Source organism: Pleurodeles waltl, chromosome 1_1, assembly GCF_031143425.1.
Source record: "Pleurodeles waltl isolate 20211129_DDA chromosome 1_1, aPleWal1.hap1.20221129, whole genome shotgun sequence".
NCBI lineage: Eukaryota > Metazoa > Chordata > Amphibia > Caudata > Salamandridae > Pleurodeles > Pleurodeles waltl.
Genome location: NC_090436.1, coordinates 707,650,144 through 707,938,501, shown reverse-complemented (window position 1 = coordinate 707,938,501; position 288,358 = coordinate 707,650,144).

Sequence of the window (288,358 nt, the reverse complement as noted above, 5' to 3'; positions counted from 1 at the left end):
TTTTTCCCATAGCATTGATTCTCGCTGACTCACTATCCAGTGGAGTGGTCGGGAAAAGATTTGGGTTTACCATATTTGTGGATAACACAAGGCTGTCTGGGGTTGGGTGTTGCATCAAATATTCTGCAATTAACTTTATAATCTGCAAAAATGGTATTAGAAATGGGGTCTTTGGTTGGCAGTCTGCTTACTCCCTGTCCAAAAAAGGACCTCACTCTAGTCAGGGCAAAGTAGAAACACACCTGGTTAACTCCTATTCACCCTCTTGGTAACTTGGCACAAGCAGAAACGCTTAACCCAGAAGCAATGTGTAGAAGTATTTGTACCAACATATACAGTAATACAGTGAAAACACTACAAAATAAACACCACACCATTTTCGAAAAATAGGTAATATTTATCTAAATCAGACAAGACCAAAACAACAAGAATCCAACATACACAAGTCTAAATATGAATTTTCTAAAGAATAACACTCTTACTCCGTAGAAAACAATGGCAACGTTGATTTTACACAATGTACCTGGTTTGCATAAAAAATAAAGTCGCGCAGGCGAGCAGGCATTGGAAAAGTCAGAGATGCGTCGATTCCTTACTCGTAAGTGAGGCCGTGCGTTGTTTTCTTCTCCGATCGGGTCGGCGATGTGACGTATTTCTCCCTTGCAAGAGAGCTAGTTGTCGATTTTCAGGTGGGGTACTTTGGATCTGCACAGGTTCACAATGACTTTGACACCCAGGAACGATGCGTGAGAAATCCGGTCCCATGGTGTTAGAAAACCACGCTGCATGGGGGTTTGCGTCGTTACCAGCAGCCGCTAGCAGGTGTTGCGTCATTTCTCCAGCCGAAATGTGTTGATCTTCCAGCCGAGATGCAGGTGGAGCATTGATTTTTGCCGCAAAGCGGGTGGCATGTCATTTTTAAGCCCTGTTGCAGGTGGTGCATCGAAAATGTCCCTGCACGGTGTTCTGGCCGTGGATTTCCAGCCTTGTTCTGCCAGCTGCACCTCTGAAGGGCCCAGGGACTGGATAGAGTACCTCTTGGCAGGGCAGGAGTCTCAGCAGAGAGTCCAGGTGCTGGCAGAGGAAGACGTTGATGGCCCTGAGACTTCAAAACAGGAGGCATGTTCAGTTCAAGCCCCTGGAGATTCTTCTCAAGCAGGATTGCATAACAAAGTCCAGTCTTTGTCCCCTTTCACAGGCAGAAGCAGCAACTGCAGGATAGCCCAATCACAGGCAGGGGCAGCACTTCTCCTCAGCACTTCTTCTTGGAAGAGGTTCCTCTTGATCCCAGAAATAATCTTGAAGAAATATGGGGTTTAGGGTCCACTAGTTATACTCCTTTCTGCCTTCGAAGTTGGTAAACTTCAAAGGAAAGTCTTTGTTGCTCACAGGATCCTGCCTTGCCCAGGGCTGGCCCCAGACATACACCAGGGGGTTGGAGACTGCATTGTGTGAGGGCAGGCACAGCTTCCTCTCTCGCTCAGATGGCAAATCAGGATATGCAGGCTACTCCCCAGCTCCCTTTGTCTCACTGTCTAGAGGGGTTTCACAAACAGCCCAACTGTTAGTCTGACGCAGACAGGGAATCCATAAACAGGCAGAGTCACAGAATGGTTTAAGCAAGAAAATGCCCACTTTCTTAAAGTGGCATTTTCAAACTAACAATCTAAAAAACTACTTCACTAAAATATGTATTTTTAAATTGTGAGTTTAGAGACACCAAACTCCATGATTCTATCTGCTCCCAAAGGAAATCTGCACTTTAGAATTATATAAAGGCAGCCTCCATGTTATCCTGTGAGAGAGATAGGCCTTGCAACAGTGAAAACCGAACTTAGCAGGGATTCACTCTTAGGACATGTAAAACACATCAGTACATATCCCACCTTTAACATACACTGCACCATACCCATGGGGCTACTTAGGGCCTACCTTAGGAGTGCCTTACATGTATCAAAAGGGAAGGTTTGGGCCTGGCAGGTGGGTACACTTGGCAGGTCGAATTGGCAGGTTAAAACTGCACACACAGACACTGCAGTGGCAGGTCAGAACCATGTTTACAGGGTTACTAAACTGGGTGGCAGAACCAGTGTGGGATGCCCACTTGTAGCATTTGATTTACAGGCCCGGGGCACTTTAATAGGGACTTACTTGTAATTCAAATATGCCAATCATGGAAAAGCCAATTACACATACACTTTACACAGGAGCACTTGCACCTTAGCACTGGTCAGCAGTGGTAAAGTTCCCAGAGTACCAAAAACAGCAAAACAGAGCCAGCACACAGTCAAAACATGGAAAGCAGAGGAAGAAAAAGACAGGGGAGACCACAGTAAGGATGCCAGGTCTAACAGGTGTTCCCCCTAGCTGAAAGTGGGAAGAACTACCCAACCTCATGGGAGTTCTCATCAGTAAGGCAGAAGAATCTTGACAGACCATCAACATTGATGTGTTCTGTTCCAGGGCAGTGTTCTTCCATAAAGTCCATTCCCTGTAGCGGGATGGATCACCAGAACAGTTTTGGGTTCTCACCCCTCATCTGCATCAACCATCTGAGGGACCTGTGGTCTGTCTGAACCCAGAAGTGAGTCCCAAACAAATAGGCTCTTAGCTTCTTCAGCGACCAGACCACAGCAAAAGCCTCACGCTCAATGGCACTCCATCTACGTTTCCGGGGAACTACCCTCCTACTAATGAAGGCTACAGGCTGGTCTCTTCATTTAGCTGTGACAACACTGCTCCCACACCATGCTCTGAAGCATCAGTCTGCACAACAAATTCTTTAGAGTAGTCAGGTGCCTTCAGCACAGGTGCCCTGCACATGGCTGCCTTCAGGGCATAAAAGCTGTCTGGCAAGCTTCAGTCCAGATCACATTTCTGGGTCGCTTTTTGGAGGTTAACTCAGTCAAGGCAGCAACAATAGTGCCATACCCCTTGACAACCTCATGTAGTATCCTGTGAGACCTAGAAAGGCCCTCACCTCAGTCTGGGTCTTGGGAGGTTCTCAAGCCAGGATGGTATTAATTTTTGCCTGTAGGGGTGCCACCTGGCCACTCCCCACATGGTGTCCCAAGTACACCACATAACCCTGCCATATTTGACACTTACTTGCCTTAATAGTGAGACCAGCCTTCTGAAGAGCCTCCAACACTTTGCAGAGGTGCTGTAAGTGTTCCTCCCAGCTGGAGCTGAACACAGCAATGTCATCCAGGTAGGCGGCACTGAAGTCTTCCAGCCCAGCCAAAACCTGGTTAACCAACCTCTGAAAAGCGGCAGGTGCAATCTTCATCCCAAAGGGCATCACCCTAACTGGTAGTTCCCTCTGGGGTGGGGAATGCAGACATATCCTTGCCCCCCCCCCGTCAGTCAGAGAAATTTGCCAGTACCCAAGCATTAAAAAGCGAGATATTTGGCAGCCCCTAACCAATCAATGAGCTCATCAGCTCAGGGGATGGGGCGTGCGTCAGGCTTCGTGACCGCATTGAGTCCACGGTAGTCTACACAGAACATGGGTTCTGGAGTGGCACCAGGACAGCAGCCTTTGGGACCAAGGCCATTGGGCTGGTCCAAGGGCTATTGGAAAACTCAATAACCCCTAAAGCTAACATCTTGGACACCTCATCCTTGATGTTAGTCCTGACCTTGTCAGTCACCCTGTAAATCTTGTGTTTTACAGGTGGACTGTCCACAGTGTCCACATCATGTGTGGACAAATGAGTGACCCCTGGGACCAAGGAAAACAGTTAGGCAAACTGTCCCAACAAGTAGCGACAGTCCCACTGTTGCTCTGGGGTCAGACAGGGGGAGAGGTTCACACCCTTCACAGACCCATCTTCTCCTCAGCAGACAGGAAGTCAGGAAGAGGCTCACTCTCATCTTCTACCCCGTCATTTGTAGCTAGGGGCATTATCAACTCAGATCTCTCAAAGTGAGGTTTCAGGCGGTTCACGTGCAGGACCCTCAAAGGGTTCCTGGGAGTCCGCAGTTTCACCAGATAGGTGACATTGCTCTTGCGCTCCACCACCTCAAAAGGCCCAGCCCACTTCTCCTGGAGCACCCTAGACTCCACTGGGCCATCACCCACACTTTTTGGACAGGCTCTTACTTAACCAGAGTGGCATTCTGTTTGTACCAGTGCTTCATATCTTCCTAGCTTCTTTCCAGGTTCTCTGGGGCGAGCTTCCTGAAGTGTGCTGTCTGGTTCTTAAAGGCCAGCATGTAGCTAATTACATTCTGGAGGGGCTTACTGGAGGCCTTCTCCAAGTCTTCCCTAACCAGACTCAGATGTTCTCTCACAGGGGTTAAAACCAAGTCCCTTTGTGACACCTCCCTGTAAGCAAACAGAAGGTATGGCAAGAGGACATCCCACTTACGCCTCAAGGGCTCTGATAGGCCCATAATCATGTCTTTCAAGGTGCAGTTGAATATTTCAACCAGACCATTTCCATGGGGGTGGTAAGGACTGGTGAACTTGTATGTCACCCCACACTCCTTCCACAGAAACTTCATTTAAGCAGATATGAAGTTGGTACCCCTATCAGATACTACCTCCTTGGGGAACCCTATGCGGGTAAAAAAAACCATCAATGCCCTTCCCACCACCGGGGCTGAGACTGATCTCAGGGATATGGCTTCCGGGTACGGGGTGGCATGGTCCACCAAGACCAGGATGAACCTCTTGCCCATGGCTGTCTTAGGATCCATAGGCCCCACAATATCAATACCCACCCTTTCAAAGGGGGTGCTGACAACAGGGAAAGGTTGGAGGGGAGCCTTACTTTTCCCCCCACTCTTGCCACTTGCCTGACAAATTTGGCAAGACCTACAATATGCATCAGAGTGCCTGCGCATTTGGGGCCAGTAAAAGCCTGGGGCCTTTGAAAGGTCTTGTCCTGCCCTAAATGTCCAGCCAAAGGCACATCATGAGCCATAACCAGTAGGAAGGCTCTGAAACACTGAGGGACCACCAGCACACGGGCTTCCCCAGGCTCAGCAACCTTAGGCTCACTATAGAGGAGGCCATCCTCCCAATAAATCAGATGTGACCCAGACTCCTTCCCAAACACCTGGTCTGCAGCCTGCTTCCGCAAACCCTCCAGAGTAGGGCATGTCTTCTGTGCCACACAGAATGCCGTCCTGGTTGGTCCCCCTTCTTGCTGCCACTGGGTCAGCTCAGGGACCTCCCTCAGCTCAGCCACCTGTTCCCCTATGGGCTCCGGGGCATCCCCCTCAGGGTCAGCCTCCTCCGGGTGGGCGGTTATCCACACCCCTTGCCCTTCCCCCTTTTGGTGGACACCTGAGCCACTATTTTAGGCTCCAGGGTCTCCTGATCACCCTGACTGGGTGCCACCGACCGAGTGGACACACAAACCCACCTACCCAGGCAAACCCAACATCTTCAAGTGAGAGCTGTGTTCTACCTCCTTCCAAGGAGAATCCTTCAGATATTTGCCAAGCAGACAAGCTACAGGGTATGGTTGGACTCAGAGTTACCCTCAAGGAACCTGAGACCCCCCACCCATTCAAAGGGAACCTGCTCCAATCTGCACAGGCGCACTGAGTTGTCTACTACAACTACTTAGTGAAGTAAATGGGGATCTATCTGCTTTTCAGACACCACGTGACTTCTCATCGTAGTCACACTGGCTCCTGTGTCTTTCAGAGTCTCCACCCTCTGTCCATTAATGGTCACCCACTACCTGTATTTCTAAGTGTTCTCAGGCATGAGGGTCCTCTGGACCATCTCACTGTCCCCTAGTGAGACAAAGGTCATCTCAGCTGGCTCTCACCCACCTGGAACCAACTACTCCCAAAGAGCTACACTAGCCAAACCCTGTGACTGAGCACCAGAGGTTGCCTGTGTCCTCTTGGGACATTTGGGATCCCCCCTTATGTGACCCACCTGATCACAGGCAGAGCACTTGCGGGGACCCTTCCCTGCAAGTTTCCCTATAAAGACCCATGGTTCCTTTTCCGCTGGGGGCTGGGAATCCTTACCCTGGGAACTAGGTTGGGGCCTTTTAGAGAACTCCCCCTGATTACCCTTACCCTCCCACTTCTTCTGATGGGAACCTTGCCCACCCTTGGCATGGTCTCCCCCATACCTCTTCTGGACCCTGGTGCTCTCCCACCAGTCCACTTCCTGCACAAGCTTTCTAGGGACAGTCAGCTTGCTGTCAATTAGTTGTTGGTGCAGCTCTGGAAAACAAAGACTGGACAAATGCTCCCAAGCAATCAAATAGGTTGTCACCTTGTTGCCATTCACCCAACCATCCAGTGACCTGCAAAAAGAGTCAACACATTCTAACCAAGTTTGGGATTCCTTCTTTTTGTAGGACCTAAACGTATCCCTGTACTGCTCATGGGTAAGGCCATATCTTGAGGTTAGGTCATACTTCATGATAGAGTAGGTGAGCCCATGAGGATCCCCTAATGATGTCAGAGTGTCCCTCCTCTCTACCTCAAAGTGCTTCCACAGACCCGCCCCCCCATGTGCTTCAGGGACCATGTTCATGTGGAGAGCTGACTCATACCCCTTAAACCACATTTAGATGTCATCCTTCTTCTTATAATTCTTTACTAAGTCCTTTTGCATGTGTACCCTCCTTTCAGGCTGCCATGAGCTACTGCTGCCACCATCTCTGCTAGACTGGCTCCTCTGATCCAGCTCCCTTAAACTGAGCTCATGAGCCAATAGCATCTTTTTCTCCTCTGTGGCCAACCTTCTCCCTTCCATCTCCATTTTAAGCGTCTCTAATAGCAACTGGTGCAACCTCTCTACCTGTCTGTCCTGTAACTCTTCAGGACTCAGACCCTTGGATGACACACTGTTACATGCCCTTGAGACCCTCTCCCAGGCAGAACAGGCACATCCACTACCACATATGAATACTCTGCACCTCCTCACCCTCCTCCTCTATGTACCTCCATGCCTCCCTGGCTGCCACCCAGGCCCTCAATGTCTTTTGCAGCTCTTCCTTCCTGGCGGAGCTCTTGATTGGGCAGAAAAGATCCTTACAAAATTGCTTAAGTTGAGCCACTGTGTACTCCTCCAGTTTCTCCAACTGAAAAACAGCTTTTGTAGTCACAGCTGGTGCATTTCCAGATTGATATATGTTGGTAAGGTTTACTCGCAGATACAAAGTTCCAAAAAGAACAGAGAGTTCCCAAGAGAAGTTAAAAAATCTAAAATCACCAAAAATATGGAAGCAGGAGAAAGTCCAAAAAGAGAAAAGATCAAAAACACAAAGACAAGTAGTATGTGGTCATGTAATGGTCTGCACTAAAAACAGTAGTGCACACTTAATCACTGTATGTCAAGTAGAAATACAATTCCAATCCTCACCGCTGATCACCAATGTTAGAAGTGGGGTCTTTGGTTGGCAGTCAGGTTACTTGCTGGCCAAGCAAGGACCCTCACTCTAGCCAGGGGAAATGAGAAACACACCTGGTTAACACCTACTCACCCCCTTGGTAGCTTGGCACTAGCAGAACGGCTTAACCCAGAATCAATGTATAAAGTATTTGTACCAACACACATAGTAATACAGTGAAAACACAAAATGGACAACACACAAGTTTAGAAAAATAGGTAATATTATCTAAATCAGACAAGACGAAAATGACAAGAATCCAACATTCACAAGTGTAAATATGAATTTTCAAAATAGGACTCATACTCCATGGAAAACAGTGGAAATGTTGATTTTTTACAATGTACCTGGTTTGCATTAAAAATAAAGCCGCACAGGCTAACAGGCATTGGAAAAGTCAGAGATGCGTTGATTCCCTACTCGCAAGTGAGGCCTTGAGTTGTTTTCTTCTTCGGTCGGGTCGGCGATGTAACGTTTTTCTCCCTCGCAAGAGAGCGAGTCGTCAATTTCCAGATGGGGCACCTTGGATCCACAAAGGTTCACAATGACTTTGACGCCAAGAGACGATGCGTGAGAAATCCAGTTGCATGGTGTTGGAAAACCGCGCTGCGTTGGGGTTTGCGTCATTACCAGCAGCCGCAAGCAGGTGTTGCGTCATTTCTCCAGCTGCGATGTGTTGATCTCCCAGCTGAGATGAAGGTGGAGCATCGATTTTTGCCGCAAAGCGGGTGGCATGTCATTTTTCAGCCGTGTCGCATTGAACATTTCCACGCACGGTGTTCTGTGCGTGGATTTCTATCCTTGTTGTGACAACTTCACCTCTCAAGGGCCCAGGGACTGGATAGGACACCTCTTGGCAGGGCAGGAGTCTCAACAGAGACACCCGGTGGAGTCTTTGATGGCCCTGAGACTTCAAAACAGGAGGAAAGCTCAGTACAAGCACTTGGAGATTCTTCTCAAGCAGGAATGCATAACAAAGTCCAGTCTTTGTCCCCGTTCACAGGCAGAAGCAGCAACTGCAGGATAGCCCAACAAAGCACAGTCACAGGTAGGAGCAGCACTTCTCCTCAGCTTTTCAGCTCTTCTCCTTGGCAGAGGTTCCTCTTGATCCCAGAAGCAATCTTGAAGAAATCTGGGTTTTACGTCCACTACTTATACCACTTTCTGCCTTTGAAGTTGGCAAACTTGAAAGGAAAGTCTCTGTTGTTCACAGGATCCTGCTTTGCCGAGGCCTGGTCCCAGACACATACCAGGGGGTTGAAGATTGCATTGTGTGAGGGCAGGCACAGCCCATTCAGGTGTAAGTGACCACTCCTCCCTCCACTATAGGTCAGATGGCCCATCAGGATACGCAAGCTACACCCCAGCTCCCTTTATCGCACTGTCTAGAGGAGATTCACAAACAGCCCAACTGTCAGTCTGACCCAGACAGGGGATCCACAAACAGGCAGAGTCACAGAATGGTTTAAGCAAGAAAAGGCCCACTTTCTAAAAGTGGCATTTGCAAACTAAGAATCTAAAAACCAACTTCACTAAACAATGTATTTTTAAATTGTGAGTTCAGAGACACCAAACTCCACATTTCCATTTGCTCCCAAAGGGAATCTGCACTTTAAAGTTATTTAAAGGCAGCCTTCATGTTAACCTGTGAGAGAGATAGGCCTTGCAACAGTGAAAACCGAAATTAGCAGCATTTCACTGTTAGGATATGTAAAACACGTCAGTACATGTCCCACTTTTAACATAGACATAACCCTGCCCATGGGGCCTACCTTAGGGGTGTCTTACATGTATCAATAGGGAAGGTTTGGGCCCGGTAAATGGGTACACTTGCCAGGTCGAATTGGCAGGTTAACTCTGCACACAGAGACACTGCATTGGCAGGTCTGAACCATGTTTAGAGGGCTACTAAAGTGGGTGACACAATCAGTGCTGCAGGCCCACTAGTATCATTTAATTTACAGGCCCTGGGCACCTCCAGTGCACTTTACTAGGGACTTACTAGTAAATTAAATATGCCAATCATGGAAAAGCCAATTACATGTACACTTTACACAGGAGCACTTGCACTTTAGGACTGATCAGCAGTGGTAAAGTACCCAGAGTACCAAAAGAACAAGTTACTTACCTTTGGTAACATATTATATGGTATAGACTCTATCTAGCTGCAGATTCCTTACCTTAGAATTCCCTGACATCAGCTTCGAATCCGGAATTTTGCTGAGCAATACCCTGTGCGCGCCGTCGGGTGGCGTTGTTCGGATCCGCGTGCGTTGTCCAGCTCCGTGTGGCGTCGTCAACATCTGTGATGTCACGGTTGTCTATATAGACGCCACCTCCGTGCGCGTACGTCAGTTCTTTTTTCACAACTTCCCACGCCACAAGCGCAGAGTCATGGAAGAACCAACAAACACTTTAGTTTTACGCTTGATTGTTTGGTGGCGGGTCACATGGATATATTTCACACTAGGAAATCCTGCAGGACCAAGCGGGCAAAATGCTCCTCTCTCCTGGCTAGCCAGGCAGTAGTGTCTTGCAAACATGTGCAAGGAAGCCCACGTTGCCACTTGGCAGATGTCAAGTACCAGCACACCACGAGCTAACGCAGTGGTAGCAGCTTTTCCTCCAGTAGAGTAAGCCCTCAAGCCCTCAGGAGGCTGCTTCTTGGCCAAAGTGTAGCAAATCTTTATACAGAGAATGACCCAGCGCGAAATGGACTGTTTCTGTACTGCCCAACCCTTCTTTGCACCAGCATATCCCACAAACAGTTGGTCGCCCACCCGGAACTCTTTTGTGCGGTCAAGGTAGAGCCATAATGCTCTTTTTGGGTCCAGCCGATGGAGACGCTCCTCTTCCTTAGAGGGATGCACTGGTGGAAAGAAAGTAGGCAGGGTGATATTTTGACCAAGATGGAAAGGGATCACCACTTTGGGGAGGAAAGAGGCAAGAGTTCTGAGGACTACTTTATCATGATATATTGTGAGATACAGTGGTTTCGAGGATAAAGTCTGCAGCTTACACACTCTCCTGGCAGATGTAATTTCCACCGAAAAGGCTGTTTTGATAGTGAGCAGGCAGAGAGGACAGTTATGCAAAGGCTCAAAAGGAGCACACATTAGAAAAGTACGTACAAGATTAAGATCCCACTGGGGCATGACAAAAGGCACAGGCGGAAACATGCACAAGCCCTTTTAAAAATCTTTGAACGATGGGAAACTTGAACAAAGATGGTTGGTCCGGCAAGCGTAGAAAAGACGATAAGGCAGCAAGATAGCCCTTGAGAGTCCCTAAGGAGGAACCCTGTTGGGCAAGAGATAGAATAAACAAAAGGACATTAGATAGAGAAGAAGAAAGAGGATAAATAAACCTCTCTGCACAATATGAAACAGAACGTTTCCACTGGCAAGCGTAAATCGACTTAGTAGAGGGACGCTTGGCTGCCAGAATGACATCACAGACTTCAGAAGGGAGGTCATAAACCATCAACTGTTGCTGCTCAACCTCCACCCATGAAGCTGTAAAGTTGACAGGTTAGGGTGGAGAATTTCCCCTGCTGCTGCGACAGAAGATCCTCCCGAAGAGGCAACCTGATTGGAGGACTGATGCTCATTTTGAGAAGCCCTGGATACCAGACTCTCCGTGCCCAATTCGGAGCCACTAGGATTACTTGGGCCCGGTCGTTCTTGATTTTCTTGAGAACTCTGGGCAGAAGTGGTATGGACAGAATGGCGTACAGAAGGCCTGGACTCCACTTGCGGCGAAAAGCGTCGCCTAGCGATAGCCCACTTGGAAACTCCAACGCGCAAAACTGCTGACATTGTTCGTTCTCTACAGAGGCAAACAGATCTAACCAAGGCTCTCCCCACTGCTAAAAGAGTTCTGGCTCCACCTCCGGATGAAGATACCATTTGTGATCCGCTAAGCATCGTCGGCTGAGTTAGTCCGCCCTGGCGTTCAGACAACCTGCCAGGTGATGAACCACCTCGGTTATGCTCTGCTGTTCCAACCATGTCCAGAGACGCAGAGCCTCTTGACAAAGGGTCCACAACCCCATACCACCCTGCTTGTTGCAGTATTACATTGCTGTAGTGTTGTCCGTGAACACCGGCACTACCTTCCCTTTCACAACAGGAAGAAATACTTTTAATGCTAGCCGGATCGCCCGAAGCTCCAACAAGTTAATATGGAGTCCGGATTCTGCCGGAGACCAGTGACCCCTGATCTCCACCTCTCCAAGATGGCCACCCCATCCCAGAAGTGACGCATCTGACACTATTGTGAGATCTGGTTGGGGAAGGGAGAGGAATCTGCCTTTGACCCAGTCGCAGTTCACTAACCACCACTGCAGTTCCCTCCGAGATCTGAACCACGTTGGTAAGATTTCCCTGATGCTTTTCCCATTGGAACTTCAGGTCCCACTGCAGAGCCCTCATATGTCATCTGGCATGCTTGACCAATAGGATGCAGGAAGCCATGAGTCAAAACAGCCTCAGAGTCTGTCTCACCAAAATCCAGGATAGAGGCCGAAACATTGGTATCATAACCGGAATATCCTGGACTCGCTGCTCGGAGGATAGGCCCGATACTGCACTGTGTCCAGAACAGCTCCGATGGAAGTGAGCTTCTGGGAGGGAGTCAGGTGTGACTTTGGCACATTTATAGTGAACCCCAGGAAATGCAGGAGGTCCGCTGTCGTCTGGAGATGGGTGGCAAGAGCCTTCAACAGCCAATCGTCTAGGTAGAAAAAGACTGAATCCCTAACCTGCGCAGATGAGTTGCCACCACCACCACCATCACTTTGGTGGACACCCGAGGGGCACTGGTGAGACCGAAGGGGAGAACGGTAAAAGGAAAGTGCTCGTGGCCCACCTTGAACCACAAGTAACGCCTGTGGACAGGCAGGATAGGGATATGAAAATACACATCCTGCAAGTCCAACGCTACCATCCAGTCTTCTTGGTCTAGGGCAGAAAAGACCTGAGCAAGTGTGAGCATCTCAAATTTTTCCTTCTTGAGGAAGAGATTGACGTCCCTTAAATCGAGGATAGGGCGAAGTCCCTTGTTCTTTTTGGAAATCAGAAAGTAGTGGGAATAACAACCACTGCCTACTTCTGACATCGGGACCCTTTCTATAGCTCCCTTGGCCACAAGAGCTATAACTTCCTTGTGGAGCAAAACCAAATGTTCCTCCATCAGTAGTTCTATTGTTGGAGGGATAGAAAGAGAGAAAGACTGGAAGGGGAGGGAATTGCCCTTCCGTATGATCTGTAAGACCCATTTGTACGTTGTGATGGAATGCCATTGAGGGAGATGAAATTGAATCATCCCTCCAACTGGACGGACATGGTCTTGCAGAACCACACTAGGAGGGCTTGGGTACAGTGGAGGGGGGCTGTGTGGTGGCCGACTGCTGACCAGATCCTCTGCGTCTGACCGTACCACGACCACGTCCTCTCCCAGGATGGTGTGATGCCTGAGGACGGTGGCTGAGTTGTGGGTGGCGTGGTACCGTGCCCCTTCCAAAGCCTTGAAAGGGAGGGAAGAAAGACTGCTGACGAGCTGGCGCTGAGAGGCCCAAGCATCTGGCCGCAGCTCAAGAATCCTTGAACCTCTCAAGCGCGAAGTCTGCCTTCTCACCAAAAACATCCCCTGAAAAGCCAGTCAAACATAGCCAGGCTTGGCAACGTAAGGCCACTGTCAATGCCACCGCTCTACCCAGCGAGTCGGTTGTGTCCAATCCACACCTGAATGTAAACTTGGCTGTATCTCTCCCATCCTTGGCAGCCTGGGTGAGAGTGTCCTGTACAACCTCCAGGACTTGGGGCAGCACCTGTGCCACTGTATCCCATAAAGTATTGGAAAAACGGCCCACTAGGCAAGAGGTTTTTACTGTCCTCAATGCCAGGCTGGAGGAAGAAAACATCTTCTTTCCAAGCTGATCCTGCCTCTTGGATTCCCTATCCGGGGGAGCGGAAGGGAAGGCACCACGGGAAGTGGAGGCTTGGACCACCAAGCTCTCCAGGGTGAGGGGTTGGGTAAGGAAACTAGGGTGGTTTGGAGCAGGTCTATGGCAGCGGCCGAACGTCCTATTCACAGGAGCCCCTGTGCTGGGTTTGGACCATGTTTGCAGAAGAACGTCCGTTAGGGCCTCATTGAAGGGCAACATCAGCTCTGATGTAGTCACCCCCGGCTGAAGCACCTCTGTCAGGAGATTCGGCCTGACTGGCACCGTGGACAAGTCTACGTCCAAGACCTCAGCTGCCCAATGCACCACCATAGCATAAGAAGCTCCCTCCTCTGTAGCCACATTAGGAGGAGAGAGCATGCCAGTATCTAGAGTCTTGTCCAGTCCACTGGCTTCCCCTAGATCCTCATACCAGTCCTGCTCTTGCTCCAATTCACACTCCAAAGGGTCCTCAGACCCCTCCCACTCCTCTCCAGTGCCTGGCTGTTCAAAATAAGGCTCAGGCAATGATCTGGGCCTAATTGGCGTGGTCGAAGTCAGAGTCGGCATCGTACGATGGCGCTCTGGCTCCAGATCATCTGGAATGAGGATGGGGCTACCACCAGTGGGCGCCGGTGGTGGAGGAAGCGTCGACATTGGACCTGGCGCCGGAGGAGATCAACTGTGTGGGACCGGCGCATGTCCGGATCCGCTATCAGATCCTAGGGTCCCCAACGATGCAGAGGCCGAAGCCGCCGACGTCAAACCCGATGGGGCCCCTGCTGACCCCGCGGGGCCCAAAGACCCACCCGAGAGTGCAGCCCGCTCAAAAACAAGGCACATGGCCTCGTACAATTCCTTTATTTGAGCGGGGTCGCTCCGGTCCCCAGAAGAGGGAGAAGACGTGAAGTCGGCCCTTGCGACGGCTCCGCAGAACCGCGCTCGGAGCGTTGACGTTCCCTAGACACCTCATCAGCCGACGGGCGTGGCGAAGTCAAAGTCCGCTTGGACTTCTTCTTGTGCCTCTTACCTGAATGATCAGATGACCTTGAATGCGAGGAAGAGGACTTGGGGCTCCGGGAGCGGTGCCGCGACCGCCTCCTGCTGTGGGACCGTGACCTCCTCTGAATCGAGGCAAAAAAGACAGGGAGACCACGCCAAGGATGCCAGGTCTAACAAATGGCCTCCTTTAAAGACTGCAACCTGCTGCAGAGTTGATAATACCTCAGAGGACACATAGTAGAACAGCTCCAAGTTAAGCACTGTATCAAAGTTGAAGGTCATATCACCAAATTCATGGCCTCTACCTGGATCAGTCGCATCGAGATATGGAAGAGGTTTGGCTGCTCTTTCTGTGTTTCTCCCTTGAGCCACCTTTGGTCCTGTCTTTTGACTTTGCCTTAGACCTACCTGACGAGGACAACATTGGCCGAGACCAACCTTGTATCTTGCGTTCTGCAATGTTTTGCTTGGTCTCACTTTCCCTAATGACAAGACTTTCAATCATGCTTTGTCCTGAGGCACAATAGGCAAACCTCATTTGCTCCCTTGCTTTTGACACGTGTGAAAGCTTGAAACCTATTGGCTTCAGGGGCATCTCTGCACACTGCCAATATAGAAATTGAGAATTCAGAGAAAAACTTAAATTGTTAGTAGTCTAGTTCTAGACCTACATTTGAGGCTTGGAAAAAGAGGAACTGAGGCAAGCGAACTTCTGAGGTACTTTTAGGCAGCCCTGTGTCCTCATGTCCAGAGGCAGCACAGAGTTGCAACAAGGTTGATGAATGCCATCTATTGGCTTGCAGGAGCTATTGCAAGAGTTTCTGGATCCAGTTTGGCATCTACGGAGACTTACAAGGCAAGGAACATGTTGTCAGTGGTATCAATCAGAACATCAAAGCTGCTTTTGAATGTTAAAAACCTCAGCATGCCGTTAATGTGGATATGTTACTCAGTAACAAGGTAGGATGTGCTGTAAAAAGAAGTTTTCATCAAATGGCCAAATTAAAGCTGATCCATGCTCTCCTCTTCTCTCAATGGTCAGGTAGTTAGGACATCCCAGGATCCTTGTCTGGAAAACTGCAGTGGCCTGTATGACAGTCTGACATTTACCCAAATGATTCACATGAACAGAGCACATTATGCCCGCCAGCATAAAGCCAGACATTAGAAGGTGAGATCTTGTTTAAAAGGATAGAAAAAGCTTACTTAGGCTGCAGTTTATGATAGAAGTCAGTTTAAATTGAACTGCTGGATGTATAAGTGAATAAACAATCTTTTTTCTCACAATTTGGATAGCAGTGTCAAATTATACTGGAAAGTGAGATCGCCCTCTAGCCAGGCTAAAAGTATTGTTTGTTACACCCTATGTAACACTTGAATCTAAAGGAGGGTAGAGCTTTTCAATCCAATGGTTGTTACTATGGAACTCCTTTCCTAAAATGTTTACATCAGCGTCCATCCAATCACCCTTTAGAATAGTTAAGTCTAAAATACTTCTTAAGTCACACCTGTGCTAGACTTCTGACCATAAGATCAGCACTAAGACCCCTAAGATAGTGTGCGCTATACAAATGTAATAATGATGATGATGTTACCCTTACTACAGCACTCTGCCAACTTCTGAAACTAGGAGTTTCCACAAGCCTTTAGCCATATTAGAAAGGTCGGAAGAGAACAGATGCAATATATACACTGTAAAACCACTTCTATCATGATATTCCCTAGGCCAATGTTAACCAGCCTAAGCATCTACAACTCATAGACTGGCTAACTGTTCCATTGTTGTTTCATATATGTTTCTTGGGGAATTGAGGGGGTGGGTGACAGACTTTTCCTAAGATGGGGGCTTAGCACTGTAGGAAGTTTGCTCTGTATATACTATCTCAAAGTGAGAGATAGTGTGCACAGAGTCCAAGGGTTACCCTTAGAGGTTGATAGTGGCAAAATTAAATAATACTAATGCTCTGATTTGTGGTAGTGTGGTCGAGCCGTAGGCTTATCAGAGGGTAGTGTTAAGCATTTGTTGTACACACACAAGCAATAAGTGAGAACAAACACTCAAAGACTCAACTCCAGGCCAATAGGTTTTTACATAGAAAAATATTATTTTCTTAATTTATTTTAGAACCGCAAGATTCAGAATTTAGGTAAGTACATAAATGGTAAGGTACTTCACACAGGTAAGAATGGAACTTTGAAATAAAACAGTAGTATACACAGTTTTGGCAAAATGGCGATAAGCTATTTTAAAAGTGGACACAGGGCAAAACTCAACAGTTCCTGGGGAGGTAAGTAATAGTTTCTCAGGTAAGTAAAGCACTTACAAGTTCAGTCTCCTGGGTATAGGCAGCCCACCGTTGGGGGTTCAAGGCAACCCCAAACCCACCACACCAGCAACACAGTTCCGGTCAGATGCAGAGGACAAAGGAGGGCCCAAATAACATATGCGCCTACGGAGAACAGGGGTGCTCCGGTTCCAGTCTGTTAGCAGGTAAGTACCTGGGTCCTCGGGGAGCTGACCAGGGGGGTTTTGTAGAGCACCGAGGGACACACACACAGGCACACAAAATACACCCTCAGGGCACAGGGGCGGCCGGGTGCAGTGTGCAAAGTAGGTGTCGGTTTTTGCGTTGAAAGCAATGGAGGGACCAGGGGTTCACTCTGGCGATACAGGCATGCCACAGGGGGGCTTCTCAGGCCAGACACCTACTGGGCTAGGATGAGGGCCACCTGTTGGTCACTCCTGCACTAGTAGGTGGTTCCTCTCAGTCCTGGGGGCTGCGGGTGCAGTGCTTGGTCTGGGCATCGGGTTCCTTTGTTACCAGGCAGTTGCGGTCAGGGGAGCCTCTGGATCCTCTCTGCAGGCATCGCTGTGGGGGTGCAGGGAGGTCGACACAGGGTGTCCACGTCGCTGGAGTCGCCTGGGGGTCTTCTCTGCGGTGTTGGTTTCCCTGATTTCAAGCCGAGGGCGTCGGATGCAGAGTGTGAAGACTCATGCTTCCGGAGTGAGACGAGAGTCTCTTTAAAGTTGGTTTCTTGTTGCTGTTTTTTAACAGGGCCGCTGTTCTCAGGAGGTTCTTGGTCCTTTAGGGGCAGGGCAATCATCTGAGTCCTCAGAGGTCGCTGGTCCCTGTTGGATGTGTCTCTGTGCAGGTTCTTTGAGTCTGGAGACATGCCAGTAGGGCTGGGGCCAAGTCAGTTGTTGTCTCCGTCGTCTCTGCTGGGCTTCAGGTCAGCAGTCCTTCTTCTTTCTTTAGTTTGCAGGAATCTGATTTCCTGGGTTCAGGCTCGCTCGTAAATACTAATTTTAGGGGTGTATTTAGGTCTGGGGGCAGTAGCCAATGGCTACTGTCCTTGAGGGTGGCTACACCCTCTTTGTGCCTCCTCCCTGTGGGGAGGAGGGCACATCCCTAATCCAATTGGGAGGAATCCTCCAAAACCAGATGGAAGATTTCCTAAGGCAGGGGTCACCTCAGCTCAGGACACCCTAGGGACTGTCCTGGCTGGATGGTGATTCCTCCTTATTTTTCTCATTATCTCCTCCAGACTTGCTACCAAAAGTGGGGGCTGTGTCCAGCGGGTAGGCACCTCCACTAGCTGGAGTGCCCTGTGGCATTGTAAAATGAAGCCTGAGCCTTTGAGGTTCACTGCTAGGTGTTACCGTTCCTGCAGGGGGGAGGTGTGAAGCACCTCACTCAGTGCAGGCTTTGTTTCTGGCCCCAGAGAGCACAAAGGCTCCCACCCCAGGGGGCCAGAAAGTCATCTCAGTGGCAGGCTGGCACAGACCAGTCAGTCCTGCACTGAAGGATTGGGTAAAATACAGGGGGCATCTCTAAGATGTCCTCTGTGTGCTCTTTTTTAATAAATCCACCACTGGCATCAGTGTGGGTTTATTATTCTGAAAAGTTTGATACCAAATTTCCCAGTGTTCAGTGTAGCCATTATGGAACTGTGGAGTTCGTTTTGACAAACTCCCAGACCATATACTTAATATGGCCACACTGTACTTACAATATCTAAGAATAGACTTAGACACCCGTAGAGGCTCATGCAGCTATGCCATCACCTGTGGTATAGTGCACCCTGCCTTAGGGTTTTAAGGCCTATTAGAGGGGTGACTTACCTATGCCACAGGCAGTACTTTGTGTGCATGGCATCCTGAGGGGGATGCCATGTCAACTTTGCCTCTTTCTCCCCACCAACACACACAATCTGCAATGGCAGTGTGCATGTGTTAGGTGAGGGGTCCCTTAGGGTGGTAAAACACGTGCTGCAGCCCTTAGGGACCTTCCCTGGTCACAGGGCCATTGGTACAACTGGTAACTTTTACAGGGTACTTATCTGTGTGCCAAGGGTGTGCCAATGTGGAAACAATGGTACATTTATAGTGAAAGAACACTGATGCTGGGGCCTGGTTAGCAGGGTCCCAGCACACTTCTTAGTCAAGTCAGCATCAATATCAGGCAAAAAGTGGTGGGTAACTGCAACAGGGAGCCATTTTCTTACAAGCATAGTTTGGCTCATGTATAGGAAACATGGAGAGAAGAGTGGGTTTGACAGGGCAAGGGTAATGTATTGAGTAAGTGAACGCAATCTATGTGCGGCGAGTGCATGATGGGTGTAGGTGAGGACTGGGACAAGGGAGGGCGCATGAGGAATGGCCTCCAAAATGTTTATGGTCCATGACTGACCAATGTGAGGGTGGCCTCAAAATCCTCACCTGGCATGAAAATGGGCTGGGCAACAAAATCAAGCGCACAATTGTGACACAGTATATTAAATGAATATCCCCAGATATCGTCTTTCTACAGGAGGTCACTTGCTGGGGACTGACTCTTTGTTTCTTAGATGGGGACAATATGTGCCCCTTAGGCACAAACGGTTCTCCTTGGATTCCAGAGAAGTGGCCATATTAGTGAAAAATACCCTCCCATTCAAATCCATCAGGACCTCAATGGACCCAGTTGGGGCTGTCCTTGGGATACAGGGCACTAGAGGCACCAAGGGGTACATCCTAAATAACGGTAACGCTCCTCCTGGCTTACATGAGGATACACTAAAAAAACAAAGGACTGATAATCCTGGAGGCGGGTAACACACTGCCAACACTGAGTGGGGACTTCAATGAAACTATGGCTCAAGACAGACTGGCTGACGCAGGTTCCCTCAGGCAGGTGAACAATATGAGGGTGGAACACCACAATATGTCAGAATCGCCCGCTATCACTATCTGGCAACCCTGGGGAAACTGTATGATGCTGGAGACATGGCCAGCCACTTGCTAGTGCGGATGAGCCATGGAGAAGAAGAAGCGAGATAATTAGGGAAAATCATTACCCAGACAGGGAGACAATCACTGACTGAAGAGCACAGGAATTCACCTGACATTACCGTAAACTATACAGTGCATAACCAAAAATGACCGACCAGGAATTGGCGTGCTTCCTGGCCACACTACATCTCCCAACCCTGTTGTTGGATGATGTGAAATTCTTAGAGGCCGTATTTATGATGGAGGAGCTGGCGGAAGCACTCACAGCAATGCAGAGTGGCAAGACACCAGAGCTCAACGGGTAACCAGTGGAGCTGTTCAAAAGACTGGCATGGCACCACACCTACTGCAAACGTCTGAAGAATTGCACATGCAGGGGTGACTACTGCCTGACCTTTGACATGCGCTTACTGCAGTGATGTACAAAGACTGTAAGCACAGGGCAGACTGTGAGTCTTACTACCCAATCTTGCTCCTCAATCTTGATACTAAACAGCTGGCAGCCATGCTGACCCACAGTCTTAATACAATCATCACATTGCTCATCCATCCTGACCAAAACAGGTTTATGCCTTGTGGTTCTACCCAACTGAACTTGAGGAGGCTTTTTATTTGGCTCGATGCAGTAAAGGAGATGACAGACCTCCCTGGCTACCGTCTCCACAGATGTTAAAAAAGCATATGACCCCATCCACTCGGCCCACTTAGATCTGGTTTTGAAGCACTGTGGGTTCAGGCCCTGCTTTTGCAGTTGGATGGCCCTGCACTAAAAGGACCCCAGGGTGTGATATGCGGAAATAGGGAGATATCTGAGGCCTTTTTGCTGGCGAGGGTGATCAGACATGGATGTTCCGCCCACCCCCCTTCTCTTTGCTCTGTGCATTGAACCACTGGCGGCCTGGGTCAGAGTCGAAACCGGACCTGCCCACAGTGATATTATAGCGGAATGGGAGAAACATGTAATCTCCTTATACGCTGATGACGTCCTCCTATATATCATCAGACCCTGTGCGACAATTAAACCCTCTCCTGAGGACCTTTGGAACCTTTGGAGACTACTCCAGTTGCAGAATCAACTGGCATAAATATGTGTTATATTGCCTGAGCAACTGGGACCCACAAACCATCCCTGGCGGATAGAAGAGGACAGTTTTCACTTCATGGAAATATATGTCACCATGTAATGAGAAATGTTTATGAGGGCCAATGTGGGGAGACCACTAGTTGAACTACAGAATAATGTATCCAGATGGCACAGCTCGCCTCTGACACTCCTTGGGAAGGCGGCCATCTACAAAATAAATTCCCTTCCAAAGCTCTGGTATGCTGCAGGATACTTACTGTTTGCTTCTTGAAACCTACTTCCTTAGGCTATACAGAGAAATGAGGTTATTGCTCGAATGGATTGGCCCCCTGGACAGCACTGAAAACCCTACATCGACCCATATATAACAGAAGGACAGCTCTACCTCACATCTGAGACTATTATTAGGCTGCACGGATACAAGCTATTAAGGTCTGGACCCACGCCCTAGCCAGGGACCCAGTGGTCCCCTTGGTCAGGTGTGCCATGTTGGACCCCACAGGGAAACATTACTTCCATACAGGTAAAGACCGGAAGACCCAGTTCACCTCAACTTGGGCAGAACTGACAGCCTGAGACAAGATGAATGCCAAGATAGGATGAAAAGGGGGGTCATAAAAGAAACACTGTTATGGGTGGGGGCGATGCTCAAAGGGGTGTGCAGATTGGAGGATTTTGCCAGATGTAACTAACAAGGAATCGCTAAAATATGAGATGTCACAGAAGATGGGACAATCACAACATTCAACAGGCTACAAGTAAAAACTAACCTCTCACACACAACTTTTCAAATTCACTCAACTCAGACATGCCCTCTTCGCCAAAGAGGTCGACTAGACAGACTTACCTGACTTGGCTCCTGTGGTATCCTCGTTAGGGTATTCGAGGAACGTGGAGAATGTGACGAGAGAATGTGGAGGGACGTATGTGTGTGGAACGGGCGAGCAAGAGGCATTGGGATGAGGGAGGATTGAGACGGAAGAGTTGTGGTTGGTGAAGGGCTCCGCTTAGAGCGCACAGTTGAAAAAGTTTTTGTGGGGACACAAATTTCAGATAATAACTGATCACAAACCTCTTGTAGAAGTATTTACGAAAAAGGGTATTGACATGGTCTCACATAGGATCAGGAAGTGGGTAGTGGCCCTACCAGAATTTGAGTATGTAATTTTTTATATGCCTGGGATGTTGAATGTTCACGCTGATTGTCTCTCAAGACTATGGGAGTGATTCTAAGTCTGGCGGGCGGCGGACGCCGCCCGCCAGACTTCCCCCTCCAAAATACCGCTCCGCGGTCCGAAGACCGCTGAGGGTATTCTGGGTTTTGCACTGGGCTGGCGGGCGACCGCCAAAAGGCCGCCCGCCAGCCCAGTGCAAAACTACCTTCCCACGAGGACGCCGGCTCCGAATGGAGCCGGCGGAGTGGGAAGGTGCGACGGGTGCAGTGGCACCCGTCACGAATTTCACTGTCTGCAATGCAGACAGTGAAATTCTTTGTGGGGCCCTCTTACGGGGCCCCACGACAACCCATACCGCCATCCTGTTCCTGGCGGGCGAACCGCCAGGAACAGGATGGCGGTATGGGCTGTCAGAATCCCCATGGCGGCGCAGCGAGCTGCGCCGCCATGGAGGATTCAAATGGGCAGCGGAAAACCGGCGGGAGACCGCCGGTTTTCCACTTCTGACCGCGGTCAAACCGCCGCGGGCAGAATGCCCAGCGGGGCACCGCCAGCCTGTTGGCGGTGCCCCCGTCATTTTAGCCCTGGCGGTCTTGGACCGCCAGGGTTAGAATGACCCCCTATGTGTAGACACAGAAAAAGATGAGGAGGCCATTGAAGGTGGTTGTTTTGCAGACATTGCGACTGATGAAGAAATAAGAGTCTGTGTTGTTACTGGAGGGTTGATCTCAGAGTCAGTGTGGGAGGAAGAATTGTCAAAAGATGTCATTTTGCAGGAAGTAATAAACAAAGTAAAAGGTGGCTGGGGTGTGAGAGAGGATTTAGTTGAAGAATTGCTGGGTTACTGGCAAGTCAGGAATGAATTGTCAGTGGAGGAAGGGCTGCTTATGAGGGGCAGCAAGTTAATACCACCAGCAACTTTGAGAAAGAATCTGGTTGATCAGGCCCACGCAAGTCACATGGGCATCTCTAAAACGAAGGAGAGACTAATGAACGCCTACTGGGGGCCAGCCATAGATATCATGGTGGAGAGAGAAGTGAGGAATTGCCATATGTGTGCGCGTTCTGATAAAGTGTTAAAACATAGAACTCAACCTATGGTCATAAGAGAGGAGGCTGCTGGTCCCTGGATTGATATAGCTTTGGACATTTTAGGCCCAATCAGACGAAAGTCCGTTGACCGATACATTTTGGTCTGCATTGATATGTACTCGCGTTGGCCTGAAATTAAATTTGTGAACTCAGTTGAGTCAAAAGACATAATTATTTTTCTGGATGTCTTGTTTGAGAGAGCGGGTTTCCCTTCTACGCTACTGACAGACAATGGGGTGCAGTTTATCTCTGAATCAACTGAGTCATTTTTAAAGGAAAGGAACATTAAACATAAAAGAACTTCTCTCTATCATCCAGAATCTAACGGGGTTGTTGAACGCTTATAAAAGTACTAAAAGAGTGCATGCAGTTGGCACATGTTAATGAGGTTGAGTGGGAAGGTGAAGTGAGGAAGAAAGTTTGTGAGTATCGTTTAACACCCCATTCCACCACAGGGGTGACTCCTTTCCAATTGTTCAAGGGGAGGGCACCATGCAGTGAAATTGAACCCAGGTGGGTAATTGAGAGACGGAAAGAGATTGATGATCGGGTTGATGACATTGATGGTTGGAGAGAGAGAGAGGGAAGTAAAAAAGAAAAGGAAAGAAAGATATGATGTACGAAAGGCTGTAAAAAAAGCTGTGCTGCATGAAGGGGATTATGTCAAAATTAGATCTCCAAGAAAGGAAGGGAAACCATCCAAATTCAAGGGACCTTTCAAGGTCATAAAGCTGTTCAAGAATGCTGTGAAGACAGATGATCACCGGATTTGGAACCTGAATAGGATTGCCAGGTGTGTTTTGGACTTCGGGTGGTTGTACAAGACTCTTATATCACCTCGCCGAATATTGTTGCTCAAAACACTCGCACCATTCCAAGTGTTTCTAAGTTGCGAGATCCAGCGAAGACTCGAGGAAAAAGAAATATAACGAGACCGTTGTGGCTTAGAGACTATGTAAAGTGATTTATGCAAATGTTGGGTTTGGGTCTATGTTGGGCAATTTTTAGTAACTATGCAAAGTCATACAAAAATTGTGAGTTAGGTCTATGTAGGGCAATAAGTTGTAGAGTTATGTTTTAGCTTAAAGTTTGTTATGAGAGAGGTGGTGTGGTATCTTCGTGAGGGTATTCGAGGAACGTGGAGAATGTGACGAGAGAATGTGGAGTGACGTATGTGTGTGGAACGGGCGAGCGAGAGGCATTGGGACGAGCGAGGATTGAGGCAGAAGAGTCGTGGTTGGCGAAGGGCTCCGCTTAGAGCGCACTGCTTGGCAAATAAACATCTTTAACCCTCATCAACGTGTCTTTAGAGTCCACGTCTACTCGCCGCCTCTGGATCTAACGCCTCCCCTGATGACCCTCTTACTGAGAGACCCTCTGGTAAAAGGGGAGGTCTCCACACTCCATAAGGCCATCATAAACAACATTCTAGACAACATGGGGTACTTACAGCAGTACTGGGAGTGCGACCTGGGGGAGATGAAAGATGTAAACTTGGAGGCAGCCCTGATACAGCCCGGGAGTTGGCAATATGGGCACGCTTCCACCTTATACAGCTGAAGATCCAGCACAGGGCATATTTGGACAGGGTCAAGCTGCATAAAAAGGGGAATAATATCCATGCCTTAGATGCAGCGACACTGAAGGCTCATTTTATCATACTCTCTAGAGGTGCCAAGAGATCCTGAGGAACTGGAGCATGATCCCTGAGTGAATTGATCTGCAGAGAAAAAAACTGATATTTTGCACACTTGGGCTGATAGTGGCAAAGGGTGATATCACTCGAACTGGGGGAGGAGGGTCACCAACCAAAACAGTTGGATTGCTGGAATAGATGTATGAATGGGGGTGGTGAAAGTCATATACGAAGTTAGGGGTTGCCCAAGAAAATGTGATTAGGTCTGGGGTATGTGGAGGGAATATCATGGCCTAGCACTGAATGACCAACAACACTCTACGCAGGAAGACTCTGCAACAAAGTCTTTATTCTGGCCACAGGATGGCATCTATTCGGAACTGTGGAACGCTACAGGGGAGGATGGACCTACTTCACATTCCTCAGATGAAAGGGGCTCAATATGGTCAAATGGGGAACACTAGAGGCCTGTTCTTGTCCCCCAGGCCAGCTACCCACTTTACGTATCCGTAATGTATCAAATCTTGATATTCCTGTATACGTCATGTTGTAGGTTGGCACTGATTGTGACACTGAAAAAAAGTTAATAAAAAAATAAACACCGCTTGGGGAGTAAAAGAATTATCACAGAAAAATGGGTGCTGTAAGTAATTCAGTTTGGACATAGTCTGGAGTTTCTCTAGCGTTTAACACCTCCACCCAAAATGAAACAGAGACATCAATGCCTATTGAGAGCAGAGATTCTAAGCATGCTAAGTAAAGGAGCTATACAACCAGTCTCCAAGGACACTGGAATGTAGGGTTTTACTAAAGATACTTCTCAATAAAAAAGAAAGCCTCAAAGAGTGGACTTGTGTCATTTCAGTAGAATCCAAAGAAAACAGCCATTCCGCACATGACTTTACAAGAGGTGCTGCAGCTCCTTATGGCAAACTAATACATGGCATCTTTGGACCTCAAAGATGTGTATTTCCATGTACTATTCACTAAAAATATAGAGAATTTCTCACTTTCATCATATTCAAGGAAGCCGTTCCCCACTATCAATTCTGTGTACTTCTATTCGGCCTCAGATCTGCTCCAGAATATTTACAAGGTGCATGGTGCCAGTTGTAGCCCATTTTCTGCCTCTGGGACACAAAGTCTACCCATATCTGGATGACTGGATGGCAAAGGGTTCCTCTGTAGACTTTACAAAAAACTCAGTCAATGCTTGTATTAAACTTTTCAAAATGTTAGGATTTGCTCTGAATGAAGTTGCATCCTATTTGGTACCAACTCTGAGACTCCACTTTCTAAAAGCCTTAATAGATACGAAATAGGCTTAAGCATATCTGTTGAGAGACAGGAAATCTGCTCTCAAGATAACAGCATGACAATTAAACAAACATTCTCAGTGAATGTTTGCACCTGAAACACTTTTTTGGTATGATGTATTCATGCATAGTCCTGAGACCACTCTGCCATCTTCAAATGTAGCCTATTCAAGAGGAGTTGAACAGTTAATGGACTCAACCAAGAGCTTCTTTGGAATACTGAGTGTCAGTAACTTCCGAAATTACAGAGGCACTTCCACAGTGGAATTCAACAATGAATATGGGAGTAGGCTCCATGCCAAAGAGAAGAGAGAACATTGCAGACTGCTACTGTTTGCTCCATCCTGTCCAAGACAGTAATGATTCATGGGCCTTCTACTTCTCAGTGAAAGACCACCCGTTGTGCTGGGAACAAGCACAGATCTGTCCAGAAGCCAGGGATAAATTCTACATAACAACACCGGGGCTCTGTGGTTATTGGCCTGACTCCTGAATTCAAAGAAGTTCACAGTGTAGACATACCAGAAAATTGCAGGAATATTGTAGCGCAAGTTAGAGCATTCCCTATGAATAAACTCTTGCTTCAAATGGAAAAGATTCTGTGTCTGGTGCTCTTCAAAAGCATTATATCCATTTCTCATCCAAGACCTTCAAACTGTGTCCTGTCTGTGAGAGTTTGCTCAATCTGGGCTGAAACCCCCATTAAATATGTTCCACCTTGCATCCATTTCAAGATACAGATCATCTAAAAAAAAAACTTTCTCATAGTTGCAAAGAATTAATAAAGAGTTCCTGAAGGGTATTTCCAGAGTCTTTACACCATCAAGAAGTCGTCCAAAAAGTGGGAACTGAACACATTGCTATTCCAAAAACTGAAAGGCAATTTGAAGTTTTTCACAATGCCCACATAAAATTTCTCATTTGTAAAATAGCTACCCTATTGGCTATACCTTCCACAAGGAGAGTAAGTGAAATTCAAGCATTTGCAACTAGAGATCCTCACCTGCCGTTTACTAAGGTTAAAGTTATGCTAAGGGCTAATCAGGTTGGGGATACTCTGGGGAATTACGAAGGTGAGAAAATAGAACAGAAATATGTGGAATAAAGAGCTAAAGATGAAATACTATCACATATATAACACATGTATTAAATATTAAAACACCACACAGTGGGGGTCCTTCTAGTGTAGGGCCACCCAACTGCAAAAGCAGTGCCCGAACTCATAATGCTTCAAAACCAGGACCAAGCATGGCCAGTGGATGGGGCAGATGCTTTTATTAAATAGCTCCACTGATAATATCTATCTCAACACTCTCCAAGAAATGTATTGTTTGGACCCTGGGGCGCTAATCAATCATCAGGAGAAATAACCAATTTAGCTCTCCAAAAGAAAAACAATTTTTTTAAAGCATTAAAAAACAAGGAGAAAAATACGATAGCAAAGCTTTTCTGGTCTCTACAGAATACTCTTATTACAAGGGACACACTGTAAAGTATTACATCTTTTTGCAAAATGTCTATGTAAGGATTGCACTAAAAAAGGCATTAGCTTTTGATAAAGGGTCTTGGCGTGAGTATCTCATATACGATCCAAGTAAATATGAATCTCAATTCCAAACATAAATACACCAACTATTAATTCATCATGGGATAGAGCTTTGATAGGTCAGTTATCCAGGCATGGTACACCTGGGGACCATCTCACCTGAGAAAAGTGGCAACTGGGCAAGACCTTTGGTAAATATTCGAAATGCTGCTTTGAGTTTAAAAGGAAGTGCCTTGAACTGAGTATCCTGCCAGAAGGTACTTTCTGTGTTTTTGATGAATGGGTATGTGGAAGTATGAGTCCTGAAGGGCCAGGGAGGTCAGAAAATCCCTTTCCTGCATCATCAGGAGGATTTCTGTTAAGGAAATCATCCAAAACTACTGTTTCTTTAGAAACCTGTTCAGTTGCCTGAGATCCAGTATTGGTTGTCTTTGACCTGTCTTCTTTTTGAACGGATTAAAATTCTTGTTTTCTTTGCAATTTGGGGACAATTTATGTGGCTCCTTTGAAGAAAAGCATGAGAATTTCCAGTTGAAGCTCCTTCTAATGAAGATGATGTTCCTTTTTTAGTGGACAAACTGGGGGTTCATGAATTAACTCCAATGTATGACTTGATTGTACAACTTGCATCACCCATTTGCTTGAGGTTATGATCCTTCATACAAGAGCAAAAGGGTACATTCTCCTCCCAACTTCTGAAAACCAGATGGAAAAGTGGGTACAAGTTGTAAATCAAGCTCTTTTCTGATTACTTTGTGTTTGTGAGGTACCTCTCTTCCTTCAACAAAACCTCCTGTAAGACTGTCTTTGATTACTATCGAAGGAGTATCCTTGATTGCATTCAGACTGCCTTTGAGGACAATATGACCTTCCTGACATCCAAATTGATTGAATCCTCCTGTGAACTTTTGTGATCTTCTTCAGTCACGAAAATTAGACATTCCAAATCTACAATACTGCAAAAGTTCTAAAGCCTCTTTGTGGTGTCAGTGTCAGTTTTAAGATCTTACAAAGCCTCATCTACATGCTAGTGAAAAAGAGTGAGGCCATCAAAAGACATATCCATAATCCTGGATTGAGGGTCAGTATGAAAGATTGTAGACTTTAGGTAGCCTTGTCTTCGTAGTTCAGTATCAACTGTCAGTTTGCGAAAACCTGTGTTCGAGACATCAACTGCTGCATCAATAACGAAAGAACAAGTAAGCTCTCCTTTTTTTAGGATAGCGCTTGCCGCTTCCCTCTTTTCTTCAGGAATGAGTTCCAGTAATGGGGTGATGTCATGCAACATCTGGCAATCATAACGGCCTAGTATTTCCAGGGTACTGGCAGTCTAAATTGAAGTGGCTGCCATAGACAAAATTCCTCTGCCCAGATTGTTGATTCATTGGCTATTCTTGTCTGGTACACAAGACAACAGCATTAATGGGGTCTTGGTTTTTCTCTAAGCTGCTGAAGAAATGACTGAATTCGGTTTTGTATGACCAGTGAGACAAACCAGAGCCGAATCCAGAGCCTTATGCTTTTTCTCCAGGCAAGGTATCTCTGTATCTCTGCTGAAACTGTAGCTAGTGTCTTGAATAATTTTAAACCTTCTGATCATACATGATCAAGAATGGGTATGGCTGGACACTATAGAGGGTATCAACCTGTAGTAAAGAAGGAGAAATCTTCAAAAGTCTTTTAAAGAGCTTGCATATCTGTGCAGTGGAGGTGGGAGTATGTTCAGCGGAGTTGTTTGTCTGAGAAGTGTGTTTGTGTGTGCAGTTCTATGGCTACTCAATGGACACTCAGTCAAAGACAGTGCTGCTACTGGGCCAAGGCAACCCACAAATGGCCTTTGACGTTGTTTCAGACATTCCTTTCCAAAGCTCTTTAGGGCTGGTGACAGGAATTCTCCCATTTTCAAGCTGTTCACGTTTTGGCCCAATATATTACTCTGTAGCAAAAAGTGGCTTCGATGTACCTAAATATTTAGCTGTGAGAAAATGGCAAAAAAAATCATGAATTGGAAAAAAAGAATGTGCTTCAAAATCGTACCGCAGAGCCGAAAATTGTTTTAATAAAGCATTAAGTGCCGAGCTATTTTCAGGCTCTACAATCACAGACTAAGGAGAAAACACAATTTAGAGTTTGATTCCAAAATTGTTATTTTTCTTTTTTTGTGCTCTAACTGGTCCACCCCCACATCATTTATTTATCACTGTTTGTTCTACTATTGCAAAATGTTACTGAAAACTTCTATATTGATAAAACGTATTACCTAATTTCTAAGTGAATTCCCTCAGTAATATTAGTGACTTCGATAGGGGTTAATTTTTTCCCTTATAGAAGTCCTCTTTTTGTGTTTGTTTTCACAGCTGTGAGTGTTGTTGTAGCCGTCATTTGGAGCACTTTCTCATAACAATGGAGAGATATTTTTTTAATCTCTGGGAGAGGGAATTCACTTATGTACTCAAGAAGCTATGAGAGCTTTGTCAATAAGTTCCTCGGATATGATGGAGCTTTTTGCATCTCCCTTTAGAGTAAAGAGTTACTGAGGTTATTAATACTCCCTTGTTATCGTTCTCTTTCTCCTTGTGGCTTTAAAGGAAAACCTTCCATCTCGTTTAGTGTGATCCTATCATAACGGGGGCCTGCGAGGGAAATTTTTCAGTCCCTCTGCAGTGAACTCCCCTATATGCCAAGAATGGACGTGGGAGAGAATGATTGGCTCCTCTTCATCATGTTTCCTTACTCTAGCAATCCCTTAATGCTGCATAAAGACTTTATAGGGATGGCACCTTTATGCAGATTCATAGGGCCATTTTAAGTCAAAGTATTTATGGATGCTACTTTCTTTATCAGCCTGTCCTTTTTGGGAAATCACTGATGGCACTGAAGTGAAGGGAGAGATGGACAGCTGCTTTGTATCTTAGGTTCTAGAAGGCAAGGGGCTTAGGTGTCCCTCCCTAGCAGGGAGGTCCTGCATCTCATGCTTTCTTGTCTTTAATGCGTCATTGTATTTGCTTGTTCTACTTCTGTGGATGTTGCAGGCCCACTCAGAAAGCAGTCGTAGTCTCTATTCATCTGATCGTGGAGGCTGCATTCCACTACCTGTGCCTCGTTACAAATTACAACCCTACATACACCAATATTTGTGAACAGATCCCCTTCCTCATATCAGCAGTACATAAAAAACACAACTACTGGCACCATCCTGTGCGGAGTATGGTTTTGGGGCCTTCAGATGTTTAAGTGTTTTCCCTTCAACAGCACGTCCAGATTGAACTATGCGAGTACTTGTAGTACACTTTAACAACTCCTAGCACAATCGTGCCCACAACACAGCCTTATAATTTACCACCTTACTGGCAAACCCATTACATCTTTACTGCATCTGTATTCACTCACCAATCTACATATAAACCACCCTGAAAATATTAACTTAAACTTACCACATCCATTTACTGATACAATATTAAAGCTATATACGGGGCAAGGGTTTCTGTGTTGGCCCTTGTGGTTGATATTATCAATTGGTGGAACAAGTAGATTTTTTTATAGGACAAGTAGATTTCAGTTTCATTTCATCCCTAAGATAAGCAGTTTATTTTACAAATTCCACACACCTACATAAGAAATAATGGCAACCTCCTTTCTATGTCCAAACGAGTTTTAGATGTGAAAGTCTTACAAATATCACTCTCTGATACCTTATGAACTAGATGAAGGCAATAAATACACTAAGAATACAGGCCATCTGTGTAAATCTTCTTAATACCACAAATGAACAAGGTTTAAATAGAGGCTTCTCTCTGTCAGCCAAGTTGACAGTTAGTGATAGTGGGTTGTCAGATGAAATGAACTCCCGGGTCCAGAAAGTATAATAATCTTCCCTAAAAACAACACAGAGTACCTCAGTGCCGAAGATAGGGCTGGTTTAAATCCAGGATAGGCCAAAATAGTAACATTTTAATGTTCTCTGAAGGGCAAGAGCAGAGCTCTGCTAGAAGACTAGTCACACAGGACGTGAGGTAGAAATCTGGGCTATGGTAACCTCTAAGGGGAGTAGCAGAGCTTAAGCTTCCACCTCATTTGCTGAAGTTTGGTTCTTTCAAATAAGGTAGATGCATATCTAAAGGAGGTGGATGTGCGTGGTTTCAGGGCTATTGCCTTTTTTACACTGTCTACGGTATGCTGTATATTTTTAGGCAGGTTACTGCTATGTTAATGTACCGTGGATTCTCGGCCGGAGGACGGGGAATGATTCAAGCATGTGAATATATAAACGATCCAATGCTGGAAAATTTAGCAGTATTTACAGCAGGCAGAATGCGAATTCCTAGATCACAGCGAAATCACATTTGACCCTAGAGGGTTATAACCCCCTAAATCACAGTAAACCCTTTCCACACCTATAACAGATAGTAAACCAAAATATAGGGTTATCACTTTAGAGGAAACAGGGCTATTGGCATTATCAATGGTTCATCATATTCAGGAACAACAAACCACATGTGAAAAACACTATCATTTTGAGCATAAATGTAATAATCAATAATAACTATGGGTAAGTGCAATTATTAATGTCAATAAAGCACATTAACAATGAGTAATCAGTGTCAATATTATTACTTCAAAATGTTTTTTAAAATGAACATACCACATGTTTGTGAGATTTTTAAATACTTTCAGACCATAAAAATACAATCATAAAACCAGTCCCTGGAGAACTCCAATTTCAGGCCGCACAAAATTCTGCCATATATTCAACCCCTAGAGGGCACAGCACAGCACTCACAGCTGTAGAGCTAAACTTCAGCCTGGGGAGTTCTTGGAACTAGAAAGCAGATACTGATGTGGTCCTCCTTTCCTTGACCCCTCAAACCTAAGGTCTGCACATTGAAGAAACTTCTTTGGGGCTCCTTGGGTGGAGCTGGGGTGCTTCTGTGGCTCCTCTGCACTCTCTGTCACTTGGTGGTGGCCCCAACGTCCTGAGGCCACCGCTAGTGTGAAAAAGCACTTTGCCAGTTAGAATCCCCACAGGGTCTTATGGGCTGCTCCCTCTGGAGCGAGAATATTTAGTGACCATCCAAGGCTGCTTGCTTTTGATATGCCATGCAGCCTTGAATCACGAGGCATGCCTTTTTCTATTTTTCTTTTTTTTAAACTTGGGGTACCCAGTCCCACTCAGGTACCCTCACACACCTTCAACGTTGGGGGCAGCCCAAGTAGCCCACCCCTAGCTGCCATTCTGGCTCCCAGCGCGGGCAGCACTTCACTGTGCTGCTGGGAGAGATGGAAGTTCTCTGTTCCTTTCTCCTCCTGCAGGCAGGTTGCTTCCTTTGGTGGTGGCCGCCCACTTCCCCAGGCACAGGCATGGGGAGCACGGTAGCCTAACCACTGATGGAGGGAGTGCTGCAGCACTCCATCATTCTTCTCCCCTCAGTGAGGGGCCAGTGGTGGATCCCTGGCCCACCTCCATCTCTCTCTCTCTCGCTGTGGGAAGTTCAACGGTGTTTCCTCAATGTTTGGTGCCATTGGGGGCCTTGAGTTGTGGTCGCAGGCAACCAACCCTTGAACTGGCCTGGAGTATGGGATCCCCGGCCCTCTCAACTCTGGGGAGGGGGCCCAACACATGGTTCCTCCCAGGATATAAAAACTAAAAGTGCTCCTTGCAGTGACCCCCAAGCTCTGGCACACTATGGTGGTATTGAGCAACTTGGTAGCAGAGCTCCATGCACTCCATGATCACAATGGGGTTGGTAAAAAATCAGATTCTTCTCCTGCTCATATCTCGGGCCTGCTGGGCCATTCTGCATGCCTTTGGTCTAATTTTGCTCCTGGGGGCAAGCCACCTGGAGTACTTTGCTTAGGTCTCCTGGTTTTTACGGTGGTGAACTTTGCAGGGAGCTGGCTCCCTGCACCAGCTTTTCTACTCTCTCTACTCTGGTGCTTCTCTCCTCCTTGGCACAGAAGTCCAGTACTTCCCCCACCTAGTCTGTAAGGGTAAAAGAGAACCAGATTTTGCTGATCCTCAGGAGAGCCCCACTATTCCTGGGGTCAACTGTAGTCAGAATCCTTAGTCCAGACGGCCATCAGGAAATTCCTCATTCCAGTTGTCCATGGCTGCTGCCTCCAGTCCCAGTACCGCAAAAAGCACAAACAAGAGAGAGCTCTCCCCCTTGTGGAAGACCTTTGAAGTGGGTGTGGAAAGTTCTAGAAGCCAGGTACCTCTAGCCTAGCCTTGGGTGGCACATCAAATCTCCGCCTGGTCTCATCCCTCCTGCACAACATGCTAGGATATTGAAAATGGGGTCACCCAGGAGTCCCTGGTCACATCCCCTTTGGGGCCTCAGCTCCACCCCTCACTAACAAATACTGCCAGGGCCTTTCTCATTAAAATTTCAAAGGGGAGCACACCCCTGTACTGGCTTGAGAGGTCTGGACTCCCTCATTCGAGGTGGTCTTTGGCTGGTCCATCCCTCGCACAGTGTGACAGCTGGTTGATTGATGCAGATCCTTTATCCACACCCCTTTCCTCCTGAGGAGCTGATGAAGTACTGCTAATTGCTCCCTCTGTGTGAGATAGACTTTGTTCCTGCTGATGGAGACAAATGTAATTCATTTGATACAGCAAGATGACACAAGGCCGGGCTCTGATCCTGAGCTGAACCAATGAAATAGGACACTCCTGTAGGACCCATAAGTTCTACAGAAACCACCTTGGAACTTTCGGATTGGGTTTTGGTGTACATGTTCAAACCCAGTTTGAAATGTCACTGGACTCTGCAAGCCAAGGGAAGCGAAACTGCACTCTAAGGCAGTGTTCCCCCTCTGTGTATATTGGAGTGCCACTGCAGACAGGACATTACCAAACTGACTTCCTTATGAGTGTACACTAAGAATATAAGGCCAGTATCTAATCATGCTTAGTCACATCTGTACCAGGCTACCTGCGCACAAATACCGGGCTGCACACAATGGTAGTCTCACATGTCCAGCCTGCACACATGTAAATAACTTTCTTTTCAACAGCAGTTAGACCACAGTGCAGCATCAAGTTCAAAGCAATCTGCTACAGCATACAAAATAACTTTTAGCCTAATTCAGTGAAAGAATAAAATGAAAGCAAAGGTGCCTCTCAGGTCATAAGTGCATAAGCTGAAAGAAACATACACTGTTCATTTAAGAAACCAGGAGTTACAATTTCTGAGTATACTCTGTACTGGCGTTTTGCCTAACAGGTGTTTGAGAGGTTGCCTCACCCATAACTTATTATGGCATGATTCATCATAGGTGACTCCGCAAACTGGAGTAGGACAATGCCACTCCAGTAGACTCAACCAAATAAAATTGGGAGTTCTTAAATACTTCTTTACAGGACAAATTAACCAGTCCAGATCCAAATTAAAAATAACTAGAGCTACACAAAAATAAGTTCCTTTATTATACAATACCCTTTGTAGAGGTTAAATTCAGAATTGTGGGTTAAGGTTCAACTGTGGTCTATGGGTAGAACAGAATGACTTTGGCATACAGCAGTTTGAGTGTTTGACTACAGAGGAAATGCCCCATCTTTTTGATTCATGAAGCCCTTAGTTTCAAAAACTTGGGTTAATGTCACAATGGATGTCCCGCTGCTACGAGAGCATAGTCTCAGTTTCCCTGCATGTAATGCATGTGCTATGTAGATAGGAGTTCTTTGATCCCGATGAAGACCTTTTGACCAATTTTTGGCACAATGATTAGGTCGAAACATGTTGGTATTTTCAAGTGGTTAGGTGACCCATTATGTTCTACCCTTAGACCGCAATTCTGATTTTAATCTATACTAGGGCTTCCCTATAACAACGGAACGTCCTTAGGTATGTCCATAGTTATTTTTAACTTTGAATCAGGTGAGTTTGTCCTGTAAATACATATCTATGATCTCCCAATTTTATTTAGTTGAGTTTACTGGAGTGGGGGGGTGTGGCTAGACGTGGCAAGAAGGTGGTCATGTTTTAAGATCACTCCAGCAAATAACCCACAATATGTTATCCCCCGTTATCCGTGCAGTGGCTGAAGAGAGTGCAGCTCCAACCCAGCTGCCTCTGGGACCGCAGATTTGCTGGGGAGCCGACCTACCATTCTGTACCCGTCTGCAAACACGTGGCCTGCATACAGGTCATTCGGCAGCACTGGGCGAGCCTGTGCGGCCCGTACGAGCCATGGAGTCTGCTGCAGTTTCCTGTGTGGCACTACAGCCTCCTCTTGGGCTTCAAGCGATGATGCGAAGGTCCGTGCCCCACAACTAACTCAGAACTGAACCGATGAGCACTGTGAGTAGTGCCTCTGGAGCCCAGGTGATCTGTGGCAACGGCCTACGCCACATGCCTGCCTCTGCATACATACTGGTGGCTCTCCTCTGCGTGGGGTGCTCCCCCACATCCCTATCACACTCAATTTGGGGTATCTTGGTCGCCGCTGTGTCCTGTCCTTAGTCTCTGAGTGACGGAGCAACAGATTGCACCCTTCGCATGTCCCTAGACCCTGCTGGCTGGCAGACACAGCAGATAAGCCCTGCAGAGCCTGAGCTTCCAGAATAGCGGCCTGGACCGCGTGACGATCATGACCTCCTTCAGTCAACTTTTGTCTACTGGGGGGACTCTCCTCCCACTACACATCGACTGGTCACTTTTTAAAAAATTTGAGGCATTTTATTGACAGCTGTACCTGCTTGCCCTGAGGATGTCACATCCCTCACACACTCATGGCATGCTTACAACGGCCTGTGTGGGAAGTACCAGGTTGTCAAGGGACCATTGCTAAGGGCAGTGGGGACACCTCCCATGTGGTCCATCAGCTGGGGTGAAGCAAGGAGTGCACATGCCCCTTGTCACAGTCACATTACTTTCCCTCCCTCACCTATGTTCTTCCTCCCCCTAACCCTTATGATCATTCCTGTGGGGGCCTGGGTGGAGCGTGGACTGCTTCTGCCCCCCCTTTCCATGCCTTAGCTGTGCTTGAGGTGAGAGGTGGGTCCTGATGCAGTGAACAGGCGTGAGCCTGCTGAAGGCCCCAACCGGGACTTATGTTTGGGGACCATTCTATGAACAGCACCATTGCTCCATGTGACACTGACTATCGCCTTTGTGAGCCCCGGGCCACCCTCCTCTGACACACAACTCCATAGACGGAGATGGGTCCCATCTGGAGCCGCCAACAGTGTAGGCATTTCACTACATAGCCTTCACATGCCACCCCGGAGTGTAGTCTTAAAGTGGAAACCGGGGGACAGGCGGTGCCACAGATGACAGACACAAAGTGCAGCACAGTAACCTCCCCACGTTCTCGCCCAGAATCACTGCTGACCTCTGCACAGGACACCACCCTTCACATCCAGCAATGGGGTGGCGAGGAGCAGAGGTTTCCAAATAACTGGGGTGTCCTGATGCCGGGACAAAGGATCAGGCCGACTAGACAACACCACAAGAACAGCCACCCACAGTCCTAGCAGACGCTAAACTAGACAAAATCCTTGCTGCCATTACTGAAACCAGACAGGACCTACAACATAGGGTTGATGCAGTGGCAACAGAAATGGGCCAACTGTGTGACGATCAAAGGAAACTTAAAGCCCGCATTACACAAGCAGAGAGCGTGCTGGAAGGGCTCCAGCCCACAGTGTCTGAACTCGAGGGGCAGTTTAGGTCCCACATGGCCAAGATCCATGAGCTTGAGAACAGGACAGAGGACTCGAAAGGACTGTCCTGCTGCAACAATCTTCGAATTGTGGGCTTCACCAAGGGTGTAGAGGGTCTAGAGTCGGTATTGTTCTTTCAGACATAGCTGGCACGAGCGGTGATGACTGTGGAACTAGCAGCTCATCATCTGGTTGAATGTGACAACTGAGTGCTAGTGTGGCGGCAGACGCCAGGGGCAACCCACAAGGCTGTTAGTGGACAGACTAACGAATGACAGAGATGAACGAGTTACTTACCTTCGGTAACGACTTTTCTGGTGGATACATTAGCTACCTGTGGATTCCTCACCTATTGAATACTCCCATTGCACCAGCATTCGACGGAAATCTTCTTCCTAGCTTCTGCACGTCGACGAGGACGTCACAATTGCCCACGTGACGCCGTCTGACATCATACAGGCAATAAGAGGTCCACGCCGACGTCAGTACCAACATTTTTTACGTGCCTGAGACTAATAGGCCATTGAGATAAATGAACAAATAGCAATATTTAATGACATTCAAAATAAATACATCATTTCAAGAACCTAATTCTTTTTTTTTTTTTTTTTTTCAAAACAAGTAAATGAATATACGAACAATTATATATATATATATATGTACATATATACAGTATATATACAAGTCCTCAAAACCAAGAGGAGCACACTCAAGAACAACTTGGTTAGACCAGACAGGCAACGGGGAGGCAGGTGGGACCGTGAGGAATCCACAGGTAGCTAATGTATCCACCAGAAACGTCGTTATCGAAGGTAAGTAACTCGTTCTTCTGATGGATACAACTACCTGTGGATTCCTCACCTATTGAATAGAGTCCCAAAGCAGTACCGCACTCGGTGGAGGGTGCCTGAATGGTCAAACCAAGAAATCCTGCAGCACTGACCGTGCAAAATGGCCATCCCTCCTAACCTCAGAGTCTAAGCAGTAATGCTTTGCAAAAGTGTAGAGGGATGACCAGTTTGCGGCCTTGCAGATGTCAACCACAGGAACACCCCTAGCCAAGGCCGAAGAGGCCGACTTAGCTCTGGTGGAATGAGCTCTTATACCATCAGGGGGTTCTTTCTTTGCTAAAGAGTAACACATTTTAATACAAAGAACAACCCACCTGGAGAGTGTTCTCTTGTGGACTGCCTTTCCTCTCCTCTTTCCCACGTACCCGATGAAGAGCTGATCCTCCAGCCTGAAATCCTTCGTTCTATCCACATAAAAGCTTAGCGCTCTCCTTGGGTCTAAGCGGTGAAGTCTCTCTTCTTCCTTTGAAGGATGAGGCGGAGGATAAAACGTGGAAAGAGTAATCGTCTGGGCCATATGAAAGGGTAAAACAACCTTCCGTAGGAAAGCAGCCTTGGTCCTCAACACCACCTTATCCCCATAAAAAGATGTATAAGGGGGTCTTACAGATAGAGCTTGCAACTCACTCACTCTCCTTGCAGAAGTAATTGCAACCAGGAAAACCGTCTTTAGGACCAATAACCTTAAGGGGCAAGAATGCATAGGCTCAAACGGGGACCCCATAAGAAAAGTTAGAACCAAGTTTAAATCCCACTGAGGCACAATGAAAGGAGTAGGAGGGAATTTGTTAATAAGACCTTTCAAGAATCTAAGTACTATATGGGATTTGAATAAAGAAGGCTGGTCTGGAAGTCATAGAAAGGCTGACAGGGCAGACAAGTATCCCTTAACCCTAGCCACTGCACAACCCCTCTGTGCCAGAGACAATGCAAAAGATAAAATATCTGATAAGTGAGCACGTAAGGGATCAATTTGCCTCTCTCCACACCAAATCAAAAATGTAGTCCACCTATTAGCGTAGATAGATTTAGTGGAGTGTCGCCTGGCCGATAAGATAACATCCACTACATCAGGCGGGAGAGAAAAGGAACTCAGGTTGCCCCGTTCAATCTCCAGGCATGAAGGTGCAGGCTCTGGAGGTGGGGGTGTAAAACCTGCCCCTGTGACTGCGAGAGGAAATCTGCCCTCAGAGGGAGACGGAGCGGAGGGCACAGTGAGAGTTGGAGAAGGTCCGTGTACCATACACTCCTCGGCCAATCCGGAGCTATTAAGATGACAGGCCCGGTCTTGGCGAATTTTCCTCAAAACTCGAGGAATCAAGGGTATGGGGGGAAACGCGTAAAGCAACTGGTCGCACCAGGTCATCTGAAACGCGTCCCCCAATGCTCCTTGTCCCGGAGACTGGAGGCTGCAGAATAACGGGCAGTGCGAGTTCTCCTGAGTGGCAAACAGATCTATCCGAGGAAACCCCCACATCTGGAAGATTAGATGGACTTGATCCGGATGGAGACGCCACTCGTGATCGGCCGAGAAATGGCGACTTAGACTGTCCGCACGTACGTTCAAGACTCCGGCCAGATGATTTGCTACCAAGCAAATCTGATGGTCCTTTGCCCAGGACCAAAGCCGTAGAGCTTCTCTGCAGAGAAGGTACGACCCTACTCCTCCCTGCTTGATTATATACCACATCGCGGTAGTATTGTCCGTCAGGACCTGAACTGACTGACGGCAAAGGGAAGGGAGCAAGGCCTTGAGAGCCAGACGTACAGCCCGCAACTCCAACTGATTTATATGAAACTTCTGTTCTACTGGAGTTCAAAGACCTTAGATCTCCAGGTCCCCCAGATGAGCTCCCCACCCTAGAGTGGAAGCATCCGTTATTACTGTGGCCACAGGCGGAGCTTGCGAGAACGGCCTTCCTCGGGAAAGATTGCCTTCCGCAATCCACCATTTCAAATCCGTGGCAGCATCTCTGGAGATCCTCACCAAAATCTTCGAGATCTCCTTTGTGTTGAGACCACTGCCTTCGGAGGCACCACTGAAGAGCCCTCATGTGCCAGCGAGTGTGAGTGACCAGCAGTATGCAAGAAGCAAACAGACCGAGCAGGCCCAGGACCTTGAGAACCGGAATAACCGCTCCACTTCGAAACATTGGAACCAACGCCTGAATGTCCTGAATCCGCTGAGGCGGAGGGAATGCTCGATTCAATGTTGTATCCAGAACTGCCCCCATGAACAGGAGGCGCTGAGAGGGCTCTAGGTGAGATTTGGGCACGTTCACTGAAAAACCCAGGTCGAACAACAACTGAGTTGTCAACTGAAGGTGATGCAACACGAGCTCCGGAGACTTGGCTTTGATCAACCAGTCGTCCAGATAAGGAAATACTGCTATCCCCTTCCTTCTGAGCTCTGCCGCAACCACCGACATCACCTTCGTGAAGACTCGAGGTGCTGAAGTAAGACCAAACGGGAGGACAGCAAACTGATAGTGCTGCGACCCCACCACAAACCGGAGATACTTCCTGTGCGACTTGAGTATCGGGATATGAAAGTAAGCATCCTGCAAGTCGACAGACACCATCCAATCTCCATTGTTCAGCGCCAAAAGCACCTGAGCTAGGGTCAGCATCTTGAACTTTTCCTATTTGAGGAACCAATTCAAGATCCTCAGGTCCAGGATTGGCCTCAACCGACCATCCTTCTTGGGGATCAGGAAGTATCTTGAGTAACAACCCTGACCCCTTTCCTGCTCTGGAACCAACTCCACCGCGCCCTTTGAAAGGAGGACTTGAACCTCCTGTTCTAGCAACAGGAGGTGTTCTTCTGAACAGTAGGAAGGACGGGGCGGGATGGGGGACGGAAACTCCCGAAAGGGTAGGGTATAGCCTTTTCTCACAATGCTGGTAACCCAGGAGTCTGATGTTATGACCTCCCACTTGTGGAGAAAATTCAGTAACCTCCCCCCTACAGGAGTGGAGTGAGAAGGAATTGGCGGAAGCCCAAGGCTGCTTCCCATGCTGCACCCCTCCAGACGATGAGGAAGAGGCAGAGTGCTGCTGAGTGGCTCCCCTGGTACGGACCCTACCCCTCCCTTTGAAAGATCTATAGGATAGAGCAGATGTGGGTTGATGGAATTTTCCTCGAAAGGAGGAGGAGGAACCACGACCAAATCCTTGAAACCTCCTAAAAAATCTGGAGGAAGCAGAAGAAGAGGCTTGCAAGCCCAACGACTTGGCAGTGGCCCTACTCTCCTTGAACCTTTCTAAGGCCGAATCCGCCTTGGCGCCGAAAAGCTTGTCACAATCAAAAGGAAGGTCCAAGAGGGTCGATTGCACATCAGAGGAAAAAGCAGAGCTACGAAGCCAGGCCTGCCTCCTCGTAGCCACAGCCGTACCCACAGCTCTAGCAACAGAGTCAGATGTATCCAACCCAGATTGAATAACCTGGGTTGCTGCTGCCTGAGCATCAGAGACCAGGCTCAATAATTCTTGAGGAACCTCCGTGTGCGTCGACCTAATCTCGTCCATCAGGGCGTAAATGTATCTCCCTAAGATGCACGTAGCATTGGTAGATTTCAAAGCCATGCTACATGACGAGAAAACCTTCTTCGATGACATGTCCACCTTTTTAGAGTCTCTATCCGAGGGCACAGCTGGAAAGGACCCAGGAGCAGATCGAGCTGAGCACGAAGCCTGAACCACCAGGCTTTCAGGTGTTGGATGCCTGGAAAGAAAGCCTGGGTCAGCCGGTGCAACCCGATATCTCCGAGCCACAGATCTATTCACGGCCGAAGAAGACACCGGCTTCTTCCAGACTTCCATAATGGGGTCCAGTAGTGCCTCATTGAAAGGCAAAAGTGGCTCTGCAGATGTTGAGCCAGGATGCAACACTTCCGTCAAGATGTTCAGCTTGGTCTCAGTCGCTGGCAAAGGGAGGTCCAAAAAGTCAGCCGCCTTTCTAATGACTGAATGAAAAGAGGCTGCCTCCTCTGTGTACTCCCCAGGTGATGACAAGTCCCATTCAGGAGAGGTATCCAGGCCACTAGCAGTGTCCAAGCCATGGAGACATTCACGAGAGTCCTCAATCTCCCCTTCCTCCAATGCCTGTCTCCGGTATTCCTGTTCTTCAAGGAGGCGAAGAGCAAGCCTCCTCAAATGCAGTCTCTCCTCTATCCTCGGTGTCGACATGGCGTCAGCAGACGTTGAAGCTTGATGCCGATCCTCGGATCCGTCAGACGCCGGATCTAACGGCGCCATGGTTTTCTTCGGTGCCGAACGTGGAGCAGGACGGACTGAAGACTGTTCCGGAGTCGGAGGAGGTCTAGTCGGCGTCGCTGGCTGAGACGTCGAAGCCACAGGAGCCGAAGCCACAGGAGCCGATACCGGCACTGAGCCCACTTTTCCCAAGGGAAGAAAGGGCATAAAGGGTGCCGGTTGAAGTGGAGCCGGAGCACCCATGTTGAAGGCCAAAGGGCCTGAAGGACCAGCCGGTCCACCACCTGGAGCCATCTGTTGGAAGATGGAGAACATTGCATTTCAGAATGCGGTACTATCTGCTCCAGGGGCCGGGAAAGCCGGGTATTGAGGTGCCTGGTTCGAAGGCGACAAAGACGCCGGTCTCGACGTCGGCATAGATGGAGAAAACACCTGAGGCTGTGGAACCTCGAACACCGAAGGAGGATTAACCGATGACATGGGTGAAGTCGGTAAAGTCGGAGAAGGTAACGGCGTCGTCGGCTGGGGAGAGACAGTGGGACTAACTTCCCAAGTCTTTCGACGTCGAGTCGATGGTGACCTCGATCGAGACCTCTCCCTACTGAACCGGCGCCGAGATTCTCGACGACGCCGGGAGTCCCGATGACGCCGATGTGACTTCGGTGAAGACGACTTTCGGTGATGTCTTTTCTCCTTCTTCTTTGACTTCGCAAGAAAAAGTTTGGCCTCACTATCTTTCAAGGCCTTTGGATTCATACGTTGACAAGAATCGCACTTGTCAACATCGTGGTCGGAACTAAGACACCACAAACAGTCAGAATGTGGGTCCGTTACCAACATTTTGCCTCCACACTCTCGGCGGGGCTTGAATCCTGACTTTCTTTGCGACATTGTAATGTCTCAAAGTAAAAATAGCCAAAAACACACTGTAACTATCGAGCAGCAACAGTAGCTCCCTCGAAGATAACCGTTTCGAATGGCACGGAAAAAAGGGAACTGACGTCGGCACGTCGGCGAGGACCTCTTATTGCCTGTATGACGTCGGACGGCGTCGCGTGGGCAATTGTGACGTCCTCGTCGACGTGCAGAAGCTAGGAAGAAGATTTCCGTAGAATACTGGCGCAATGGGAGTATTTAATAGGTGAGGAATCCACAGGTAGTTGTATCCATCAGAAAAGTAGGCCATCCAATGGGCGGTCTATGCTGCAATGCCGCATATGTATGAAAACACATGCATATTTCTGTTTCCGTGCTACACCCTGGCAGTGCGACTCCACAGAGCCTCCTTTTTGCAAGTGAAGAAGCAACTACAATGGTCAGGTTTGACCTACTCATTGCTGTTTCCAGTTGAAAGTCACGGTGAATTGATCTAGCTACTTCTTTACCGAACCCACAAACACATGGGATTGGGTGAAGCAGCGATAGTATGAGTCCTTGGTTCTGTCAACAGCAACATCACGATCCCAGACGGACGCGACCAGGCAGAGCCATAAGCGCCAGAACAATGGAAACATGGACACAAGAGTCAATAGTGCCCTCACCTCAGGACAAACCCAAAAGGAGCAGATCCAGGCCCTATTGGCTGCAACCACCATGTGGGCGGAGAGGCTCTTACCGCCACCCCGGGCTCCTGAGGACATGCTCTCTGAGGCGGGCTCCAATACTTCGATGCACAGTGCCACATCAGTGATCCTACCAGACTTCATTCCACAGATACTATGGTTTGAGGGGGCTGCAGGTAAGAAGTGTGGAGTTGTACTCAAAAACCATCCAGCAGGCCCTGTGAATTCATGTAAGTGTAAGTTCATGTCTGCTTCCCTATGGAGGTAATGACAACTGGGCTGTTCTTTCCTTCCCACACCTGATGGATGCTATACAGGTTAGAACTGGTGCCCGACTTGAGTGGGACCCTTTCTGGATTTCTTCTATTCCAGACTTTAGCTGAGACGAAATGGGTTGATCGCCCGCCCCTGTTTTATATATTCTGGTTCATGGTCAATCCAATTTACAACTGCGCTACACCTGGCCGCGGCACTATGGCAACCCCCAGACACTGTCCTTGGAAGATGTTCTGTATACTTATAGACAACCCAGAGAACCCCACCTATGGGGCTGTTTGTTGTTTGTTTGGGTAGTTGGAGGTTGCTCAATCCCCCTGGGCTGGGAGTTTGTTTTTTCATGCTTATAAGGTTGTGCAGTGCAATGTGAACTAGCCCAGTGTGTTGCTTACCCTTTATGGTAGCACCCCCGGGAAGTTTTGAGGCCCCTGTCATTTTCACTCCCCACCCCAGTGCACAGCATTATGGCTATTGTCTAAAATGGTGATACTCCCACACCTGTTATATTTCTTCTGTAATCTTCCAGTGTATATACCCGGGAGTACATTTTGCATCCTAAATGCCATGCTGGGGGGGTTTCTATGGAATAAAGGAAGACGCCAAGTTGCTCTGCACAAGCTGCAGCTTCCATTTAAGAAAAGGGGTCTTTGGGTCCCTAACTTCGGACATTAATATTTAGCGGCCTAACTGCAATGGCCTGCCTGCTGGCTGGCGAAATGGTTAACAGATGAACTTAGGCTGCCATCTGCGGACCACAAACAGCAGGTGGTGCGAGAGGCCTTTCTGCCACATGCAGGGACTCCCCAGGGAAGCCAAAAGTCTGCTGCAAGTAGCATGTAACAGCTTCCACAGAAGCGTGCACTTAATGCCGACTATGTCCCAATACTCCCCCAAGATCCAGATCAGGCCCCTCTGGGGCCTTTTTGAGAGGGAAGGTGTGATGGCATGGGAAGCAGAGTGGGAACCCTGGGTGAATTGTTTAAAAAATGGGAGCTCATTCCTTTTGAACAGCTGCAGACTGACTGTGGATTTCCAGCAGGCCATTTCCTGGCTGGGATGAACCGACTGTGGCTGATTGTCGACATGAAACCAGAACAAAATCCATTGGTTCACACCTTCCACATGATAGGCAGGGGTCACCAGCTTATCACCTGACTCACATGAGCCCTGGCACACACCTTGCAAGACTCGTTATTGCCAACCCGTAGGTGCTGGGAACAGGTTGAGACACTGGTGTGCAGCAACGCTTATACGGGGCAGAGTTGAATCGGCAGCGCTCAGGCAAAGGGAGACCTGAGAACTGTCAGGATCCCCATAGCTTCAGGCTGGGACAATTAGCTGCATGAGCTGCAAATGTTACAAGAAGATCTCCCTGCATGAAAAGGGATACTGGCCCAGGTGCTGAATGACACCATGCTCCGAGAGACCAGTGCCTTGCCCTCCTCACTCCAGCCCTGAGTTTGAATACAAAAGGGATGAGAGACTTAGGCCCTCATTCTGACCCTGGCGGTCGGTGATAAAGCGGCGGCCAAGCCGCCAACAGGCCGGCGGTCTAAAATATGCAATTCTGACCCTGGCGGGAACCGCCAACACAGCCCGCCAACTTAACACTCCGACCGCCACAGCGGTACAAACAAACAGCGCGGCGGTTCCCGCCAACAGCCCGGCGGCAGACAAAGTACCGCCCACCCTATTACGACCCACCAATCTGCCACCTTTTCCGGGGCGGGAGCACCGCCGATAAGAACACGGCGGAAACAGACTACGAACGGGAAAACGCTCACCTCTACGCACTCCACGCGAGATTCCGGCAGTATGGAGCCAGAGTTGCAGGTCATCTCCGCACTCCTATTCCTGCTCATATACCAGGAGCACGCCCGGCGGCGCGGAAGACATCGGTGAGTACGGCACCTACGACACAGGGGAGGGAAAAGATTACCGGCACACACCCACCCACCCACACCCACTACAACACACACATCAATGCATTCCCACAGATCACTGTCACAACCCACAAACCACCCCCCTCCGAAATAATGCAAAGACCAAAAGAAGAGATCATAAACGGGCAGATATATTGAAATATGTACACCAGTAATCCAAATAAATAAATAAACTATGTACAAAATATATACAGCTACTAAATGTAGTCCAACCACTGTCCGTGGATCACAGGGGTCCTGTGCAAAGGGGCAAGGCCCAGTCCCACGACAAGAACTCCACGGAGAGAACACTGCAGGGGCATCAGAAAGAAAATAGGACAGGCACCTCAGGGGGAAGGGAAGGGGGGGCACCTCAGCCACTTGAGTACACGACGCCAGATCCACGAGGGGACTCCATGACCACTGGCCCATCCTGGGGAGAGCAAAGCCACAGTCCAAACAGTCCATACAGTGGGTGGCCTGCCCACTGGGCCATCCTGGGGAGAGCAAAGCCACAGTCCATACAGTCCATACAGTGGGTGGCCTGCCCACTGGGCCATCCTGGGGAGAGCAAAGCCACAGTCCATACAGTCCATACAGTGGGTGGCCTGCCCACTGGGCCATCCTGGGGAGAGCAAAGCCACAGTCCATACAGTCCATACAGTGGGTGGCCTGCCCACTGGGCCATCCTGGGGAGAGCAAAGCCACAGTCCATACAGTCCATACAGTGGGTGGCCTGCCCACTGGGCCATCCTGGGGAGAGCAAAGCCACAGTCCATACAGTCCATACAGTGGGTGGCCTGCCCACTGGGCCATCCTGGGGAGAGCAAAGCCACAGTCCAAACAGTCCATACAGTGGGTGGCCTGCCCACTGGGCCATCCTGGAGAGCAAAGCCACAGTCCATACAGTCCATACAGTGGGTGGCCTGCCCACTGGGCCATCCTGGGGAGAGCAAAGCCACAGTCCATACAGTCCATACAGTGGGTGGCCTGCCCACTGGGCCATCCTGGGGAGAGCAAAGCCACAGTCCATACAGTCCATACAGTGGGTGGCCTGCCCACTGGGCCATCCTGGGGAGAGCAAAGCCACAGTCCATACAGTCCATACAGTGGGTGGCCTGCCCACTGGGCCATCCTGGGGAGAGCAAAGCCACAGTCCAAACAGTCCATACAGTGGGTGGCCTGCCCACTGGGCCATCCTGGGGAGAGCAAAGCCACAGTCCATACAGTCCATACAGTGGGTGGCCTGCCCACTGGGCCATCCTGGGGAGAGCAAAGCCACAGTCCATACAGTCCATAACAGACCCCACTGCCACTGGAGGAGGCAAGTTGGCCAGAGGACATCCTGCAGCCCTGCCCGAGATAGATCCTGCCCTGCCACGTCTGCCAAAGGGCCAGCGGTTCTTGCCCTGAAGGGCCCAGTTCAGCGGTTCTTGAGACGGCGGGGCCCAGTTCAGCGCTCCTTGCCCTGAAGGGCCCAGTTCAGCGGTTCTTGAGACGGCGGGGCCCAGTTCAGCGGTTCTTGAGACGGCGGGGCCCAGTTCAGCGGTTCTTGCCCTGAAGGGCCCAGTTCAGCGGTTCTTGAGACGGCGGGGCCCAGTTCAGCACTCCTTGCCTTGAAGGGCCCAGTTCAGCGGTTCTTGAGACGGCGGGGCCCAGTTCAGCGGTTCTTGAGACGGCGGGGCCCAGTTCAGCGCTCCTTGCCCTGAAGGGCCCAGTTCAGCGGTTCTTGAGACGGCGGGGCCCAGTTCAGCGGTTCTTGAGACGGCGGGGCCCAGTTCAACGCTCCTTGCCCTGAAGGGCCCAGTTCAGCGGTTCTTGAGACGGCGGGCCCAGTTCAGCGGTTCTGGAGACGGCGGGGCCCAGTTCAGCGGTTCTTGAGATGGCGGGGCCCAGTTCAGCGGTTCTGGAGACGGCGGCCGGTCTATGGCCAACTGCTAATTGCCTGGTGGTGCCCTCCTGGGCAGCGGGGATGGTGCTCCTTCACTGCCCACCTGGGCTGTGGGTGGTGGGGCCCTCCTGGCCAGCTGGGCTGGGTCCTCCCTGGGCAGCGGCTATGGGGGTGGTGGGCTCTCCCGGGGCAGCTGTGCCGGTTCCTCCCGGGGCAGCGGCTATGGGGGTTGTGGGCTCCTCCTGGGCAGCAGGCCTGCTGCCTGACCTCTCCGACTTGCTGCCCTTGCCCTCCTTAGTCGTGGGCCTGTGGCCCTTTCCTCCCTTTGGAGCTGTGGCTGGTGACTGTCTCTGGGTGGTGTCCGGGGGGGATGTAGAAGGCGGGCTCCTGCGGCGACCCTTCCGCCTTCTGCTCCTCTTCCCAGGGGGTGGGCTGGCTGTCCCCTTGCTGCTGGGCGAAGATCCAGACATGCGGGCTGGCGGGCTCCAATACCCCTGCACCCTTGTCAAGGGGGCTGCAGGGCTGGTGGTGGCTGAGGTGCTCTTCTTACCCCGACGAGAAGGAGGGGGGGGCTCAGGGTCAGGAAAGAAGTTAGTAGTGGCGAGGAAGAGCTTCTTGGGACAATGGAGAGTGGTAGGTACAGTGGGAATGGGAGTGGAGGGAGAGGATGTGGTTGTAGGTGAGTCACGTTTGCTGTCTTTGGGTGCAGGTGCAGGAGGGATAGGCTGTCGTGAGGTGGATGGCTGTTGGGTGGGTGGGTGGCTGCGTTTGTGTGGTGTGGAAGAGGGGGTGACAGACACAGTGGGAGAGGACACAGGGGACGTGTAAATGGCAGTGGGGGTGGTGACTGCACGTGTGCGGACTGGAGTGGAGGGTGTGCTGGTGATGGAAACATTGGCTGATGGTGAGGTGAATGGAGGTGTGAGTGTAGACGTCACAGGGAGGGAGGAGGGAGACGAGGAGGTGGGGGTCACAGAGGTGGTAGTGACTGTTGGCATGTCTGCATCGGAATGTTGCGTGTGTGAATGTCTGCGTGATCTGTGGTGCTTATGTTTGGATGAGCTTCTCTTGGGTGTTGAGGTGTGTGCAGGCTGGTCTGATGGTGTGGGTGGGACAGGCAGAGGAACAGGAGACTGGGAGGAGGGAGTTAGTAGAGGCAGGCAGGAGACAGGGACAATGGCTGCCGTCAGTGCTGAGTCCAGAGCCTGGAACGATCGCTGATGGGCAGCCTGACCCGAATGAATGCCCTCCAGGTACGCATTGCTGCGATGAACCTCCCTCTCCACCCCCTGGATGGCATTCAAAAGGGTAGTCTGCCCAACAATGAGCGTTCGGAGGAGGTCAATGACCTCCTCACTGAGGGCAGCGGGGGTAACAGGGGCAGGGCCTGAGGTGCCTGGGGCGAAGGAGATGCCCGGCTTAATGGCAGAGCGGGCACGGGGCGAACGCTGAGGGGCTGCTGGGAGGGCGGAGATGGTGCGCTGGGTGGCGGCTGTACCTGTAATGGCGGGGGGCACGGATGGTGCCACCCCCGCAAGGGAGCCCCCTTCCGAGGACGTGTCCGTGTCGCTGCAGGGTCCAGTCGTCCCCGTCGTGGAGCTCCCCTCGCCCTCCGTCTCACTGGTCCAGTCTGACTCTGTGGCATGGCCCTCCTGGGCCATGTGAGATGCAGCTCCCTCCTGCCCCGATGCCACTTCTCCTCCGCCTAATGATGCTGATGCACACAAGCACAGAAAGACAAACAAAAAGGGGGGGGGAGAGAGAAATAAAGGGATATTGAGTACATGGATCTCCGGTACAGTTAGCGGACATGACAGACACAGATGCCCCCTGCACTAACTTGCGCACTTGGGGTACGCTACGCATTCCGTGGAACATGCCCTACACGCCTAGAGTTGACAACTGCACCCATGGATGACACGGCCCAGGGATGGCTGTACTGACAAACTACTGAGGGTGGTGGCTGGGGACACAGGGGCTTACGGGGGTGCCCAGCCTACAGATATCGCCCTGGCCTAGGGGGACCCACAGCCCTCCTCCCCCACCCAGACACCTCCACTGCGCGACAACAGAGTAGATAATGCTTGTACTCACCCCCTTGTGTCTGCTGTGCTGCCCTCACGCGCCCATCCAATTCAGGGTAGGCCACCGCCAGGATCCGGAACATCAGGGGGCTCAGTTGACGGCAGGCACCCCGCCTACGTTGGGAGGCCATCCCCAGCAGAGACTCGGCGGTCTTCTTGGTCCCGCGGCGGATGTCCTCCCACCTCTTGCGGCAGTGGGTGCCCCGTCGATGGTGGACCCCCAGGGCCCGGACTTCCTTGGCGATGGCACGCCAAATCCCGATCTTCTCATGGGCGCGGACCTATGTGACACGTACAGGGAGGGAGAAATACCACGTTCAAGTTTCTCAGCATTTTCCTTTCCAGTGGCCCAACGCCCCCCATCCCCGCCAGGCCCCCGCCATGCCCCCCGCCATGCCCAACATGCCCCCCATCCCCGCCAGGCCCCCCGCCAGGCCCCCCCGCCATGCCCAACATGCCCCCCATCCCCGCCAGGCCCCCCGCCATGCCCCCCGCCATGCCCAACATGCCCCCCATCCCCGCCAGGCCCCCCGCCAGGCCCCCCGCCAGCCCCAACATGCCCCCCATCCCCGCCATGCCCCCCGCCATGCCCAACATGCCCCCCATCCCCACCAGGCCCCCCGCCATGCCCCCCGCCATGCCCAACATGCCCCCCATCCCCGCCAGGCCCCCCGCCATGCCCAACATGCCCCCCATCCCCGCCAGGCCCCCCGCCATGCCCCCCGCCATGCCCAACATGCCCCCCATCCCCGCCAGGCCCCCAGCCATGCCCCCCCGCCATGCCCAACATGCCCCCCATCCCCGCCAGGCCCCCCGCCAGGCCCCCCGCCAGGCCCCCCGCCAGCCCCAACATGCCCCCCATCCCCGCCAGGCCCCCAAGCCAGCCAGTGGCCCCAAATCCATATTGAATTAAACTCACTTGTTGGTCTGGAGGACCGTAGAGTAGCGCATACTGGGGGAGGACCCCATCCACAAGTTTCTCCAACTCCTCTCCAGTGAAGGCAGGGGCCCTTTCCTCAGTCGCAGCAGCCATTGTCCCTTCCAGACCGAGGTCACAGCAACACTTGCAGTATAGGTCCTCTCCTGTGAAAGTTCAAGTCGCAAGTGGATAAGTAGATAGAAAATGGCGGTCACGTCCGCGGCGGTGCGTACCGCGGCGGTGCGTCCCGCCACCGCCGGCGCCCTTCGCCATTGGCTCCTGAAACCCATAGGCTTCAATGTTAACCAATGCGGCTTCGCGCCGCGGTCTTCGCCCGCCGCCCGCCGCGGTGTGCCACGCCAGCGCATTGACCTCACATCCCATTGTCACACTTCACAGGTCAGGCAGCCGCCATTTCCAGGGCCCACATGGCTCAATTTCAACTGCGTCACACAGGCCTAGGCCTTGCATAGCCACTCAGACACGCCATTCACTGCATAGAGAATCGTATACTGTGCTAGCTGTGAGTACGTACCTGTGGGTTGCTTGACTGTGTGCTCCATGTTGTCCTTCCTAGGCACCGTCCGCTGGGTTGGGCGAGGAGACGGATGAATCCTCCCGTGTACCGACCGCTGGTGGACCTGTCGACAATGGAAGAACGCCACATTATCCTGACCTACCGTCTTAACCGTGCCACTATCCATGAACTGTGTGCCCAGCTGGAGCCCGACCTGATGTCCCCCATCCGCCAACCCACAGGGATTCCCCCTCTGGTGCAGGTCATGTCAGTACTACATTTCTTGGCAAGTGGGTCATTTCAGACCACCGTGGGAATTGCTTCCGGGATGTCTCAGCCCATGTTTTCGAAGGTGTTATCCAGAGTGTTGTCTGCCCTGATGAAATCCGTGAGGAACTACATCATTTTCCCTGAGGTGGGCGAATTGGCTACAGTGAAGGGTGATTTCTACGCCCTTGGACATATTCCCAACGTAATTGGTGCCATTGATGGGACCCATGTGGCTTTGGTTCCCCCAAGAGACAGGGAGCAGGTGTACAGGAACAGAAAAAATTACCATTCAATGAACATCCAGGTGGTGTGTTTGGCTGACCAGTACATCTCGCATGTAAATGCCAAATTCCCAGGGTCAGTGCATGACGCCTACATCCTCAGGAATAGCAGCATCCCTTACGTGATGGAACAGCTACAGAGACACCGTGTATGGCTAGTGGGGGACTCTGGGTACCCCAACCTGTCGTGGCTACTGACCCCAGTAAGGAATCCCCGGACCAGGGCAGAGGAACGGTACAATGAGGCCCATGGGCGTACTAGGAGGGTGATCGAACGCACCTTTGGCCTCCTAAAGGCCAGGTTTCGCTGCCTGCATATGACAGGTGGATCCCTAATGTACTCACCTAAGAAGGTGTGTCACATCATCGTGGCCTGCTGCATGCTTCACAACCTGGCTTTGCGCCGCCAGGTGCCTTTCCTGCAGGAGGATGGTCGAGACGGTGGTGTTGTGGCAGCGGTGGAACCTGAGGAGAGTGACGAGGAGGAAGACGACGGGGCTGAAACAGACAACAGGGACAGAATCATTGAACAGTACTTCCAATAGGACACAGGTAACATTTCAAAGATAATTTAGTAAATGTTAACTACTCTCCAGCATCTCTGCTGCCTGTCTATTTGCCCCAGTGTATGATGACTGAGTTTTGGCTTTTCCCTCCCTATTTCAGATCTGGGGTCCCCACTACGAGTCCTGTGCTTCGTTTCCCCATGGACTACAGCTTTGTGGCAGCTGTTTGTTGACTTCACCATGTACAAGGACATATTTGCACTGTCATGTCAATTACAATCTATTGAAATCACAGCCAGACTCCTGATATTTTGGTGCAAAATAGGTGTTTATTGAAGTGCTCAAAATGGGATGGGTGGTTTCAAGTGGGTGGGGGCTATGGTGAAGGAATGTCCATGGCAGAGTCCAGAGTAACAGTCACACAGGTGCATTGTCCAGAGGCCTGTGGAGAGATGGAGCATGGGCAGTTCAAGGATGGACAGGGTGACAATGTGGGACAGTGGGATGACATCAGGTGGTATCCTTTGCTGGCGGGGGTCTTGACATCCTACTCTGTCTTCTTGCGAGATCTCAGGGCCCTCTTGCGGGGTGGTTCTTCTCCTGCAGGAGGTGGGGGTCTGGTGGGCTGCTGCTGTGCGGGGGCCTCCTGTCCACTAGCGCCGGCGGAGGTGGATGGCTGTTCTTGGTCCAGGCTAGTGGCAGGGGCCCTTGGGTGTTGTTCAGTGTCCGCCCTGCTGTTTACGAGGTCCTGCAGCAGCCCTACCATGGTAACCAGGGTGGTGTTGATGGCTCTGATGTCCTCCCTGTACCCCCGATAGTGTTCCTCCTGCAGCACCTGGATCTCCTGGAACCGGGCCAGTACCGTCGCCATCGTCTCCTGGGAGCGGTTGTATGCTCCCATGATGGTGGTGAGGACCTCGTGGAGAGTGGGTTCCCTGGGCCTCTCCTCCCCCCCCTGTCGCACAGCTGCCCGCCGAGTTCCCCTGTTTCCCTGGGCCTCTGCCCCCTGGCCGGTGTGCCCACTACCACTGCCCCCAGGTCCCTGTTGTTGTTGGGGTGGTGGGTTATCCTGGGTGCCCTGTAGTGGTAGACACACCGCAGATTGACGCGCCCTGGAGACAGAGGCATGGGCCCGCTGGGTGGGAGCTGTGCTGGTATTCCCAGAGGGGTTTGGGTCTGTAGTGGCCTGTGCCTGTGTGAGGGGAACCGACTGTCCAGAGGTCCCCGATGGTCCGGGCTGGTCATCGGTGTCCAGGTCGACAGAGCTGCTGTCATCGCTGACGGCCTCTTGGGTGGGGGGTGTGGAGAATTCTGGCCCCTCCGCCGCGGTGTGTTGACGGTCGGGTCCTGCAGGGGTATAGAGGTATGGTTATAGTTTAAATGTGTCGCATATGGGTGTATCTGTGGGTTCTCGTGTTCCCAAGTGCTGGCATTCGTGTGTGGGGGCTTTGGTGAGGGTGGCTTGTGGGGGGGATGTGTATATGCATTGGGCATGCTTTGGTGATGGGTGTCCATGCTTAGTGGACGCATGCAGGCCTAGGTTTTGGGATGTGTGGGTTGTGATGGTGAGACATTGGCGGGGAATAGGTGTGCTGGGGGTGGGGGTGAGGATGGTGGTGGGGGTGAGGATGGTGGTGGGGGTGAGGATGGTGGTGGGGGTGAGGGTGGGGGTGAGGATGGGGGTGGGGGTGAGGGTGGGGTTCGAGGATGGGGGTGAGGGTTGGGGTCTGATTTGGCATGCAGGTGGGGGGGAAGCAGTATTGAAGCTTCAACTTACCAGTATCCATTCCTCCGCCGACTCCTGCGAGGCCGTCAGGATGCAGGATGTTCAAGACTTCCTCCTCCCATGATGTGAATTGTGGAGGTTGAGGTGGGGGTCCTCCGCCAGTCTTCTGCACGGCGATGTTGTGCCTGGATACCATGGAACGCACCTTCCCCCGTAGGTCGTTCCATCGCTTCCTGATGTCTTCCCGATTTCTGGGGTGCTGTCCCACTGCGTTCACCCTGTCGACAATCCTCTGCCATAGCTCCGTCCTCCGGGCAATGCTGGTGTATTGTATCTGTGTGCCGAACAGCTGGGGCTCTACCCGAACGATTTCCTCCACCATGACCCTGAGTTCTTCGTCTGTGAAGCGGGGTTGTCTTTGGGGTGCCATGGGGTGGTGTGTATGATGTGTGGGGTGGAGTATGTGTATTTAAGTGAGTTGAGTGTGGTGGTGTGTGTTGTTTTGTGTGTGGATAGTGTGTGGGTGATGGTGTTGAGTGGCTGTGGCTGTTATTTTTTGGATGCTGGTGTCTCGCTCTTGCCTTCTTTCCGAATTTTTTAGCGTAGGGGTTTGTGGGTGATGTGGGTGTGTGTTTTATATTGTATTGTGTGTGTGGGAGTGGTGTGTGTATGTGTATCAGGTGTGTGGGATTCAAATCGTCCAATGTGGCTGAGTTTTGTTCGTTTGTGTGTATTCTGACCGCGGCGGTGTGTCCCGCCAATGGAATACCGCGTTTGAATGACCGCCGCGTGGATTCGTGGGTCGTAATGGGATGGGCGTATTTCTGTTGGCGTGACGGTGGAGGTTTGGTCACCTCCACCTTTCCGCCGACCGCTGGTCTGGCGGTCTGTTGTGGCGGTCGGATTTTCGGAGGTTTGCCTTCTGCGGGTCAGAATGACCGTGGCGGGTTTCCGCGACCGCGGCGGGATTATGGAGGATTTCTGACCGGCGGTAGGCGCCTTTTACCGCCGAGGTCAGAATGACCACCTTAATGTACAAGAATACTGAGGACGGTGGTATATCCCATGTGCATGAGTCTGTATTTTAGACCAGAAGTGTGAATACATGAGGAGCGGATACACGAGAGGGAGACAGCTGTCATGTCTTTAATCTTCTCGATCCAAAACTGAAACTTATAACATACTGTTAAGTAAGTTTTAATGGTTAATTCATTATACTTATTACGCCTGTTAGACCATGTGTACTGTAATGTACGTACCGGGGTCATAGTGGGGTCATATGCCTATGTGATGCTAATATAAAACCCAATAAAAATTGGTTAAAGAAAGAGTCTGCTGGAGTGGCATTGTCCTACTCCAATGTGAGAGGTCACCTATGATGGGACATACCATGATAAGTTATGGGTGAGGCGACCTCTCAAATATCATTTTATGACACTTTAGGCCATTACGTTCAATTATGGCTCAAGATTGGCTTGTTTCCTATAGCTCTCAAGTATCTTAGGAGTAATAATTTTGTAATCAGGAGGATGTACTTGGGTTTCTCTCCGTCTTAACTCTTATGTGAGGTTTAGATATGGTTTGCCTAACAGACACTTCTTTTTGAATAGCAATAGCTAATGCGTAAGAGTTAAGAGTGCTATTAACAATATTGACAGCAGGAGAGTGAGAGTTTCCAATTACTTCAGTGAGGATACCTGTCATGCACAACTAGGATTACAGTAACTAACACTTCTTTCTGCATCATAGGATCTCACTGATAGTCACAAAGCGTAAAATACAATAGCAAGCATATCAACATTCAAAGATTGTCAATACAACAAAAAAGCACTGTAATGTGTTTGAGAGGGATAACTAGCACCTCAAACAGCAAACTATTTAATTCTGCCTGGTCCAGCAAAGTGTCAGCTCTCATTTCTTCCTCTAAGCAGAAGTGCCTAGTGAAAGTGTGCATTGACCTCATGGTGGCTACTCTACAAATGTCAGTAGGAGGAATATTTCTTACCATGCAGCAGAAGCTGCCTTGCTGTGTGTATAGTGAGCTCTAGATCCACAAGGGAGAGGTTTGTCAGGTAACTGATACTAATATGCAATGCCCAAAACTATCCACCTGGCAAAAGGCTATTTGAGTGAAGTCATACAAGCGCTGGCTAAGCCCTAATTAAAAATAGTTGGCTTGTCTTACAAATGTCTTTAGATTTATGCAAATAAAAGCTAAGTACTCTCCTAACAACCAAGCAATGAAGTACTCTCTCAGCTGGCAAAGAGGGGTTACTAAAAACTAAATGGGTAGTGAAATAGTTAGCTTTATGTGAACGTCTGTGATCATTAATGTGGAAACACTGTGTAAAGTTTTACTGAAGAAATGGATTAAAGTTTGTTGCCAAAGTAATTTTCATCAGAAAAGCTACCTTCCAGAAAAAGTGCTGCAATAAGGCCTTAAGTATGGGCTCAAAAGTGAGCCATTCATTTGGACACAACCAGTTTCAAGGCAAAGGAGGATGCTTAATTGGTCTGAAACTATTCTTAAATCCTTCTAGAAAGTCTTTTAGTACAGGAACTGCAAAGAATGATTTCTGAGAAGGTCCTTTTTTATTATTGTGATAGCAGCAAGATGGACTTTATTGGGAGAGTATTAGCGTCTTGATTGAGCTAGTTGTGGATGTAATAAAGAGATTTTCCTTACAAGTAATAAGGTCATGATTCTTATTCAAGCACCATATTATAAATCTCTTTCACTTAAATGCAGAAGGGCCTTTGGTACAGGAATACTTTACCTCTATAAGAAGCTTCATGCAGTGATAAGTTTAGATATCCATGTTAAATGACTTCAGTATCCATGACTGTATACACTGGGATGGAGAATTCTGTCTTTTATTCTCAATAATAGGCTCTGTTTGCACAGAAGCTTTTTGAGGGATCTCACAGAAAGGCGAAGACACTCAGGAAACCATCACCTCCTCAGCCATTTCAAAGCTATTAAAATTATCGTTGGACTAGATAGTTTGAATTTGATGAACAATGACAGAATCATGGGAATTGGTGTAAAGACACAGAGAATGTTATTCATTCTACGACATATCACAAAAGAAATGGAGAGAGGTAATCTATGCCAAACTCTTCTCATCCCATCTAAGCTAAACTCACATCAAAAGAGTTCTGCAATTATCATTAGTATTGACTTTTGTCTACACAGAGATCTCTCTGGGAAAAGCAGTGCCCTCACCATCATTGAGAAGTGTGATGCTTCATCATCAGGCTTCCCACACGCTGAATACAAATGAGCACAAGGTGGGCTCTACCACACAGAGTGTGGGAGCGAGGGTTTGTTACGTTTTTTAAGCTTTTTAAAGTGGAGTATGGACTAGACATCAACCAGAGATGAGGTCATAAAAGATTAAAACTACCTAGAGCTATCCTAATCTGTTAATTCACATGTTGATCATGAAGGGATGACAGGGTTACTAATCTCCCCGGTTTCATCCCCTTGTTCATTTTTTAATCCTATTAAGGCATCCACTAATAAATTAATAGGTTAGGATAGCCCTAGTTAGTTTCATACTCCACTTTGATGAACTTTAAGAAAAAACTTAAAACACCCTCACTCCCACACTTTGTGTGGTAGAGCACACCTTTGACACATTTAACACATTTGGGACACAGTTGTGGGAGCTCTAAGAGAGATCTCTGGGTAGTCAAAAGGGAATACTAATAAGTGTTATTCTACCAACTGATCAAAAGGATTTTGCCCAACAAGTATGTTTATCAAACTCTGGAAATGCAGTTTGTGCATTGTGCATTTTGACTAGGTGTGATTAAGACTATTTCAGGACAGTCCTAGTCCTAAAAATAAATCCACTAAGACTCCATCATTGAATTCTGGTTCTTGACTTTCTACATAGCTTCTGCCTGACAATTTTGAAGAACTGGTAGGCGATCTGCTTGAATGAACAAGTTTCCTGCCAGTAGCCAATGCCAATTTGTTTGGATTTCCAGTGACAGGATACTTGACCTTTGCTTGCTGAGTTAGTGAATTATGGTTGTGTTTCTGTATCAAGGTCCTGTTTGTCGTTACAGATGGTACAAACGTTTTTTGTATGCCCTACTTTCAAATCCAGGACATTTATGTGGTAAAGCTGTTGTTTGTGCAACCATAGTCCTTGCACTAAATGAGCTCCCCGTCTGGTTAGCAAAGCATCCGTCACAATCACCTGCATTAGCAGGCCTTGGTGAACTGGAATTCCCTTTAAGAGACTGTGGCCCTCATTAAAACATTGGCGGTAAGTACTGCTACGGTGACGGCCGCCAAAAGACCGTCGCCGCGGTTAACATCCGTCTGCCATAATATGACCACAGCCGGATTTCCACCACAAGAACGGCAGAAATCTGGCTGTGGCCATACTGGTGGACGGTGTTAAGGTGGCGCTGCTACCAGCAGTAGCACCACACCAGTAGACCGCAGCCAGCCATATTATGACAAATAATACGGCCTGGCGGTGTTCTGTTGGCAAGCGCTGCTGGCGGTAGCAGCGCCCCGTCCCCTGCCGGAAGACCCCCAGATTCAGGTAAGTCAGGTTTCCAACAGGGGAGGGTGTGTGTTGTGTGTGAGTGGGGGGTGTGCATGACTGTGTGAGTGTGTGCATTCATGCGCATGAGTGTGTAGTGTCGCGCATGTGTGTGTGTGTCTGCATGTGTGAGAATGCATGAATGAATGGAAAAGTGAATGCATGCCTGCGTGTAAGTTTGGATGTGTGTACAGATGTGAGCGTGAATGAATGATAAAGTGAATGCGTGTCTGTGTGTAAGTTTGGAGGTGTGTACGGATGTGTGCGTGAATGAATTAATGCATGCATGTATGAATGCGTGTGTGCCTGTGTGAGTGAGTGTGTGAATGCGTGGTGTGTGCCTGCGTGTGTGTGTGTGGGGGGTGAATTGGAATGGAGGGAGCGTGGATGGAGGAGGGGTTGAGAGTTGCATGGGGAGTGTTGGGGGCTGTGCCACCTACCAGTGACAGGGAAGGAAGTCCCTATCACTGGTAGGACCTACCGCCATGGTTTTCGTGGCGTTCATAATGCCACGAAAACCATGGCGGTAGGCAGGGTCATAATTCTGCTGGCGGGACAGTGGCGCCCACAGGGTTGCAGATTGTTATCTTCAGCCCGGCAGCTGCTAACGCCATGGATGTTGGTGTGGTACATTGGCGGGTTGGCACCAGCCAACCCGCCCATGTCATAATGTGGCGGTATGTACCACCAGCCTGTTAGCAGTACTACCGCCACATTTACACCGACTGCCGGGGTCATAATGACCCCCTGTGTCTCTTGCGCTACCATTTGAGGGATTGTTTGACTGGCATCATAAGATTCATTCTGCCTTCCCAAATGTCTTTATTGGGAGCAATGGTCCGCCAGGCACAGTTGCAAGGCCTCATGTGGAGACACTCTTTTGGGACTTGGAAGATACATGATACCATGGACCCTAATAATGATAAAATCTGATTTGCTGCTGGTTATGAAGTTTACAGCACATGGTCACATTTCTGAAAAATGCCTCAGACTCTTTCTTCTGAATGATACACTTCTATCTTTTCTGTATTCACTGTCACTCCTAGGTAGTGGAGAACAAGTTACTTACCTTCAGTAATGCCTTACCTCATAGCTATCTCGCTGCAGATTCCATTTGTTAGTATTATCCCCAGGCGTCAGACCTGATCCAGGTGCCAGTAGGTGGTGTTGTTCCACTCCATGTGGAATCATCCACACAGGAAGTGATATGTACGATGCCCATATCCCATGCCAGAATCGCTAGCCACGAAGAACCCTAGTGCGTGGAACTCGGGCCCTGAAAAAGGTGAAGCCCTGTATCTATAAATCCATTCGTAGAGCGGGGAGGATGCATGGTTCGGTAAGGAATCTGCAGCTAGATAGAGTCTCTACCAGATAAGTCATTACGGAAGGTAAGTAATTTGATTATCTGATAGAGACTTCTTGCCACAGATTCCTTATCTTAGAATAGATACTCAATCAATACCTCTTCAGAGGTGGATCTGCAAACTTGATTTAGACTAGAAAGTCCTGCAGGGACAAAGTGCCCATCCCAATGGACCTGACTTTCCAGGCAATAGTGGTTGGTGAACATATGTAGTGAGGCCCACGTTGCTACCTGGCAGATGTACAGGATTGGAACTCTGCATGCCAACGTAGTGGTCACAGCTTCGGCTCTGGCGGAATGAGCACACAGACCCTCCGGAGCTTCTTGTTGGCCAATGAGTAGCAGATCTAAAAGCAGAGAACAATCCACTAGAAAATGGTTCATTATGACACAGGCTTCTCTTTTTTGGCTCTGACATATCCCACAAAAAGTTGATTGTCCACTCAGAACGGTTTTGTGCGGTCGAGGTAGAACACTCACAACACTCTTTTTTGGGTCCATCCCTTAGATGGATGAGGCAGAGCGCAAAAGGTAGGCAAAGTGAAGGACTGGCCTAGGTGAAACGAGATAACCACCTTAGGCAAGAAGGATGCTTGGGTTCAAGGGGCTGGTTGGTCTGGGACGAAAGAGACATATGGAGGCTGGGGTGAGCGTGCCTGCACTTCACTGACCCTCCAAGCAGATGTATTTGCTACAAAAAAGGCCATCTTGATGGTGAGAAGCCTAAGAGGAAAAGTAGTAAGCGGCTAACAAGGAGCACCCATAAGAAAAGTAAGAACCAAGTTGAGGTCCCATAGAGGTATAACAGAAGGAGCTGGAGGAAATATGTTTTGCACACCTTTAAGGAACCAGGAAGGCTGATATGGCAGCCACAGGAAGGTGAAGGTGGCAGGTAAATAACTCTTGAACATGCTCAATGTAGAGCCCTGCTTGGCCAAGATAAATATTAACAAAAGGACTTGGGAAAAAGGTGCAATTGAGGGATGAACCTGCTTGGCTGTACACCATGCTATAAACTTGCTCCAATGCCCTCCATCTACCATCTTAGTCGAGAGACGCCAAGCTGCCAAGATAATGGCCCGGATGTATAATTTTATTAAATTGTGGTTCCCTAATTGTGATTCCCTGTGAAGGTCCATGGGACCACTGCCAGCTCTTAAAATAAGTGGTTGCATGCATTCACAAAGGGGAAGGGGTCGGTTCAGTATTAGGAAGGGACACCATTGACATGCCCCTTCCTAATACCAATTTGGTATGTAGTCGCAATTCCAATTTGAGATTCAGTAACAGGTTACTGAATCGCAAATTGGAATTCATACATATCAAAATGCATTTTTGCGGTCGCAAACGGCCCAATCAGAAATTGCATGATGTATCTGGCCCAAAATTACGGACTTTCAGGTGGGAAGCCAAAAGCTGTCAACTGTTGCTGCTCAATCTCCATACATGATGGGGGAGCTTTGACAGTTTTGAGTGGAGAACCCTCCTTTGCTGCTCCAATAGGAAGAGCCTCCTGAAGGGACAGCTTGATAAGAGGACCGATGTCCATGCTCAAGAGCTTAGGATAGTAGGCTCTCTAAGCCCAGCCCTGAGGCACAAGGATGACTTGGGCCTGGTCGTTCCTGATCTTCTTCAAAATGCTGGGTAGGAGCGGTATGGATGGAAAGGTGTACAAGAGACCAGAGCTCCAATCTAGGTGAAAAGCATCTCTGAGCAAGAGCAGACGTAGACACTCCAGCACAAAGAAATGCTAACATTGCATGTTCTTGACTGTGGCAAACAGATCTAACCATTGCTCTCCCCACTAATGAAAGAGACCTTGCACCACCTCCTGATGGAGATGCCCTTCGTGATCCGTTAGGCATTTTCTGCTGCGTTTGTCCACCCTGGTGTTCAATGATCCCACCAGGTATGGAACCACCAAGGAAATGCCCTTAAATTCCAGCATTGTCCAGAGACGTAGGGCATCTTGACATAAGGTCCACAACCCCATTTCGGCCTGTTTGTTGCAGTACCATACTGCAGTGGTGTTGTCTGTGACCACCTGCATAACCTTCCCATGATGGAGGGTAGAAAGGCTTTCAATGCTAGTCCGATAGTTCGGAGCTCCAACAGGTTGATGTAGAGCCCAGATTCCGACAGAGACCAGAGGCCGCTGACCAGAGGCCCTCTCTCCGATGGCTGACCTAGTCCAGTGATGCATTTGTCACTACTGTAAGATTTGGTTGGGGAAAGGAGGGCTGAAACTTCAGGTCCACTGCAGAGCCCGCATCTGCCAGCTGGCATTCGTTACAAGCAGGATGCAAGCCTCAGAGTCAGACTCGCTGAAGTCCAGGACAGAGGCTGAAACATTGGTATCATAGATCGAATATCCTGGACTCCCCATTGGGGGGATAAGCCCAAAATTGCAGTGTCCAGAACAGCTCGGATAAAAGGGAGCATCTGAAGAGGAGTCAGGTGTGACTTTGGCAAGTTGATAGTATACCGTAGCAAGTGCAGAAAGTCCACCGTAGCCTGGAGGTGGGAGACAACCGCATGAGGCAAGCTTGCCTTCAATGGCCAGTCATCAAGATAGGGACTGGTACATCTGATCTCCACAGATAAGCTGCAACCATTGCCAACAACTTGGTGAACACCCGAGGGGAGCTAGTGAGGCCAAAGGGGAGCACAATGAACTGAAGGTTTACCATGGCCTGCCATGAACTGCGGGTAATGGCTTTGGGCAGGCAGGACGGGAATGGTGAAGTATACGTCCTGCAAGTAGAATGCTACAATCCAGTCTCCCTGGTTCTGGGCAAGCAGGACTTGGGCGAGCATGAGCATTTTGATTTTTTTTTTCCATTAACAAATTGAAAGGGCGCAGGTCTAGGATAGGACGAAGACTTCCCTCCTTCTTGGGCACCAGAAAGTTATGGAAATAGCAAGCACTACCTATCTATGATGCTGGCACACTCTCTATGGCTCTCTTGGCCATGAGAACAATAATTACCCGGTGTAGTAAGGAGATATGGTCCTCCACAAAGCCTGTCATATGTGGGTGGCCCAAGCACCTGGCCATAGCTCCGTTGTTCTTGAAGTGCTTTAGCTCCGAGTCCACCTTGTCTCCGAATAGACAGGAACCATCCAAGGGCATGTCCATGAGTGAGGCCTAGACATCCTCCGAAAAGCCAGTGGTTCTCAACCAGATGTGGTGCCTAAGGGCCAGCAATGAGGAAACTGCTCTGCCTAGAGAGTTTGTTGTATCCAGACCACAGCGTATGGCAAACTTAGCTGCATCTCTCCTATCAGAAATAGCTTGGGTGTGTATAGCTTGGGCCTCCTCTGAGACCACAGGCAGTGCCTGTGCAACCAAGTCCCAAGGCGAATGGCAGCATTAGCCTCACAACTATAACAAATGAGGCTCCCTCCTCAGTAGCTATGGTAGGAGGATAGACCAAGCCAGTATATGGGGAGGTGTCCAGTCAACTCGCATCTTCCAAATCCTCACACCAGGTGTCCTTGGCGACATCTTGGGGCTGGTATTCCTCTGGATCCTCCCAGTCATCCTCAAGTCCTAGCCCATAGGAATAGGGCATAGGATCTGCCCTGGATGGAATTCCTCCAGTCGGTGCAGGAGTTGGTGTCAGGCGACACCCACTTAGACCAGTGTCGTAGTTTGGGATGAGTATGAGAGCAGTGCTGCCAGGGATGTCGGCAGTGGGGCCAGCACCAGGAAAGGTCGCCAGCCCCACAGCACCAGTCTGGATATGTCCATGGATCCAAGGGGCCCAACTGGCACTGGGACGAATCTACTGGTGGAAGACCAGTAGATACCCCTTCTGAGTCCACAGGGCCAGAAGGCAATCCAGCGGGGACATTCTGCACAAATATGAGGTGCATGGCTTGAAAAAATTCTTGGAGTTGGACGCAGGTGACTCTGGCTCGTGAAAACTCAGGGAGGCCACAGAGACGGCCCAGGCGCAGGCTCAACTGCTGAGGTAGGCCTCGATTGCCGATGTTCCCTCGTCGGATGGCTTCGACAGACAGGGCTAAGTCAAAGAACTCTTCAACTACTTCTTCTTTTTGCAATTGTTGGACTTTCCTGGATAACTTGGAGTGTGATGGCGAGTGTTTGCACTGGCTCTTTGACCGATCCCAGGACCTTCCTCTTGACCAGGATTAAGACCATTGCTGCATCGCACATCGGGCGGCAAAGAGCTAAAGGGAACACTCCCTCAGGCCTTGAAGTGCATCGCATGACAATCAATGCAGGTCTTGGAGGTGTGGTTGTGGTCGCGCTCGAGACATCAGAGACAGGTGAAGTGTGGGTTCATCGCCGACATTTGCTGGTGACAGGCGCCATAGGGCTTCAAACCAGTCTACCTCGTGGACATAACTGCTACATCAGGAGACAATGTCTTCAGTAATCTTCGACAAAGGTCAAAAAGATGTCAGTCAAAAAGTGACTGGGGGTAGCTTTTCTCCACATACCCCTGACTAGCACGTAAAGAACTGACTTCATTGCTCTAGGGTTGCACCTGTGTAGGCACTGTGTATTTCAGTTTCAGTGTGAATGACGCTAACAATACAACACTGAGCCAAACAATGGCGCCCACTGGCGCGCAGAAGTACTGTTCACAAAATAAAATTTCCAGATCCAGTCTGACACCTGGGGATAATTCTAAGGTAAGGAATCTCTAGCTAAAGGTCTTATCATATTAATCTGCATTGTATATGACATTGACTCCTTGAGATTGATGTGCAAACCTAGGCGACATAATAGGTTGCTATTATATAGTGAAATTATATATTATATATGTTCCAAAAAGAAAGACAGGGTGAATACTATGGAGTCCTAATTATTAGGAGCAAGAGTCCTCACACACCCTATTGGGTGTCATGCTTCATCATCGGACGTGCTCCTTGTCAGACCGGCGCTGAAATGTCTGTAGGGGGGCTCTTTGCCGGAGATCTTTTCTCGATGATGCCACAAACCCCAAATGTGAGTAAGGAGAAAAAGCGGAGAGAACAACAGAAAAACTAAAATTAGCTCAAGATCCTCTGAATACTAAATTTATTTGTCTGTGTAGGGTGATGGCCAAGATTAAAAATGTAACTCAGGAGTGGAATAGAGATAATGTTCAACCACTCTGCGTCAGCTTGTTGAGAAAGGGAGGAGGCCAGGAACTACTAGACCTACCTCAAAATGAGGTCGACATGTTTCGCGTCTCTATGGTCCAAAAAGGATCCTATGACGCTTCTTCAGGACATAGTGCACCTTAAACCTCTCCTACTATAAACTAAATAGACTCCTGCAATCTGAAACTGTCAGAAAAAAGGAAGGATACCAGTCAGTTACACGAGTCCAATCTGACCCGAACTTGCTGTTCCTATTAGTCACTCTGAGGATATAAAAAACAGTGAACAACATGTAACTTAATTTCCAGATAGTCATTGGTTTTCTCTGCAGCTACCGCAGCTGCCAACCCACAGACAGGGTTCTGCCCTCCTGGGGTCTGGGCAGCCCAGTCCCAGGAAGGCAGAACAAAGAATTTCCTCTGAGAGAGGGTGTTACACCCTCTCCCTTTGGAAATAGGTGTTAAGGGCTGGGGGGAGTAGCCTCCCCAGCCTCTGGAAATGCTTTGAAGGGCACAGATGGTGCCCTCCTTGCATAAGCCAGTCTACACCGGTTCAGGGAACCCACAGTCCCCGCTCTGGGGTGAAACTGGACAAAGGAAAAGGGAGTGACCACTCCCCTGTCCATCACCACCCCAGGGGTGGTGCCCAGACCTACTCCAGTGTGTCCCAGACCTCTGACATCTTGAATCCAGAGGTGTGAGGGCACAATGGAGGCCTCTGAGTGGCCAGTGCCAGCAGGTGACGTCAGAGGCCCGTCCTGATAGGTGCTTACCTCACTAGGTGGCCAATCCTCCTCTGAGGGCTATTTAGGGACTCTCCTGTGGGCTTTTCCTCAGGACGCCTGAAAAACTGCAACAAAGTAGCAAGAAGACTACAAGCGACATTGTATCACCTAATCCTGCCGGCTTTCTCGACTGTTTCCTGGCGGTGCATGCTCTGGGGGCTGTGGGTAGAAATCTCCCGTGGGTCGATGGAATCTTCCCTCTGCTCCAGCAGGCACCAAACCTCAGCATCACCGGTACTCCCCCTCTCATCCTGAGGAGCGTGGCCCCTGGAACACAGGTGGTAGACCCAAGTGACCCAGACTGTCCAGTGGTCCAACTGTCCAAATTTGGAAGAGGTAAGTCCTTGCCTCCCCTCTCCAGGCAGTAATCCTGTTTACTGTGTGAACTGCGCCTGCTAGGGCTCCTGTGAACTTTTACAAGGAATCCTTTGTGCACAGCATAGCCCAGGTCCCCAGCACTCCGTCCTGCATTGCTCAACTCGCTGAGTTGACCACCGGCTTCGTGGGACCCTCTTTTGTAGTATTGAGATGACCGCCGTGCTCAGTTTTCTTGAACCCATGTTCAAGTACTTCTGCGGGTGCTGCCTTCTTGTGCGTGGACTCTCTGTGTTGCTAAGGACCCGCTCTGTCTCCTCTTCCAAGTGGCGACCTCCTGGTCCTTCCTGGGCCCAGGCAGCACCCTTTTTCTTCAACCACGACCTGTTTACTTACCTGATTTTGGTTTGTGTGTTTATTTTGTGTATTTTGCTTACCTCCTAAGGGAGTATATCCTCTGAGATATTTTTGGCACATTGTCACTAAAATAAAGTACCTTTATTTTTGGTAACTTTGAGTATTGTGTTTCTTATGATATAGTGCTATATGATATAAGTGGTATACAAGGAGCTTTGCATGTCTCCTAGTTCAACCTAAGCTGCTCTGCTGTAGCTACCTCTATCAGCCTAAGCTGCTAGAACACTACTAATCTACTAATAAGGGATAACTGGACCTGGCACAAGGTGTAAGTACCATCAGGTACCCACTATAAGCCAGGCCAGCCTCCTACACCTACAATGAATATTAGAAGTGTTCTGTGTATCGCTGCCACTGGTATGCTAAAATAAGCATCCTTTAGATTCACAGAAAGCATTCAGCCTCCCGTCATAAGCTGTGGATATATCTGATGCAAGTCTAACATTCAGAATTTTTGTTTCCTAGTCCATTTGTAGTTTGTCTCAGATCAAGGATAGGCCTGAACTCCCCTTTGGGACCTTTCTTGGAAATCTAAAATATCTGGAAAAGATTCTTTCCAGTCTTTGAGAAGTAAAAACTGGTTCGATAGTGTAGTTTTGAAAGAGAAGTGTAAGGAAATGCCTCCTTGGCATGGTTACCCCCTAACTTTTTGCCTTTGCTGATGCTAAGTTATGATTTGAAAGTGTGCTGGGACCCTGCTAACCAGGCTCCAGCACCAGTGTTCTTTCCCTAAACTGTACCTTTGTCTCCACAATTGGCACAACCCGGGCACTCAGGTAAGTCCCTTGTAACTGGTACCCCTGGTACCAAGGGCCCTGATGCCAGGGAAGGTCTCTAAGGGCTGCAGCATGTCTTATGCCACCCTAGGGACCCCTCACTCAGCACATGCACACTGCCTCACAGCTTGTGTGTGCTGGTGGGGAGAAAATGACTAAGTCAACATGCCACTCCCCTCAGAGTGACATGCCAACCTCACACTACCTGTGGGTGGCATAGGTAAGTCACCCCTCTAGCAGGCCTTGCAGCCCTAACGCAGGGTGCACTATACCACAAGTGAGGGCATATGTGCATGAGCACTATGCTCCTACAGTGTCTAAGCAAAACCTTAGACATTGTAAGTGCAGGGTATCCATAGGAGTATATGGTCAGGGAGTTTGTCAAACACGAGATCCACAGTTCCATAATGGCTACACTGAAAACAGGGAAGTTTGGTATCAAACTTCTCAGCACAATAAATGCACACTGATGCCACCCAGAGATGCCCCCTGAATACCTACCCGACTTCTAGTGAAGGCTGACCAGTTCCTGCGAGCCTGCCACACACCAGACATGTTGCTGGCCACATGGGGAGAGTGCCTTTGTCACTCGTGACCAGGAACAAAGCCTGTACTGGGTGGAGGTGCTTCTCACCTCCCCCTGCAGGAACTGTAACACCTGGCGGTGAGCTTCAAAGGCTCACCCCTTTTGTTACAGCGCCCCAGGGCATCCCAGCTAGTGGAGATGCCCGCCCCTCCGGCCACTGCCCCCACTTTTGGCGGCAAGGCGGGAGGAGATAATGAGAAAAACAAGGAGGAGTCACCCACCAGTCAAGACAGCCCCTAAGGTGTCCTGAGCTGAGGTGACCCCTACCTTGAGAAATCCTCCATCTTGAGTTTGGAGGAGTCCACCAATAGGATTAGGGATGTGCCTCCCTCCCCACAGGGAGGAGGCACAAAGAGGGTGTAGCCACCCTCAAGGACAGTAGCCATTGGCTACTGCCCTCCCAGACCTAAACACACCCCTAAATTCAGTATTTAGGGGCTCCCCAGATCCCAGGAAATCAGATTCCTGCGACCTGAAGAAAGAAGAAGGACTGCTGACCTACAAGCCTGCAGAGAAGGAGGAAGACGACAACTGATTTGGCCCCAGTCTTACCGGCCGGTCTCCAACTTCGAAAACCTGCTCCAGCGATGCATCCGACAGGGACCAGCGACCTCTGAAGCCTCAGAGGACTGCGCTGGTCTACAGGACCAAGAAACTCCTGTCAACAGCGGCACTGTTCAAAACCTGCAACTTCTTTGCAACAAAGAAGCAACTTCCAAGTACTTCACGTTTCCCGCTGGAAGCGTGAGACTCTACACCCTGCACCCGACGCCCCCGGCTCAACCTGCAGAAAACCAACACTTCACGGAGGACTCCCTGGCGACTGCGACCCTGTAAGTAACCAGAGATGACCCCTCTGAGCCCCCACAGCGACGCCTGCAGAGAGAATCCAGAGGCTCCCCGTGACCGCAATTGCCTGTAACAAGGGACCCGACGCCTGGAACCAATACTGCACCCGCAGCCCCCAGGACCTGAAGGAACCGAACTTCAACTCAGGAGTGACCCACAGGCGACCCTTTGCCTTGCCCAGGTGGTGGCTGTCCCGAGAAGCCCCCCCTGTGCCTGCCTGCACCGCTAGAGTGACCCCCGGGTCCCTCCATTGGAACCTATACAAAACCTGACACCTGCTTTGCACACTGCACCCGGCCGCCCCTGTGCCACTGAGGGTGTGTTTTGTGTGCCTATTTGTGTCCCCCCCGTGCTCTACAAAACCCCCCTGGTCTGCCCCCGAGGACGCAGGTACTTGCCTGCTGGCAGACTGGAACCGTAGCACCCCTGTTCTCCATAGGCGCCTCTATGTTTTGGTTACCTCTTTGACCTCTGCACCTGACCGGCCCTGAGCTGCTGGTGTGGTAACTTTGGGGTTGCCTTGAACCCCCAACGGTGGGCTGCCTATGCCCAGGAATGAGACTTGTAAATGTTTTACTTACCTCCTAATCTAACCTTTACTTACCTCCCCCAGGAACTGTTGATTTTTGCAGTGTGTCCACTTCGAAAATAGCTTATTGCCATTTTTACAAACACTGTACATGATATTGTTTTCATTTAAAGTTCCTAAAGTATCTAAGTGAAGTACCTTACATTTAAAGTATTAACTGTAAATCTTGAACCTGTGGTTCTTAAAATAAACTAAGAAAATATATTTTTCAATATAAAAACCTATTGGCCTGGAGTAAGTCTTTGAGTGTGTGTTCCTCATTTATTGCCTGTGTGTGTAAAACAAATGCTGAACACTACCCTCTGATAAGCCTACTGCTCGACCACACTACCACAAAATAGAGCATTAGAATTATCTACTTTTGCCACTATCTTACCTCTAAGGGGAACCCTTGGACTCTGTGCACACTATTTCTTACTTTGAAATAGTATATACAGATCCAACTTCCTACAAGAAGGAACTGGTTGTATTGCATATTTTGGAGCAGAGATTTTCCATGTATTTAAAAAATTGACAGCTGATATTTTAGCACTCGTTTGGGGGGGATTGATGGAGGAAGGAACTGAAATGCATGAATGTCCTGGATGACCTATAAGTCCCATCTGTTGGTGGTAAGTAATTCTGTCAGCTGTTTTTTAATATTCATTCCCACTGAAGTTGCAAACAGGATAGAACAAGCAGAGCTTCTATTGTTCAAATTATGAGTGTAACTCCCTAGATGAGTAGAAACGCTGATAGTGTCATCTTTCTGACTGGTTCTGCAAAGGTACTGGGTGTGATGCTGTTGTTCCTGCCCTTGAGTTTAAGGATAAAAGGACCATTGAGGGGATTAAACTGTCTGTCTCGGTTGGTAAATATTATCTCTTTGTCTCAACTGGGAGGGGTAAACTTTATTTTTCTCCTTGAACCCCACTGTCTTTACTGTTGCTGCTCATTCTTCATATGCTCAATCTCTTTGTCTGTTTGAGGACCGAAACTAACTGCTCTGGAGAAGGGAAGATTCATTATTTTGAGTTGTGTCTTTTGCTTTAGCATAGTTAATCTCAGCAAAGGTGATTGACAGAGATGCTGTGATGAAACTCCATCAAAAAGTCCTGTCTCTTATCTTTTGGCAGGCCATACGCAAAAGGCATTGAGCAATTCCCAAGCAGCTCTGCCGTATTGCCCCAACAAATCCGATGCGCTGGCAGTTTTAAAATCTACAGCCGCAGAGCCAAATACCTTCCCTCATACCGCATCAACCCCTTTACTTTCTCTCTTTCGTAGCACTGATGCTTCTGGTGCAGAAGTGTGAGCCTCTTACAACTGAGGCCCTCATTACAACCCTGGCGGTCAGTGTTAAAGCGGCAGTAATACCGCCAACAGGCTGGCAGTAAAAAAAATGGGATTTGGACCCTGGCTGTTACCGCCATCCAACACCGCCACTTTAACACATCGACTTCCGTGTCCAGCTCGGCGGCCATCACATTCCCATCCTCGGGATTACGACCCGGCCTACCGCCTTGGTTTTCGTGGTTTTTGTACCGCCACGAAAACCATAGCGGTAGGCACTTTCAGTGCCAGGGAAATCCTTCCCTGGCACTGATAGGGGTCTCACACGCCCCACCTCCTCCCCAGAGCCTCCCTCACCCTCCCCACCTGCTCCTGCCCCCGCACATATACACACCCACACGCGCACCCATATACACACATGCACACACGCATACCCACCTCCACCCACGCATGCACACATACATACCCACACACCACAACACACACCAACATACCTTGTCACACACATGCATCCACAACACTCACAATCACTCATTCACACATGCATCCAATGCGACTCACACCCGCATGCACGCATCCCAAAACAAACACCCCCCACATACACACAAACCCCTACCCCCCTCTCCGGTCGGAGAACCTGATTTACCTGCTTGCAGGTCCGCGGTGCTGCTATCAGCACTAGCATCCGCCAGCAAAACACCATCAGGCCGTATCATTGCTCATGATACAGTAGGTGGTGTTTTGCTGGAGTGGCTGTGCTGCTGTCAGCAGCGCCGCCTTACCGCCGTCCGCCACCATGACCGGCGTCGGTGTTCTTCCAGATTTCTGGCGGAATACCATCAGCGGTCATAATACGCGTTGCCGGCTGGTAGCCACAGCGGTGGTATGCTGGCGGCCGTCGCCGTGGCAGTAGGCGGTCAATACCGCCAATGTTGTAATGAGTGGCTGAGTCTATTACCGCGTCAGGCTTAGGATCTTGTCTCAAATAAACTGGATGTTGCTATAGCGGTCGATAGAGTTTTAGAAGTCTTAAAGTAGCTCATTGGAAGGTCACTGGTGGCAGGGACATTTCTTCAGCTAACGCCACAAAATTCAGGACCACTGGGAAGGATGGGTTTAGTGGACGTTCTTGGTTGCAAAATCTCCATTACTATTCAGACTACCGACTGAGGGGGGCTTCATTTGTATGCTTAGTTTTTGGACCTTCTGATCAGGACATCTTGAACTGTCATGACATCATCCACAGAAGAGGTTCTTACAGGTGACACTGCTGGTGATGTTGGTGTGTAAGACATATGGGAATCCGAGGAATAATGCCTTGAAGACTATGGAGAGATGGAAGAAGATCATCTTTTTTTACATCTTTCCAGAGTAACCTGAGGAATTTCCCGATTAGGAACTGGCAAATAGGTTTGAGGCAAAGTTAGTAGCGCAGGCAACATTAAAGTAATCCATGGTTCTATAACTGTATGTTGCAGCAGAACTGGTCTAGGTAAAATAATTAGCATCACATGTCTGGGTGGTAAGTATAATGTCTCAAGAGGATTTTTGTATAGGATCCTCTGCTGGAATAACCGTTGCCAGTACTGGAAGAGCCAGCAATATCTCATCAGGGAAAGAATCACAAGTGGCTCCTGATGAAATGGAGAAAAGCTGTGGAATGCCTCAAAAACGACCTTGACATTGTCAACATGGATGCAGACATTCTTGAGTCGGAAGGTGTCTCCACTGCATTGAAGGTTCTTCCTTTAAGGGTCTTGTTGTCATGGTCTGAGTTGATGGCACAATCTCAAGCTTGACATCGGTCAGACTAGTTCCAGAGGTAAAGTACTCAGTGCCTGCGGTCTTCTTTTCTTTTTTTTTTAACACAAACTTTATTGCATTTTACAATTTTCAGTTACAGTAAAATATTTTGCTTGTAATAAATATATGTGAGAAGAGAGACACATAACTAGTCTTGGTCTTGACGATGTCCTAATTGTACTGCAGTATTTTAAAGAGACAGAAAGCAAAAAATATTTTATGCAATCATAACAGTTAACCTATTAACTCTCCCTCCCTCCCCCCAGCGGCTCACATACATATGTGTCCATTTCAGAAGCACCGGGAATACTATCGTGTGAGAACCTAAGAGTTGTAGGGAACCAAACTGGCATGTTAAATGAACCATTAGTGTGGGATCTAGTGATTACGAAGCAGTGAAAGAATGCTACCTCAGGACCTGGCCTGGGCATAAGCACGTCATCCACCAGTCCTGACATCACAGGTTGTAAAGTGGAATGATGGTAAATGTCTAGAACCAATGGAGAGGCCTTATGATGTCCTGGTGAGCGTTATTGTCGTTGCTGTCTTGTAGGTTAAGTTTTTCTAGCAATGTGTCTCATTCTAGAACTATCGGCCTTTTGGGGTGTCCCCTGTATTCTTCACGGTGGACTGCAGCGCTCTCAGCCTATCCCCACTATTTTACTTCCTCCCTCCATTGGTGTATCAATGGAAGTTTAGAAGATTTCCAGTGATGCATCAGTGGGCATTTGGCCAATAAGAGTGCCATGTCCAGGAAACAGGAGGCCACACTAGCTGATTTGAGCATGGGGTACAAGTCCAATATACAATGTGCCAAAGTATGCCAATAATTCCTTCCTGTCAGGCTTGCTAATGTCACTCCAATTTTGGTCCCCTAAGTCACTAGGAGTGGGGATAAAAATAGCATATGGGCTAGAGCTGTACTCAGCATATGGCACCATGGGCAGGATGTGAGGCCAATGGGAATATTAGATTCAGTCTATGTGGTGTGAGGTAGGCTCTGTGGAATATTGAAAATTGAATACATTTTAAGTGTGTATTTTGGGAGATCTGTTTTGGATATCGTAAGAGGAAGGACCATTCTTCATCTGTGAGTGTCCTGTGGATGTCAAGCTCCCATCTATTCCTTAGAGAGTCTAGTAGAGTTCCCACGTGTATCCTAAGTCATCTATACAACCATTTGATCAGGTGTTTTCCATGTCCCCTAGTGTGTAGTGCCTGCAGTATATAGCCAATCATACTAGCATGTGTTAAAAAAGGGTATTTGGCAGCCCATGCATTTGTGTAAACTCAAGGTGTGGCATTAATACTCCATATATGAATAGGGATCCTAGAGTCATCTGTGACTCTTGATTCCAAGGATGCAGCATTTTATTTGTGAGAATGCTTAGGGAAATAGGGAGACCACATACCTGTATATGTGGAGAGTATGGGGTGGGTGAGTGTGTGTATTTCATGGCAAGCTTCCAATAGGAGAGTGCAACTTTCAGCAATAAAGGGCCATCTAGGAAAGGTGTGGAGCCCGGGCAGAGTAGTGTGTAATCTTCCATTTTGCAACATGTGGGGAGTATATCCAATTTCCTCTAAGTTATGGCCCCCCAACCAATATGCCAGTCATTGTAGTTGACTGGCTACACAATAGGATTTCAGGTCTGGGGCTCCCATCCCTCCCTTACCAGATGGTAATTGTAGTTTAGCTAGGCTGATTCTGCGCTGGCCCGTGCTCCATATCAGGTCTGTTCAGTTAATAGCATATTAAGCTCTGCGAATATGCGTGGTGGTATCAAGATTGGTAAATTTACAAAATAGTATAATAACCGAGGTAGAAGGACCATTTTGGACAATGCCAACCGGCCTGCTATGGTCAAGGACAGAGTCTTCCAGAAGTTTATTTGTGAACGTAGTGATGTTATTATGCGGCCTAGATTGCCATCTAGGGGATCGTCCGGATTCCAGTACAATTGCACCCCCAAGTATTGAAACTATTGTGGAGCAAATTGGATCTGTAATGGTCCGCATGCGATCTGAGGAGTATTGTACAGGCCACTAAAGGAAAAGGCATAGGATTTATAAGCGTTTATCCACAAACCTGACAGGTCACCAAATGCGGTCATTAGCTGTGCTGCCTCCTCAAAGGGACATCACAGCTCTCTGAAGTAGAGGATCATGTCATCTGCATATAGAGATATCGTGTGGGGCGATCTATTCACGTATATTCCCCAGCTATCAGCACGTTGGTGAAAGCTTTGGGCCAATGGTTCTACTGCTAAGACGAACAGTAAGGAGGATAGAGGGCATCCTTGTCTAGTGCCTCATGTTATCTGGTACGGGGCCAAAATATAAGTACCAGTCCTAGCTCAGACTCTCCGCCACACCTGTGATCGAAAGGCCCCACTGGATTCCTGCTCAGGACGTCCACAGCAACACAGTCCTTACTCCGTCGCAGCACGACCCACATGTATATGGGTCCGGTTCTGAGCAGGGCGTCCTTTTGCGTTATTCGGTGCGAACACTCCGACCGCCACGGCGGGACAAACAAACAGCGCGGCGGTCACCGCCAACAGGCAGGCGGCAGACAATGTACCGCCCACCCTATCACAACTCACCAATCCGCCACCTTTTCCGGGGCGGGAGCCCCACCGATAAAAACACGGCGGAAACAGACTACGAACGGGAAAACGCTCACTCTATACACTCCACGAGGACGGAGGACAGCATGGAACCCGAATTGAACATCCTACCTGCACTCGTCTACCTGCTCATTTACCACGAGTACGAACTCCGGCGCAGACGACAACAGTGAGTACCGCACCTACGACACAGGGGAGGGGGGAGGAGGAAGGGTTACGGGCACACACATACGCAATACACCCACCCCCCAACTATCTACACACCAATGCAGAGCACCAAGTCAAAGTGACACCACCCAAACCCTCCGGAATAATGAAAAGATATCATTAAAGTGAGAAACTAAATTTATGTATAAAATAGGTTCATTGAAGTCATGGTAAAATAGGAAAATGAAACAAAAAATATCAAGTTAAAACATTGCGTAACCGATAAATAGAGGCAATAAGTCCTGCACAGTCACTGAAATGTCAACTGTCCGTGGGCCAAAGTGTATAAACACATGGGCAAAGCCCACACAGGAGACCTGAGTCCGTTGGAGAGAACACTGCAGGGGCATCAGATGATAAAACTACAGGCACCTCAGGGGGAAGGGAAGGGGGGGCACCACAGCCAGATGAGTCCACGACGCCAGATCCACGAAGGGGCCACCATGCCCGCTGTGCCATCCTGGCCAGTGCAAAGCCAAAGTCTCTCAAGTCTCTACAGTGGGTGGCTTGCCCACTGTTCAATCCTGGGGAGTGCAAAGCCACAGTCTATCAAGTGGATAACAGTCTCCACAGGCAATGGAGGAGGCAGGGTGGCCCGAGTGCAGCGTGAACAGTAGCTCGACACAGAACCAGCACTGTCATTCGGCCAGCGGTGCTTGAGACGGCGGGGCCCAGCGGAGCGGTGCTTGACAGGAAGGGCCCAGCGGAGCGGTGCTTGAGACGGCGGGGCCCAGCGGAGCGGTGCTTGACAGGAAGGGCCCAGCGGAGCGGTGCTTGAGATGAAGGGCCCGGCGGAGCGGTGCTTGACAGGAATGGCCCAGCGGAGCGGTGCTTGAGATGAAGGGCCCAGCGGAGCGGTGCTTGAGATGAAGGGTCCGGCAGAGCGGTGCTTGACAGGAAGGGCCCAGCGGAGCGTTGCTTGAGATGAAGGGCCCAGCGGAGCGGTGCTTGGGATGAAGGGCCCAGCGGAGCGGTGCTTGACAGGAACGGCCCAGCGGAGCCGTGCTTCAGATGAAGGGCCCAGCGGAGCGGTGCTTGAGATGAAGGGCCCAGCGGAGCGGTGCTTGAGACGGCGGGGCCCAACGGAGCGGTGCTTGACAGGAAGGGCCCAGCGGAGCGGTGCTTGAGATGAGGGGCCCAGCGGAGCGGTGCTTGACAGGAAGGGCCCAGCGGAGCGGTGCTTGAGATGAAGGGCCCAGCGGAGCGGTGCTTGAGACGGCGGGGCCCAGCGGAGCGGTGCTTGACAGGAAGGGCCCAGCGGAGCGGTGCTTGAGATGAAGGGCCCAGCGGAGCGGTGCTTGAGATGAAGGGCCCGGCGGAGCGGTGCTTGACAGGAAGGGCCCAGCGGAGCGGTGCTTGAGATGAGGGGCCCAGCGGAGCGGTGCTTGACAGGAAGGGCCCAGCGGAGCAGTGCTTGAGATGAAGGGCCCAGCGGAGCGGTGCCTGTCTTGGCGGGCCCTGTTCAGCGGTGCCTTTCTGGACGGCGGGGCCCTGTTCAACTGTGCCTTTCTGGACGGCGGGGCCCTGTTCAGCGGTGCCTTTCTGCATGGCGGGGCCCTCTTCAGCGGTGCCTTTCTGCACGGCGGGGCCCTCTTCAGCGGTGCCTTTCTGGACGGCGGGGCCCTCTTCAGCGGTGCCTTTCTGCACGGCGGGGCCCTCTTCAGCGGTGCCTTTCTGGACGGCGGGGCCCTCTTCAGCGGTGCCTTTCTGGACGGCGGGGCCCTCTTCAGCGGTGCCTTTCTGGACGGCGGGGCCCTCTTCAGCGGTGCTTGTTCTGTAAGTCAAGGGAGTCAGACCTGGCCAGGACTCCCTGCTCAGTCGCCCTCCGACCGTGCAGTTGCTGGACCCTTCGGTGACGGTGTCCTGGGCCCTTGGGTGTCCTCACTCACACCCGGGATGGGGCTTGTGGGGCCCTCCTGGTCCGCGCTCCTGCTGGCTGACTTCTCCGCCCTGCTGCCCTTGCCCTCCTTCGATGTGGCTCTCTGGGCCTTGCCTCCCCTGGATGTTGTGGCAGTTGAAGTGGCTGAACTTTGGTCCTTGGGGGCAGGCGTGTCAGGCTTCTCGCGGCGGCCCCTTACTTTACGGGTCCTCTTTCCAGGCGGGGGGCTGGCTGTCCCCTTGCTGCTCACCGATGTATCAGTGCTGGCAAAGGGGGGACTCCAAAATCCATGCACTACGGTGACCCTTGAAGCCGGGCTGGTGGTGGCTGAGGCGCTCTTGGGACTCTTAGCAGATGGAGGGGGTGGGTCAGGTGAGGGAAAGAGGTCAAGAGTGGAGAGGTAAAAAAATGTAGGACCAAGGTAAAGGGTAGGTGTAGTGGTTATGGGAGTGGAGGAAGAGGAGGTGGTTGTAGGAGAGTCAGGTGTGCTGTCCTTGGGTGAAGGTGCATGGGCTGGAGGCTGTCGTGAGGTGGTTGGCTGTTGGGTGGGTGGCTGCCTGCGTTTGTGTGTCTTGGAAGAAGGGGGTGACAGACACAGTGGGAGAGGACACACGGGACGTGTAAATGGCAGTGGGGGTGGTGACTGCACGTGTGCGGACTGTACTGGAGGGTGTGCTGGTGATGGAAGTACTGGCTGTTGGTGGTGTGCATGCAGGTGTGAGTGGAGACGTCACAGGGAGGGAGGAGGGAGACGAGGAGGAGGGGGACACAGAGGTGGTAGTGGCTGTTGGCATGTCTGCATCTGGGTGTTGCTTGGGTGAATGTTTGTGTGATCTGTGTGCTTATGTCTGGATGAGCTGCCCTTGGGTGTTGAGGTGTGTGCAGGCTGGTCTGATGGTGTGGATGGGATAGGCTGAGGAACAGGAGACAGAGACAGGGTGGAGGCAGTTAGAAGAGGGAGGCTGGAAACAGGGACAATGGCTGCCGTCAGTGCTGAGGCCAGAGAATTGAACGATCGTTGATGGGCAGCCTGACCCGAATGAATGCCCTCCAGGTATGCATTGCTACGATGCACCTCCCTCTCTACCCCCTGGATGGCATTCAAAAGGGTAGACTGCCCAACAATGATGGTCTGTAGGATGTCAATGACCTCCTCACTGAGGGCAGCAGGGGTAACAGGGGCAGGGCCTGAGGTGCCTGGGGCGAAGGAGATGCCCGCCTTCTTGGGCGAGCGGGCACGGAGCGAAGGCTGAGGGGCTGCTGGGAGGGCGGTGCTGGTGCGCTGGGTGGCGGCTGTACCTGTAGAGGCGGGGGGCACGGATGTTGCCGCCACCGCTAGGGAGCTCCCATCCGAGGACGTGTCGGTGTCGCTGGTGTCACCACGGGTCCCCGTTGTGAAGCTCCCCTCGCCCTCCGTATCACTGGTGGCCTCGGTGTCTGTGCCGTGGCCCACCGGGGCCTTGTGAGTTGCAGCTCCCTCGTGCTCCGGTGCCAGTTCTCCTCCGCCTGATGATGCTAATGCACACATAAACAAGAAGATAAAGAAAAGGGGTGGGGGTAGAAATAAAAACAGGTTGAGTGCATGCATTGTCAACACCGTTGGCGGAGAGGACAGACACAGGAGCCTCATGCACTAAGCCGCGCAATCGGGGTACACTACTCAGTACTTGTGACTAGGCCAACAGGTCTAGGGACAACAAACGCGCACATGGGTGATGCAGGACCATGGATAGCTGTACTTGTCACCCTACAGAGGAGGGGGGCGGGGGCACAGGGACATGGCTAAAGGAGAGCACTACACTACAGGAAGCGCCCTGGCCTAATGTCACCCACAGCCCTCCTCCCCCACCCAGGCACCTCCACTGCGCGTAAAGATAACTGAATGTGCTGGTACTCACCCCCTTGTGTCTGCTGTGATGTCCTCACGCGCCCATCCAAATCGGGGTAGGCCACCGCCAGGATCCGGGACATCAGGGGGGTCAGGGTACGACTGGCACCCCTCCTAGGTTGGGAGGCCATCCCCAGCAGTGACTCAGCGGTCTTCCTGGTCCCGCGGCGGATGTCCTCCCACCTCTTGCGGCAGTGGGTGCCCCGTCTGTTGTGGACCCCCAGGGTCCGGACTTCCTTGGCGATGGCACGCCAAATGTCGACTTTCTGATGGGCGCTGACCTATTTGACATGTACAGGGTGGAAAAGTAAATATCATTAATTCTCTGCATGTTAGATGTGATTCCCCCCCCTCCCCAACCTTGCCATGTGGCACATGCTCTCATCTGTCGTGCCTTGCACTCGTCATTCTCTCCCCACCCCACCATCTTATATCCACCCCACTCAATACAGGCATAGCCCATTCAACGTGCACACAGTGTACTTACCTGTTGGTCTGGAGGACCGTAGAGTAGCGCATACTGGGGCAGGACCCCATCCACAAGTTTCTCCAACTCTTCTGTAGTGAAGGCAGGGGCCCTTTCCCCAGTCGCAGCAGCCATTGTCTCTTCCAGACCGAGTTCACAGCAGCACTTGCAGTATAGGTCCTCTCCTGTGGATGATCAGGTCTCGAGTGATTAATCAGATAGAAAATGGCGGTCACGCCCGCGGCGGTACGTACCGCCGCGGTGCGTACTGCGACCGCCGGCGCACCTAGTCATTGGCTCGTGAAACCCATAGGGTTCAATGTTAACCAATGCAGCTTTGCGCCGCGGTTTTCGACCGCCTACCGCCACGATGTGCCACGCCAGCGCATTGACCTCACATCCCACTGTCACACTTCTTAGGTCAGGCAGCCGCCATTTCAAGGGCCCACATGGCTTAATTTCTACTGCGACCGCCGGCGCACCTAGTCATTGGCTCGTGAAACGCATAGGGTTCAATGTTAACCAATGCAGCTTTGCGCCGCGGTTTTCGACCGCCTACCGCCACGGTGTGCCACGCCAGCGCATTGACCTCACATCCCACTGTCACACTTCTCAGGTCAGGCAGCCGCCATTTCAAGGGCCCACATGGCTTAATTTCTACTGCGTCACACAGGCCTAGGCCTTGCATTGCCACTCATACAAGCTATTCAATGCATAGCGATTCGTGTACTGTGCAAGCTGTAGTTACGTACCTGTGGGTTGCTTGACTCTGTACTACATGTTCTCCTTCCTAGTCACCGTCCGCTGGGACTTGCGAGGAGAAGGAGGAATCCTCCCGTGTACCGACCGCTGGTGGACCTGTCGACAATGGAGGAACGTCATATAATACTTCGATACCGACTTGACCGAGCCACTATACATGAACTGTGTGCCCAGCTTGAGCCGGCACTGATGTCCCCCATCCGCCAACCCACAGGAATTCCCCCTCTGGTGCAGGTTTTGTTAGTCCTCCATTTTTTGCCAAGTGGGTCTTTTCAGACAACAGTGGCCATGTCATCAGGGATGTCTCAGCCTATGTTTTCTAAGATTTTGTCCAGAGTGTTGTCTGCCCTGACGAAATACATGCGAAGCTACATTGTTTTCCCAGAGGAGGGTGATTTGGCCACTGTGAAGGGTGACTTCTATGCCCTTGGACATATCCCCAACATCATTGGTGCCATTGATGGGACCCATGTGGCCTTAGTACCCCCAAAAGACGATGAGCAGGTGTACAGAAATAGAAAAAGTTATCATTCGATGAATGTCCAGGTGGTCTGTTTGGCTGACCAGTACATCTCCCATGTAAATGCCAAGTTCCCTGGGTCAGTGCATGACGCATATGTAATGCGAAATAGCAGCATCCCCTATGTGATGGAACAGCTACCGAGACAACGTGTGTGACTAATAGGTGACTCTGGTTACCCCAACCTGCCGTGGCTACTGACCCCAGTGAGGAATCCCCGGACCAGGGCAGAGGAACGGTACAATGAGGCCCATGGGCGATCTAGGAGGATCATAGAAAGGACCTTCGGGGTCCTGAAGGCCAGGTTTAGGTGCCTGCATATGACAGGTGGATCCCTAATGTACTCACCAAAGAAGGTGTGCCAGATCATCGTGGCCTGCTGTATGCTTCACAATCTTGCATTGTGACGCCAGGTGCCTTTCCTGCAGGAGGATGGTCCAGATGGTGGTGTTGTAGCAGCTGTGGAGCGTGTGGAGAGTGAAGAGGAGGAAGACGACGGGGACGACACGGACAACAGGGACACAGTTATACAACAGTATTTTCAGTAGCACACAGGTAAGAATCCCCCACGCCATTTTACATTTACTTCAGGCCTCCTGCATCTCTACTTTCTGTGTTTCCCCCCAGTTCCTTTCAACTGAATTGTGACTTTCCCTTCCCTTTTCAGAGCTGTATGACCCACTGCGTGACTTCTGCTTTGTTTGCCCATGGAGTAAAGCACATTGACATTGGTATGTTGTCATCACAATGTAACTGAACAATATTTGAACCGTTATGTGTAATACATTTGTTAAGAATACAAGCAGACTCCTGATTTTTTAAGTGCAATTAGTGATTTATTTAAAGTGCTACATATAGGTCCATGATAGTAAAACGGTGATGGGTGGGGGTGGAGTAATGTCCATGGCAGAGTCCAGTTCTCAGTCGCACAGGTGCATTGTCCATATGCCTGTGGAAGGATGGAGCAGGGGCAGTTCAAGGTTGGACAGGGTGACAATGTGGGACAGTGGAATGACATCAGGAGGTTTCTTATGCTGGCGGGGGTCTTGGCATCCTACTCTGTCTTCCTTTGAGATCTCAGGTTCCTCTTGCGGGGTGGTTGATCTTCAGCAGGAGGTGGGGTTCTGGTGGCCTGTCGTTGTGTGGGGGCCTCCTGTCCACTAGCGCCGGCGGAGGTGGTAGGCTGTTCCTGGTCCAGGCTAGTGACAGGGGCCCTTTGGGGTGCCACATGGTCCCGCAATGTGGTGACTATTTGGTTGAGGGCCAGGACGATGTTCCTGAGCTCCTCTCTGTACCCCATGTACCGTTCCTCCTGCTGTGCCTGGATCTCCTGGAACCTGGCCAGTACCGTCGCCATCGTCTCCTGGGAGTGGTGATATGCTCCCATGATGGTGGTGAGGGCCTCTTCGAGAGTCGGTTCCCTGGGCCTGTCCTCCCCCCCCTGTCGCACTGCAGCCCTCCCAGTTGCCCTGTTTCCCCGGGCCTCTGTCCCCTGGACGTTGTGCCCACTACCACTGCCCCCAGGTCCCTGTTGTTGTTGGGGTGTTGGGTCAGCCTGGGTGCCCTGTAGTGGCGGACACACCGCTGATTGACCTGTCCTGGAGACAGAGGCATGGGCCCACTGGGTGGGAGCTGTGCTGATATTCCCAGAAGGGGTTGGGTCTGCCGGGGGCTGTGTCTGTGTGTGGGGAACCGACTGTCCAGAGGTCCCCGATGGTCCGGGCTGGTCATCAGGTTCTAGGTCGACAGAGCTGCTGTCCTCACTGGGGGCCTGTTCTGGGGGTGGGATGGACAACTCTGGACCCTCCTGGCCGGTGTGTTGGCGTTCGGGCCCTGCAGGGGTAAAAGAGTATGGTTATTGCTTCTGTGTGTTCCATGGCGTGCGATTTGTGGGTGCCCTTGTCCCCCAGTGCTGGCATTCCCTTGTGGGAGGGGTTGTGAGGGTGGTGTGTGGGGGGGGGTGGGTATGTGCAGTGGTCATGCATAGGTGATGGGTGTTGATGGTTTGTGTTGGCATTCAGGGTTTGGTTTTGGGTTGGGTGGGTTGTGCTGGTGAGACATTGGCAGGGGGGATGTGTGCTGGGGGGTTGGGGATGAGGGTGGGGGTGTGGGTTGGCATGCTGGTGGTTGTGGGGGGAGGGAATAGTTGAGATGAGACTTACCAGAGTCCATTCCTCCGCCTACTCCAGCGAGGCCCGCAGGATGCAGGATGTTCAAGACCTCTTGCTCTCATGCAGTGAATTCGGGAGGAGTGGGTGGTGGACCGCCGCCAGTCTTCTGCACAGCGATGTTGTGTCTTGAGACCATCGACCGTACCTTCCCCCGTAGGTCGTTCCAGCGCTTTCGGATGTCTTCCCGGTTTCTGGGATGCTGTCCCACAGCGTTGACCCTGTCGACGATCCTTTGCCATAGCTCCGCCTTCCTGGCTATTGTGGTGTGTTGCACCTGTGTGCCGAAGAGCTGGGGCTCTACCCTTATTATTTCCTCCACCATGACCCTGAGTTCTTGGTCCGGTCTTTGGGGTGCCATGGGGTGGTGTCGATGAGGTGTGGGGTGGTGTTTGTGGTGATGTGAGTGGTGGTGTGTGGTGATGTGTGCGTAGATGTGGTGTGGTTGATGATGTTGAGTTTCTGTGTGTGTTGGGTTTTTCGATAGCTGTGCTCTCTCTCTCTCTCTCTCTCGCCTTCTCTCCGAATTTCTAGTAGTGGGGGTTTGTGGGTGATGTGGGTGTGTGTTTTATAGTTGCTTGGATGTGTGGGAGTCGTGCATGTATGTGTATCAGGTGTGTGTATTTCAAATTGTCCAATGTGGCTGTGTTTTGGAGCTGGGTGTGTATTTTGACCGTGGCGGTGTGTACCGCCAATGGAATACCGCGGTTGAATGACCGCCGCGTGGATTCGTGGGTCAGAATGGCATGGGCGTGTTTGTGTTGGCGTGGCGGTGGAGGTTTGGTCATCTCCAGTTTTCCGCTGCCCGCTGATGAGGCGGCCTTCCGTGGATGTCGGGTTTTCGGCGGTTTGGCAGTTGGAGGTCAGAATGACCGTGGCGGTTTACCGCGGCCGCGGCGGTATGATGGCGGTCTTCTGACCGGCGGTAAGGGCCTTTTACCGCCGAGGTCAGAATGACCCCCTTAGTGAGAAATACTTCCTTCACATATAGTTCTGTGACGGGAAAATGCTGTCAGGGGTTAAAAAAAAATCGATTGAAAGTGAAAATTCTCAACCCTGAAGAAAATTCTGAAAAAAGGGTGATTAACCCCAATAAGTGTTTTGAGATCCTTTTAGGATGAGCCGGAAAAACAGAGGTTCTGTGGCAAGCTACTGGTACAGTGTATACTTGGAAGTAGTAAAACTGCCTTCCTACAGGAGCAGTGTATGCTACTTGCAGCTTGAGCACTTTCAACTTGGCAGGCACCTTTTTGTTTATTTTTCTCTTTTAGCAAGGGAAGGTTAAAAATTACTTTGGATGGTGCAACACATTTTTTTTAGATAGGGGCTGAAGAACAAGTTACTTACCTTTGGTAATGCTTTTTCTGGTGGATACAGTAGCTACCTGTGGATTCCTCACCTTATGAATTTTCCCAATGCGTCAGTATTTGACGCAAATTTTCTTCCTAGCTCCTCACGTCGACGAGGATGTCGCAATTGCATGGCTCCGCTCACGATTCTGTCTGATGTCATCGGAGCCATAAGAAGTCCTCACCAGCGTGCCGACGTCAGTTTCACAATTTTTTTTACTGTGCCTTTGAGGCAAACAAGTGAATACCGACCTCACAAGCACATGTGCCAATCCAAATATATATATATATATATATATATACATATATATTTATACATCTACACAAATATATATAAATCACAATATATGTGTAAGTAAAAACAAAAATATATACATTCTATCTATGACAATAATCAAAGTCTTGGTATGACCAGACAGGCAACGGGGAGGCAGAAGAGACTTTGAGGAATCCACAGGTAGCTACTGTATCCACCAGAAAAAGCGTTACCAGAGGTAAGTAACTTGTTCTTCTGATGGATACAACTACCTATGGATTCCTCACCTTATGAATAGAATCCCAAGGCAGTCCCACACTCGGAGGTGGGTGCCCGACTGGTCAAACCAAGAAGTCCTGCAAAACAGATCGGGCAAAATGGCCATCCCTCCTAACTTCAGAGTCTAAGCAATAATGCTTTGCGCAAGTGTGAAGGGAAGCCCAAGTTGCTATCTTACAAATATCAACAACTGCCACACCCCTAGCTTAAGCTGAAGTGGCAGACTTAGCCCTGGTTGAATGGGCCCTAATGCCTTCAGGGGGAACCTTTTTGCCATTGAATAACAAATCTTTATGCAAATAATGACCCACCTTGAAAGAGGTCTCTTGTGGACAGCTTTGCCCTTCATTTTGCCCACATATCCAATGAAGAGTTGATCATCAATTCTGAAGTCTCTCGTTCTCTCAATGTAGAAACTCAGAGCCCTTCTTGAATCCAAGCGATGCAGTCTTTCCTCCTCCTTTGAAGGATGAGGAGGTGGGTAAAAGGACAACAGTGTTATAGACTGCCCCAGGGCAACTATGCACAGGCTCACACGGTGAATCCATTAAAACAGTTAGAACTAAATTCAAATCCCACTGAGGCATTACAAATTGAGTGGGAGGAAACTTGTTAGTTAAGCCTTTGAGAAACCTAAGAACTATAGAGGTCTTAAATAATTAACGCTGATCAGGAAGGCAAAGAAAAGCCAACAGCGCTGACAAAAAGCCTTTCACTATTACAACTGCTCAACCCTCTTGTGTCAAGGAAATGGCAAAAAGCTAAATATTAGATAAATGGGCCTTTAAGGGATCAATTTGTCTCTCTCCAAACCAAGTAACAAATTTTGCCCATCTTCCGGCATAAACAGTCTTGGTGGAGTGTTGCCTGGCTGATAAGATAACATCCGTCATTTCTGGAGGGAGAGAAAAGGAACTCAGATTGCCCGTTCAATCTCCAGGCATGTAGGTGCAGGCTCTGGAGGCAGGAGTGTAGAAACTGCCCCTGCGACTGCAAGAGGAGGTCTACCCTGTGAGGGAGACGGAGCGTAAGGCACAGTGAGAGTTGTAGAAGGTCTGTGTAACACACCCTTCTTGGCCAATCCGGGACTATTAAAATGACTTGAGTCCGATCTTTGCAAATCTTTCTCAGAACTTGAGGAATCAAGGGTATAGGAGGAAACACATAAAGCAATTGGTCGCACCAAGATAACTGAAATGCGTCCCCCAACACCCCCTGCACCGGATACAGGAGGCTGCAGAAGACAGGCAGTGTGCGTTCTCGCAAGTGGCAAACAGGTCTATCTGAGGAACTCTCCACATCCGGAAGACGTGAAGAACCACGTTCGGACGGAGACGCCACTCGTGAATGGTCGAGAAGTGCCGACTGAGACTGTCCACATGAACGTTGAGAACTCCGGCCAGAGTGTTTGCTACTATGCAAATCCTATGGTCCTGTGCCCAGGACCAGAGCCGCAGAGCCTCTCTGCAGAAAAGGTACGACCCTAGTCCTCCCTGCTTGTTGATATACCACATCGCGGTAGTGTTGTCTGTCAAGACTTGAACTGACTGACCGCAAATGGATGGGAGGAAGGCCTTGAGAACCAGGCATATCGCCCTCAATTCTAACAGATTGATGTGAAACATCTGTTTTACTGGAGACCAAAGGTCTTTGATCTCCAGGTCACCCAGATGAGCTCCCCTCCCGAGAGTGGAAGCATCCGTTATGACTCTGGTCACCGGAGGTGGAATACAAAACGGTCTTCTTGAGAGAGGTTGCCGTCCGCCGTCCACCATCGTAGATCCACTGCAGCATCTCTGGAGATTGTTTTCAACTCCTTGAGATCCCCTTTGTGTTGAAACCACTGCTTGCGGAGGAACCACTGGAGAGCCATCATGTGCCAACATGCATGAGTGACCAACAGAATGCAGGAAGTAAACTGACTGAGCAGACGTAGAATCTTGAGGACTGGAACAGCTGCTCCCTTTTGAAACATTGGACTCATCGCCTGAATGTTTTGAATCCTCTGAGGAGGAGGGTAGGCCCGATTCAATGTTGTGTTTAGTACTGCCCCTATGAACAGGAGGTGCTGAGAGGGCTCCAGGTAAGACTTTGGCACATTTACCGTAAAGTCCAGGTTCAACAGGAACTGGGTTGTCACCTGCAAGTGATGCAGCACGAGCTCTTGGGACCCGACTTTGATCAGCCAATCGTCCAGGTAATGGAATACATATATTCCTTTCCTTCTGAGGTTCACCGCAACCACTGGCATCACCTTTGTGAATACTCAAGGTGCAGACGTAAGACCAAAAGGAAGGACCTCAAACTGGTAGTGTTGCGACCCTACCATGAACCAGAGATACTTCCTGTGCGACTTCAGAATAGGGATATGAAAAAAGGCATCCTGTAAGTCGATAGACACCATCCAGTCTTCCTTGTTCAACCTAAAAAGCACCTGTACTAGGGTCTGCATTTTGAACTTCTCCTGTTTGAGGAACCAATTAAAAATCCTCAGATCCAGTATAGGCCTCAATCGACCATCCTTCTTGGGAATCAGGAAATACCTTGAATAACATCCCTGACCCTCTTCTTGCTTGGGAACCAACTCCACTGCACCTTTTAACAAAAGGGCATGCACCTCCTGCTGAAGCAACAGGAGATGGTCTTCTGTGTAAAATGAATGACGGAGAAGGAAGTGGGGGAAACTCCCGAAAAGGAAGGGCATAATCTTTTCCCATTATACTCAGCACCCAAGAGTCTGATGTAATTAACTCCCACTCGTGGAGAAAATGTAACAGCCTTCTCCCTATGGGTAAAACATGCTGGTTTATGGAGTGAAAACTAGGGCTGCTTTCCTTGATGGACTCCCCCAGAGGATGAGGATGAAGCAGAAGGCTGCTGTGTGGCTCCTCGCATTCTAACTCTCCCACGTCCCCTATAAGACCTGTAGAGAGGGCTGGTAGGCTGCTGGATGTTGGATTGTAGCCTTCCACAAAATGAGGACCCATGGCCAAACCCTCTGAATCTCCGAAAAGATCTAAAGGATGCAGGAGATGATGCTTGAAGACCCAAAGATTTTGCTGTAGCCCTGCTTTCTTTAAATTGTTCCAAGGCTGAGTCCGCTTTAGCCCCAAACAACTTCTCGACATCAAAAGGGAGGTCCATCAGCAAAACCTGAACATCAGAGGAGAAAGCAGAATCTCTGAGTCACGCATGCCTCCTAGTTGCTACAGAAGTGCCCATAGGGCAACCAAGACTGCAGTGTCCAAACCTGATTGAATGACCTGCTTTGATGCCGCATGACTATCCTGCAGGAGTTTATTAAAGTGCCCCTTCACATCCTGTGGCAATTTCGGTACAACTGCTTTTGCTGTGTCCATTAAGGCATAGATATACCTCCCCAGCACACATGTAGCATTCAGAGATTTTAAGGCAATGCTGCCTGAGGAGAAGCACTTCTTAGCTGTCTGCTCCATACGTTTAGATTCCCTAACAGATGGAGTCATATGGAACGAACCAGGAGCCAACCGCGCAGAACAAGACGCTTGCATCACCAAACTCTCAGGTGTTGGATGCTGTGATAAGAACTGAGGATCTCCTGGAGCAACTCTGTACCTCCTAGCCACAGTCTTGGAAACCGCCGGTGTTGTAACAGGTTTCCTCCAAATCTCTAAAATGGGCTCAGTGAGGACATCATTGAAAGGGAGGAAAGGCTCAGAATATGTAGCCGATGGATGCAACACCTCAGTTGAAATATTTATCTTTGTCCCCAATGCAGGAAGTGGCAAGCAAAACCATTCTGCAGCCTTCCCTATCACACCGTTGTAAGAAGCTGCCTCTGCCGTGAGTTCACCTCCAGGGGATGGCTATTCCCACTCAGGGGATGTATCCAAACCAATAGCAGAGTCTAGGCCCTGAAATTCACTTGCAGGCTCTGGAGTTTCTCCTTCTTCCAATAGTTGTTCTCGATACTCTTGCTCCTCCAAGAGTCTCAAAGCCCTCCTTCTTGATCTCAGTCTTGACTCCAAATGCAGCATCGACAGAGAGTTAACTGACGTCGACGTTGCTGACTTCAAAGTAGAAGGTAGCTCTGGTGGAGGACGAGAAGGAGGCGAATCCACACTCTGCGCCGATCAGGGTCCATCCGGCACCGGTATCGACTAGTCGGCGCCACTGGCACCATCAATTGGGGTAGAGGTGGTGACGTCATCGGCACTGAACCAGTACCTTCACATGGAAGAAAGGGTAAAAACGTGGCCTGTTCCTACGGCGACCCCAGCGTGAATGCCAACGGACCCGTGGGACCAGCAGGTGCACCAGAAGGCGCCATAGCTCTGTTAAATATGCCAAACACAGCATTGAGGAATGCTGATGGATCCGCTCCCGGAGCCGGCAAGGCAGGAAACCCTTGCTCCACTTGAAGTGGTTGGACTTGGTCCGACGCTTGTACATCGACTCCTGATCATGAGTAGATGCAGGAGAAAAATGAGCTATTGGGCTTGCGGGGTACTTGGAGATCTCAATTAAAGTCAGCGCCGGAGGAGCCTGTGGACTCTGAGGCTGAGGAAACACTGTAGGGCTGACCTCCCACACCATGCAGCGCCACCTGGGAGGAGACCAAGCCCGATCTTGGGATGAACGACGTCGTGATTCATGCTGTCGGCGTTGCTTCTTATGAGACCTCGGGGATCTATGCGACAAAGTGTCCCTTGCCTTTGATCTTCGGCGACCTCTCTGCTCCTTCTTAGCTTTCGCCAAGGAAAGCTTAGCCCCTCTCTCTCTCTTTCAAGGCCTTTGGGCTCATCTGCTGGCAGGACACACACCCCTTTATGTCGTGATCGGAGCTTAGGCACCAAATACAATTTTCGTGCAGATCCATCACCGACATGTGACCCCCGCACTCGCTACAACGCTTAAATCCAATTTTTTTCAGCGGAGACATTAGAGCGCTCTAAAACAATTCCCTCAAAACAGTAACTACCAACAGGTAGTAAAAAAAACATTCTTATGGCTTCGATGACGTCAGACGGAGTCGCAGGCGGAGCCGTGCAATTGTGATGTCCTCATTGACGTGAGGAGCTAGGAAGAAAATTTCCATAGAATGCTAGCGCATTGGGAGAATCCATAAAGTGAGGAATCCACAGGTAGTTGTATCCATCAGAAGTATATTTTTACCACTGTTTAAAAGGAATGAAAAAAAAAAGCAAAAACTAGCTTGACTTCCTATTCATGGACGTGTCACCAGATTGTGCAGCACTGAGATGCCTACCACCTACTACAAATTGAGTATCTGGTATTCAAAAATAAGTATTCTGGGGTTTTAGTATGTGGGCTGGATTATTCAACTTTTATAACTATCAGTAAGGATCCTACATTGTAGAATGATTGTTTTCCTGCTAAAAAAACATGCAGCCAAGCAATGTAGAAAAACAGCAATGTTCACAAGCAGTTCCTGAGGATCAGAATACTCTGAGGATCTTCTCAACATTTTGCATGGTTGAGCCCTAAAGTCGCCTCATACTCACATTGTCCTTTAGTTATCTTGTTTTCCTTTCAATCTAACTCCTCACATACTTTCAATGCCCTCCTTAAAATAAATCTGAGTTGAAGGATCACCTCAAATGAGTGTCTGTCTGGGAAGGACATTATGCAAAAACAGAAAGAAGGGTTCTTTAACGGTTTAATCTGCCAAAGAGGAGGTGCTTCACAATAATGAAGCCATAGTCGGGGCCAGTATCCAAGAAAATCAGTAGAAATAAAACCTAACAGTTACATCTATATGGAAAATTCACAAGATAATATTATATACTAAAATGTCTACTAAATATAAAATGAGTTAAAAGGTATTATTGCCCGGTCAGGAAAGAGCAGTAAAAAGAACTTAAGCACCAAAATACCACAGCAGGGCACTGAAAGAGGGTGGAACTGTCGGAAACAGGCAGTGATTCTTTGTTGCCTCTGCATTGTGGTTGAAATGTTTTTATTAGAATCAAAACAAGTACATTGTCACCTGAGCACAAAATAGCTTCTTCACAGTGCTGCTCAGGTCAAAAGCCATAACCAAAACAAGGTTATGCCACACAACTGTTCACATTACCCCCATCATTTAAAAAAAATATATATTAGCACACTATAACACAAACACAGAAATTACTCTTTTCAAATAGGGATAACGGCCAGGAAAATGAAAAGAAACTGAGGGCAAGGACTTGGGTAGAAATGAGGGAGGATATGAGAATGTGTTTAATTAACCCTAGAACAGTGGTACTCAACCTTTTGATTTCTGTGGACCCCCACTCTATCATTACTGGAATCCGGGTACCCCCATTGAATCATTACTGGAATCCAGTGACCCCCTCCCACTGAGCCATTACTGGAAGCCAGCAATACTGGCCTAAACATTGTTGATGATTTGAGCCACAAAACCATACATAGAAAATACAGAAACAAGCATTCATCAACCACATACACAAATGATAACACATTTTATTGAATTTTCAAACAAATATAAAAAAATTAATAGAAAGGGTGGAGATTTTATAAATTCAATTGAAGCCACACATTGTCCATACTATCATACTCTGGGGATCATTATGACCCCGGCAGTGAGTGGAAATGTGATGCCGGTACATACGCCACATTTTGAGAATGCCGGGTTGGCTGCAGCAAACCTGGCACTTCTCCACTCATACCGCCATGGTGGTATCAGCCGCCAGGCCGGAGATGTCAGTCTCCAGCCCGGCAGCCGGCATAGTACCGGCGGCGGAATTATGAGCCTGCCAACCAGCATGGTTTTTGTGGCGTTAGGAACGCCACAAAAACCATGGTGGTATGCCCTACTGGTGACAGGGAATTCCTTCCCTGTCACCGGTAGGCGGCTTCTACACCCCCAACACTCACCAGATGCCCCCCTCCATCCAAAACTCCTCCCACCCCCTCTGATCCTCACGCTGCCCCCCATCGCCCATACACGCACACACCCGCATAAACGCACCTACACCTAGGGCCAGATGTATAAAAAGTTTTTGCATTCGCAAACGGTGCGAATCGCAAAATTTGTCAGTTTGCGAATGCAAAAACGTGGTCTGCGATGCATGAAAGGCATTCGCAGACCAAAAATAAGAAATCGCAAAAGTAGCGATTTTTTGCGTTGCGTCCTGGTTTTGCGAGTCGCATTTTGCAATTCGGTATTCCGAGTAGGAAATTGCAAGGCGCAAAATGCGACTCGCAAAACCAAGTCGCAATTCGATGCATCAAAAAATCGCAATTTGCGATTTTTCGCAGAATGGCATTTTTCACATGCAAAATACCACTAAGTGAAAGCAGGTGGTAACCAGGTGCAACCTATATAAAGAGGACCAGAATGCCTCAGACTCTTTTCCACAATGGCTGCACTCTACGTCATGGCGAGGAGGATGAGGAGATTGGCAGGTTTGAGGAGAGGGAGGAGGAAACAGGAGCGAATTTTCAGAGTGCACATTACACTTTTTGACCAGACAGAGGAGGAAATATTTGAGAGGTACAGGTTGAGCTCTGCCATGATACTCGACCTGATAGCTGAGCTACAACCCATACTGCAGCGCACAACACATAGGACTCATAGCATCCCCACCCATGTGCAGGTATTATGCTCCCTCCAACTACTCGCCTCAGGGAGCTATCAAGGGGTCATAGCAGCAGCTGGAGGGGTCTCACAGAGTACCCTCTCTAGATTTTTCAATGCATTTATCAACGCCATGCTGAGCAGAATGCACCAGTACATCAGATTCTCCCACACCCCACAGGAAATACAGCAGACAAAAATAGATTTCTACCAGATAGCACAGTTCCCCGATGTCCTAGGTGCCATAGATGGGACACATGTTGCAATCTGTCCACAATCAGCCACAGAGTATGTGTACCGCAACCTAAATACCAACATTCCATGAATATACAGGTGATATGCAATGCCTCATAAATCATAACTGATCTCATGGCCAGGTACCCAGGGAGCACACATGATTCATACATCTTTCGCCACAGCGGAATTCACACAAGAGTGCTAGCTGGGGAGTTTGGTGAAGGATACCTACTAGGTATTGTCCCTCTGTACACTGGCGCATTGATGCCGTTGTGGAGTCAGATGACTCACTTACTCATCATACCCCCTGTTCCATCCAGGAGACAGTGCTTACGCAGTGCGCACCTACATGATGATGCCCTACCTAAATCCTTCAACACCTGCAGAACGGAGATACAATGCAGAACACAGGGCAACCCGCAATGTGGTGGAGCGCACCTTTGGGCTGCTGAAGAGTCACTTCCGGTGCCTCCACAAAAGTGGAGGGGAACTACAGTACAGCCCGGACACGACATGTAGAATAGTGGCTACGTGTGCTATCTTGCACAATATAGCTACCACCAGGGGCATACCTGTGGAAATATCTGATTCTGAATCAGATGAGGATGATGATCCCATACCACCCTACAGCCAGCAGACATGACCAGTGCAGGAGAGGGCAGGCAAAGGCGTGCTGATATCACACACAACCATTTCAGATGTAAGTATGAACAACACAAATCCACTGACAAATGTACCTGTAGTAAGTAAAATGATTACCTTAATGTCAGGTAATATGAGTTCCACGAGTACTAACAACTTTGACCCTGCTTGAAGGTAGGTCGCTCCCCGCTCTGCCTTCCGCGCCACCTCCTTTTCCCGTTCTCTCTTTGCTTTTTTCCCCGCCGCTGCGTTCCCTGCGGCCCCTCCCGCCTCCCCATCCATCTCACCTCTTCCTTAGTGTTCTTTTCCCCGCTGCTGCGTACCCTGCGGCCCCTCCCGCCTCCCCCCTCCATCTCACCTCTTCCTTAATGTTCTTTTCCCCGCCACTGCATCCCCTGCGGCCCCTCCCGCCTCCCCCTTCCATCTCACCTCTTCCTTAGTGTTCTTTTCCCCACCGCTGCGTCCCCTGCGGCCCCTCCCGCCTCCCCCCCTTCTCACCTCTTCCTTAGTGTTCTTTTCCCCGCCGCTGCGTCCCCTGCGGCCCTGCCCCCCAGCCCTCCCATTGGACAGGCCCTCCCGCATCCCAGCTGCCACTCCCACCCTCCCCTCCTCTTATGGCAGCCACGGCACGCTAGCAGGGAGCAAACTTTGACCCTGCTTGCAGGTAGGTCGCTCCCCGCTCCGCCTTCCGCTCCACCTCCTTTTCCCGTTCTCTCTTTGCTTTTTCCCCCACTGATGCGGCCCCTGCGGCCCTTCCCGCCTCCCCCATCCATCTCATCTCTTCCTTAGTGTTCTTTTCCCCGCCGCTGCATCCCCTGCGGCCCCTCCCGCCTCCCCCCTCCTTCTCACCTCTTCCTTAGGGTTCTTTTCCCCACCGCTGCGTCCCCTGCGGCCCCTCCCACCTCCCCCCTCCTTCTCACCTCTTCCTTAGTGTTCTTTTCCCCGCCGCTGCGTCCCCTGCGGCCCCTCCCCCCTCCTTCTCACCTCTTCCTTAGTGTTCTTTACCCCACCGATGCGTCCCCTGCGGACCCTCCCGCCTCCTTCTCACCTCTTCCTTAGTGTTCTTTTCCCCGCTGCAGCATCCCCTGCGGCCCCTCCCGTCTCCCCCCTCCTTCTCACCTCTTCCTTAGTGTTCTTTTCACCACCGCTACGTCCCCCGCGGCCCCTTCCACCTCCCCCCACCTTCTCACCTCTTCCTTAGTGTTCTTTTTCCTGCCGCTGCGTCCCCTGCGGGCCCACCCTCCTCCCCCTCCTTCTCACCTCTTCCTTAGTGTTCTTTTCCCTGCCGCTGCGTCCCCTGCGGCCCTGCCCCCCAGCCCTCTCATTGGACAGGCCCTCCCGCCTCCCAGCTGCCACTCCCACCAACCCCTCCTCTTATGGCAGCCGCGGCGCGCTAGCAGGGAGCAACCTTTGACCCTGCTTGCAGGTAGGTCGCTCCCCGCTCCGCCTTCCGCGCCACCTCCTTTTCCCGTTCTCTCTTTGCTTTTTTCCCCGCCGCTGCGTTCCCTGCGGCCCGTCCCACCTCCCCATCCATCTCACCTCTTCCTTAGTGTTCTTTTCCCCGCTGCTGCGTACCTTGCGGCCCCACCCGCCTCCCCCCCTCCATCTCAACTCTTCCTTAATGTTCTTTTCCCCGCCACTGCATCCCCTGCGGCCCCTCCCGCCTCCCCCTTCCATCTCACCTATTCCTTAGTGTTCTTTTCCCCACCGCTGCGTCCCCTGCGGCCCCTCCCGCCTCCCCCCCTTCTCACCTCTTCCTTAGTGTTCTTTTCCCCGGCACTGCGTCCCCTGCGGCCCCGCCCCCCAGCCCTCCCATTGGACAGGCCCTCCCGCATCCCAGCTGCCACTCCCACCCTCCCCTCCTCTTATGGCAGCCGCGGCACGCTAGCAGGGAGCAACCTTTGACCCTGCTTGCAGGTAGGTCGCTCCCCGCTCCGCCTTCCGCTCAACCTCCTTTTGACGTTCTCTCTTTGCTTTTTTCCCCGCTGCTGCGGCCCCTGCGGCCCCTCCCGCCTCCCCCATCCATCTCACCTCTTCCTTAGTGTTCTTTTCCCCGCCGCTGCGTCCCCTGCGGCCCCTCCCACCTCCCCCCTCCTTCTCACCTCTTTCTTAGTGTTCTTTTCCCCGCCGCTGCGTCCCCTGCGGCCCCTCCCACCTCCCCCATCCTTCTCACCCCTTACTTAGTGTTCTTTACCCCGCCGCTGCGTCCCCTGTGGCCCCTCCCGCCTCCTTCTCACCTCTTCCTTAGTGTTCTTTTCCCCGCTGCAGCGTCCCCCCTCCTTCTCACCTCTTCCTTAGTGTTCTTTTCACCACCGCTGCGTCCCCCGCGGCCCCTTCCACCTCCCCCCACCTTCTCACCTCTTCCTTAGTGTTCTTTTTCCCGCTGCTGCGTCCCCTGCGGCCCCACCCTCCTCCCCCTCCTTCTCACCTCTTCCTTAGTGTTCTTTTCCCTGCCGCTGCGTCCCCTGCGGCCCTGCCCCACAGCCCTCTCATTGGACAGGCCCTCCGGCCTCCCAGCTGCCACTCCCACCCACCCCTCCTCTTATGGCAGCCGCGGCGCACTAGCAGGGAGTAACCTTTGACCATGCTTGCAGGTAGGTTGCTCCCCGCTCCGCCTTCCGCGCCACCTCCTTTTCCCGTTCTCTCTTTGCTTTTTTCCCCGCCGCTGCGTCCCCTGCGTCCCCTGCGGCCCCTCCCACCTCCCCCATCCATCTCACCTCTTCCTTAGTGTTCTTTTCCCCACCGATGCATCTCCTGAGGCCCCTCCCGCCTCCCCCCTCCATCTCTCCTCTGCCTTAGTGTTCTTTTCCCTGCCGCTGCGTCCCCTCCTGCCTCCCACCTCCTTCTCACCTCTTCCTTAGTGTTCACTTCCCCGCCGCTGCGTCCCCTGCGGCACCGCCCCCCAGCCCTCTCATTGGACAGGCCCTCCCGCCTCCCAGCTGCTACTCCCACGCTCCCCTCCTCTTATGGCAGCCGCTTCGGCGCGCCAAAGGCAAGCCCGTCTGCGCCCATCTGCGCCTGGACCGCGCCCAGCGCAAGAACCCCTGGCCCTCTCAGACACACCTGCTCCCCCCTCACCCTCCACTCTCTCAACCCAGGCCCCCACCCCACATGAACCACATCTAGCCCCACGCACACTCATGGCCCCTTCACCTGCCACACCTGCCATCCCTCACACCACACACCAACCATAGTGACCCGACTTTCAACAAACACAACACCCCCAACACAAGACTCACCCACCCAGCCTCCACCAACCAACCCGGCAGCACACCAGCCCACAACCAGAACACACCCCGCAACAAAACCCTCACGCACCACACCAACGCCACCCACCACAACCACCTAAACTGCCTGCTCCTCAACATCTGCTTTCTTCCCAAACATGCCATAGAACTCTGGGACCTCATCACATCACACTCACCTGACTTCGCCTTCCTCACAGAAACCTGGACCAACCCCTCCTCAGAACCTGACATAGCCATAGCCACCCCCAAAGGATACAAACTCCAACACAAAGACCGCCCCAACAGGCCAGGCGGTGGCATCGTGATCCTACACAGAGACACCATCAAAGTCATCACCAGCTCCCAAGACACCATCGGCAACACTGAACACATGCACTTCCTCATCCACATCAACAACAACTCCACCCTCAGAGGTACACTAATCTACAGACCACCCGGACCACGCCCTGCCTTCTGCGACACCATCGCCAACAGCATCAGTCTGTACGCCCTCACCTCCACAGACTACATCATCTTCGGTGATTTCAACTTTCACTTAGAAAACCCACAAGACCACAACACTACCTCCCTCATAGACAACCTCAACAACCTCGGACTCAAACAACTGGTCACCGCATCCACCCACTCAGCAGGACACACACTGGACGCAATCTTCACCTCAAGCCAACACATAGACTACACCCACACCACCGAACTCCTCTGGACTGACCACCGCTGCATCCACTTCTCCTTCACCAAACCCCACACACACTACCATGAACACACCACACCCTACCGCATGTGGGACAAGATCCCCACAGAACGACTAAACTCCCAACTGGCCCACAACCCCCCCCACAACAACAACCCCATCGCAGGAGCACAACCTCTCCAAATGGATCACTACCTGCGCAGACACACTAGACCCCCTCAGAAAACACATCACCACCCACAACATCAAGAACGCCCCATGGTTCACCCCTGAACTCCAAGACTCAAAGCGCAAATGCCGCCAAGCTGAGAAAATATGGAGACTAGAACCTTCCTCAACCAACTTCTCCACCCTCAAAACCACCATTCGCACCCATCACCAACTCATACGCACCGCCAAAAGAGATCACTACAAGACACGCCTTGACAACAACTCTCGAAACAGTAAAGAACTCTTCACCATCATCAATGAACTTGCCAAACCCAAAGCCAGCAACATAGACCCCACAAACACACACAGCCCCTATGTGACGCCCTTTCCAACCACTTCCTCCACAAAATCCTGGATATCCACAACAGCTTCATACCACACACACACACCCACCACACATACCCCTCACTCACCCAACTCGACCCCCACTCAAGACCCCCCCACCAAACTATCCACATGGACCCCCACCACACACGAAGAAACCGAAAAAAACATGAACTCCATCCACTCCGGTTCCCCCTCCGACCCCTGTCCACACCGCATCTACAACAAAGCTAGCCCTACCATCGACCCCATACTCTACAACATAATCAACTCCTCCTTCGACTCAGCCACCTATCCAGATCCCTGGAAGCACGTGGAAATTACTGCTCTACTAAAAAAAAAACAAGCCGACCCGGAGATCCTCTCCAACTACCGCCCCATCTCCCTCCTCCCTTTCCCCGCCAAGGTTGCAGAGAAATTAGTCAACACCCGCCTATCCCACTTCCTCGAAGCAACCAACACCCTTGACCCCTCACAATCTGGGTTCTGCAAGAACCACAGCACAGAAACCGCCCTCATCGCATGCACTGACGACATCAGGACCAAAGTCGACAAAGGCGAGACCGTCGCACTCATCCTCCTAGACCTCTCCACAGCTTTTGACACCGTCTGCCACCACACACTCCGCACACGCCTCCACAACATAGGAATCTACCACAAAGCCTGGCTCACCTCCTTCCTCACCGACCGGACCCAGAGAGTCCGCCTTCCACCCTTCCACTCCAACACTACCAAGATCACCTGCGGAGTCCCCCAAGGGTCCTCCCTCAGCCCCACACTCTTCAACATCTACATGATCCCCCTAGCCAACATCCTCCAAGCACACGGAATCACTATCCTCTCCTACTCAGATGACACCCAACTCATCCTCTCCCTCACCCACAACCCCACCACCGCCAAAACTAACCTACACGCCACTCTCCTAGACACCGCCAACTGGATGACCACTAACCACCTCAAGCTCAACTCATACAAAAACGAGATCATCATCTTCGGCCCAAACAAAACCACATGGGACGACTCCTGGTGGCCCACCGCCCTAGGCCCGCACCTCCCCCCGCAACCCACGCACGCAACCTCAGCATCATCCTCGACCCCTCCCTCTCCATGACACAGCAAATCAATGCTCTAACCTCCTCCTGCTTCCACACACTCCGCACTCTAAAAAAATCCTTCAAATGGATCCCCCCAGAAACCAGAAAGACAGTCACCCACGCACTCATCAGCAGCAGACTGGACAACCGTAACGCCCTCTACGCCAGCACCACACTCAAACTCAAACGCAAACTCCAAAGAATCCAGAACACAGCCACGCGACTCATCATTGGCCTCCCCAGCCATGAACGAATCTCACCACACCTCAAATCCCTTCACTGGCTCCCCATAGACAAGAGAATCACATTTAAGATCCTCATCCACGCACACAAATCCCTCCAAAACACCGCCCCAACCTACCTCAATGAAAGAGTAAACTTCCACACTCCCACACGCAACCTCCGATCAGCTGACCTCGCCCTAGCCACAGTCCCCCACATCCAGCGCACCACCACAGGAGGCAGGTCTTTCTCCTACCTCGCTCCCAAAACCTGGAACTCCCTCCCCTCCGACCTTCGCAAAACCAAAGACCTACTGGTCTTCAGAAAGAACCTCAAGACATGACTAATCGACCAGTGACCCTCTCTGCCCCCCTACCCCTTTGGTTTTCCACCCCCAGCACCTTGAGACCCTCACGGGTGAGTAGCGCGCTCTACAATTTTTTTTGATTGATTGATTGATTGAATAAAAGTAATTGTGACAAAAAACAAAAGCAGTTAACAGTGAAGCACTATTCCTTCATAGTGTCCTCATGCCAGAAGTATATACAGTCCCCTGTGGCCACTACACTCACTTCTTTTCGCCATGCACGCCACTCGAGTGCACAGTTGCCTCACTGGCACCTCAAGTGTCTGCCTCTGTGGCAGTGCTGTGCCTGGCACTGCGACGTCTGGTGTCCATAGTGGGCACAGCTAGGCTGCTGAGGCTCGATGTGTCCTCCGTGTCCCCCATTTCAAGTTCACTAAGTGTGGCTGTCCGGTTACCCATTATATTGTCAATCACATTCATGATCTGTACCAGTCGTTGGGCCACATCCCTGCTGCTGTGTGCTGCCTCAACCTGTGCCGCCACAGCACGACGTGATATTAGGGCTGTAGAATTTGCCAGCCTAGTCACAGAGTGACAGAAATCTCCAAACATGCTCATGAAGCGTTGCTCCTGCCTGCGGTGGCTTACCCTGTTGTGGCGCAGCTCCTGACACAGTTACCTCACAGCAGTAGTCAGCTCCCTCGTATCCTGTGATGCTTGGGCTTGTCACTCATGCAGCTGTTCGATGTTGGCATTGAGACACTCCAGTTGGCGATGCAGGCCCCCCATGTTTGCATTATGTTGCTGCAGCTACCTTTGTAATGCCGTGATTTTTTTTATTTTGCAGGCGCTGCTGCTTTAACATAGACGATTCCAGGCCACCAAATAACGATGTTCCCTCACCTGCCTCAAAAGCCTGTGCGCCTGCATATGTAGGCATTCTGCGGGGTGCTGTGCTCTGCTGTGAACAGGGCTCCTGCATCCGAGTGCATCTTCCAGTTGGGGACGGTGTTTGTGAGTCTTCCTGCTGCTCATCAGAGTCCTGACTCAGTTCTGGCAGTGGCAGTGCCCTAGGCCTGCGTCGGAGTGGCGCAATGTTCTGTGACTCACTCGTATTGGAGTCTGAAGCAGGATGGGTGTCTGTCTCCCCTGCAATGGCACATACTATAGCTGCAGGGCCTGGGCCACCTGCAACAACAATATGCAGCATGTCAGTTATGTATGTTACAATAAATGTCACACAATGGTAATAAAGGTACAGTTACTTCTCATCACTATGTTGTGGGTGTTGTGTTCTTCTGTGTGTCGCTCTGCCTATTGCATTGTATGTGCTACTTTCAGCCCGGGGTTGTGGACTACCACTCTCATAAGGCATTGTTGTGCTGCTTCTAAGATATGGAATTGACTACTTCTCACAATGTTTTAAATTACTTGCTAATTCCTAAGGGGCTTTTGTGCATACACATATGGGGTTACATTTCAATATTGCACTTACCTTTACTTGCACTTGGTGTGCCGGATGTGTCAATGTTAGTGACCTCACTGACTGTTTCTGGGAGAAGTGTGGACTCCACTAGGTCTTCTATCGGGGGGAGGGTGTCTCTGTGGGTGGTCCGCCTCCTGTGCTCCTAGACTCCTGCAGTCATCTTGCCACCCACTCCTTGGCACGGGACAGCAGGTCGTACCACCTCTTCTTGATTTCTTCAACAGCGCAGATCTTTGTCTGGATATCTGCCCAGAGTCTGCGTTTTTCAATCTCAGGCACCTGGAGTGAGCTTTTGCCGAACAATCGGTAATGGCTCCTGACCATCTCCTCTGTGAGCACCTCCAGCTCTTGCTCACTAAACTTCAGCTTGCGCTTCCTTTCTCCCTTCTCCTTTCCCTGGGCAGAGGTGTCCATGTTGGTTCTGTTGTGCCGCCTTCTTCAGAGACTTGCTCAGTGTGGCTGGGCTGACTTTCTCTGAGTGCTGGTTTGGGTGTGGCACCTGCAATCTGACTGGGATGACTCACTTCCTGCTTGTGATGTCATCATTCTCCTCCAGGTGTCCGTTCTCACAATTTGCGATTTTCAATTACCGAATCGCAATTTGTGAAAATGCTAATTGCGATTCGGTATTTGGGCCTCGCAAACCACAAATAGCGATTTTTAAGAAATCTCTAATTCCGATTCGCAATTATGATACATGGCCTATTGCGACTCGGAAATATCGATTTCTTAAAAATCGCTATTTGCGATTCGCAAGGCCATTTCATGATACATCTGGCCCTTAATCACTCATATTGGCATACACACATTTATAGACGCATACTTCCAGACATGCTCGCACATGTTCTTACACACAATCACACTGACATGCAGACATGCACGAACTTCACCATTCTTACACGCATTCACTCACACGCATACAACCACGCAAACAACACAACACACACAGACACATTCACACACACACTCACTCATCTACGCACACAACCAGGCACACACACACACAACACCACCCCTCCCCTGTTGGAAGCCCAACTTACCTTTGTCGAGGTCTTCTGGCAGGGAATGGGAAGGGGCCCTGCTACCGCCAGCAGCGCCCACCTAGCATTGCCAGCTTACCACTATCCGCCAGTACGATCACTGCCGGATTTCCGCCCTTCTTATGGCGGAAGTCTGGCAGTGATCATAATAGAGCAGACGGATGGTAGCCGCGGTGACGGTATGTTGGCGGGCGTCACTGCGGCGGTAGGTGGTTTTTACCGCCATTGTTATAATGAGGGCCTATATTCTGTTTGATGCACTTGTACTGCTTTCACGAATCAATGTATACTAATTTAATGTTTAGCCTCCAATTTCAATATCCTTGACATTTACAGTACATGTTAACATTTTTCAATTTTACATTTAGCCACCTTATTTATATACAATTTATGAATCTGTTAATATGTAATTTTCTAAGCAGTTGCAGACCCCTGAGGATGCTTTGTGGACCGTCAGGGGTCCAAGACCACAGGTTGGGAACCACTGTCCTAGAACTTTACAGCACATACTACCGTAGCATACCACCTTGTCCAAGTCATTAAAGAAGTGACTACGAAACAAAAGCAGACAGTGGCCAAAGGGAATGTTTCAGAGATGGCAAATCCAAGACCCAATGTCATCCTGTAAGGGAGCCATTCCTTACACTGCCCAAGAATGGTTTGTCACCTCCACCAAGGAGAGAAGATAGTTCTCACCACCATGTACGCAATTTAGCTGGAGTTCATTAACAGGATAAACAATTCTTTTTTTATATGACTGAAGTTGCTGCCTCTGCATTTCAATTGCATTTCTCAATCAGATAACAGTAGAGGTCAGCTATGAATATACTGCATGTTGCACCCTAAGAGAACTTCCTCTTTCAGGAAAGGTTAAAGCTAGTCAGTTTCTTGCAGCACGTAGAATTATGATATTACCAATAACTTTAAGGGAAGCACCAAAGGCAAGAAGTACATAGCTTTTCTCTTGTCATAAAAGGCCCGATTCACAGAATCAGCCTGTTTGCCATAAAAAAAAAGTATTTTGCTATGTACAAACCCTATTTTGTGATTCAGTAATATGTTTCCCGAATTGCAAAATAGGTTTGCGAGTCGCTATTTGAAGGGGCGTGCCGGGGGCATCACTTCCAAATAGCGAGCCGCAGGGGGATGTATGATTGTTTTGTTACTAAAATTGTGGTCGCAAAACAATTGCAGTTACCACCAATTTCAAACTGGTGGTAACTCATTCACAAACGGGTAGGGGTCCCCAAGGGACGCTTTCACCTTTTTGAATGGAAGCAAATATATTTTTGCAGAGCCGGCAGTGGTCCCATGGACCACTGCTCACTCTGAAAAAATGAAACTGAAAGTTTAATTTTTCTTTTTGAAATGCATCCCATTTTCCTTTAAGGAAAACAGGCTGCATTACAAAAAACAGCTTTAATAAAAAGCAGTCACAGACATGGTTGTAGGAGGCTGGCCTGGTGTGTAGTGGGTACCTATGGTACTTACACATTATATCAGGTCCAGTTATCCCTTATTAGTAAAATGTAGGCAATGTCTAGAAGCCAGCCTCTATAGAGCTAGCTGTGGATGAGAGGCCAAGGCTTATCTAGGAGACATGCAAAGCTCATGCAATACCACTGTAGTCACAAAGTGCTCACACACATGCAAGAAAATACTCATTGTTACAAAAATAAAGGTACTTTATTTTGGTGACACAAATGCCGAAAATACCATACAGACTAATCTCGCTTAGGAGGTAAGTAATACACAAATTATATACACTAGTATGGAGAAATAGGCATAAAAACAGTTAGAAAACAGGGCAATTAGTGACAATTACAATCACAATAGTCAGAAATGGGCCTAGGGGGAGCACAAACCATATACTAAGAAAGTGCCATGCAAAAGTCGGTCTCCCACCTAGGCAAGTGTAATGTGTAGAGGGGAGCTGGAAGTACTAGAAAACCCCAAAGGTAAGTATTAGAACCCACCCCAGTGACCAGGAAAGCAGGAGTAAATCACAGTGACTTTCCCAGAACACACACAGAATCAAGAAGAAGAATTATGCAAAACCCAGAAGAGACTGCACGGCACCAACAGTGGATTCCTGGACAAGAAGACCTGTGGTAGAAGGGGCCCAAGTCCAAGAAGCACAGAAGAGTCCAGGAAGACCAGGAGTCCCTGCTAACCCGGATGAAGGTGCAAAAGGAGAACCACCGGTGAAGAAGAAAAGTCAGCACTGCACCCAAGAAGACAAAGTCGGGATCCTGGAGGGTGCAAGTGAGGTTCCACACCGGATAGAGGTTTGCAGTTGCATTTGCGGCGTCGGAGTCCGCCAACAAGCCTTGGTACACGCAAAGCTTGAGGTTAGCGGAAAATGGCCCTGCCCTGGACCAGGAAGGACCAGGTGGACTCTACCCAAGAGGGGGAGTCAGAGGAGTCCCTCAGCAACTCAGAGAGCCCACACAAGACCAGGCAGTAGATACAGGAGTCCCACAGCACGGGCACAAGAGGGTTGCAGAAGAGGCCCATGTAGCACTATGACAAAGGCTCCCACGCCACTGGAGAACCACTCAGGAAGCTGTGCGTTGCAGGATAGAGTGCTGGGGGCCGGAGCTATAAGATGCACAAAGGACTTGGAGGAAAGATGCCAACAAGCCTTGGCAGCTGCAAATTATGCAGGGTACTGTCTTGCGTAGGGAGGCAAGCTCTTACCTCCACCAAAGTTGGAAAGTTGGAAAAGAGGACCGTCAGAACCACCTCAGTCCACCACCCGTGATGCAGGATCCACACAGCTTAGCAGGAGAGGGGATCCACGCAGCCGGTCGTTGTTGCAGTTGGTACCTGCAGAAGCAGGGGAGTGACTCCTTCACCCCAAGGGAGATTCCTTTGCTCTTCTTATGCAGGCTGAAGACGGGCTGTTTTCAGAGGATGCATGACAGGTAAACAGTTGCACTTGCTGGCTGGAGCAGGAGATACAATGTTACAAAAGGCGTCTTGCTTCTTTGTTGCAGCTTGTAGAGTTCCTGGAGGGTCTAGATGCAGTTTTTTCAGTGAGAAGTCGAAGTGGAGGATGCAGAGGATTTCTGCTGGAACCTTTCAATCCGAATCTGAGGAACCACCCAAAGGAGAGACCATAAATAGCCCTGAAAGGGGGATTGGTCACCTAACCAAGGAAGCATCTTTTAGGGGAGGCTCTGACATCACCTATGGGAACTGGCCACTAAGATGCTTCCAGAGTTTCTTGCCAACCTGGAATCCAAGATGGCAAAACCCAGAGACCCTCTGGAGGAGTTTTGAGCACTACCGCTGGGGTGGGGATGGACAGGGGAGTGGTCACTCCCCTTTTGTCCAGTTTCGCACCAGAGCAGGGACTGGGGGGTCCCTGAACCAGTGTAGACTGTTTATGCAAGGAGGGCACCAATTGTGCCCTTCAAAGCATTTCCAGTGGCTTGGGGAGGCTACACCTCCCAAGCCTGTACCACCTATTTCCTAAGGGAGAGGGTGTAACACCCCTCTCCCAAAGGAAATCCTTTGTTCTGCCTTCCTGGGCTCGAGCTTTTCAAGCAACAGGAGGGCAGAAACCTGTAGGTGAGGAGGCAGCAGCTGGGCCTGTCTGGAAAAGCTCAGAAGGCTGAAATGGCAGTACTGGAGGTCCTCTAAGGAGCCCCAAGAGTGCATAGAATCATACAGCCAATGCTTGCAAAAGCCTTGGGCTATAATTCCAACATGTTTGATACCAAACATGCCTATGTTCGGCGTTACCATCAAGTAGCTGGACATAGGTAGTGACCTCTGACCAGTACATGCATAAAATAGCGTCCCCGCACTCACGAAGTCTGGGAAAATGGTCCTGGAGGTCATGGGGGCACCTCTGCTAGTGCAGGAGTGCCCTCACACACAGGTACATTGCACCCTGCCCCCAGGGCGGGAGGCCCTGCTATAGGGGTGACTTATAAGTGACCTGGTGCAGTGTAATTGGGAGTCAAAGGGTGCTTGCACCTTTTCACGCAGACTGCAATGACAGTGCAGCAGAAGCCTTTGCATGGGCTCCCTATGGCTGGCAAAATATACGCTGCAGCCCATAGGGATCCCCTGGAACCCAAATGCCCTGGGTACTTAGGAGCCATATACTACGGACTTATTAGGGGGCGCCATTATGCCAATTCTGAGTGAAATATAGAGTTTTGGGAGAGAGAGCATAATCCCTGGGGTCCTATTTAGCAGGATCCCAGTGAATACAGTCAAGCACACTGACATCAGGCAGAAAATGAGGGTAACCATGCCAAGAAAGAGGGTACTTTCCTACAATGGTGGTCTGCTCATCCCAGCCGGCCACCATCGCTGTGAGTGTGGCCATTCCCAATGGGGGTGCAAATTGCGACCTACCTCATGAATATTAATGTGGTAGGTCATTTGCGACCCCATTGGGAATCGCAAACCGTTTGCTTGACACTGTTGTACATTTAATTTTGCGACTCGCAATTTGCGATTCTCAAATGGATCGCAAATCGCGAGTCACAAAAGAAAATATCATACATCTGGCTCCAATATTAGATGGGAGCCCTTAGGACTTTTTCACCACAAAGAATCACAGTAATCAACAGGGATGAGCTGTTTATCAAACATAATGGATGTCTCCACAGTAAGATCCAAGTCTACGTCTTATGGGCAACAAGTTACCCATAAAATTCTACACCTCAAAAGTCACCTCAACAGCACGCCCACAGGTGGGTGGATCGGGGACGGTGTTAAACCTCAAATTCACAAGGCAATGTGTCCCAAGATAAGGTACAAACCAATATATCATAAATAGAGTTGAATAAGGGGGGGCAGACTCAGTAAATGAGTTGTAGGGCAGAATGGAGCCATTTGAAGCATTTGTTACAAAACTTCAAGGATTTGTTACAAAACTTTAAAGTATATAATACAGAATAATTTGAATGAAGGTGCATAAAGCATTGCCATGAAGTTCATCAGTGCCAGTGCTTTAAATGGAAAAATAGAAGTGCAGGTACTCTGTAATAGAGTACCTGCTTGTTTCTGAGAGGTGCCGGTACTGTCCAATTAAAAGTATTACGTTTTTCCTGAGATATGCCGGTACTCTCCCTCTCAAAATAAAAAAGTGCCGGTACTCAGTACCGGAGAGTACCGGCCCATTTAAAGCACTGATCAGTGCAAAAAAATAGCAAAGCAAGGTAAAATTGTAATTCCCATTGCAGAAAAACTAGCAAGGAAGCAGACAGCATCCTGGTAGCATGGGAAAGTCATCTGGCTCACCCCCAAGTTGATACAGGAAATCTCCTCATAAGACTGAATGAAAATTGCAAATTTGTCATGGTGTGAGCAAAAGAATACAATGCTTAGCAAATCAAATTACATAAATATTGATTGTCATACAGTGTCACATAGACTTACTACCTAAGCACTATACTATTATTGAATATTAGTTCAGCCCCTTTCTGACCTTATGTTATCCAGAGACGTCAGAGCAAACTGGTTGTAAAACAATAGTGAAATATTGTGAATGAATGCAATATTGCATGCAAGCAGAAGGCACATTAAATGTGATTCAATACTAAGCCTCTGTTAGAAAGATTACTTCAAGAATAGTGTCAATGGAAATAAAAAAACACAACTGCTTAACCGTGTGCAGCAGAAATAATGAACAGTGAATGTGACAGAGTGAGACATCCTTTTTGAATGAGATGGTGTTGAGGCATACTTGTGGCCTAGTTAGCATACGCCAGAAAAATTAAGCTAACAGGTCATATTAAATCACTTCAAAGGTAATAATATCACCCACACCTACCTCTCACCTCCCTTTGCCACATCACACCCAGACTCACTGGATCTTGTAGTAGAAGCTCTACCCTCCATGAACACCTTCCCTTCTTTCAACTTCTGTCACTGCACATCTTGCCAGTAGGGGGAGGTTGATTCTTCATACTCCAATGTGTGTTGATACCAGAACATCTGCTGCCCATGGCTGGGTCACTCAAGCCTCACTGATAATGCTTTAGTCCACAGGAAATCCTCTTCACCCTCCTCACAATATTAAATCCACGCAGTCTCTGCCACAATCTCAAATGATGTCCACAGGAGCAGCACCTGTTCTGTTGACTAAAGATGTCATTTTGCTAGACCCAGACTCTGAATTGTTATTCTCTGTAGGGATGAGAAAGGGATCTAGAACCATAAGCTCAGCCATTCAGCCAGGTGGCTGGTTCTGCCAGCCCTGGATTCTGTGTCAAAACCGAAGGCTCAAATTATGCTTTTCTCTTTTGTTTTATTTACTCAGCCACCCATAACAAAACACCAGTGATCCTTTACCAAAAGACTACAATCCCCTGAGTGGCTACTGTTGAACATAATTCAGCAACAACCATAGAGTATGTCCTCTATATTCATCCACCAAGGAAAAGCACTTTCTCTTTCTTCGCTGTATAGCAGCCAGATAAGTACTTTTTCTTAGTAAATGCTTCCTTGAGCACATTTGAAAGGTAATGCACTGTTTTAGGTCGAGCGTTAGCGTTCGGCCTGCTGTATACTAAAGTATACAATAGAGTGAGTTCCAGCGTTCTGATTTGTTAGTTGCAGTGTCCTTCAAAAATCCTTGCTTGCTAGTGGTCAGTTTGCCTCTTTGTCCTGCCTTTTTTCACTTTGGGAGCAGCACAAAGTACTGTGTATTTACACTATGTTCTGTTTATCTCTTCTGTAAGGGACTTTTTTTTGGCATTTGCCTGTTTCACCTCAACAGTGTGGGTGCTTGTTCAGTCCCTCCTACCCACCAGCTCCCTCTGTAAGCATAAACCAACATCAGAGGGGGGCTTTGCCAGGGCCAGCTCGCTCTTGCTCTCTTCCTCTTGTTATTTTCCATCTGTGTGGCAATAAAGGTCCAATCAGTAATTTGCAACGCTCTGAGCTGTAACTCGAGCAAACACAAGACTAATGCATTCCAAATGTTTGTTATAGTTTAATTACCACGCCTAACTCGTCAACCAAACATTTTACAAAACAACTCTATGCCGCTGAGCTCCGGTGCCATGGACTATGAGTTATCAGAGCCCTGGGGGCGTCCACTGCCCTTCCCTAAGTTTCGGGGTCTCCCTGGAGTCCCCGGCTGGCAGCAACGCCGCCTCCTCCGCACAGCCGCTGCAGCCGGACGTCACGTGACCCGGCTGCCGCAAAGCAGCTCTTTCCCATAAGGTGACCCAGGAGCTGCGCAACAGCTGCGATGCCGAGCTGGGTAATGTTCCAGGGACCAAGGCTGGCTGAGGCCGGGTGTTTGGGAGCCGAGACGCACACACCCCAGGGAGCCCGCTCCATGAGTCGCTAGCGCGGGGCAGCCACTGCAATCAGCGGCAAATGTCGTCCAACATGGAGAGGGAGATTGTACTCACCAACATCCAGGTGAGAGGCCAGGACCCAGTGCTGCCCCATTGCCTGACCCTGGAAGCTCCTCTGTGCCCCCAGGTTTGGGACCAGCGAGCGAACTTCTGTTTCCTTTTGTGTATTTTGATGGCCGTCGTCTCACTTATGTGAAACTGTTTTACTTTTCATTTCATGTGGCAAGAAAAGTCCAGCTAGGAGTTTACAAAGCTAATAGCTTTAACTCAAACAAACGTGAGACCTGTTGCATTGCAAATGCTTGTTTAATTTTGAGGTGGCACGTGGAGCATTGTTTCCAATCTTGATTTGGTTGGTTTATTACAGTACTACTATGCCTGCTTTGTGACAGCCCATTATATGTGGAGTTTTGATTAGCACCTAAGGTGGGTGTGATGTCAGTGCAGTGCCACTAGAGAGTGCACGGAGACCTTCCAATGAAACCCGCTCGACTAACAATGTTCGCGTTGTGCCACTGGCACCTGAAGAGGGCACATGGTGTTGGTGCATCTCCTCCTGTAGAAGACACCTGGGACTAGCAAGGCACGCTGTGTACTGTCCTCTGCACGGCTCACTGTCTACTCCTTCCATTAGTCAATGAACAGAAGCCTGTTTTGAATGAGTGCTTAGGGGAGAACCAGGTTTTGTTATATTCGTGCTCAGCTTCACCATAAGCGGTTTTCTCTGCGGAGCTTACTCCCGAAGCCCAAACCAATTAGAGCATATGGCTGTACATTGCCTTTTCCTCTGCTTTCCTCAGGAGTTCCCAACAAGCACTACTAACAGCAAACAAGCATTGGCAAGCTTCAATATTCTTATATGGTATACGCTTAGGTCTTTGCCAAATTTGTGGCCACTCTCTATCTATACCACCTAATCTTCCATGGCAGGTTCAGAGAATCAGCATTGGAACTCAGTGGAGGAGCAAAAGAAGCTCCTTCTCATTCACAAGGAATTGGTGGATGCTATTGATTCTTCTCTGCTGAGAATAATCTTGTCAGCCTTAGAGCCTGTGAGTAGACAAATTAATGAACATACAGCCCGATGCAGCATTTTTTCCCCTGAGGTTTCGCCACCCTCAGACGCATTCAAGAGATTGTGAAAGGCCTTCCTGAAGCGGCATCTCAACTTCCTTGGGAGACAGGAGGCGGATTCCCAACCTGGGTTTATCCCAATGATGGTTCCTCTTACCCACAGGGAGTAGAAGCAAATGCCAGTGACGACTCTGATAATCTTAATGGGGATTGTGGTAACAAGCTAGGCCCTATTGGACTTTGGTGGCCGGAGAGCAGCATGAAAAGACCCAGGGTGGATGAAATGGGTGAGAGCACCCCTCAGAATGCAGTGGGTTTGCAAGACATGTCGAAACCGGAGAACATATACTACCTATTCCCTGCAGATAGGGTACCAACTGATAAGGTAGTGCAATATGTGGCCATCAGCATTTCAAAACCTATGGAGAAAGAGCTCCGGTGACAAATGAAGGCAGAATGTCTTAGACACTCATTAGCTGAAAAAGTTACTTGTACCCCTGAGATCGACAGTAAGATGGTGACAATCATTACAAAGCTTATTATAGACCCAAAGAAGGGCCTTGATCGCTAATGGAAGTGATATTTTAGGTCCCATCACAAAAATTCTTGACATGGCGAAGAAGCCCACGAGTTGGGGTATTTGCTTGATCTCGCAATCCTTTCTGGTTGGCCTCAATGAGCACTCTGTTTTCTGGGTAACCATTTGTGCGTTGTCTACTGAACACAGATGTTCATTACTCATAAGGATCAATCATAAGTTGGGGGAATTGGCTACCACAGAGGCTGGACCAGTGGTAGAAGACGGTCTCTGTTGAGATCCTTTCATTAAAGAACTCACTAAATTTGTCACCAATTGTTTCTCTACAGACAAGGCGCAAAACTCTATACCCAAAGTCTTTGGCCAAAAGGTATTTGGAGGGGCTGGAAGAAGTAGAGGGTTCTCATCCAGCCAGTCTACAACTCTAAACCACACAAACTACAGATCAGAAGTTACATGCATTGGCGGGACTTAAAAGAAATGTGGGGGTTTCTTCCCCTCCTGCGGTAACGGTAGAGGCAAAGGTGGAAAAGGAGTCTTCCAGGGAGCAGGCAATGCCCCCTAGTGGAAAGCAATGCCTCTACTTCCCTCCAGTAGGTGGGGGCGCAGGTTACCAGGGTTCCCTCACAACTGGGCAAAAATAGCAGTAGTCGCATGGGTACTCCAAACTGTTGGGGTTTTCACGTAGAATTCAATGGAACTCACCATCAACTCTCTCATCCTATGGCCCTGGTTTTCTCTCAGGAGGGTATGCAGGTGGTGGATCTATCGTAGTTTGGACTCACTCTGGGCAAGACTGCTGGTTCAAGGATAACAGTACTTATGTTTGTAGGTGACTATGCCTATCATACAACAAGTTGTAACTGTAGTCCCAACCCTTCCGGCTCACTAGCAGTAGCTCACCAACAACCCAAACAGATAAAGGTGATTTGTGGCAGCCTTTACGCATGGACTCAGAAGTATGACATCTCAGGTAGTGTTAGTGTTAAACAGAGATTACCCCTTTCTCACAGATATATCAGGTCTCAACCAAACACAGGCAATAACGAAGATGCTGTGATGTTTCAATAGTTTTTATTTAATACAATGAAGTAAATCGTATTGGCTGCAATGATTAGGATAACGAACAGTACAAGAGATAGAATTGTAAAGACGAGGGTCATGATTATGAAGACCCCCACCATCCTGTATTAGCATAGAAAGACATAAAGCGTATCATATGTCCGTGTACCCTATCATAATAGGCCTAACCTTCTACCTAGGGGAGAGATGGGTATGTTCAACCTAATCTGCCATGTCCCTGGAAGGAGCCCCCAACCCTGGTTACCTTGAATGAGGTCTCGAGCTCAGACTTCGGGAGAACACGAAGTCCAGGTCAGCATCAAGACGACGTGCAGCATCGATAGCAGCGATGGTATCTGGTCAGAATCTCTCTGATTATCTGTCTAAAGTGTGATGTATTTATACAGATCTACTTGGACCCCTGATGCAGGTTGTTCCAAAACAATAGATAACGCTGCATGCTTGGGACGGTAATTTCTAATGTGAGCACCTACAGTTTGTTTGTCTTTGCTATATGAGTTGACGCCTTAGCACGGTGACACTGATAACATAACTCTAAACAAAAAGGCCTAACTATAAAACACGGCAGCCATCTTAGAAGATCTAATTAAATAAATGGTCTAAGACAGAGCAAGCTAAGTAGGTTAAAAGTCACTAGGTGACAGGGGCACAAGTCTGCACGCCAAAGGCTAAGCTAACTCCGTTATCCATTAAAACAAACTAGGATTCACAATCCCCCCCCCCATTGCCGTAACAAGTATGACGCCAGTACTGGCTGCCACTGAAGGTGAGGTAATCCAAAAGCTAAAAAAACTTCTCTGAACTAAAAGCGAAGCATAAAAACCAAAGTTAAAAACATAGTTAAAATTGAATGTTCAAAACATACTACAGAGACTTAAAGTCAACCATGACAAGCACAGCAGGCCAAAATAAATCATTGTGGCGTAGAACTATAGTCATGATCTTGAAGACTAGCTCCGAAGTCACCTTGCAAAATGTCATCAAAAAATGAGGCCAAATCGTCTGATGTGAGATCGATCACTTGGGCATATGGATTCACGGAGCAAAAGTGCGCAATAGTCTCATGTGCGGGTCCAACTGCGTCAGTGCCATTGTCCGTAGATGGTAGGACCAACTCTGAGTGTTTATAAGTGGCTTCGCGGATCAGCCTTAGTCTCATGGGGCACGACCGTGTATGAACCCTTATCAGGGACATCAGCAGTTCGGGGTCCATAGGAGATACTGGCAGGACAGCAAGACACACTGTTGGCAAATGTTCGAAGAAGCACCATACGCAATGAAAGACCGGCTGCAGGCACCAGAGGAGTGGTCGAAATGACAATGACCAATTCCACTCAAGTACCTCCAGCAAGGAAGCATTTAAGATCTGAACCATGTGTTCACGGCACAGTTGTGCTAGTGGCAGTGGCTCCATCGCTCTGTGTAGCTGTAAAGAGACAACCACTGCGTATCAGAAAAAACAGCAGTAGTATTCCGCCAAATAATGCAAAAATTATAGGGAAGCCACCAAATACACTTGAAAAGAGTGAATGGATAGCCAACGGGATGACTCCGAAGATAGCCTGGGAGATGGACACAAATCCAGACCCAACAGCCTTTAAGAAATGGACAATCTCAGTAGTGCTGGAGGCATTGAGTATTCTGGATACCAGCTCACCAAAGTGCTTGGGGAAGTTGGTATTTAATAGTGAGTATATCTCAGCTGATGATCTCGCAATCTGGAGAGCATACGTTTCTCTAGCAGATGTCAACGCGACCTGATCCGAAACAGTAGCGCCTTTAGTCTACTCAGCTTGTCATAATTCACATTGATAGTATCAATGTGAGGCCACATTTCTGATACCTTTATCTCTTGTGTGTGGGGAAATAAAACATGTCCACAACACGTAACGACCTTCGAGACCGAAATTATGTGGGCAATGCCCGGTTGCATATCGCAACAGCTTTGATCGCTCAGCACCACGTAACTGCCATTTGTAAGTACATGAAATGCTGGTCGAAGCAAAGAGACGGGAGTACCCTTAAGAAAACAGACCAAGTTTGCGACCCCCGTATTGCAGTGGCCATGAAGGGACACCTGCTTGCAAATCATAGAATGACTAACAGTAGTCTCACAGTCGCTTCCGCTAAGAAAGACTTCTGTTTCGCCGTTCAGACATTTATAATCAAAAGGCAACTCCCACTCTTCCTTAATATAGCTATCACCCGAATGCTCAGACCTGCCCATGGCAAGATGTTTCAAGCACTATGAAAAACGAAAGGTGGATATGGGCAGATTAATAATGCCATATATAAGCCAGGCAGTCAAAGGACTCTCTGCAATCGTAAAAAGGCAACTTTTCTAACTTTTCTATAAGAAGCATGGTGAAACTTGCTTCCCTTTTAGCCATTGTCTGTTGTTTCTCAGAGAGATTAAAAGCAGCGAACAGTTCACTACCGTTAATGTACCTCCTTGGAGCATGGCCATTTTTCAATGTTTGTAACGTCCAACCAAGCTGCATGATAGAACGCTGCTGACTTTCTCTATGGTATAAACAGGACATGTCTGACTGAATAATATCAATCGTAGATGCCACTATATTTGTGAGCGAATAAATTCAGTTTGACAGGGTGTTCATGTCGTTATCGACAACTGCCAAAGTTCTTTCTATGTTTTCCTTATCTATCTGCTTTAAGCATGCAGCAGTTTCTATCTGAGAAAGTTTGCATATCTCATCATACATCGCATATCCAAATCTTTTAGAGCTCTATTTCCTACGACCTAACAGGAAGTCCTGCAAGTCTATATTTTCAGAAAGTGTGTTCAGGTGTCCTTTAACTGCGGCTAACGTGTTAGACTGTACCCATTGTTGACACAGTTTACCCACACTGTACGTAGTCACTATCCCCGTGTGTTGACCTGAGATGAAGCGAGGATCTGGCCGGCTAATCTTAAAACCCCCTGAGGTATTTAAAAAACGAGCCTGACATCCATTGGTGTCTATTGGCCAAACTAACCAGCCGCCGAGACTGGAAAGTGAAGAATTATAGGTACCAGCCTGAACTTTTGCATCTAGCTCTTCTTCGGTGTTATCCAAAAAGAATTGCCAACCATTAAATCTAGCCAGTGTGGGGATACCGGGCGTATTCATCTCTTTTTTTTTTTGCTAACCCAAGGCAGGATGTCTGTTGAACAGTGTCATTCAAAAAAACATTTGTTCAGGAATCAGGCATGCCCTAAACAAGGCCTCCCTACCCTGTATTTGCCAATCCTGTGTCCCCCATAGACTCTTTAAATCAGTACTGTTCTTCCAGTGATCGTAACCTTCAATGGTAAGACGGGAAACAAAGGCATCTGAATATATCATTTTTGTATCAGTTAGCAACATTTTCCTAATTTTTGAACGAGGCAATTAAAAAAAATTGACTCTGTGTTTCTTGTATCATGCCCAGTAAAGTAAGTGAATTTTTCTAAATACTTTTTAGGGCTCCCCACTGGTGGCATTGAACAATGTTCCCACTGTGTGTAATTAAGTACAGGTCTATGTCTAGTTGCACGGTGCAGGTAGTAATGTCCCCAATTGTTGTAGCAGAACATTTCCCCATAATTCATTGTATTAACATTTACATCATCACTTTCAAATATGAATTAGTCCTTCATTTCAGTTAACATGGTATCAACTGTCTGGACATCCCAATCATCTGAAACAACACTGGATGTGATAACATCTGTCATGGATATTTTGAATACATATGAAATTTGAATTACCTCAGTAGGTCCGTATATTTCAAAAGGAACTTTGTCCCACACAATCCCAGCAGAAATGGGTACTGCTGAAATGTCCACTGGGGACAAGTCTCTGCGGACCTTGTGTGAGGAATGATGTGGAGTCAAAACTTCATCTATTGGTATTATAATTGGGCGTTCAGGGATGTAATGACCATTTATAAGTAAGAAAAAAACAGTCACAAAACCAATCCAAAAAAATGAGGTAATGAATGTCAAGCAGAACCAAAAATAGTTCCATGGATATATCAAGTAGTTCTTTTTAAGCCATTGACATAGCTTGCATGTCTGCGAATCATTTTCAATCGTATCAGTCGATGAGTCTGGAGAAAAGTCATCAATGTCGACGAAGTAGCCAGAGCCAGTTTCTGCAAAAACAGGAGCAAGTTCAGTACTTGTAGATGTGTTGACTTCTCGTGGGGGCTCATAGTAAATTGTGCCATCAGTCTGTGTTGCATTGGTGTATAAAACGGCCAACACTTGACCAGAAGTTGTTGTGGAAGTGTTGACTAGAACCAGCAGGAGCTCATTCTCTGCCCTCCCCATGGTCGAGGAGGAACTTATAGCATTGTTGGACATCGTGACATAGTCCATAGCAGAATTGGTCACTCTATTCTGAAGAGGAATGTCCTGTTGGGTAGTGAGAGGGGATCGGGAACCACCCAAGGGACCTCTGGGTCTACTGTGTAGGATCGGCCACATCTGGGAACCAGCCAAGGGTGGCAATATTACAATTCTGGTACCTTGTATTCCCAAGACTGAGACTGGTGCTCTGTAGGATGGACCTAATTCCTTCTTTACAGCAATCATTTCACGAACCAGATTCACAACTTTAGGAATCCAGCCAGTGGAAGCTGTTGGAATATCCCTTATTCCTAAGGTGGCAGCACTGGTGGATGAATTTTCATCTCAAAGTTGTTGAAGCTCCTGTAAAACAGTGAGTCATTCATTTATGTCAAAATGTATTTCTGCTGCCACCACAACAGAACCATCAAGATCTGGGACATACATAGGTATCCCAAAGAGAACCTCATAGGGAGTTCGTCCCCCCAAGGACCATCTTGGCAGATTATCCAGTGCTCTCTGGACCCCATATAGCTGCGGCCAGAACCTAATACTCTAGCTGTTAAGGACTGCTTTAGATCACGATTCCGCCTCTCCGCGACCGAATTTCCCTCGGGATGGTATGGTGAGGAGTAATGGAGGTCAACACCCATCGTCCCCATGGTGTCCCTGAATGTCTTAAAGGCAAATGCAGGGCCTTGGTCGGAGTGGAATGCTGCAACCACATATGTACCGATAAAGATCAGCAAATCTTTAATAGCAGTTTGAGCGTCAGCCGACCGCTGCGGCCATACCCACAGGAATCTAGAACAAGAATCTACAGCGACTGAAATGTATTTGTATGCACCATCCTGTTGGAGTGGACCGCAGTGGCCCAAGTACACACATTGTAATGGCCTACTGGACACTACGAGGGATGTCTGTGGTGGGCGTTTGATATTAGAGCCCTTTATTTGCTGGCAGATATCACAACAAAGGACATATTCCTTTGTCTGCTTATATAGACCCAGCCACCAGAATCTTTTCTGTAAGAGTGTTACAGTGGCTGAAATACCAGCATGAGCAGAAGTGACACCCTCATGCACTGCTTTCACTAGATTTAATCTCTGGTCTTCATTGGGGATTGCTCGATCTCCAACCCCAAGAAGTGTTGCATAAGCAACATTCTGTGCATTGATGTGGTACAAATATTTTGTAGGGTATCCCTTTGGAAGAGACTTGCCCTCAGCCGAAGCTTTCACAGCAATTATTATTTCATTATCCAATCTCGTATGGGAACGAGTCACTGGAGCCACAGAAGCTGTAGCTACTGCAGATTTGGCTGCTTCGTCAGCCAAAGTATTACCTATAACGTGTACTACTACACGTTGGTGGCCCAATGTATGTACTACATGGACACACGGTAGCATATCCTTAAGATCAGCCACCCTCCCCCACAATGTCTTGTGTTTTATGGTGTTCCCTTTAGAATCTCTGAACCTGTTCAGTTTCCAATGATTAAGATAATCATTGTAAGGCTGAACGCAGTAATATGGATCACAGTCTATCAAAGTCAGTCTTCCTGTCTAAAATAAGGGCTTTAAGTTAAGCCAACTGAGCTGTGCAGTTCCCTAGGGTCTGCGTGTAGGTATTGTGAGGATGGAAAATTCCATCCTTCGTCACTCCACTCACGGCTGCGCAAGCGGCTGAGTATTGATGTTTGGTATTGAACCATCAGTATAAATGACAAGATAAAAGATGTAGCGGAGCGGGGCACTCTTGTTCATATTGGAGAAATTCTTGTGTCTGAAGCTTCAGATCAAAAATATAATCTACATCAGTAGCTGTCAGAGATGTTGCCCACTGAATCCAGCATGGGTGTAGTGCTTTAGCGTTAGGAACGCTCGCTTTGCTGACTGCCTCTAGTGCCAGCACCAGGGTAACGACAATGATTCGTTTCCCCTGGGCAAGTGGTCTCTCTTTTATGAGAGCTATCTGAACTGCAGCTAGAAATGTTTCTATGGGCGCAAAGTGTTGCTCTGCATTGGAGTATAATGAGATTTATATGCTATGGGGACCGTGTCATCCTCATTGAAGGTGGCATACGTGAACCCAAGGGCACCAGCAATTATTCTGATGACCACATTTTTCTTGTTGTCACGGGTGTGTAAGTGTTTAGCTTCTAGCATGTCCTGTCGCAAATCCCTAAGGATGTGTGTATGTTCAATTGTCCAGTGCCTGCTAGAAAAGTCTAGACGTATTATGTCATATAGTAGCTTAATGCGTTGTGCATAGTCAGGAATGTAAGTTCTGCCAAAATTAAAGAAACCAAGCAAAGACTGTAGTTTCCTTAGTGTATTTGGTGGGTGCAATTGTGCAAATTTTTCTAGGAAGTGTGGGGCCAGGCTCTTTCCTTCGTTCAATAGCTCATATCCCAGGAACAGTACACTGAGAAAGGCGATCTTACTTTTCTTAAAGTTGAATTTATAACCGACTTCTGCAAACCCCAAAATTATGCGATCGATTCTCACAAGATGAATGTTCAGGTCGTCGTCTGTGAGGTAAATGTCATCCACATAGGATAACGCCTCAGGTTCAATATCATGTAATATTGACGTTACTCGGGCTGAGGACAGCCCTGGGCTGTTCTTATAGCCCCGGGGTAAACAGCAAAAGCGTTTTTGTGAGCCAAATGAGAATGCACTCAGGTCCCTACTTTCTTCTGCTAAAATTTGGCAGAAGAACCCGTTGAATATATCCAACGTCGTTTTACATTTTTTGCGCACTAGGGGCCAGATGTAGCAAACGTTTGCGACTCGCAAACGGGCCGATTCGCAATTTGCGACAGTGCAAAATCGGAAATGGGATGCAAAAAGCCCATTTCCGACTCGCAAAAAGCGATGGGACCCGTTTGCGAGTCGCATCCATTGCGACCCCATTTTGCGACCCGCAAATTGCAAGTCGCAATTTGCGAGTCGCAAACCTCATGCAATTGCAACTCGCAAATTGCGACTAGTCGCAAAAAGCCCAGTTTGCATGTCCCATTTACCACTAACTCAGAGCAGGTGGTAACCATAACCAAAGTATAAAAGGGGACCCAGAAGGCATCTGGGTTACTCAAGATGGCGGAGATATACCTGATAGCAGTGAGGAGGAGAGTCTACGCAGCCCAGCAGAGGAGGAGGAGGGGCCACAGACAGGAGAAGATATATAGAACCAGGCAGACTCTTTTTCAGCAAACTGAAGAGGAGATCTATGACAAATACCGCCTTAGCAGCGCAGCCATTCTAGAATTAATAGATTTACTGAAACCACAGCTAGAACACAAGACTCTGCGTGGCTGCGCCATCCCTACGCATGTGCAAGTGCTATGCGCACTGCACCTCTTGGCCTCAGGGAGCTATCAGGGGGTCATTGCCGTGGCAGGTGGGGTATCCCAAAGTGCAGTGTCAAGGTTCCTCAGGGCATTCCTAGATGCCTTAGTCACGCACATGTCTCACTTCATATACTTACCAAGGAATGAGGCAGAAATTAACAGCACCAAGCTGGACTTTTACCGCATTGCCCACTTTCCTCATGTCATAGGGTGTGTAGATGGGACACACATTCAAATATGCCCCCCTGCTAATCTGGAACACATTTTCCGCAACAGGAAGTGTACCCACTCACTCAACATACAGGTTGTTTGTGATGCCCATTATGTCATCACGGACATCGTAGCTAAGTTTCCTGGCAGTACCCATGACTCATACATTTTTAGGCATAGTGGGATACATCAACGCCTGGAACGTGGGGAATTTGGAGACGGTTACCTCCTAGGTAGAGCCACAGACACTTGCAGACATACACACAGGTCACTGTGCACGACAATCTGGACTTCCTAACCGTGTACTTTTGTGCCCAACAGGTGACAGTGCATATGCTCTCAGGCCTTGGATCATGACTCCGTTTTTAACACCCAGAACTGAATCAGAGAGGCAATACAACAGTGCGCATAAGAGGACCAGGAACCTGATCGAGCGCACCTTCGGACTGCTGAAGGCAAGATTCAGATGCCTCCACCGCAGTGGAGGCGCCCTCCAATACACCCCCATTACCGCTTTCAAAATTGTGGTCGCATGCGCCATCCTCCACAACATAGCCAGATCCTGATGATGAAGAGTAAGAACAACCACATCGCCATCATGGGGATAGGAGTCTAGCTAATCAAGGCAGACTGAGACGGGACCAAATTGCAACGCAATATTTTGGACGGTACGTGTCAACTCCCACCATACTCACCTATTAACCATTTGTTAAGTGGAACAAAAATAACTGTTTTATTAATGTCATGAAGAAACTATATACAAGTTGAAATTGTCCATGGGCAGGAAAATGCCAACCAGTCATGTGGCACATTAACGCCATGTGCCACATTAATCTGTCCTGGCTGTTATCTATGATCTCCTGCCCCTCCTGCCAGCCTGGCTGGTCCCTGCTGCGTCCATGGTGCTGTGCCTACCACTCCTCAGCACCCTACTGTGAGTGGCAGAGACACTGCTCACTGTTGAGCCCTCCTCCCAGGTGTATTTGTTAACTTCCTGGCTGTGATGTCATCATCATGTGCCAGGAAGTGCTTCCAGGGTGTTCTGGTATGCTTCCTGGAGTGTTCTGCTGCATCTGCAAGCAATTTTGAAGGTATTCGCAATTTGCGACACCCACTCGCTAATTGCGAGTTCGTTTTTTGCACACTCGCAAACAGCAAGCTCGCAAACTGCGGACTCGCACACAGCGTTGCGAGTCCGGCTGCGAGTCGCAAAATCGGATCGCTTTTTTTTCTGGCATTCCAATTTGCGACTCGCATTTTGCGAGTCGCATCAACTCGCAAAATGCGAGTCGCAATTTTTACTTTTGCTACATCTGGCCCTATGTTATTTATTAGTGCCGTGCTCTGTGAATTTTGTATAGCATATGTACGGGTATGGCTGTTTAAATGTCTGTAATCTAAAAATATTCTAAACGAATGGTCTGGCTTCGCAACTGGGAATAACGGGTTATTCATTGCAGAGGCACAGGGCTCAACTACCCCCTGATATTCCAGCTGAGTGAGGATCTCCCTCACTGGGGCTTTCGCCTTGTGTTTAACTGGATATTGTGGCTGAGGCTGGGGTGTAAACCTGATAGGTATTATATGACATGGAGACTCCCTGTCCCAACCTACATGATTGCGATATATTGCAGGTGCCTGTGCTAGAGCCCAACTGACAGCGTAGGCTTCCTTTTTAGCAGCTGGAACAAGATTAGAGAAACAAGGCAAAATTACATTTTCCCCATGTGGGAGCTTATGTACGTGTTCGGGCGGCCAATCTCTTTTGGCCAATAGGATGTCACAATTAAGTTCGTCCCAAAAGATTACTGTAGGAAGTTGGCTCCGTATGTACTATATCAAAGTAAGAAATAGCAAGCACAGAGTCCAAGGGTTCCCCTTAGAGGTAAGATAGTGGCAAAAAAGAGATAATTCTAATGCTCTATTTTGTGGTAGTGTGGTTGAGGAGTAGGCTTATCAGAGGGTAGTGTTAAGCATTTGTTGTACACACACAGGCAATAAATGAGGAACACACACTCAAAGTCAATTCCAGGCCAATAGGTTTTTGTATGGAAAAATATATTTTCTTAGTTTATTTTAAGAACCACAGGTTCAAGATTTACAAGTAATACTTCAAATGAAAGGTATTTCACTTAGATAACTTAGGAACTTTGAATCAGCAAAATAGCATGTACAGTTTTCACAAAAATGGCAAAAAGCTATTTTAAAACTAGACACAGTGCAATTTTCAACAGTTCCTGGTGGAGGTAAGTGTTTGTTAGTTTTGCAGGTAAGTAAACCACCTACAGGGTTCAAAGTTGGGCCCAAGGTAGCTCACCGTTGGGGGTTCAGGGCAACCCCAAAGTTACCACACCAGCAGCTCAGGACCGGTCAGGTGTAGAGGTCAAAGTGGTGCCCAAAACGCATAGGCTTCAATAGAGATGGGGGTGCCCCGGTTCCAGTCTGCCAGCAGGTAGGTACCCACATCTTCGGAGGGCAGACCAGGGGGGTTTTGTAGGGCACCCGGGGGACACAAGTAGGCACAGAAAGTACACCCTCACCGGCACAGGGGTGGCCGGGTGCAGAGTGCAAACAGGCATCGGGTTTGTAATGGAGTTCAATGGGAGACCCTGGAGTCTCTTCAGCGAAGCATGCAGGCAAGGGGGGGGCTCCTCGGGGTAGCCACCACCTGGGCAAGGGAGAGGGCTACCTGGTGGTCACTTCTGCACTGAGGTCGGATCCTTCAGGTCCTGGGGGCTGCGGGTGCAGTGTCTTTACCAGGCGTCGGGTTCTTAGAAGCAGGCAGTCGCGTCAGGGGGAGCCTCTGGATTCCCTCTGCAGGCGTCGCTGGGGGGATTCAGGGGGCTCAACTCTGGATACTCACAGGGTCGCAGTCGCCAGGGAGTCCTCCCTGTAGTGTTGTTTCTCCGCAGGTCGAGCCGGCGGCGTCAGGTGCAGAGTGTAAAGTCTCACGCTTCCGGCAGGAAACGTGTTGTCTTTAAAAGTTGCTTTTTTTTTTACAAAGATGTTTCTTCTTTGGAGCAGAGCCGCTGTCCTCTGGAGTTCTTGGTCCTTTTAGATGCAGGGTAGTCCTCTGAGGCTTCAGAGGTCGCTGGACTCTGTGGAACGCGTCGGTGTTGCAGTTTTTCTTGAAGTGGGGAGACAGGCCGGTAGGGCTGGGGCCAAAGCAGTAGGTGTCTCCATCTTCTCTGCAGGGCTTCAGGTCAGCAGTCCTTCTTCGTCTTCAGGTTGTAGGAATCTATCTTGCTAGGTTCTGGGAGCCCCTACATACTCAATCTAGGGGTGTGTTTAGGTCTGGGGGGTTAGTAGCCAATGGCTACTAGCCCTGAGGGTGGCTACACCCTCTTGGTGCATCCTCCCTGAGGGGAGGGGGGCACATCCCTAATCCTATTGGGGGAATCCTCCATCTGCAAGATGGAGGATTTCTAGAAGTCAGAGTCACCTCAGCTCAGGACACCTTAGGGGCTGTCCTGACTGGCCAATGACTCCTCCTTGTTTTTCTCATTATCTCCTCCGGCCTTGCCGCCAAAAGTGGCGCCGTGGCCGGAGGGGGCGGGCATCTCCACTAGCTGGAGTGCCCTGGGGCGCTGTAACAAAGGAGGTGAGCCTTTGAAGCTCACCGCCAGGTGTTACAGTTCCTGCAGGGGGAGGTGAGAAGCACCTCCACCCAGTACAGGCTTTGTTACTAGCCACAGAGTGACAAAGGCATTCTCCCCATGTGGCCAGCAACATGTCTGGTGTGTGGCAGGCTGGTAAAACTAGTCAGCCCACACTGGAAGTCGGGTATGTTTTCAGGGGGCATCTCTAAGATGCCCTCTGGGGTGTATTTCACAATAAAATGTACACTAGCATCAGTGTGTATTTGTTGTGCTGAGAAGTGTGATACCAAACTTCCCAGTTTTCAGTGTAGCCATTATGGTGCTGTGGAGTTCGTGTATGACAGACTCCCAGACCATATACTCTTATGGCTACCCTGCACTTACAATGTCTAAGGTTTTGCTTAGACACTGTAGGGGCATAGTGCTCATGCACCTATGCCCTCACCTATGGTATAGTGCACCCTGCCTTAGGGCTGTAAGGCCTGCTAGAGGGGTGACTTATCTATGCCATAGGCAGTGTGAGGTTGGCATGGCACCCTGAGGGGAGTGCCTTGTCGACTTAGTCATTTTCTCCCCACCAGCACACACAAGCTGGCAAGCAGTGTGTCTGTGCTGAGTGAGGGGTCCCCAGGGTGGCATAAGACATGCTGCAGCCCTTAGAGACCTTCCCTGGCATCAGGGCCCTTGGTACCAGGGGTACCAGTTACATGGGTCTTACCTGGATTCCAGGGTGTGCTAATTGTGGAAACAAAGGTACAGGTTACGGAAAGAACACTGGTGCTGGGGCCTGGTTAGCAGGCCTCAGCACACTTTCAAATCATAACTTGGCATCAGCAAAGGCAAAATGTCAGGGGGGAAACCATGCCAAGGAGGCATTTCCTTACAATTACACCAATGGTGTGTTCCACGTCTCCCTTAATTTGGATCTTTAGGTCATAAAGTCTATCTAGTGGGAGTACACGCCCGTCCGCCGTTTCAACTGCAACAAAATCGCTAGTTGCTGTTGCATCCAGATGTTCTCTCAGACTCTGGCGAGATATCGTGACCTCTGCTGCGCTGTCTAGCAGTGTCACTGCCCACGTCTTGTTCTTCAGCAAAGTTCTCAAGTGTATTGCCATTTTTAAGCGGTAGTGCTGCCACCTTTTTCTTTTTAAACTGTGGCTTTTGTTGCGAAGTCTGTTCTTCTTTTTTTACTGTAGACTGTGGTGAGTCTTTCTTTTTTTTCATGTAGTCCGGACGTCGGTCAGGACAGCCCCCTCTCTCGCTACGCCTATCCGGAGAATCCTGAAAGGAATGAGAGGGACATGAATCAGTACACCTCTTAGGAGTTCTAATATTCTCCCTATTTCTGAGAGTATATCTCCATTCGGAGTTCTCTGGATGTGGAGAATACACTCTCTTATTCTGTCTTTCTTTAAATTGTTTTGGCTTCTCCCAGCCCTCGCTTTTTCGAACTCTCTTGTGTCTGTTAAGGGATGGTACTGTGTACTTCCAGTTTCTTTGGCTTGGCTCCCAAACCATCCCATCCCATCCTATACTAGTATAGGTATCAGAAATCATTTTTGGAAGCTGTCTCTCTTCTTCCAAATGTGGAGTTTCTCGGAGATGCTGGCATATAGCCAGTGCTATCGCTTCCCCTTTAATGTTACCGAGTATAGTCGAGGATACTGCGTCAAAATTACGCATCAATTTCATCCCCAAATCTAGGACAGGGACTGCCCCATGCTCATCCTGAATTTGTTTTAACATTTCAGGTAAATTGGCAAGTGTCGGGGTACCATGTGTGGTAGTATATATTGCAGCGAAGACTGTACCCCATGTGGCACAGTCATCCACTAAGGAATCCATCCCAAAGGGTAAGCACATTGTTAGAATTATATGTTTCTCCTGTGGTCCCGTATGGGGAAACACAGCTTCCAGCTGATTTGTTTTCTGGGCTATCCAATAAGGTATTTTCTCCCGAAATGTGGGTACTTTACCCATAATAGTATGTACTGTTTGTGGATTAATCCTAGTAGTCAATTGATATCCAGCAGGTGCTGGTGGTGCTGGACGCGCTGGTGTTGTGTTCAAAGTCTGCATTACGAACTGAACAAGCCTTCTATATAGTGTTACTATTTCATTATATATGTTCCACAGATCTGCTACTGGCATATTCTGAATATCTGGGTGCGGTGTGTATGTAGCAAACATAGGCCATATTGGTCCATCAATACTTAAAGGACCTAATCTCACTTGTTGTATAACATGTGGTAGGGTGCCTTCAAACCAATTCTAATGCTCTTGATAGGTGAGAGGTATTTTGTGATACTGGTATGCTTGGTACCGCTGCGGTGCATTAGCAATTCTATATCAGGAAAGGTGACCCAGGCATAGAATATTTCTGTTTGGTAAGCTTCATTAGCTTCTACTATGAAAGCGACTTTCCCGCCCTCCTCTCATAAGCCATGCACTTCTAAATGTAATGTTAATGCCTGTCTAGCTTTCTCAGGAATGTCTATGGCGTTAGCCATATTGAACAAATGGGTAAAGAGATCGCACCACAAGTGGGGAGTAAAAAGTCCTTTTTAAGAGTTCGAGCTCGAACAACCTACAGCCTAATTAGATTTTCCCTGTTCAGCTGAGGAGGATTTTCCCAAAGACCACAGACGTCTTCGTACTTAGGGTACCTGTTGTTTGTGAGACAGTGATAATCGAGGTACCCGTAAATTAGTGCCTAAACACCATTGTTGGTGGCGCCATGTCGTAGTTTGGACTCTTGCTCTGGTCAAGACTGCTGGTTCAAGGAGAACAGTACTCATGTTTGTATGTGACTATGCCTATCCTACAACAAGTTGCAACTGTAGTCCCAACCCTTCCGGCTCACTAGCAGTACCTCACCAACAACCCAAACAGTTAAAGGTGATTTGTGGCAGCCTTTACGTATGGACTCAGAAGTATGACATCTCAGGGAGTGTCGTGGTTAAACGGAGATTACCCCTTCCTCACAGATATATCAGGTCTCAACCAAACACAGGCAATAACGAAGATGCTGTAATGTTTCAATTGTTTTATTTAATACAATTCGGTAAATCGTATTGGCTGCAATGATTAGGATAATGAATAGTACAAGAGATAGAATTGTAAAGACGAGGGTCATGATTATGAAGACCCCACCATCTTGTATTAGCATAGAAAGACATAAAGCATATCATATGTCTGTGTACCCTATCATAATAGGCCTAACCTTCTACCTAGAGGAGAGATGGGTATGTTAAACCTAATCTGCCAGTGCCATGGAAGGAGCCCCCAACCCTGGTTACCTTGAGTGAGGTCTTGAGCTCAGACTTCGGCAGAACACGAAGTCCAGGTCAGCGCCAAGGCGACGTGCAGCATTGATAGCAACAATGGTATCTGGTTGGAATTCCTCTGATTATCTGTCTAAAGTGTGATGTATTTATACAGATCTACTTGGACCCCTGACGTAGGTTGTTCCAAAACAATAGAAAACGCTGCATGCTTGGGACGGTAATTTCTAATGTGAGCACCTACAGTTTGTTTGTCTTTGTTATATGAGTTGACGCCTTAGCGCGGTGACACTGATAACATATCTCTAAACAAAAAGGCCTAACTATAAAACACCGAAGCCATCTAAGAAGATTTGATTAAATAAATGGTCTAAGACAGAGAAAGCTAAGTAGGTTAAAAGATACTAGGTGACGGGGGCACGAGTCTGCAAGCCAAAGGCTAAGCTAACTCCTGTTATCCCATTAAAACAAACTAGGATTCACTAGAGATCAGGAGGTGAAAAAGGCAAGAAAAGGGGCAATGTCCCCTTCTGTTCTTCAGGGAATTCCTCAGCAACATTTTCCTGTCGGAGAAAAAGAACAAAGAATACTGTGCTGTGGTTTATTTGAAGGATTTCAACAAATGGGTGGTGAATCTGCACTTCAAAATGGAAGATTAACTCCTTCTTCCTAATAACTGGCTAGTAAGACTCAATGTGAATGATACTTACCTCACCATTGTAATTCCACCCCACCACAGAAGTTTCCTGCAGTTTAGAGGAGGGAGAGGGAATAAGACGCCTGTCTCCTTCCATTCGGTCTGTCTACACAAAATGGTGTTTCACCAAGATACTTAGACCGGTCGTAGAATGGCTGAGTGCGTGGGGGATCAGGCTTATGGTCTATTTAGATGACATTCTCCTAATGCATCAGGAACTGAATACCTTATTGGCCCAACTTCAGCTGACAGTATCCCTTCATTAGGATCTCAGCTTTATTATCAACATACAGAAATCAGAGTTCATACCAGCCCAGAAACTAGTTTTCTGGGGATTGAAAATAGATACAATTTTTCAGTGGCTTTGATTACCTCAGGAAAATGTTCCTCATCCACGGGGAAGTGTGCAAGACACTGGAGAGAGAGACAATTTCTCTATGACATCTGGCCAGAATCGTAGGACTACTATCCTTTTCCATCCAGGCTATCTTACCAGGTCCATTGCACTACAGCACGCTCCAATGCTTGACGCCCATGTACCTCAGGAGGGGTCTAACTTATGCTTAAGAAGTCAGTCTTTACCTAGAGGCTCAGACAGAAATTCGCTGGTGGCTCAACCACATGCATGCTTGAGATAGCAGGGCCATCTTTGGCATGACCTTGGATCTAGTTATCGAGTCCAAGAGAAGTCACCAGGGATGGGGAGCTCAATGTGAGAATGTTACCACAGGATGACTGTGGTTACAAAATTAAGTTTCTCTACACATCAACTATTGGGAAATCCTGCCGGGGTCCTTTGCGGTAAGAAGTATGGCAGCAAACAAGGTCTCTTCTTCCATGGGCAATATCTCAGTGCTGCAAAATATAAATCACCTAGGCAGCACTCATTCCAAGGTATTAGGGGACCTAGCCAGAGATTTTTGGAATCACTGCCTGAGGAACAGGATATCGGTAACAGAGAAGTATATACCAGGCCAAATGAACCGGACAGCAGACTGGCATCTGAAAGACTCCAGTGAATGGAAGATGGACCCAAATCTGTTCCAAAGGATAATGGGCAGATGGGTCCATGTCAGATTGACCTCTTTGCCTCATGGCTGAACCACTGGCTACCATGCTTCTTCAGCTAATGTCCAGAAACCCTAGCAAAGGTGATGGATGCATTCCTACAAGATTGGAGTCAAATTCAAGGGTATGCATTTCTTCCCTTCTCAATGACTGCCAGGCTCACGACACAGTTCAGGCAACAGGAAGTGGAAATGATCTTGGTGACACTGCTGTGGAAATCAAAAGTTTGTTATCCAGTTTCTCTGGAACTTTCCATGGATTTTCTAATCCCAGTTCCTTGATCTCCGACTCTTCTGATGCACTCTCATGGCAACTTGCAAAAGTAGGTTCAGGACAACGCTCTCCTGAACCAAGGTTCAGGTTGCCCTTCTCATCAAAAGAGCATTGGCCAACTCTTCTATCAAGCGATACAGCTTAGCTTGGAATAGATGGTTATGCTAATGTCTGTAATGGGACCTTGATCCTGTGGTGCCAGATGTAGTCTATATTGTAAATGTTTTGTCCGAATTGGCAAGTGCCGGTTTTGCATATCACACGATAAATGCATGTTGATCAGCTATTTCGGCAGGTCTTGTGCTTTTTCACAACATACTAGCGGAAGAGCACCCTTTTGTTTGTAGACTTTTGAGGGGTATTTGTTTATCCACTCCCCCAAAACTGCACTATTCCTCCCTTTAGGATGTCAATGAGGTTCTGCGACTGCTACATCATGGCAGGGCACTGAATATTTATCATGTAAAGAACTAACAGGTAAGTTGGCAACATTTCTATGTCTGATTTCATGTAAGAGAGTGTCTTATGTGCAAGCGCTAGACAATATGGCTTGTATGTTTATCCCGGAAGCGGTCTCATATACTATTTCCAGGAAAACCAAGTCCAACTCAAGGGTGGTGGATTACTCAGCCTTTCACTCTCATCCCAAACTGTACCGCTCTCCGGGAACAGCTCATCTCCTAATAGCTCTCAAGAAACCTTTTAGGGCGATTTCATCAGATACAATTGTGTGTTGGGTAAGGTGGGTTTTACAAGAAGCTAGCACTGATACATCTCTTTTTTGGTAACACTCTACAAGAGGTGCAATGGCGTCAAAAGCCTTATCTCTGAGGGGCAGACTGGAGGATATCCTCAGAGGGGCCTTCTGGTTCTCAGATTCTACATTGACAACTTTCTGCTTTAAGCCAGTAATGAGAATGGCCGTGCCTTAAAATATGGGCACCGCAAAAGGTATCACATTCCGTTCTCCCACAGTTTACTGGATCAGAGATGGTGTTCAATCTCAATTTCATAATAATCTTTTTCTTTTTCAATTGTCTTTATGCTCATACTCTTAGTAAATTTTCATTCATTTATCTCACTTGAAAATTTCTAGCTTTGTAGTCTTTTAAAACTTTTGAAGGTGGTCCTTTTTCTTCTGATTCGCTTTCAAACACACTTCCAAAGCTGTATAGGCAACAATTTACTGGGCTGTAGGTCTCAGGATTGGATTCTTCTACCTCTGACACTGTAGCTAGATATAGCATTCAGGTGATGCATACGTTTCATTTCTCTTTCTAGCTGGCCTTTTAGCAACAGGTGAGTCATTTTCAGTATTTTCAGAATTCAGCTGAGTTCCTTCAGAAACATCACTGATTTTAGTCTCTCTTCTGTCCCTCTCTCTCTCTCTCTCTCTCTCTCTCTCTGATTGACAATGCTGCCTTTTGTGGGTTCTTTTCAATTACCTAATTCCTTCCGTTTTCTCTCTTTCACTTATTTTTACAGTCACTGATGGATTTGAATCATGATCAATTTTGACTGCAAGATTCACTGTTAACTGTTTTCTTCCTCTGGGGGTTCTTCGGACTCCAATTTTCAACTGTAGTCTTTCATAGTTTTCATCAGAGACTACTTCTTCTTGCTGCCACTCAAACCTCCGACTAACATTGCAACAGTTCTTCACTCTGATCCCCTCTTTGAAGCTGAACAACAGTGCATTTGGAAGAGGTACCAGGTTATTCATCATGACTTTCACTGATCTGAAATGTTATGACCTAATTTTCTTCACCAGATTTACAATTTTTGCCCCCTCTAGATCCACGCTGTGAACTTGAGCTTGACTTTGTGTATTAGTGGTTGTTTTCACCTCTTCTTCAACTGCTGCCTTCGCTCTTTGTGTGTGAGCCGGATGGATCCACTGTGGGATTCCAGAATATTTCACTACAGTGTTTCTCATTATGATCACCTGATAGGGTCTACACCAGCATTCCTCAAGGTAATTTTTCCTCTTTTCCTCATGTGTTTTCAGACCACTATCCAGTTACCAGAGTTCAATCCATGACATAGTATTTCTTTTGTTGCTTCCGTTGTCACGTTCACTTTATGAGAGATTTTATCATATCAGCCAGAATGTTGCAGTAATCTAGCATGATGTCATCAGTTATTGAAACTAATGCAGCTGAAAGAATAAAAGCCAGTCTCATTGCTCTGCCCATAATCACTTCATGAGGTGACAGACCAGTCTTTTTGTGCGGGACATAGCTAATGGTCATCAAACCAAAGGGAAGAACGTCCGGCCATTTAAAATCAGTAGAAGCACAGACTTTAGCCAATTTGTTCTTCAGAGTTTCATTCATCCTCTCAACCACTCCAGAAGATTGAGGATGATAACTACAATTGAACCTTTGATTCATTTGGAAGGCAGTAGAAATGATTTGCAAAATCTCATTTTTAAAGTGTGACCCACGAATTGTCTCAATAGAAGTTGTTAAACCACAACATGGTATCAACCCCCTTAACAAACGTTTAGCAACTGTAAAGCTATCTGAGCTCTAAGAGGAACAGACCTCAATCCACTTGCAAACAAACAAGCAGACAAAGACCAAGATATATTTCTAGCCATTGCAAACTGGCATCCCTATAAATGGACCTTTTGATTTGCCAATATGATGCATTACATTAAAGTACTCTTTCCCGAATTATTTCTCATCCGCACCAAACATCTGGAGCACAAACGTTCAGCAACATTTCGGAAATGTATGTTTATCAGATATTTTAGGGGGTCTCACCCTGAATAAGACTGACCATAAAAATACCTTGTAATAGGATATAGCATAGCATCTGGAATAATGCATCTGTTTTCAGAAGTAACATACAAATTCTAACAATTTTCCTGTAATCCAGTTTTTCCCATCTTCTTTTGTCATCCTCTGTAGCATCCTCTTAAAAGTCTCTCATCTCGCTCAAAAAAGTTGAATTTATTAAAAAACAATTCACAACTTCTGCATTTTGCATAGTATTTATTCTTGATTCACCATTTTCAGTTTCTTGACCCACTGTTTCTTTTTGAAGTGCACAATATTTGGCTACTTGAGCAGCATAGTTATTTCCAGGAGTAACCAAATCTTTTCCAGTATTATGGACAGCACATTTAACTACAGCAATCTCTTTTGGTTGCTGTATTGCTTTGAAAAGATCAAGTATGTAGAGGCTGTTCATTATGGGAGATCTAAAAGACGTCATAAAACTTCACTACGACCACAGCTGACCAAAATCATGCAACACACCAAAACCATACTGGATGTCTGTCTAGATTGCCACATTTAAATTTTTTCATCAATAAAACCAACTCTGACACTTGTACTGAAGTTACATTCGGCTGACAGTGTGCTTCAAGAATGTCAGAAATGAAACATTCTGCAAAGGCACCCTTCAATGCTCCATACTGGTCTCTCAAACAAGAACCATCAACAAATAAAGTCAGATCAGCCATTTCCATAGGAGTTTATTTACTATCTGGTCTTGGCTTGGTACATAATTCGGTAAGTGCAATATAGTTATGCTCACTTTCATTATCCTAATCCTCATTTTCATCAGTGTACCTTTCTTCACAACTTTTGTCTAGAATATGAAGCAGTGTCGCTGGACTGAATTTACTGCAACTCTTAATTGAAATATTCTCTGCTGCAAGAATGACCTTCTGGTATCTGGTTAATCAACTGTCATGGGCTGAGTCCTTGTATGTGTCCAAAGGATCTCAACTGAGTTTGGGACATACACACTTAAAGTATGGTCCCATTACTATTCTGTCACTTTGTTCAATGGCAACACAACACAAACAGCTGCAGCTGCTTTCAGACAACTAGGAGAACTTACAGCTATTGGATCCAACGCAGCTGAGAGATAGGCTATTGGACTCATCACCCTGCCATTTCTCTGTGTAATAATTGATAATGTATGCCCACCTCTCTCATGGCAATACAAAAAAAAGGTCAAATTAAAGTCAGACATTCCAAGTGCGGGTGGATTGCATACACTCCCTCTCAGTACCCAGAATGCCACTCTTCAACAAATGGAACAGGGTCCTTTATGTCACTGTGAGTTAACCTTATCAAAAGTTTTGCAATCAATGAAAGTTTGGAATTTACTAATGGTAGTTGCCAACACATCCTAGAAATAGCCTCACCTCCTTCTGGGTGGTAGGAGGATTCATTTTCAGAACTGCAGAAACGTGTTTTTGAGACTTTCCTCACACCTTTTCAATTGATGACCAAGAAAATTAATTCCTTTTCACAATACAGCATTTTCATTGGGAGAACTTTATGACTACTATCAGCTAAATGATTTAGCAACTGTGTTAAGTTTACAGTCCTCTTTTCTCTTTGATGCAACCAACATGTCATCAATAAAACTGCGCTAAGACTGAAATACAGGGCAACATCAAATTTAATAAATCTTTCCTTAGAAGTTGGCTCAAGATTGAAGGCTTTTCAGTATACCTTTGTGGAATTTTACACCACACAAGAACTTTATTTAGAAAAAGGAAAGCCAAAAAGCTCTTCTCGTGAAGAGGAATCAAAAAGAACGCTTGGCATAAGTCAATGACTACATACTTTTCTGCATCTGAGGAAATTTAAAACAAAACCACTGATGGAATAGCTACCGCTGGACAACATCGGATGACAATTTTATTAATTTATCTTAGGTTCTGTGCAATGAGCCATTTAACACTGGGTTTCTTTAACCTCAGCACTGGAGAACTGCAAGTGCTACAAAGGGCTTCCTTAGGACTTCGTAAGCAAAAAATTTTTCAATAACTGGTTCTGTTTCTTCCTCTGCTTCTCTCAAAAGTTAAAATTGCTACATTCTGGGGAAATGGCATCCAGTTTTATTCTAATTTTAACTGGTTCTGATTTTTTATCAGTCCTGTCCTTTTACCAGAGAAATCCCATACCTCTGCTTTCAAAGCATGTCTGAAATTTAGAGGTAGGCCACTGTGAGAAAAGCCTCTTTTGTCATGGTTAGCCTCCACTTTTTGCCTGTTATTTGTTGTGGTCTCAAAGTTGTTAGTGCCCAGTCCCCCTGCTGACCAGGGGCCCTGGGCCAGATCTCTTGCTCTAAAACTGTTGTGATGCATTGGCACAACTGGCAACACCTTTAGCTGCCACTATAAGTCTCAGGTAAATGGTACGTAGATATCCAGGGCACAGGGTATTTGAGGAAGTGGTCACTTAGTGGATATAGCCACCCAAATGTAGATGACCCATTGGTCACTACTTGTTACTCCCTTTAACTCCCACTAAATACAGTATTTAGTGGGCAACCCTAGACCAAGAAATCAGATTCAAAGGAGAAAAGAAGACCAGCAACAAAGAAGACCCAAGGGTCCAGAACTGAAGTCCTGCTGTACCAAGAAAGGGTGCCAAACCCTACCCAGGACTCGACAATCACCGCTGAAGGGTTGCTTGGACATTGGACAGACTCTACCAACCCCAAGAGGACCTCCCCACTTTGAAAATCACCAACGATCTCTCTCCAGAGTAAAGGCATCACTCTCCTGCAACCTAAGATCAAAGACCCAGTGAAAGTCACTTCACTGACCGGCTGCTGCCCCAGGAACCAGATGCCACAGCCGGACCAAACTCTACCCAACGGACCGAGAGGACAAACTCTGCGAGTGTGCCATGTTTGGTGGCACTGCACCCTCCAGGGGCCAAATGGTGCAATAGCTGTAGGTACTGGTCACCGGACATCTGCCACCCAAAAGGACAGTCCATTTCGGAGTGTAAAAGGACCAGGAAGACACCCCAGTTGAGGGACTTCAGAAACCACCAGGAACTCCCACCACAGTGCCCCTGCTGACCTGCAAGCGACCCTAAACGCGACCTACCTCCTGCTTCCAAGTGGCTCACGATTCACTCTGCACCCGGCTACCCTGTGCCCTTCACTGAAGATCCAGCTGTTCCCTAAGGATCGACAGTCCAAGGGGACCCACCATTCTTACCTTTAAATACACATGTGCACTGCTTTTCCATGTGGTTCCCTGCAGTGACCTGGCCCCAGCTCTAACGACTTTCTGCAGCTGGTGCCGTCAAAATCGGGAACCACCCAAACTTCTCCAACTGGTCCATAGTGCCTAACGATGACCTCGACATACCTGCAAAAGAATAGATTGGTAAATGCATTGCCTGATTTTATATGCATTTTCAAAGTATTTCTCCATTGATTCCTATGGTGCGTAATTACGCACACAAAGACTATTTTTGCTGAACTTCAAAAATTCATAACGTAAAAAGTACTTACCCAATTTTTGTGATATTGTTCTTAAAAGCTTTTTAAAAATCTGAATTATTTTTGTAAAATACTTCAAAGTTATTCTTTTGAGTGTGTATTTTTGCTTTGTTTATACTGTGAATACAACAAATGCCTTGCCCTTCTCCAAGATTAGCATAACTGCTCCACAAAGCTACCATAAAATGACTTCTGCAAACCAACGTGTGGGTGTCTGAACTCTCTGCACAGTGTTCCTAGCTTTGCACACTACATAGAGAGTCAGCCTCCTACAGTCATCATTCATTAAAGCTGAAAACAACTGAACACTTGAGTCTTGTGATTTGATTTTGAACACTGAATCTTCATCCTGTGTTTCAATCACAGCACCATCAACTGTGAAGTAAATGACACACTTTTCAAAGCAAGTCCCTGCGCAAACAGTTCATCCAACTTGAAATGAATGAACTGATGTCTATTGCCCATGTGTCCTATTTTAAACTGGGATATCTGCTGTAACATGAACAATTTGCTTGTAATTGACCCCTACAACTTGGACTTTTCCTGAGAAGCATAGGTTTGAAATTTCCACAGAATGAGTAGCACCATATCAATTAAAAATTAAATGGGGTGGCCATTGACTTTACTATAAAGGGCCCACTTTGATTTTGCATGGGCCTCTTTTATCTACCTATAAGACTGCTCAAATTAAGCAATCTTCCTCCTCTTTCAGGCACCATCATTGTCAAATACTCCATGAATAAAACTCTGAAGAATCATTACACAAAATCAGTGGATTCTATTGGTACCATGGGCTATATGACCTTTTATTTTTTATATTTTACTGCATCACTGGATCTGAAGGCATTGTCATGCGAAACGGTCTCTAATCATGCATACTCTTCACAGAAGTTGACTGAGCTGGGACTAATGGCAATGTATTTTTCTACATCCGATGAACAAACTTGTTCTAGATTCTATCTCGATTTTGTCTTCATTCCTGTTACCAATTCCCAATTTGACCACAGAAGTGGCACACATTGTGTTCTTTTTCAACATTAGTATTCATTTCAGGATTATTCATCATTTCTTTTCCAACACTTTGGTTTTGCATCGACCCATTTCCCATTCCTAAACCTTGCATCCGAACCATTCCATTCACCCCAGCGTTTATATATTGAAAATAACCCATCAACTGATTTTGGCCTTTCCTCCCAAATTGCTTTGTCCGGGCACCATCTCTCTTTTGTTTAGCATCAAATCAATCACTACTATATTTAGCCAGCTTTAAAATGTTATCCATACTCTTTGCCAACAGAATTAACTTTGCTGCATGTGACTACTAGATTCTGGACGCAAACCCATAACGAAAGCAGAAACAAAACCAATGACATCATCTTTCCCAGGATCATCACGGTCGCTGTGCCTCTTGAAAATCTGCATTAGCCTCTCATAATAAGCATGAACTGACTCTTTCAGTTCCTGTGAAGTTCTCAAAATGCCCAATTAATATTCTTGTAGGTACCTTCCTTATCACATATTCAATCACTTGTCTGTAGATTTGTTAGCTAGCTCCTCAAAAGGAGGATTATTAGGAACAACTCTAACTGGTTATTCAGTTGGCCACGTAACAGCAACTTTGCATTCACCTCTTTGAAGGCAATTCTGGAAAATTCATAGTAAAAGCATAAAGATCTACTCTCACCCAGGGCACATGTACCATGTTTCCTCCATGTACTTTTCTCAAGGGAAATTTCAAAATAATTGCTGATCTCACTTCTTAATCACTAGCTGATCCTTCTCCTTACTCTGTGTTTCTTTACCCTTCTTTTTCTTTACCGTCCCACTTTTCCATCTTTCTCCATATTTTATAAATCACTCCATGCAGTGTCTTCTCAATTAAATTTTAAATGTGAGCTCTTAAAGTCTTCAGACCTAATTCTTTTTTTTGACTGTGAGTCAAATCCATTTTGTAACTCATTCTCACATTCTTCATCTTACTAATGTTAACTTCACATTCATCAAATAACTCTAATTTGTCACAGGCTTCATTTTTGCATCTTAATTCTTCTTTGATAAACTGCCTCATTTCACCAACATTATTTATGCACGTTTTTCTTTTTTTCTGTTCAAATATTTTATTATAGAAGAAGTTTGTCATAATACATTAAAATGCACTGGTGAAATCAAGCATTAATGTATGCATATGTTAAAAAGCATTATATCCTGAAAATTCTTATAATCTCCGAGAAAGAGACAGGGGAAAGAAGATGAGAAAGAACAGAATAGTAGCTGTAAAGGGAGAGGATGCAGTTATGAAAATGAGCATAAGTAACATCTTGCACATTTATGTGGGGTTAATTTTTTGAGGTATAAATCCAGTTTCAACCACAAAAGGCGAGAGGATTTGTTATTGAAAGCAATACTGTGCATTATTTGCACTCCTAAAATTAAATCACATCCACCATGTGTGAAAGGAGACATTATCATAATTCACCCAATTGGAAAGTATAGATTTTATACCTATTGATAGCAAAATGTAATGAAGGAAACAGTCCCATAAAGACAACAAATCTGACAAACAAGCATGTATACCTAATGACACTGACAAGTGAGTTTGATGCAGCTTAACATTAAAAATGGTAGAAAGCATGTCCTCAATATGTTTCCAGAAAGGTTGGATATGTTTGCAATAGAAAAGTAAATTTTCTAAGTCACCTGTAGGGTAGTTACAGTACCAGCAAGCATCTGGTAGCAATAGCACGTGTCTGTGTAACCATTCAGGGGTCCAATAGGATCTATGAGCAGCCCATAATTTACATTACTTTAGAAAGTGGGGAATTTTATGTTGCAGGAGAAATTTCCATGTATCATCCCATGCAGTGGAAGAAATGGGCTCTATATTATATTTGGAACAAGAATTATCCCATGCTCGCTGAATCAGAAGCGTTTGGACCCTTTGGGGGTCATTCTGACCCCGGCAGTCATGGACCGCCGGGGCCAGGGTTGGCGGGAGCACCGCCAACAAGCTGGCGGTGCCCCGCAGGGCATTCTGACCGCGGCGGTGCAGCCGCGGTCAGAAAGGGAAAACCGGCGGTCTCCCGACGGTTTTCCGCTGCCCTGTAGAATCCTCCATGGCGGCGCAGCGAGCTGCGCCGCCATGGGGATTCTGACACCCCATACCGCCATCCTGTTCCTGGCGGCTCTGCCGCCAGGAACAGGATGGCGGTATGGGGTGTCGCGGGGCCCCTGGGGGCCCCTGCAGTGCCCATGCCAATGGCATGGGCACTGCAGGGGCCCCCGTAAGAGGGCTCCACTTTGTATTTCAGTGTCTGCTTTGCAGACACTGAAATACGCGACGGGAGCCACTGCACCCGTCGCACCTTCACACTCCGCCGGCTCAATTCTGAGCCGGCGTCCTAGTGGGAAGGCTGTTTTGCACTGGGCTGGCGGGCGGCCTTTTGGCGGTCGCCCGCCAGCCCAGTGCAAAACCCAAAATACCCTCAGCGGTCTTGCGACCGCGGAGCGGTATTTTGGAGGGGGGAACTCTGGCGGGTGGCCTCCGCCGCCCGCCAGGGTGAGAATCACCCCCTTTGTGTCAGGTTTTATAGGTTATTGAAATTGTAAATAGTGCCAAGTGTTTTTTAAATGTCCCTTAGAGTGATTTTAATTTTAAAAAAAATACAAAATTACAGTGGCTGAAGGCTGAATCTTTGTGACAACCTAGTAAAAGATATAGGATTGTGAGGTTGGACAATTTCTCCATTATAGAAGATACCCAAGGAGGCCCAATATTTCCAAAAGGATAAGAGAGGGTCTTATTTGATGGCAATATTAAACCACAAGAAGGGAAGCTCTGAGCCCTTTGTCATCTGAGGGAAACACCTATACAGATGTTTTATAGCTAAAACTGACACTTTAATAATCTGGATGGAGTAAGAGATTTTCATTTGTTTAATAGTTAAAACCTTAATGAGAGATAACGAATGAACCAAATGTGATTAAATATCTATATAAGTTGGACGATTGACTGTAGTTTTTGGAGTGATGTTATTAGTTCATTGACAGAATTATGAAAAGAGATAGAGAGGTTGGCAGGGAACATGCTAAGGAAAAAAATTGTTTGAGGGTCAAGCATCATTTTGACAGTTGCCACCAGGCCCCACCACGTAGTAAATTTTAGTGACCAAACATCACTTAACATTTTAAGTTTTGCAAGTTAGGTTTCCTCTATATGAACCCTGGTAGAATCAACTGAGTTCGCAAATTGAAGTTCTATCGAATCGGTTGCCACTTTAGATTGAAATTGGTAGCTCTTTGAGGAAGACAAAGACAGTTCAAAGGGAAGATTTCTGTGTTTTCTTCATTCAAGGAATATCCTGAAAAGTCTGCAAATTTTCAGCTTCCATAGAAAATAATAAAAAATCATCAGCATAAGCCAATCATTTTTGGACACCATTATTAAAATGGATACCTTTAATTGTATCATTCATCTTGATGAATTGTAAAAAACTGTTCAACTGAAAGCAGAAAAAAGAGAGGGGACAAAGGGCACACATGTCTGGTACAATGTGATAAACAAAACTCATCAGATAATTGCGTGCCGAGGGCTTCTGATAAGCCGCCATGGACATCTGTATAAAGCTAGGACTCAAATTGAAATGTTCTACTGTAGATCTAAGGAAAGTACAAGAAGAACGAGTTACTTACCTTCGGTAATGACTTTTCTGGTGGATACATTAGCTACCTGTGGATTCCTCACCTAATGAATACTCCCATGGCGCCAGCATTCGACGGAAATCTTCTTCCTAGCTTCTGCACGTCGACGAGGACGTCACTCTAGCCCATGCGACGCCGTATGACGTCATACAGGCAATAAGAGGTCCTCGCCGACGTGCCGACGTCAGTACCAACATTTTTTACGTGCATGAGAATAATAACCCAATGCAATGAAAGAGCAAGGCAACATTCCATAACATTGTAAATCACACAACATTGCAATAAAATGGCTGTAGATTTAATATAACTCTTTTTTTTATTTTTTTTATATAATCAAACAAACAAATATATGCAAATCATGTATATACACAAAGATATATACATATATATACATATATACAAGTATCCATATATACAAAATCTATTTCAACCTTGAAGACCAAGAGGAGCGCACTCAAGGATTACTTGGTAAGACCAGAAAGGCAACGGGGAGGCGGGTGGTACCGTGAGGAATCCACAGGTAGCTAAAGTATCCACCAGAAAAGTCGTTACTGAAGGTAAGTAACTCGTTCTTCTGATGGATACAACTACCTGTGGATTCCTCACCTAATCAATAGAGTCCCAAAGCAGTACCACGCCCGGTGGTGGGTGCCTCAAATGGTCAAACCAAGAAATCCTGCAGCACTGACCGTGCAAAATGGCCGTCCCTTCTGACCTCAGAGTCCAAACAGTAATGTTTCTCAAAAGTGTGAAGGGACGACCAAGTTGCGGCCTTGCAGATGTCGATCACAGGAACACCTCTGGCCAAGGCCGAAGTGGCCGACTTAGCTCTGGTGGAATGAGCTCTAATGCCATCAGGAGGATCCTTCTTTGCCAAAGAGTAACAGATTTTAATGCAAAGAACAACCCACCTGGAGAATGTCCTCTTGTGGACTGCCTTTCCTCTCCTCTTGCCCACGTATCCGATGAACAGCTGATCCTCCAGCCTGAAATCCTTCGTTCTATCAATGAAAAAGCTTAACGCCCTCTTTGGGTCCAAGCGATGTAGTCTCTCTTCCTCCTTAGAAGGATGAGGCAGAGGATAGAACGTGGACAAAGTAATTGTCTGGGCCAAATGGAAAGGTGAAACAACCTTCGGGAGGAAAGCAGCCTTGGTCCTCAACACCACCTTATCCCCATAAAAAGTTGTATAAGGGGGTTTTACCGATAAGGCTTGCAACTCACTCACTCTCCTTGCAGATGTTATAGCCACCAGGAAGACTGTTTTAATAACTAAATACCTTAAGGGGCAAGAATGCATAGGCTCAAAAGGGGACCCCATAAGGAAAGTGAGGACCAAGGACAAATCCCATTGAGGCATAACAAATGGTTTTGGAGGATATTTATTTAGAAGACCTTTCAAGAATCTGAGAACAATAGGGGATTTAAATAACGATGGTTGGTCTGGAAGACAAATGAAGGCTGACAAAGCCGACAAATAACCCTTAATGGTAGCCACTGCACAACCTTTCTGCGCTAGAGACAGAGCAAAAGACAAAACGTCCGACAGATGAGCATGTAAGGGATCAATCTGTCTCTCTCCACACCACATAACAAATTTAGACCACCTATTAGCGTAGATAGATTTAGTGGAGTGTCGCCTGGCCGCTAATATAACATCCACTACATCAGGCGGGAGAGAGAAGGAACTCAGGTTGCCCCGTTCAATCTCCAGGCATGTAGGTGTAGACTCTGGAGGTTGGGGTGTAAAACCTGCCCCTGCAACTGCGAGAGGAGGTCTGCCCTGAGAGGGAGACGGAGCGGAGGGCACAGTGAGAGTTGGAGAAGGTCGGAGTACCACACCCTCCTTGGCCAATCCGGAGCTATTAAGATGACTTGGGCCCGGTCTTGGCGAATCTTCCTCAACACTCGAGGAATCAAGGGTATGGGGGGGAAACGCGTAAAGCAACTGGTCGTACCAGGTTATCTGAAACGCGTCCCCCAATGCTCCCTGCACCGGATACTGGAGGCTGCAGAATAACGGACAATGCGCGTTCTCCAGAGTGGCAAACAGATCTATCCGAGGAAACCCCTACATCTGGAAGATTAAACGGACTTGATCTGGATGGAGACGCCACTCGTGGTCGGCCGAGAATTGGTGACTGAGACTGTCCGCACGTACATTCAAGACCCCGGCCAGATGATTTGCTACCAAGCAAATCTGATGGTCCTTTGCCCAGGACCATAGTCGAAGAGCTTCTCTGCAGAGAAGGTACGACCCTACTCCTCCCTGTTTGTTTATGTACCACATCGTGGTAGTATTGTCCGTCAGGACCTGTACCGACTGACCACGAAGGGAAGGGAGGAAGGCCTTGAGAGCCAGACGTACAGCCCGTAACTCTAACAGATTGATATGAAACATCTGTTCCTCTGGAGACCAAAGTCCTTTGATCTCCAGATCCCCCAGATGAGCTCCCCACCCTAGAGTGGAAGCATCCGTTATGACCGTGGCCACTGGTGGCGACTGCGCGAACGGCTTTCCTTGTGAAAGATTGTTGCTCGCAATCCACCACTTCAAGTCCACAGCAGCATCTCTGGAGAGCTTGACCGCACCTTCTAGATCTCCTTTGTGTTGAGACCACTGCCTTCGGAGGCACCACTGAAGAGCCCTCATGTGCCAGCGAGCATGCGTGACCAGCAGTATGCAGGAGGCAAAATGACCGAGCAGACGAAGGACCTTGAGGACTGGAACTACCGCTCCATTTCGAAACATTGGAACCAATTCCTGAATATCTTGAATCCGCTGAGGCGGAGGAAAGGCTCGATTCAATGTTGTATCCAGTACTGCCCCTATGAACAGGAGGCGCTGAGAGGGCTCCAGGTGAGATTTGGGCACGTTCATCGAAAAGCCCAGGTCGAACAACAACTGGGTTGTTGACTGCAGATGATGCGACACAAGCTCCGGAGACTTGGCTTTGATCAACCAGTCGTCCAAGTAAGGGAATACTGCTATCCCCCTCCTTCTGAGCTCTGCCGCAACCACCGACATCACCTTTGTGAAAACTTGAGGTGCTGAAGTAAGACCAAATGGGAGGACAGCAAACTGATAGTGCTGCGACCCTACCACAAACCGGAGATACTTCCTGTGCGACTTGAGTATCGGGATATGAAAATAAGCGTCCTGCAAGTCGACAAACACCATCCAATCTTCTTTGTTCAACGCCAAAAGCACCTGTGCTGGGGTCAGCATCTTGAACTTTTCCTGTTTGAGGAACCAATTCAAGATCCTCAGATCCAGGATCGGTCTCAACCGACCATCCTTCTTGGGAATCAGGAAGTACCTTGAGTAACAACCTCGACCCCTTTCCTGCTCTGGGACCAACTCCACCGCGCCCTTTGAAAGGAGGACTTGAACCTCCTGTTCTAGCAACAGGAGGTGTTCTTCTGAACAATAAGATGGGCGGGGCGGGACTGGGGGCGGAAACTCCCGAAAGGGAAGGGTGTAGCCTTTTCCCACAATACCGATAACCCAAGTGTCCGTTGTAATAGTCTCCCACTTGTGGAGAAAATGCCGTAACCTTCCCCCTACAGGAGAGGAGTGAGTGGGAAATGGTGGAAGCCTAAGGCTGCTTTCCCTGCTGCACCCCTCCAGAGGACGAAGAAGAGGCAGAGTGCTGTTGAGAGGCTCCTCTGGTGCGGGCCCTACCTATCCCTCTAAATGATCTATAGGGGTGGGAAGAGGCAGGTTGCTGGAATCTCCCCCGAAAGGAAGAGCAGGAAGAGCCACGCCCAAATCCACGAAACCTCCTGAAAAACCTGGAAGAGGCAGAGGAAGAAGGAGCTTGCAGCCCTAACGATTTGACTGTGGCCCTGCTCTCTTTAAATCGCTCCAAGGCCGAATCTGCCTTGGCTCCAAACAGTTTGTCCCCATCAAACGGGAGGTCCAATAGGGTCGACTGCACGTCCGCAGAAAACCCTGAATTAGGGAGCCAGGCCTGTCTCCTTGCCACCACAGCCGTGCCCATCGCCCTAGCCACCGAGTCAGTCGTGTCCAGCCCAGACTGGATAATCTGGGTTGCGGCAGCCTGGGCGTCTGAGACAACATCCAGGAGTCCCTGGGGAAGCTCCGTAAATGAAGATGAAATATCGTCCATAAGAGCATGGATGTATCTCCCCAGAATGCAAGTTGCGATGGTGGCCTTCAACGCCAGACTGCAAGATGAAAATATTTTCTTGGATTGTGCATCCAGCTTTTTGGAGTCCCTGTCTCCAGGTAATGTTGGGAAAGATCCAGGCGCTGACTTCGATGAACAGGAGGCTTGCACCACCAAGCTCTCCGGTGTAGGGTGTCTAGAAAGAAAGCCAGGGTCAGATGGTGCAGCTCGATATCTCCTGGCCACAGCCCTATGAACCGCCGAGGAAGATACTGGCTTCTTCCACACCTCTAACACCGGATCAAGCAAAGCCTCATTAAACGGCAAGAGAGGCTCAGCTGCAGCAGAGGCCGGATGCAGTACCTCCGTCAATAAATTCTGCTTCGCCTCTGTCACCGGCAAAGGCAGGTCCAGAAAGTTAGCTGCCTTCCTTACCACAGCGTGAAAGGTAGCAGCCTCCTCCGTATACTCGCCTGGAGATGAAAGGTCCCACTCAGGGGAAGTATCCAGCCCACTGGCCGTATCCAGACCATGCAGTCCATCACCAGAGTCCTCAACCTCTCCTTCCTCCAGGACTCGTTGGTACTCCTGCTCTTCCAAAAGACGGAGAGCACGCCTCCTCGAATGTAGTCTCTGCTCGATACGCGGAGTCGACATGGCCTCCGCCGAAGTCGAAGATCGGCGCCGATCTCCAGCAGTATCTGACGCCGCGTCCGGCGCCACAGGCAGCTTCGGCGTCGATGAAGGAGCAGGACGAAGAGATCTTGGAGCCGATGGACCCACCGGAGTCACAGGACGAAATCCTGACGTCGACGGGATGGAAACCTCCGGGGCCAATTCCTCTGAAGCCACCGGAGCGGCCACCGGCGCCGAGACCGGCACCGAGACCGGCGCTGAGCCCACATTCCCAAAAGGGAGAAAGGGCATAAAGGGTGCCGGCCGTAGAGGCGCAGGATCACCCAATGAAAAGGCCAAAGGCCCCGAAGGACCAGCCGGAGCACCTCCTGGAGCCATCTGTTGAAAGATGGTATACATCGCATTCAGAAATGCGGTACTATCGGCTCCAGGGGTGGGAAAAGCCGGATACTGGGGTGCCTGGATCGAAGGCGACCCCGACGCCGGCCTCGACGTCTGCGACGCCGGAGACAACACAAGAGGCTGCATCACCTCAATCACAGACGCCTCTCCAGACGAAGTCGGTGACGCCGGAGAGGGCAACGGCGTCGATGGATGCGGCGTGACCGTGGGACTGACCTCCCAAGTCCTCCGACGCCGAGCCGAAGGCGACCTCGAACGAGTCTCCTTGCTGGAATGACGCCGGGAGTCTCGATGACTCCGATGAGACCTTGGCGAAGAAGACTTTTTGTGATGTTTTTCCTTTCTCTTCGACTTCGCCATGAATAGTTTAGCCTCACGTTCTTTGAGGGCCTTCGGATTCATGTGCTGACAAGAATCGCAAGTCGCGACGTCGTGGTCGGAGCTCAAACACCATATACAGTCGGAGTGAGGATCTGTAACGGACATCTTGCCCCCACACTCTCGACAGGGCTTGAAACCCGACTTTCTCTGAGACATTATTACAGCAGAGAACAACTACGCAGCAGAAAATACACTGTAACTATGAAAGTAACAGTAGCTCCCTCGAAGATAACCGTTTCGAATGCACGGAAAAAGGGGAACTGACGTCGGCACGTCGGCGAGGACCTCTTATTGCCTGTATGACGTCAGACGGCGTCGCGTGGGCTAGAGTGACGTCCTCGTCGACGTGCAGAAGCTAGGAAGAAGATTTCCGTCGAATGCTGGCACCTTGGGAGTATTCATTAGGTGAGGAATCCACAGGTAGTTGTATCCATCAGAAACCTTATCGAAAGTGTTCTTCGCATCCAAGGGCATGGCCAAAGTAGGGAAAGGAATCAGTTTAGCTTTCTCAATTACATGACAAAATGTTCTGATATTATTAGCCGTCAGTCACCCTTTAACAAAGCCAGCCTGCTAAGGATGAATAAGAGATGGGAGATTCTTTTTTATTCTATGAGCTAGGAGCTTAGTGTATATTTTATAGTCTGTATTAAGTAAAGAAATATGACAGTATTTTTTTTCATTTTTAATGGATCTTCACTCTCTTTTGGTATCACCACTGTGTGAGCCTCCGAAGTAGAGCCTGAGAGTACACCTCGCTTTTCAAATGTATGGAAAAGATCCAACAAATAGGGTAGTTAAGTGTGTTGGAAACTTTGATAAAAAGAGGCAAGGAAGCAATCCAGACCCAGAGCCATTTTCATTTTAACAGAGTGACGAGCTTCAGAAATGTTTTCCTTTCAAATTGGTTTATTAAGAGATTCCACTTCTTTTTCATCAAGTGAAGGAAGTTGAAGGTGTTTCAGGAAAGCTTTACATGCTTCTAAATTTGCTTTATTAACAATCTGAGGTAGATTGTATAACTCAGTATAAAAGTTCTGAAAAGCTTCTACAGTTTTAGCTTGATCTGTTTGGAGTCTTCACTGAGTATCCTTAATAGTAGATATATTAATATTTTATTTGCATCTTTAAGAGTTAACTTTAGAAGTCAACTAGCTTTATTGTGTTTCGGAAGAGTTTAAGCTTTATTTTTAGAGGACAATATATATGGGTCCTCTCAGTTAAGACTTTGTCATATTGATATTTAAGTTGTTTAATTTTGGAAATAAATAAAGGGTCTAATTTAAAAAAAAAAAAAATCCAAAGATGCAATTTGCTTCTCTAAAAGATTCAGCCTTCCATTTAATTGTTTATTCTTAGCTGGCAGAGTTCTAATCACTTAACCCTAATAGTCACTTCCATAGCATCCCGTATAGTTTCAATATCAATACCAATGGTGTCATTCTCTTTAAAGAAGTGGGCTGAAGATTGTGAAATTTGGTCTTTAGAAGCTTGATCAGATAGTATGCCATCATTCATTCTCCATGAACAAGATTTAGACTGTTGCAATTATAGATTCAGAGTTAGTGTGGTACATGCATGGTACGATATGAGAATCTGTTCAATGGCTGAGTGGACTACATTTTTATTAACAAAGAAGTAATCAATTCTAGAATAGGTTATCGTGAGTGTGTGAATAACATGTGAAATCACCGCCAGTCAGATTGTGTCGTCTCCAAATGTCAATTAGGGCATTATCCTCAGTTAATGTATAGAGCTGGGTAGAGAGCAATTAGATCTGTAATGACATGCTGAGATTCTGTCTAGAGTAGTATCATAAGGAAGATTTAAATCACCTGCCAAAATAAGTTTACTATCCTGGGGGAGCTTTGTAATTTTTGTTTGAAGTCCTGAATGATGGATAGTCCATAGTTGAAGCATATATGTTTGCAATAAAAAAGGAAAAACCATCCTTCATGATCTTGGAAAGGAGCCGTCTACCCTGATTGTTATGTGCCAGAGTCTCAACTAAAGATATGACTCGTTTATAAATTAGAGTAAATACTACATTCTTCTTCAGGAGCACCGGAAACATGTACTATCAGAAATCCTAGTTTATTGCATACTGCGAGCCTTAACTTGCCCAGCTCTGGTCTCTTGAAGAAGGTTGATATCACTCTTCAATTTCTGACAATAATCTAAAAGTTTATTTCATTTAATTGGGTGATTAAGACCTTTTGTGTTAAGGGAAATTATTTTAAGTAATGTGGGTACCATTATGCACTAAAGTCGTTCAAAAGATCATGGTAAGCACTGAGGAGGAATCTCCAGAGAAGAAAAAAGGAAAGGAAGATGAGAGAGAAAAACAAGAGAAGAAGAGATAGAAAAGCAAAAGATGAGGAAGGGGAAAAACATTATGCTATAAATTACCAGTGCATTGCATTTGAGAAAACATAACCAACATCTCAAACATCCCCCAGACCATCCCCTCTACTACCCACCACCTGCCCTGCAAACTCACCCTTCATCCCCCAAACTAGGAAAGGGGCCATGTAGGCCTCTGAAACAGGAGCCTGACCGAAATGAATATGTCCAACCTAAGCAGCATGATATCTACAAAAAAGAACAGTCAGAAAAAAATATATAAAAAAATATGAACGGAACACTCTGCTAGCACATCAGAGCTAGGCATCCAGAGGAGGTCAAGTAGTTTTAACAAAGTATAACATACAACATTTCACATTTTTACAAAGGCCTCAAGATCTCTAGGTTCATCAAAAATGTGTGAGTGGCCTTCATGAATGATCCTTAACGTTCAGAGATCTGAGCTCAGGACGTAGTGGAAAAAAATGTATTCCTGCAATCTACGGTAGGCTTGCTATAATCCTGTGAGATGACCACTTTGTGACCCATCCAATCAATGGCTTTTATATGTTTCATGCATTTTAGAATAATTTCTGTGTGCTGATATCTCAATGGCCTAAAGATAAGTGCCCTTAGGCTTGCAGCTGGGGCAGAGTTCAGATTCTCGACACTCTATGAGCTCTTTCTATTTCAAAGCATTGATTAAACAATAATTCCAAGAATTTTGGAAGCCATGATTCAAGAAAGGCCACACAAGCTTTTTCACTGTTTTCAGTGTTTTCGGGCAAACCAAAAATTCTCAAATTGCCTCTTCTGTTTCTGTTCTCTAAGTCGCAAAGATCTTTTTCCAACAACACCATCTTTTGTGCCATGAAATTTTAGCTCATCAGTGAGTTCTGGTTGTCTTCGACTTTGCTAATTCTGTATTCAGACTCTTTTATTCAATTGTTTCAGGCCTACCATTTCAACCTGTAGATTTTCAGGTTGAATATGTTGGGTCATATAGTGAGTTAAAGTTCAGAAGAATGGCTTCCATGTTATTGGAGAGATCTTGTTTCCCCTTAATTGGGAAGTCCGGTGAAGGAGGGTCTAATTTAGTGTGCTTTTTACCCGGTTACTGCTCTCTTTGTTCTTTATAAACTCTTTGTTCACCCATGATCTCCTTCTCTTTTACGTCCGCCATATTGAGTCACAGTATGTTTTTTAATGTGATGTAATGGTTGTCAATGCATAATGTTAGCTTGCTTTAAGGGTGTAACTATGGGGTTAACACAAGTAACACTGCCAGAGGAACATGACAATAACCTCATGAAGATGGGTAATGACACATGAAAAAATGTATTTTAGTTCCTTGTATTAATAATAATGGCACAGACAAGTATACAACAGTCTCTATTAGTTGTACCTCCATATCACCAACATCTTGCAACAAAAACCCCAATCTGTGAAATAAATGGGTTATCTCTGGTAGTACTTGGCAATGCTATCACCGCAATTTCAGATGAAATGTTAAAGGGTTTTATTACAAAAATTAAAAACAAGCATTACAGAGTGAATGACATGAAGGCACTCTGATGCAACGTTTTACAGGGTATTTAATATAAAAAATTATTCCAAGTCTCAATGGGCAGCAAAACATAAGAAACTTAAGCAGCATCCCTTTAAGGATAGGAAAGTCTTCTCTTGCTAGGCTCACCATCAAATCAAAGGACTTTTATACACAATTCTTGCATAGGAAATAAGAAAAACTGCAAAATCATTGTGATGTGAGCTAAAATGGTGCGAGCAAAAGTATCAGTTATTTAGCAAATCAAATCACAAGAATAATACATGTCATTATTTTAACACATAAGCATCAACCCAATTAAAAAAAAAGTATTGATCAACCTCTATGCTAATGTCATCGGAGAAGTTTTAACAAATAGGAAACACTGAAAAATACAACTTTCTCCCACTGAAGAACCGAGTGAAGAAACCGATTGAGATAGATATTTATTGCAATCTTATATCCACACAATATAAAGTTTAACACAAGCAAGCCAACTACAGCTGTGGAAATAGGCCATTATGTCATCAACATAACTGCATGCTCTGTGAAGGCTGTGGGGAGAGGATGCATGCGGATGGAGTGTGTGTGGGGGAGAGAGGTAAACAGGAGTGAGTGAGTGGGATGGCATCCATCTTATTCAAAATGGAGATTTATATAGACATATGGTTTAACTAAAACACAGTAGTAACTTCACTTCTATGTGTCATGAACTGTGTTTCAATTGCAATTATATTAATTAAGTCTATATATTTAGTATAATGTGTAAAATTGCACATACTACATTATTAATAGAATACAAAAATATAATTTGAAAAACGATTCCAAAATTGTTAATGTTTTTGACTTTCACTGAAGATATCATGATGGATGATTGAATTTCATTAAAGAAAGTAACACTGAATGGTGCTAGCCTAAACAGAAAATTACCCCATGAGTCTAGTTCCAAGAAAAAGCTCCCTAAGGTGTCACATCCTTCCACCTAATGGCCATGGGTAGACAGAGAGCCAGGGTGCATCACATTGGAAGCGGTGTTTGCACATTTTCCTGCTGAGGAACTCACAACTAGTCAGTAGTGTTATGTACAAATAAGCTCATAAGAGGCCCAGGCTTCGACTGTTTAGAAAGTAAAAACTCCTGAAAAATCATTAAAATCATCTGATAGCTTTGTTCCACACGCCAAATGTGACTGCTCATTGTCCTTGCTGGCAGGTACACATGTGTATTATGTGTTTGATAAATTCAATAACAAGTCAAGAGGGCAAACTCCTGACATAAAAACACTTTCCCTGAACTGTAACATGTGGCAGGCACAGAAAGAAGTTTGAACAATGGTTAACCAGTGGCTGTTAGTATTTAGGCAATTAGCTACTTCTAGTGCAATGCTAGCTGTGCATGATGTTTTCTACAGGTTGGGGTAAAATAGAAAATAGTCAGACCAGCAGTAAAAATACTTTATAAACATCTATTAGCAGTCTTAAATAATATAGAATGTATCAGACGTTACTGCCCAGTGTCTGCTTTCTAGAAAAAGTGCAGAGATTCAGTGAATACCCCTGGTATACAATTCCTTCTAATCTCCATTATACCATACCTCTTTTTCTTTCTCCTCGAGTTAGCACTTTTAATATACAGAGTATGAAGAGCTCTCTCTGCTATATTGATTGGGTTTGGGAAAAAGGTCTTTAGAACCACTTGTTCATTCAAATGAAAGTCTGATTGTACCTTCTATATGAAGTGTGGATTAGTTCTTAGGATACACTTGTCTATTCTAAATTGGAAAAAATGATTCCTGAATCTTGCTGACCCTTCTACCTGATGTAAGGGCTAGAAAGAGGGTTGCTTTCAATGACATGTACTTCAGTTCCGCCTTATGAATCGTCTCAAAGGGCTTTTCCATTAGTTGAGGTAAAACAATTTTGAGTCGCCATGATAGATGAGGGTGTCTTATCAGTGGGAAGACCCTAAAAAGACCTTTGAGCAGTACCTTAACAAGCTTGCTAGACAATAAAAATGGTTGGTTACATGCTCTCTTGAAACAAGAGGTAGTAGTCACATGTACTCTGACTAAAGCATGTGTCAGACCTTAGTTTGACATGTGCAGAAGGCATGGCAATTTCTTTTGAGGCAGCAGAGTTACAGTATTGTTTTTTAAGGAGAAGACCATGAGCTCCAGATAGTATCTCGCTACAGCCTTACGAAATGTCAAATAAGTGGAATTTATTGAATTCAAGAGCCATGCTGACTAGTTCTGCAATTGGGTCTCCGGATGTAGAATTTGCTCATTGCGGCAAGACAGTAGGCTTTGTATTGGTTCCAATCTTATTTTTGTTGCTGTTCCAAGAAGATAAGTAGCTTTAAGAATCTGTATTGTTTTGGCCACCATCGAGCTATGAGGATTATCCGGCATGGTTCCCTCCTCATTTTCAACAGCACCACAGTATCAGTGGGATTGTGGTACAAATAGGAGCATATAGATAGGTTCATGACCAGTTTATCAAAAAAGCATTTCCCCACAATTCTGGTAGGGGATGTGTGCTGGCATAATATTGGCATTTCCAATTCTAGTTGGTAGCGAACAGGTCTAGCTTTGGTTTTCCCCAGAGACTAAAGGCCTGATTAGGAGTCTGAACCGCCGGAACTCCAATACGGCGGTGGGGGAGTGGGCACCAAGCCGGCGGCCTCCCCATTGCCGTATTATGATATTTCCACCTGGCTGTCCGACAGAAACAGTGTGATGGCATTTGCTTTGGCTTTCAGGGAGCCGAGGTCAATGCCGTCGCACAGACAGTGCCCCCAGTATCCTCTGAATGTACATTGTCTGCCATGGCAGACAGTGCGCATTCCAAGGGTGTCGAGGGGGGGGCGGCTTCACCGCCCACAGCAGGGGCCATGGGCACGGGCAGTGCTGGGGACCCCCTGTGGCCCTATCCGTGACTTTCCATGACGGGATCCCCTACATTGAAAGGCCGGCAGTAAGGCAAGGCAAGTCATAATCAGCACAGTGGCTGACCACTACTGCCAAACCATTAGGATCTCTGATCCTGGTGGTGGCAGCAGTGTGCTGGCGGTCCAACCACCCTATAACGTTGTTCCCACCGGTCTGACTGGTGGGAGTATTGAAATAGAGCGTTTCCTCAGGTCAGACCAGCAAGGAACAGTGCTACGAGATAGAACTCAGTTCCCTTACAGCAGCACACAAGGGGTTGACTAGCAACCTCAGAATGTGCACAGTCTGCAAATCAGACAGTGTGCATTCTGATGGTGCTGGGTGGGGGGGCATTGGCATGGGCAGTACAAGGGCCCTGTTTAACCCCCAGCATTGGCTTTCTACCAGCCTTCTCATGGCAGGGACCTCACCATTAGAAGGCTGGCGGAAAGCTGAGTCATGATCAGCCAGGTGAAGCTGAGTCGGACCTCCTGGAGAGCCACAGTCCAACCATCAGTGTGAGTGTGGTGGTCCTCGGACCGTCACACTCATAATGAGGCCCAAGGTGAGCTTTTTTTTCTTTGAGGAAAGACATCCAGACTCTGGTGTTCTTTCATTGTAGCAACCACGTAAGGGTTCTTTTCATCACAGATGTCATTTGGATATGTATGTCAAAAAAACCAGTTTCTCTAATGCTGTTTGAATTGGAATCATATGAAGGCAGCAGTGTGAAATCAGAGGAATGCAAAATAGCATCACCCCTAAAAAAAACTGAAAATTCTTACAGTGGTTTTCCTTTCCTTTTGCAGGCAAATCACCAGAGCTCCCAGGCAAGATACTCTTCTTTCTGTTGGAAAAGCTTTGTTTATCCTTGAATCTAGAACAGTGCTGAGAAACCGAATGCTCCTTCGGGGTGTAGTGAAGATTTGTTGGTCCCGCATACTTGAAGAGGCTCAGACAGTTTGTTGTGGACTCTGTAAACATTCTTCAGATATTTGCCTGATTAGCTAATCATTCCTGCAAAGTCGGCAAGCATAACTTTTGTTTTTTTAGATATTTGTTAAGGTTTTGAAGATCTAAAATCTGTCAGTCTCCTCTCTCTGGACTTTTTCTTTATGAGGAAAAATGGGAATAGAACCCCAGGTTCTTCTGAGACTTTGGAACTAATTCTATTTCTCCCTATTCCAGTGTGTCGTTGATCTGTTTCCGTAGTCATTGTCTTCCACCTCAGAAACCTGGCATTTCACCTGTAATTGAGTAGGATTGTAAGCTGGTCTAAAATGTCATTCCTCATCACTGTCCTCTGCTTAAAAGGGATGTTGTGGTAGATACCGCAAAACCTTACTTAGTGAAGTCTATTGTAGCACGACAGAAGGAGCAGACCTCAAGAGGGACTTCCCTTCTCACATGCAATAGAAATCTTAGATGACTTACCTGAGTGAGAAGAGCTGAATACTTAGGTGTATACTGTTCTCTGCTCTGACTGCCTGCATTCTGTATCTAGCATAATGATGTGATTAGGGTACTGTGGAGGCCACATTAAACTATTCTGTACAGTATATGTTTTACATTGTTCTGCTCACTATGGGCCAGATGTATCAACAAAGGCCTTTGCGAATCGCAAATAGCGATTTTTAAGAAATAGCTATTTCCTAGTCGCAATATGCGATGTAACATATTTGCGATTCGGAATTAGCGATTTCTTAAAAATCGCTATTTGTGGTTTGCGAGGCCCAAATACCGAATCACAATTTGCGAGAATGCAATTTGCGATTCGGTAATTGAAAATCGCAAATTGCGAGAAAGCACACCTGGCAGAGCCTGATGACATCACAAGCAGGAAGTGAGTCATCACAGGCAGTTTGCAGGTGCCACACCCAAAGGAGCACTGAGAGAGACACAGCCCAGCCACAGTGAGTAAGTCTGTGAACAAGGCAGGACTGCACAACCACCATGGACACCTCTGCACAGGGAAAGGAGAAGGGAGAGAGGAAAAGGAAACTCAAGTTTAGTGAGCAGGAACTGGAGGTGCTCACTGAGGAGGTGGTGAGGAGCCATGACCGTTTGTTTGGTAAAAGCTCACTCCAGGTCCCTGAGAGTGAAAAGCGCAGACTCTGGGAGTTGCGCAGCGCTCTGTGGAGGAGATAAAGAAGAGGTAGTACGACCTGCGTTCCCGTGCCAAGGAGAGGGTGGCAAGACGACTGCAGGAGGCAAGTAGCACAGGAGGCGGACCACCCACCGAGACCCCCTCCACCCTGATGGAAGAACTGGTGGAGTCGACCTCCTCCCAGAAGCTGTCAGTGGGGTCAGTAACATCAACACATCTGGCACACCAAGCACCAGTAAAGGTAAGTGCAATATTGAAATGTAACCACATATGTGTATGTACCAATGCCCCTTAGGAATTAGCAAGTAGTTTAAAGCATTGTGAGAAGTAGTTCATTCCACATCTTAGAAGCCTTGTGGGAGTGGTAGTCCACAACCCAGAGCTGAAAGTAGCACATAGAATGTAATTATGGCGAGCGACACCCAGAAGAACACAACACCCACAACATAGTGATATTATGTAACTGTACATTTATTACCATTGTGTGACCTTTGGTGATACATACATAACTAACATGCTGCACATTGTCGTTGCAGGTGGCCCAGGCCCAGCAGCATCTGCAAGTGCTGTTGCGGGGCATACTGAAACCCACCCTGCATCTGACCCAAATACCAGTGAGTCACAGAATATAGCGCCCATCAGACGCAGGGCTAGGGCTATACAGCTACCCGAATTGAGCCAGGACTCTGACGACATGCTGGATGATGGACATACACCTTCCCCAGATGGCAGATGCACTGTGATGCAGGAGTCCCAGACCCAGCGTAGCACAACACCCTGCAGGAGGCTTTCCTATGCAGGCGCACAGCATATTGCAGCAGGAGAGGGACCATCAGTCTTCGGTGGCCTGGAATCTGCTATGTTGAAGCAGCAGCACCTGCAAAACAGAAAAATCAAAGCTTTACAAAGGCAGATGCAGGCACACACATCAAACATGGGAGGGCTGCATCGGCAGTTGGAGTCCCTCAATTCCAACCTCACTAAACTGCATGAGGGACAGTTCCAAGCCCCTGAGACCACCAGGGAGCTGACTAGTGCAGTGAGGGAACTATGTACAGAGCTGCGGCACGACAATGTAAGCCACTGCAGACAAGAGAGGTGTTTTATGGGGATGTTTGGTGGTTTCTGTCGCTCAGTAAATCGCCTTGCAAATTCAACAGCCCTCATATCGTGATGTGCTGTAGCTGCACAGGTGGAGGCAGCGCACAGCAGTAGAGATGTGGCATAAGGACTGGTGCAGATCACAAATGTGCTTGACAATGTGCTGGGTAACCGCTCCGCCACACACAGTGAACTGGGACTGAGGGGACACTGAGGACACATCTAGCCTCAGCAGCGTAGCTGTGCCCACCAATGATGCAGCACTGCCACTGAGGCCGACAACAGAGGTGCCAGTGAGGCCACTGCGCACTCGAGTGGCTTGCGTGGCAGTAGAAAGTGAGAGTAATGTCCACAGAGGACTGTTTATCATTGTGTCATACAGTATACTATGATTGAATAGTGAGATAATGTTATCTGCTTTTTTTTAAGTTACTTAACCTTATTTGTGCTGCTAGTGAAACTTATGTTACCTGACGTTGAGGTAATACATTTTCTAACTACAAGTACACATGTCTGTGGAGTTGTGTTGTAATTACTTACATCTGAAATAGTTGTGCGTGATGTCAGCACGCCATTACCTGCCCTCTGCTGCACTGGTCCTGTCTGCTGGCTGTAGTGGTGGTATGGGATCATCATCCTCATCAGGGTCAGAATCAGATATTTCCACAGGTATGCCCATGGTGGTAGCTATATTGTGCAAGATTGCACAAGTAGCCACTATTCTACATGTCGTGTCCAGGCTGTACTGTAGTTCCCCTCCACTTTTGTGGAGGCACCGGAAGTGACTCTTCAGCAGCCCAAAGGTGCGCTCCACCCCATTGCCGGTTGCCCTTTGTGCTGCATTGTATCTCCTTTCTGCAGGTGTTGTAGGATTTAGGTAGGGCATCATCATGTAGGTGCGCACTGCGTAGGCACTGTCTCCTGGATGGAACAGGGGGTATGATGAGTAAGTGAGCCATCTGACGCCACAACGGCATCAATGCACCAGTGTACAGAGGGTCAATACCTAGTAGATATCCTTCACCAAACTCCCCAGCTAGCAGTCTTGTGTGAATCCCGCTGTGGCAAAAGATGTATGAATCATGTGTGCTCCCTGGGTACCTGGCCAGAGATCAGTTATGATATAGGAGGCACTGCATATCACCTGTATATTCATGGAATGTTGGTATTTACGGTTGCAGTACACATACTCTGTGGCCGATGGTGGACAGATTGCAACATGTGACTCATCTATAGCACCTAGAACGTGGGAGAACTGTGCTATCTGGTAGAAATCTATTTTTGTCCACTGTATTTCCTGTGGGGTGTTGGGGAATCTGATGTACTGGTGTATCCTACTCAGCATGGCATTGATAAATGCATTGAAAAATCTAGAGAGGGCACTCTGTGATACCCCTCCAGCTGCTGCTATGACCCCTTGATAGCTCCCTGAGGCTAGTAGGTGCATGGAGCACAATACCTGCACATGTGTGGGTATGCTATTGGTCCTGTGTGTTGTGCGCTGCAGTATAGGTTGTAGCTCAGCTATCAGGTCAAGTATCATGGCTGAGCTTAACCTGTACTTCTCAAACATTTCCTCCTCAGTCTGGTCAAAAAGGGTAATGCGCACTCTGAAAATGCGCTCCTGTCTCCTCCTCCCTCTCCTCAAACCTGCCAAGATCCTCATTCTCGTCGCCATGACATAGAGTGCAGCCATTGTGGAAAAGAGTCTGAGGCATTCTGGGCCTCTTTATATAGGTTGCACCTGGTTACCACCTGGTTTCACTTAGTGGTATTTTGCACGTGTAAAAGGCCATTCAGCGAAAAATCGCAATTTGCTATTTTTTCACTTGCGATTCGGTATTTCATGTCGCAAATTGGGAGACGCAAAATGCGACACACAAAACCAAGTCGCAACGCAAAAAATCGCTATTTTTGCGATTTCTTATTTTTGGTCTGCAAATGCCTTTCATGCATCGCAGACCACGTTTTTACATTCGCAAACGGCCAATTTTAGCGATTCGCACAGTTTGCGAATGCAAAAGCACTTGATACATCTGGCCTTATGATGATTCAAGCATGTGAATTTTGAAAGATCAAATACTGGCTAAAATATAGTTCACGTTTCAAACTGGAGGCAAAAGCTGCCATTTTATAAATGCAGGACCAGACTCAATAGCTTAAACAGGACAAATGTTTCCACGTTTTTCTCTCTGTCTCATAGCAGTATATACCATTTAAAAAAAAGCATAATTGCAGCATCAATGGAAAGCTTGAAAACCCCTGGAAATTGACACTAAAACCTTGATGTCAAAGAGAGAAAACATGAAGGAAAGTTGTCCATTAGGTTAAAATGCACAAGAGTGAAAAAATAGGCACTGCACCTTTAAAAAGGCAGCAGCTTCTACTTCCCAACATGCACTGTACAGGTAGATGCCTCACAGATTCAGTTCTTTAGCAAGGAGATATGCAGAAATTTGAATGAACTGAGTTATCATTTGTGATTGAAAGTTGACAAACCAGGCAAAGGGTGAGAATGCTTATGACTTTGGCGAAGAGGCCTATGATGCAGAACTATGATGATAAGTTATTCCTTCTGCTTTGCAGCATCTTCAAGAAAACTCATAAACATAGGCTAGAATGACAAGCTTCTCACAATATCAAACACTGAAAACACACCTCAGTAAAGTCTGTCAAGAAGTAGATCCTTTCCAAAAAATATTGAAGCAGCTTGGCCAACTAAGGTGTCCACTCTATAATCATAATCTAAACAGTAATGCTTAGTCAATGTGTGGGCAGACTTCTGTTTGTCACTGAGACATTCTTCAACCAAGCTGCAGTAGCTGCCTTTTGCTGTAATAAGTGAGCTCTTGGTTTAGCAAGCTGGGGTCTGTTGGCCATTTGAAAGCAAAAAGGCAATACACAAGTATATCCCATCTGGAAATGCACTGTTTAGAACAAGCCATACCCAATACAGATAGGGCCATAAATAATGAAGGCAAAGTGCCTCATTTTGAGTTTCGTGGAAAGGAAAGCCCGTCTGCCAAACTCCTGATAGGGTGGCTTCCACAGTATTGGAGACCACCCTGCCAGACCTATTAGGTGTTTCCCCGTTAGGTTGACGAGCGGAAACCTCGGCTTCCGCCCATCAGCCTAGCAGTAGACAGGTAACAGCATTGTCTCCGGCTCAAAATTGAGCTGGCAGCAATGCTGTCACATGCAGGATGCACCAGCACCCCCACAATGTTCACTGTCTGCACAGCAGAGAGTTAACCTTGAGCGAGTGCTGGGCAGGGGGACCCCTGCACTGCCCATTCCAAGTGCATGGGTAGTGCAGGGCCTCTTGTGGCCCCTTGCACCTGTTCTCTCCCAGGGCCTTTAATGGTGGTGAAACTGCACTTCCCTGGCAGATAACAACCTGTATCTGCCATCAATCCTTCGGGATCACCTATCCCTGTGGAGACGGCGGGACCATGGTGGTCACACTGCAAGGGTCTTAATGTGGCGGTCATTACCGCCAGCCTCCTTATAAGGCCTTAGGCCTGCCCAAGTGAAACTTCTTCTAACAACGGGGATTGGCTCTATGCTGAAGAGCAAGGATTACTAAAGAAAACCAGCCGAGAGATTGTCTGGTTAGTGTGAAAATCAGATACTACTTTCAGCAGAAAGGAAGGATGTGTTCTCAGGGATGTGGAATTCCTATAGCCCAATGCCCAGGACATATTACTTGGGGCCAAGGATAACAAGATTTCATGTTTATTTTGTCCTTGGGACAAGTAGGCCAAACCTTCTGTAGCACAACTCCTTTGGCTGCCAAATTACAGTACCACATAATGGAGCAGGGAAGGTCATTGTCTGCAGTTGAGGTAATATTTGTGTCCATGTGCTATTACTGTTCAAGCTTGTATTTATAGCTCATTAATGCAAAGTCTTTATTATTAGGATGAGCGCTCCAAACACCTGTTGTAAGCTAGGACCGCAGTACTGACAATGGTTCCAGTAAAACAATGTGTAAACACATTTGCAAAGTTTAACAATATGAGGCTACATTTAGTGCTCCTAGTTACTCCCTGACTAGATGCAAATATTTGCAGAAGCTTGAAAGCAAGGTTGACAATTCTGTGCTTTAAAAATAAAATGCCCAGTTCCTGTGCCCAGTACATTTCAGGGTCTTCCAGCTGTAATTCTAGAGGGTCCAGCGACCCCCCCACACTTACCCCTTACCTGTACACATAAGAATAAGGGTCAGGATCCAAAATGAGGACTGTAGGCCTTGTCAAAGACGGAATTGGTTTTGAGCAACGTTGGTCCACCTCCGGGTTGGAGTTGGGTATATGCATGGCTTCAACATCGATCGTGTGCCCAACCAACGTCAGAAGCGTCAATGTCTTTGCCGGGGAAGATTACATTGGCTTGACTGGTGTCGGCATGAATCCAACAACGGATCCCAAGGGGCCCTCCGGAGCCAGGGCCGAAGCCGTCAGCATGGAACCACGGAGGGCCCCTCCAATCCCACTGGGCCCGAAGGCATTGCAGGGTGGTCGGTCAGCCCAAATGTGAGGCGCATGGCCTCATAGAATTCTTTGAGTTGGGCAGGGTTGGTTCCGGCTCCCGGAAACTCGAGGAGGTGCGGAGTCGGCCCAGAAACAGGTTCCAAAGACAGAGGCCAAGAGCATTGACGCACTTCCTGCGTTGCATCGTCCGAGGTGCGGGGCGAAGTCGAAGAACATTTGTTCTTCTTCAACTTCTTCTTCTTGTGATAAAAATGTCCCAACGACTTTGAGTGCGACGAAGAAGAGTGGTGATGGCTCCGCAAGTGGTTTCAAGACCCTCTCGATCGAGACCGGGAGCAACACGGAGTCAAATGACAGGCTGCCTTGAGCTTTAGGGACCTCTCCCTCGAAGCCTTCGGGTTCATGGCCCGGCACTCTGAGCACGACTTTGGGTCGTGGTCGCGCTCCAGACACCATAAGCACACAAGATGTGGATCCGTCACCATCATGCGATGACAGGAGTCACACGGATTGAAACTGGTCTTATGTGACATGCTTGAAACACCAAAAAAGTTTCACAAAACGGTCAAAGTCAGTCAACAAACAACTAAGAGTAGCTCTCTCCGGATCTGTGCATATGCTGGCGCGGAAGGAAAAGAACTGACGTCAGGGTGCAGGGGTGGCGCCTATATAGCTCCAGCGATGTCGTCACGGTGAACACAGAACAACAACACATGCAGAGTCAACCAATGCCACCTGACAGCGCCGCACAAGGGTATTGCTCAAAGAAAAATCTCTAGATCCAGTGTGACACCTGGGGGAAATTCTAAGGTAAGGAATCAGCAACTAGAAGTCTCTATCAGATAATACACATCAATTGGCTGGAGCTGCTAGTGAGTTACTTTGTGGTCCAGTCTGGACCAAGAGCCAGATTCAATGTTGTGTCCTCCTCAAGATGGACAAAATAGCAGTAGTGTACTATATCAACCACTTGTGAGGCATGAGATAATAGACCCTCTCGGATCTAGCCAAATACTTTTGGGATTGTTACCTGGAGAATCAAATATCGCTCTCAGCAGGGTAACCAGGTGGTGGAATTTCACTTGAGATACATCCAGGACTCCAGCTTATGGAAGCTGGATGAGAAAGTGTTTCTTGCCCTGCTAAATAAGTGAATCAGTTTTCAGTTGACTTATTTGCATCTCCCATGTACCATCAGTTGGACCAATTCTTCACCTGGAGGCCAGGTGCCATGGCAGCGTCAACAGACACTTTCCTACAGGATTGGTCGAATGGAACAGGGGTACAGTTTTCCTAGGTTCTCCATGATAATGCACCTCTCTGCTCTGATGAGGACACAGCAGGCAGGGCTAATGGTGGTGACACCACTCTGGAAATCTCAAATCTGGTATCCATTTTTGATGGAACTTTCAAGGGGTTTTGCAGTTCTCCTTCCCCTTTTTCCAGCTCTTCTTCCGGATCTCTCATGGAATCCCCATGGATTGATTTTAGAGGGTACTCTCTATCTCATGGCTTGGCAGATTACAGGGAATGGTGAAAAGTCTCAGGACCTTTGCAACAAGCTGAGAACCTCCTTTATAAGGGATGAGCGGACAGAGCTGTCAAGCCGTACAGATCGGCCTGGTTGCAGTGAATGGGTTAGTGAGTACAAAGGAACCTGGATCCCCTGGGGCAAGTATTGTTGATATCTTAAATTTCCTGGTAGATACGGCCTCTCACAGCTTGACATACAGATCCATGAAGCACATTTCTATAGAAGGCCATCTGGTAGGAGACTGTTTCTTGGTGAGTAAGCTGTTGAGCGACCTCTGACCCTGTTCACCAGGCAGGTCGCTCCCCTCACCGCCACGCAGCCCCTGTGTGACCGCTGACCGCTGCTCCTTACCTGTGTCCTGTTGCCGCCTTTTCGCTTCCTCTCCTTCTTGGTCCTGTTCCTGGGTCCCTGCGCCCAGCGTCTCCCCCTGTTTCCCGCCGCCGTTTCCCGCCGCCGCGACCCGTAGCTCCGCCCCCCTCGCTCCCCATTGGCCGCCCCGCTCCCACCTCCCAGCTGCTCCTCCCTCCCTCTCCCACTCTTATGGAGGCCGCGCAGCAGTAGAGAGAGCGACCTCTGACCCTGTTCACCAGGCAGGTCGCTCCCCTCACCGCCACGCAGCCCCTGTGTGACCGCTGACCGCTGCTCCTTACCTGTGTCCTGTTGCCGCCTTTTCGCTTCCTCTCCTTCTTGGTCCTGTTCCTGGGTCCCTGCGCCCAGCGTCTCCCCCTGTTTCCCGCCGCCGTTTCCCGCCCTCGCGACCCGTAGCTCCGCCCCCCTCGCTCCCATTGGCCGCCCCGCTCCCACCTCCCAGCTGCTCCTCCCTCCCTCTCCCACTCTTATGGAGGCCGCGCAGCAGTAGAGAGAGCGACCTCTGACCCTGTTCACCAGGCAGGTCGCTCCCCTCACCGCCACGCAGCCCCTGTGTGACCGCTGACCGCTGCTCCTTACCTGTGTCCTGTTGCCGCCTTTTCGCTTCCTCTCCTTCTTGGTCCTGTTCCTGGGTCCCTGCGCCCAGCGTCTCCCCCTGTTTCCCGCCGCCGTGACCCGTAGCTCCGCCCCCCTCGCTCCCCATTGGCCGCCCCGCTCCCACCTCCCAGCTGCTCCTCCCTCCCTCTCCCACTCTTATGGAGGCCGCGCAGCAGTAGAGAGAGCGACCTCTGACCCTGTTCACCAGGCAGGTCGCTCCCCTCACCGCCACGCAGCCCCTGTGTGACCGCTGACCGCTGCTCCTTACCTGTGTCCTGTTGCCGCCTTTTCGCTTCCTCTCCTTCTTGGTCCTGTTCCTGGGTCCCTGCGCCCAGCGTCTCCCCCTGTTTCCCGCCGCCGCGACCCGTAGCTTCGCCCCCCTCGCTCCCCATTGGCCGCCCCGCTCCCACCTCCCAGCTGCTCCTCCCTCCCTCTCCCACTCTTATGGAGGCCGCGCAGCGGGCGCGCGCAAGGCGCGCCTAAGGCAAGCCCGTCTGCACCCGTCCGCGCCTGGCCCGCGCCCAGCGCCAGACCCCCTGGCCCCCGCAGAGGCCAGCCCACCCGCAAGACCTACAGCGCCGTCACCCTCCTCGCACTCAACACCGGCCGGATCCCCGGGTGCTGCCGTGCCGCCCCAAGACGCACCCACGGACCCTTCACCTGCCAATCCTGCAAGTTCTCCTGCATCCAGACCCGCACCGCGCCCGCAAAACCAAGCACCAGCAGCAACCACCTGAAGTGCATCCTGCTCAACACCCGCTCCATCCACAGACACGCCGTGGAACTCTGGAACCTGCTCGACACCACATCTCCAGACGTCGCCTTCCTCACAGAAACCTGGATGAACGCCTCCTCAGCGCCCGACATCGCCATCGCCATCCCGGATGGATACAAGATCACCCGGAGGGACCGCGTCAACCAGACAGGAGGAGGCATCGCCATTGTCCACAAGAACACCATCCGCATCACGACCAACTCCGACGACACCCTCACAGCTGCCGAACATCTCCACTTCCAGATTCACACCGACCCCAAGACAACACTCAGAGGCACCCTCATCTATAGACCCCCAGGACCCCGCACACAATTCAGCGAAGACATCGCAGACTTCATCAGCCCACACGCCCTCCCCTCCGCTGACTACATCCTCCTAGGGGACCTCAACTTCCACCTGGAGAACAACAACGACAACAACACCACAACCCTGCTGGACAACCTCGCCAACCTCGGACTCAAGCAACTGGTGAACACCCCCACCCACTACGCCGGACACACGCTTGACCCAGTCTTCTCCTCCAGCAAGTACATCTCCTTCAGCCACTCCACCGGACTCCACTGGACAGACCACAGCTGCGTTCACTTCAGCTTCAGAAAAACCACGACTCACCACCACCCACAACAGGCTCCCCGCAGGAGCTGGAACAAGATCACCACCGACCAGCTCTCCACATCACTGAGCCAGAACCCTCCCGCCAGCTCAGCGGACCCCAACCAAGCAGCCAACAACCTTACACAGTGGATCACCAACTGCGCTGACAACCTCGCACCTCTGAAAACCCATCCCATCAGGCCCAACAGCAAGAAAGCCTCCTGGTTCAACAACGACCTCAAGAACTCCAAGAAGAACTGCTGCACCCTCGAAAAAGCCTGGTGAAAAAACCCGACTACAGACAACATGACCGCCCTCAAGTACTCGTCCCGTAAACACCACCAGCTGATCCACACCACCAAGAAGACAGCATTCAAAGAACGACTAGACAACAACGCACACAACAGCAAGGAACTCTTCAGCATTGTTAAAGAGCTCTCCAACCCCAGCGCCGGAAACAACGACATCACCCCCTCAAAAGACCTCTGCGACTCACTCGCCTCGTTCTTTCACCGCAAGATCGCCGACATACACAACAGCTTCGGCGCACAGACCACGCACCCAACCACCAAACCGACGCCCCCCAACACCACCCTCTGCGTCTGGACCCCGGTCAGCACCGAAGACACCATCCATACGATGAACACCATCCATTCCGGATCACCAACCGACCCATGCCCCCACCACGTCTTCAACAAGGCCGACTCCGTCATCGCACCCCATCTCCGGGACATCATCAATTGCTCCTTCAACACCGCCACCTACCCGGAGAGCTGGAAGCATGCCGAACTCAGCGCCCTCCTGAAGAAACCATCAGCAGACCCCACCGACCTCAAGAACTATCGCCCCATCTCGCTCCTCCCGTTTCCTGCCAAAGTCATTGAGAAGACCGTCAACAGACAGCTGGCCGCCTTCCTCGAGACTAATGGATCCCCCAACCACTCGCAGTCCGGCTTCCGAGCCAACCACAGCACCGAGACCGCCCTCATCGCAGCCACTGACGACATCCGAGCCCTGCTCGACAACGGGGAAACAGCGGCCCTCATCCTCCTGGACCTCTCCGCAGCGTTCGACACTGTCTGCCACCGCACTCTAGTGCAGCGCCTCAGCAACATCGGAATTCAAGAGAAGGCACTAGAGTGGATCATCTCGTTCCTCACCGGAAGAACCCAGAGAGTCCGCCTCCCCCCGTTCAGATCCGAGGCCACCGAAGTCATCTGCGGCGTACCACAAGGATCATCACTCAGCCCCACCCTCTTCAACGTCTACATGAGCCCCCTCGCAGCCATCGCACGCCATCACAACCTCAACATCATCTCCTACGCCGACGACACCCAGTTGATCCTCTCCCTCACCAACGACCCAGCCACCGCCAGAACCAACCTCCACGAAGGGATGAAAGACGTAGCCGAGTGGATGATGAACAGCCGCCTGAAACTGAACTCAGACAAGACGGAAGTCCTCATCCTTGGATCATCACCCTCTGCCTGGGACGACTCCTGGTGGCCCCCTGCCCTGGGCAGCGCACCCAAACCAACGGACCACGCACGCAACCTGGGCTTCATCCTGGACTCCTCCCTCTCGATGACCAGACAAGTCAACGCCGTCTCATCATCATGCTTCAACATCCTACGCATGCTCCGAAAGATCTTCCGATGGATCCCCACCGAAACCAGGAAGACGGTCACCCAGGCACTCGTCACCAGCCGACTGGACTACTGTAACACCCTCTACACCGGAACCACGGCCAAACTACAGAAAAGACTCCAACGCATCCAGAACGCCTCCAAACGCCTCATCCTTGACATCCCCCGACACAGCCACATCTCCGGACACCTGAGAGACTTGCACTGGCTCCCCGTCAGCAAGAGAATCACGTTCCGCCTCCTCACCCACGCACACAAGGCCCTCCACGACCTGGGCCCCAGGTACCTCAACAACCGCCTGACCTTCTACACTCCCACCCGCCAGCTACGATCGACCAGCCACGCCCTCGCCGCCGTGCCACGCATTAGAAAAGCCACCATGGGAGGAAGATCCTTCTCCTACCTGGCAGCCAAGACTTGGAACTCCCTCCCCATCCACCTCTGTCTGACCCAAGACCACCTCTTCTTCAGGAAGCAACTCAAGACCTGGCTGTTTGAGCAGTAGCGGTCCCCCCTCCCCCAGCGCCTTGAGACCCTCCGGGTGAGTAGCGCGCTATACAAATTTCTTGATTGATTGATTGATTGAGAGGTGTCTGCCTCTCTCTTCCTTCTGAACCTCAGTATTATGTTCTTTGGGATGTGAATAAGTTGGTCCTGAACCTTTTTCTTGCCTGGAAAAGCAGCAAGTACTTCTCTAAGAAAGACCAGTCTGGGAAACTAGTGATGCTACTATGCCTAACTTCTTGCAGATGTGTCTCAGACATCAAGGCCCTTAATGTAGCAGTAGGGTTTTTAGTCCTGAAGAGATTACCGTTAACATTTCAAGATGAACCAAAAGTAATTCCATGATTCTGTCAAGCCACTTTTTCCTAATGTTCCAAAACTGTGTGCAGTAAAGTGTATCAAATGAATACAAGAGGATGACATAGCAGATTCTCCCACCAATTATTGATTGCTTTAAGAAAGCCTAACAGGGCGATGTCTTCTCCCACAGTCACTACAATAACTAGGTCTGTTGGATGGATATGCAGGAGGCTGGCAAAAATACCAAATCCTTTGGTACACATTGGGTAAGAGGCACTTTTAAGGCACTCGTTCTGGGTGCCAGGTTGGAGGATACTCTTAATGCTGCATATTTTTCTTTGAATTCTACCTTTAAGAGGTTTTATTTCAAACCAGTCGCAGACATGGCTTCTCTGGTAGTAAATAAGCTTTGAACCAGAAAAATATTTGCCTTCAGTCCCGACACAGAAAGAGCATTTTCTGATCTACTATAACAGAAGGTTCAAATTCTATTAAGGACACAGAGGCAAGGATTATCCTGTACTGGATGTTACTCCCCTCTCCCAAACAAGAAATATGGGACACAAATGACCTGAAGATCATCCTTTGAGTAGGTAGCCTCTTTGTGCTTGAACGTTCAACCAGGAAGGCTGAATTCCTGGCTAGAGTTATGACAGAAATACAGATCTGAGACTGTCTCATTTTTTCTGTGATGTTTTGATAAACTACACCATGAAAGACCTAAAGTGGTCACTCCTATCTTTCTGCACAAGGAACAACAACTCCAAGCAGGATTGAGTTGATGATAAATTAAGCTCCTGTCATGCGAAGAAAGAGGGAGCATGACAGCTGACAGAGGTCTTTGAAGGACAAACTTTGTGCTCATTGGTTGTGGTGTTTGTTCATCTTTGTAGGAAAAGTGTTTGTAGGAAAAGAAGTTTGTTACATGGCTGCTGGAGAAAATAAAGTGAAGGACGTTTGAGCATAATCTTTGCCTCCAAGTCCTTAAAAAAATTGAAACCTGCTGTTACAGCAGCAAGGAACATTTTCATTTGGTGTTAAAAAATGTAAACACAATTAGAAAAATAAATATCATATCATGATCAAATATTTTAATAACATTTTTCACATTTAAAAATAAATGTAACTGTAATCTAAAAGCTTTAATAAATGTAATTAAAAAAATGAATTTAAATTAACTCTATTCTTAGTAATTTTTTAGGTAAAATATATATCTGAGGTTGGATGTTTTTGGTTGTTAGATCTGTCAGCCCTAGGGTGGTCTTCCACCAAATGTTTTGCCCTCTCCTCACCTGTTTTGCTGAATTTGTTTTCATTGGCCTCTGTGAACTTTACCACTGTTAACCAGTGATAACATGCTTGTGCTCACTCCCTAAGTAGCGGTCTCATATGTTCATATCTAGTCTGCTGGGGTTTACTGGGATGTGCCAGCGTGTTGTGTTTCATTCCCTAAAATATGTCTTACACCAGATTGGCATCATTCATTTATTTATATGTCTCTAGTAAAGTGAAATGCCATAAACCCAGGGCCGGTAAATTAAATGGCAATAGGGGCCCAGAAGCATATATTGTGCTATCTATTAAGTAGCTCCTTAAACATGTCTAAGGCCTGCCAGTACAGCCTGTGTGAAGGCTTAAACAGCCAATTCGACTTGGCAAAAAAAAACTTTTGCCAAGTCTAAAACTCTCTTTTTAATACATTTGTCACCTTTAGGGTAGGCCCTAAACAGCCCATGGGGCAGAGTGCATGGTAGGTAGGAAGATAGACATGTACTTTTAAGTTTTACAGATCAAGGTAGTGACAAACTCGCAAATTTGTTTTTTTTACTACTGCGAGGCCTACTTCTCCCATAGTATAACATTGGGTTACCTTATTTCTATTTATTAAGTGATACATTTTGTTTGGGAACAGGTAGAAATATCATGCTTGGATTAAAAAAAATGTAATTTAAAATTCTCTTTACTGGCAACATCAGATTTTAAGTCACAATTCTGAAAATGTTACTTTTAGAAAGTTGGCACTTTCTTGCCCTAACCATTTGATGGCTGCAGCTTGTTTCTGTGTCAAATGACTAGGTGTGCGTGGCAGTTGGCCTTTGTGTATTCCTTGCAGACAGCCAGATAATAGGGGGTCCCGAAGATGGTAAGATGGGCCATCCTAGCAGGATAGGGTGGAGCTGTGCGCAGTCCTCCTTGTACTTCAAAGACACTGCCTCAGCACACACACAAGAACTTCACACTAGACTTTTGTGAGTCTAGACATCCTAGGACCAGGGCAAAGAAGTAGGACATCACAGACACTATTGTGGGGGGAAATGCCAAAAGTTTCTTCCACTTCAATACTGACACCAGATATAAAACTAGAACTCTCAGACGCATTGGTGCCCTCAGAGGACTACCCTGCTGCTTGAGACCTGCTTTTCTGCTTCAATCTAAGACATCAAGAGTGACTCAGAGGACTACCCTGCTGCTTGATACCTGCTTTTCTGCCTGAAACTAGGACTTCAAGAGTGACTCAAAGGGCTAGTTGGCTACCTCCTGATCAGAACACCAGGGACAACCATCTTAAACTCACACCTGGGCCCAGCCTCAGTGAGTCTTGACCCTCCACCAGCAACAGACTGCATCTTTGTAACGCTTAAAATGTATGACTTTAAAAAAAAGAGACTAAGGGCCTCATTACGAGTTGGGAGGTTGAATCACCACAACTCCAATACTGCGGTGGTGAGGCTGCCATCAAGCCGGTGGCCTCACTATCGTCGTCTTACAATGTTTCCACCGGGCTGACCAGCGGAAACCGTCGTATCACGATGTTTCTGCTGGTCAGCCCGATAGAAACAGTGCTGCCAAGGCCAATGCAATCGCACACAGCACCCCCAAGAATGCTCAATGTCTGCATAGTAGACGATGCACATTCAGAGGGTGCTGACAGGGGGGCCTGCACTGCCCCCAGGTGGCCCTCATACCTGCCTTTTCGCTAGACTTGGCAGAAAGGGAAGTTGTGATCAGCACGGCATTACCGAACTCAGCACAGCCATGGCTCACCACGACTCATACCACCGCCAACCCATTGGGATCCCTGATCCCGGCAGAGGTGGTGATCTACCGGCAGTTGAACCGCCAAGACTGTGGCGGTCTGACAGCCATCACGAGTTTGGCTGTCTCAAGCCTGCCAAACTCATAACTAGGCCCTATGTCCAAACATAGAAATCTTCACAGCTATTTTGCTCAGTAGCTCCCCGATGATAATGCCTTCCCCTCCTCGGACACCGCCGGCTGCCATGCCCTGCTGAACTTTACCTTCTTAGACATTTTTCTCCAAAATTTCTTCTAAGTATGAAGGTTAGCAGAGACCAGCTCCAATCCACTCCATGGCGTTCAGCCATTACTTTTGACTTTGCCCCAGACGTGTGCTGCTAGATATCTGCGGTTAGCGCTTTGATCTTTTTTTCAATTTAAACTTAAAAGATTCATAACTCGGGTTCTACTGATTGGATTTTTGTCATTTTTGTGTCAAATAATTAATTACATTTCACTCTATTTTTCTAAATTGGTGTGAGATTTTCTTGTTTCATGGTTTCAGTTTTTGTTTAAGTCCTGCATAAATAGTTTACACATTGCCTTTATGTTAAGGCTGAGTGCTTTGTGTGTTTAGCTTCGACAAAGTGAAACACCAGTTAATTTAGTGACTGTGGTTCACCCTGACAGGGGTTGCCTGAATAAGATTAGCAGCCCCCTCAACCAGTAACCAATTTCTCACAGTGCTACTATCTGTTATTTTTTTGGTGAATTATCAAAAATAGTAAAGTTACTTAAAAATATCGCAGTAAACTTATACATGTAAACTACTCAGAAGTGTAAGTTACCTTAGTGAAAAGTCTTGGTTGTTCCTTAATCTGAAGGGTAATTTTTCTTAATGTCTTGTCTTATTATGTGTGAAAAAAATGCAAAAGCTGATTTTTTTATTTTTACAGATGTGGATTGTGAGGTTTAAGTGGGAGACTAGCAATAGCTGGAGAGTGGAGGGCATGGAATAATGGATGTGAGCTGAAGAGTGGAATCAGGCAGACAGTGGATGGAGGAAAGTGTTTAGTGTGAGGGTGGATCGGTATTTGAGCTATATGGGGTGTCCGGGTGAATTTGAGCGTCACAGTGGATGAGAAGTGCATTCTGAACAAGACAGCAGATGAAGAAGAGAGTGGATGCAGTGGCGTAGCGTGGGGGGGCAGGGGAGGCTGGCCGCACCGGGCGCAACATCTTGGAAGAGACTTGAGTGCTAAAATCCACGGGTTAGGGGGCGCAAATTACTTGCCTTGCCCCGGGTGCTGACAACCCACGCTACGCCACTGAGTGGATGGAGTGGGTGAGTTAGTGGTGGTGAGAAAATGGGTCAGGTTGAGGGTTGAGAGACGTGATTGTGCTTGGATTGGATTAGGTGGCAAGGTTTTAAGGTAACAAACGTGCAGAGGGCAAGGGAACAGATGGCGGTGAATAAGTGGATGGGGCGAGAAAGTGAATTGGGGAAAAGTGAATGGGGAAAAGCAGTAAAGGATAAAGATCCCGGGATCAAAGGTGGTATCTTATAGGGATGAGCATCGTACAAATTACGTTCCTTCATCCAGTGATATATAAACCTATTTAGCTTTTATTGTATAGATAGTATTTGAACTACACTAATCTGAAATTGGTGACAGGGCATAGAGGCTCCAAAGTGTCAGTCTCAAGCCTTGCAAATATTCACTTAAACATGAAACCTGACAAGCAAACTGTTGTATCGCAGTTTTAATTAAATAAGCTATATATATATTGTTCTATATAAATAGGTTTATCCTAATAGGAGTTTAATATTTACACCGATAGTAGTAGTATGTTCCACCTCCCCTTCCCCTTAGAATGGAAGAGTCCGACAGTTATTGGGCTGGAGTTGACAGTAGAACGTTGAGGAGCTAGAAGAGCAGCTGTGTGGAGAACTGTTGTGGAGGCAGTAGAGATGAAATAATAAAGACTGAAGTAAAGGAATTTATTTGAAGTGTCTTTATATCACAAACCATCTTTGCTCATTTCAGAAAGCAAGTGCATTCACATTTAACAGCTGCCACATTAGAATAGCACACAAACAGAAACGCAGAACAATAAAAATAAACGCTCACCACAGTTTTTACTTCTCCAGATGCATCAAGCGCACAGCTGTCACTCGCACATCTGTAATGAAAACAATATATTTTTTACTTCAACCTTAGTTCCCCAAAATCAATGTGAAATACACAAATTGCTTTTACTCTGAAACTGCATACAAAATATAGTAATTCTTATTTTATCAAAGAGTTTTTTTGTCAAGGATGTGATGGTGCCATATTGATTACTGGACCAACAGAGGCAGTCGAGCAATAGGATTGTTCATTAAATCTGGGGTGCCAATAAACTCAGTATCAGCAACTGTAAAATAAATACATCCGCAATCTTGCAGTTTACGATCGAAATTCCCTACAAATGAACAAGCGAATATCCTCCACTAGTTATCAAAATGCCTGTATAACAGCCATTGCCTTGATCTAGAGTGCCAAGAAATTTGACAAATTATACTAAGGCCTTTGCACCAGATGAAATGTTAACTTGTCAACACATGGAAGAGTCCCATACTACCCACATAAACAATAAAGTATACCCCAGAGAACAAACATAACCAAACTCGAGGGGCATGAAAAATACCATGAATTTGTCATAGGTAAATAAATGAAAATAAGTTACTTACCTATAACTATTATTTCTCCAGTATTGGTATCTTTCATAGATTCAAAAGCTTGAATCATTTCCCATCATTTGGCCCGGAGTCCCGCATTACAACTAACAAAAATCTACCACTTAAAATAGAACAAACTCAACCAACCATGTTGCAGCACCCTCTAGAACAATTCCTTCAGAGGCTTCTGTCTCTCAGATTTTCAGAGTTCAAGTGTGAATATGTATTAGAACCAAAGAGAAGGTGAGCCTCTCAGGGGAAGAGGGTGGGTTGCATGTGAATCTATGAAAGATACCAATACTGGAGAACTACAGTTACAGGTAAGTAATCTATTTCTTTCTGCAGTATTGGATCTGCCATAGATTCACATGCTTGAATCTGATTAATTTGCAGTTAAATAGTATATAATTTATGAGCATAAAGTATATATGTATGTATAAATATACATACGTATATACATGATGAACAAAATCTCATGGCAGCGCACTCCGTTAAGGTGGATTAACTTGACTTAATTTATTCAGTGCAACAAACAAAAAAACAACGCATTTCGACTAAACAGTCTTCTTCTCAGTTTCGAAGTCCTTTTTTTTGTCACTATTTATACTTTCATAGTCGATAGGCTTTTACAATGCATTATGGATATTATAGGATGCCGTTGTTCACAGCCAATACACTAATGTTTGTATACCAAATTACAATAACATAATAATCCAAAATACATTAAAATGTGCACCTCAATTCACATACACATTAATTTAATCCTAACAAGAAAGGGACACCTCATACATGTGATAAACGTGCTCTAATTATAAATCATCAATCCACTTGAAGATGGTAAGTGATTTCTGCACAGTTATTTAGAATTCAGTTGTTAAATGCTGTGTTTCATTAAAATATGGCCGATTATATAGTATATGAAATCAAAATTTGGGGGTCATTACAACATTGGCGGTAAAAGCCGCTTACCGCCGTGCAGAAGACTGCCAGCACACCGCCGCGGCTGTGGAATTCCGCCACAGCTATTATGACCCACATCTCGGAACCCGCCAAAATTCAGACACCCACACAAGTCCGCCACACCAAAGGTCAGTGATAAACTGGCGAAAACAAAACCGACACCGTCACGCCAACAGAAATACGCCCACACTATCACCACACAAGAATCCACGCACACATCTCCAAAACACAGCCACATTGGACAATTTGAAATACACACACCTGATACACATACACACACCACTCCCACACACCCATACAACATAAAACACACACCCACATCACCCACAAAAATCGAGAACGAAGCACAGAGAGAGACACCACCAGCAAGTACAACAGCATCCACAGGCACCTAACACCATCACCCACACAACTTCCACGCACCTCACACAACACACCACTAAATATCACCACACTTATCACCACACACACCATCCCACACATCACCTACACCACCCCATGGCACAGCAAAGACACCCCAGGTTCTCAGAGGAGGAGCTCAGGGTCATGGTGGAGGAAATCGTCCAGGTAGAGCCACAGCTATTTGGATCACAGGTGCAGCACACCTCAATTGCAAGGAAGATGGAGCTATGGCGAAGAATAGTGGACAGGGTCAACGCAGTGGGACAACACCCAAGAAATCGGGAGGACATCAGGAAAAGGTGGAACAACCTACGGGGGAAGGTGCGTTCCGTGGTCTCAAGACATCACCAGGCGGTTCAGTGGACTGGCGGCGGACCCCCAACTCCTCACCCACAACTAACAACATGGGAGGAGCAGGTCCTGCCGATTCTGCATCCTGAGGGCCTCGCAGGAGTTGGTGGAGGAATGGACTCTGGTAAGTCAAATCTTAACTATTACATCCCCCAACCTACCTGCATGCTATCACATACCCCCACCCTCGCCTTCACCCCTATCACTCCAACTCCTCACAAATGTACCAATATCACAAACCACACATCCCAACACCAAGCCCTGCATGCAACAACAAAGCATGGACACCCATCACTAAAGCATGCCCACTGCACATACCCATACACCCCCCAAACCATCATCACACAAGCTCCCACACAGGAATGCCAGCACTGGGGTACACGGTCACCCACCCATTGCACACCATGCCACATACAGATGCAATAATCATGCCTTTCCACCCCTGCAGGACCACTACCCAACGTCACCAGACAGGAGGGTCCAGACATGTCCACTCCACCCACAGAAGAGGCCCACAGTGATGACAGAACCTCTGTCCAACTGGATCTAGATGACCAGCCCGGACCATCGGGGGCCTCGGGACAGTCGGTTCCCCTCACACAGGCACAGGCCACCACAGACCTTCCCCCCTCTGGAAACACCAGCACAGCACCCACCCAGGGGGCCCATACCTCCGTCCCCAGGACACGTCAATCAGCTGTGTGTCCACCACTACAGGGAACCCAGGATAACCCACCACCCCAACAACAACAGGGACCTGGGGGCAGTGGCAGTGGGCACACGGTCCAGGGGACGGAGGCCCAGGAACACAGGGGAACTGGGATGGCTGCTGTGCGACAGGGGGCGGACAGGCCAAGGGAACCCAGTCTCCACGAGGCCCTCTCCTCCATCATGGGAGCATACCACCACTCCCAGGAGACGATGGCAACGGTACTGGCCAAGTTTCAGGAGACCCAGCGCATGCAGGAGGAACAGTATATGGGCTTCACGGAGGAACTCAGAACCATCAGCTCCACCCTGGGCACCATTGTAGGGGTGCTGAAGAAACTACTTAACACCAGGAGGGACACTGTGGCACTCCAAGGGGCCCCTGACACTAGTATGGACGATGAACTGCCCACCACCTCCGCCGGCGCTAGTGGACAGGACGCCGCGCCACAGGACCACCACACCAGCACCCCACCCCCTGCAGAGGGAGAGCCACCCCGCAAATGGTCCCTGAGATCCAGGAACAAGACAGAGCACAATCCCAAGACCCCTGCCAAGAAATGAGACCACCCTGATTGTCATCCCACTGTCCCACTTTGTCACCCTGTCCATAATTAAACTGCCCCAGCTCCACTTCCTATGCCCATATGGGCAATGCACCTGTGAGGCTTATAGACTGGACTCTGCCATGGACACTCCTCCACCATCATCCCTCACCATTTAACTTCCCCCTCCAATATTTTGCATTTAAATAAACACACCTAAAGCACAAAATGATCTGGACTCTGTCTGTGATTTCGAAATAGTGTATTTGCAATTACAGTGACAAAATGTTCTTGAAATAGTAATGTCAACATACCTATGTCACACAGCTCTAGTCCATGAGGAATCTAAGCAGATGACACACGTTGGGACCCACATCTGTGAAACCGTAAGGGAAAGTGACAACTCAGTGACCATACCCTGGGTGAAAACGACAGACAGTAGAGAGGTAGTAGTGTAAAAGTACATGTGGTAGGCAGGAATGTATTCTCACCTGTGTTTCACTGGAAATATTGCTGGATCACTGAGTCCCTGTTCTGCATGTCTTCTTTGTCTGCTTCATCCTCATCACTGTCCCCAGGCTCCACAGCTGCCACAACACCGCCATCTGGACCATCCTCCTGCAGAAAAGGCACCTGTCGTCGCAAAGCCAAATTGTGAAGCATACAGCAGGCCACGATGATCTGACACACCTTCTTTGGTGAGTAGAATAGGCATCCACCTGTCATATGCAGGCACCTGAACCTGGCCTTCAGGAGGCCGAAGGTCCGCTCGATCACCCTCCTAGTTCGCCCATGGGCCTCATTGTAGCGTCCCTCTGCCCTGGTCCTGGTATTCCTCACTGGGGTCAGTAGCCATGACAGGTTGGGGTACCCAGAGTCACCTGCAAATGGCGAGGGACAACTGTTAGACACACACTAACCTTTAGGGATAACCCCAGACAACCATTCCCACTGTCTTGCTTCCAGGGGCTCACCTAATAGCCACACACGGTGCCTCTGGAGTTGACCCATCACATAAGGGATGCTGCTATTCCACAGGATGTAGGCGTCATGCACTGAGCCAGGGAACATGACATTCACATGGGAGATGTACTGGTCTGCCAAACATACCATCTGTACATTCATGGAATGATAACTCTTCCAGTTTCTGTACACCTGTTCACTCCTGTGGGGGGGGGGGGGGCAAAGCCACATGGGTCCCATCAATGGCACCTATGATGTTGGGGATGTGTCCAAGGGCATACAAGTCACCATTCACTGTAGGCAAATCCTCCACCTGAGGGAAAACGATGTAGCTCCGCATGTGTTTCAGTAGGGCAGACAACACTCTGGACAATACGTTGGAAAACATAGGCTGGGACATCCCTGATGCCATGGCCACAGTTGTTTGAAATGACCCATTTGCAAGGAAATGGAGCACTGATAGCACCTGCACTTGAGGGGGGATTCCTGTGGGATGGCGGATTGCTGACATCAGGTCTGGCTCCAACTGGGTACACAGTTCCTGGATTGTGGCACGGTCAAACCTGTAGGTGATTATCAAATTTCTTTCGTCCATTGTCGACAGGTCCACCAGCGGTTGGTACACCGGAGGATTCCACCATCTCCTCACATGTCCCAGCGGACGGTGCCTATGAAGGACAACAGCGACCACAGAGTCAAACAACTCAGAGGTACGTACCCACAGTTTACCCAGAACACCAATCATACAGAATAGGTGGACTGTATGTGTGTTGAGACTAGGCCTAGGTATGTGTGACGCAGTTGGAAATGAGGCCATGTGGGCCCCTGAAATGGCGGCTGCCTGACCTCTAAAGTGAGACAATGGGATGTGAGGTAACTGCGCTGGCGTTGTACACAGTCGCGGAAGGCGGTCGGAGACTGCGGCGCAATGCTGCATTGGTTAACATTGGACCCTATGGGTCCCAGGAGCCAATGACGATGTACGCCGGCGGTGATGGTACCCACCGCCACGGACATGACCGCTATTTTCTATCTGTTCAATCACTCGATACCTGATCTTCGACAGGAGAGGACCTACACTTCAAGTGCTGCTGTGACCTCGGTCTGGAAGAGACAATGGCTCGTGCGTCTGGGGAAAGGGCCCCTGCCTTCCCATCGGAGGAGATGTAGAAGCTCGTTGATGGGGTCCTCCCCCAGTACACGCTACTCTACGGTCCTCCAGACAAACAGGTAAGTACACAGGGAGCATGTTGTGTGGGCTATGCCTGTGTGGAGAGGGCTTGATGTAAGAAGGAAGGGGGCAGAGTTCTGCATGCATAAAAGACGGTGGGTGCATGTGCCCCATGGCAAGGGTAGGGATGGGGGCCACTCACTTTGACGGTGCAGTTGGTAATGACTTCTCTTCTTCCCCTGTACATTTCATGTAGGTCAGCGCCCACCAGAAGAAAGATATTTGGCGTGCCATCGCCAAGGACGTCCGGACCCTGGGGGTCTACCACAGACGGAGCATCCACTGCCGGAAAAGATGGGAGGACATTCGCCGCTGGAGCAAGAAGACGGCGGAGGCTCAGCTGGAGATGGCTTCCCAATGTAGGAGGGGTGCCCGTCGAACCATGACCCCCCTGATATTCAGGATCCTGGTGGTGGCCTACCCGGAGTTGGATGGGCGCTTGAGGGCATCACAGCAGACACAAGGAGGTGAGTACACTCTCATTCAGCTGACTTTGCGTGCAGTGAAGTTGTCTGGGTGGGGGAGGAGGGCTGTGGGTTTCCCTAGGCCACGGTGAGTTCCGTAGGCTAGGCCCCTCCATAAGGCATGGCCCTGTGGCCCCCCTCCCCACCTCTGTAGAGTGGCAAGTACAGCTATTCATGCCCCTGTGTCATCTAGGTGTGCAGATGTCGTCCATAGCCCTGTAGGCCATTTCCCAGGAACTGCACTGTAGAGCCCAAGAGCGCGGCATAGTGCAGGGGGCTTCTGTGTCTGTCTTGTCCGCCAACGGTAGCGGTAATCCATGCACTCAACATGTCTTTATTCTGTTCCGCCCCCCTTTTTGTGGTTTCCCTGTTCTTGTGTGCATTAGCATCATCAGGCGGAGGAGCAGTGGCACCAGAGCACGAGGGAGCTGCATCCCACATGGCCATGGAGGGCCACACAACGGACTCAGAATTCACCAGTGGGACGGAGTGCGAGGGGAGCTCCACGGCGGAGACAGGAGCTGACACCAGCGACACGGACTCGTCCTCTGATGGGAGCTCCCTTGTGATGGCGGCAACATCTGTGCCCCCCACATCTACAGCTACAGCCGCCACCCCCCCTACCAGCACTGCACTCCCAGCAGCCCCTCAGCCTTCGCCCCATGCCCGCTCACCCCAGAGGGTGGGAATCACCTTCGCCCCAGGCACCTCAGGCCCTGCCCCAGTCACCCCTGCTGCCCTCAGTGAGGAGGCCATTGACCTCCTCAGGTCAATCACTGTTGGGCAGTCTACCATTTTGAATGCCATCCAGGGTGTAGAAAGGCAGTTGCAACAAACCAATGCATTCCTGGAGGGCATTCATTCTGGTCAGGCGGCCCTTCACCAAGCCTTTCAAACTCTGGCCTCAACACTGATGGCAGCCATTGTCCCTGTGTCTAGCCTCCCCCCTCCAACTTCCTCCACCCAGACCCAATCCCCTGTACCTCTGCCTATCCCAAGCACACCATCAGACCAGCCTGCATACACCTCACCACACAAGGGAAGCTCAGGCAAACATAAGCACCACACATCCCACAGGCACTGACGCAAGCATCACACACATGCAGACACACCAACATCCACTGCCTCCACTGTGTCCCCCTCCTCGTCGTCTCCCTCCTCCCTCCCAGTCTCGTCTACACACACACCTGCATGCACTATCTCGACAGCCACTACGTCCCTCACCAGCACACCCACCAGCACACCCCGCTCACGTGCAGTCACCACCCCCACTACCATTCACACGTCCCCTGTGTCCTCTCCCAGTGTGTCTGTGACACCCCCTCCCAAGATACACAAACGCAGGCAGACACCCACCCAACAGCCATCCACCTCATGACAGCCTCCAGCGCCTGCACCTGCACCCAAAGTCACCAAACGTACACCTCCTACTACCACCACCTCTTCCTCCACTCCCAAACCCCCTCCAGCTACCAGTCCCAGTGTGTCCAAAAAACATTTCCTGTCCAGCCTTGACCTTTTTCCCACACCTTCCCCACCCCGTCCATCTCATAGGTCCCGAACTAGCACCTCAGCCACAACATCTCCGGGACCAGTGGTGCCTGTAGTCACAGGTATGTGGAGTGCACCGGCCACCAGGACAGCCAGTGTGGCACGGAGCCACAGCACAGCCAGTCCCCCCCCTGTGAAGCATCAGAAGTTGGTCAGTGGAGAGAGGAAAGACTCCAGCCACCCAAGCCGCTCCCAGGGGTCCCAGTGGGAGTGTGGACTCAGCTGTGACACCTCCCAAGGTGGGGAAGCGCCACAAGAAACCTGGCAAGTCTGGGAAGAGCAGCACAGCGGAGAAGACCGCCATCATCGCCGCTGCCCAGGAGGCCACCGCCAGCCCCAGGCTAGCTGCCCAGGAGGGCCCCGCCAGTCCCAACCCCGCTGCCCAGGAGGCCACCGCCAGCCCCAGCCCAGCTGCCCAGGAGACAACTGCCAGCCCCAGCCCAGCTGCCCAGGAGGGCCCCGCCAGCCCCATCCCAGCTGCCCAGGAGGCCTCCGCAAGCCCCAGCCCAGCTGCCCAGGAGGCCACCGCCATCCCCAGCCCAGCTGCCCAGGAGGCCACTGCCAGCCCCAGCCCAGCTGCCCAGGAGGCTACCGCCAGCCCCAGCCCAGCTGCCCAGGACCAAGAGGGCCCTGCCAGCCCCATCCCAGCTGCCCAGGAGGGCCCCGCCAGCCCCATGCCAGCTGCCCAGGAGGGCCCCGCCAGCCCCAGCCCAGATGGGCCATGAAGGACCGCCAGCACAAGACCCGCTGGGCCATGAGGGACCGCCAGCACAAGACCCGCTGGGTCATGAAGGACCACCAACTCAAGAACCTCTGGGCCATGAAGGACCGCCAAATCAAGCACCGCTGAACAGGGCACCGCCAAATCAAGCACCGCTGAACAGGGCACCGCCAAATCACGCACCGCTGAACAGGGCACCGCCAACTCAAGCACCGCTGAACAGGGCACCGCCAAATCAAGCACCGCTGAACAGGGCAAGCACCGCTGGACAGGGCACCGCCAAATCAAGCACCGCTGAACAGGGCAAGCACCGCTGAACAGGGTACCGCCAAATCAAGCACTGCTGAACAGGGCAAGCACCGCTGAACAGGGCACCACCAACTCAAGCACCGCTGAACAGGGCACCCCCAACTCAAGCACCGCTGAACAAGGCACCGCCAAATCAAGCACCGCTGAACAGGGCACCACCAACTCAAGCACCGCTGAACAGGGCACCACCAAATCAAGCACCGCTGAACAGGGCATGCCAACTCAAGCACCGCTAGCCCTTGAGCGGCAGGGGCACTGACGCAACTGGGACCGTCACTGGGTGAGTGATGCACTCTGGGCACCAGTCCCCCTCCAGAACCAGTGGAGACATCCATCCACTACCTCTGTCCTGCACAGGATGAAGCACTCTGGGCACCAGTCCCCCTCCAGAACCAGTGGAGACATGCATCCACTACCTCTGTCCTGCACAGGATGAAGCACTCTGGGCACCAGTCCCCCTCCAGAACCAGTGGAGACATGCATCCACTACCTCTGTCCTGCACAGGATGAAGCACTCTGGGCACCAGTCCCCCTCCAGAACCAGTGGAGACATGCATCCACTAACTCTGTCCTTCACAGGATTAAGCACTCTGGGCACCACTCAGCCCTCCAGAACCAGTGGAGACTGTTATCCACTTGAGAGACTGTGGCTTTGCACTCCCCAGGATAGTGCAGTGGGCAAACCACCCATTGGAGAGACTTGAGAGACTGTGGCTTTGCACTCCCCAGGATAATGCAGTGGGCAAACCACCCACTGGAGAGATTTGAGAGACTGTGGCTTTGCACTCCCCAGGATAATGCAGTGGGCAAACCACCCACTGGAGAGACTTCAGAGACTGTGGCTTTGCACTCCCCAGGATAATGCAGTGGGCAAACCACCCACTGGAGAGACTTCAGAGACTGTGGCTTTGCACTCCCCAGGATAATGCAGTGGGCAAACCACTCACTGTAGAGACTTGAGAGACTGTGGCTTTGCACTCCACAGGATATGGCAGTGGGCAAGCCACCCACTGTAGAGACTTGAGAGACTGTGGCTTTGCACTCCCCAGGATTGAACAGTGGGCAACTCACCCACTGTAGAGACTTAAGAGACTGTGGCTTTGCACTCCCCAGGATTGAACAATGGGCATGGAGCCCCCTCGTGGATCCCTTCCCTTCCCCCTGAGGTGCCTGTTGTATTTCTATCTGATGCCCCTGCAGTGTTCTCTCTGTTTTGATCTGGTATCGAGTGTGGGCTTCGCCCATGCATTTTGGGCCCAGTGGTCCACGGACTATAAATGGTGCAATACCTGGACTACTATGCTTGGTGTATATTTTGTTAATAGTGTATATATGTATATTTTTTACGTACTGCATTTTAATAGATTACAATGGTTACACTCATTTCCTTTTGTTTTTGCATTCTTCCGGGGGGGTTGGGGGGTGTAACTATAATGTATAGATATGTATTAGTGTGTGTGTTTTAGTGGGTGAGGTTGGGGGTGTTGCATGTGTGTGTCCCTGTCTTTTGCCTCCCCCCTCCCCTGTGTCGTAGGTGCAGTACTCACCGTGGTCTTCGCCGCCAGCGTTCGTGCTCCTGGTACAGGAGCAGGAAGACTATCGCAGGTAGGATTTGGAGTTCTGGGTCCATGGTGTCCTCGTTCCTCGTGGAGTGTGTAGAGGTGAGCGTTTTTCCTTCGAAATTCCTGTTTCCGCCGTGTTTTATCTGCGGTGAATCCGCCCCGGAAAAGTTGGCGGATTGGCCAGTCATAATACTGTGGGCGGTACATTGTCTTCCGCCTGTCTGTTGGTGGTGACCGCCACGCTCTTTGTTTGGACCGCCGTGGCGGTCAGAGTGTTAAAGTGGCTGTCTTTGTTGGCGGTTTCCGCCACGGTCGTAATTGCAAAATGTTTTCCGCCGGCCTGTTGGCGGTCTTACCGCCGCTTTAACACCGTCCGCCAGGGTTGTAATGACCACCTTTATGTCTTAGTCGATATCATCATGCTTGTGATCACTGAAACAGCATTTCTCTCATCCTCATTATTCCAATTATTGATCAAAGATGTACAAAAAGTTCATCATCATTATTCACCCCAAACGGTATCTTAGTCCTCATTTTAATAATATATCTGGATTCTAATTGCCTTAGTTTCCTAATCCTATCACCGCCTCTTTCATGTTCTGGAATATGATCTAAGCCAAAATACCTTAAAGTTTTCCAATCATTATTACAATTTATTTTAAGATGTTTAGTTACAGCATAGGTTAAATCATTATGTATAATTGCTCTGATGTGCTCTAAAATTCTCTTTTTAAGCATGCATATTGTACTTCCCACATATTTTGCGCCACAATGGCATTCAATCACGTATACAGTGAATTTAGTATTACAGGTTATTCTCTGTTTAATATGCATGTCAGATCCATTAGGCATTTTCACAGATTTCATTGATTTTCCAATCTTGCAAGCTTTGCAATTGTTACATTTAATAAAACCCTGCTGTTGTTCTGTTAACCAGGATTGTTGATGTTTTAAAGAAAAATGGCTTTTCACTATATAATCTCGGTGCCTTCCAATACGTGATCATCGGTCCTGAGCCTATTTTGGGTCCCAAATCAGGATCCCTACATATCACATGCTAATGTTTATATAATATGTTCTTTATCAAGCCACTTTCCTTAGTATAATTCATTATCATTCTTACTCTATTTTCATCAAATAACTTATCTTTTGTGCTAGAATGCTTTGAAAATAACAACTCATCCCGATTAATGGCCTTCATTCTTTCCAAGTTCTTAGCTAGCATTTTGTGATTATGCTCTCTTTTTCTAAACCTTGATATAGTTTCCTTATATTGTAATTGCACTTCCTTTTCACTGGAACAATTTCTTCGCATTTTGACTAGTTCACCATATTATTAAGGATTTAGGATGGAAACTTTCCCATGTAATATGCTATTTGTTGCAGTTTCCTTGCGAAAGACTGTTATTTCCAGTTTATCATTCTCCACATAAATTGTGATGTCCAAGAAATCAATCGAAGTTTTACTCATATTACATGTGAATTGTAATCCTATATTATTTCTATTTAAATTTGAAAAATATGTCTTAAATTCTTCCTGTGAGCCATGCCAGATGATAAACAAATCATCAATGAAACGTACCCATAAGGCAATTTTATCCATATATACATCATTTGCTTTGCCCCATGCCATTTCTCTCTCCCACCAACCCATTACTAGGTTGGCATAATTTGGAGAAAGGGAAATCCCCACCCTCGCCATACACTGGTAATTACCCACAAATTATGGCAATTAGAATCCAGATATATTATTAAAATGAGGACTAAGATACCGTTCGGGATGAATAATGATGAGGAACTTTTTGTACATCTTTGATCAATAATTGTATTAATAATGAGGATGAGAGAAATGTTGTTTCAGTGATCACAAGCATAATGATATCGAATAAGACATATAAAATTTGATTTCATGGGGGCGTGGCTACAGGCGTCAAGATGGCGGCCGCACTCTGAGAGTGCTCTGGACCCCTCCGTCATCTGCCAGGAAAGCCGACCCCTACCGCATTTGGAAATGTGGACTAAATGACTCCTAGGAGCTCCCCGCCCGTTGCGGATCCTAAGGGCTGAAGAGCCTGAAGAATTTGAGCCTGGGAGTGGCCTCGGGGCCGTCCGGAGCTGGGGCCGCGGGTCGTACGCAATCCGCGCCCTTCTGGCGCAGCCCTGTGAAGAGGTGTGGCGGAGCAGCAGACGCTCCAACGAAGCTTGCAGTGAGGGGAGCGGTGGGAGCGTGAAGGCCCGCTCCCCCGGCAGGATTGAGGTGAGCCCTGCACCGGACCACCAAAGACAGCGGGAACAGCGACCATGGGAGTGCCCGACCTGGTACTTCGCTGACCCTGGGGCGTCCATGCAGAGGCCCCGAAAGCGAAGCGGCGAGTGGGGGAGGTGAGAGGACTTGGCAAAACGCTTAGACCGGCCCAGATTGTAATCCCCCTGTCGCCGAGACAGACAACCAAGGCACCCCATTGTGCAAGGGAGAAGAGGGCCGCAGATTGAGAGGCCAGGCCCGTGCGGCACACGAGCCAGCCCTGGTTGCCTCACGTGAGATCATGGGGAGGGGTGCCTGAGCCCCGGAACGCCACTCTTGAGCCTTCTTGTAAGGCGTGAATGATCCGCTAGAGAGCCGGAAGGGACGACTATACACCTGCTGCCGGGGTCTCCTACCCTGCAGGGAAACAAACCCAGAGAGGCCACCATGGGACAGCCATGACTTAAACAAGAGACAAGAAATACCATACTGTACCTCCCAACGAGAGCTTAGAAAGGGCCCGGATATCTGAGGACATCAAATCCAACCACCAAATAAACTCCTAGGGATTGGGGAGACGACAGCCACTGGCTCTGACGGGGAGGCCCACAGGATCACATTCACGACACATGCGCTTATACGCCGCGTGTCCTGTGCAAAGATACTGGGCCAGGCCGAAAGTCAGCCCCCTTTGATTCATCACCGCAGATCGGCGTGACACTAGAACCACAGCGCCGGAGAGCAGTTTCCCTCGGGTACGTGAGGTACGGAAAGGTGCCAAAGGTGTCCTGAAGCGCAATGGGGAAAGATAGAGCAACCAAGCAACCTCCAGTCTCGCAGCAAAAAATTTAGCAATACACCATCTCGGCGACCCCCCATTCTCCTGGCTATCCAATCTTCACAGTTGGCCGTGGAATCCAAAATAGGGGAAGTGCGTGAAGACGTGGGCCTCATTAGACAGGACCTCAGAAATGCAGTGGGCCGCATCACGGAGGTTGAGACTCGAGTCTCACAAGCAGAGGACGAGCTAGCCGAACTAAAAACCAAGGTGGCCCAATTACAAACCCGGACCGGTGAGCTCCATCGACGGGCCGAAGACGCCGAAAATCGCTTTAGGCAAAATAATCTACGATTCGTGGGCTTTCCAGAAGGAGCGGAAGAAAACAGAGCATCCGAATTCCTAGAGAACTGGATTAAGTCCTGGATGCCCGACCAGATGTTGTCACCCTGGTTTTCGATCAAACGGGCGCACAGGGCGCTGGCCACCCTATGTCCCCCCTGGGGGCCCCCGGAGGCCGATGATCGCACGCTTTATAAATTTCAAGGACCGTGACAGAGTTCTTGGAGAGGCCAGGCGCTCAGCCGACCTACTCTGGAACAATCATAAAATCCTGGTGTTCCCTGATTATACCCGCGAAGTACAGACCAGACGCCAGTCCTATGAGCGCGTCAAGCAGAAGCTTAGAGCCATGCAGCTCTCCTACATGCTCCTGTTTCCTGCGGGCATAAAATTCATCATGGCTGGAAAGACATACTTCTTTGACACCCCGGAGGAAGCATGGAACTGGATGACTGAGGAAGCCCCGAGGTCCCGCAGGGATCCCGGAGAACCGACTGGTGTACCTGCAGAAGACCAATTCCAGCGAAGGAGCCGATGGCGCACTAGGTCCAGGTGAGGGGGTCGAGTGGACCCCGTGAACTCAGCGGGCGACAGCCAGAAATGTGGCCCTGGGGCCGGCTCTGAAGGGGCACCAGGGAACACCCCGAGTGACAACGACCCGACGCAGGAGATTGCAGATGACAGACTGAGCCAGTCCCCGGCACTGGGCTGATGAGAGCCATCAGACCTGATTCACAATGCCAGAGCTCTGATGGTCTGGGCCTGGCTCCAGTACAACAGGAGCGAATTGATTGAACATCCATTGCATAGTAGGGTCCCGAGAATTACGAGATATACTTCCGTCGACTTTCTAATCATATATTGCAGAAGATCCATCTTTCAGGAGTGGTCCACCACTCCACTCCAAAACCAGTTCTGTTGGTTGTATTGGTTAAAATGGGCACAAGGGCGACAGATGCTTCTTGGGTGGAAGTATGGGGTTGAGGGAGTTGGGGGTATTAAGTTTACACTACAGATTAATTTTAAAGTCCCTATAAGTTTCCTTTGCTGCTGTGTTTTTTTTTCCTTTTTGCTCCATCACTTGAGACGGCCAATCCGACACACCCGGAATGAGGCCTAGCACTTACACACAATCACCCTTCTCACACGCTGCTCTCATTGACCAAAATTCTGTCATGGAACGTAAATGGCCTCCTAGACACAATTTAAAGATCAGCAATATAGAGTACTCTGCGCAGATACACACCCTTGGCGGTCATATTACAAGAGACACACCTCCTTGGGACCAGGTGCCACATGCTAGCCAGAGGGGGTTATGACAGAGTCTACCATTCGGGCTTCTCCAGAGGCTCCAGAGGTGTAGCTATTTTGCTTCACCGCTCATTGCCCATGACGATCACGGCAACATACTCCGACCCACAGGGCAGATTTATAGTGGTATCTGGACTGTTGCATGGGCGGCCCCTTAATCTTGTGAGCATATATGCCCCCCCAGCGGGATTGGAAGCTTTCTTGGCCTCTCTCAGACGAACCGTAGCTGATCTTCCCCTAGGCATCACATTAATAGGGGGCGATTTCAATGCCGTACTAGACCTTGAGTTGGACATATCTGGCAACAGTACGGTCTACCGGTCATCCAGAGCATCAACACTTAGAGGTTGGGCCGATAGCCTCGGCCTGTGTGAGATATGGAGAACCTGGCACCTTAGAACCAGACAATACACACACACATCAGCAGCACATGGGACGCACGCCAGAATTGACCTCATATTCGCCCCCGCACTAGACATTACTAACGTCACTGGAGCTGAGATCCTTCCCCATGGGGTTTCTGACCATGTGCCTATGCAAATACGACTGGGCGGGACTGACCCAACTGGTAGACCAATGTGGAGACTAAACACCTGGTACCTACAGGACGAGGAATACAAAAAAGCAGTGAGAGACCAGTTAACACAATACTTTGACGAAAACCTGGGGTCGGTGCAATCTCCGGGCACGATTTGGGCTGCGTGCAAGGTTAGAGGTCATGCCAAGAACCTCATCCGAGTGCGGGAATGTGCCCGCATTTCCCAAATAGCAGAACTTGAATCGCAAGCAATGCTCCTAGAACGCCGACACCTTGCCACTCCCTCGACCCAAGGCCTGCGACAGCTCCTGAAGGTGCGCGAGGAGATTAAAACCCTCACTTTAGAGTCCGCCAAGCATATGTGGAGGGCATCTACGGCCCGGGTGTATGGCTGGGGGGACAAAAATGGGAAGCTCCTGCACTGGCTAGCTACGCGGCCTATGGCCAATAGGATCATATCTGAAATTTCAGATGAATCCGGAACTCTCGCTAGGACCCCTAGGGAAATCGTGCAGAGCTTCGCAGCATACTATGCACGACTGTACGAAGAGCACCCCGACCACAGTTAGAGAGAGAGTCCCCTCTCCTTGGCAAAATCACTCTTCCCAAAATCTCCCCCATGGTGCGGGACAACCTCGATGAGCCATTAACCCTAGAGGAGGTAACAAGTGCAATAGCCGCAATGGGCTACGGCAAGACCCCAGGCCCAGATGGCTTTCCAGCAGAGCTATACAGTGGGTGCAGCGATATACTGGGTCAACACCTCCTCAATATGTATGAGGAGGCCGAGTGTAACAACTGCTTCCCTCCAGGCATTGACCAAGCCACTATTGTGGTAAGCCCCCAAACCCAGCCCCCATCATGACACTGCTCAGAGTACCAGCCCATTTCTCTCTTAAATATCGAAGTTAAAATACTCTCCTCAATCCTCGCAACCAGGCTTAAACCCGCCCTCTCATTGCTAATTCATCCCGACCAATGCGGCTTCATGCTCTCCCGAAGCACCTGACATTGCATTAGGCGCCTACACCTGGCCCTGGTGCATCGTGGAATCCTAACTCGCTCACCCATGGCCCTACTCCTCCTCGATTTTGAAAAAGCCTTCGATACTGTGGACTGGTCATATTTACACCAGGTCCTACAGAGCAAGGGATAGGTCCCAGATTTCGAAGGCTAGTGGGGCTACTGTACTCTCATCCAACGGCCAGGGTGCAGGTCAACAGGGTTGTTTCCGACCCGTTCCGCATTGGTCGCGGTACGGGCCAGGGTTGCCCTCTGTCCCCACGCTTTTAATAGAGCCACTTGCAAAACTACTCCGAGAGGATCCCCTGGTCCTAGCCCACTGGCTCGGAAGATCGCGTAGCGTTATACGCCGACGATGTTCTCCTGTATATTGCTAATCCGGCCACAAGCGGTCCACGTATCCTGCAGATCTTAGACCTTTTCTCAGAAGCCTCTGGCCTCACACTAAATTACCGCAAATCTCTGCTGGTCCCGCTACACCCCACAAGAGACTGTATTGACTGGCAACAGACCATCCCCGTTCGTTGGAACAGTTTTAAATACCTGGGAGTCTCCATTGCCCTCATGCTGGAGCTGGCATGGGAGCTCAATGTCACACCACTCATGGCCAAAGTCAGGGCTGACCTTCAACGTTGGTAAACCCTACCTCTTAATCTACTTGGGAGAATTGCACTCTTTAAAATGATGGTCTTCCCCAGACTCCTCTACCTGCTGCAGAACTTCCCCTATCCAATCCCCAAGAGATGGTTTAAAAACCTCGATTCAGTGATTCACCAATTCCTATGGAAGGGCACCTGCCCCCGACTGGCACTCATCACGTGCCAGCGCGACGTCTACGATGGAGGGCTGGGAATGTCAAATTTATACTATTACCACCTCACGACGCAACTGATTGTCATCAACGACTGAGTTGGAGGGGGTTGGTCGGACCCTGCATACCGACTTGAGCTCCACGCATTGAACTACTCAGGAGTATTCAATGCCCTTTATGGGTGGCCAATCCCTCGATCCACTCCCGAGATGACTAGGGTGACGCTAATGGGCTGGAGAGACGCCCAGAGAATCACAGGGTGGTGGAAACGAATTACCCAACAAACCCTACTGTGGCATGGTAAACTTCTTGCTGAAGTTACGGGACTACAGGGGTTCCAGAAATGGTACACCATTGGGATCTCTACACTTGGAGATGTCTGAGAGGGATCCCACATGAAGTCCTTCGAAGACCTCCAAAGACTCTTCTCGCTGAGCAAAGTACAATTTTACAAATACCTCCAGCTACGCCATGCCTTGATGGTGCACATGCGAGCTGATGGGCACATCCCTGGACACTCCCCCATGGAAGCGAAAGTACTAATGGGTAACCTCGGCAAAGGAGGAGTCTCACAGATATACCGCTCATTAATAGCTAACACCTCCGGTCCCCTTGATAAGCTTAGTCGCAGATGTGAGGGGTGGGTGGGACAAATCGAAGCGGAGAATGGGAGGAGGCCCTGATGGCGCCCAGAGCCCTGACTGTGTCCACCAAATTCCGTCTCTTGCAGTCCGTCTTCCTGCACACTGCATACATGACACCCAAGAGACTGCACGAGGCGGGCCTTCGCTCCATAGCTGATTGCCCGAGATGTTCTCAGTCGGAGGCTGACTTCTTTCATATGACTTGGACCTGCCCAATCATAGAGACCTTTTGGGGAGCAATCAAAACTCAGATCTCCAGAGCCCTACAGGCTGACTTGGCACTGGGCCCACTCCCGTTCCTACTTGGGGTAATGGGGGACACAGAACTAAGAAGGGCAGAACGGACTTTCAGGGGAATAGCGTGTCTGGTTGCCAAAATGGACATAATGACAAAATGGAAGACAGGAGTGGCGCCATCCTTAAATAAATGGAGACAGGGAATGGACTAGTGTGCACAGCAGGAGAGGAGAGGTTGGTGTACGAGACCAGAGGCTGTCCGGGTAAATACAACAAGGTTTGGGGAAGGTGGGAGGCCTTAGCGGACGATTAGAGCAGGATAGAACTTAACACGCATCTGAAACACTCGCCCTGAAGGTAGGCTCGTACCCCGACCTGTTCCTTATCCTTATGCTTGCACTCGCCTGGGATCCGGGAACAACTATCTTCCTGCCACTGAGAGATATGCCCTCAATTAGTCCGGGTCAACCAAAACCAAAATAACTCAAGCACTTACAATACTCACCATTCAGCATTTATTGATAAGGAGCAACATATTTTATTTTATTTTACTGTACTGTATTGTATTGTATTGTATTATCTTTGTTTGACATTTGTATACGGTGTCACGTATTATTTCCTCAAAACAATGAAAATCTTTTAATACAAATAAATAATTGATTTCATGTACTATATAATCGGCCATATTTTAATGAAACACAGCATTTAACAACTGAATTCTAAATAACTGCGTGGAAATCACTTACCATCTTCAAGTGGATTGATGATTTATAATTAGAGCACATTTATCACATGTATGAGGTGTCCCTTTCTTGTTAGGTTTATTATAAATTAATGTTTATGTGAATTGAAGTGCACATTTTAATGTATTTTGGATTATTATGTTATTGTAATTTACATTACATTACATTAGTGTATTGGCTGTGAACAACGGTGTACGATAATATCCATAATGCATTGTAAAATTCTATCGACTATGAAAGTATAAATAGTGACAAAAAGAAAGGACTTCGAAACTGGGAAGAAGACTGGTTAGTCGAAACGCGCAGTTTTTTTGTTTGTTGCACTGAATAAATTAAGTCAAGTTAATCCACCTTTACGGAGTGCGCTGCCATGAGATTTTGTTCATCAGATTTATCGAGAGCACGGTCAGCTCTCGTGCATCGCACCAACTGAAGGTCGCGATGTGTGGCTGCATAGTTGTGAAAATACATATATACATATAAAGTTATATTCTTGTGCATTTAAATAAATATATGTCTATATATATTTTCACTGAAAAAAACAAAGGTTACAGGAACGTAATAGTTAGGTTCACATTTTAAACATAAAAAACCTTAGAAATTCGCCAGTTATAGTTAGAGTTATCTCAACTAACTATAACTCATGCCCTAAAGGTAACTATAACTCACACCCTTGCCATGCACTGGTAATTATCCACAAATTATGGCACTTATGACATCTTTGATTACATCACTGATAATATCAATGTACCAGTTGCAGTAAAAGTTTTGACGGAAAAATTGTGCATGGCGGGGTTGCAAGGTTTTGTACGTTTCAAATGTAAGCCTAACGATAGCGTCCCTGTAATCTTTGTTTTTTTCAGTGAATGTCTAAGGTTTTTTTCAATTCTATTTCCTAACTGTAACATCCCTGTAACTTTTTTTTTCAGTAAATGTCTATTTTTTTTTAGCATATAGTAATGTTCATTACTATACATCAGTGGTTCCCAACCTTTTGACTTCTGTGGACCCCTACTTTATCATTGATTGAACCCAGGGACCCCCACTGAATCATCATTGAATTCCGGGGACCCCACCACTGAGTCATTGCTGGAAGTTTGGGACCTAATTTGTCAATATTTGTCAATATTTATTAATATTTTTTAATTTTCTAAGCAGTCGCGGACCCCCTGAGAAGGCTTCATGGTACCCCAGTGGTCCCCGGATCACAGGTTGGGAACCACTGCTATACATTATTTCGAACACTGCCACACACGGCCAAGGGTGCGGCAGCGGTTGGCCTTTGGCCAGGACCTGTGGCCAACCCCCCATAACCACCCAACTTAACACCGTGCACGGCCTTCACCAATGTGCAGCAGAGGTTGCCCGCAAGGCCTGCCCTGCAGCCAGACCCTGTGGCCAACCTCCCTCACCACTCAACCCCATGATGTGCATTGCCCTTTGACCAAGCATAACAGGAGTTCTCCAGGGCCTCGCTGGGTGTTGAAAAGTTGCAAGAGTGGGTATCTGGGACTGAGAGTGGTTGTCAGATTGTCTGTCTGGGTGTGAGAGTGCATACTTCAGTGTTTTAGTGGGTGTGCCGCTGTGTGCGCAGGTCTGTGAATGGGTGCATGAAGGTGTCTGTGTGCCTATGAATGGGTGTGTGACAATCTGAGTATGTGTGCGTGTGAGTGGTGTGTAACCATCTGAGTGGGTCTGAGTGGGTGCATGAGAGACTGAGTGGGTCTGTGAGTGGGTGCGTGAGTGTCTGATTGGGTCTGTGAGTGGGTGCATGAGTGTTTGAGTGGGTGTGTGAGTGGGAAAATTGAATGAAAGAGAGAGAGACAAAGAAAGTGAGAGGGAGAGGTATGAAGCTTTTAGGCTTTGATGCCTGAAATACTTAGAATGAGATAGTTCTATCCAACTGAAAATAAAAAAAATGACAGTAAAAAAAATATATATAATATTTTGCAGATCCTGCTGTGAAACAGCAGAGTGTTTTCTGTGGCTTGGCTGCAGCGCTGAAGCCAAGCCACAGCAAACACCTATGTCCTACGGGTGGGCACCCCAGGACATAGCAGGAGCCGGCCCTGGGGGATGGCTGTTCCCAGGGACATCAGTGGCTCCATGAGTGGGGCCGTGCGCCCCCCCATTCAATGAGAATAGCCCTGGAGGGTGGTGGTCCCCGGGGCTTGGTCCCTTTCTTTTTTTAATCATTTGCCCCTAGGGTTGGTGGTCTCCTGGGCAGCGGGGGGGCGTGGGGCTCCCCGCAAATAAATTTGCTTTTTTCCCTGTGGGGGATGGTTGTCCCCAGGGCTGTGGGGGAGGCAATCTATATATATATATATATCTATATATATATAGATATATATATATATATAGTTAGGACCTAGTTTCCATAGAAAAAGAGTTGTTTGGTTTGCTAATAACTTTGGCGCCAATTGCTGAATCTTTACAAAATATTCCAAAAAAGAAAAAAGTTCCCTTCCTTGCTTGGTTCTGCATGGGAAATTTCAGGGGGATCCGTTAGGTGGGGACTGAGAAAAAGGGGGTGGGGGTTTCAAAACATGTTTTCCCCATGCAATTTAACATACGAAACTTAGACAAGCCTACAGTCCGAACTGCTTAATGAAATTACACCAAATTTGGCAGAAAGCTAGATCTTGGTCCAAAAAGATCACTTTGTGATTAGGTGTAAATCCTGTCAGTAGTTTTAGATTTATTATAGAAAACAGAAATATAAATATCTGGGCAGAGCCTAAGCACAGATCTTATGGTGAAATCTGATTGACTGCCAACACTTCTACCAAGAAAAGTTGACAGCCATCAAGGGACTCAGGACTCAACTCCAGTCCCAAGAAAAAAATATAGGGTCCCATTATGAGTTTGGCGGTCCATTATGCGCCATGGTGGTGGCCCAACTGCCATCAGGTTGGTGATCGGACTGCCAGACTATGAGTCAAGCGGACCTATGAAGCAAAGATCACCGTGGTACAGCTGGCACCGCTAGGAAGCACAGACCGCCACAGTTACGAGGCTGCACAAACAGGCTGGTGGAGCCTGTGTTCTTTCTGGACACATTATGAAGTTGCACACCGTCAATGTGACCGGTGCGGTCAAAACACCATGTCCTAGAAGGCAGAAAAGGACAGTATTAAGGGAGACACTCACCTGCAGGCAGCCTCACACACCCAGTGCCACCATGGAGCCCATCACACACATTCTGCTGCTGCTCCTGCTCATCGAAGGTGCACAAAATCAACGCCACCGCGGGCGCCACGGATCATAAGTAAACACACAGATCATTACGCTGCCACACATGAGATGGGGGTCATGCTACAGGCACCAATTACACGAGTCATTGTGTACACAGTCAGAATCATAAATAAAGAAGGACACCTGCTCAGTCACAATACGCCCACTTTGGGCAGGTCACTCAGACTGCACCGCAACACTACACAAAAACACACATCTGCTCATCCCAAGCGTATGGACAGTGCAGGGTACACAACATTGTCTCACACAACACCAACAACACACCAACATCACATCTACAAATACAACTCACACACTCACATTCCTCACATGCCATGGTCTGCGTCACATTTAACACACATATGTATGGATATGGCATGGAACACAAACAACACTCCCAGTAAACAGCCCTGCAATGGACACTCAAATTGCAACACAATGGAACGACAATGGCATGTACAATCGACAGAGAGACAAATACACAAAGATCTCAATGCGAACAATACCTGCACATAGGGATGGGGCCAGCAGGATCACTCATAAAAGGAGGCTGCACTGGGACACATTATACTTTTCACCTACCCGTAAAACAACTTTTGCATAGAAACTGGACCTATGTGTATCTCAGAGACAACCAATATTAGAGCCAAATGGCATGCCTATCTGCACAATGTGGAAGTGCAAGGCAACAAAGCATGTACATATCCAATTGCATGGGACATACCTCTATAGGAACTAGCTGCAAGGTACACACTGCTAAATGGACCCATGGACAGTCAAATGCAAGCAAAGGTAGCACAATTTAATGCACTCCATGTCCACACAAAGAAAACTCAATCTGACACACATCAGATGAAAACATAATCCATATCAGGGGGTCAAGTCTAACACCATACATGCTCACATTGGAGAACACAAGATTACATATTTACTATATCAAACAGAGCATAATGCAATGACACCACCATTGCACTTACACTCAACATATACCCCTGTCTTAGGGGGCAACAGCACTGACCACAAAGTCAGATACTGCAAACAACAGCAAATGGATCAGCAAGCTGGTTGAAACACACACAATTGTAGGCAGACAAAACAAGTTACTCAGGAACAACTTAGGTAGAAAAAAAATTGCAGGAAAAATGTGTACCCACAAAAGATAACTGTTTAGGTTTATCTCAAAACCAAATTCAAATAGTCCCAGGCCATTGGCCAGTCCATATATTAGTCCATCATAGAACAGTATTGTGCCAACACTTGACTACTAACTGCCAGGGAACCTCCACAGCTCCACAGGTGGGGCACCAAGGGGGCAGGAAGGCACCTCAGGAATCATCTTTGGGGGAGAGGAGATTTGTATTTGGGTGGGGTGGGGTTGTCTTGGGTTTGGGAGGGGTGGTCTACTTTTTGGGAGGGTGGGGTTCTTCTTGGAGGGGGAGGTATGGGTGCTTGAGGGGGAGCAGGGGAGGCCTCGCAGGTGAAAGGGAATGGCTGGGAGGTGGGTGAGGGCCTCTTGAGTTTAGGAAGGGGTGGAGGGAACAGGGCAAAGGTCTAACAAAAAAAGTTTCTTAGGGGCACTGGGACGGTCATCAGAAGGGGGTGAGGATTTGGAGGTTGAGGGAGTGGTTGTCTGCTGTGTTGGTGTGGATGTTGTGGGTGCCTGATTCTGGAAGGTATGCTTGTGTTTAGTTGGTGTATGTTGGATAATGAGTGAGTGCATTTGTGTGTCTTGGGGGTCTGAGAGGTGGAGGTCCTGGGTGCTTGAGATGTGGATGTATGTGTTTGTTGGGGTGGTGACTGCGAGTTTCTTGGATGTGGTGGATGTCTGTGTGTCTGTTGTTGTAGTGTCTGCGGGTATGGTGCTTATGGTGGATGTTTAGGGATCTGTTGGGGTGGTGTCTGCGGGTATGTTTGATGTTGTATGTGTAATGCTGGGAGAGTGAGGGGTGTCTGGGGAAGTGGTGCCTGTTGTGTCTGTGGGTGGCTGTTACATAACGGTGTGTTTTGTGGTGCATATGTTTGTGTGTGTGCTCTTGTGTGTTGATGTGGATGTGTGCGGATCTGTCTGTGTGCTTTGGGCAGGTGGGGGAAGGGGAGATTTGGATTAGGAAGAGGGAGGTGGAGGTGGAGGGGGGGTCAAAGGTGGGAGGTGACTAGCTGCTGTCAGTGAGAAGGCCAGAGCCTGAGAAGATCTCTGTAGGCCAGCCATTGCACCATGAATGCCTTCCAGGAACACATTTATTTGTTGTAGTTGAGTTGCCAATCCCTGATTGGTATTCACAATGGCTGACTGACCCACAGAGGTACCTTTCAGGAGGTTAATAGCTTCCTCATTCAGGGCAGCAGGGGTAACAGGGCCTGGGGCAGAGGTGCCTACGGCAAAGGAGACAATCACCCTCTTGGGTGAGTGTGCATTGCCAACTGGGTAGGGAGCAACAAGGAGGGCGGTGATAGATTGGGGGTGGTGGACAAAGATGGTACAGGGGGAGGCCATAATGGGTCCACCACCACTACAGAGTGGCCACTGGAGGAAGAATCCGATGAGGATGAGGATGTTCCGGTCTCCCCATGGCACTCCCCTTGACTTCCAAGCCACTGGGTCCCCGGGTGTCTGTGATGTCTTGGCCCGAGGTCCGTGGCCAGATACTTCCCCACTCGGCTATGCCCGTCTCCTTTGCTTGCCGGTGCTGCTGCAGCAAATACATAGAGAAATGGGGTCATCACATGTCCATGATCACACTTGAACAACAGCTCTGAAGTAGGCCCCAGCAATAAACTCCACCTCCACTCCAAGTGGCCCATAGATGTGCAAGACCATATGCATGCATGCCATATGAACTGTTAACAGTTGCCACAGGAAATTCAGAATCTCAAAAAACTACCACTGCATGGTTGAAGTTGTGCAATCACAATGACCATTCAACAAGAAGGAGACCACATCACCCTCAAAGCTTTGCCCGATGGAGCAGACCTCAGTTACTTGTTGGCATACCATAGTAGGCCAATCCCAACTGGATTTCCACAGATCCCACACAAGGTAATGCACACATGAATTTGTTACATACTTGATGAACCAACAATAGAAATGATGCTTCAAAATCCTGCCATGCTGATGGCAAAAGTACGATATCCTGGAGAAGGTGACATGGAAATATTCATGTCATACTGGAAGCGGTTCCACTATGCCCACTTCACCTAGTGCCATTTGTCCCAATAGAGTCATGGAGGTAGTATAAATGTTGCTCAGATAGGCCACACATGGAAATAGACACTGTAGCTATCCTGTGCAATATGTCAGGGAGAGATGCCCATAAAATTCACAATACGATGAATCAGCAAGTCCTAGGGTAATCACCACTAATGTCCAGCATCGCATACAATGACATACTCTGGTTGTATAGGTAGACGCCATTAGTCCCTTGGATGTTGGAGAGGCCCAGAGATTTTCAAGTACTTGTTGAAGGCAGTCAACATGTCACCCAATTGGAAGCTACATCATTGTCTCCATTATGGTCAAGCAGACCTAAATGTCTTTCTGTGGACAAATGCTTCTACCCAAAAACAAGCGATTCCAACATAACTGCAAATCATTCCATGATGCTGGCCAACAGTCAGGTCCCAAACCTTGCCCATTACATATGTGCAGTGCACTTTTCCACATAATGCCACATCAAGGGCAAAGATATTCACATTGCGGCTCAAAACTTAAGGCCTACCTGTCATGTCCCTCATTGCTATTGCAGTTGTAAATGCCAAATGACATGCTATGATGAGTGAGGGTATGTGTCAGCCAAGAAACAAGGGTGGCACACTCCTGTCTGTGGAGCAACATGAAATGTAGCCCCATTGTAATTGTCCTATTCTACACACAGTTTGCCATGCACATATATGTGAGGGAATACAGACATCATCCAATCAACATAGGTAGACCATGCATGAAACAGTGACTTACAAATGTTTTTTCAAAAGAGAAAGGGACATATGTTGACATGTAGGCACAAGGAAAGTTGGCAACAGTGATGGCACATGAATCATGTCAATGGACATTCCTCACTTACCAAGGGAAAGTATTGACCAATAGAGGCTTACCTTTGGCCTGTAACATTTAGGAGTTGTGGTCTGTTGCACAGAAATTACACACACTACAACAACAAACAGCTGTTGTTTGATCAATGTACACAGCCATATGTCGTCCCTGCAGAGCAAGTGGTTTGTGGATTCTAACCAGTTGTGTCCTAGGTCCCTAGGGCAATATCCAGTGCACATCAGTATGCCCCAAAGACATGCCTACACAAATAAATACTCATGTACTGTGTGAAACATGGCTTCTCCCTAATTGTCAGGGGGAGCTGTCAGACCCTAACTCATTCACTAGACAATGTGACAGGCAGGAAAATGCCCTGTACTCACCCCATTGCGGCTGCTGTGCTGCCTTCAAATGCCCATCAAGCTCTGGATAGGCCACCACAAGAATGCAGGCAATTAGGGGGGTTATGGTCTGACAGACACCCCACCCATGTTGGGAGGATATCAGCGATCTTCCGAGCCCTGTGTCTCACGTCCTCCCACCTTTCCTGCAGTGGGTGCTTCACTGGCTGTGGGCTGCCAGGGTTCGCACCTTCCTGGCGTTGCTCCCCCCAATTCCTTCTTTTGATGGGTGTTGACCTGCATGGATGAAAAAGACAAATCAAGAGACCATGATCACAAGTTTCATCACAAATGGTTGTGTCTCATACATGCCAGGAATATCAAGCTAAGAGTTTTCTACTTGTCAATACTCCCCAAGTGTGACAAGTACAAGCCAATAACTACAGGGACATGATTACAGGCATATATTTTTCCATCTGCAGACTAACCCACTACCCTGCGCAGGCCCTACAATGACTAAGCACGCTTACTGACATCATGTAGCCCATGCTCTAGCAACCTGACTGTGATGTGAGCCACTATGAAACACATCACACCTATGTAGCTTCTCAAGGGTAAACTCCTTACTTATTAATGGACCAACACATTCACACTCTGTGGGAATGACTCTCTGCATACAGTCCCTACAGGCAACTGCCATATTAAAAACTTAAACATTACACATGAGCAACAATGTAGGGACTGGCATGGTGGGTACAGAAAGTGGCTTCCCTGTCCATGTGTGGACATCTGCCATAGCAGATGCAAACTCATGCCACTTCAGGGGGTGGGGTTCTGTGGTATATACCTGTACCACACATATTACATACATGTGTCCATCCTACAGAGATGACATCCAACTAACAAAGGCATGTGTTGTACAGTTTCTGCTATGTGACCAAGCTATTGAGTCAACACACTCTCTGCACTGTGAGACTGTCACTTATTCAATAAGCCTTTACCAGACAAATATTACCTGAGTGAAGGTGACAACAGGGCTGTGGGAGTAAGGGATGTGTCATGAGTGAAAGACATACATTGACAATGATGCTAAGTGCAATATGGTTTAGATTAATGACTTACCTCTGTACCTATTTCTAATCTAATCTAATCAATGGAATGAGGCATTCCGGGCAGGATTTGCCACCAGAGCCTCATACTGGCCACATTGCAGGATCTGCTGGGGTACGGGGAGTTGGCACAGTGCCACAGTTGCATAGCCACAGTGACTCTACCCCAGCCTAGACTAGGACCCATACTGGGGGATATATGTGACAGGCCCTGCTATCTGCAGGCTGAGCTGACAGAACCAACATGACACTCCTTTCCCATCATATCCATGCATTACTGTACATCATTTAGCCAACAACTATTTGACACGTCTTGTGTGTGGCAACCTGAAGAGCAGAGTGACTCATGATATGCTTTCCTAACAATAATTTAGCAAGGGCAGATGTGTTAATAAATCTCTGTGGCACGATACTGTAGCTGTTATGTTAGAAAGAACAAGGTCCTACAAGGTTGATCTTCACAATAAAGCAGTAATCTTTTTATTCTTGTGTAATTATTACCTGGAGGAATATAAGTCTTATTCTAAATCCTTCTCCTCTGTTCTAGGTAGGTCCAAGGAAGATCTCCTCTTCAGTCTTCTGGAGGTTTTGGTGGTATCATGTATTTTCCTCTGAAAAGAAAACAGAGAGCTGGCTCAGGTAATTGTACTCTTATGGGGTTGAGGGGAAAGGGTACCGGGTAGGTGTGTGAAGGACAGTGAGGGAAGGTGGGGTTTCCCCCTTCTTGGTTCCCCTTTCCAGAGTGTCAAACCATCAATAGTGTGAGTCAGGCATAGGTGTACTTTTACTCCTCGGTTACTGTCACTAGGATTTGGTATTTATCTTTGTTTAATAATTTCTTTATGGCTCCTATTACTTTTCTCTCTGCCCTCTCCTCCCTGCATGCACTTCAGTATGATCCTTTTGCTTTTGTAAATAGCTCTGTACCTTGTGGAGCCACGCCCCTCCAGGGATGTGGCTGGGCTGCTCTGTGTTGTTAGAGTTCCCGCACTTCTCTGGATGATTGGGGGACAGTGGTGCTTCTTTTCCGGTCTCCATTTCCTTGCAACTCATAGTTGCCGTCTATAAACAAGGTCCTGTGCCTTCTTTATCCGATACTGCGTACGGCTTCTCCTCTTCCTTCTCACCTTGCATGTGCGCGTTCTCCAGGGCTTCCCTCACAGTGTCATCTTCTGTCCTTCCCATCGTGTGTCGGGAATTCCCAGCGTCCTCAAGGAGGATGAGTTTTACCACCATGCCCCCGGGGGACACCTATGTTGTTTTTCTTGGCGTGTGCCCCCAGAGTACTTGTCGGACTGCCGATCGCGGTCCAAATCAACGGCAGCCCCGCAACACATACATTTTGCTCACATTACTCTCAAGTGACTCATACAACATGCATGCTCAGCTTATGGTGTAATGCACATACATGTTGTCTGACATTTACAACAATCATAAGGGAAGAGATGTCAGTGTATGGAGGAAATGTTTCCTCACTTAGTTACGTGCATCCAACACAAGGAGGATCTAGGACTCTAAAAACCTCACCCCACAATGTAACTGAACTTTACATATAGCACTAGCCACCAGTACCGGTACATTGTACATCCCATTAATGCCACACAGACTGTAACAAAAAGCACATGAGTAGTCAACTTGGCACACATGTCCACATTGTAGCCTTGGAGGACAGAAAGGATGGTGAAGTACAGAGAAAACTGTTCACATGAGGTACTTATCTGCTCCTCTGGTACACCATAGAGTTGTCTATACAGGGGAAGGACATCATCCACTAGCCTCTTCGGCTCCTCTGAAGAGAAGCCAGAGGCCCTATCACCTGCTGGACATGGCATTAGTGCTCCCAGAGCTTGCAGACAGCAGCTCAGGTAGTTTAGGTGTTGCTGGCAGCAGTGTCACAAGTCAAGTGAATGAATCTACAGAACATGGCGTTCACGTCTGCCACATATGAGGTCGTCACCACTGGGGAACAAAGCCATTGGCCCGCGATCACCACTGGCGATGTTAGCCTATGGCTGTGCCAGCCACAGTTGCAATCGCCTACCGCCAAGACGACTTCCACTGGCGGTCACGGGAGGTTCCTAATGTCCAGTGGAGTAAGTCAGACAGCTGCCATTTCAATCAATCAATCAAGAGTTTATAGAGCGCTACTCACCCGTTAGGGTCTCAAGGCACTGTGGGGGTGTAGCGAGTACCAGAGGTGGATTAGAAAAATCATGTCTTCATTTCCTTCGTGAAGCTGGGGAGGGAGGTGTTTTGTCTGATGTGGATGGGTAGGGTGTTCCAGGTGGTGGCGGCGAGGTAGGAGAAGGAGCATCCTCCTGTTCTGGTTTTCCTGATGCGAGGTACTCCTGCAAGAGAAAGCTGGGCTGAGCGAAGGCTCCTGTGGGGTACGTGGAAGTTGAGTCACTGGTTAAGATAGGCAGGTCCGGTGTTGTGAAAGACTTTGTGTGCATGGGTGAGGATTTTGAAAGTGATTATTTTTTCAATAGGGAGCCAGTGCAGTGTGCATAGGTGTTCTGAGATGTGGCAGTGTCGGGGTAGGTTGAGGATCAATGTGGCGGCGGCATTCTGGATGTTTTGCAATTTGCGGGTGAGATTTTTGTTGATTCCAGCATAGAGTGTGTTGCCGTAGTCCAGTCTGCTGGTGATGAGGGCATGTGTGACGGTCTTTCTATGCTCGAGGGGGATCCATTTGAAGGTCTTGCGTAGGAGACTGAGGGTGCAGAAGCAGGAGGAGGTGACTGCGTTGATCTGATGGTTCATGCTAAGATCGGGGTCCAGGATGATTCAGAGGTTGTGGGCATGGCTGGCGGGGTGGGTGGGTTTCCAAGGGTAGGTGGCCACCAGGCATTGCTCCATGCATTAGGTTGGGGGCTCAGTATGAGTACCTCAGTCTTGTTTGGCGACTGCTTTTGTGCCTCCGTGGAAGTTGTGTCTGGCCTTGTCTGGTTCGTTGGAGAGGGAGAGGATGAGTTGGGTGTCGTTGGCATGGGAGATGATGTTTATTCCGTAGCTTCTGACGATGGTGGCTAGCGGGCCATGTAGACGTTGAACGTGGGGCTGAGGGAGGACGTTTGGGGCACTCTGCAGGTGGTGGGTGTGGTTTCTGTGAGGAAGGGGGCGAGTCTCACTTGTTATGTTCTGCCGGAGAGGAAGGATTGGATCCAGTCGAGGGCCGTGTCTCTTATTCTGGCTTCGTGGAATCTTGTTGTCAAATGCTGCCGTGAGGTTGAGTAGGATGAGTGCTGCCGTCTCTCCCTTGTCCAGTAGAGAGCAGATGTCGTCTGTTGTGGACAGGAGGGCTGTTTTGGTGCTGTGGTTGGCCCTGAATCATGATTGGGAGATGTCGAAGATGTTGTGGCTTTCAAAAAATGTGGTGAGTTGGCTATTAACTGCTTTTTCTATGACTTTCGCAGTAAATGGAAGTAGGGAGATGGGCCTGAAGTTTTTGAGGTCGGAGGGGTCAGCCGATGGTTTCTTGAGGGATGGATTGATCTCGGCATGTTTCCAGTCGTCGGGGAAAGTGGCAGCAGCTAGTGAGGTAGAGCTTGGGGGCGATGGTGTCTGCAGCTCTGTTGAAGACGTGATTAGGGCATGGGTCCGTGGGGGCCACGGAGTGGATGGACTTCATGATTTTCAATGTATCTTTGGTGAAGAGGGGTGTCCAAGTGGAGATTGTGGGTTTGTTGGTTTCGGTTGTGGAACGGTGGGGTTCAGCGCGTGGGTTGTCCTTGTTGAAACTGTCATAGATGTTCTTGATTTTGCGGTGGAAGTAGGTGTTGAGTCTGTCGCATAGGTCCTGTGAGGGTGGGATGTCCGTTGTCTCGCTGTTGGGTTGGGTGAACTCCTTGATGATGTTGAAGAGTACCTTGCTGTTGTGTTGATGTGAGGAGATTCTGTCTTGGATAGCCTTCTTTCTGGTGTTTCTGATGAGCTGGTGGCGTGCAGTGGTGGCGGCTTTGAAGTTGCAGTGGGCTTCTGGGGAATTAGTGTTTCTCCGGATTTTCTCAATGCGGCGACAGATGCGTCTTGATTCCCGGAATTCGGGGGTGAACCACCTGGCTCTTCTTCTGTGGGTGTTGTTATTCTTTTTGACGGGGGCCATGGTACTGGCGCAGTCAGTGATCCACTTGTGGAGGGTGCATGCCTTGGTGTTTGGGTCCTTGTTGTGTGCGATGGTGGGTGTGGAGATGGAGAGGGCAGTGGTGAGCTGATCGTCAGTTATTCTTGTCCAGTTTCTATGCGATGGCTGGGGTTGGGGTCTGGTGATGGTGGGTGAGTTGAAGGTGAAGTGGATGCATCAGTGATCTGTCCATGGGAGTTACCTGGTGTAGCTGAATGTAGCGGTGGTTCCTGTAGTGAAGATGGGATTGAGGGTGTGTCCTGCCGAGTGTGTTGGCTCTGTCACGATCTGTCAAAGTCCTATGTTGTGGAGGTTGTCTGGGAGGGAAGCGGTGTTGGTGCCTTGTGGTTTCTCGAGGTGGAAGTTGTGGTCTCCCAGCAAGGTGTTGTTGGTGGCTGCGATGGCTTGTGCGGAGATGAAGTCTGTGATGGAATCGGCGAAAGGTGTGCGGAGTCCGGGAGGGCGGTAGATGAGGATTCCCCTGTTGGCAGATGGCGGGCTGGTGTGTAGCTTGAAGTGGAGGTTTTCCATCAGGTTAGTGGCTTCTTTGGAGTCTTCGGAGTGTGTGTTCAGGTGGAGTTCATTTTGGCAGCCTAAAATGCTGCAATGGGCTTCAGAATCTGAGTCATACTTCTGACAATGTGTTTTTTTAGCTCAAATCATGCTTATCCTGTCTTGTCATGTAGATCCTACCACTCAACTGCTACTGTAGCATGAGGCAGGGCACAGATGGCATTTAACAGTGGGGCACAGTCCACTCCACCAACGGTCATTTTGGCGCTAGCGACAGTCAGTAACATTATGAGGGGCAATTGTTGCACATCTTTGAGTTTGATCCAGATACATGTGGAGACATGTGGAAATCCATGGGAGTCACACAAGTGACCCTTGTGTTATATGCAGCTGTGATGTCATGGTTGCCATGTCTATCCCTTAAGAAATGCCTTGTCACTAGATATCATTGACATTCATCATGTATGTTGCTGTGGACACACTAATATCAGAAATAATATCTTGTCATACATAGGTATCCAGGGAGAAGGAGGATGCAACAAATTCCTGTCTACCGTCTACTGCCAGACCAACAGACCATGGAAGAACATCACATTAGCCTTCTTTACCGACTGAATAGGCAAACAATAGTAGCCCTATCAGCTGGCATGTCCCAACCTATGTTCAGTATGGTGTTGAAGGATATCCTCACAGCAATGTTGAAACACCTGGACAGCTACATCCAGTTTCCCCAACATCAGGATTTAGCCCATGTGAAGGCTGACTTTTATGATTTTGGACATCTCCCAAATGTGGTGGGGCCATTGATGGCAAACATATTGGCTTGGTCCCACCTCAGGCCAATGAACAAGCCTATAGCAACAGAAAGAACTTCCATTCCATCAACGTGCAAGTTGTCTGTTTGGTGGATCTCTAAATTTCACATGTCTGTTCCTGTTATCCGGGTTCAGCCCATGATTTCTTCATAATGCAGAACAGGACACCATACCCCAGCTGATGTCACAACAGTACCCAAAGAGGGCCTGGCTGGTTGGTGAGCCACATTTTTCCTGTTTGTGTGTGTGTGCAATGTCTGGTGATGCATGAAGTGAGTGACTCATTGTTGCACAGGAGACTCCTCATATCCAAAGCATCCTTGGTTATTGACGCCACTAAAAAATCCAACTACTCTAGGGGAAGTCCGCTTCAATGATGCCCATGGAAGAACACGGCGGGTAGTGGTGCGGCTTTTGGGCAGATTTAAATGTCTGGACCGGATAGGTGGAGCCCTCCACTACTCACCCAGAAAAATTGTGTTAGATCACTGTGGTGTGCTACATGTTCCACAACACTGCCCTGTGAAGAATATCACATGCATCCCAGAGGAGGGGGAGCCAGCAGTGCCACCAGGTGAGACTCATGAAATGCCAAGTGAGAATGACAGTGGTGAAGAGGAAGGAGCTGACTTATGGGAAGATCTCAGCAATAGCTACTTTTCATGAGTGTAAGTATGTCATCTGATATAATGACTGTGACTGTAGGAAGAACTGTAGTTGTGAGAATGTGTGGAGTTGTGTTTTGGCATCTAGGGAGCTGATACTCAGCAATATTCAGCCAAAGGGTGCTCGAAGAGTTAGCCTTTGACATATCCCCACCCTGATGGAGCTACTCTGTGTCAGTCTCATTGCAATGCAATTTCCTTTGCAGATGCTTGCTATGTGATTTGTGTAAAATATATACTTTCAAGTCTATGCTCCTTGTTTTCTCTTTGTACAGGTACCTTCACCATGACATCCTCATGTGGGCATTTTAGAATTTTGACATTGGCAGGTATCTGATGCAGTTCTGACATATGAATTGGACATGGATTATTCCAGGTAATGTGGGTCATAGATTTGGAGTGTATGTGACCTGTGCCAAGGTGGCTTGAACAGTGATTCAGTGGAAGGTCAGAAGTGCACATTGGACTTGTTTACTGTGCTGTGTTGGGCTGATTGCCTCATGTGTGTGATCATGTGGGCATGAAATGTGTTATCATCAATTGCAAGTAAGGCAGTCACCCTTCACATAGGCTGAACACTATTCTTGCATGGCCTGGGCTGTATGTTACTGTAGATGTTTTTTATCATTGCAGGCCACAGTGCCTCTGCCACCACACTGACATATATTTGTGTCATACCACCAGATGCATGGTCATTGGAATATGATGGGCCTGCGATCAGCACCTATTGTACTGCCCTCTGTCTCTATCATGGATTATGTGATGTTGTATTTCTTTTGTGTGGTACGTAATAAGGCTCAAGCTTGTGACACCATTCACTTTTCTGTTTGCCTACTCTACAGGACAATGTCTGAAAAGGCCCTTTGTTCTGTGGTCGGTGTTGGTAGTAATCCTTAGCAGGACCCTGTACCTGTAACATATCCCTCCTTGCATTAGTATCTTGTGTCCTCCTCATTTGCTTGACATGGTCTTACATTTCTACATAGCAAAATGTGTAACAGAAGCAAATAGACAATGACTGTGATAGGTGGATTTGTTGAAAACGTGTGTACAAAATAAAATTGGGGCATGATGGAAAAGAAAAGCAGAGGGTTCAGTCATGGTAGATGAAATCAGTAGAGTAGATGCCATCCAATTGGAAGTCCAAAGTCCAGTGTTCTCCTCCCATTGGAAATTGAAGGTAGTTGAAAGTCAAAGAGGAGTGAATGTGTGGCACACAAAGGAGGTCATTCTGGAAGAGGTCATTAGCTGGCAGTGGCACCTCCTGGATTCTTTGCTGGATGTCTCCACTTTCGTAGTGGGAGGAGAATCTGCTGCTACAGAGGCAGGGGTGTCTGGGGTGGATTATTCCCCTGACAGGGCCTCCCTTCCAGTGACTGGCACCGATGAAGGGCCTGGTGTAGATGCACCAAAGGAAGGAGTAGTGTATTGTTGTTGATCCATGCTTAGGGTGGTGTTAATGTCACTCATCACCCCTGTTAGGGAGGCCATATTGGTATTGTGAGCCTCCCACTGTTTACGCATTTCACGATGAAAGTCCCTCTGCAACTCCTTGATTTTCTAGAGTTCTGCAATTATGTGGACCATCATGCCTTGAGACTCCCGACAGACCCCCAAGATGTGGCTGATGAAGTCCTGACCAGGAGCATCCCCAGTGGCCTCAATCCGCTGGCCCACAACATCCCTCACACACACTCTACCCTCACAGCCCTGTGTCCTTCCCACGGGATGCCCCCTCCAACTGGTTCCTGGACTATCATTGTCAGAGGTGTTGTGCTGCAACTCAGGATCCTAAACTGGGGAGCACAAAATGGTTGCCATTGTCCTAGGGCCACAGGTTGGATGGCGAAGGGCTGCCTGTGATGTGGAGGCAACCAGGCTGGGAGGTGATGTAGTGTCCACAGTGAGACTCACTGATGGTGTCTGACCAGTTTGTCAAGATGGGCCAGAACCATCCTCCACGTCCAGACGCCCAAGAGTATCATCGTCCCTGAGGGCTACATCTATGGGGGTAGTGGAAGACTTTTCTGTGGGCTCTGTGTGCCCAGTGGCAGCTCGACCTGTTGATGTGGAAGATACAATGATACTGGTTGTATTGTGACATCTACCTCCAAAGGTTTACAGTGACATTTCGCAAAGACCTTGTACAGTTGATTTGTAGGTTATCCTATTGTGACAGGTACCCATGCTTGAATTGTATTGTATTGATTGTATTGACCTGACATTTGGGAAGCATGCCAATTCCATTTAAGTCAAGCAGTTGCTGAAATGTGCAGATCATTAGCCCTTGGGAGGATGGCCAGAGAATGCCATCTTACCACCAGTGCAGGCAAAACAGTGACGAGGCAAGATATGTCTTACACCATTTTGAGGCCTAGTGGATTGCTATGCAGGCAGACCCAGGACTTTGTTGTATATGTGATTGGGTCATCATGTGGTAGGTGCATTGTGAATGTGTCTGCTGCTGATATCATTCTGGTGATGCATCTTGAGGCCTTTGGGTTCATTGTTTTTCACACTGGGTAAGCTGTTCTTCCTGTCCTCAATAGTTTCATCTTGGGTTAGCAGGTCAGGATGGAGCTAGACGGACAGAAATCTCAGAGGTAGAGCAGTATTTAGGCTAGATATGCTGTAGGTTATTTGGGAAAATATGCCTTTGGCATGCTTGCTTGCTTTCAGCCGAAGCTTTCACAGCAGCCAATGTTTCATCATCTAATCTCCTTCGGGAATGAGTTATTGCAGCAACAGAAGCCGCAGTTACTGCTGATTTGGCCACTTCATCAGCCAAGGTATTGCCTGTAACGTGTATTCCAATACATTGATGCCCCAATGTATGAACTACATGGACACTGGGTAGCATTTCTTTCAAATACGCTACTTTCCCCCACAGTAATAAGTGTTTGATGGTGTTGCCTTTTGAATCTCTGAACCCATTCTGGCACCAGTAATGCAGGTATTCATTGAAGGAATGGACACAGTAGTACAAATCACAGGTGATTAATGTTAATTGTCCTGGATCCGTCTGCTCCAGTGCCATCAACGTGCCTTGAGCGCTGCTAAATGTGCAGTGCAGTCCCCTAAGGTCTGCGTGTAGGTATGTTGTGGATGGAATTCACCATCCTTCATGTAGCCACTCACAACCACACATGAGGCAGAGTATTGATGTTTGGTGCCTACTGCTGGTTGAGCTGAAACATCAGTGTAAATTATTGTAAGATGTTGTTCAATAGGTAAAATGTCTGATGGAATTGGGTATTCTAGTTCATATTGGATAAATTCTTGAGTTTGTATTTACAGTCAAAAACATAATCAACATCAGTGGCTGGCAGAGATGTTTCCCATTGAATCCAACGTGGATGTAGTGTCTTGCCATTAGGAATGCTGGCGTTTGTGACAGCTTTGAGGGCTGGGATTGGAGATACAACAATAATGCATTTCCCCTGGGCCAGAGGTCTCTCTTTAATCACAGCCATCTGAACAGCAGTCAAATCTTTTTCTGGGGGAGCAAAGCATTGTTCAGCTGTGGAATACAGATGTGATTTGTATGCTATAGGGATGGTATCACCATCATTGAACGTTACATAGGTGAAACCAAGGTTACCAGCTTTTACTCTGAAGACCAAATGTGTTTTGTCGTCCCATGTGTGCAAAAGTTTAGCTGCAATCATGTCTTGTTGCAATGCTCTAAGAACATGTGTGAGTTCAATATTTACTTGAAAAATAAGCACTTATTAAATCTTATAACATGCATTGTGGATAATCTGAAATGTAAATTCTGTCACATTTTAAAAAGCCCAACAATGACTGGAGCTTTCTGATGGTGTGCGTGGTTGCAAATGTGCGCACTTTTCTAGAAAGTGGGGAGCTAGTCTCTTGCCTTCGTCTGATAATTCATATCCAAAAAAAGGACACTAAAGAAGGCTATTTCTTTTGTTGATTAAATTTTTAGAATAGTTTAGCAAATCCCACACAAAGTGGCTCACCCGTCCTATATGTTGAACAAGATCATCATCCGTAAGGTAGATGTCTTCTAAGTAGGACAATGCCTCAGGGTCAATGTTGTGTAAAATTGAAGTTACAGAAGCTCAAAACAATCCTGGACTGCTTTTATACACCTGTGGGAGTTTGCAAAACATTTTTTTGTGAGCCTAAAACGCTAAAACATGTTAAATCCCTACTTACAGGTGCTATATTTTGGCAGAAGAAACCATTGGAAATATCCAAGAATGTTTTGTATTTTTATGCACTATATTGTTAATAAGTGCAGTACTGTGTGCATTTTGAATGGTAAATGTGTCTGTATGTCTATTTAAATGTCTGTAATCTAAGACTACTCTACATGAATGGTCCGGTTTAGCCACAGGGAACAACAGGTTGTTCATTGGTGAGACACAGGGTTCAGTTACGCCCTGGTACTGTAACTGGCTGAGGATTTCTCTCACGGGAGCTTTAGCTTCATGTTTGATTGGATATAGGGGTTGGTTGTGGTTGGGATCTAATTGGTATGATATGGTATGGAGAGTCTATATCCCACCATACATGGTTAATATAAAGAGCAGGTGCCTGCGCCAACGCCCAATCAATAGCACAAGCCTCCCTGAGCTTTACTGGAACAAGTGGCAAGAAAGTTGGTTTAATCATCTCTTCCCCATATGGGAGAATACAGACAAATTCTGATGGCCAATCTTTTTTGGCAAATAAAATTTCATATATGGTAGTTATTTGTATGTTCAGTTTATACATCCTATCGGGTGTGGAGACGTACATGTCCGCAGTCTCGACCGGTTAAAAGTTGTCAGTTGTTTTTACCTCCAGATGCTCTTGAAGATTCGGGAGAACTATTGTGACCTCTGCCACACTGTTTACAGCGGCCAATGCCCACTTCCTGTTCTTCAGTAATGCTCTCATCCTTGGTTGCATTTTGAACAGAAATTGCTGTCACATTCTTCTTTTTGAATTGAGGTTTTTGTTGGGAACTTTCTCTTCTTTCTTAACAGAATCTTCTGATGAGTATTGTGACTCCTTTCTCGGTTTTGCGTACTCAATTCACTACTCTGACCACCCACCTCTCCCACTGAGTTTGTCCGGTGAGTCCTGATAGGAAGAAGATTGGCATGTATCATTATCAGGAGTTTTTATATTATCTCTGTTTCTAAGATTGTAGTGGTTTTGAGGGGCCTCCGAACGCAGAGATTCTCATGTTTCTTTTTTAGGTGTTTATTTTTGTTTATCCCAGAGCTTTTTAGAACCCTCAGGTGCTTGATTGGTAGACTCCCTATTGAATTTACCATGTAATTGTGGTTTACTAGGTCTAGCTCCCAGACTATCCCGACCAATACTAGAGTAGGTCTTAGCGATAATCTTTGGCAGCTCGCAGTCTTGATCCTGTACAGGAACGTCCAGGAGCTGCATGCGCACTGCTAGTGCTACTGCTTCCCCTTTAAGATTATCTAATATTTTTAAAGACACGTGGCAGAATTGCCCATTAATTGCATCCCCAAATCTAGGGCCGGGGCAGCCCTGTATTCATCACAATTTTTTTTAACACTTTCAGAAGATTAGCAAGTGTTGGTGTACCATGTGTGGTAGTACCGACCGTGGCAAATACTGTGCCCAAAGTATTGCAGTTATCTACTGAGGGAACCATCTCAAATGGTAAGCACATAATTAGAATTCTGTGTTTATCTTGAGATCCCTTATGGGGAAATACTGCTGTTAGCGCGTTTATTTTTTGAGCTAACCAAAACTGAATTTCTTCCTATTTGGCGGGTACCTTACCCATAGTTGAATGTACAGTTGCAGGGTTAATGCCTGGTGTGACTGTGTGCGGTTGCGCTGGAATAGCGCTTACTGGCTTAGTATTTAATGTTTGCATTACAAACTGTACTAAGAGTTTATCTATTGCTTCAAGCTCAATGTAGAAGCGGCGAACCTCAGCTACTGCCAAGATGCCTGTATCAGGATGCGGTGTGTATGTGGCTAATAACGGCCAGGAAGGACCATAATTACTCTGAGAACCTAACATGAAGTATTGTGTGGGGTAGTGCGCCATCAAGCCATTTATGCAGGTCTTGAATTGATAGAGGTATTGCTAAGTATGCATATGCTCTGTATTGTGCAGGTCAATAGCAGGTGTATAATGATGAAATGTATTAGTGTTCCCATCAACTGCTCGAACATTGACCCAAGAATAAAATGTTTCTGTTCTATAGGCTGGATGACCCTCAACTACAAAGGTAACTGAACCTCCCTGGGCTATAAGGCCATTAGCTAGTAAATAAGCAGTTAGGGGAGGTTGCATATTTACTGCATTACCACCTGTTGCTGGTTCGCCATGGTAAATGTACCTGTTCAGAGATAAGGACACCGAATGGGGATTAATCCTTTTAAGATTTGTGCTGAACAACCAACAGCATCGAATACATACTAACTATCTAGCTGAGGAGGGAATCCTAAATAACACGGATGTCTCCATATATAGTATTGAGGTGGCTTTAGCAGGTAGCGAGACAGAGATATTCAGGAAGATCTGAAAATCAGTGCCTGACCAAACGTCGGCGGCACCATCTTGCGTTGGCTCTCATTGTACCAATGAGGCTGCTGGATTTGGGTGGCATAACCTGAATTGTGGGAAACAGAGTTTGATTCCACGCCATGTGACAGCTGTCGGCCTAATCCATTTCCAGCCAGCTAGCAGCGCCTCACGTATGACCAAGAGCAGAGGTGGTTTGTGGTAACTGGGTGCATGACATTATGACTTCTCAGGGAAATCGTGGTGGATCAGATCTCATCCTTTTCTCTCAGTTATTTTTGCCTCACACATGCAAAGACAAACTGAAGCAGGGAATGCTTCAATAAAATTTATTGAATCAGCTGCGTCCTAGATAAAATGACATAAACTGCAATAATTAGGATGATAAAACATACTAGAAGCAGAATGGTGACAAGAAAAGTGAAACACAAGAAAAGTCCCACCATACTGTCACTATACAAGATGTGTGATTCCTACCTATGCCACTAATGGTCTATGTAAGAGCACAGCACGATAAGCCCTAATCAGCCCTTCAGGGCCCCCCGGGAAGACATTATCACCCATACCTGAGTATGACAGTATTGAAGGAGTCTGTCGTCTATTGAGACATCTTCCCAATATAGGCCAGGGAACCAGCAGTCTCAGCAAGCAGCTGTAGTGAAGTCAGAGAGCATGCAGTAGTAGTCATCTGCCTGGAATCTCCCTCTAATGTGCACGGGACAAAGAGATGTTTTTTATAATAAAACAGCTAGTGTTCTGAGAAAAGTGTCCCCATGTAAAAATACATACGTTTCTGTAAAATGTTAGAGATGCGGTGTACCACTTTGTGCGGACAACCATATCTTGTCGTAGCCTTGAATAAAGCACAGAGTGAAAGAATGTTGCACTAAGAAATGTTAATGCTTTCCTGAGCAAAAGAACAGCAAGATAAAGGAAAATAAAACATCACCACAAATGTAATAATTTCTAAAAGAATAAAATTAAATAAAATGAAACATTACTAGGCTAAAGGGCACAGACAGCAGGCCTAGTTGCTAAAATAATGTGCCTGCAAACATCACTAAAACTGCTTCATTACACCTAGGAGTTGGAGTCATATCACTCTCCATACTACACAAACTTGACAGATGGTATCCTCCCAAGTGAGTGAACTTCAATTGAGATTTCATAAATAGATGAAATTGGGCAATTGAATATTGCTTTTGTGTTTGGATTTAGGGACACATGATCTATTGGGTTTTGCATTCAGGTCACTCCCTCTACCTCCCCTCACCATACAAATGTTATCCTCCCAGATGAGTAATTTTCATTTGAGAGTAAGGCACCGGGTATTTTGGCATGAGAACACTGTGCTTGTGTTTGGAGTGGGAGAGACAAAGCCTCCCTCATGGCCTTAGCAGTCATGTCACTCCCTCTATTTCATACATTTGATAGCTGTCATCCCCACAAGTAAGTACACTTCATTTGTGAGTTCATAAAGAAGGGTATTTGGAGGACTGAACACTAGACTGTTTTTTGGAGTTAGTGAAACAGTGCCTTTTGGGAGTTGCAGTCAGATCACTCCCTCTACTAGATACACTGCACAAATGTTATCCTTCCAGGTAAGTACACTTCAATTGAGAGTTACCAAACAAGGGCATTTGGACAAGAGGACACTGGTCTGGTGGTTGGAGTTAGAGAAACAGTGCCTCCTGTAAGTTTGGTTATATCCCTCTCTCTTTAGTATACACACTATACAAATATTATGCCCCCAGGGGAGTACATTTCCTGTGTGAGTTACCACACAGAGGTCTGTGGAGAAAAGTACACCGGGTTGGTGGTTGAAGTAACAGTAACAGTGGCTCCTGGCCTTAGCAGTCATGTAACTCCCTGTACTGCACACTTTATACAAATGTTATCCCTCCAGGTGAGGATTCTTCACTTGTGAGTTGACGCACAGGGGTAAATGGGCAAATGACCACTGTGTTGCTGTTTGGCATTACAGATACAGGGTGTGCTGTGAGTTGCAGTCATATCACTCTCTCTAGTACACACACTATATAAATGTAATCCTCCCAGGTGAGTGGACTTCATGTGTGAGTTACCACACAGGGGTATGTGGAGAAAAAGACACTTGGCCGGCTACATGGAGTAACAGTAACACTGCCTCCTAGGAGTTGCAGATATGTCACTCCCTGTACTGCACACACTATATAAATGGTATCTTCCTAGGTGAGTATACTTCATTTTTGAGCTGACAAACATGGGTATATGGGCAAGTGACAACTCTGCTGGTGTTTGGAGTTACAGCTACAGGGCCTGCTGTGAGTTGCTGTCGTCACTCTCTCTAGTGCACACACTATACAAATGTTATCCTCCCAGGTGAGTATACTTCAATTGGGAGTTAACAAACAAGGGTATTTGAGAAGGAAAAACTGTGCTGGTGGGTTGAGTAACAGTAACAGTGCCTGCTGGGAGTTGTAGTCATGTCAGTCCCTGTACTACACACACTGTACAAATGTTATCCTCCCAAGTGAGTATACTTCAAATGGGAGTTAACAAACAAGGGTATTTTGAGAAATAAACATTGGTCTGGTGTTTGGAGCTGTAGAACAGTGACTGCTTCGAGTGGAAATCATGTAACTCCCTGTAGTACACACACTATACACAAATGTTCTCCCCTCAGATGAGTACACTTCAATTGTGAGTTGCCAAACAGGGGTCTTTGGACAAGTGAACACTGAGCTAGTGAGTGGAGAGATAGTAAAGGGGGCAACAAGTGAGCATGCATGACACAGAATTTTGGTGACATTTTTAGTGTGTGACTTACCAGACTCCACCCCCCGCCAGGTGTTGCTGTCAAGCACTTAGGATACAGGATGGCCAAGATCTTATCCTCCTAGGGAAAGATATGTATTGGGGCACTGGGAGGGCCACTGCCAGTGTTCTTGGCCTGCAGCTGGTGCCTGGAGACAAGGGAATGGACCTTGCCCCTGAGGTAGTTCCACCTCTTCCTGATGTCCTTCTTTGTGCGCAGGGTGGTGCCTGCACTGTTCATTCTGTCCACTATCCTGTCCCACATTTCCATTGTCCTACTGAGAGCAGTATGCTGACCTTGAGCTCCAAACAATTGTTGCTCAGCTCTTATGATTTCATCCACCATGACTCTCAACTCATCCTCAGGATTTTTAGAACGGGACATAGTGGAATTGAAAACAAATATGTGACAGTGATTTACTAAAGAACGGAAGTACAAAAGGGTGTGACTGGATAAAAGTGTGTGCTGGGTGTGAAAAGAGATGGTGAGAAAAAAGTGGTGCCTAATATCTGTGCTGCTGTGTTGAATATTAGCTCTGGCTTCAGTGTGTTGTGTTGGTGATACAGAGGATTGTGGTGTGTGAAGGGGTGTGTTTTATAGTGTCCTTTGAAGGTTGTCCAGTGTGCCAACATTTGTCATCAATGTTGTTTTTAAATGAATCCAATGTGCTGTTGTGTATTACTTTGGTGACCGAGAAACGCTGTGTTTTGGACCACTATTGACTGACCGCCATGTGTGTCCGCCACTGCGACTTTGGGCTTGTAATATGGTCAATGATTGGTCGCTGTGCTGTGGGGGCTGAAGGTCGGGCCGCCTATTTCTGGGTCTCCACGCCGCTGCCAGTCTGCCTTTTTTGCTTAGCGGTCCTGCCTGTATAACTTGTAATACGGAGATCTGGAAGACCGCCAACATGGTGGTCTTTTTAGGACTGCCAACATGACAGTATGCTGGTCCAACAACCAAACTTGTAATGAGGCCCATAGTGGGGAAATAAATAACTTACAAGTTTTATGGCTTGCTTGCCCTCTTTGCTGGACCTAAATGTACTGAAGGGAAACATGTAAGCCCTGGCCTGGGTAAAGGAAAGGCCACTTGGCATTAGAAGTAGCGGTGGGAATTGAAACAAGCTTAAAACAAGCTGTGATATATATCATGCTCGAAAAAAAACCTACAGAGAAGGAGAGGCTGAGGCCAACAGCAGCGCCTGGGCAGAGGGCTGTGAGGATCTCGGCACAACCTTTTGGTGCATTGTTGGCTTGCCTCATAATTTGTGATAGGTGCGCACCCCCTCTCTGCATTACAGTCAGGTCCACTGACAGCTCCAGCATTTCATCTCCTGCCCTCTTGCCAGGTATGTGCAGAATTCAGGTGATACGGCCCCAGCAGCGGAGAAAAAGAAAATGTCACAAATAGTATTGAACATGCAGAAGAGATGACAGAAATGTTAATGGAAGCAACTCCGTGGATGGGCGCCCCCATGCATAATAAGAGAGAAGGCAGAAAACCCTAGCTAACTAATTTAGGAAGCAAAGAGAGGCTGAAATACTACTGAATGTAAGAGGCCAATGGTTTGATGAATCAGAGAAATGTGCCAACAAACACACACACACATGAACAAATGCTTCAACAGACATACAGGAACATATGCTTAAAAAGACACAAGCAAATGGCCCCTGCTTGCATCAGTCAATCAATCAATCAGGGATTTGTAAAGCGCACTACTCATCTGTGAGGGTCTCAAGGCTCTGAGGAGGGGAGGGGGGAAGAGGTGAGTGGGGGGAGGTGGCTGCTACTGCTCAAACAGCCAGGTCTTGAGAAGTTTCCTGAAGGTAAGGAGGTCTTTGGTCTGGGGCAGGTGGGTGGGAAGAGTGTTCCACATTTTGGCTGCGAGGTGCGAGATTGATCTACTGCCGCTTGTAGTCCTGCGCACGCTCGAAACAGTTCGAGGGTGAGGTCTGAAGAGCAGAGATGCCTTGTTGGGGAGTAGAAGAAGAGTCGTCTGTTGAGGTATTCTGGTCTGGTGTTGTGCAGTGCTTTGTGAGTGTGGATGAGGAGTTTGAAGGTGATTCTCTTGTTGACTGGGAGCCAGTGCAGGTTTTTTAGGTGGTCTGTGATGTGGCAGTGGTGGGGTATGTCCAGGATGAGGCGTGCGGAGGCATTCTGGATGCATTGCAGCCTCTTCTGGAGTTTGGCCGTGGTTCCTGCGTGGAGGGCATTGCAGTAGTCCAGTTTGCGGCTTACGAGGGGTTGGGTGACTGTTCTTCTGGTTTCGGTGGGTGTCCATTTGTAGATCTTTCGGGGGCATGCGGAGGGTGTTGAAGCAGGAGGAGGAGATGGCGTTGACTTGCTGGGTCATGGACAATGAGGGGTCCAAGATGAATCCTAGGTTGCATGTGTGGTCGGTGGGAGTTGGAGCCGTTCTGAGAGTGGCAGGCCACCAGGAGTCATCCCATGTGGAGGGGGTGGAGCCAAAGATGAGGACTTCTGTCTTGTCGGAATTGAAATTGAGGCAGCTCCTCTTCATCCATTTGGCGATGGCCTTCAGTCCTTCGTGGAGGTAGGTCTTGGCAGAGTCCTTAGTGAGGGAGAGGATCAGCTGGGTGTTGTCAGCCTATGAGATGATGTTGAGGTTGTGGGATCGGGCGATGTTTGAGAGTGCGGCCATGTAGACGTTGAAGAGGCTCGGGCTGAGGGACGAACCCTGGGGTACGCCGCAGATGATTTTGATGGCCTCCGAGCGGAACAGGGGAAGGTGGACTCTCTGGGTTCTGCTGGTGAGAAAGGAGGTGACCCTGTCCAGGGCTCTGTTGCAGGGTCCAGCATTGCTGAGGTCTGAGAGTAGGGTGTGGTGGCAGATGGTGCTGAATGCGGCCGAGAGTTCCAGGAGGATGAGGGCTGCGGTTTCGCCACTGTCCAGTATGGTTCTGATGTAGTCGGTGGCAGCGATGAGGGCGGTTTCGGTGCTGTGGTTGCAGCAGAATCTGGATTGGGAAGGGTCCAGGTTGCAGTTCTCCTCTAGGAAGCGGGTTAGTTGTCTGTTGACGGCCTTCTTGAGGGACATAGGCTAGAAGTTCTTGGGGTCCTTTGGGTCCACCGTTGTTGTCATTGACGGGGGTCCAGGAGAGCAGGAGGTTTGTCGGAGGTGAATCTGTGGTGTTGGTGGTTGCCGGGGGGGTCTGGGTGCTGAAGCTGTCGTGGATGTCTGCAATCTTGTGGTGGAAGTAGGAAGCTAGGGAGTCGCAGAGGTCTTGGGATGGCGGGATGTCATTGACTTTGGAGCTGGGGTTGGAGAGTTCCTTCACAACGTTGAAGAGCTCCTTGTGGCTGTGTGCGTTGTTGTTGATTCGGTCTTTGAAGGTGGTTCTTTTGGCGGCTCGGATGAGTTGGTGGTGTCTGAGGATGACGTTTTTGAAGGCTGTGTGGTTGTCCAGAGTCTGATCTTGGCACCACTTTCTTTCCAGTCTTCGACAGCTTTGCTTAGATTTTTGGAGGTCGGCGGTAAACCAGCAGGCCTTTCTGTTGGTGCATCTATTGGAAGGATTCTTGATTGGAGCAAGAGTATTGGCACAGGTATTGACCCACTGCTTGAAGATGTGGGCAGCTGCATCAGTGTCGGTGGTGTCAATGAGTGGGTTCAGGGAGAGGGTTGTGATAAGTTGGTCTTCGGTGGCCTTGTTCCAACTGCAGTGGGGGATCCGTGGAGTGTGGTGGTGTGTTGTGGCTTTCTTGAAGGAGAAGTGGATGCAGCGATGGTCTGTCCAGTGGAGTTTGGTGGTGTGGCTGAAAGAGACATGATTGCTGGCGGAGAAAATAGGGTCGAGTGTGTGTCCTGCGGAGTGGGTTGGTGTCATGATGAGCTATTTGAGGCCGTGGTTGGAGAGGTTGTCAACAGGGTGGCGGTGTTGTTGTCGTTGGTGTTCTCGAGGTGGAAGTTTAAGTCTCGGAGGAGTATGAAGTCAGTGGATACCAGATGCATCATATATATAAGTATCTAAAGTGGCAATCCATGTCGTTTTATATAAACTCATATATAAACAAATAATTACGCACACATTAAGGACATACAAAACATTCAAGCAAAAACACAATTATATAAATATTTAAATTAGAACACAACACTAATATCTGCATACATATATATATAGAATAGAATGACAAACATGGTTAATATATATATACATATAAATACATTCATTCATATATAAATACATATATGTACATACATATAAACATGCGCATGCTTACATCAATACACACTTTTACGTCAAAAATACACGTGTACACACATACACAGTGAGACCCCCACATACACACATTAAGTAAATACACAAATACATTATCTGATTTCAAATATTTCACCAGGCTCAATCTTTCAAATAGTTATTAATTTTCCTTTGAAGGAAGTAATCATGCACAAGTTTTAGAAATGGAGCAGCCCAAACGAGGATTGGCGCAGAACGGTAAAGGTAAATAAACTGACTACAAATAAGGCAGATATAATGTAGTGGCATATCTGGAATTGATTTTCGAACCCCAGGGCCTGGCTGTAGTATACGTGATTAGGCTATTTCTGAGGCAAGGATGGTGGCAGGCTCCCAAAGGTGGGATGCAAAGTATCCAGTTATATGGGGTCCCATCTGCTCATTGACTGAGCAGAGGAGGTCAGCAATATGGCCACTGGTTTCACAAAAAGAAAAATATCTTATTACCATCTTCGTTCCTCACCTCCCTCCCTCTCATCTCTGAGCTTCACCCCCCTCCTCAATGACCCTCTTTTGTCATTTCACTAGCCCAACATGTCTCATCCGTTAGTCTTTCTCATCAACCTCTTCATCTCTCCTCCTCAACCTCAAATGCATCTCCAATGTAACCATGGGCATTTTACCCTTCAACCTCTCTCACTGAGGCTGCTGCCTTCGACTCCTCTTCTTCAGATACTTGTAGGTCTCATTCACCATTCATTCCATCTCTCACGTACATTCTTGTCTGTCTCTCTCCTTCCTCGATGTGTGTTGCTTTTCTGCCTATTTGTACAGATCATTAGAAGTAATATATGGTCACTTAAAGGGGGAAGTATACCTAGACTTCCACGGCAGAATAACTCTCTCAAGGAAGGGGCTACATTTATTTTATCCAATATCCTTGGATTAATTTATATTTTATTTCCTTTATCAAATCAATTACTACAATCTATAAATCTAATCACAGACTTCTTATGATTATTATAAAATCCTAGGTGCTCCTAAACATACAAACACAGTGAAAGTGAATATTGTGAAGAAAGTGTCAGTGTTATATACAATATATACAAACTATGTGGTTAAAAACAATGAATCGTGAGCTTCCAAAGGCTCCTTCAATCCAGGAGTGCTGAAGTCACTCAAAGCATTTGATATCAATACACAATCAATTTTTGTCGACGTTTCGACCCCGTATATAGATATGAATCAACATATTGTAAATATGGTGAAGACTCCAAAGAATAGGCAGGATCTTAAGGATCCAAGCAAGAACAGACTAATCAACAGGCCTTAAGTCTTCTGAGGAAAGCATAGGTTGGTGCTGCAAGATCACCCAGCAGCGTTCTCCACTCTAGTCTCCAACTATTTAGTGATCTCCTGTGCCTTGATAACCAGTTTGCACTTTTTCCATCACTGATAGTTTCAAATTCTCCTTCAGCAGTAATGTTTTTTTTCTGCAAATTTGCATGTGCCACCTTGGATCAAATTAAGCTCCACACACACAATCACATTTGCATTCAAATGCAGACCAGAGATCTTTGATGGCCAGCTTGAGGTCTGAAGAAATGCGTTCCAGATATTTGGTTTGTTCAATCATTCCTGTGGCAGAAAGTTTTCACCGATGAATCTCCACATCCTGAGGTACATGTTGTTGTTTGTTTTCTGGAATGTTTGTTTTCTTAGTCCCGTCAGTTTCCTTCCAATCCAGGCAAAATTCACAACGAAGAAGTACAATACTTTAACAATAGCTCAGCCTCCCAAAGGAATCCAGTACAGTCCCACCAAGAGATGAGTGGACCAGAGAGGTATGAATCAGGTAATGTAGAGCTAGGATTAACTCAAAGGGCCCCTTTGGTTGCTAGCATCACCTGAAAAGCAACAGTATTTTCACTTCAGTTAATAATTTCCACAGTAAGAGATTGTTCAAACTTTGACCAAGTGAGTGCAACATTAATTGATTGATTGTCCTTCCAGCACAATTGCCTGGCCGTCTGACCAAGAGTTGAGGCAAATCACCATTCCTGATCCTGCAAGGGAAGGTGGGATAGATGCAGATGGTGACACATCTAAGAGATGCCTGTTTTTGTTGGCTTTGAAGCAGCTAACAGATTTGCTCCTCTGCTGAGACACCACCTAGGAGGAGGTATGGTCCTAACAGGAGATAAAGGAACAGCACAGAGGATGCAGGGAAAGTTCTGAGCGGCCCCAATGCTCTGAGATATTGCTGTAATCATTGGCTGTGAGTTTAGGGGGTCACCCTTGGAGGGAACCTGTAACCATGCACTGGCACTGCCTTTCCCCTTGTAGGGATGCCCTATCTCACTGAAGAACCACACTGTTGCATAAGACATGATACAATCAATGCACCACTTCCCGCTAACTCAACCAACATCGGCCCAGCACATTCATCACTCATCTCTGGGCAACCGACTCTCCAGATTCAGAGCCTCAGGGCTTGTCAGGTAGTTGTTTCAGAGGAGCAGGTGTAATTTTTTCAAACTGCCCATTTGAAGTCAGAATGTCAGTGCTGCTTCTCATCTTCATTCCAGGGCAAACCGCAGGTCAAGAGGCACAAGTTTGTCACAAATTATAGCCAGTAAATGAATTACATTCTGGGGTCTGCTGTTATCGCAAGGTTTAGCACCATCTTCCCAGGCATGGGCCATCTACATGGTGTTTGATCTGTGAATGAAAGTAAGTGAATAGTTCACAACTTCTGAATCTCTTTCCCTTACTAATAGCACAGTGAAAAGGAGACATTAGTTCAGAGATGCAAATCATAATTTCTTGTGGAGATATAAGGCTTGGGCAGTGCTCAGGCCATATCTGAACTGAATGTGGTGACTGATGTTTAGATGCATTGAGCGACCATATTATGAATGAAGGGGCCATCATGTCCCATTTGCCTGTTGGACAGTATTTTGAGAGAGCAGACAAATTGAATCCTGGCAAGACAGAAACACTCTTTAATACTTGCAGAAATTTGCTAGGTTTAGGCCTTCTTGTTAAAATTCAACTTTGGTGGTACATATTCTTATTTCATATTTAGTGATATCCACATCTATGCTTTTGAAGAACCTATTTGAGAGGGCAAAAGATGGGGCCTGAATGCTAATATTCTGTGTGAACAACTGATTACATAATTTTGATGGTGTTTACCAAGCCCTCCTAAGATAAATGTTGAGGATAACATGTGTTATTAGTTCTTCCAATTTACTCAGACTTCCCAATGTGGTAGTAGGAGCCCTTTGCTTTTTACAACTAAGGCCCTCATTACAACCCTGGCGGTAAATCCCACTTACCGCCGTGCTGAAGGCCGTCAACATACCGTGGCCGTGGCAGAAATCCGCTACAGGTATTCCGACCCACATCTCGTAATCTGCCACAATGCAGACAGCCACACAAGTCAGCAACATCAAAGGTCAGTGATAAACTGGCGATACCAAAACCCACACTGTCACGCCAACAGGAATACTCCCACACTATCAGGACCCAAGAATCAACGTGGCGGTCTTTCAACCGCGGTAATCCATTGGCGGTACACACCACAGCGCTCAAAATACAAACATATTTACAAAACACAACCACATTGGACAATTCTAAATACACACACCTGATACACATACACACACCACACCCACACCACTATAAAAAACATTTTTGTGAAGAAGTACAGAGAGAGAATAGCCAACACTACACCAGCATCCACAAGCACACCACACCATCACTCATACAACATCCAATCACCTCAAAGAACACATACCAACACAACTTTTCACACAGCACAACACACATCACCACACACATCACCCACACCACATCATGGCACCTCAAAGACACCCCAGGTTTTCTAAGGAGGAGCTCAGGGTCATGGTGGAGGAAATCATCCGGGTAGAGCCACATCTTTTTGGATCACAGGTGCAGCAGACCTCCTTTGCTAGGAAGATGGAGCTATGGCGGAGAATCATCGACAGGGTCAACGCAGTGGGACAGCATCCAAGAACACGGGATGACATCAGGAAGAGGTGGAACAACCCAAGGGGGAGGTGCGTTCCGTGGTATCCAGACACCAGATTGCTGTACAGAGGACTGGCGGTACAGAGGACTGGCTCCTCCCCCACAACTAACAACATGGGAGGAGCAAGGCTTGGCAATACTGCATCCTGAGGGCCTCGCAGGAGTAGCAGGAGGACTGGACTCTGGTAAGTCAAATCTTAATGACCATATCTCCCCACCCCACCTGCATGCCATCACATACCCCTACCCTCCCCCTACCCCTACCACTCCAACACCTCACATATGCCCCACTATCACAACCCAGCCATCCCAATTCCAAGCCCTGCATGCAACACCAAAGCATGGATACCCATTGCCAAAGCATGCCCAGTACAGACACCCACACAGACCCCAAAACACTAATCACACAATGGCAACACAACAAGGCAAGCACAGGAGTAGAAGGTAACTTAGCTAATGCACAAGATGGCACACACAGATACTAAAACTATGCATTTACACCCCAACAGGACCCATACCCAACGTCACTGGACAGGAGGTGCCAGATATATCCAGTCCCCCCACAGAAGAGGCCCACAGTGACGACAGCAGCTCTGCACGCCTGGATCTGGATGACCAGCCTGGCCCATCAGGGACCTCTGAACACTCGGTTCTCCTGCCACAGTCACAAGCCACCACAGAGACTCCCCCCTCAGGAAACACCAGCACAGCACCCACCCAGCGGGTCCATCCCTCTGTCCCTAGGACACGTCTATCAGCAGTGTGTCCACCACTACAGGGGCCCCAGGCAAACCCACCAACCCAAGAAAATCAGGAACCTGGGGTCAGTGGCAGTGGGCACACGGTTCAGGGGACAGAGGCACAGGATAACAGGGAAGCTGTGAGGACTGCTGTGCGACAGGGGGAGGACAGGCCCAGGGAACCCACTCTCCACAAGGCACTCTTCAAAATCATGAGAGCACACCACCACCATTCCCAGGAGACCGTGGGCACGGTACTGGCCAAGTTTCAGGAGACCCAGCAACTGCAGGAGGAACACTACCTGGGGATCAGGGAGGACTTGAAGGCCATCAAAACCACCCTGGTCAACATTTCAGGGGTGCTGGCAGACCTGGCCAACACCATGAGGGACACAGTGGCACACAAACGGGCCCCTGACACTAGCCTGAATGATGAACAGCCCTCCACCTCCGCCGGCGCTAGTGGACAGGAGGCCCGCCACAGGAATAACAGGCCTCCAGCACCCCACCCTCTGCAGAAGGAGAACCAGCCCGCAAACGGTCCCTGAGATCCAGGAACAAGACAGAGAACATTGCCAAGACCCCCACCAGGAAATAACACTCTCCTGATTGTCACCCTTCTGTGCCACTTTGTCAACCTGTCCACCTTAAACTGCCATTGCTCCCCTTCCTATGCCACCTTGACCAATGCACCTGTGAGACCAAGAGACTGAACTCTACCACGGACATTCCTCCACCATCACCCCAGCCCATTGCACACCCCCCTCCACTTATTAGCACAGAAATAAACACCCTTGAATCACAAATCAAACTGGAGTCAGTCTGTACTATTACAAATGTGTAATTGCAACATTTCGTAAATATAGCAATGTCAATGTTCATGTTCACATACCAATGTTACACAGTTGTTGGGCAGCAGTAAACATAGCAGAGGGCACAAAGTGGGACCCAGATCTGTGAAATGGAAAACCAAAGTGACATGTCAGGGTCCATACACAGAGGTAAAAAGGCAGATATCTGCTATGTCCTACAGTAGTATGAGATGTGAGAAGCAGTGCCATCCTCTTTCCTGTATCTCACTGGACGTTTTGCATGATTATGTTGTTTCGGTTGTCTATATCTTCTTCTTCTGCCTCCTCTTCTTCACTGTCCACAGGCTCCACAGCTGCCACAAGACCAGCATCAGGCCCATCCTCCTGCAGAAAAAGCACCTGGCGTCGCAAAGCCAGGTTGTGCAACATACAGCATGCCACGATGATCTGTCACACCTTCTTCGGTGAGTAGAATATGGAGCCACCTGTCAAATGGAAGCACCAGAATCTGGCCTTCAGGAGGCCGAAGGTGCTCCTTCTGCCTCCTTCCTGCTATCCTCCTTGTACGCCCATGTGCCTCATTGTAGCGTTCCTCTGTCCTTATCCTGGGATTCCTCACTGGGGTCAGTAGCCATGAAAGGTTGGGGTAACCAGAGTCAACTGAAAATATGGAGGGACAACTGTTAGACATCCTTCAACCATTAGGGACTCCCCCATACCCAGACACCTATTTAAATTGTGTGGGGACCTTGGGCTCACCTATTAGCCACACTTGGTGCCTCTGGAGTTGGCCCATCACATAAGGGATTCTGCTATTCCTCAAAATGTAAGCGTCATGCATAGAGCCAGGATACTTGCCATTCACATGGGAGATGTACTGGTCTGCCAAACACACCATCTGCACATTCATAGAATGGTAGCTTTTCTGGTTTCTTTACACCTGTTCATTCTTGTGGTGGGGGGGAAATGCCACATGTGTACCATCAATGGCACCAATAATAATGGGCATATGTCCCAGGGCATAGAAGCCCCCTTTCACTGTGGGCAAATCCTCCACCTGAGGGCACACAATGTAGCTGTGCATGTGTTTCAGCAGGGCAGACAACACTCTGGACAACACGTTGGAAAACATTGGCTGTGACATCCCTGATGCCATGGCCACTGTTGTTTGAAAGGAGCCACTTGCCAGGAAATTGAGTACTGACAGGACCTGCACTAGAGGGGGTATTCCTGTGGGATGGCGGATAGCTGACATCAGGTCTGGCTCCAGCTGGGCACACAGTTCCTGGATTGTGGCACGATCAAGTCTGTAAGTGATAATGATGTGTCTGTCTTCCATTGTTGACAGGTCCACCAGGGGTCTGTACACCGGAGGATGCCGCCATCTCATCACCTGCCCCAGCAGACGTGCCCTATGGAGGAGAAGGGTGAGCAGAGGGTTTAAGCTGTTTAGCACAATCATGGGTGCCTTTGTCTGTCCGTATTCCTGGCCAAAAGTGCTGTGACACAGTTAGTTGGCCTGCCATGTGACAACCTGAAATGACGGCTGCCTGACCTGTAAGGAGGGACAAGGGGAAATGAGGTAACTTCGCTGGCGTTGTGCACCGTCGCGGTGGGCGGTCGAAGACCGCTGCACAATTCAGCATTGGTTATCATTTGGCCCTATGGGTTCCAAGAGCCAATGACGAGGTACGCTGGCAGTGACGGTATGCACCGCCGCGGACGTGACCGTCATTTTCTATCAGTTCCCTCACTTGATACCTGACCTTGAACAGGAGAGGACCTACACTGCAAGTGCTGCTGTGGCCTGTATCTGGAAGCAACAATGGTTACAGTGTCTGGGGAAAGGGCCCCTGCCTTCACTGCAGAGGAGTTGGACAAACTGGTGGATGGGGTCCTCCCCCAGTACATGCTACTCTACGGTCCTCCAGACAAACAGGTGAGTAAACTGTGTGCATAGTGGATGGCACATGAATGTATGGAGTGTCGTCGATGGAAGAGACGGGGGGCACAGGCCAGCATGTGAGGATGGTGAGTGTATGTTTTTCTGGGCCAGGGTGGGAGGTTTGTGGCCAATGAGTGAGAAGAACTGTACAAGGGAGTAACATCCATTCTTACTTCACTTTTCCTCTAGGTCAGCGCCCACCAGAAGAAGGGTATTTGGCGTGCCATTGCCAAGGAAGTGCGGACCCTGGGGGTCTACCATAGACGGCGCACCCACTGCCGTAAAAGATAGGCGGTCCTGCGCCGCTGGAGCAAGAAGACAGCGGAGGCCCAGCTGGGGATGGCCTCCCAACGTGGAAGGGGTGCCCGTCGCACTATGACCCCCCTGGTGTACCGGATCCTGGCGGTGGCATTTCCTGAGTTGGATGGGTGCTTGAGGGCATCACAGCACCCACAAGAGGCTGAGTACAGTATCATTCAGCTGACTCTGCGCGCTTGACGAGGTGTATGGGTGGGAGAGGTGGGCTGTGGGTTCCCCTAGGCCAGGGCAGACGCGCCAAGGTACATCCATTGTTTTGCAGGCTCAGTGCCACTACAACCCCAAAGGTGGCAGTTGCCCTCTACACCTAGTCAGGCTCCTATGGGTTCCAGCTGTGCATGAAATGGGTCTAGTCCGAGTACCCCATGGGCATGTGCTTTTCCCCTGCACTGTTAGTGCATGCGCTAGTGCATAGGGCTGCTCCCTGTGTGTTGTGTCCGCCAATGGTAGTGGTGTTGCAGGTATTGACCATGTGTCTCTTCTGTCTTCCCCCCCCTTTTTGTTTTGTGACCCTGTCCTTGTGTGCATTAGCATCATCTGGGGTAGGAGCATTGGCACCGGAGACGGAGGGAGCTGCAACCCACACCCTCCAGGGTGAATTTACGCAGTCTGAAGGCACCAGTGGGACAGAGGGCGATGGGAGCTCCATGACGGGCACAGGAGCCGACACCAGCAACAGCGACTCCTCCTCTGATGGGAGCCCTGCAGCCCTCAGTGAGGAGGCTATAGACCTCCTGAGATCACTCACTGTTGGGCAATCAACCATTTTGAATGCCATCCAGGGTGTCGAGAGGCATTTGCAGCAAACAAATGCATACCTGGAGGGCATTCGTTCTGGTGTGGTGGCCCAAAAGACAGCATTTCAGGCTCTGGCCTCAGCACTGATGGCAGCCATTGTCCCTGTGTCCAGCCTCCCCCCTCCAGGCTCCACTACCCAGATCCAATCCCCTCTACCTCAGCCTATCCCAAGCACACCTTCAGACCAGCATGCACACTCATCAACACCCAAGAGTGGACATGGCAAACATAAGCACCACACACCCCACAGGCACTCCACAAGCACCATTCCCCATGCAGACTCACCAACATCCACTGCCTCCACTGTGTCCCCCTCCTCCACGTCCTCCTCCTCCCTCCCAGTCTCGTCTGCACTCACACCTGCATGCGCTACATCCTCAGCCACTACCTCCATCACAGCACGCCCATCACTACACCACTCACGTGCACTCACCACCCCCACTACCATGCACACGTCCACTGTGTCCTCTCCCAGTGTGTCTGTGAGCCCTCCTCCCAAAGTACACAAACGCAGGCACACATCCACCCAACAGCCATCCACCTCACAACAGCCTCCGGCCCATGCACCTTCACCCAAATTCAGCAGACGTACACCTCCTACAACCACTACCTCTTCCTCCACTCCAAAACCCCTCCATCTTCCCATCCCAGTGTGTCTAAAAAACTTTTCCTAGCTAACATTGACCTCTTCCCTACACCTCCCTCCCCCCATCCTTCCCCTAGGGCCGGGATGTCCAGGTCCTAGCCCAGCACCTCAGCCACCAAATCCTCCAGCACTGTGGTCTCAGCAAGTCCGGTCACATCGCGGGCGGCACCCATCAGGGCTGCCAGTGTGCCACCTAGCGATGCTAAGGACCAGCCCATTCCGCCACCTGCCAAGGTGAAGAAGTTGCCCACATGCCGTAGGGAAAAGCCGCACCAACCACCCAGCAAGGCCTCCTCCAATACAAAAGGGGACAGTGCCAAGGGACCAGCAGCGACATCCAAGGTGGGGAAGGGACACAAGGCGAAGGGGAAGTCAGGACAGGGCACAGAGCCTCCGGCTGAGGGACTAAAGTCACCCCTTCTGGCAACCAGAACAGCAACCTGTACGGCAGTGGACACCGCCACCTGCACTGCCACCTGCACGTCTGCTGCCTCAGCAAAAGTCCCCAGCATCATCCCCAGTGGGCAGCCGTCCGAGGCTGCAGGAGACGTCCTGCTGTCTCCCTCCACAGGTGCTGACACTTTCACCACCGGCAGCATCATCGCCACAGACACCGCCGCAACCACCGCCACCAGCCCCGCGACGCGCTCAGACAGTGCCACCACAACCGACATTGCTAACATTACCAGTGGGCAGCTGTCTGAGGCTGCAGGAGATGTCCTGGACCCTGCATAGCATACATGAGGCACGACACCCAGCACTGTTTGTACCAGCAGGTGGCAGGCAAAGTTGCATGGAGTATCATGCTACCTGTTCCCAGGCAATCTTGTGGCACACACACCCAGGTGAGGGAATGGGACCTGCCACACTGCATGTGAAGCACTCTGGGCACCAAGCTCCCTCCAGAACCAGTGGAAAAAAGCAACCACTCACACAGTCCTTGGCAGGATGAAGCACTCTGGGCACCAAGCCCCCTCCAGAACCAGTGGAGAAAAACATCCACTCACACAGCCCCTGGCAGGATGAAGCACTCCTGGCACCAAGTGCCCTCCAGAACCAGTGGAGAAAGCATCCGCTCACACAGTCCTTGGCAGGATGAAGCACTCTGGGCACCAAGCCCTCTCCAGAACCAGTGGAGAAAAGCATCCACTCACACAGTCTTTGGCAGGATGAAGCACTCTGGGCACCAAGCCCCCTCCAGAACCAGTGGAGAAAAGCATCCACTCACACAGTCCTTGGCAGGATGCAGCACTCTGGGCACCAAGCCCCCTTCAGAACCAGTGGAGAAAAAAATCTACTAGAGAGACTGTGGCCTTGCACTCCCCAGGACCAATCAGTGGGCTACCCACGCACTTGAGAGACTTGTGAGACTGTGGCTTTGCACTCCCCAGGATAAAGCAGTGGGCCACCTACCCACTTGAGAGACTTGTGAGACTGTGGCTTTGCACTCCCCAGGATAAAGTAGTGGGCAACCCACTCACTTGAGAGACTTGTGAGACTGTGGCCTTGCACTCCCCAGGATAAAGTAGTGGGCAACCCACCCACTTGAGAGACTTGTGAGACTGTGGCTTTGCACTCCCCAGGATAATGCAGTGGGCAACCCACCCACTTGAGAGACTTAAGAGACTGTGGCTTTGCACTCCCCAGGACCAAACTGTGGGCATGGAGCCCCCTCGTGGAGCAGTGGCGTCGTCCGTTCATCCGGCTGGGGTGCCCCCCCTCCCCCCGAGGTGCCTGTTTATTTGCGATCTGATGCCCCAGCAGTGTTCTCTCCGTTTCGAGTCAGGTATCATGTGTGGGCTTCGCCCATGCATTTTGGGACCACTGGTCCACGAACAATGATTGGAACAGTATCCGGACTTGTGTAGTTTCTGTACATATTTGTATATCCTGATGATTTTATGTTTTCTTGGCCAATCTGATTTTTCGATGATTACACTCATTACAATCATTTCATTACGGGTTACGGGGTGTAAATGTAATGTTGATTCATGTGTTTGTGTGTATGGTGTTGTGGGTGAGGGTGGGGGTAGGGGTGTTGCGTGTTGCGTGTGTGTCACTCTCTCTTTCCTCCCCTCCGTGTGCTAGGTGCAGTACTCACCGTTGTCGTCGCCGGCGTCTTTGCTGCTCCAGATACAAGAGGAGGTAAACCAACATGGGCAGGACCTGTAACTCGGGCTCCATGGCATCCTGGTTCCTCGTTGGGTGTCGAGAGGTGAGTGGGTTCCGTTCCAAGTCCTGTTTCCGCCATGCTTTTGATGGCATTGGTCCCGCCCAGGAAACGGTGGCGGATAGGCCTGTTGTAATACAGTGGGCGGTACATTGTGTTCCGCCTGTCTGTTGGCAGTTACCGCCGTGGTGTTTGTTTCTACCGCCGTGGCGGTTGGAGTGTTAAAGTGACTGTCTATGTTGGCGGTTTCCGCCATGTTTGTAATTCCATTTTTTTAACCGCCGGCCTGTTGGCAGTATAACCGCCGCTTTAACACCGACCGGCAGGGTTGTAATGAGGGCCTAAGAGGCAGATGGGACCCCTTCCACCTTCTGAATTACAAAAAAAAGGTTTGTTGGGAAATACGCAGTGGTCCATTGGAGTACTGCCAACTTTAAAAAAGGCGTCTTTAATGCGGGCCAGTTTCCATTAAGGCAAAATGTTTCTTTATTTAAGAGTGATCACAGATGTGGACCCATCCTAGGTTGCTTGTGTTCCGGTTCAGGGAGGACCTGGTCTTGCAGTTCAGCTGGACAGTTCCCCACGAGGAGCAGGTTCAAGAGTGATTTGCACTTGGCTGGGTCCAAAATGAGTTGATATGATTGCCAAAAAAATGATGGATTGGGATGCAGCCCGAGCTATTACCACCAGCTAAGATTAATTCAAGCATTCCATCCGTCACCTAGTTGTTTTTTCATCTGTCTCCCTCAGTGTACCGGGTATGATCAGATGATCAGGCTCACTGTGCCTCTAGAAACAAGCTATACCTGCCTGAAGAGCCATACGTAGGGTGAAATCGGCCCTAGGCTGCTTATGTTTTGGTTCAGGTAGAACCTGGCGTAGCATTTCGTGGTGGACTGTGCCCATTAGGAGCAGGGTCAAGACTGATTTGCATATGGCTGGGTCCAAACAGAGGTGGCATGGTGGTCAAAACGATAGATAGGGATGCGGCCCCAAGGGATTGTCAGTGGCTGAGATTAATTCAAGCAGCATTCTATCAATCACCTTGTTGTTTTTGCATTTTGCTGTCCTAGGTGTGCTGGGTATGCCCAGACGTGTGTCCCGGGCTCACAGATGGTTGAAGAGCTCTTACTAGGGTGAAACCGCTCCTAGGTTGCTTGTGTACAGGGAGGGCCTGACCTGCCAGTTCGGGCTAGACAGTTCCCATGAGGAGCAGGGTCAAGGCTGATTTGTATATGGCTGGGTCCAAACGGAGGTGGCATAGTGGGAAAAATTGATAGATAGGAATGTGGCCCGGGCGTCTGCCAGTGACTAAAATTAATTCAAGCATTCCATCCATCACCTTGTTGTTTTTGCAGTTATTAATAATGGAGGCATGTTGCTAGAAAAATAGAGCAACAGCACTTTTGCTTTAATGTCTTAAATAGTGCATCACATAAACTCAAATGTTTTCCCATGATATTTACATACTCTAATTTACATATTCTGAATTTCATATAAAGGGATTTAAAGAAGGTGAAAGCATAAAAAGTTTACTTTAAAACAGTATTTAAGATAATGCCTAAATACAGCAGCTGAGAAAAATACATTCAGGTATGAACTACATCTTACAATTCAAAAGATCTTGTAAAATCAATGATCTTTCAGAAATGTTTTACGCTGGGGATTTGGCTGGCCTCTCCTAATCTTCCACAATTGTACTTTGTGTCTAGAAAATAAATATTTACTACATTTCCGAGTTTTAGACATAGTAGTCAGAGTATATTTGTATGTATTACATGGTTTTAACAAGTAATATCAAATGCAAAATTAAGAAAAAGTTACTTTCTTGTATTCCAAGTTGTGTATTGTTGGTATCTTCATATAATTCATAAATGGTATAATAATTGTCGCCTTTGTACAGGGATCCTAGAACTCTTTTCACAACTGAATCTTCTAAGTCAGTGGTTTGCAACCTTTTGATTTCTGTGGACCTCCACCTTATCATTACTGGAACCCAGGGATCCCCACTGAAGCTTTATTTGAAGCCAGGAGCCCAGGCCTATACATTCTCAATGATGTGAACCTCAAAGCAATAAACAAAAAATACAGAAACAAGCATTCTATCAAAAACGTACACAAATGATAACACACATTATTTTATTTGCAAACATAAAAACTAAAAAACTAAAAATAAATAGGAACTTTGGGGCTTTACTATAGTCTTTTTGATGAATCTGCATTGCTCCCACAAATCAATTTGAGGATACTCATTTAAGTTTTAGCCTCCAGTTTCAATTCCTTGACATTTACAGTATGTTTTAAAATTTTCAATTGTACAGTTAGCCACTTTATTTATATACACTTTATTAATCTGTTAATATTAGTTAATTTTCTAAGCAGGATTTGTGGACCCCTAAGGGTCCCAGGGCCCCAGATTGGGAAACACTGTTCTAAGTGTACATCTGTTATTATAAACTGCAGATAACCACACCATAACCTATATACGCTTGCATTTTCCAATATATTTTTAAGATGTTGAAGGCCTACTTAAGTGACAACTTCAGAAAAAACAACACTGCAGCAGCATAAAACCGAATGCCTATGCCCTGGAAACTACAAGCATGCAAAATTAAAGAAAGTGCAGCCAAGCAGGCAGGACTTTGAAGCTGACTGAAAATAGTACACCGTTGCCATGTTCTCTCTGCAAGCATGCCTTCTCTGCGCAGGGGGAGAGGTCATTCATGATTTCAGCAATGAACTGGAAACTATGGAGGAAGAAGGGTCATTCATTATTTCAATGAAGATACCTATGATGCAGACATTAGAACACAAATAAGTAAATTGTCCTGCTGGGCCTTAAGGTGTTCATTTAAAGGCATAAATGTTAGAATAGAGGAGTAAGCTTTCCACTAGACTGCAGTATCCAGAAATTATAACATTATATCAGACCACACTCACATATGTATTTGCCTTTGGAATTTTAACTAAGAAGGGTTTTCAGGAGCAGTGTTCACGCCTAAACAGTAATGTTTGGAAAGGTCTGGATATACTTTCAAATAGAAGCCTCACCTATTTCATTTAATTGAACATTTCTTCTTCATGCTTCTGCAGATGCTTTTCCTCTAGTGGAAAGGTATGCTTGCTGAACGTTAATAAAAAGGCAAAGCTCCCTAATGGAAGCAAACAAGAAGCACTGGAACTCTACTGGTTTTGAGACCATCGTTTTTAAGATGGTCTTCGCCTGCCTTTCAAGAAGACCACATAACAGTATGATCAGGTCGAGTGTAGCATTCGAAGTTTTGTATACTTTTAAGTATACTTATACTGTGGGTTCAAGCGATTTCATTTGTTAGTTCCAGTGTCCTTTAAAAATCCTTGCTTGCTAGTGGTCAGTTCTGCCTCTTTGTCCTGACTTTTTCTCTTTGGGAGCAGCACCAACTACTGTATAATTATGCTATGTCCTGTTTATCTCTTCCCTAGGGGTCTTCTTTTTAGTATTTGCCTGTTCGTCTTACACCGTGGGTGTGTGTTCAGTCCATCCTCCCCATCAGCTCCATCTGCCAACATAAAACCAACAGCAGAGGGAGGCTTTTCCAGGCCCCCTTGTTTATCTTAGCTCTCACATTTTGCTTGTAATGGAGAGCTTTAATTTCCTCGTTGCCTCTGACATAGACGTAAAAGACCAGCTGCTGTGCTTCGATCAGAGCTGCTTCAAGGGAGTGCCCTGCTGATTAGCGACTGAAAGCGCAATGTTTGTATGAGTATAATCCCACAAGCCTGCATTTAAAAACAGCAAAAATGCAACTTACAATTTATTTACACAAACTAAGTACACTGTAAAAAACGAGAAACAGGCACAAAAACATACAGAAAACACTGCGAGGGCAGCTCCGGGCCCCACAAGGCTGTAACTGGCATTGCCCTTGAAACCGCCCTCACTCTCTACGTGTTGTCCTTCCTACCGTCCCTTCCCTCCATCAATAATTTCTCTTTCTGTCTGTCGCCTTTTGGCTTGTTTTCTAAGCTCTTGAGATGCAGGAACACGTGTGTTCTTTTTTCTGCGCAGTGTTTAGTGAGGCCGAGAGATGCTGACTGAAAGTCGCCTTTCGCACGCTCTTGAAGCCTTTCAGGCTTTCGTTGCTTTGAATAAGTGATTTTCCTGCAGCTTTTCCACTCCTCGGCCTCCTTGTGAGGCAGGAATCTGTTGTGAGCAGTTAAATGATTTGTTTACGATGACGGCCTCAAATCATCACTGCTGGCCTTCCAGATAAATGGAAATCCATGGTAATGATGAAAATGTAGTGTTGGCATAGCGCTGCCGGCTGTAGGTGCTAGGCTTCTTAGCCTCGTACATCCCAAGTGTTTTATTTGGACGAAGATGGCCGCACCCGTTTTACCCGTCGTAGAAGAATGAAAGGCAGCATCGGCCCTGCAAGCATCTTGAGCCTGAGAACTGTAAGATACACATAGATTTCCGCACCATGTGCTAAATACCACCATACTATCCTGAGAACATCAACTGCCCGCTATTGCTATTGTATGAAATTTGAAGAACAAGTTATTTACCTTCGGTAACGCTTTTTCTGGTGGATACAATAGATACCTGTGGATTCCTCACCTTATGAATTTACCATTGCGCCAGCATCCAACGGAAAACCTTCTTCCCAGCTCTCTAGGTCGAGGAGGATGTCACAATTGCACGGCTCCACGCAACTCTATCTGACGTCACTGTGCCAATAAGAGGTCCTTCGCCGGCGTGCTGACGTCAGTTTCACCCATTTTTTACATGCCTTTGAGGCGAACAGGTGAGAACTGACCCCACAATAACTCCAATAAATACATAAATACATAAATACATAAATACATAAAACTACCATGATGCAATGTAATCAAAACCATAATTTATATATACAGGAAAATACATAAATTTATACATACACCTATACAACCACATATCTTAATGTAACCAGACAGGCAACGGGGGGGCGGGTGGGGAGGAATCCACAGGTAGCTATTGTATCCACCAGAGAAAGCGTTACCGAAGGTAAGTAACTTGTTCTTCTGATGGATACAGCTACCTGCGGATTCCTCACCTTATGAATAGAGTCCCAAAGCAGTACCACACTCAGAGGTTGGAGCCTGACTGGTTACACCAAGAAGTCCTGCAATACAGAACGCGCAAAATGGTCATCCCTCCTAACCTCCGAGTCCAAGCAATAATGCTTTGCGAAGGTGTGGAAGGACGCCCAGTTTGCAGCCTTGCAAATGTCCACCACTGGAACCCCTCTTGCCAGGGCCGAAGTAGCAGACTTAGCCCTGGTGGAATGGGCTCTGATACCCTCAGGGGGAACTTTCTTTGCCAACGGTCTTAGTGGAGTGCCGCCTGGCTGATAAAATAACATCCACTACATCTGGTGGGAGAGAAAAGGAACTCAGGTTGCCCCATTCAATCTCCAGGCATGAAAGTACAGGCTCTGGAGGTGGGGGTGTAGAACCTTCCCCTGCAACTGCGAGAGGAGGTCTGCCCTGAGAGGGAGACGGAGCGGAGGGAACAGCGAGAGTTGGAGAAGGTCCGTGTACAACACCCTTCTTGGCCAATCCGCGGCTATTAAAATGACCTGAGCCCCATCTTGGCGAAGCTTCCTCAGAACCTGAGGAATCAAGGGTATGGGGAGAAATGCGTAAAGCATCTAGTTGCACCAAGAGATCTGAAACGCATCCCCCAAAGCTCCTTGCACCGGATACTGGAGGCTGCAGAATGACGGGCAGTGCGTGTTCTCCAGAGTGGCAAACAGATCTATCCCTGGGAACCCCACATCTGAAAGATGTGTAAGACCAGATCCGGATGGAGACGCCATTCGTGATCAGCCGAAAAATGTAGACTGAGAGTGTCCTCACGTATGTTGAGCACTCCGGCTAGATGATTCGCTGTCAAGCAAATCCGATGGTCCTGAAGCCAGGACCAGAGACGCAGAGCTTCTCTGCAGAGAAGATACGACCCTACTCCTCCCTGGTTGTTTATATACCGCATCGCGGTAGTGTTGTCCGTCAGGACCTGAACTGAGGCCTTGAGAGCTAAACGTTTATTTATATGAAAAGTCTGTTCCACTGGACACCAACGACCCTTGATCTCCAGGTCCCCCAGATGAGCTCCCCACCCTAGAGTGGAAGCATCCGTCATGACCGTGGCCACCAGAAACAGCAGTGAAAACGGCCTTCCTTGAGAGAGGTTGCCGTCCACAGCCCACCATCGTAAATCCGCTGCAGCGTCTCTGGAGATCGTTATCAACTCCTCAAGATCCCCTTTGTGTTGAAACCACTGCCTGCGTAGGCACCATTGGAGAGCCCTCATGGGCCAATGTGCATGACTGACCAACAGAATGCAAGAAGCGAACAGACCAAGCAGGCGTAAGACCTTGAGGACTGGAACAACCGCTCCATTTTGAAACATTGGAATCAACGCCTGAATGTCCTGAATCCGCTGAGGCGGAGGATAGGCCCGATTCAATGTAGTATCCAGTACTGCCCCTATGAACAGGAGGCATTGAGAGGGCTCCAGGTGAGACTTGGGTACATTTATCATAAAACCCAGACTGAACAACTGAGTTGTCATCTGCAAGTGACGCAACACAAGCTCTGGAGACTTGGCTTTGATCAACCAATCATCCAGGTAAGGGAATACCGATACCGCCTTCCTTCTGAGACTTGCTGCTACCACTGCCATCACCTTCCTGAAGACTCGAGGTGCTGAAGTAAGACCAAACGGAAGGACCGCAAACTGGTAGTTTTGCGACCCCACCACAAACCGGAGATACTTGTGTGCGACTTGAGTACAGGAATATGAAAGTAAGCATCCTGCAAGTCGACAGACACCATCCAATCTCCTTTGTTCAGCGCCAGAAGTACTTGTGCCAGAGTCAGCATCTTGAATTTTTCCTGTTTGAGGAACAAATTCAGAATCCCCAGGTCTAGGATTGATCTCAAACGACCGTCCTTCTTGGGGATCAGGAAGTATCTTGAATAACAACCCTGACCCCTTTCCTGCTCTGGAACCAACTCCAAAGCACCTTTTGACAATAGGATCTGAACCTCCTGTTGCAACAACAGGAGATGGTCTTCTGAGCAAAACGAGGAACGGGGAGGGATGAGAGGAGGAAACTCCTGAAAAGGGAGAGCATATCCTTTTCTCACAATGTTTAGAACCTATGAGTCTGATGTAATTAACTCCCACAGGAGAAATGTAGTCGAAAATGGGGAGAAAACTAGGGCTGCTTCCCTTGCTGTTGTCCTCCAGAGGAAGAGGATGATGCAGGGTGCTGCTGGGTGGCCCCTCTTGTCCTAACCCTCCCCTGCCCTCCAAAGGATCTATATGGGAGGCTGGCAGGCTGTTGGATAGTGGATTGGGGTCTCCCACTGTAAACGGCTCCACGCCCAAACCCCGTGAACCTCTGAAAGGACCTGAAAGGGGTAGCAGAAGAGGCTTGCAGACCCAAAGACTTTGCCGTGGCCCAACTATCTTTAAAGCGCTCTAGGGAAAAGTCCACTTTATCACCAAACAGTTTCTCTCCATCAAAGGGCAAATCCAATAAAGTAGTCTGTACATCAGAAGAAAACCCAGAGGATCTCAATCAAGCATGCCTCCTGGTAGCAATAGATGTACCCATTGCCCCGGCCACCGAGTCTGTGGAAGGATGTTTCGATAAGAAACCCGGATCTCCAAGCGCCACTCTGTACCTTCTTGCCACAGATCCATTAACAGCAGGTGACGACACAAGCTTCCTCCAAAGCTCTAATATGGGCTCTGTAAGAGCATCGTTCAACGGACGCAAAGGATCCGCAGAAGTTGAAGAAAGGTGTAGGAGCTCCGTCAAAATGTTTGTCTTAACCTCTGCAGCAGACAATGGAAGATCCAAAAATGTTGCGCCTTTCTAATCACCATGTGGAAGGAGGCCCCCTCCTCCGTGAACTCCCCCGGTGAAGAAAGTTCCCATTCCGGAGAAATGTCAATCCCACTGGCCGAATCCAGCCCTTGATATTCTCCCAAGGGCTCCACAATCTCCCCCTCCTCCAACAACTGCCTTTGGTACTCTTCCTCTTCTAAGAGTCTCAAGGCCTTTCTCTGTGACCTAACTCTGGCCTCTAACCTCGGCGTTGACATAGAATTGGCCGACGTCGATGATACTGGCTTCAACACTTGAAGACACGGGACAGGAGAGGAAGGTTGGCTTTGGTCGAATCCATCATTCGGATCCAGCGTCGGAGTTGATCCCAACGGCGCTGAGGACACTTGCGGCTCCACCATTGGCGTCGACTCACAGGTCGATCAAATCGGCGCCATAGGTCTGGAAGGCGACGTCATCAGAACCACAGGGCCTCGAGGCGACGTCTTCGGCGCCGGTCTGGCACCCTCAGCCAGATAGAAGGGCATAAACGGCACCGCCTTGTATGGAGCAGGGGAGCCCAACGAAAATGCCAATGGACCTGTGGGACCTGCCGGTGCACCAGCAGGGGCCATAGCATTAAACATCAAGAACATGGCATTTAAAAATGCTGCTGGATCCGCTCCCTGAGCCGGGAAGGCAGGATTCCGCTGGTCTCCATGTTGCACCTGTGCTTGCTAAACATCGGAATCATGAGCAGCAGGTGAAAATCAAGGACTCTCCGGAGGTGCCACTACCTCCAAGACTGACGGCGCCGGAGAAGCCTGAGGGCTCTGAGGTTGTGGAGTCACCTTCGGACTCACCTCCCACGTCGCACGGCGGCTTTTAGATGGAGACCTTGAGCTTGACCGGCTCTGAGCTGAATGACGCCGAGAGTCATGATGACGTCGTTTCTTATGTCTCTTCGAAGAAGTATGGGAATACAATCTATGATGACTCTTATGCCCCTTCTTCGCCTTGGCCAAAAAGAGTTTAGGATTCATGCTCTGGCAGGAAACACACTCCTCGACGTCATGCTCAGAGCTCAGACACCAAAGGCAATCGTCATGAGAGTCAGTAACCGACATGCAATGCCCGCACTCTCGACATGGCTTAAATCCCGACTTCCTAGGAAGAGACATTGTAACTAGAATCCAGATAGAAACTAGGAACAAGATGGAACACCTCCAACAGTAGCGAGAGCTAGGAGAAAACCGTTAGCGTCGAAGGCACTGAAAAAAGGGAACTGACGTCAGCACGCCGGCGAGGACTTCTTATTGGCATGTAACGTCAGACGGAGTCGCGTGGAGCCGTGCAGTTGTGACGTCCTCGTCGACATGGAGAGCTGGGAAGAAGATTTTCCGACGGATGCTGGCGCATGGGTGAATTCATACGGTGAGGAATCCACAGGTAGTTGTATCCATCAGAACAAACGAATAAGTTACTTACCTTCGGTAACACCTTTTCTGGTGGATACACTACCTACCTGTGGATTCCTCACCTAATGAATTCTCCCAATGCGCCAGCATTCAACGGAAATTTTCTTCCCAGCTCTGCACGTCGACGAGGACGTCACAATTGCCCAACTTCCATGTGACGCCGTCTGACGTCATCGAGGCAATAAGAGGTCCTCGCCGGCGTGCTGACGTCAGTTTTTACCATGACTACCGACTATACATACCTGACATGAACACATCAGTCAAATATAAAACAAAACCTTTAATAAAATAGAAACATCAAAATATCAAACATATTTATAAACATGTATAAATAGATATATACGTATATTTACATATATATAAACACACATAAAAAGCATATATATGTACACGCATCTACATATATCAAATATATATATATCTATATATAAACCTCTATGTGTATATATATATATATATATATATATATATATATATATATATATATATATATATATATATATATATATACACACCCTAGGATATATTGGTAAGAGCAACCAGGCAACAGGGAGGCAGGTGGGACCGTGAGGAATCCACAGGTAGCTAGTGTATCCGCCAGAAAAGGCTTTACCGAAGGTAAGTAATTTATTCTTCTGATGGATACAACTGCCTGTGGATTCCTCACCTAATGAATAGAGTCCCAAAGTAGTACCGCACTCAGAGGCGGGTGCCTGAATGTTCACACCAAGAAATCCTGCAGCACGGACCGTGCAAAATGACCATCCCTCCTAACCTCTGAATCCAAGCACTAATGCTTTGCAAAAGTATGGAGGGAAGACCAAGTTGCGGCCTTACAAATCTCAGCCACAGGAACACCTCTAGCCAAAGCCGAAGAGGCCGACTTAGCCCTGGTGGAATGGGCTCTAATTCCAGCAGGAGGAACCGTCTTTGCCAAAGAATAACACATTTTAATGCTAAGAATGACCCACCTGGACAGTGTTCTCTTGTGGACCGCCTTGCCCTTCCTCTTCCCCACGTAGCCGATGAAGAGCTGATCTTCCACTCAAAACTCTTTCGTTCTGTCAACGCAGAAGCTTAAAGCTCTTTTAGGGTCAAGCCGGTGAAGTCTCTTCTCCTCTTTCGATGGATGGGGAGGAGGATAAAAGGATGAGAGCGTAATGGACTGCCCTAAATGGAAGGGTGTAACAACCTTCGGAAGGAAAGCCGCCCTGGTCCTCAGCACCACTTTGTACGCATAGAAGGAAGAGAAAGGTTGTTTTACGCTATGCGTTTGCAGTTCACTCACACACCTAGATGATGTGATGGCTACAAGAAAAACAGTTTTTAACACTAGAAACCTTAAGGGGCATGAATGTAAAGGCTCAAACGGTGAACCCATCAAGCATGTGAGTACCAAATTCAGATCCCATTGAGGCATAATAAAAGGTGAGGGAGGGAACTTATTAGTAAGATCTTTCAAGAACTTCACAACTATAGGGGATTTAAACAAGGAGGGTTGATCAGGAAGGCACAGAAAGGCCGACAGCGCCGACAAATAGCCCTTAACAGTCGCAACTGCGCAACCCCTCTGCGCCAAGGACATTGCAAATAATAAAATATCAGACAAATGGGCACGTAAGGGATCAATTTGGTACTCTCCACACCAAGCCACAAATTTTGCCCATCTGCCAACATAGATTGATTTGGTGGAGTGTCGCCTGGCCGATAAAATAACATCCACCACCTCTGGCGGGAGAGAAAAGAAACTCAGATTACCCCGTTCAATCTCCAGGCATGCAGGTGCAGACTCTAGAGGTGGGGGTGTAAAACCTGCGACTGCGAGAGGAGGTCTGCCCTGAGAAGGAGACGGAGTGGAGGTCACAGTGAGAGTTGTAGAAGGCCCGAGTACCACACGCTTCAAGGCCAATCCAGAGCTATTAAGATGACTTGGGCTCGGTCTTGGCGAATCTTCCTCAAGACTCGAGGAATAAAGGGTATGGTGGAAACGTGTAAAGCAACTGGCCGTGCTAGGACATCTGAAACGCGTCCCCCACCGCCCCTCGCACCAGATACTGGAGGCTCCAGAACGACGGACAGTGCACGTTCTCCCGAGTTACAAACAGATCTACCTGAGGAAATCCCCACATCCTGAAGATGTACAGGATCAGGTCCAAATGGAGACGCCACTCGTGATCGGCTGAGAAGTGCCGATTGAGACTTTCCACGCGTATGTTTTGAACTCTGGCCAGATGGTTTGCTACTATGCAAATCTGATGGTCCTGAGCCCAGAACCAAAGCCGTAGAGCTTCTCTGCAGAGAAGGTACGACCCTACTCCTCCCTGCTTGTTGATGTACCACATCTCAGTAGTGTTGTCCGTCAGGACCTGTATCGACTGACTGTGAAGGGAGGGGAGGAAGGCCTTGAGAGCCAAATGTATCGTTATCGACTCCTCAAGATCCCCTTTGTGTTGAAACCACTGCCTGCGGAGGCATCACTGAAGAGCCCTCATGTGCCAGCGTGCATGAGTGACCAGCGGAATGCATGAGGCGAACAGACAGAGCAAAGGACCTTGAGGACTGGAGCAACCGCTCCACTTTGAAACATTGGAATCAATGCCTGGATGTCCTGAATCCACTGAGGCGGAGGAAAAGCTCGAGTCAACGTTGTGTCCAGTACAGCCCCTATGAACACGAGGCGTTGAGAGGGCTCCAGGTGAGATTTGGGCACGTTTACCGAAAAGCCCAGATCAAACAACAACTGGGTTGTCATCTGCAGGTGACGCAACACGAGCTCTGGAGAGCTGGCTTTGATCAACCAATCGTCCAGGTAAGGGAATACCGCTATCCCCTTCCCCCTGAGATGCGCTGCAACCACCGCCATCACCTTCGTGAAGACTCAAGGCATGGAAGTAAGACCAAAAGGAAGGACTGCAAACTGATAGTGTTGCGTCCCCACCACAAACCGGAGATACTTCCTGTGCGACTTGAGAATAGGGATGTGGAAGTAAGCATCCTGCAAGTCAACCAACACCATCCAATCTTTTCCGTTCAACGCCAAAAGCACCTGCGCTAGGGTCAGCATTTTGAACTTCTCCTGCTTGAGGAACCAGTTCAAAACCCTCAGGTCCAGGATAGGCCTCAACCGACCATTTTTCTTGGGGATCAGGAAATATCTCCAATAACAATCCTGACCCCTTTCCTGCTCTGGAACCAACTCCACTGCACCTTTTGATAATAGGGTCTGAACTTCCTGTTGCCACAACAGGAGATAGTCTTCTGTGCAAAAGGAGGGACAGGGAGGGATGGCAGGAGGAACCTCCCAAAAGGGAAGTGCATAACCTTTCTCCACAATATTGATGACCCAGGAATCCGCTATGATCAGCTTCCACATGAGGAGAAAAAGAAACAACCTTCCCCCTACAGGAGAAGTATGGGAAGGAATGGACGGAGGACTAAGGCTCCTTTCCCTATTGCACCCCCCAGAGGAAGAGGAAGAGGCAGGGTGCTGCTGGGTGGCTCCTCTGGTTCCATCTCTACCCCTCACTCTAAATGACCGATAGGGAAGCATAGATGGTTGTTGGCCTGCAGACAGGAGTCTCCCCCGAAAGGAAGAGCCTTGACCAAACCCCCTGAACCTTCTAAATGACCTGAACGGAGCCGTGGTAGACGCCTACAAACCTAGGGACTTAGCCATAGCCCTACTCTCTTTGAAGCGCTCTAAGGAAGAGTCAGCTTTCAAACCAAATTGTTTATCTCCATCAAATGGCAAGTCTAAAAGAGTCGATTGCACATCACAGGAAAAACGAGAAGACCTCAGCCAAGCATGCCTCCTGGTTACAATGGATGTCCCCATCGTTCTGGCCACTGAATCTGCAGTATCTAACCCGTCTGTATGACCTGAGTCACTGCCGCTTGAGCATCAGCCAAAAGACCCCGCATGTCCTGAGATAAATCTGGCATCTCAGCCTTAGCAGCGCCCATCAAAGCATGAATGTATCTTCCTAACACACAAGTTGCGTTATCTGACTTCAGGGCCATACTGCAAGATGAAAAGATCTTCTTGGCCAACTGCTCCATCCTTTTCAACTCCCTTTCTGAAGGAGCCCCAGGGAACGAACCAGGAGCTAAACGCGAGGAGCAGGATGCCTGAACCACCAGACTCTCCGGAGTCGGATGCTGAGAGAGGAAGCCCGGATCTCCAGGGGCCACTCTGTACCGTCTCGCCACCGATCTGCTAACCGCCGTTGAAGAAACTGGTTTCCTCCAAACCTCAATAATTGGCTCAGTGAGAGCCTCATTAAACGGCGGGAGTGGCTCTGCAGCAGTTGAAGCCGGATGTAACACTTCTGTGAGGATATTGGTTTTCACCTCAGCTGCAGGTAATGGGAGATCTAAAAGGTCCGCTGCCTTTCTCACCACTGAGTGAAATGAAGCAGCTTCCTCAGTGAATTCACCTGGAGAGGCCAAGTCCCACTCTGGGGAAGTATTGAGACCGCTGGCAGAGTCCAAACCCTGAAAGTCCCCCAGGGGCTCTGCGTTCTTGCCTTCCTCTAGGGGCTGTCTCTGATATTCCTGCTCCTCCAACAGCCTGAGGGCCTTCCTCCTCGAGCGCAACCTGGCCTCTATCCTGGCGTCAATAAAGAATTAGCCGATGCCAACGACCTCGGCTGACACTGATCTTCCAATTCTTCTGACGCTGGATCCATCGGCGTCATGGGAAGTTGAGCACTCTTCGCTGGCGTCAATTGGAGTCGTGGCGAAGTCGACGGTGCCACCAGAGCAGCTGAAACTACCGGCGTCAAAGGTTTCTCGGCGACGTCAAAGGCACCGGCGCCGGACCAGCCTCTTTTACCGGGAAGAAGGGCATAAAAGGCGTCGGCTTGTATGGAGTCGGAACGCCCAGACCAAAAGCCAATGGACCTGAGGGACCAGCCTGTGCACCGCCAGGAGCCATGGCACTAAAGATGTTGTACATCGCATTTAAGAAGGCTGCTGGATCCACTCCCGGAGTCGGGAAGGCATCGGCACCGACTGCGACGCCGGTACTGGATGCGGCACCTCTGATTGTGCAGGTGAAAATGCAGGACTCTGGCAAGGCTCGTCCACTTCGAACACCGATTGGCACCGGAGAAGCCTGAGGGCTTTGAGGCTGTGGCGTCACTGTCGGGCTGACCTCCCACGTCGACCGGTGCCAAGCAGCTGGAGACCTCGAACGAGAGCGATCTTTCCCCGACCGACGTCGGGAATCATGCCGACGCCGAGAGTCATGATGGCGCTGTTTCTTGTGCGAAGATTTCGAAGAAGATCTGTGATGTCGATGCTTTTCCTTCTTCTTCGATTTTGCTAAAAAGAGCTTGGCTTCACGCTCTTTCAATGCCTTTGGAGTCGTTTGTTGACATGAACCACACTCTTCCACGTCGTGCTCTGAGCTCAAGCACCATAAACAGTCATTATGCAGGTCCATGACCGACATACGACCCCCGCATTCCCTACGGGGCTTGAAGCCGGACTTCCGAGGTGGAGACATTTTAACTGTAAAGTATCTCTTCCGAGAAACAGTAGCTCCCCAAGAGCCAGGAGAAAAAAACATTACCCGAAGGCACCGAAAAAAGGGAACTGATGTCAGCACGCCGGCGAGGACCTCTTATTGCCTCGATGACGTCAGACGGCGTTGTGTGGAAGTCGGGCAATTGTGACGTCCTTGTTGACGTGCAGAGCTGGGAAGAAAATTTCCATTGAATGCTGGCACATTGGGAGAATTCATTAGGTGAGGAATCCACAGGTAGTTGTATCCATCAGAAAAATATAATTCCCTCACATAAAACAGATTTGGTTAACTTTAAGGGCTAACCCGCCTGGGGCCGTAAAGCTAGGCATGTAAATAAATGCTTGTTAATACTGGTGTTGCACCTTGAAGGCTTTCACTGTTAGTTCAATTGTCTAAGATTAATTGTTTGACACTACACCGAAATCATTCATCAAAAAGCTATTGGCTTCCTTTAGGACATTTTACTACATGGGTACATTGGTATCGGTGCCAATAAAAGTAATGTGTTTTATACGACTGACATAATACATTAAAAATGAAAGCATGTATTTTTTCTGAATGCAACAGCAACTGACAGCCTCTCCACATCTGTAGCAATTTCAATGTTTGCCTTTCAGATACTGTGCAATGGAATTTTATCTGTTGAAATTCAGAGCACGACAGGATCTCAAATGATGTGAACTCAGCCAAGTGTTCAGAAGTATTTGCTGTGTGGAGCTCAATAGTGATGTGTTTTTGATTGCGGGCAGGGGGTAAGCAGGGAAAATGTAATTAAATTCCCGATTTGTAGAAGAGTATACAAGTTTTCTTCCCTCAGGGGTCAGAGCTCAACTATTTTGTATCCCGTAGCATGAATTACAAGATACATTCATGTATTATTCCCCAGAAAGTGTGAAATGGCCTCTGATATAATGTTTCCTCTACTGCAGATCACACTGGAAAGGGAATTGCCTCACTGAAAACTGATTCTTATAGTACTGCCAAATGGAAATTAAAAGGCTACATTAAAGCTGCAAGGACTACATCTACCATAGTGCCTGTGATTTTCTGAATGCTGCTCTATTTAAGCCACATAACTGTGGTATATGTGCGCTTGTCGTAAGCCCAACTTCAGCAGTGCGCCACTTTTGGGGCAGATGCGTTGCATCATCCTTCCCACATTTGCGTCAGAATTTCTGATGCACACCCTGAGCTTGCTCACCACACATGTTCACACTTTAAATCCCTACGTGCACATCAGTGTGCACTTCCACGGACACCATGCACTAGCCGTCGTGCACAGCTGCCATGTGCCCCCACAGGTACAGCATTGTGTGCTCACACTTGTGGGAAGACATGACGTGCAGCGCCTATACTAGACATGGATAGTGGCACTGACAGCAACAGACACACACAGGCGTGAAAGAAAAAGAATTTGGAATCTTTTTTTCTAGAACATGTAAAATCTAGATCTACATCTTTGGGTACCAACACTAGGTTAGTGGTGACTTCAAAATGATAATCCCTCCAACTACTCAGTGTCTGTTTAAGCTCTCTCATGGCTGGAAATGTTACTTTACAGTTGGGAGTAGCTTGTGTTTTAATGGCCTTGTTTGTTAAATCATTGTTATAGGCCTGCTATTCCTAAAAATGGGTAATACATTATGCTCTCTAGGGGCTAAATATATGCTTAAGCTTGGTTATGCTTTCTAGGGGCGAACTATGGGGGTCATTCTTACCTCGGCGGCAAAAGGCGCTTACCGCCGGCCAGAAGACCGCCATAACACCGCCGCGGTCGCGGTCAACCGCCACGGTCATTCTGACCCGCAACTGGCAAACCGCCAAAAACCCGACATCAACAAAATTCTGCCCCACCAACGGCCAGCGAAAAACTGGCGATGACCAAACCTCCACCGTCACGCCAACAGAAATACGCCCATGCCATTCCGACCCACAAATCCCTGCAGCGGTCTTTCAACCGCGGTATTCCATTGGCGGTACACACCGCCGCTGTCAAAATACACACACCTTTACAAAACACAACCACATTGGACAATTAAAAAAACACACACCTGATACACATATACACACCACACCCACACACCCAATACAATATAAAACACACACCCACATCACCCACAAACCCTTACAACCACAATTGCGACTGAAGGCCAGATAGAGACAGCACAGAATAGAGTACACCATCACACAGAGGCAAATCACAACATCACCCACACAATATCCACGCACAAAACACCACACACCACCACACTCACCACACTCTACAACACATACACCACCCCACACCTCATCCACACCACCCCATGGCACCCCAAAGACACCCCAGGTTTTCTGATGCAGAACTCAGGGTCATGGTGGAGGAAATAGTTCGGGTAGAGCCCCAGCTCTTCGGGACTCAGGTGCAGCACACCACCATTGCCAGGAAGATGGAGCTATGGCAAAGAATAGTGGACAGGGTCAACGCTGTGGGACAGCATCCACGAAATCGGGACGATATCAGGAAGCGGTGGAACGACCTATGGGGGAAGGTGCGTTCCATGGTATCAAGGCACAACATCGCGGTGCAGAAGACTGGCGGCGGACCCCCACCTACTCCCCCAGAATTTACAGCATGGGAGGAGCAAGTCTTGCACATCCTGCATCCTGAGGGCCTCCCAGGAGTAGCTGGAGGAATGGACTATGGTAAGTCTAATCTTCACTACTTCATTCCCCCCACCCCACCTGCATGCCAAATCATACCCCCACCCTCACCCCCACCCCCATCACACCAACTCCTTGCAAAAGGCTCACCATCACAACCCACCCATCCCAACACCTAGCCCTGCATGCGTCCACAAAGCATGGACACCCATCACCAAAGCATGCCCACTGCACATACCCTTCTCCCCCACAAGCCACCGTCACAACAGCCCCCACAAGGGAATGCCAGCACTGGGGTACACGGCCACCCACCCATTGCACACTATGGCACACACAGAAGCAAAAACCATACTCTTATACCCCTGCAGGACCCGAACGCCACCACACCGCCCAGGAGGGTCCAGAAATTCCATCCCACCCCCAGAAGAGGACCCCAGTGATGACAGCAGCTCTGTCTCCCTGGACCCAGATGACCAGCCCGGCCCATCGGGGACCTCGGGACAGTCGGTTCCCCTCAGACAGCCACAGGCCACAGCAGACCAACCCCCCTCTGGGAACACCAGCACAGCACCCACCCAGCGGGCCCATGCCTCTGTCTCCAGGACACGTCAATCAGCGGTGTGTCCACCACTACAGGGCACCCAGGTAGACCCACCACCCCAACAACAGCAGGGACCTGGGAGCAGTGGTAGTGGGCACACGGTCCAGGGGACAGAGGCCCAGGGAAACAGGGGAACTGGGAGGGCTGCTGTGCGACAGGGGGGGGACAGGCCCAGGGAACCCACTCTCCACGAGGCCCTCTCCTCCATCTTGGGAGCATACCACCACTCCCAGGAGACGATGGCGACGGTACTGGCCAGGTTCCAGGAGATCCAGGTACTGCAGGAGGAACAGTACATGGGGTTCAGGGAAGAACTCCGAAGCATTAGTTCCGCAATGGGGACCATCGTCGTGGCTCTTAACCAGATTGTCACCACATTGCGGGACCATGTGGCACCACAAAGGGCCCCTGTCACTAGCATGGACGAAGAACAGCCTACCACCTCTGCCGGCGCTAGTGGACAGGAGGCCCCCACACAACAACAGGCCACCACAACCCCACCTCCTGCAGAAGAAGAACCACCCCGCAAGCGGGGCCTGAGATCTCGGAAGAAGACAGAGTAGGATGTCAAGACCCCCGCCAGCAAAGGATACCCCCTGATGTCATCCCACTGTCCCACATTGTCACCCTATCCAACCTTAAACTGCCCCTGCTCCATCCTTCCACAGGCATATGGATAATGCACCTGTGAGACAGAAAATCTGGACTCTGCCATGGACATTACTCCACCATCACCCATCACCGATTCCCAAGCATGTCCCTAAAATTAGCACTTAAATAAAATCACTTATTGCACTAAAATTATCTGGAGTCTGCTTGTATTTTGAACAAATGTATTAGACATAACGGTGCCAAAATGTTCAGTTACATTGTGATGACAACATACCACTGTCACACAGCTGTAGTCCATGGGCAAACAAAGCAGAGGTCACGCAGTGGGGCCCACATCTCTGAAAACGCAAGGGAAAGTCACAACTCAGTTAACATGAACTGGGGGGAAACTCAGACAGTAGAGAGGCAGGAGACTGTAAGTACATGTAAAATGGCGGTGTTGATTCGTACCTTTGTGTTATTGAAAATACTGTTGTATCACTGTGTCCCTGTTGTCTGTGTCGTCCCCGTCGTCTTCCTCCTCTTCACTCTCCACAGGCTCCACAGCTGCCACAACACCACCCTCTGGACCATCCTCCTGCAGGAAAGGCACCTGGCGTTGCAAAGCCAGGTTGTGAAGCATACAGCAGGCCACGATGATCTGGCACACCTTTTTCGGTGAGTACATTAGGGATCGACCTGTCATATGCATGCACCTAAACCTGGCCTTCAGGAGGCCGAAGGTCCGCTCGATCACCCTCCTAGTCTGCCCATGGGCCTCATTGTACCGTTCCTCTGCCCTGGGATTCCTCACTGGGGTCAGTAGCCAGGACAGGTTGGGGTAACCAGAGTCACCAATTAGCCATACACGGTGTCTCTGTAGCTGTTCCATCACATAAGGTATGCTGCTATTTCGCATGATGTACGCGTCATTCACTGACCCAGGGAACTTGGCATTTACATGCGAGATGTACTGGTCAGCCAAACAGACCACCTGGACATTCATCGAATGATAACTTTTTCTGTTCCTGTACACCTGTTCACTTTGACTGGGGGGAACCAAAGCCACATGAGTCCCATCAATGGCACCAATGATGTTGGGAATATGTCCAAGGGCATAGAAATCACCCTTCACTGTAGCCAAATCGCCCACCTCAGGGAAAACAATGTAGCTCCGCATGTATTTCATCAGGGCAGACAACACTCTGGACAAAACCTTAGAAAACATAGGCTGAGACATCCCTGATGAAATGGCCACTGTTGTTTGGAATGATCCACTTGCCAAAAAATGGAGTACTGACAGAACCTGCACTAGAGGGGGGATCCCTGTGGGTTGGCGGATGGGTGACATCAGGTCTGGCTCCAGCTGGGCACACAGTTCCTGTATAGTGGCTCTGTCAAGTCTGTATGTCAGTATGACATGTCTTTCTTCCATTGTCGACAGGTCCACCAGCGGTCTGTACACGGGAACATTCCTCCATCTCCTCGCAAGTCCCAGCGGATGGTGCCTAGGAAGGACAACATGGAGCACAGAGTCAATCAACCCACAGGTACGTTCCCACAGCTTGCACAGTACACGATTCGCTATGCATTGAATGGCTTGTATGAGTGTTGATGCAAGGCCTAGGCCTGTGTGACGCAGTAGAAATTAAGCCATGTGGGCCCTTGAAATGGCGGCTGCCTGACCTGAGAAGTGTGACAATGGGATGTGAGGTCAATGCGCTGGCGTGGCACACCGTGGCGGTAGGCGGTCGAAGACCGCGGTGCAAAGCCGCATTGGTTAACATAGAACCCTATGGGTTTCAGGAGCTAATGACGAAGTGCGCCGGCGGTCGCGGTACGCACCGCCGCGGGCGTGACCGCCATTTCCTATCTGCTTAATCACTCGAGACCTGATCATCCACAGGAGAGGACCTATACTGCAAGTGCTGCTGTGACCTCGGTCTGGAAGAGACAATGGCTGCTGCGACTGGGGAAAGGGCCCCTGCCTTCACTTCAGAAGAATTGGAGAAACTCTTCGATGGGGTCCTCCCCCAGTATGCGCTACTCTACGGTCCTCCAGACCAACAGGTTAGTACACTGGGACCATGCTTTGTGGGCAATGCCTGGGTTGAGTGGGGTGAATGAACGATGGTGCGGATGGGGAGCGTATGAGGCATGCATCAAACGACAGATGAGAGCATGTGCCACATGGCAAGGGTGGGGATGGGGGGCCACTCACATCGAGCATGCAGAAAATGATGATATTTGATTTTCTCTCCCTGTACGTGTCACATAGGTCAGCACCCATCAGAAAGTCGACATTTGGCGTGCCATCGCCAAGGACGTCCGGACCCTGGGGGTCCACAACAGACGGGGCACCCACTGCCGCAAGAGGTGGGAGGACATCCGCCACGGGAGCAGAAAGACCGCGGAGGCTCAGCTGGGGATGGCCTCCCAACGTAGGAGGGGTGCCACTCGTCAATTGACCCCCCTGATGTCTCGGATCATGGCGGTGGCCTACCCAGATTTGGATGGGCACGTGAGGACATCACAGAAGACACAAGGGGGTGAGTACAAGCACATTCTGCTATCTTAACGCGCAGTGGAGGTGTCTGGGAGTGGGAGGAGGGATGTGGGTATCCCCAGGCCAGGGCGATTTCTGTAGGCTAGTCCCCTCCGTAAGGCATGGCCCTGTGCCCCCGCCCTCCACCTCTGTAGGGTGCCAAGTACAGCTATCCATGGCCTTGTGTCACCTATGTGTGCAGATGTCGTCCATTGGCTTGTAGGCCAAGTCTCACTGATTGAGTAGTGTACCCCAAGTGCGCGGCGTAGTGCAGGGGGCTTCTGTGTCTGTCCTCTCCGCCAACTGTGTTGCCAATGCATGCACTCAACATGTCTTTATTTCTCCCCCCCCCTTTTTTTGTCTGCTCTTCCTGTTCATGTGTGCATTAGCATCATCTGGCGGAGGAGAAGTGGCATCGGAGCACGAGGGAGCTGCATCTCACATGGCCAAGGAGGGCCATGCAACGGACTCTGATTTCACCAGTGAGACGGAGGGCGAGGGGGCTCCACTACGGGGACACGTGGAGACATCAGTGACACCGACACGTCCTCGGAAGGGAGCTCCCTTGTGGTGGCGGCAACATCCGTGCCCACCACAACAACTGGTACAGCCGCCACCCAGCGCACCAGCTCCGCCCTCCAAGCAGCCCCTCAGCGTTCGCCCCGTGCCCGCTCGCACACCAAGGCGGGCACCTCCTTCGCCCCAGGCACCTCAGGCCCTGCCCCAGTTACCCCTGCTGCCCTCAGTGAGGAGGTCATTGAACTCCTCTGGATGCTCATTGTTGGGCAGTCTACCCTTTTGAATGCCATCCAGGGGGTAGAAAGGGAGGTGCATCGGAGCAATGCATACCTGGAGGGCATTCATTCGGGTCAGGCTGCCCATCAGCGATCGTTCAACGCTCTGGCCTCAGCACTGACGGCAGCCATTGTCCCTGTCTCCTGCCTCCCTCCTCCAACTCCCTCCACCCAGTCCCACTCCCCTGTTCCTCTGCCTATCCCAGACACACCTACAGACCAGCCTGCACACACCTCAACACCCAAGGGCAGCTCATCCAAACATAAGCACCACACATCCCACAAGCATTCACACAAGCAACATCCACATGCAGACATGCCAACAGCCACTGCCTCCTCTGTGTCCCCCTCCTCCTCGTCTCCCTCCTCCCTCCCTGTGACGTCTCCACTCACACTTGCATGCACAACTTCATCAGCCACTACGTCCATCACCAGCACACCCACCAGAACACTCCGCACACGTGCAGTCACCACCCCCACTGCCATATACACGTCCCCTGTGTCCTCTCCCACTGTGTCTGTCACCCCCTCTTCCAAACCACACAAACGCAGGCAGCCACCCACCCCACAGCCATCCACCTCACGACAGCCTCCGTCACAAGCACCTGCACCCAAAGACAGCACACTTGACTCTCCTACAACTACATCCTCTTCCTCCACTCCCATACCCACTGCACCTACCCTTCCCATTGCTCCTAAAAAGTTTTTCCTCTCAAAAATTAACCTCTTTCCATCACCTGACCCACCCCCTCCATCTCGTAAAAGTCCAATCAGCACCTCAGCCACCACAACCCCTGGACCTACAAGGACCATAGTCCAGGGTTATTGGAGTCCACCACCTTCGAGGGCAGCTACATCGGCCAGCAGCAAAGGGACAGCCAGCCCACCCCCTGGGAAAAAATCGAAAAAAGGCAAGGGCTGGCGCGAGAGGACAGAGACGGCAGCCTCCACAGGCACCACCCTGGCACCGTCAGGAAGTGGGGTGCCACCTGGCACAACTCCAAAGGGAGGCAAGGGCCACAGAGGATCAGTCAAGGATGGCAAGGGCAGTACGGCCGACAAGTCCGCCAGCAGGCGAGCTGCCCAGGAGGGCCCCACCAGCCCCATTGCGGGGGTGAAGGAGGACACCCACGGGCACGGGACACCAGCACAAGAGGGCCCCGCAACCGAGAAGTCTGGTGGCGAGTGAACAACATATATTGGCCGGATCTGGTGCCCTGGAGACATGTGAAGAAACGCTGAATAGGGCCCTTCAAGACAAGAACCGCTGAACAGGGCCCTTCAAGACAAGCACCGCTGAACAGGGCACCGCCGTCTCAAGAACCGCTGAACAGGGCCCTTCAACACAAGCACTGCTGAACAGGGTCCTTCAAGACAAGCACCGCTGAACAGGGCCCTTCAAGACAAGCACCGCTGAACAGGGCACCGCCGTCTCAAGAACCGCTGAACAGGGCCCTTCAAGACAAGCACCGCTGAACAGGGCCCTTCAAGACAAGCACCGCTGAACAGGGCACCGCCGTCTCAAGAACCGCTGAACAGGGCCCTTCAAGTCAAGCACCGCTGAACAGGGCCCTTCAAGACAATCACCGCTGAACAGGGCCCTTCAAGACAAGCACCGCTGAAAAGGGCACCGTCGTCTCAAGAACCGCTGAACAGGGCCCTTCAAATCAGGCCCTGCTCAGCGGTGCTTGATTTGAAGGGCCCTGTTCAGCGGTTCTTGAGACGACGGTGCCCTTTTCAGCGGTGCTTGTCTTGAAGGGCCCTGTTCAGCGGTGATTGTCTTGAAGGGCCCTGTTCAACTCAGGCACCGCTCCGCTGGGCCCTTCCTCTCAAGCACCGCTCCGCTGGGCCCTTCAACTCAGGCACCGCTCCGCTGGGCACCACCGTCTCTGCACCGCTCCGCTGGGCCCTTCAACACAGGCACCGCTCCGCTGGGCCCTTCCTCTCAAGCACCTCTGGGCACCACCGTCTCTGCACCGCTCCGCTGGGCCCTTCAACTCAGGCACCGCTCCGCTGGGCCCTTCCTCTCAAGCACCGCTCCGCTGGGCCCTTCAACTCAGGCACCGCTCCGATGGGCACCGCCGTCTCTGCACCGCTCCGCTGGGCCCTTCCTCTCAAGCACCGCTCCGCTGGGCCCTTCAACTCAGGCACCGCTCCGATGGGCACCGCCGTCTCTGCACCGCTCCGCTGGGCCCTTCCTCTCAAGCACCGCTCCGCTGGGCCCTTTCTCTCAAGCACCGCTCCGCTGGGCCCTTCAACTCAGGCACCGCTCCGCTGGGCACCGCCGTCTCTGCACCGCTCCGCTGGGCCCTTCCTCTCAAGCACCGCTCCGCTGGGCCCTTCAACTCAGGCACCGCTCCGATGGGCACCGCCGTCTCTGCACCGCTCCGCTGGGCCCTTCCTCTCAAGCACCGCTCCGCAGGGTCCTTCAACTCAGGCACCGCTCCGATGGGCACCGCCGTCTCTGCACCACTCCGCTGGGCCCTTCCTCTCAAGCACCGCTCCGCTGGGCCCTTCAACTCAGGCACCGCTCCGCTGGGCACCGCCGTCTCTGCACCGCTCCGCTGGGCCCTTCAACTCAGGCACCGCTCCGCTGGGCCCTTCCTCTCAAGCACCGCTCCGCTGGGCCCTTCAACTCAGGCACCGCTCCGATGGGCACCGCCGTCTCTGCACAGCTCCGCTGGGCCCTTCAACTCAGGCACCGCTCCGCTGGGCCCTTCCTCTCAAGCACCGCTCCGCTGGGCCCTTCCTCTCAAGCACCTCTCCGATGGGCCCTTCCTCTCAAGCACTGCTCCGCTGGGCCCTTCAACTCAGGCACCGCTCCGATGGGCACCGCCGTCTCTGCACCGCTCCGCTGGGCCCTTCCTCTCAAGCACCGCTCCGCTGGGTCCTTCAACTCAGGCACCGCTCCGATGGGCACCGCCGTCTCTGCACCACTCCGCTGGGCCCTTCCTCTCAAGCACCGCTCCGCTGGGCCCTTCAACTCAGGCACCGCTCCGCTGGGCACCGCCGTCTCTGCACCGCTCCGCTGGGCCCTTCAACTCAGGCACCGCTCCGCTGGGCCCTTCCTCTCAAGCACCGCTCCGCTGGGCCCTTCAACTCAGGCACCGCTCCGATGGGCACCGCCATCTCTGCACAGCTCCGCTGGGCCCTTCCTCTCAAGCACCGCTCCGCTGGGCCCTTCCTCTCAAGCACCTCTCCGATGGGCCCTTCCTCTCAAGCACTGCTCCGCTGGGCCCTTCAACTCAGGCACCGCTCCGATGGGCACCGCCGTCTCTGCACCACTCCGCTGGGCCCTTCCTCTCAAGCACCGCTCCGCTGGGCCCTTCCTCTCAAGCACCGCTCCGATGGGCCCTTCCTCTCAAGCACTGCTCCGCTGGGCCCTTCAACTCAGGCACCGCTCCGCTGGGCACCGCCGTCTCTGCACCGCTCTGCTGGGCCCTTCAACTCTAGCACCGCTGACACATTGGCAGAAGGGGCAGGCCCGGATCAGTGTCGGACAGGGATGCACGATACACTCTGGGCACCAAGACTCCTCCAGTACCGCTGGAGTCTGTCATCCACTTGAGAGACTGTGGCGTTGCACTCCCCAGGATGGCGCAGTGGGCAATCCACCCACCCTAGAGACTTGTGAGACTGTGGCTTTGCACTCCCCAGGATAAAGCAGTGGGCAACCCACCCACTGTAGGGACTTGAGAGACTGTGGCTTTGCACTCCCCAGGATAAAGCAGTGGGCAACCCACCCACTGTAGGGACTTGAGAGACTGTGGCTTTGCACTCCCCAGGATTGAACAGTGGGCAAGCCACCCACTGTAGGGACTTGTGAGACTGTGGCTTTGCACTCCCCAGGATTGAACAGTGGCCATGGAGGCCCCTCGTGGATCTGGCGTTGTGGACTCATGTGGCTGAGGTGCCCCCCCTTCCCTTCCCCCAGAGGTGCCTGTAGTTTTCCTATCTGATGCCCCTGCAGTGTTCTCTCCAATGGATTCGGGTCTCATGTGTGGGCTTTGCCCATGTGTTGAGGACCATTGGCCCACGTACAATGACAGAAAGCCAATTTTGACAGAACAATTTACATATGTGTATATAGTTATCGGATGTTCGACTTACTTATTTACTTAGCCTTACAATATATTTGAATTCCAATAACATATTATTTTGTCTTTGCATTATTCCAGGGGGTTTGGGGGGTGTCACTCTGAGTTGTTGCTCTGCATTGGTGTGAAGGTAGTTGGGTGGGGGGGTGTGTTGCGTATGTGTGTGCCCGTATTCTTTTCTCCTCCCCCCTCCCCTGTGTCGTAGGTGCAGTACTCACCGTTGTCTTCTGCGCCGGCGTTCGTGCTCCTGGTAGAGGAGCAGGTAGACAATAGCTGGTAGGATGTGTAGTTCTGGTTCCATGCTGTCCAGATTCCTCGTGGAGTGTGTAGGGTGAGCGTTTTCCCGTTCGTAGTCTGTTTCCGCCGTGTTTTTATCGGCGGGGCTCCCGCCCCGGAAAATGTGGCGGATTGGTGAGTTGTGATAGGGTGGGCGGTACATTGTCTGCCGCCTGTCTGTTGGCGGTGACGGCTGCGCTGTTTGTTTGTCCCGCCGTGGCGGTCGGAGTGTTAAAGTGGCGGGCTGTGTAGGCAGTTCCCGCCAGGGTCAGAATTCAATTTTTTTGGCCGCCTGCCTGTTTGCGGGTTGGCCGCCGCTTTAACACCGACCGCCAGGGTTGGAATGACCACCTATATATTTAAATGACTATGTTTCTTTCAAATGCTATTTTCATTGTTGTGTCCTCTAGGGTCAGTTCTAAGCATTACAGTCATATCAAGATATTAAAATATGTGTGGCATGGAAACTTGCCCCATAGTGCTTTGCCAGGCATTACTTTTACGAAACATTGTTGCTCATAACTCAGCCTGTGGTGGTACTAGGACAATGGGACTGCCTTTAAAACATTGACCACAATGTGCTCTTTCTGTCTACATCATCTCTGGATCCCCACACTATGTTAGTGGGTACACCAAAACAATAACCCCTATCACCATTCATTATCTTTTTAAGCTTTCTTGTGGTTAAAACTTTACAGCTGGGAGATGTTTTTTTTATATGGACCTTGTTCAGTAACATCACTACAACAGTCCTGCTAGCATTTAAAATGTGTAATGTAATATGCTCTCTGGGGCTCTGTAGGACGTTGGCTCTGTATATACTATTTCAAAGTAAGAAATAGTGTGCACAGAGTTCAAGGGTTCCCCTTAGAGGTAAGATAGTGGCAAAAAGAGATAATTCTAATGCTCTATTTTGTGGTAGTGTGGTCGAGCAGTAGGCTTATCAGACGGTAGTGTTAAGCATTTGTTGTACACACACAGGCAATAAATGAGGAAGACGCACTCGAAGACTTACTCCAAGCCAATAGGTTTTTATATAGAAAAATATATTTTCTTAGTTTATTTTAAGAACCACAGGTTCAAGATTTACAAGTAATACTTTAAATGAAAGGTATTTCACTTAGGTACTTTAGGAACTTTGAATAATCACAATAGCATGTACAGTTTTGGCAAAAATGGCAATAAGCTATTTTAAAAGTGGACACAGTGCAAAATTCAGCAGTTCCTGGGGGAGGTAAGTAGAGGTTAAGTTCACAGGTAAGTAAAACACTTACAAGGTTCAAAGTTTGGTCCAAGGTAGCCCACTGTTGGAGATTCAAGGCAACCCCAAAATTACCACACCAGCAGCTCAGGGCCGGTCAGGTGCAGAGGTCAAAGAGGTGCCCATAGGCTTTAAAGGAGAACAGGGGTGCCCCGGTTCCAGCCTGCCAGCAGGTAAGTACCCGCGTCCTCGGGGGTCAGACCAGGGGGGTTTTGTAGGGCACCGGGGGGGACACAAACAGGCACAGAAAGTACACCCTCAGCGGCACAGTGGCGGCCGGGTGCAGAGTGCAAACAGGCGTCGGGTTTTGTATTGAAAGCAATGGGGAGACCCGGGGGTCTCATCAACGATGCAGGCAGGCACAGGGGGGGCTCCTCGGGGTAGCCACCACCTGGACTAGGCAGAGGGTCGCCTGGGGGTCGCTCCTGCACTGGATTTCGGTTCCTTCAGGCCCTGGGGGCTGCAGGTGCAGTGTTGGTTCCAGGCGTCGGGTCCTTTGTTACAGGCAGTCGCGGTCAGGGGAAGCCTCTGGATTTCCTCTGCAGGAGTCGCTGTGGGGACTCAGGGGGGTCGTCTCTGGCTACTCACGGGCTCGCAGTCACTGGGGAGTCCTCCCTGTAGTGTTGGTTTTCCGCAGGTCGAGCCAGGGGCGTCGGGTGCATAGTGGAAAGTCTCACGCTTCCGGCGGGAAACGTGAAGTTTTTAGAGTTGTTTCTTTGTTGCAAGAAAGTTGCAGGGCCGCTGTTCACGGGAGTTTCTTGGTCCTTGGTTGCAGGGCAGTCCTCTGAGGCTTCAGAGGTTGCTGGTCCCTGTTAGATGCGTTGCTGTTGCAGTTTTCTTCGAAGTTGGGAGACAGGCTGGTAGGGGTGGGCCAAAGCAGTTGTTGTCTCCGTCTTCACTGCAGGGCTTCAGGTCAGCAGTCCTTCTTCTGGTTAAGGTAGCAGGAACCATCTCCCAGTACGAGTGGACTGGTGGACAGTGCCAGGCTAATTGTAGAAAGATCGCTGCACATTCTGGACATCAGGGACACCCTTCCATCTTTGAGGGGTTCATCTTGTGTAGCAAAACTGGTGTAATATAGGTACAGTGCACGTAGCTGAAATGAGCTAAATTAAATCAGGCATTACAAGATACCATGCGTACCAGAGAACATATTCTATGCCAACATGTGTGTACAATTTATTTCCCCAATTGCTCTTCCCATGCATTTTTCTACTTGAACTGGAGTCTCGGCCTATCCACTAGTAGTGCCCTGAACATATGTGTAATCAAGTGTTGCATCCCTTCCAACTCCAGAAGGGCATTTAGTAGCATTGATATTGGTAGAGTACTCAGGTAGTCTGGCCAGATTCCTTTCATTCTATTTACCATACTGGTGTGCAGGAGAAACTGTCCCTCCCCCCAGGGCAAACGTGGCCTGGCCATCTCAAAGGTGATGCAGTTGTCTGTGGGATAGAGACCTCCCAGGGTCTCGCAACCCCAATCTCTCCATGCCATGGTGGATAAGTCCCAAAATTGAAGTTCCCTGGTGAAGGGTGCCTGCCTTAACATCAGTTTTACTGTGTGTTCCCACAGTGTTGCCGTGTGTGTGATGAGATACGGAACCCTTCCCGTGGCCCTGCCTCCAGAGGGTAGTAACTGCGGTAGCATGTATATTCTGCTTCTATCTGCCAGCAGTGTCTTATCCCAGTTTATGTCTTCTGTGACCCACTGTGCAGCGTGTTGTAATTGTGACACTAGGTAGTACATTTCAATATTCGGAAGGGCAAGACCTCCCTCTCGTGTTGGGAAGTGCAAGTATTCTCGCGCCACTCTTCTTCATCCACCATTCCCTATAAGTGTGGTGAGGAATTAATGTAGACGCTGCAAAGTCACCCTTGGAAGTGTATCAAGTCAATGTTGTAACATAGAAACAGAGGTGCAAAAGACCATCTTTGCTACCACTATACGTCCAGTCATAGACAATGGGAGTGTATTCCAAAATTGAATTGAGGCCTTAAGGCCTTCTGCAACTCTGTCTATATTATATTGCATTCGTTTCTGACGGGTAGGTGGTATCATCATTCCCAAATAGCAAAATGTTTCCCTCTCCCAATGGAGTGGGAGAGATGGAAGAACCACAGAGTCTGCCCTCGAGAGCCATTCCAATAGAAAAAAAAGACATCTAAATTAATTCAGAGACCTGTAATGTCCCCACATTAGTCCAGATGTCGTATTAATAGGGGCAATGACACTCTAGGGGACTTGAGATAAAAGAGTGCATCATCTCACAAGGTGAGTTGCGTCTCCCACCCTAATCCCCCAGTTCACAAGGAATTGTCCGAATTGGACCGCAAGTGGCTCCAGGGCCAATGCGAACAGCAGGGATGAAAGTAGACACTTATGCCGTGTTCCCCTGCCCACAGTCCAAGGAGCTAAGCACTATCAGCCCACCTTTACCTTATCAGTCAGTTCTGTGTATAATAAGCATATTCATGACCAGAACTAGGGGTCAAAGCCCATGGTCGCCAGCACTGCCATGAGGTACTGCCAGTCGACAGTGTCGAAGAAATCTGCAGTGAAACTTGTGACCTTTTCATTTTTTCCCCTGAACAGGACCAAAAAACTCATGTCCCTCTAATAGAAAAACACAAGCTTACTTGTGGTCTGTAGACAACAACAGCCCAAAATATTGAGGGGGTCCTAAGCAGGTCTTGCTGATAAAACAACACAAATATTCTTTGTTAAATACAAAAACCCTCAGCCGCCCTAGGGTGGTATGCTTCATCAAAGGGTACTCACATCATCTGCTTAAGCTAATGGTCTGGGCTACAAGTCTCCATTAAGAGGGGAGAAGTACTTCAAAAGTTTTCTCTAGGAGACGGTTCTATGTGAACACGAGAAGGTGTGGTGCAGAGTGCATAATGGTGAGAAACAGGATGAAAACTACCTCTTAGTGGAACTAAATGAATCTTTATTTCCTTCTCAAAAGTAAAGAACTGAAACTATAAGGGAACCAATAGCTAGCTGGTCGACATGTTTCTGCCTACTCTGTACCATTAAAGAAGAAGTTGATATATTTGACAGGATCAATATAATCGCTCTGCCAGCTTGAGTAGTAAAGTAATTAAATGAAAGTAACTACATCCGGTGTTTCCCGGAACTGTAATAATTCTACAGTAGAGAACTGGTGATCAAGAACAACATTCTGACAGACCAGACAACTGAAGGACACTCAATGTGCGTTAACAAAAATGGGCACTGCAAAAAACACTAGTGATCTGTGTTATCCTACTGTGGCTGATGTACACCCTTACCCATGTAATATAGGGCGTTTTACCTCAAGCTTTCTGACCATCTTATGTTGCTGCAGTGTTTCGTGATGCAGGCCTTAACCTTTTGTGTGGTTATGCCTAGACAGCATGGGTGTAGGAGGTTGGCTCTCTGTATAGTGTACAAAAACTATGTGCACTGTGCACAGAGTCCGAGCAACCCCATGTTGGTTTACAGAGGTAAAAACAACACCACCTAATAGTCTAATTTTTGTGGTAGCTTGATCGAGCAGTTAGGCCAGTCTTGGAGAAGTGCTAAGCATTTGTTGTACTCACAGTATCATTAAATGTGGATACACACTCAAAAGAATAACTCAAGACTAATTTACAAAAAAAGTCAGATTTTTATAACATTTTTAAGACCAAGATCATCAGAATAGGGTAAGTACTTCCTAAGTTATGATTTTTCAAAATTTAGCAAAACTGGTCTTTTGTGTGTAAGTACGCACCATAGGAATCAATGGGAGAAAACTTTAGAAATACATATAAAATCAGGCAATCCTTTTCACCAATGTCTCCTTCTGGTTTAAGCTGGAGTCATCGAGATGTCCTGTGGGCCAGCTGGAGAAGTTCGGTTGGTTCCCAGTTTGAGCAGGTGCAGCTGCTGAAAGACTTGGAACTGGTGCAGGACAGGCGAGAGGGATCACTTGGAAATGAACTGCACAGGTGGACTTCAAGTTGAGTCCAGTGGGTCCCCTTGGAGTGTAAAGGTTGCAAGGGGTAGTGTAATCTGGTTCTCCGGTGCAGGGGCTAGGGAGGCTGGGTGCAGAGCAGATAGGTCAGCCAAGAGCTGTGCACAAAGGGGCCCTTGAAACCGGGAGCAGTCAATTGAAGGGAAGATTGCAGGTCAGCAGGGCCACTCTTAGGCTGTGGTTCCTATGTGCCCTAAAGTCCCTTGACTGATGATCGCTTCTTGTCTTTGAAGAGTCTAGGGTGGGCTTTGTTCTGGGTGTCTCACGTTGGGGGTCCAGTACCCCTGGCTGTTGCATGGTTCATTCACTGGAGGTTGCAACGCCACCAAACTTGGCACACTTGCATGTTTTTTTTCCCTGGTCCATTGGGTGGAATTTGGTCCAGGTTCTCTGTCCAGTTCCTTGGTCGGCAGCCGGTCAGTGAACTGGACTTCACTGGTTCCTGCATCTTGGTTGCAGGGAGTGATGCTTTCACTCTGGAGGGAGGTCCCTGGCAATTTTTAGAAGGTTGGAGGTCCTCTGGGATTTTGTAGAGTCTATCCAATGTCAAGTTGACCCCTCAGCTGCTGTTGTCGAGTCTTGGGTGCAACAGGCAGGGTTTGGCGCCTTTTTCTTCTTGCAGCAGGACTTCTGCTCTCCAGTCTTGGGTCTTCTTTGTGGCTGGTCTTCTTGTATCTGTTGAATCTAATCTGCAGGTCTAGGGGTGCCCACTAAATACTGCATTTAGTGACCATTCAGGGGAGTACCTAGTACTGGCCAATGGGCCATCGGCCTTAGGCTGGCTACACCCACTATGTGACCACTTCCTGTTGAGAGAGGTCACATCCCTAACCCTGATTGGCTAATTTCCAGCCATGCAAGATAGAGGGAAATGAAATCGAGAGGTCAGCTTGCCTGCTACACCTGAGGGGTGGTGCTGGCAGAGGGTGGCCACTCCTCCTAGTCTTTGTGCATTTTCCCACCGCTGCTCCCACCAAAAGTGGGGATTTGCAACAGAGGAGGCCATCTGCTGCTAGCAGTAGGGCTGGGGATCACGTTTCAAGGAAGGCAGGCCCTTTGAAGCTCGCAGGCAGGGCAAGGCACCATCCTAGGGGAGGAGGTGTAACACCTCTGCCCAGAGGAAATTTGTTTTCTGGTCCCAGGGAGCAAAGGACCTCACCCCAGGGATTTGGAATCTTGTCATGTGGTGGCAGGCTGGTTGGGATCGCCAGCAACCATGCCTCTAAGGTGGCCTGTGAGTACATTGTACAATAAATCCAATGGTACCAGTTTGGATTGGTTGCTTTGAGTTGTTTGATACTGAACAAGCCAGGGTCCAGAGTGGCTATAATGTAGCTGTGAAACTCGTACTGCCCAGTTTCCAGAACATGCATTTATAATGGCTGCTCTGTACACTTACTATGTCCCAGGTTTGGCAAGGACACAGTATGGGCATATTGCTCATGCATCTATGCCCACACATGCATTATAGGTAACCCTGCATTAGGACTTTCAGGCATGCAACAGGGGTGGCCTACCTATACTGCATGCAGTGTGTAGTGGACAGTTCACACAGGCTGTGTGCCATGTCATGTTTGCATTTTAGGATTGCACCAGGACACTCAGCCTGCAATAGCAGTGCTGAGTGCACTTGGATGCATGGACCCTGAGGGTGGCACAATATGTGCTGCTGCCCTCAGGGGCCTTCCCTTAAACCCATGCCCTGGATACAAAAAGTACCATTTACCAGAGACTTATAGTGGCAGCTAAAGGTGTTGCCATTTGTGACAATATTTTTATCCATTTTAGGGGAAGAACACGGGCACTGAGGGCCTGGTTACCAGGTACCTAGTGCATTCCAGTCCAACTTGCATTCAGAAACCAGGCAAAAAGTGGCAGGTGGGAGGTACTACAACAAGGGGCCAGTTTACCACAATGGGCCACAAGGATGTGAAAAGCCAGATGATCCCTTCACTCTCGCAATGTGTGTGCTCTCATAATTCCCACAATGTATCTAGACCAAGACCTACACAAGTGTTATGTTGGGTGAACCTCAGGGTTTCTCACAAGGAAATCATCTTGTAATGTTAGGGACGGATCACAAGTTGGTCTGGAAGTTATGAAGTATGGCCCTAGGCCAGAACATATCATCACATTCAGTTCCAAGCCAGTCCTACTGGCTTTGCCAATGCTTGTCTGGCTTTAACAGGGTTAGAAACCCAAGCTCTTGTATTAAATACACCATCATGTACCTTGATATTCCTAATATACTAGTTACTGTTTCATAAAATATATACTTAGTACAAATCACACTCAAGACAGCCCATTAATGGGTGAACATGTTTTTTTCATATAAGAACTGCTGAAATACTGAGGTCTTACCTCTTCCCTGATATTAAGTTTTATATGTATTGGTTTTACATCACGTATAAAGTTAACTCACTTGCTGTTACCTTGGTATTCCTAATATACTAGTTACTGTTTCATAAAATATATACTTAGTACAGATCATACTCAAGATAGCCCATTAATGGATGAACATGTTTATTTAATATAAAAACTGCTGAAATACTGAGGTCTTACCCCTTCCCTGATATTAAGTTTTACATGTATTGGTTTTACATTACGTATCAAGTTAACTCCCTTGCTGTTACCATATATTATAGGGCATGTGATTATACGTAAAAGAAGAAGCACTTAAAACATCTTTTACCAAACTTTATGAACACCACTGAAAGCAAAATAGAAACCACATAGGCACACAACAGAAGCACATGTCTACACTAATACAAAGCCTTCCTAAAGAATCCATACATAACATTAATCAGAATAAGCAAAAGTCATCATTACATGATGCACTATTGCAGGCCTTAGAAAACAAGAACTGGCAATGCCAATAGTCCTGGCTTAACAATGATAGTGCCTTTTGTGGACAAATAGTGATGTAGTTGCCTACTTCGGCTGCTCACTGTTATGATTTCTTTGGTAGTGTGGACTTCTTATGCACCACTTGTTTTATCTAATGGGGAAGTTTTGCAGTTATTGCGGAGGTTCCAGAGTGGGATCGCACACTGCTTCGCTTTACTGAAATCAAATGTTCTGTCATATTGTGCCCTACTATTGACCCAATTATAATATAAACAGGTAAAAAAAACATGATGTATGTATTTTTGAATGCTTTTTTATAACAAAATCCTGGCAGACAACTAAATTACAGCACGAATTAGCACTGATCTCCATCCAATCCCTTAGGAGGTTACCAACTCCAAAATCTTTCCTTATAAAAGTAATCTATAAGATTTCATGTAGCAAAATACCTGACTGCAGGTTTTAACACAGTGCAAAAACAATCCACCCTCAATGGCTATTGGCTTTCATGTATGTGTTGCATGGTACATAAATCTGTCTCACTGCTTTGGTGTAATGTTTAATTTAAAAAAAGAAATGTGTTTTCCTACTTAACCAATCAGGCCTATAGTTGTTCTCATTAGCTTGTCACCATAACCAATTCAGGCCTACTCTATTGAGCCTAGGCTTTCTCAAAAGGTGACCATTAGGCATACAGTCATAAAATTAAAAGAATATACCAAGTTACAGTTGGCAAATCAAAATACTAGCTCTTCTAAGAGGGTCTAAAAAGGATTATTACAGTGCAGCTCTTCTATCAAATCTTGTCACAAGCCAAAAACTGCTATACAACCACTCTTTTCAGTAGAAGCACACAACGTCAGCCTATTCAAATCATGTACTCAGGAAAACCAAGATATGGGTAAAGCGTAAGCCCCTCAGCACTACCCTGAATCACTTTCCTATTGGTCATATAAGATCAGGCAACAGCTGCACTGTCAAGTCACACCTAAAAACAAAGACTTCAGAGGCACCAAATTGAGAATTGCAGCACATTTCATTCATACATTCTCAGGCCTTTGCATCATGTCAGTATGGACGTACTTTCACATGCCAGTGGATTGAACAATTTTGGGAAATTCACCTGCTTTGCATAGTTTCCTATTAATTATATCGTTCCCAGATTCTCACATTAAACATAACCAAATGTAACTTGCTATTCTTTACCCATAATAGGCTCCATGCTACAGTGGGCAAAATAAAACATATGGAAACAGAGTTTAACATGCACAAAAATTCACATTGCCCTGGACAAGGATACAAGACATCAATATACTTTTTTTCTTAAGATTGCTACACTTACAAAATCCCGATTAAAATATATTATCCAAAATGCATAATAAACAATGACTCAACATTAGGCCTCATACAAGGTAACAAAGCGACCTTAAACATTTTTTATAATATACGGTCTGCAACTTCACACTGAAACAAAACAATTATTTTTAATAGCAGCAACACCTGCATGCGAGTTTTTTATGTATACCAAAATAATGACTGTGTGCTCCAGAGATGTTATGGAGAAGTATGAGTAATTAAAAAACGAATTAGGAATCACCATATATACAAACTAAGGTGGTCATTTCAAAATTGGCGGTAAAAACCGCTTACCGCCACACTGACGGCCGCCAACATCCCGACGCAGTGGCGAATATCCGTTCGGAATATTACGACACACACACACACCAAACCGACAAAATAGAGCCACATACACAAATCCACCAGCCCAAAGGTCAGTGGCAAACTGTCAGTACCAACACCTATACCATTACGCCAACAGAACAACGCCCACCACATCATAACCCACGAATCACCATGGCGAACATTGGCGGTACACACCGCGGTGCTCAGAATGGACACCCAAATACTAAACTACACAACATCTGCCAATTCAAACAACACACACCTGACAACCACCATAAAACACACACCCACATTACCCACAACCCTTTGCGAATACAAATCATTACCACCAGATATTCAGACCACTGCGACAAATACACACACACCCATACATTGCAACGCACTCCACTACGCACACCCAATCACACCACCCAACACCCGCACACTTACACACACCACACCCATGGCCCCACAAAGGCACCCCCGTTTCACAGATGAGGAGTTGCAGGTCATGGTGGAGGAAATAGTCAGAGTAGAGCCACAGTTTTTTGAAGCACAGATCCAGCAGAGGAACGAGTTACTTACCTTCGGTAACGACTTTTCTGGTGGATAAATTATCTGCCTGTGGATTCCTCACCTATTGAATACTCCCCTTGCGCCAGCATTCGACGGAAATCTTCTTCCTAGCTTCTGCACGTTGACGAGGACGTCACAATTGCCCATGCGACGCCGTCTGACGTCATACAGGCAATAAGAGGTCCTCGCCGACGTGCCGACGTCAGTACCAACATTTTTTAAGTGTCTCTGAGACAAATAGGCCATTGAAACAATCAATCATATAACAATATTTAATAACATCAAAAGATAAAAACATCATTCCAAAATGTCCCAACATTTTTTTTTTACATAAATATATACAATATATCTGCAAGCCCTCAAATACCAAGAGGAGCACACCCAAGGATAACTTGGTAAGACCAGACAGGCAACGGGGAGGTGGGAGGGACCGTGAGGAATCCACAGGTAGCTAATGTATCCACCAGAAAAGTTGTTACCGAAGGTAAGTAACTCGTTCTTCTGATGGATACAACTACCTGTGGATTCCTCACATATTGAATAGAGTCCCAAAGCAGTACCGCACTCGGTGGAGGGTGCCTGAATGGTCAAACCAAGAAATCCTGCAGAACTGACCGAGCAAAATGGCCATCCCTCCTAACCTCCGAATCCAAGCAGTAATGCTTCGCAAAAGTGTGGAGGGATGACCAAGTTGCGGCCTTGCAGATGTCGACACAGGAACACCCCTAGCCAAGGCCGAAGAGGCCGACTTAGCTCTGGTGGAATGAGCCCTTATTCCATCAGGGGGTTCCTTCTTTGCCAGAGAGTAACACAGTTTAATGCAAAGAATTTGCCACCTGGAGAGTGTTCTTTTGTGGACTGCCCTTCCTCCCCTCTTTCCCACGTACCCGATAAAGAGTTGATCCTCCATCCTAAAATCCTTCGTTCTGTCCACGTAGAAGCTCAGCGCTCTTCTCGGGTCTAAACGGTGCAGTCTTTCTTCCTCATTCGAAGGATGAGGTGGAGGATAAAAATAGGAAAGAGTAATAGTCTGGGCCGTATGAAAGGGTGAAACAACCTTCGGCAAGAAAGCAGCCTTGGTCCTCAACACCACCTTATCCCCATAAAAAGATGTGTATGGGGGGTTAACAGATAGAGCCTGCAGCTCACTCACTCTTCTTGCTGAAGTAATTGCAACAAGGAAAAAAGTCTTCAGAACCAATAACCTTAAAAGGCAAGAATGCATTGGCTCAAACGGCGAGCCCATAAGAAAAGTTAAGACTAGGTTTAGATCCCACTGGGGCATAATGAAAGGAGTGGGAGGAAATTTATTAATGAGACCTTTTAAAAATCTTAGTACTATAGGAGATTTAAATAAAGAAGGCTGGTCTGGAAGGCATAGAAAGGCTGACAGGGCCGATAAATATCCCTTGACTGTAGCCACTGCACAACCCCTCTGTCCCAGGGACAAAGCAAAAGACAAGATATCCGATAAGTGGGCACGTAAGGAATCAATTTGTTTCTCTCCACACCAAATCGCAAATGTAGCCCACCTATTAGCGTAGATAGATTTAGTGGAGTATCGCCTGGTCGATAAAATAACATCCACTACCTCAGGTGGGAGAGAAAAGGAACTCAGGTTGCCCCATTCAATCTCCAGGCATGAAGGTGCAGGCTCTGGAGGTGGGGGTGTAAAACCTGCCCCTGCGACTGCAAGAGGAGGTCTGCCCTGAGAGGGAGACGGAGCGGGGGGCACAGAGAGAGTTGGAGAAGATCCGAATACCATACCCTTCTTGGCCAATCCGGAGCTATTAAGATGACTTGGGCCCGGTCTTGGCGAATTTTCCTCAAAACTCGAGGAATCAAAGGTATGGGGGGAAACGCGTAAAGCAACTGGTCGCGCCAGGTCATCTGAAACGTGTCCCCCAACGCTCCTAGTACCGGATACTGGAGGCTGCAGAACAACGGGCAGTGCGAGTTCTCCCGAGTGGCAAAAAGATCTATCCGAGGGATCCCCCACATCTGGAAGATTTGACGGACTAGATCCGGATGGAGATGCCACTCGTGATCGGTCGAGAAATGCCGACTGAGACTGTCCGCACGCACGTTCAAGACTCCGGCCAGATGGTTTCCTACCAAGCAAATACGATGGTCCTTTGCCCAGGACCATAGCCGCAGAGCTTCTCTGCAGAGAAGGTACGACCCTACTCCTCCCTGTTTGTTTATATACCACATCACGGTTGTATTGTCCGTTAGGACCTGAACCGACTGACCGCAAAGGGAAGGGAGGAAGGCCTTGAGAGCCAGACGTATTGCCCGCAACTCCAACAGATTTATATGAAACATCTGTTCCACTGGAGACCAATGACCTTTGACCTCCAGGTCCCCCAGATGAGCTCCCCACCCTAGAGTGGAAGCATCCGTTATTACTGTGGTCACCGGCAGAGGTTGCGAGAACGGCCTTCCTTGGGAAAGATTGCCGTCCGCAATCCACCATTTTAAATCCACTGCAGCATCCCTGGAGATCTCTACCGATCCTTCGAGATCCCCTTTGTGTTGAGACCACTGCTTCCGGAGGCACCACTGAAGAACTCTCATGTGCCAGCGAGCGTGAGTGACCAACAGAATGCAAGAAGGGAACAGACCGAGCAGACGTAGGACCTTGAGGACTAGAACGACCGCTCCACTTTGAAACATTGGAACCAACGCCTGAATGTCCTGAATCCGCTGCGGCGGAGGAAAGGCACGATTCAATGTTGTATCCAGAACTGCCCCTATGAACAGTAGGCGCTGAGAGGGGTCTAGGTGAGATTTGGGCACATTCACTGAAAAACCCAGGTCGAACAACAACTGGGTTGTCGACTGTAGGTGATGCAACACGAGCTCCGGAGACTTGGCTTTGATCAACCAGTCTTCCAGGTAAGGAAATACTGCTATCCCCTTCCTTCTGAGCTCTGCCGCAACCACCGACATCACCTTTGTGAAGACTCGAGGTGCTGAAGTAAGACCAAACGGAAGGACCGCAAACTGATAGTGCTGCGACCCCACCACAAACCGGAGATACTTCCTGTGCGACTTGAGTATCGGGATATGAAAGTAAGCATCCTGCAAGTCGACAGACACCATCCAATCTCCATCGTTCAGCGCCAAAAGCACCTGAGCTAGGGTCAGCATCTTGAACTTCTCCTGTTTGAGGAACCAATTCAAGATCCTCAGGTCCAGGATTGGCCTCAACCGACCATCCTTCTTGGGGATCAGGAAGTATCTTGAGTAACAACCCTGACCCCTCTCCTGCTCTGGAACCAACTCCACTGCACCCTTTGAAAGGAGGACTTGAACCTCTTGTTCTAGTAACAGGAGATGCTCTTCTGAACAGTAGGATGGGTGGGCGGGATGGGGGGAGGAAACTCCCGAAAGGGAAGGGCATAGCCTTTCCCCACAATGCTGGTGACACAGGAGTCTGATGTTATAACCTCCCACTTGCGGAGAAAGTTCAATAACCTCCCCCCTACAGGAGTGGTATGAGAAGGAATTGGTGGAAGACTAAGGCTGCTTCCCATGCTGCACCCCTGCAGAGGAAGAGGAAGAGGCAGAGTGCTGCTGGGCGGCTCCCCTGGTTCGGACCCTACCCCTCCCCCTGTACGATCTGTAGGAGAGAGCAGTGGCGGGTTGTTGCTGAAATCTGCCTCGAAAGGAGGAGGAGGAACCACGACCAAACCCCCTAAATCTTCTAAAGAGTCTGGACGAAACAGAAGAGGAGGCCTGCAAGCCTAAAGACTTAGCCGTGGTCCTACTCTCCTTAAACCTCTCTAGGGCAGAGTCCGCCTTGGAGCCAAAAAGTTTATCCCCATCGAAGGGAAGATCCAACAGGGCCAGGCTTGCCTTCTTGTAGCAACAGCAGTACCCATAGCCCTGGCTACAGAGTCAGTTGTATCCAGCCCAGACTGGATCACTTGGGTCGCCGCAGCTTGAGCATCGGAAACCAGGCTCAAAACCTCCTGAGGCACCTCAGCATGGGACGACTTTATTTCATCCATCAGGGCGTAAATGTATCTTCCCAAAATACATGTAGCATTAGTAGATTTTAAAGCCATGCTACATGACAAAAAAGCCTTTTTAGAAGAATGATCCATCTTCTTTGAGTCTCTGTCTGAAGGCACACCCGGAAAAGAACCTGGGGCAGACAGGGATGAACATGAAGCCTGAACCACCAGGCTCTCAGGGGTTGGGTGCCTGGACAGAAAGCCTGGGTCCGCAGGAGCCACTCATATCTGCGAGCCACCGATCTATTAACTGCAGAGGATGACACCGGCTTCTTCCATATTTCCAGGATTGGATCTAGCAGAGCCTCATTAAAAGGCAGAAGTGGCTCTGCAACTGTTGAAGCAGGATGCAATACTTCTGTCAAAATATTAGGCTTAGGCTCAGACACAGGCAAAGGAAGGTCCAAAAAATCAGCTGCTTTCTTTATAACTGAGTGGAATGATGCAGCCTCCTCCGTATACTCTCCAGGCCATGTTAAGTCGCATTCTGGAGAGGTGTCCAAACCACTGACTGTATCTAAACCATGGAGGTCCCCCAGAGGTTCCTCAATCTCTCCTTCCTCCAATGCCTGCTTCTGATATTCTTGCTCCTCAAGAAGGCGAAGAGCAAGCCTCCTCGAATACAACCTGGCCTCAATTCTAGGGGTCAACATGGCTTCAGCAGACGTCGAAGCTTGACGCCGGTCCTCGGATCCATCCGACGCGGATCCATCGGCGCCGTGGATTTCTTCGGCACCGTACGAGGCAGAGGGCAGACAGGAGAAAGTTCCGGCGCCGGAGCCACAGGTCTACTCGGCGTCACCGGTTGTGAGGCTGATGCCATAGGCGCCGGCGCCGAGCCCACATTTCCCATGGGAAGGAAGGGCATAAAAGGTGCCGGTCGTAACGGAGCCGGAGCACCCATGATGAAGGCGAAGGGGCCCGAAGGACCAGCCGGTCCACCACCTGGAGCCATTTGCTGAAAGATGGTAAACATCGCATTCAAGAATGCGGAACTGTCGGCTCCTGTGGCCGGGAAAGACGGATACTGAGGAGCCTGGGCTCGAGGTGACATCGGCGCCGGCTACGGCGTCTGAGAAGCTGGTGAGAACTCCTGACGCTGAGGAACCTCAAACACCGATGGAGGATTCACAGGCAACGTCGGCGAAGCTGGTGAAGTCGATGATGCAAAAGGCGTCTGTGGCTGTGGAGAGATGGTGGGACTCACTTCCCATGTTTTTCGGCGTCGAGCTGAGGGTGACCGGCGCCGGCGCCGAGATTCACGACGACGTCGGGAGTCACGATGACGCCGATGGGACTTCGGAGAGGTTGACTTGCGATGATGCCGCTTTTCTTTTTTCTTAGACTTCACCAAAAAGAGCTTTGCTTCTCGCTCCTTTAACGCCTTCGGATTCATCCGTTGACAAGAGTCACATTTGTCAACGTCGTGGTCGGAGCTGAGACACCACAAACAGTCTGTATGTGGGTCCGTCACCGACATCTCGCCTCCGCACTCATTGCAGGGCTTAAAACCAGATTTTCTTTGCGACATTCTTTCTTTTCTCAAAGAAAGAAACAGCAACAATAACAGTAGCTTCCTCGAAGAATAACCGTCGTTCGAATGGCACGGAAAAAAGGGAACTGACGTCGGCACGTCAGCGAGGACCTCTTATTGCCTGTTTGGCGTCAGAAAGCGTTGCGTGGGCAATTGTGACGTCCTCGTCAACGTGCGGAAGCTAGGAAGAAGATTTCCGTCGAATGCTGGCGCAAGGGGAGTATTCAATAGGTGAGGAATCCACAGGTAGTTGTATCCATCAGAAATCCATTGCAAGGAAGATGGAGCTATGGCAGAGAATCGTGGACAGGGTGAATGCCGTGGGACAGTATTCAAGAACAAGGACGACATCAGGAAGGTGCATTCCGTGGCAGCAAGGCACCAGCTCGCCAACCAGAGGACTGGCGGTGGACCCCCACATCCTCCCCCACAGCTCAAAGCATGGGAGGAGCAAGTCTTGACATTACTGCATCCTGAGGGACTCACTGGAGTAGCAGGAGGACTGTACACTGGTAAGTCAACAGTTACCATGTATCACCCCCCACACCTGCATGCCATTACACCCCCTCACCCTCACTCCCATAACTCCACTCCAACCCACACACTGCACCTACACATATGACTAAATCCAATGGACAGCCCTCCTAGCTCTGTATGGACACCCATCACCAAAGCATTCACAGCATAGGGGAACTAACAATCCCACAATACATTACCATACACAATCAAAGATGGCAGGACAAAAGTAACCATAGAGGGGAAGATAGGGATGTACAACATGTCACAGGCATGAAGCATAATACATCACTTACATCCCCACAGGTGCCCCAGCCAATCTCAGTGGAGAGGAGGTGCCACAACTATCCAGTCCCCCAACAGAAGATGCCCCCAGTGATGACAGTAACTCTGGACTCCAGGATCTGGATCAACAACCTGGCCCGTCAGGGACCAATGGACAGTCGGTCACCCTAGCCGACTCACAGTCCACCACATAGCCTCACCCATCAGTTACCAACACCACAGCACCCACCCAGCGTACCCACACCTCTGCCCCAGCACTCGTCAATCAGCAGTGTGCCCACCTGTACAGGGACCCTAGTCCACACCTCATACCCAAGGCAATCAAGGACCTGGGGTCAGTGACAGTGGGCACACCGTTCAGGGGACAGGGGCACAGGACAACAGGGACACTGGGAGGACCACTGTGCACCAAGGGGAGGACAGGCCGATGGGAACCGACTCTTCAGGAGGCACTCACCAATGTCCTGGGGGCCTACCAACAATCTCAGGACATAGTGGGCCAGATCCTGAACAACATCCAGGAGAACAAGCGGCTGCAGGAAGAACACCATCAGGAGATCAGGGAAGACTTGCAGACCCTCAACACCACCATGATCTCCATAGCAGGAGTGCTGACAGACATGGCCAACATCATGAGGGAATGGACTGCACAGCAACAGACCCCTACCACTAGCCAGCCTATTGACCAGGCCACAAATTCCGCTGCAGCTAGTGAGGCCCCGCCGCAGAACCCACAGGCCACCCTCCCCCTGCAGAAGGTGAACCACTCTGCAAATGATCCCTGCGAACCAGACAGAAGCCAGAGACACTTGCCTAGACCAAGACTACCCCCCTTGAGACTCTCCTGATTGTCCCCCTTTTGTCCCACCCTGTCACCTTATCCACTTTGAACTGCCATTGCTCCTCTTCCTATGGCCCCTTGGACACTGGACCTGTGCTACAAACAGACTGGAACAATACCCTGGACTTTCCTCCATCATCACCCCGTTCCATTGCACTTTACCCTCAAATTTATAGCACTGCAATAAACACCCTTGAACTCAGTTTGAGTAACACTGTTTTATGAGTCTTAAATGTGCATTTGTGGGAATAGTCACGTCGAGTGCAAATGATCTGGACACGGTGATAGCTTACAAATAATGACCTGAAACTGTCTGTAGTGATCACATCAGGACAATGTTGTCATATCACCAACATCTGGAAAATGAGAAGCCATAGGTGACAGTAAGTTGAGATGCAAAGGAAGTGAATGCCATCATGCCACAGGCACACAGATAAATCAGTAGTCAGAGTAATGGTCAGTTCCACTGTCTCACCTGTGTGTCATTGGAAGTATTGTTGTATAACTGATGTTCTGTTGTCCTCATCCTCATCCTCTGCCTCCTCATTCTCACTGTCACCAGGGTCCACTGCTGCCACAGGGTCATCTCCAGTCCCCTCCTCATGCAGCAAAGGCACATGTCATCTGAGGGCCAGGTTGTGCAACATGCAGCATGCCACTACTATCTGGCAGACCTCTCCAGGTGAGTAGCACAGGGATCCACCTGTCAGATGGAGGCACCTGAACCTGGCCTTCAGGAGGTGGAAGGTCCGCTCGATTATTCTTCTGGTTCACCCATGTGCCTCATTACAATGGTCCTCAGCCCCTGTCCTGGCAATCCTCACAGCGGTCAGCAGCCACAATAGGTTTGGGTAGTCAGAGTCACCTGCAGGTATTGAGGAACAACATTTAGCCTTACACAATGCTATGGGGAGAACACTTGAAGGCATACACTGACATACAGTGGGTGAGGGATCTGGCTCACCTATTAGCCACACCCTGTGTCTCTGTAGTTGGTCCATCACATTTGGTATGCTGCTATTCCTCAGGACGAAGGGGTCATGCACCAACCCAGGATACTTGGCAGTGACATGCGAGATGTACTGTTCACCAGGCAAACCATTTGCACATTCAGTGAATGGAAACTCTTACGATTCCTGAACACCTGTTCATTCTGATGGGGGGGCTAACGCAATGTGTGTACCGTCAATCGCACCAGTTATATTAGGGATATGGCCCATTGCATAGAATTCTGCCTGTACAGTGACCAAATCTTCCACTGGGGGAAAGAAATGTAGCTGCAAATGTGTTTCACCAGGGCAGACAAGACCCTTGCCAGCACAATAGAAAACATTGGCTGTGACATTCCAGCAGCCACGCCCACTGTCACTTGGAAATAACCAGTTGTCAGGAAATGGAGCACTTGCACAAGAGGGGGATCCCAGTGGAATGACAGATAGCTGATATCAGGTCAGGCTTCAATTGGGCACACAGCTCTGTGATTGTGGCCCTGTCCAGTCTATAAGTCAGTATAATGTGCCTGTCCTCCAGTGTTGCCAAGTCCACACGGGGTCTGTACACAGGGGTTCGTCTTCTCCTCCCATTCATCCACAGCGGTAGGTATCTAAGGGACACAAGAGTGAGTAGGCTGTCACATTCTGAACAATGGAGCCACAACCTCAGTGCACATGTTGCATTTATGTGATGGGACAGCGGGAATGACAAGGTATGTGCAAATCTAGGCAGTGAAGCAGTAAAGGTTAAACTGATGGTTGTCCATCACCATGACATGGCAACCGCCTGTCCTGTATGTAGGGACAGGTGGAAGTGAGGTGGAAGTGAGGTAACTCAGCCGACGCTGAGCGTCGTGGCAGAAGGCGGTCTTGCACCTCCGTGCAATTCCTCATTCGATAATATGCAGCTCTATGGAGTACAGTGGCCGAATGGGATCTGCGCCTGTGGTGATGGTGTACACCGCCGCGGACGTGACCACCATTTTCTATTTGATTCATCACTTGTTTCCTGACCTTCAAGAGCAGAACACCCCGTGTGTTGCTGTGACCTGGGTCTGGAACGTACCATGGCCCATGTGACCAGAGAAAGGGCTCCTGCCTTCACTTCGGAGGAGTTGGAGTGATTGGTGGATGGGGTCCTACAACAGTACGGACTGCTGTATGGGCCTCCAGACCAAGAGGTGAGTACACCTTGGGCACGATGCATGTGTGAAGGATGCATGGAGATGTGTGTGCAAGCATTGTGTCTTGAGGGGTGATGTCAGGTGGTGGTGTACATGGTGGTGGTGTACATGGTATGCGCCGGCCGATGTGTGTGCCAATGGTGAAGGAAACTGGATTGGTGGGCCATATGTGTGACAGGCTGGATTGTATGTGTAATGGTGTCCTCCCATCTGTATCGCCTCTGCAGGTCAGCGCCCATCAAAAGAAGGGATTATGGCGTGCCCTCACCAAGGACGTGCGGACCTTGGAGGGGGTCTATGGCAGGCAGAGCACCCACTTTCGGGAACGGTGGGAGGACCTGAGACGCTGGGCATGGAAGACTGCGGAGGCCCAGCTGGGGATGGCCTCCCAATGAGGAAGGGGTGCCAGTCGGAACCTGACCTCCCTGATGGCCCGCATACTGGCGGTGGCCTACCCAGAGCTGGATGGGCGCTTAAGGGCACCATAGCAGCCACAAGGGGGTGTGTACAGTGGCCGTTACAACAATAATTTGTAGGTGGCATGGCATCCAGGTATGGGGCATCAGTTAGTGGGTACCCCTTAATGCCCGGCCAGACATTGCAGCGTGATCTCCAGGGTAATGGTTGAAAGGGAAAACAAGGTAACCTAGCTAGGTTGCATTCCATGTCAGATAGGGCTTAGTGGGTCCCAGGTGGTGTGCAGTTGGCGGTTTTTGGCCCTCATCTTGCTGTGGCATCTCCACAAATCAATGACAGTGCAATGCATAGTGTTCAATCCTGACCCCTGTGTGTGATGGTGCTGTGTATGCTAACCGTGGTGTTGGTGTAGTAATTGACCGAGTGTTCTCTTTCTCTCTCTCCCCATTTATCTTCTGTCATCATGTTCATGTGTGCATTAGCATCATTTGGCGGGGAGCAGGGGCACCGGCGACAGAGGGAGCTGCATCCCACAGGATCCATTAGGAGGAATCCACTGAAGCCGAGGGAACCAGTGGGATGGAGGGCGAGGGGAACATACTCCCCATGCACCTGCATCCAAGTCCAGCAGAAATACTCCTCCAACAACCACTCTCTCAACCTCCACTAACATCCCTCCTCCCTCTTCCACCCCACAATCCCTAAAAAGCTTTTCCTTGTCCAACTTGACCTCTTCCCCCCCGTTCTGCCCGTAAGAGCAGGGTCCCAACGACCCAGCCCAGCACCTCAGCCAAAGAGTCCACGCAGACAGTGGAGGTACCTCCTAGTAGTGGAGGCAAGACAGTGATGGTTCCCACTACACCAGCCAGGAAGGGTAAGGATTTCACAGCCACTGCCATGAAGGAGAAGAAGCCCTCACCTCCTTCCATGAAGCGGAAGGAGGCCGCACCTCCTGCCATGAAGGGGAAGGAGACTGCACCTCTTGCCATGAAGGGATAGAAGCCCTTGACTCCTGCCATGAAGGGGAAGAAGCCCTTGAATCCTGCCATGAAGGGGAAGAAGCCCTCAACTCCTGCCATGAAGGGGAAGAAGCCCTCAACTACAGCAGAGGCTGTCAGGATGACACCACCAGCACCAGTGGTCACGGAGCCCTCACCTCCAGCGGAGGCAGTGCAGCCCACTCCTCCTGCAGATGCTGCACCTTCACCTTCTGACACAGTGTAGCCCTCACCTCCAGAAGAGTGATCTCTTTCTGCCAAGCTTTTGATGACATTGGATCCGCCCCGGAAATCCTGGCGATTTCCTGTGTCATAATATGGTGGGCGGTACTTTGTCTTCCGTCTGGCTGTTGATGGCGACCGCCGTGGTGCATGGTGTTAACGCCCTGGCAGATGGTGTGATACATTGGCTGTCTATGGGAGTTCTCACCGCCATGGTCATAATTTGGCGGTAATTACCACCGGCCTTGTGGCTGTATTTCCGCCACTTTATCACTTACAGTCAATGTCATGATGAGGGATTAATTTCCATTTGCCTTGTACGGTATCCAAATATAAATAGCAACTCTCAGGTGTGAGAAGGTAGCCTCTTTCTAGCCTTGTTACCCCCACTTTTGGCCTGTTTGTGAGTGTATGTCAGGGTGTTTGTCACTGTTTTCACTGTCTCACTGGGATCCTGATAGCCAGGCCTCAGTGCTCATAGTGAAAACACTATGGGCCTGATTCTGACCTTGGCGGTCTTTTCGCAAGACCGCCGAGTTACCGCCGCGGTAAAGACCGCCGACCGCGGCGGTATGCCGCTGCGCGTATTCCGACCGCTGGGAGCGTTCCGCCGGAATACCGCCAGCAGCCACACTGGCGGTCGGCGGGAAAGTGGAGACTGGTCAACCTCCACCGCCACGCCAGCAGAACACCGCCCCCAGAATTACGACCCACATTTCTGTGTGGCGGTCTTCTGTTGGCGGTCTCCTGTTGGCGGTCACGTCCCTATGGCTCCAGTCGCCTCCTGGAGGACCAACGCACAAGGTAAGTTGATCGTCCGTGAGGGGAGGGGGTGGGGGGGTGTTGTGTGATGTGTGCGTGCATGGGGGTGTGTAGAGGGGGTGTGTGAGTGCGTGCATGCGGGCGGGGGGTGCTGCTGTGCCTTTGGGCAATGTGTGTAGTTCGGCGGGTGCGCATGTCGGCATGTATGTGTGCGGGTATGTGCCCCCGTTGTGTATGTCTGTGTGTAGGGGGTGTGCATATGTGCATGTTGGGGGTGCGTGCATGTCGGGGTTCGTGTATGTGCATGTCGGGGTGGGGGGGGCAGGGGGTTCGTACCACCTCTGGGGGGTGGCAGGGGGGTGGAGGGTGTGGGGGGAGAACTCGTGGGGGGCAGTGGGGGGTGGGGGAGACCCCTATCAGTGCCAGGGAAGGAATTCCCTGGCCCCGATAGTGCCTACCGCCATGGTTCGCATGGCGGTTCCCGACCGCCAAAAACCGCGGCGGTAAGCAGGGTCATGATACGGTTGGCGGTCTTGGGTCGACCGCCGGGCCGGAGTGTGCGAACTCCAGCCCGTCGGTCATGACCGCCGTGGCGGTCGGAGTGGGGAAGTGGCGGTCGATCGCGGCGGTGACCGCCGCGGTCAGAATGACATTTTTTGGACCGCCGGTCTGTTCGCGGTCCGACCGCCGCCTCTCCGCCGACCGCCAAGGTAAGAATCAGGCCCTATGTTTTCAGTATGGTTGTTATGTGTCACTGGGATCCTGCTGGTCAGGACCCCAGTGCTCATAGGTTTGTGGCCTATATGTATGTGTCACTGGGACCCTGTCACACAGGGCCCCAGTGCTCATAGGTGTGCATGTATATGTTCCCTGTGTGGTGCCTAACTGTCTCACTGAGGCTCTGCTAACCAGAACCTCAGTGGTTATGCTCTCTCATTACTTTCGAATTGTCACTAACAGGCTAGTGACCAATTTTACCAATTTACATTGGCTTACTGGAACACCCTTATAATTCCCTAGTATATGGTACTGAGGTACCCAGGGTATTGGGGTTCCAGGAGATCCCTATGGGCTGCAGCATTTCTTTTGCCACCCATAGGGAGCTCTGACAATTCTTACACAGGCCTGCCACTGCAGCCTGAGTGAAATAACGTCCACGTTATTTCACAGCCATTTTACACTGCACTAAAGTAACTTATAAGTCACCTATATGTCTAACCTTTACCTGGTAAAGGTTAGGTGCAAAGTTACTTAGTGTGAGGGCACCCTGGCACTAGCCAAGGTGCCCCCACATTGTTCAGAGCCAATTCCCTGAACTTTGTGAGTGCGGGGACACCATTACACGCGTGCACTACATATAGGTCACTACCTATATGTAGCTTCACAATGGTAACTCCGAATATGGCCATGTAACATGTCTATGATCATGGAATTGCCCCCTCTATGCCATCCTGGCATAGTTGGCACAATCCCATGATCCCAGTGGTCTGTAGCACAGACCCTGGTACTGCCAAACTGCCCTTCCTGGGGTCTCACTGCAGCTGCTGCTGCTGCCAACCCCTCAGACAGGCATCTGCCCTCCTGGGGTCCAGCCAGGCCTGGCCCAGGATGGCAGAACAAAGAACTTCCTCTGAGAGAGGGTGTGACACCCTCTCCCTTTGGAAAATGGTGTGAAGGCAGGGGAGGAGTAGCCTCCCCCAGCCTCTGGAAATGCTTTGTTGGGCACAGAGGTGCCCAATTCTGCATAAGCCAGTCTACACCGGTTCAGGGGACCCCTTAGCCCCTGCTCTGGCGCGAAACTGGACAAAGGAAAGGGGAGTGACCACTCCCCTGACCTGCACCTCCCCTGGGAGGTGTCCAGAGCTCCTTCAGTGTGCTCCAGACCTCTGCCATCTTGGAAACAGAGGTGCTGCTGGCACACTGGACTGCTCTGAGTGGCCAGTGCCACCAGGTGACGTCAGAGACTCCTGCTGATAGGCTCCTTCAGGTGTTAGTAGCCTATCCTCTCTCCTAAGTAGCCAAACCCTCTTTTCTGGCTATTTAGGGTCTCTGTCTCTGGGGAAACTTTAGATAACGAATGCATGAGCTCAGCCGGGTTCCTCTGCATCTCTCTCTTCACCTTCTGATAAGGAATCGACTGCTGACCGCGCTGGAAGCCTGCAAACCTGCAACATAGTAGCAAAGACGACTACTGCAACTCTGTAACGCTGATCCTGCCGCCTTCTCGACTGTTTTCCTGCTTGTGCATGCTGTGGGGGTAGCCTGCCTCCTCTCTGCACCAGAAGCTCCGAAGAAATCTCCCGTGGGTTGACGGAATCTTCCCCCTGCAACCGCAGGCACCAAAAAGCTGCATCACCGGTCCCTTGGGTCTCCTCTCAGCACGACGAGCGAGGTCCCTCGAATCCAGCGACTCTGTCCAAGTGACCCCCACAGTCCAGTGACTCTTCAGCCCAAGTTTGGTGGAGGTAAGTCCTTGCCTCACCTCGCTGGGCTGCATTGCTGGGAACCGCGACTTTGCAGCTACTCCGGCCCCTGTGCACTTCCGGCGGAAATCCTTTGTGCACAGCCAAGCCTGGGTCCACGGCACTCTAACCTGCATTGCACGACTTCCTAAGTTGGTCTCCGGCGACGTGGGACTCCTTTGTGCAACTTCGGCGAGCACCGTTTCACGCATCCTCGTAGTGCCTGTTTCTGGCACTTCTCCGGGCGCTACCTGCTTCAGTGAGGGCTCTTTGTCTTGCTTGACGTCCCCTCTCTCTTCAGGTCCAATTTGCGACCTCCTGGTCCCTCCTAGGCCCCGGCAGCGTCCAAAAACGCCAAACGCACGATTTGCGACTAGCAAGGCTTGTTGGCGTCCTTCCGGCGGGAAAACACTTCTGCACGACTCTCCAAGGCGAGAGGGATCCGTCCACCAAAGGGGAAGTCTCTAGCCCTTTTCGTTCCTGCAGAAACCTCAGCTTCTTCTGTCCAGTAGAAGCTTCTTTGCACCCGCAGCTGGCATTTCCTGGTCATCTGCCCATTTCCGACTTGCTTGTGACTTTTGGACTTGGTCCCCTTCTTCCACAGGTACCCTAGATTGGAAATCCACAGTTGTTGCATTGCTGGTTTGTGTCTTACCTGCATTATTCCTCTAACCCGACTACTTTGTCCTTAGGGGAACTTTAGTGCACTTTGCACTCACTTTTCAGGGTCTTGGGGAGGGTTATTTTTCTAACTCTCACTATTTTCTAATAGTCCCAGCGACCCTCTACAAGGTCACATAGGTTTGGGGTCCATTCGTGGTTCGCATTCTACTTTTGGAGTATATGGTTTGTGTTGCCCCTATCCCTATGTTTCCCCATTGCATCCTATTGTAACTATACATTGTTTGCACTGTTTTCTAAGACTATACTGCATATTTTTGCTATTGTGTATATATATCTTGTGTATATTTCCTATCCTCTCACTGAGGGTACACTCTAAGATACTTTGGCATATTGTCATAAAAATAAAGTACCTTTATTTTTAGTATAACTGTGTATTGTGTTTTCTTATGATATTGTGCATATGACACTAAGTGGTACTGTAGTAGCTTCACACGTCTCCTAGTTCAGCCTGAGCTGCTCTGCTAAGCTACCATTATCTATCAGCCTAAGCTGCTAGACACCCTATACACTAATAAGGGATAACTGGGCCTGGTGCAAGGTGCAAGTACCCCTTGGTACTCACTACAAGCCAGTCCAGCCTCCTACATCAGGGCTCTATAATATTTTACACTTCCACACCACTTTAATAGAACAGATACATTCTTTCATCCATATTTATTTAGAGGAAGTCCAATATGGCGCCCACTCCCACTGCACCTCCAGGTCCGGGCAGGTTTGACGGTATGCACTGGCCCCGACCGCATGGGCCATGTCTTGTGCAGAATTCAGTTTCAGTTGAGATGGGTAACGGAAGGAAGCACAGGAGCCCTTCTTGATACCACAGGATAATCACATTTTCTCCAATGTGCTATGCCTATTAGGGGTTTTGAGCCATATATACCTTGTTCTCTCTGTGTTATGTATACAAGTCAGCTGCCTAGTTTCCCTAGACTTGTAAATTGGGGTCACGGGTGGCATCCTTTGATGTCTAGCCCCACTGTTTTTTGGGCAAGCAGTACATGCCAGGCGTGGGAGGATGCTGGATTAGGTAGGTGGTTAAGGTCAGGATTGAAGCAGGGTAGCCCCCCCTCCTTTTTAAACACAGGTGGTCCTGGTGGTGAGCACTGAATAGGCTTAGTCAGAGGTAGGCCTAGTTGTTGCAGTCTTAATAAAGGTTTTTTTAGTTAGGTGTCTATAATGGCTGAGAAAGCAAAATATGTTAGAGAAGCACTTAAGATGTTGTTGGAGGCAGGCAGGGAGCATTTAATTCAGCCTGATGTTTTGTCACAGGCATGGGTTGGTCTGCCCCCCCCCCCAAAAACGTTTGGCAGCAAGTGGTGCAGATGCCGTAATTTTGGCGTGCTCACCCCCCAAACCTAAGATGAAAGCAAAAGTTTTGGATTTACAAGAGGAGCAGGAAGCGGCTTTGCATGTGAAGGTTGTTTACTGAAGAAGGTCAAGATTGGGGAACGAAGCAAGGGCTGACAAGCTTATTTGTACCGGACAATGTAATTGCTTGCTATGGAAGTGTGGAGGGCAGAAGTGCAGGTAGGTGGGTTTGGGCGGATGATAGCGCAGAGCTCACCAGCATGCAGACAAGCAGTTTTCAGTTAGGGCCCAGAACCTGAAGGGAAGCATGGGGACAATGCCACAGGATGGGGAGAGCTGTGGCGAGCAGCTGCCAGAGCGGTTGAAAGCGACCTTGCCTTCCCGGACAGAAGAGAGAGATAGGTCTGCAGCGACCTTCCAGACAACGCGGGCTGGTCTGCCAACATTACATACTACAATTTCCAATATCATTTGGAGGAACTAAGGTGGGGGAGTGGGTGATGGTGAAAAACCTTGTGTGAATAGTTTGGTGGAAGGGATGGAAACTGATTGTGAGCTTGATTATGAGGATGATGAGGAGGAGCTAGAGGAGGGGGAAATACCAAACTGGCAAGACAAGGGTAACACAACATTAAGGGAGGGGCATGCTAATGATTGTTGCTTTAGTGTCATTTCACAGGAGAGGGTTACAAGCAGTAATCTGACAAAGAAGATTCCGGGAGAAATGACGAGAAGGGCAAAGAAGCATGCAGGACCATTTTAACCGAAGAAGTGATAATAACCACACAAATGACACTGGTGGAAGAGTTGGGATTTTGGTTAAGTGTCCTTTAGTTGAACAGTGTTGATGTTGGTGTGGGTACCACAGAGGTAAACAGAGGCATGAGTTCACAAACTGAGGGGCCAAATGAAAAAAAGGGTTTTGGTGCATTGGAGGTGAACGATCTTGAAAAGAAGGACACATCTATTATGGCTGGTGGTGTTTAAGTCACTGTTTCTACTGATACTATACTGCAGGTAAAGGACACTTCAAAACATGACAAAAAACCAGGAGACTTAACTGGGGATTCTGACAACACAACCATTTTTAGGAAACTTCCATATATGGGTGTCTCTATGCCTTTGAGTTCTCACTTGTCAGAGAAAACAAAGGAGAATATTTGGAAAAGTGAGTTTTTAGATGTTTACAAGCTGTTACATAGAGAACTACAGGCTAAGAAAGGTTTGGGAGAAAAGGCTTGGGAAATAGCTAGACGACTGTGAGTGGTCACTACCATAGAAACATGGACATCAGTGTTTTTCAAGTGTCTATTTTGCAAAATTTCCAGAAAGATCAATTTCCATTCTTAAATATATAGACACCATTACAAAGGCTCATCCAGAATTTGGGGGTTATGCATGGCTCCATTACGATGAGGAATTTAAGGAACGGATAGTGGTGAAACCCAATAAACCCTCGGGTAGGTACATAATGAATTATAGGGAAAGTGGATGTACTCACAAAGACCTACACCTTCCATTCATATACCAGTGGTCTACCAGTTTTTTACCGGCCTTTTCAAGGAAAACCCACCCCAGCGTGGGTGGGCAGCTGGAATAAAGGCTAATTTAGCATTTCAGGAGCTTGCTGGAATTTTAACAGGGGCTTCTGCAACAGAGCCCTTTGTAAATACAAACATGAGTACTCCAAGTGTGGTGAAAGACATCCATTCTTACAATGTTTTGGACAGCAGCAGCAGTTTAATGCACCAATGCCAGGTAGAGGTAGAGGATTGGGGAACTCTGGTAACAAAGTCTTTTAGCCCAGTTCAGTTAGACATTTTGAAGGAATGGCTGGCATACTATCACAATAGAGAGGCGGCAGTGGCACTGATGTGGAATTAGGCTTCTTCCTGGGTTATCAGGGCCCTAGGTTTAGACATTTTGCAGAGAATTTGCTATCAGCTTGTCAATTTCCCATGGTGGCCAAGGCAAAACTGGAAAAAGAAGTTGCAGAGAAGAGTATGGCTGGCCTCTTCAATTTTGGTTGCTACCTGATTTTATGGTCTCCTCTGGAAGTTGTACCTAAGAAAACACTGGCGAGTTTAGACTTATCCATCATTTGTCCTGGCAAGAAGGGGTGTCAATCAATAACTCCATAGCGAGAGAAGATACAGCTGTTGAGTTTGCATCTCTGGATGAGGCAATGGCGTTGATTCGGCAGGTAGGTTTCGGCGCTGAGTTAGCAAAATGGGGCAATCAATCTGCGTTTCGTTTACTTCCAATGCACCCTTCTGATTTTCCTCTCATAGGGATTCAATTCCAGCAACAGTTCTACGCTGACGAGGTTTTACCAATCGATTGTGCAGTCTCCTGTCAGTTGTTTGAGATGTTTAGTTCCTTTCTCCAGTGGTGTGTCAATTTTAAAACAGGGCATGAGCATGTTATGCATTACTTGGATGATTTTCTGTTTGTGGGCACAGCCCATACAGCAGAATGTACTGATGCATAACATGATTTTCAAGCAGTGGCTGCAGTGCTAGAGGTTCCCTCAGCACCAGGAAAAAACAGAAGGTCCAGACACACAGCTGGTGCTCCTAGGGATACAGCTCGGCACAGTAAAAATGGAGGTGAGTTTCCCGTCCTCAAAGGTGAAGGAACTGATCACCCTCCTACAGCAGGCCATTTCCACTAACAAGATGCAGCTTAGGCCATTGCAATGATTGTTGGGGCAGTTCAATTTCGCTTCCTGAGTTGTTAAGGTGGGAAGAGCTTTTTGTTGCAGGTTGGGATTTGCAATGGCAGAGGCATCACTTCCCTCACTATAGAGTGAGGATCACAGCAGTGATAAAAACAGATTTGGAAGTTTGGTTGTTTTTTCTAAAAGGCTTCAATGGAATTTCTTTGCTGCAATGCTTCATGTTAGGCTGCTTAATGCACAACATTGGTGGTCATTATGACCCTGGTGGTCTCCTGACCGCCAGGGTTAATGTGGCGGTATCACCGCCAACAGACTTGCTGTAATGCCAAATTATGACCGTGGAAGTGATCCCTCCCATAGACAGCCAATGTACTACACCATCCGCCAGCCCGGTACGAACACCAAACATGGCGGTAGCCACCTACAGGCAGGTCGAAGACAAGGATCCGCCCACCATATTATGACATAGCACACCGCCATGATTTCTGGGGCGGTAGCAACAACACCAAAATCCTGGCAGAAACACATCCTTTAAAAGGAGACACTCACCTCCAGGGACACACAGAAGTTTGCGGCCACCATGGAACCTGACCTGCAAGTATTCCCAATGCTGTACCACGCCACAGCCATCCTGGAGCATCAACGTCGACTAAGACGACGACGGTGAGTATAATCACCTAGCACACAAGGGTGGGGAATAGGGGGAGTGACAGGCACAACACACACCATACACACACCACACACCCAGAAACACGTGCACTGGAATAAACAGTGACAGAACCCCGGAGTAAATAAAAGCAGGACACATACACAGTTCCAACCACTATGGGGGTCATTACAACATTGGCGGTAAACGCCTCTTACCGCCGTGCAGAAGACTGCCAACACACCGCCGCAGAATTCCGCCATGGTCATTATGACCCACAGCTCGGAATCCGCCAAAATCCAGACACCAACACAAGTCCGCTACACCAAAGGTCAGTGATAAACTGGCGATAACAAAACCTCCACCGTCACGCCAACAGGAATACAGTATGCCCACACTGTCACGACCCATGAATCCACGCGGCGGTCTTTCAACCGCGGTATTCCATTGGCGGTACACACCGCCGCGCTCAAAATACACACGCATTTACATAACACTACCACATTGGACAATTCCAAATACACACACCTGATACACATACACACACCACTCCCACACATCCAATACAATATAAAACACACACCCACATCACCCACAAACCCTTCCAACCACAATTGCGACCGAAGGCCAGCGAGAGACACCACCGGAAAGAACAATAGCATCCACAGGCACCCTACACCATCACTCACACAACATCCAAGCACCTCACACAACACACCTCTAAATATCACCCCACACATCACCCACACCACCCCATGGCACTGCAAAGACACCCCAGGTTCTCTGAGGAGGAGCTCAGGGTCATGGTGGAGGAAATCATCCAGGTAGAGCCACAGCTATTCGGATCACAGGTGCAGCGCACCACCATAGCTAGGAAGATGGAGCTATGGCGAAGAATCGTGGACAGGGTCAACGCAGTGGGACAGCACCCAAGAACACAGGATGACATCAGGAAGAGGTGGAACGACCTACAGGGGAAGGTGCGTTCCGTGGTCTCAAGACACCACCTTGCGGTTCAGCGGACTGGCAGCGGACCCCCACCTCCTACCCCAGAACTCACTACATGGGAGGAGCAGGTCTCGGCTATACTGCATCCTGAGGGCCTCGCAGGAGTAGCTGGAGGAATGGACTCTGGTAAGGCAAATCTTTACTACTTTATCCCCCCACCCCACCTGCATGCCATCACATACCCCCATCCTCGCCCTCACCCCCATCACCCCAACTCCTCACATATGTCCCAATATCACAAACCACACATCCCAAACCCAAGCCCTGCATGTAACACCAAAGCATGGACACCCATCACCAAAGCATGTCCACTGCACATACCCATCCACCCCCTTAAACCATTATCACACAAGGTTCTACACAGGAATGCAAGTACTGGGGTACAGGGTCACCCACCCATTGCACACCATGGCACACACAGATGCAATGATCATGCCTTTACACCCCTGCAGAACCCCTACCCAACGTCACCGGACAGGAGGGTCCAGACATGTCGACTCCACCCACGGAAGAGGCCCACAGTGATGACAGCATCTCTGTCCAACTGGATCTAGATGACCAGCCTGGCCCATCTGGGACCTCAGGACAGTCGGTTCCCCTCACACTGGCACAGGCCACTACAGAGCTTCCCCCCTCTGGAAACACCAGCACAGCACCCACCCAGCGGGCCCATCCCTCTGTCCCCAGGACACGTCAATCAGCAGTGTGTCCACCACTACAGGGAACCCAGGCTAACCCACCACCCCAACAAC